Source organism: Hemiscyllium ocellatum, chromosome 12, assembly GCF_020745735.1.
Source record: "Hemiscyllium ocellatum isolate sHemOce1 chromosome 12, sHemOce1.pat.X.cur, whole genome shotgun sequence".
Taxonomy (NCBI): Eukaryota; Metazoa; Chordata; class Chondrichthyes; order Orectolobiformes; family Hemiscylliidae; genus Hemiscyllium; species Hemiscyllium ocellatum.
In genome coordinates, this window is record NC_083412.1 from 51,217,847 (window position 1) to 51,506,204 (window position 288,358).

At 40.6% G+C, this 288,358-nt stretch overlaps 5 protein-coding genes across 10 annotated transcripts; 2 read left to right on the forward strand and 3 right to left on the reverse strand.

Annotated features, from left to right (window-relative positions):
• The first annotated feature begins 1,730 nt into the window (after nucleotides 1–1,730).
• LOC132821040 (uncharacterized) lies at nucleotides 1,731–101,346 on the forward strand. 2 transcript variants are annotated; one of them, XM_060833531.1, is made up of 22 exons: nucleotides 1,731–1,925; nucleotides 10,577–10,676; nucleotides 10,790–11,325; nucleotides 26,128–33,043; nucleotides 37,675–37,722; nucleotides 37,804–37,922; nucleotides 40,034–40,187; nucleotides 43,824–43,963; nucleotides 44,757–44,883; nucleotides 46,867–46,902; nucleotides 51,500–51,648; nucleotides 53,673–53,799; nucleotides 57,840–57,982; nucleotides 58,067–58,193; nucleotides 61,301–61,333; nucleotides 70,632–70,741; nucleotides 71,113–71,242; nucleotides 72,670–72,809; nucleotides 76,868–76,991; nucleotides 90,676–90,834; nucleotides 93,523–93,682; nucleotides 100,951–101,346. In XM_060833531.1, the coding sequence occupies exons 1-22, from the start codon at nucleotides 1,804–1,806 to the stop codon at nucleotides 101,040–101,042; spliced, it is 9,792 nt and encodes a 3,263-aa protein (XP_060689514.1). In that variant the 5' UTR covers nucleotides 1,731–1,803; the 3' UTR covers nucleotides 101,043–101,346. The 2 variants fall into 2 exon arrangements, with proteins under 2 accessions (XP_060689514.1, XP_060689515.1); XM_060833532.1 differs by lacking the exon at nucleotides 93,523–93,682.
• A 6,017-nt stretch (nucleotides 101,347–107,363) lies between these two features.
• Nucleotides 107,364–167,879, reverse strand: riox2 (ribosomal oxygenase 2). Of its 3 annotated transcripts, XM_060833033.1 has the most exons (11): nucleotides 167,802–167,876; nucleotides 164,103–164,221; nucleotides 155,728–156,167; nucleotides 155,505–155,624; nucleotides 154,195–154,323; nucleotides 152,515–152,618; nucleotides 150,125–150,227; nucleotides 143,021–143,189; nucleotides 130,516–130,604; nucleotides 118,924–119,028; nucleotides 107,364–108,749 (listed from the first exon to the last, which is right to left on the reverse strand). In XM_060833033.1, the coding sequence occupies exons 3-11, from the start codon at nucleotides 156,163–156,165 to the stop codon at nucleotides 108,591–108,593; spliced, it is 1,416 nt and encodes a 471-aa protein (XP_060689016.1). In that variant the 5' UTR covers nucleotides 156,166–156,167; nucleotides 164,103–164,221; nucleotides 167,802–167,876; the 3' UTR covers nucleotides 107,364–108,590. The 3 variants fall into 3 exon arrangements, with proteins under 3 accessions (XP_060689016.1, XP_060689017.1, XP_060689015.1); XM_060833034.1 differs by lacking the exon at nucleotides 164,103–164,221 and having other exon boundaries at nucleotides 143,021–143,186; nucleotides 167,802–167,879; XM_060833032.1 differs by lacking the exon at nucleotides 164,103–164,221 and having other exon boundaries at nucleotides 167,802–167,879.
• Nucleotides 167,880–172,095: 4,216 nt separating this feature from the next.
• On the reverse strand, nucleotides 172,096–191,532 carry tiprl (TIP41, TOR signaling pathway regulator-like (S. cerevisiae)). 3 transcript variants are annotated; one of them, XM_060833037.1, is made up of 8 exons: nucleotides 191,445–191,532; nucleotides 188,215–188,334; nucleotides 184,869–185,048; nucleotides 184,434–184,533; nucleotides 184,031–184,162; nucleotides 175,765–175,860; nucleotides 173,563–173,625; nucleotides 172,096–172,931 (listed from the first exon to the last, which is right to left on the reverse strand). In XM_060833037.1, exons 2-8 carry the CDS (start codon nucleotides 188,316–188,318, stop codon nucleotides 172,767–172,769), a joined length of 840 nt encoding a protein of 279 aa, XP_060689020.1. In that variant the 5' UTR covers nucleotides 188,319–188,334; nucleotides 191,445–191,532; the 3' UTR covers nucleotides 172,096–172,766. The 3 variants fall into 3 exon arrangements, with proteins under 3 accessions (XP_060689020.1, XP_060689021.1, XP_060689019.1); XM_060833038.1 differs by lacking the exon at nucleotides 191,445–191,532 and adding an exon at nucleotides 191,172–191,314; XM_060833036.1 differs by lacking the exon at nucleotides 191,445–191,532 and adding an exon at nucleotides 190,720–191,128.
• Nucleotides 191,533–202,062: 10,530 nt separating this feature from the next.
• Nucleotides 202,063–233,017, reverse strand: LOC132820753 (gamma-aminobutyric acid receptor subunit rho-3-like). Its single transcript, XM_060833039.1, has 8 exons — nucleotides 232,978–233,017; nucleotides 228,156–228,217; nucleotides 224,013–224,236; nucleotides 217,704–217,786; nucleotides 215,914–216,054; nucleotides 208,728–208,880; nucleotides 206,709–206,905; nucleotides 202,063–202,365 (listed from the first exon to the last, which is right to left on the reverse strand). Exons 1-8 carry the CDS (start codon nucleotides 233,000–233,002, stop codon nucleotides 202,063–202,065), a joined length of 1,188 nt encoding a protein of 395 aa, XP_060689022.1. The 5' UTR covers nucleotides 233,003–233,017.
• Nucleotides 233,018–266,709: 33,692 nt separating this feature from the next.
• xk (X-linked Kx blood group (McLeod syndrome)) lies at nucleotides 266,710–277,973 on the forward strand. The gene is made up of 3 exons (XM_060832783.1): nucleotides 266,710–267,023; nucleotides 271,603–271,865; nucleotides 277,183–277,973. Exons 1-3 carry the CDS (start codon nucleotides 266,779–266,781, stop codon nucleotides 277,971–277,973), a joined length of 1,299 nt encoding a protein of 432 aa, XP_060688766.1. The 5' UTR covers nucleotides 266,710–266,778.
• Nucleotides 277,974–288,358: the final 10,385 nt, after the last annotated feature.

Here is a 288,358-nt window from a genome sequence, read left to right on the forward strand (position 1 = left end):
CAGGTCTGAATGTTCCATCTGCCCTGTAATATTGTCATGCTCGCGGCTACAAATTATTATTATTATTTCTTCCCTGATTCCCTCCACAAATTATTTTGTGGGTTACCATCTATGCCCCAAGGAGTCTGCAAGGTGCAAGCCTGGGTCCACAGTTATATTTCTGAAAAAATTGTGCACTTGAACACAGAAAAGGAAACTCAGGCAATCTAGCTAGGTTTGGAGGTGGGTATGGGGGAGAATGGTATTGGTTGTTCCCCTTAATTATTACATTAACAGTCCTTTTTTCGCTATGCACTTTCTTACATATTGCATTATCAATAAATATGAATTCTTTATAGATGCTTAATTGAGTGTGCAATTAATATAGCCAGATACACCCTACACCCTCAGCTGCACAACACCCCGCCATGCAGACTTCTCCTAAGAGAATTTCCACTCCTTTATCTAACAGTGTTTTCTCTCTTTCAGCTCTATCTCCATCTATCGTTTACTCTCCCTCCCACCCTTTTCCCAAACCTCTGTATAAAATCATCTTTCTTCTAGTTACCATCACTTCTGAAGAAGCGTCACTGGATCTGAAAGGTTAACTCTGATTTGTCTCCACGGATGCTACCAGACTTGCTGAGATTTGACACCAGTTTCTGTTTTTGTTTCAGATTTCCATCATGTTCTTTCATATTTAGACTTCGCCAAACAGCTCAGGAAAACTGGGAATTTGTCAGGGCAGCAACACCAATATAGCCTCAGGGATAACACTTTCTGTTGCGGATTTGTACCACAATCTTTGGCAGAACCAGTATTACCGGCGAAATTGCCAGTGTTACTGGTGGCAGGACCAAATGCCATAGTACGCTACTGCATAGAGTCATAGAGATGTACAGCATGGAAACAGACCCTTCGGTCCAACCTGTCCATGCCGAACAGATATCCCAACCCAATCTAGTCCCACCTACCAACACCCGGCCCATATCCCTCCACACCCTTCCTATTCATATACCCATCCAAATGCATCTGAATAGTTGCAATTGTACCAACCTCCACCACATCCTCTGGCAGCTCATTCCATACACATACCACCCTCTGCGTGAAAAGTTGCCCCTTAGGCCTCTTTTATATCTTTCCCCTCTCATCCTAAAGCTATGCCCTCTAGTTCTGGACTCCCAACCCCAGGCAAAGGACTTTGCCTATTTATCCTATCCATGTCCCTCATAATTTTGTAAACCTCTATAAGGTCACCCCTCAGCCTTCGTCACTCCAGGGAAAACAGCCCCAGCCTGTTCAGTCTCCCTATAGCTCAAATTCTCCAACCCTGGCATCATCCTTGTCAATCTTTTCTGAACCCTTTCAAGTTTCACAACATCTTTCCGATAGGAAGGAGACCAGAATTACACTGAAATGTTACTCGTTCCCCCACCCCACCACCCCACCCGAGGGAGACAGTCATTTCTGATACCATTGCCACATTTCTACTGCAGAACGAGAGATTACATCCCAGGGTTTAAAGTCAAATATAAATTAACAAAAATAGAAGAATAAGGATGCTACATTAGCAGTATGTTCAACACAGTAGAATATAGAACTATTAATATTATTCTCTTGAAGTGCGTATACACATGTTTGAAAACGCAATTAGGATAGAGAAACTCCTCCTACACGGTTTTTGACTATTAATAATATCGTGTATTTCCAGCCCAGCCTTACAAGTTTGACCAGTTTCACCTCGCGTTTTCTTGCCCAGCCTCGGTGTAATATCCAAGTTCACTGGCCGAGATTTCAGCCGCTCCCTTCGTCTTTTAGGGAGAAATGAGCGCGTTTAAACTATCCAATATCTGGCAGGAGGACATCGCAATTAACTTGTCTAAACTATTTTCTTCGAACAAGTCTGTGGAGGATAACCCAACGAAAACTACTTCCGAAACAGTAAGGTAAATCAAAGAGCCGTCTGTCACCTGCTTTAGTTAAGCAGTGTCATTGGACATGGAAAACAACATGAACCAGTGTACTAAAATAGATTTGAGTTTTGGTCTGACAGCAAGTGCGAGATCTTTGCTTCCTTGTTACCACAGAAAGAGTAGTAGAACTAAACTACAGGGTATGTGTACTTGGGAGATCAATACAAACGAATAGCAAAAGGAAGCTAGAGCAGCTTATCAATAGAGGGCTACGGAGATAGGCAAGACAGATAAAAGGGACGATCTGTGTTGAAGAGGGGACAAAGACAGTATGTGAGGATTACAAGAACGAGAAAGTGAGAGGCACCAATCTGTCAGGAGGAACGGTCAGGAGTGTGAGAGAGACAAATTTGTGCAGAGGACACCTAAGATCTTACACAGTTTGAAGATAGATTACAGCACTCTCAGATATTATCACTCCCTATAATTGCCAATGGTGAGCGAACATAAATCCTTCTGATAAATGTTTTGGAAAATGGCAATAAATTGAAAGCCTGAGTAAGTGGAGTACTGCACCAGTACAACGTAAGCTGTTTTCACAAAATCTTAATGATTGGAGAGTGGTTCGTTTGAGGAATAAACTTCCAGAGGAAGTGGTGGATGTAGGTACATTAATACCGTTGAAAAGATATTTGGGATCAATGCATGAATAAGAAAATTTTAATCCATTTCTTGTCTTAAAGAGGGGTGGCACAGTGGTTAGCACTGCTGCCGCACAGTGCCAGGAATCTGGTTTGAATCCAGCTTTGGGCGATTGTCTGTGTGGAATTTGCACATTCTCCCCGTGCTAATTTGCCCATAGTGTTCAGGGATATTTAGGTTAGATTCATTATTCGGGGGAAATTGTTGAGTAATATGGATCTGGGTGGGTTACTCTTCGACTGGATGGTCGGTGTGGACTTGCCAGGCCAATGGGCCTGTTTCCATACCGTAGCAATTCTAATTCAAAATGTTTGGAGGGATATGGACCAAGTGCAGGCAAGTGGGACTAGTTTAATGTGGGATTATGGACTGGTTGGACTAAAGGGTCTGTTTTTGTGCTGTGTGACTATGATTGCCATTATTGAATCCAGAGAGTAATAAAATCATTAAACAAAAGGAAAATTTCTGAGAATGGATTTTGTGTTCAGGTGATAAATAGTTTAGTTTCCTGAGAGATATTTATTAGTCAAATCACACCTGGTTGAGTCAAGTAAGTATTTATCTGGTATCAAACGTTGAAAGTAAGTATTCTATTAAACATCTTTGCTAGATATGTTTTACACATTAAACGATGTTAAATATGGGTAAAACATCCATCAGCACTTATAAACAGAAAACAGGTGTAGATGCTTTGACAGAAATGATGCAGGATCGTTATTAACTACTATTAAAATATTATCTTGCTTAGTCATTTTAAGCCCTACTCCATTTGTAACCATGGTAAAGAAACATTGTCATAGATCTCACCGTGACAATATCAGTCACTTAAGGTATAAATAGTGGCCTTGAAATTAAATTACACAGCACTGTACTTCAGGCATGGAATGGATGCTAAAATGTTCAAATTGATCATAAATGATTTGGCATTACTGAAAAAAATGCAAACCATTTTTTGCATTAAAATGAATTGTGCAGTACGTCACACAAGAATCTTTTTAAAATATTTTTCCAAGGAGTGTGGGCATTGCTGGCTAGGCCAGCATTTGCTGCCCCATTGCAGTTGATGGAGATAGGTACAGTCACATGCTGTTAGGAAAGGAGTTTCATGATTTTGACCCAGAGATAGTGAAGTGACAGTGATATAATTAGTTCAAGTAGGTGTGTGGCTAAGAGGATAACTTGCAGGTGATACAGTTCCCATTTTCCCACTGATTTTGTCCCGCTAGATGATTAATGTAATGCATTTGGAAAAATGAACTGTTGCCAGTATGCATTGGTGGTGGTTGGAATGAATGTTTAAGAGTGTGCTATTCAAATTGGATGCTTTGTCTTGGTTGGTGTTGAACCTCTTGAGTATTGTTGGAGCTGCATTCTCCAACTGCAGGTGCAGAGTACCCTGAAAATTCCCGATACATGTCTTGTAGATGGTGGACATGGTCTGAGGAGTCAGGTGTAATTATGTGACTAGTCCAGTTGAGTTTCTGGTTAATGGTAACACTGGGATGTTGTTAGTAGGATATTCAGCAATAGTAATACCATTGAATATCAAGGGATAATTGTTATCTTCTCAAATGCTCATTGACTGATATTTGTAAGGCACAAATGTCACTTATCACTTATCAGCCCAAACCCAAATGTTATCCAGGTCTTTCTGCCTTGGACATGGACAGTTTCTGTGTCTGAAGAGTTGAGAATGATGCCAATCATTGGGTCATCATCATTGAATTTAATCACTTCTGATCTTATGATGGAAAGAGCTGAACAAGACTGTGCTTCAGACATAACCCTGAGGAACTCTAGAGAGATGCCTTAATTGCTGAGATGACTGACTCCAACAAGCACAACCATGTTCCTGTGTGCTAGCAGTGATTCCAACCAATGAAGCGATGTTCCTGGATTCCCACTGAATTAAAATGGCTGAAAACCGTGGTGCTTGGAACCTCAGGACAAAGCCAAGTTTGATTGTTCATTCAGCACTTGTGGATGAAGATTGTTTCAAATGATTTAGCCTTGTCTTTTGTGCTTGGATTCCCCATTATTGAGAATGAACATATTTGCAGAGTTTCCACTTCTAATTCAGTAATTAATTGTCCAGCGTTATTCACAACTGGATGAGGCAGGACTGCAGAGCCAAGAACTCATCTAGGATTGTGGAACCACTTAGCTTTTAAATCATGTAGTATTTATACTGTTTGTCATGCAGGTGGTCCTGTGTTGTAATTTTCAGGTTGATACTTTATTTTTAAATGTGTCTGATGCTACTTCATGCATGGCCTTTGGCAGCATCATTGGTTCAGGTTTGATCATCCAGTTTGATGGTCATGCTGGAGTGGTGATATGCCAGGCCGCAAGGTTACAGATTGTGGTTGGATCTAATTCTCCTGATGCTGATGGTCCACACCATTTAATGAATACCTAGACTTGAGTTACTAGATCTGATTAAAGTCTATCCCATTTAGGATGGTGGTAGGGCCACACAACACAGTGGAGGTTATCCTCAACATGAAGATAGGACTTCATTTCCACAAGGACTGTGCAGTGGCCATTCTTACAATTCTGCTGTAGACAGATACATCTTGGTCTTCTTAACATCCTCATCATTTGTTGCAGACGCAGTGTAGCAGCTATATCATTTAGAACTCAACCAGCTTGGTCAATAATGTTTCCATCAAGAAATTCTTGATGATGGACCTTAAACACCCTCAGCACCAGAGTACATTTGTACCCTGGAGCCCTCAATGCATTTTCTACATAGTGTTCAATATGGGGAAGTACTGATGCATAAGCCGAGGGAAGAGGGACCGGGGTGGGGGTGGGGGGGATGTGGGGGGTGGGGGGAGGAGGGTGGTGAGCGGTGAGGTGTGTGTGGTATTGGAGGGCAGTAAGTGGAATTCAGCAAAAGTTTATTTGACACCTTTGACCTGATGACATGGGACTTCATGGAGTTGAAGTCAATCTTGACTGCTTTGAGGTCAACTCCACCTTGACTGTATACCACTGTGCCACAATCTCTGGTGTGCCTGTCCTATTGTTGAAATATGTCAGACGCAGGAATAGCAATAATGACGTTTTTTTCATGCGATATGGACATCATTGACCAGCACCTATTGCCTAACATTAATTGCTCTCTGGTCGATTGCGGTGATTCGTCTTCTTGCACATACGGTGCTGTTAGGAAGGGAGTTTTTGGATTTTGACCCAGTGACAGTGAAGGACAGTGATTTAGTTGTAAGTGAGGATGAGCCATGGAAGGGAACTTGTAAGTAATAATGTTCCCATACATTTACTGCCTTTATCTTTCTAGGTAGCAGAGTTTGTGGATTCGAAAAATTTTGTTGAAAAAGCCTTTAAGTTACTGCAATGCATCTCGTAGATTGTAAACAATTCCACGATGGTGCATCATTCATGGAAGAAGTAAATAATGAGGGTGGGTGGATTGGGTAACAATGAATCAAGCTGTTTTGTCCTGAATGTGGTCAAACCTCTTGAAGGTCATTCCAGCTGCACCCATCCAGACAAATGAAGAGCATTCCATCACACTCATCACCACACTCATCACGTGAACTGTGTGGATGGTGGACAGACTTTGAAAAGACAGATATGAGTGATGGCTGGCAGAGTTCAAGGTCTATCAGTAGGAATTCCTTGGTAGAACCTCTCCTGACTGAGCTAAGTGAATCCCAAGTCAAGTAGCTGCTAGACCTGTGAAATTCCTAGCCTCTGACATATTCAGAGGGAATTCAGTGATTGTATCATTATTGAAAGTAAGCGTGGTTAGATTGTCTCTTGACAGATTTGATAATTGCATGTCATTTGTGTGGCATGAATGTTACTTGTCACATTCCACTGAAGCCTGGATACTGTTCAGGTCATGCTGCATTTGGACGTACACTGCCTCAGTATCTGAGGAGTCACAAATGGTGTTGAACATTGTGCAATTGTCAGTATCATCCTATGACTGATGTTATGAAGGTTGAAGAAGCAGCTGAAGATAGTTGGTCCCAGTACACTACCCTGAGGAACTCCTCAGTGATAACCTAAACTGAAATGACTGACCTCCAAAAACCATGACTATCTCCCTATATGCTAGCTTTGGTTTTAATCTGCAGAGAATTTGCCACCTGATTCTCATTCATTCTAGAGCTCATTGATGCCAGATTTGGTCAAATGTGGCCTTGATGTCCAAGGCTGTCACTCTCATCTCACCTCTGGAGTTCAGCTTTAGGATTGAACCAAGACTGTAGTAAATTCAGGACCTGAGTGGCCCTGAAGGAGCACAAGACTGCAGAATTGCACAGGTTATTGGTAAGCAAGTGCAGCTTGGTATGATTGGCGATGACCCCCTCCACCACTTTACTGATGATCGAGAGTAGACTGATAGGGCAGTGCTAGATTTGTTCCCTTATTTGTCCTACTGATGTGCTGGGCTCCTACATTACTGAGAATGCAAATGTCATGAACTTTCTCTGAGTCAGTTGTTTAATTGTCCATTAATATTTTCATCTATGTGAGGCAGGACTGCAGATATTGGCTCTGGTTCATTAATTGTGAGATAGCTTAGTTCGTTTATAGCTTGATGCTTTTGCTCTATGTCATGCAAGCAATCCTGTGTTGTTGCTTCATCAGACTGACACTTTACTTTTAGGTGCTGCTCCTAGCATGACTTCTTCATTCAACCAGAGTTGACATCCTGCTTTGGTGGCAGTGGTAGAATGCAGTGTATGTCCAGCTATGATGCTGCAAACTGTGTTGGGTCTGTGACTCTGCTACTGTTATGGCCCACAAATCTTATTGATGTCCAGTCTTGCTCTGGGTCTATCTCATTAACATCATGATAGCCGCACAACATGATTAGAATTGCTCTGGGTCTATCTCATTTAACATTGTGATAGCCGCACAACATGATGGGGTGGCATCTTCAATGTGAAAATGGGACTTTGTCTCCACATGGAATGTGCGATGATCACTCTTTTACCCATACTGTCATGGACAAATAAATCTATGGCAGACAGATTGGTAAGGAAGAGGTCAAGTATGTTTTTCCTTCTTGTCAATTCCCACACCACTAGCCATAGACAAAGTCTAGCTTTAGCAGTTGGCCATCTGTATCAGTAGTTATACAGCTGAGGTAAAAACAATGACTGCAGATGCTGGAAACCAGATTCTGGATTAGTGGTGCTGGAAGAGCACAGCAGTTCAGGCAGCATCCAAAGTGCAGCTAGATCGACATTTTGGGCAAAAGCCCAGCTGAGCCACACTTGACAATTGACATTGAAATCCCCCATCAAGAGAACAGTCTGCTCCCTTGCCACCCTTAGTACTTCCTCCATGTGGTGTTCAAATAGAGGAATATTTGCTCATCAATAGAGGGCAGACATGATATCTGGTAGCACAGGAGATTTTGTTGCCTATGTTTGACTTGGTGCCATGAGGCTTCATGGGTTCAGCATCAATGTTGAAGACTCCAAGGACAATTCCATCCTCACTGTAAATCATTGTGCCACCACTCCTGCTGTGTCAGTTCTGCTGTTGGGAGAGGATATAACCAGTGATGGTGATGGTATTGTCTGGGTTGTTGTCTGTCATATATAATTCCATGGTCATAACAGCATCAGGATTTTTCAGACAGCTTTCCCCATTTTGACACTGGGCCCCAGGTGTTAGTAAGGAAGACTTTGCAGGGCCAGGTTTGCCATTGTCTTTCCTAGTGCCTACTTCGATACCAGATGGTTCCTCTGTTTTCATTCCTTTATTGAGACTTCTCAGTGGTTTGACAGAATTGAGTGACTTATTATTAAGAGTCACCAGCATTTATTGCCCATCCCTAATTACTGAGAGGTCAATTAAAGTCAACCAAATTGCTGTGGTCTGGAGTCCCATGTTGGTCAGACCAGGTAAGGAAAGCAGATTTCCTACTTTATTAGGTATTAATGGATCAGAGATTTTTACAACACACAACTATGATTTCATGGTCATCATTCAGCTCTTAATTCACAATTCCTTTAAAATTCAAATTGGTGGTGGAATTCAAATCCTGGTCCCCAGAGCATTAAGTGGGTACTTGAATTCTTAGTCCAATGATGATACCAATATGCTATCTGATTAACTTTTAGGTTAGATTTGCATATCAGGAATCAGAAACTATTTGTGAGAACTTATCAATTGTTTGCTTGGAAAACTTATAACAAAAGTAATGAAATTTCACATATCAATCACCAGCTAACAATTAAATAGTTGGCAGTCCGTCATTGGTCACAAAATTTGCTTGACTGTTTTGTAATTTGACCCTTTAATGTTGTTAATAGCTCCTCTGTAGGGTCTTTCCCTGGAGTTGATTACAGAATTCACAAAAGATCACTGTGAAAGGAAATGAGCTGTATGAAAAAATACCTTTTCAATTAGTTTTTAGGTGTAGTTTTTATTAATGGGACTGTGTTTACACACAGAAATTCCAGGATGACATTATTAAAAGGGCCTGTCCTGGATTATTTTAATTTACATTGGTTATGTTTTGATTAAATTATGTTTCTTGTTCTGTTAATGAGTTATTTGAATTTCCATGTGTGATTACCCAAATATCCACTGCAACATTTGCACAAGACTGATGTAAACACAATTGTTAACAACATAAACAGCCATTTAAACCAGGGAATCAACCAAGTAATATCGGAGACTAGAAGAACCACAAAGAAGTTCTATCTGATTATGCTAATTAATTTCATGAGGTTGGTTCTCTCCCCTACAGAAATAAGAACTTGTTATTACATGTGCAGACTCAGTCTAGCAAGGCTACATTCTTGTGGTCATTCATTTCAATGGGAGAACACAGTGAATGCCTTGTTGAATCATCTAGAAGTGTCATAATACTGCACTATAGTTGTGACACACCATGAACACTCCCTGTTTCATTCTCAGGTTTTGACACTGGGAGGGAAGAATCCCTTGGTTAATAATTTGTAGCAGTATCATGAATATGAATATAATCACTTGGAATTTAATTGCAAATCACAAGCCAAGAGAAGTTTCAACGTAATAGTTGGAATTTCTCATCAGGTCTCTCAATCTTTCCTAAAGGCTTTAAGGGAAACCCAAGGAAAGATCAAAGTAGCCATTTATACAATTTCTCTTGAAGTTGTAAAAGACACTATATAAATGTCCTTTTTAACTTCATGGTTTCTTCCAGCTTTCTGCCAAAGTTACAACAAGGTGTTATATAACACACATTAAAATTCTATCCTTTAACCTTTGTGCCTGTGCCACTGGAACATGATAATTGGATTATTTTTACAATAGCTCTGACTGATGTCTTCCTCCACCATGGACACTCCTTAGTATATTGCAGTACGATTTCTTATATTTCTTAGCAGTGTTTTCGATATAGGCCTAGTTCTTTAATTCTCATATAAGTCAAAACCTGCAACTTTGAAAAAGTATCCATAATTGTCTGTTTTAAAAATGCTGGAACTAACTCTACGTCTCATGAAAATAAATATTATAGCTACCAATGGTTGGTATTTGGTTATGGCAGCTCATTTGATACCTCACCACGTTTTAAAGATCGAAAGTGTACCGTGCCATAAAATCATAAGAAATTTCCAGTACACAATGAGACCATTTGGTCCATCTTGCCTGTGCTTGACCTTGACAACTGCAATCCATAACTACATGACTAACCTTCCAGGGACTGGTTCCTGAAATAAAGTTGGACAGGGAATCAGTAAGAGAGCACAAAGCCAGGACTGAGGTGGAGGGTGTACTAAATCACTCATTTTCAGGAACTGATTGGCACTCTCATACACTTCCTGCCCAATAAGGATGACATAGATATATGACATTTCAAAATATTACCCTAGAATAGGGGTTAAAAAACAGAAAGGTAAAGGTAGGTGTAAGTGTGTAACTGACTCCTTTTAATGTACTGATTATTTTGCCTGCTACAATTTTTGCTGCTGTATTTATTTTTTTCTCTATTTTTGTTCTAGTCTTAAGGACAAGCAAACTGCAGTGACCCCAAAAGATGGAAAAATAAATGAACAGGCTTTCTCTGGGTCTGCAAATAAGTTGGTTACAGACCTGGCAAAGGTAATATCCATTCTGATTTCTGGAATGTGTTTTCAAATTACTGTTTAAGTGAATAAAAACTAAATTTAAAGCTTAAAGCTGCAATGATCTATTCTTTTCTTGCGTTGGTAAAGGTTTTTCAGGGTTCTGTGGACAAAGAGAAGTCTTCAGCTCAGGAGGAACCAAAAGATAGTGAAGCCATTGGATTATTTCCAACCATTGGTTTGAACCAACCTGAGGAAGGGCTTCGACAGAAATTGGGAAGTTTTTTTAGTCGTACCTCAAAATCCAAACCAAAACAATCATTAACTCCACCTCAAAGTGAAAGTGTCAGCAGCCTAGATTTGAACACTGAATATCGGAATGGAACTCCAGTCCCAAAGCGGAATGATGCTGCAGAAAAGGAGCCTCTTAGTAAGCAGATGACAGCAGGCCTTGACAGCAATGCTGGGGAGAATGGCAACAGAACATTGATGGTAACCTGTCTTGAGACTCCTTCCACAGAGCAGATATCTGACCAATCAGGATTAATTGAGCAGAATAAATTTGAGGTTGTAAATCGTAAAGAAATCAAAATTAATTCAACCACTTCAGCACAATACACGGGAAGTGGCCAGTCAGAAGAAAAACGTAACGGTTCTGCTCAAACCACAGATCCTACAGCCGCTCAGTAAGTTATTTTGAAATTATTACAACTTTTTATAGAGTATTTAAGGAAATGTTTCAAACAGATTTAATCACCTGTCTTAGAGTCATAGAGTTACACAGATGTACAGCATGGAAACAGACCCTTCGGTCCAACTCATCTATGCCGACCAGATATCTTTAATTAATCTAGTTCTATTTGCCAGCACTTGGCACGTATTCCTCTAAACCCTTCCCATTCATAAACCAATCCAGATGTCTTTTAAATGTTGTGGTTGTACCAGTCTCCACCACTTCCTCTGGCAGCTCATTCAATACATTCGCCACTCTCTACATGAAAAAAATTGCCCCTTAAGTCCCTTTTAAATCTTTCCTGTCTCACCTTAAACCTTAGCCCTCTAGTTATGAACGCCCCTATCCCAGAGACAAGATCTTGTCTATTTACCCTATCCATGCCCCTCATGATCTTATAAACCTCCATAAGGTAACCCCTCAGCCTCCAACATTCCCAGGAAAGCAGCCCCAGCCTATTCAACCTCTCCCTATAGCTCAAACCCTCCAAACCTGGCAACATCATCTTAATGAAAAATAGTGATTTGATAAGCCATTATTTTAAAGTACCCATTTCCCTGTTAGTTTTCTAATCTTGTGCCTGCACTTTTCTTTATCGGTCAGGACAGCAGGGTGTTTAAACCAGTCAACACTGTTAACATGGTTTCCTGAAGAATGTTGAAGGAGTTATGCTCAGGTGGCATTGGAAACAACTATTTCCAGTTGGTTTCCTTTCTTTCACTGCAGAAATTCAATGATAATCTGTAGATTAATTCCTTTGGCTCTTAATTATTGGTTTTTTTCCAAAAAAAAAGCTATGTTAATTTTTTTCCCTTGCTTTTATCATACTTTCTCTTGTTCTAATAATTCTAATTTTTCTCTCCTTATTCTGTGCAGTCACATTGACTTTACACTGAATTCAATATTTTACCTTAAGTCCTGTTTCAAGGCTCACTGCTTATTGATGATTCTTCAATCTAATTAGTAAAAGAGATTAACAGTTATTTGCCCAGGTTATACAAATTCCCGTTGGCCTGTATATGGCCTGCTGAAAATAACCTGCCATGAAAATTCCCATAGAAAATCTATGAAAAGTCACTGTTCCCAGCGATATCAAACTAATATACAGTACAACCTTGCTTCTCCGAATATTGATTATCCGAATTTCAGATTATCCAAACAAGATCTCAAGGTCCTGATGCTTAGGTAAACTGTGTTACCTGAACACTCGATTACCCGAACATTTGATTATCCGAACAAAATATTTCCCACCCGTGTCATTCAATAATCCAGGTTGCCCTGTAATGGTGATGAGAATCCCATTAGTCTTTTAATGATTTTATACATCCATTCAGTTCTATAATATTATGCTCAAGAGGTCTGAGAACTCTTATTGAGTTATACGGTCATACAGCATGGAAACAGACCCTTTGGTCCAACTCGTCCATGCCAACCAAGTTTCCCAAACTAAACTAGTCCCACTTGCCTATATCTCTCTGAACCTTTTCTATTCATGTATCTGTCAAAATGGCTTTTAAATGTTGTAACCGTACCTACATCTTCTACTTCCTCTGGCAGTTCATTCCACATACACTCCACTCTCTGTGTGGAAAAGTTGCCTCTCTGGCCCCTTTTAAATCTTTCTCCTCTCACCTTATAAATATTCCCTCTAGTTTTGAACTCCACTACCTAGGAGAAAAAAAACCTTTGCTATTCATGTTAAATAAGCCCATCATGATTTTATAAACCTCTATAAGGTCACCCCTCAACTTCCAACACTTCGATGAAAAATGTCCCTGCTATCCAGCCTCTCCTTACAACACACACCTCCAGTCCCTGTAATATCATTGTTACTCTTTTCTGCACGCTCCCCAATGTAATAATATCCTTTCCATTGCAGGGCGACAAGAACTGTACACAGTATTCCAAAAGTGACCTCACCAATATCCTGTACAACCACAACATGACATCCCAACTCCTGTACTCAATATTCTGAGCAATGAAGACAAGCATGCTAAATGCCACTTTAACCACCCCTGTCCACCTGTGACTCCATTTTCAACGAACTATGTCATTACTGAAACCATCTTGATATTCCAGATTTATGAATTGCGTTAAATTCTACCAGTTGCTCGGGTGGGCTGTTAGCCCAGGGAATTAAGCTGGACTTCTGGATAACTGACCTCATGGCTTTATTACTTGCTCTGAAACTTTAATAACCTCTGCCAAACCTATCCGCTTTTTCTTTTCCCAAAAATTTCCACACGACTGTTTAGTTTAAAGCTCTATCCATAGCCCTAATTATGTGATGCACCAAGAATTTGGTCCCAGCATGATTCAGATGGAGCCCATCCCTTCAGAACAGTTCCCTTCTTCCCCAGTACTGGTGTCAATGCCCCATGAATTCAAACCCATTTTCTCCCTCAATAACCTTTCAGCCACACGTTTGCCTCTTTAATCTCATTGACCCTGTGCCAATTTGCTTTTGGCTGAGCAATTAATCCAAAGGTAAATACCTTTTTGGTTATGGTTTTTAATTTAGCCCTTAGCTGCTCGTATCCCCTCAGCAGAGCCTCTTTCCTCATTCTACATATGTTATTGGTATCAAGATGGACCATAACAACTGGATCTTTCTCCACCCACTCCAAATTCCTTTGTAATCTAGATGAGATATCCTGAACCTAGACATCAGGCAGGCAACACATCCTAAAGGAGTCTCAATTCTGGCCACAGAGAAAAATGTCTATTCCCTTGGTTACATTATCTCCGTTTACAATTACTTATCTCTTCTGCCCCCTCATCTGGAAAGACTCCCCGTACCATCGTGCTAAGGTCTTTGCTCATCCTCCTGAGCAAAGTTCTTAAAATTGAATTTATTTTCATGTTTACTCCAGTAACTTTGTGTTCTAAAATCACAGGAACTACTTTCAGAAACACAAATGTTTTAAGAAATGATTAACATGTTAAAGTACCTGCCAGGCTAAATTCCATTCATGTCTCTTGAATCATTTTTGTTTATTTGGTGATTGCTAACTTGAAAATCAACTAAAGGCAACAACAACAAAACAAAGGTTTTTAATGCCAAAAGAAATTCCACAGACGTAAAGTAAGACATAAACAGATGCTGTGTTCAAAAAAGAGATATTAGAAAGCTAACAAAAATCATCATCAAAGAGGGAGTTTTTTTATTCATTCATGAGATGAGGGCATCACAGCTAGGCCAGCATTTATTGCCCATCCCTAATTGCCCAAAGGGCAGTTAAGAGTTAACCATATTGCTGTGGGTCTGAGTCACATGTAGGTGGGGCCAGGTATGGCAGTTTCCTTCCCCAAAGTACGGTAGTGAACCAGATGTATTTTGTGATAATTGACAATGGATTCATGGTCATCTAATTACACTTTTAATGGTGCAGGCAGATTGTTGAGAAGAGGAAAGGAATTTCAAAGTTTTGGGCCTTGATGACTGAAGCTGGCATGTAGGGATAATGGGGATGCATAAGGTGACAACATTACAAGAAAGCACAGGTGTCAGGGAATTTTAGGACTGAAATAGATTCAGCAATAATGAAGGCCAAAGCCATTAGGGGTTTTAAAAATGATAATTCTAAATGTGAAAGATTCAAAGCTAACATTGATCAATCAACATTGGGCTCATCAATAAAGTAGCCTATGTACAGAAGATCTTTAGATGAGTGTTACCCTTACTCACCCTCTTTCTTTTAATAAGTTTGTAAAAATCTTTATTTTTCCCTTTGCTAGCCCTCATATGTTCTCTTCTAGTTTTATTGTAGCTCTTTGCAACTATCTTGACATTTATTTGCTGCTATTTACATCCATTCCAGTCTATAGGATTTTTGCTATTCTAGATATATACATGGCTTTCTTTTTGTTTTTATAACATTTTTCATTTTTTTCGACTGAGGATGCGGGATTACGGAGATAGTGTTGGGGAGTGCATCTGGGTGGGATGTTGTTCAGAGGGTTGATGCAGACACAATGGGCTGAATGACCTCAATATGCACTATAGTAATTCTATAATTCCATGTTTAATTACACAAGAAAACTATTTCCTTTTAGGGTGCATGCAGGTCTTGTACTGTAGGAAACACTCCCTTTGAATACCACTCATGTTCATATGTAGTTTTATCTGTTAACAATTTTGCTCAGTCCATTGTGGACAATTCCTGCATCAGCATTTGTGCATCAGCCTAACTTCAATTTAAAACTTTGATTCATGATTCATCATTCCCTCTCTCAAAGCTCATGTTAGTTGTTAGCTATGTATTCCCATATTGCTAATTATTGATTAATTCTGGCTCATTATTCAGCACTGATTTTATTTTGTCAAATCTTTTGTTGGTTCATAAAGACTTTTACTCACTCTGGGATTCAAGCCCTTCAGCTTTTCCCATTCTGTGTGAAAGATTAAGTGTCCGATTGCAGCCACAGCTACTTATAGAAGAGTTTCCTGCTGTCCATATTTATGCATCCTACTATTTTAACACCATAATCCGGAGGTCTATAGAAATTTCCAACAAAATCTAGCATTTTTTTCTATTCCCCAATTCTAACCAGAATAATTCTACTGCTTGTTTACTCTTAGCAAGACGATGTCTGAAGAGAGGAAACCATGCACAGCGTCTGCTAGCTTGGTGACTAGGAAGGGATCTTTGTTGATGAATATTTGATCATGGAGCCAAAAGATGTGAATCTTCAGAGGGAAGAGAGATTAGAGAAAAATAGCAGAGCAGGTTAAGCCTAGGACATGGGCTGGGGTGGCGTGGGTGTGGTATATGAGGGGGGAGGAATTCTTGGTAGCAGTCTGAATGAACGGGCAAAAAGAATGAGATGTGTGGCAAAGCAGATGAACAAATGTCTGAAACTCAATTTTGTTTGCAAAAATGCAGGACTTGTTGGGCCGAATGGCCTGATTCCATACTGTAGGGAATACAATCTAATCTAGGCTGTGATACAACATTGCTATATTACAGAGTTCAAACATTTTAAGCCTAATAAATACAACAACAATGTTATATTAGAAAAGTAAGAATCTGTTTGAGAATGAGATTAAAGCAACTTTGAGATAGTGCAAAATTCAAAAGCCTTACGGAGAAACATGATCACAATAGTAGAAGTAGGATATAGTTACTGAGCTGCAAAAAAGTCACCTAACTACTTAGACAAGGGTGTTAATGCTGTAGAGCCACCAGCATTAGTAAAGATCCAAATGTGTTTCCGGAAGAAATTGGTGATCCAATCAACTCAAGTTTGGGAAAAGCCTGTTTTTGTGAATGGACATCTCTTCAATTTTATATACATGGGTGAGTATCATTGTCTTTTCAGACTGTTTACCATGGCTGACAAAATAAAAATTACAGCATGTAGAGCTGAAACTACATGATCAGCATTTGATGATTCAAGATTCAAGACATGCTAAAATTAAGAGTGCAGTACAAAGGGTGTAAGAAAGTAGAGAATGTTTATGTGATTCATAATCAAGAGGCCTCCCTCTTGAGCATGCATGCTTGCCTTGACCTCAGCCATTCTGATTTAGCAATTCAATTAATTTCAATGAACATTGAACAGGTCAAGAGAGACCAAAGTATACTCAGTCTGTTTAAAGACAAGCCAGTCAGAGAACAATTGGTCCCAAAACAAACAGTTGTTGAACAACTGGTAAACAATCAACTGGTAAATCATTTCATTGGGCTCTATAGATTCATGGCAAAAAAAAGAAAGAATCTATTAACACTAGCAATGAAATGGGTTCATAAGACTAAGAAGTGCCAACAAACAAAAACAGGTTCAAGAAAATTGAACAAAAACTGACTTAGGATGTGCAACCATTCACCCACATTGTGTTGAAGAGTGGTCAGACCAAATGTCTAGTGAGTTAGCCAAAAAAAACATATTTGGAATACATTAAGGACAAAAGGATAACAAGGGAGAGAATAGGGCCCCTCAAAGATCAGCAAGGCGGCCTTTGTGTGGAGCAGCAGAAAATGGGGGAGATAATAAATGAGTATTTTGCACCAGTATTTTCTGTGGAAAAGGAAATGGAAGATATAGAATGCAGGGAAATAGATGGTGACATCTTGAAAAATGTCCATATTACAGAGGAGGAAATGTTGGATGTCTTGAAATGCATGAAGAGGCATAAATCCCCAGGATCTGATCCGGTGTACCCTAGACTCTATGGAAAGCTAGGGAAGTGATTGCTGGACCTCTTGCTGAGATACTTGTATCATCGATAGTCACAGGTGAGGTGCCAGAAGACTGGAGGTTGGCTAACGTGGTGCCACTGTTTAAGAAGGGTGGTAAGGACAAGTCAGGGAACTATTGACCAGTGAGCCTGACGTTGGTGGTGGGCAAGTTGTAGGAGGGAATCCTGAGGGACAGGATGTACATGTATTTGGAAAGGCAAGGATTGATTTGGCATAGTCAACATGGCTTTGTGTGTGGGAAATCATGTCTCATTAACTTGATTGAGTTTTTTGAAGAAGTAGCAAAGAGGATTGATGAGGGCAGAGAGGTAAATGTGATCTATATGGGCTTCAATAAGGTGTTCAACAAGGTTCCTCATGGGAGACTGGTGAGCAAGGTTAGATCTCATGGAATACAGGGAGACCTAGCCATTTGGATACAGAACTGGCTCAAAGGTAGAAATCAAGAATGGTGGTGGAGGGTTGTTTTTCAGACTGGAGTCCTGTGACCAGTGGAGTGCCACAAGGATTGGTGCTGGGTCCATTACTTTTTGTCATTTATATAAATAATTCGGATGTGAGCATAAGACGTATAGTTAGTACGTTTTCAGATGATACCAAAATTGGAGGTGTAATGGACAGCAAAGAGGTTACCTCAGATTACAACAGGATCTTGATCAGATGGGCCAATGGGCTGAGAAATGGCAGATGGAGTTTAATTCAGATAAATGTGAGGTGCTGCATTTTGGGAAAGCAAATCTTAGCAAGATTTATACACTTAATGGTAAGGTCCTAGGGAGTGTTGCTGAACAAAGAGACCTTGGAGTGCAGGTTCATAGTTCCTTGAAGATGGAGTTGCAGGTAGATAGGATAGTGAAGAAGGCATTTGATATGCTTTCCTTTAGCAGTCAGAGTATTAAGTACAGGAGTTGGGAGGTCATGTTGTGACTGTACAGGACATTGGTTTGACCAGTGTTGGAATATTGGGTGCAAGGTCTCCTATCGGAAAGATGTTGTGAAATTTGAAAGGGTTCAGAAAAGATTTACAAGGATGTTGCCAGGGTTAGAGGATTTGAGCTATAGGGAGAGGCTGAACAAGCTGGGGTTGTTTTCCTCGGAGGCTGAGGAGTGATCTTATAGAGGTTTACAAAATTATGAGGGGCATGGATAGGATAAATAGACAAAGTCTTTTCCCTGGGATTGAGGGTATAGGTTTAGGGTGAGAGGTGAAAGATATAAAAGAGACCTAAGGGGCAATTTATTCATGTAGAGGGAGGTATGTGTATGGAATGAGCTGCCAGTGGAAGCGGTGGAGGCTGATACAATTGCAATATTTAAAAGGCATTTGGATGGGTATATGAATAGGAAGGTTCTGGATGAGTGGTGCTGGAAGAGCACAGCAGTTCAGGCAGCATCCGAGGAGCAGTAAAATCGATGTTTCGGGCAAAAGCCCTTCATCAGGAATAAAGGCAGAGAGCTAGAAGGATGGAGAGATAAGCTCGAGGAGGGTGGGGTGGGGAGAAAGTAGCATAGAGTAAAATAGGTGATTAGGGGAGGGGATGAAGGTGATAGGTCAAGGAAGGGGCGGGAAGTGTCAGAGATGGTCCAGGTAAATTTAAGGTCTCCCCTTTTTGGACCTCTCCATCTCCACTAATGACGACCGACTTGACACTGACATTTTTTACAAACCCACCGATTCCCACAGCTACCTGGATTACACCTCTTCCCACCCTACATCTTGCAAAAATGCCATGCCATATTCCCAATTCCTCCGCCTCCACCATATCTGCTCCCAGGAGGACCAGTTCCACCACAGAACACACCAGATGGCCTCCTTCTTTCGAGACCACAATATCCCTTCCCACATGGATAAAGATGCCCTCCAACACATCTCGTCCACATCCCGCAACTCCGCCCTCAGACCCCACCCCTCCAACCATAACAAGGACTGAACGCCCCGGTGCTCACCTTCCACCCTAATAACCTTCTCACAAACCAAATCATCTGCCGACATTTCCGCCACCTCCAAAAAGACCCCACCACCAGGGATATATTTCCCTCCCCACCCCTTTCCGCCTTCTGCAAAGACTGTTCCCTCCGTGACTACCGTCAGGTCCACGCCCCCCTACAACCCACCCTCCCATCTTGGCACTTTCCCCTGCCACCGCAGGAACTGTAAAACCTGTGCCCACACCTTCTCCCTCACCTCCATCCAAGGCCCTAAAGGAGCCTTCCACATCCATCAAAGTTTTACCTGCACATCCACTAATATCATTTATTGTATCCATTGCTCCAGATGTGGTCTCCTCTACATTGGGGAGACTGGACGCCTCCTAGCAGAGCGCTTTAGGGAACATCTCCAGAATACCCGCACCAATCAACCACACCACCTTGTGGAACTCCCCCTCCCACTCTGTCGAGTTCTGGGCCTCCTTCACCACCGTTCCCTCACCACCAGATGCCTGGAGGAAGAATGCCTCATCTTCCGCCTCGGAACACTTCAACCCCAGGGCATCAATGTGGACTTCAACAGTTTCCTCATTTCCCCTTCCCCCACCTCACCCTAGTTCCAAACTTCCAGCTCAGCACTGTCCCCATGACTTGTCCTACCTGCCTACCTTCTTTTCCACCTATCCACTCCACCCTCCTCCTTGACCTATCACCTTCATCCCCTCCCCCACTCACCTATTGTACTCAATGATACTTTCTCCCCACCCCCACCCTCCTGTAGCTTATCTCTCCACCCTTCAGGCTCTCTGCCTTTATTCCTGCTGAAGGGCTTTTACCCGAAATGTCGATTTTACTGCTCTTCAGATGCTGCCTGGACTGCTCTGCTCTTCCAGCACCACTAATCCGGAACCTGGTTTCCAGCATCTGCAGTCATTGTTTTTACCTATGTGAATAGGAAGGGTTTGGAGGGATATGGGCTGGGTGTTGGTAGGTGGAACTAGATTGGGTTGGGATATCTGGTCAGCATGGACGGGTTGGACCTAAGGATCTGTTTTCTGCTGTACATCTCTATAACTCTATTACTCACTTGTGTATAAAGAAGACTATTATTCCAGATTCTCTTCAGCAAGATGTCCTGGGATTGCCAAGGGTCAGTCAGCAACGTGGTGACCGGAGGTCTCAAGAGAGATTGAATATCTCATATCGTTGTAAAATCTGTGATTAAAGAGGATTGCCTGGGCTGGAAACCATCAAAATTTGTGAGGATAAAAGAAACAACTGTGGATGCTCGAAATTCAATATAAAAATAGAAATTACTGGCCAAACTCAGCAGGTCTGGCAGCATCTGTACGGAGGAAGCAGAGTTTACAGTTTAAGATCATTGGCCCTTCTTCAGAAACTCAAAATATCAAGGGTTCTGAAGAAGGGTAATTGGATTTGAAGCATTAACTCTGCTTTCACCGCACAGATACTGCCAGACCTGCAAAAGTTGTGAGGAGATGCACACAGGGAGAAAAGGAATGTACTGTACAAGCTAAGTGAGCTAATTGATCAACCTTCTCCTGAAACTGTTAGGCAGAAACAAAGCTTAGTGAACAAAATACAACAGCAAATTCACATTTGATGTCATATTATGAAACAACTCAAGTTCAAGAGAAATATTTAAATTCATCTTCCAGCAAAGACCTATGACTGATCTAGGTCAGCAGCAAACATCAACATGACAAAGATGTGACATGTTAGGTTCACCAGTAAGACAACCACAGAGGGTGTGTGAAGACATTCAACCTAATCTATGTGTTGAAGTAAAGAGTTTACATACTTCAGCACAGGCATATTAACAGATTGAGAATGAAGATTTGTTTGCACAGATTGAAGATGGACTGCATATGATTCCTGGGAATCAACTCTAAGATGGGATCACCAATGGGAACAGATTCTGGAAACAGTCAAGAAGAAATATCCTTGTCAATAAATCCAGCATTTTCCCACAGAAAATCATGCCCGTTTTAGCACAGAAAGGATATGCATGTGATTAAAGGCCATCATAAACATAATGTTATGGGGCAACTACCTGATTAAATAGGGAAGAGTTTTGCAAAAGAAACTCAGCAGATTAATGGTCCCCCAGATAATGAATTCAAAGGAACAATATCCTCTGAAAAGATATCCAAAAGGTTAAGAAGTCCTCCAGTGCAGAGGCATTTTACAGGTCATTTAGGTTCAAGAATACAGTCAGGGTCAACAATCTCAAAGCTACCAACATTCCAAGTTCCAAAACATAAAAGAATTGTGAAACCTGAATTTGTGAAGTGTAGATTAGATTACTTACAGTGTGGAAACAGGCCTTTCGGCCCAACAAATCCACACCGACCCTCCAAAGAGCACCCACCCAGACCCATTCCCTTACATTTACCCCTTCATCTAACACTACAGGCAATTTAGTATGGCCAATTCACCTAACCTACACATTTTTGGAATGCGGGAGGCAACTGGAGCAAACCCACGCAGACACGGGAAGACACGCAAACTCCACACAGACAGTTGCCTGAGGCAGGAATTGAACCCAGGTCTCTGATGCTGTGAGGCAACAGCGCTAACCACTGTGCCACCATGTCGCCCACAGTTAGTGTCTTGAGGAGAGATGGAGTATTGGTAAATGAAATTATATACATGAACGTATGAATAATAACTTTGGGGAAACAGCTTGGGAGAAATGTTGTATGAAGGTAATAGTTCTGATATGGTGAAGATTAATGACTGTATTCAGCTTTAAAAATGTGTTGCTGGGAAAGCACAGCAGATCAGGCAGCACCCAAAGAGCAGGAGAATCGATGTTTCGGGCTTGAGCCCTTCCTCATTCCTGAAGAAGGTCTCATGCCCGTAACATTGATTCTCCTGCTCTTTGGATGCTGCCTGACCTGCTGCGCTTTTCCAGCAACACATTTCTGCAGTCCTCACTTTCTCCCTGCATTCAGCTTTACCCAATTTGATGATGTCGTAAGGATTTGGATGGGAAAAAGGTCAGAAAAGCTTTGAATCTCAACAAGACAGTTCTCCGAGGTCTCCTCATAGCTTTTAACAATGTAACTTACTAATGTAAGTTATACCTAATGGCTTTTATGCAATCCATTGCATCTTACTTAAGTCAAGAGCCTCTTCTCATTTAGAGTGGTATTCTTCTACCGCTCTAAAGCATGTAAGCTCTTAAACGCAGTCATGGAAAGGGAACAATGGCAGCAAACTACCCCGACCACAAGCTAACAGTTATTGACATCATAACATATGCAACACTCAACACCTAGGCAATGAGGCCTAATCCCCTTCTCTAGGATCTTGCAAGATTTCTTATTCAAATTGAAAATGCTACAAAATCTTTTACAAAGCTCTTGACTCAATAAAGTCATCAAGATTTTTGTTCTATTATTTATTTTTTATCACTTTCAATTAATGCTTGTTAACTGTGCAACTTCAATACAACATTTAATTTTTTAGATGAAAGTCAAATTAAATGCCATCAATTACATTTTTGTACTTTTAGAAGACTCCCTTTTCCTGTTTACATTATAACTATTATGCAAGGGTTTGTCATTCCATACATTTTGTGACCACCTTCTGTCTGCACACTGGGACAAAGAAACAAATTTCCACATCACAAAGCAACATAAATCGTCTTAACAAGGGAGTAAGAAATATGTTGAAACAAATTGCGTAATACATTACTTTGGTTTTGCTTTATCACTTAAAAAGATATGTGAATGTTCAGGTGGTGGTCTTGATGACAAATTATATGAGGACTTATTGCAAAATTGACTGATGATTTAAAGTGGATGACAAATATTTTAGACATTTACCATGACGTTGAGCAGCCAGCATTATTCTACAGGTACTCTTTGCTTTCCTAAAGCCTGAAAACAAAAGACGTGATGCTTGTGAATTTCTGACACAATGTATAGTTTTTAATATTGTGAAGGACAAACAATATGTTTTTTTTAATCAGCATTTGAAAAAAATATGCTAGTCTTTTTATGAAGTAGCATACTTTACACTTTACATCCACCATTTTGGAACCTTAGAAAGCTTGCTTAAAAATTGCTAGGTGCTCAATTTCCAGAGCAAAGTTTTAAAATGTTTACAATCAAAAATAAATTCTCTATCAACATTGCAACGTTGATTTGTCCTTGTCTAATGCTGCTTGGATTTGGGAATGCAACTGTAAAGCGTTCTTGCAAAAGAAAATAGGTACTTAACCTTTCCAGCATCATTCCAATCATTTTTGCTGCTCCTCTTCTTGTCTCCCATTCCTCTTATTTCAAGATGCCCAATGTCTCTCCTCTATACCCTGATCCTGGACTTCGACCTCCTTCCACCAGCTCACCTCCTCACAACTCCTATTCTTTCCAATCACTTGTCATTTGTCATTCCTTTGCCTCCTGAGCCCACTGGCTACCAATTGCTTACAATAAAATGGCTGCCGATCCCCCTCTAAGGTCGTCAATTCCCACTCATGCCCTCCACTTTCCAAGACGTGGAATCTCAGCACCAGATCAAACCCCAGCTCTGTCACTGCTCCTTCTGTGCCACTGGGGAACTAGCTACAACCTGAAAAGTTCACACACATCACCCACAGATGTGAATGAGAATATGATATAAATGAATTTTTTATATTTTTCTGATTTACCATGACCTTCAAAGCTAAAATTTATTCAAAACTAGAAAGCAATTATCATTGACAGTTAATTTATATGACAGGAGAGAAATAATTGAAAAATAAATAATGTTTGCAGATTACTCACAATAAATATGCAAGAAACTAATAATCTTCAGTGATAGTTTCTTCCAGAAACCTTTCAACTTTAATGTGAGTTGGAATTGATTTAACGTTTCTATGTCAGGATTCAAATAATGTTAACAATGCACTCATTATTTTAAAATAAGCCGTGATTACTGGGTTGCTTGTCATGCACAGAAAATTCTGAAAATATATATTATAAATATTAGGTAAAATGCTTTCATTTCTTTGGGCTTAATTCCTGCTGACATATCATGAAAAAAATCCTATCATTAAGTATTTCTTATGGAGACTCCATTGGCATTTGACACATTTACAGCCTGTCCTAATTTCTATTTGTGACTGAATCAATGTTCTAACGTTTTTAATCTGTTGTCTTAAAAATCTGAGTACTCATCCATGGCACCTGGGATTTGATTGGTAGAACACTTGCAGCTGAATCATAACATTCCACGTTCTAGACTGCTCCAGGGTTCCAGCACAAAAGTCAATGCCGTGCTGAGGAAATAATGCATTGCAGAAATGCTGTCCTATGCATGAGACATTAAACATAAGCATCATCTGCCTCCTTAGTTTGATATAAACAGTTTGAGAAACAGCTGAATTATCCCAATGTTCTCATCAAAATTTCTTCTAAATCAACATCACGCAACAATAGCTGTTTAATATCACGTTGCTGTTTGAGGAAGTATGCTGAGTCTAAATTAGCTGCCAAGTTTCCTTTTTTTCAAAATTAGTTATTGGATATGGGTGTTACTGGCTGGGCCGGCATTTATTACGGTTGAGAAGATGTTGGTGAACTTTCAACATGAATATACCTGAAAAGCAAATGTTTTGCTGTAAAGAGCTACAAAATGTTTGTTTGTGAAAAGTATCATATGGATGCAAGATTCACACATATTGTTTCCTTGTCTTATTTCCCATTGGTTTGGCTCCAAACATTTATTTGAGGTGGTGGAAGTTGTTAAGTTATGCATCACTAAATTGTGTTATGATTTTCTATCATTGGTTTAAAACACCATCCTAGCCTATGCATAAGATAGCCTGTTTTGGACTTAGGGAAAGTCACCTGGACAAGGCTTATTGGACAATAGGGTTCTCTCTCATTAGAATCATAGAGTCTTACATTCATACAGCCTGGAAGCAGACCATTTGGTCATCGTCCACACTAACCAGACATCTCAATCTGACCTAGTCCCATTTGCCAGCATTTAACCCATATCCCCCTAAGCCCTTCCTATTCATGTACCGATCCAGACGCCTTTTAAATGTTGTAATTGTACTCATCTCGACCACTTCCTCTGGCAGTTTGTTCCATACACACATCACCCTCTGTATGAGGATGTTATTCCTAGGGTCCTTTTTAAATATTTCCCCTCTCACTTTAAACCTGCGCCCTCTCCCCTACTCCAAGGAAGGGTTTAACCTCAGAGTCACCACGCCTCAGGTGAGAGGAGAGGTTGAGAGGGAAATAGGAACCTTAGCCAGTAAGAGAATTGAACCCATATTGTTGACATCACTCTACATCACAAACCAGCCTAACATTTATTTACATTAAAAATATGATGCATGTGGAAGTCATTTTATGCAGACCAAACAAGTTCCCTTCCCTAAAGTAGATTAATGAATTAGTTGAGTTTTATAAAAATTATCCAACTGCTGATGCTATCCAGTATAAATTATCACATCCTTTGAAATCCATTTCACAGCTTACCATGCGGGTTTTAAAATCATTGCTTGTATGTTACTCCTACTTTACCATAAGCTGTATGTTACTGTGCTCACAAAATATATTCACAATCTAAAGAATAGTTTTTCTTTTAATTTTCAGGAAATTAAGACAGTTCAGCAGTAGTATTTCGTTACAGAAGGATGATAATTCATCTGCTTATCAGAGGAGCTTAACCAAGCCACAAACAGCAGTTGACAAATGCAAAGAAATTAATAGCCAAGTTTTGGAAGATGGAGTCAATGGAAGAGATAATGTTGAGAATGAGAACAAAATATCAGTTCCTCGGACTATCACCTATTCAACTTACTGTGGGGCAAGGAGGATCAGAAGAAGGAGAACACAGAGGAAACCATTCCAACCATTAAAGCCCACAATCTCTGAAGTAGATGAAAGAAATCTGACTTCATTGGATGATCAAAAGGAAGAAGAAACTAAGCAATCTGTCCTTTTGCCAGCTCCAGAAATGACTGAGATTCAGACACCATTAGAAGAAAAAATACCCTTAATTGTGGCAAATGAATCTATAGCAATGAATCAATCAAATCATGACAAAGGAAATGATGAATTACAGCCCAGAATCAGCACAGAAAAAAATTCTTCAAACAAACCTGAGTTGGCCAAAGATGAAAAATTAGAAAATGAAGCACCAATGCAGCAAAGCTCTTTTAGTGAAGTCATCAGGGACATGGAATTAACTGATCTACATCAAGAGATAACGAAAATAATAACTGACTACAACACAGTGACAATAGGTACAATAGATAACATCAAGAAACAAGCAATACAATCTGATACACCTGTATCAAACACAACCAGTAGACAAAAGATGACTAGTGTCAATCCTAATGACATATCTGCACCCAGTGTATCTGTGGCTCCTGAAGACTTATATTCAAAAGGAAGTGGTGTACCCAAGATGGACACAAAATATTTAGCTCAGAAGAATAGCCTGATTGTAGATCACAATGATCTGAGTCACAAGAATGAAGACTTTATTGACACAGAAACAGCTACTCAAACTGATAGTTCACCCAAAACAACTGTCATTGTGAACCCCCAGCAAAAGGTATACATTCCATCTGTTTCAAGGAGCATCAATACAAAAGAAAATAAATCCAGTGTACCATGGGCACTAGGTTTTAATGTAGATGAAGTTGGAGCGTCAGCAACTCAAAATTTCAAACTTGTCAATTTGAATACTCTTACGTCCTTGGAAAACCAAAAAGCTGATAACACAGATACACAAGGAAAAAATATTGCATCTAATTCAGCAGAAGATGTGGCTCTGGGTCTTCCTCTATCTGTTGTGTTTAACCAAGATGACATAGAAGAACAGAAAACAGGACCTGTGAGCAAAGGTGAAAAGCAAGCCCAAATGGTGGACATTTCAGACAATGTTACAGCTGATCCAACAATAGTTGTCTCTTTAACAGAACCTGTGAAAACAATCCACTTGAGCAAGAATGTGGATACACAAAAAGTAATACGTAATGATCAAAACGATGTTCAATTGGAAATTGCTAGTGGGACTCAAATAATTGAACACACAGTATCAGAAACTGTCACAATGTTTGATGATAAAAGAAGCATTCCTGATGTCTGTACCAATGACATGCCTGAAGAGCAAAAAAGCAAGGATAACATTACAAGATTATCCACTGGGAGCCTGACAATAGAAACTGGGTATGAAATCGAGAAATCACCAAAGAAGTATAATCATGCTATGCAAAGAAGTGCAGCAATTGCTTTAACACATGTAAATGAGGAAACACCATCAGAGGTACCAAATAGACAAATTAATCAGAATTCAACCGTGTTGACAACTATTGAAATGATTAATGAAGCAAGGACTGAAGATATAGCTACAAGTACAAATGAATCAACAGCTATAAATGAGAATGATGAAGTTTCCAAGATTGATACTAAAATTGCTCCAGTGACAGCCCCAATTATAATACAATCAAATGGGATTAGCAATTCTGAAGCTACCATGACCACTGAACACCAAGAGATTGCAGATTCCAGCTATCCACAGACTGAGAAATCATTGCACATTCAAAAACCAGACCAAATGTACAAAACCCCTTCTGTAAATGAGCATGATCACACTTCCGAAGTTTTACAGGGTACTCAAGTCCCTTCGCTTGAGCCAAAGCTTCCTAGCACAACCAGGCCATCTTTACTGAGTGAAAGTATATTCTACAGATTCTATCAAGAATCAATGGAGTTATTAGATTCAGATATTAATACCACTTCAACTTCAAATAATGAAACAGTAACTATGCCAGTTGTTAAAGAAAATCAATTGATTGAAGAAATCCATGACAACACAGAAGAATCTAATTTTGTGACAATGCAGCAAGATGCCAATGAATCATCCATTGAAACAAGCAGAAAGTGTAGCCCGTCAGAAAATAGTCTGTGGTACAGATGTTTTCAACAAAGTTCTGGCTTGTTGAACACAGAGAGTAATATACAGCCGAATATAATCAGTGAAACAAATTTCGAAAATGCACGGAACAATGAAATGGTACAATTGACAAAACCAAGTACTCGCATAGCAAATTTTGCTGAGGAAGTAATCCAAGGCACCTTAGAGGGAGATGTACTGAGTAATTCTAGGATGACCAGTTGTCACGAAAAAGATGAGGAAATGGCAAAGAAAATTGCAATCCATGATAAGGAGAACTCAAATTCAACAAATTCAGATAAACCAGAAGACAAAGAAATTATTTTAAAAATTAAAGAAAATAGAGAAGGAAATATCAGTTTGCAATCAGGAGCAGAACAAATGAAAGCAATGTGTACAATTGATGCATCCCAGGCACTTCCAGCTGAAAGAATACCATCTGCAGGTAGTGGTGACAGTTTGGAAGAAAAGACAAAAGAAGTAAAAGAGAAATTAGTATCTTCAGCTGTAGAAATGATACCACACACCCAGCTAGCTAACATAACAAACAAAATGGGTATTATTAATAGAAAAATGGCTCCAGATTTCATACAAAATACTGGGATAATGAATAGTATGAAAGATATTTCCTTAAATGAATGCACGAATGAATTAACAATGAACAAAATGATTGAAGATGAACCCAAAGAATTAAAGAAAATTCTACAACTTAAGGATGAGAGACGAAAGGTGGTAGACTCAGATCTATCAGAGGAATCTGAAAATAGTTCTGTACCGATCCCAGGAGAAGAGAGTAAAGACTCATTTCTGTTCACACATGAAAATATTTCTGAATATGTTCCTTTAATCCACAGAGCTGATGAGAAAAATGCTTCAATAATGGTGGAACCACATGAGAAAAGTATCAGTACAGCATCTTTATTGCCAACTGACACTGACCTTACACTGGTACGTTCTGTTAAAGATAATATAAACCAGGTAGCAGGAACAGGCCACTTAAATCCTACCCCAACAGGATATGAAACTGGCATCACAGAATCCACAGTTAAAACAATTGAAATCAACATAAACGATTGTCAAGTAAAAGAACCAGAGCCTGCAAAGGAAACAGGGCAGGGAACTGAGCTCAGAAACATAGTGGATGCTACAAAAGATTCCCTGTCAAAAGCACATTTGGAAATAATTACAACAGACAATGGAAGCTCTGAACCCATGTCCCAGGAACCTTCTAGAGCTGCCGCAGAGCAGTGCAATGTTCCTGATCGAATACAGAGTGCTGGTATACTAAAAACTGGATCTGCCACTTCAAGCCAATCAAATGTTTCCCAGGAAAGTTCAACATTTGATTTTAAGGAAATTGTAACAAATCCAGAAGCAACTAATTTTCAGCCAGGTTCTGTCCCTTCTAAATTAAGCCAGTCCAGTTTCTCAGCTGGCCAAGTAGACTCCATGAATCAAAACACAACATTGAAAGAAGATGGAAGTGACATACTTGCCGAAATGAAGAGTAGCTTCAAAAGCTCGGTATCTGATTCAATTAAGCCACTGAATGGAACGCCGAAAAGAAAAATACAGAAAATTCAGATTTCGCCTGAGGAGACATTTAAAAACATTCAGGTACCTGATGCTGTACAACTGCCGCCATTAGACTCAGGAGCAGCTTGCAAAAGTGACATGGCCGTACCAACAGAAACAAAACCTGTTGTAGATTCAGAGTCTTTCACAGAGCCATTAACCCCATATACCCAACCTGGTAGCATTGCAAGCAAAGAGAATATCATTACTGCAGAAACAGGACAAAATTTCACAGACAATACAAGGCTAATGGATAAGGCTAAAGGTATTGACTTAAATGAGAGCACAATTAATTTCGCAATGAACAATTCAATTCACCAAGAGACTGAGAAATTAAAGAAGTCACTACATGTTAAGGATGAGAAACTAGATGTGGTCGTGAACTCAGAGGTATCAGAGGAATCTGAAGGTGACTCTGTACAGATCTCCAGAGGAGGAAATAAAGACTCACCTCTGTTCACACATGAAAATATTCCTGAATATGTTCCTTCAATCCACAGATCTGATGAGAAAAACACTTCAATAATGGTGGAACCACATGAGAAAAGTATCAGTAAAGCATCTTTATTGCCAACCGACATTGACCTTACACTGGTACGTTCTGTTAAAGATAATATAACCCAGGTAACAGAAATGGGCCACTTAAATCTTACACCAACAGGATATGAAACTGGCACTACAGAATCCACAGTTAAAACAATTGAAATCAATGTAAACAATTGTCAAGTAAAAGAACCAGATCCTGCAAAGGAAACAGGGCAGGGAACTGAAATCAGAAACACACTAGATGCTGCAAAAGGTTCCTTCTCAGAAACACATTTGGAAATAATTAGAACAAACAATGAAAACTTTGAACACATGACCCAGGAATCTTCTGGAACAACCACAGAGCCGTGTAATATTCCTGATCAAATACACAGTGCTGGTAAATTAAAAACTGAATCTGCCACTTCAAGCCAATCAAATGTTTCCCAGGAGTGTTCAATGTCTGATTTTGAGGAATGTGTAACAAATCCAGAAGCAACAAATTTTCAGCCAGATTCTGTCCCTTCTAAAGTAAACCAGTACAGTTTCTCAGCTGGCCAAGTAGACTCCATGAATCAAAACACAACATTGAAAGAAGATGGAAGTGACATACTTTCTAAAATGCAGAGTAGCTCCAAAAACTCGGTATCTGATTCAACTAAGCTACTGAATGGAACGCCGAAAAGAACAATACAGAAAATTCAGATTTCGCCTGAGGAGACATTTAAAAACATTCAGGTACCTGATGCTGTACAACTGCCACCATCAGACTCAGGAGCAGCTTGCAAAAGTGACATGACCGTACCAACAGAAACAAAACCTGTTGTAGATTCAGAGTCTTTCACAGAGCCAGTAACCCCATATACCCAACCTGGTAGCATTGCAAGCAAAGAGAATATCATTACTGCAGAAACAGGACAAGATTTCACAGACAATACAAGGCTAATGGATAAGGCTACAGGTATTGACTTAAATGAGAGCACAATTAATTTCACAATGAACAATTCAATTCACCAAGAGACTGAGAAATTAAAGAAGACACTACATGTTAAGGATGAGAAACTAAACTTGGTCGTGAACTCAGAGGTATCAGTGGGATCTGAAGGCAACGATGCGCAGATCCCTGGAGGAGAAAATAAAGACTCACCTGTGTTCACACATGAAAATATTTCTGAATATGTTCCTTCAATCCACAGACCTGATGAGAAAAACGCTTCAATAATGGTGGAACCACATGGGAAAAGTATCAGTACAGCATCTTTATTGCCAACCGACACTGACCTTACACTGGTGCGTTCTGTTAAAGATAGTATAACCCAGGGAGCAGAAATAGGCCACTTAAATCTTACCCCAACAGGATATAAACCTGGCATCACAGAATCCACAGTTAAAACAATTGAAATCAATGTAAACAATTGTCAAGTAAAAGAACCAGATCCTGCAAAGGAAACAGGGCAGGGAACTGAAATCAGAAATACAGTGGATGCTGCAAAAGATTTCTTGTCAATAACACCTTTGGAAGTAATGAGAACAGACAATGAAAACTTTGAACCCATGGCCCAGGAATCTTCTGCAGGAAAGATAGATCAGTGTGATATTGCTGATCCACTACAGAGCGTTGCTGCTGTATTTAAAGCCAAATCTGTCACCAAAAGTGTATCAAATGGTGTTCAAGAACATTTAATGTCTGACTATGAGAAAAGTAAATCTGGTCAGTTAGCTAATCCCAGTTATTTCATTAATGCAAGTTTGAAAACTGTGAAGGAGGATGATACAAGAATTTCTGGTCTACAGACCACTGTGGATGATTTGTTTGCAGACATACGAAATAGTCAAGTGACAAAAGGCATAGAATTAATTGACTATCATCTTAATAATGAGAAAGAAATGGACCCTGAATTTTTAGAACAGGAAGCATTGATCCTAGACCAGTCATTGGGCTGCAGCTTTAGGAGTCAGAAATATTTTCCTTTTGGTTTACCACCAATATATGAAGAGGAAGAGTTAGAAAATGAAGCAACAATGGATGTGTACAGTATCGCCCATTCACCAACTTCAATAACGCAGCACAGTTCTAACCACCCAGTTACATCTGTAGCTGAACCTACAGCAGTGTCTGTGCCCTTTGTGCAAACACAAGTAATAGTTGAGGACGCTGAGGAAGAAGAACACAATCCAACCAGTCCTGTTCCTGCAGTAGACGTGAGCACAAACCTCTCCAATGACAACTTGAACAAACCTACTGCAATTTCTCAGGAGATAAGTGGAAAACAAAACCTTTCTTCACAGTTACAAACAGATACATGTGAAGTTGATTCAAAAATATTCCACAATCCTGGGTCTTCTGCAGGAGATAGTGTATTCTACAGATATTTTCAGTCATCTAAGAATCATTTGCCAAACACTAAAGAAGCAGCACTACCAAGTACTTCTAAAATATTGACTGATTTGCAACATAAATCAATTGAAGACTCCAAACTGTTGAAATGTTCATCAGATTCAAAGGTATGGCACTTTATTTTCTACTTTGCATTTACGATAAAATTCACTCTTTTGAATTAGTGTTTCTATTACCCCACTTCACAGAGCTTGCAATATCTATACAGTAAAGGAAGAACGAGCATATACTGTTCCCCAGTGTTTAACTGTTCTGAGGTAAAACAGTTGTCCAAAAGCAGCAGAAGGAGACACTTGATTTGATGTTTCCTTCCTTATGTGAAGTATCTGGTCACCATTTGTTGCTCTTGCCAGCAATGCAGTGTGGGGAATGATCAGTGTGAAACCTGCAGCACCAATCCATGTGCACTGGCTTCACACACACCACACAATTGTACTATTAAAGTGTGCTTTTTTGTAAGATCATAAATTGGTTCTGATATTTTACTGATGCCATCCTAACAATTTAATGTTTTTTTATGAATACATGAAATATAAATATTGAGTTTAAACATTTTCTTAACATTCCTTTAATTTCCTCTTCCTTTTTTGAAAAATGCTTCCTCAGTGTAACATATCATTCTTTCCCTAAGTATTCTCTGTATTGCGGTTGACCATAAGATACTGCATGTATGTTCTCTGGGTGGGCTCACACTTTCAGGAATATTCTTTCTCTGCCTCCATAGTCGTGCTCCAATCCTTGCTTTGTTTTGAAGGTTATCCACAGTTTTACTCAGCTGGATTCTGTTCAACCAACATTCTGTGATGAAAGAAATGTTATGACTTAAAAACAAGAAAGCTGTAGATTTTTTTTCTCATATATCCTCCCACTTCTGAAGTCTTTGACCTGATATTAGTGATCTTCCATTTCCGCCATTGGCTTCTGTTAGAGATTCAGCCAGTCTGGCTGAGGGAACTTTCAGTCATGTAACTGCAAGAGTGAATGAGAATTGGAAAAAGGTAATACTTCTTCTGTATCAGTGTTAGTGTTCGATGCCATTGTTTGTTCCCCAGGAAGAAATGAAGTAGTCCTTCCAAACATCTTTCTTCTTCATGCAGAGGAGTTTAGTTCCCTTGCAGTACTAATACGTTTTTCAAGGTTCTGTTGCAAGGTATGAATGTTTTGATTTGCTGCTTAGTACGTTCTCCAGCCTGCAGCACATCATTGAGAAGTGATTTTTTTTGTTACAATTATACATTGTTGGTAGAACGTTAGACAGCTTTTGTCTTCACTGGCAAAATACTTGAAGTTTTGCAAGTATACCTGTGACAAGATATTGTAGGATTAGATTGATTAGCATTCACATGGATGTTGTCAGATGAGAGGCCTGTCTACTCCAGCTAGATGGTTTATTATGCTTTGAGTTGACAACATGCCCTACAGATAAAAAATGAGGTCTGCAGATGCTGGAGATCACAGTTGAAAATGTGTTGCTGGTTAAAGCACAGCAGGTTAGGCAGCATCCAAGGAATAGGAAATTCGACGTTTCGGGCATAAGCCCTTCATCAGGAATGAGGAGAGTGTGCCAAGCAGGCTAAGATAAAAGGTAGGGAGGAGGGACTTGGGGGAGGGGCGATGGAGATGTGATAGGTGGAAGGAGGTCAAAGTTGGGGTGATAGGCCAGAGTGGGGTGGGGGCGGAAAGGTCAGGAAGAAGATTGCAGGTTAGGAGGGCGGTGCTGAGTTCAGGGAACCGACTGAGACAAGGTGGGGGGAGGGGAAATGAGGAAACTGGAGAAACATGCCCTACGGAACCTCCTACATTTAATGGACTTTTTCTGTATAATGCTTCTTGCATGGTTTTCTGTGAATAGACTGCAATTTGGACTGCTCATTCTAGAGTTAATTTTCCCTTTGTTCAGTGACTGATTTCCTAAGAGGCCAATGATAGTTCTGTTACAAGCCAGCTATTGCTGTAAGTTTCCATTGTTCAGATGATTTCATGACTGGCTTGTATGTACCATGAGATGATAACTAACTACTGAAGTGTGATCTTGCCAGAGTCCTACTTGTTCTTGGATTGAGGCATTAATCAAATGTTAGAGGTTGTGAAATGTAGTTCTGAAATAAAGGTGAATATTGTTGCATTGTTTGATTGTAGGTACACATTTGAAGTTGCAAATGTGTTGCTGGTCAAAGCACAGCAGGCCAGGCAGCATCTCAGGAGTAGAGAATTCGACGTTTCGAGCATAAGCCCTTCGTCGAATTCTCTACTCCTGAGATGCTGCCTGGCCTGCTGTGCTTTGACCAGCAACACATTTGCAGCTGTGATCTCCAGCATCTGCAGACCTCATTTTTTACTCGACACATTTGAAGTTATCGAACATTTCCTTGATTTGCATTATTTTTATTAGAGCATTATTATCATTTTAATCTCCTTGTACTACATTCATTTCGATGCCTTATGGTACCTAATTGATTAAAGCTACTGAATCTTTTGCTGTTATACAGATTATTTTTGAAGTACTAAAGCAGAAAGCTGTTAAAGTTTCTGCTAAATGCTAATTTCAATATAAAGTTAGGTTTTTATTTACTTATATGAAATGAAGACATTCCTTTTTCAAGCTGATTGAAGACTTTTCAAAGAATCTCTGGATAGAACTTTTTCAAAATGACTTTATATAAATAGATGCAATAATTTTTTGACTGTATTAAATATGTCTACCATGACATCATTTGCACTAATATCTTCTGCATCTGAGATATTTTTGTGTTGAATTCCACACAACATGATCAGATTCATGCCATTTTCCTTTATCCAGTCATGCATATTTTAACAAATATAACATATGAAAATTCTCAGTTGACAAAACTTGTTGAACTTGTCATTCAATTTGTTAAAATAATAAAGATTTCACTAACTTCGCTATTTGGGCTTTAAGACTTCCTTTTACTTTTTCAATGTTCTTTAAGCTTGTACCCAAAGAATTAACTTGCTGATACTAACTTTGCCATTGAGTACATAAATCATAAACTTGTTAAGTTATTGTTACAAGTCTGAACTGTGCTCCTATGTCTAGTTATTAATGTGGTGGCAAAAGTTTTTTGTCCCTTCTATTAAGAAATCAAATTTATTTTGGGTATCTGATAATCAGCCTCTTTTCACATGTTCTCAGTTTGAATTTCTCCCTTTAGCTGGTGTTGGCTTTAACTGCTTTCATTTCTTCTTAAAAGGCTTGTTTCCCCTATTACTGGTTGTAAAAGACTTTTTTTGTGAGTTATAATGTTCTGATGATTTTTCTGGAAGAGTTTGTTGTTCAGAAATGTTTCCTTCAGAGCTGCTGTTCAGTTCTCTGGCCTTTTTAACCACTCGCTGGTCTTAAAGTTCAACAATATTTCTTGAAAAAGAATCATTTTGTGAATTCCTGTCTTCTCCAGATGATTGAGCATCTGTGTCTTGTTTATCACTGCTGCTATAGTTTTCTAGGGAGTGTATTCTGCTGCTTTCACTATCTAGTATATGTGGCTTGATGTCACACTGTGAGTTCATGTTCAAAGCAAATTCACTGAGGAGAAGGCAAAGGCAAGAGCTATCTTCAACTTTAAACTTGAAAGTAAAACTATTCATTATTCCTTCATACTGAATAAATATAGCAGGCTCTAAACTTAAAGGGCAGAATCTTCCTTAACCCTGAATGATCTGGTGTATGATGAGAAATTTGGAGAGATCAGGTGAGATATCCAGGGAAACCCTTGTCAATGACAAGACCAAGTTGCATTCTCCAACGAAGTCCTGGATATTGAGATGAGGTTCTCACTAGTGAGTGGCAAGAGGCCTACTATCAAGGATTTTCCATTATCATCAAATTTCATTGACCTCCTCCTTCTTTATCGCTTTTATTATTACATAATCTCACCTCGTTAATATGCAATATTAATATTTCCCCACTTATTGGATTGAAAATAGATACCAAGAATTCCTAGCATGAAAGTTACTGTGGGTACCTGACGACTCCAGCTTGTTGCTTGCTCCTCTGATGCTCCACCTTGGATATCTGACACTAGCACTTGGGGGCATCTGCATGGACAGTGACTGATGGACACCACACAATCCCATGCCACATCTGCAATCCGATTGCAGTTCACTTCTGCCCTTCAATGCAACACTTTGAAATAGTATGTATCATTGCAATGCTGCTACAAGGGCACTGTGCGCGATTGGACAGCCACTAGGCTCATGGATTGGACCAGGCTGCATCTCAGGGCTGCTCGCTTGCTCTCTTAGCATTCAACTACTTTGATGCTGCTTGGATACTCATAGTGTCTACAACCAGTCACTAGAAGTCCAAAATTTGCCCATTGCACAAAGAAAGCAACAGCTAGGGCGCCAAGCTGCAATTTATATTTTATAACTATATGGCACTGCCTTGTTTTTGCCATATTTCCTTGCTTTTGCTTCATAAAGGTAATAAAAAGACTTTTTTCCATTTTCATTACCAAAGTCAATCTGTCACTAGCAAATAGATCTTGTGTATACGGATCAATTAGTTTCTGCTTTCCTAGGATGGAAAACTAACAGTGATGAGCAATAAAACCCCCGGTAAGTGATAATCTCTATTAGAATATTTAGTGTTAAAATTAATTATTTAGATTTATTTTTAAAAAGTAACATGCATTTAACACAGAGGACTATGTCAACGTATAAGACTGAAATATCCAAATAATTACATTTATAATTATATTGCACTACTTTTTCACAGGGTCTTGTTGGAAACAAAAGTTTGAAAATCAACCCAAGACCAGGGAAGGTAAGTCATTGCTTTTAAAAACACTTCACATCTCCAGGAAATGTTTACTATCTGATTGAAAATCCCTTTTTTTAAATTTAGGTGGTTATTTATGATCAATTAAACTTTCATGGAAATAAGCATGAAATCTTCACTGATGTGCCTGATGCAACAAGCTGGATTTTTTCTGAAGGAATCTCATTAAAAGTTGTCCGAGGATGGTAAGAAAATTTGATTCTTGCCTAGTGATGAAGCTTTAGAAGACAATCAATAATATAATTTATGAAGTACTTCTGTGTCAATTGAATCTGCATATCTTTTTAAAACTGCTAAATTTAAGCCTTCTGTCGGGAATTAACGGAACGTAGTCAACATATTTTACAGAAAATAGTTTTGACAATAAGATATGTGAAGATTTTCTGAAGTATAATGTACTATCATAGGTTGCATTAAACCTTACTTTAAACAATGGTGTAAGTTTGTGATGGTGAACCAGCAGCCCATTTTACGTCACTCTTGATCTTGAATTTCACTAAAGCTTGAGACAAAATACATGTTTAGACTTTCTGCCATTCCAGCTCCCCTATATGGGGCTGTCTCTTTCATCTCCGTCCTTTAAAATCAGCCCATTAAAATTAACATCTTACTGTAAACTATTGTTAATATGCAGCATTCTAATCTGTGAACAAATTTCAGCTTTGATTTCTGGCTCTATTTGGCAATTCATTCCATTGTGTCAGTACATCCTCTATATCCTTCTGCTCAATCAGGAATCCGGATGTACTATTTCTCTATTTAAATCCTTACACAGTAGAACAATTACATTACAGTGAATGAATACTGTCATTTTTCATCCTTCCTTAAGACCTCTTGAATTGTTTGTATTCCACATCCTGACCCATGTACAATAAACATATGTATACTTTAGCACAATGTTAACTAATGAATCCAGTTTCCAAATTTTGTTTGGTTTGCTAAAATATACACGTGTTTATTATAAAATCTTATTAATGATTTTGTTTGTGATTTTACGCAATCTGTCGTATAAATACTTTGCTATGTCTCCTTTATTGATCTTTTGGTTGGCCTTTAGGTGTCTGCAGTTTGTACAAATGGATCTTCAGATTTTATGCAGCCAAAAAACCAATTGTTCCTAAAGTACTTAGAGTGAAGCATAGGAATTGAAATAATTTCAATTTGGAAGCTCAAAATCAAATTTTCATCTCTCCGGTCGTTCTAGAAACAAGGTGAAATAAGTGTGTGCCACTTTAATCCAGATCCAGTCAAAACACAGATCCAGCTAGCTAAAAGCAAGGGGCTAGATATTACATGAGCCTGCTGGGTGTTCTCCAGCAGGAGGGTCATGTAAAATACAGGATGACTCCAATTTATGAACGTCTGACTTACAAACTGTAGTACTTATGAATGAGACCCTGTACTAATTTTAATGTCTAGGATCCAATATACAAACATTTGCCATATTTATGAATGGCTATTTTGTACTGTACAGTATTGTGTTCTGACTTACGTACAAATCGGTCAAAAGAAACATACTCAGGAATGGAGCCCATTTGTAACTAGGGATCACTTGTAGGTCAGATGGCTAGCCCATCATCTAAGGTCATCCTGATAATATGGCTGGGGTGAAATTGGAAATTTGTTAAAAGTTCATTTGAACTGAGTATACCCTGCACAGGCTACAATACAGTTGGTACGATAGTTGTGTTTTATGAAATGTTTTAAATGGAAAGAAGGGGATTATTAATTTCAGAGGGTGGTCTTTGCCAATTGGGGTCACCACCCCAGGGAGATAGTACTCCCTCCTTCATTCCTAGCCAGCTATATTTCAAAACATTTCCCCACAACATTTTCAGCTCCACCCTCAACCAAATCCCTAATGCTGGGCAATCTCTCCCTTGTGACTTACTTCGATACAGGATTCCAGTGAGTGGCCTTCACAGGTGTGGCCACAGTCCCAGCAGCACTCATTAAGGAGCTCCAGTGCTCCTGGAGTCTCCAACCAGTCCACTGTCAGTGCCAATAAAAGTCAGGACTCTGCCCTACACTCATTTAGCATGCTCGCAATGCTTTATGGCTGTTCTCTGGCTGTTTGCACATTGCTGACCTTTCTTCCAGACGGTTTAGCTATCTGCCCATAAATTTCTTCCCAGCTTCACTGGAGCTATAGTACAAGCAGATCCACCCTTTTTATACCAACAGAGATTGAATTGACAGGTTGAACAAAGTTGATTACAGGTATTCTGGAAAGCCTTTGCTTGCACTGTGTTTTCCCAAAATGCATCTAATTTTTAAAAATTATTTCTCATTCCAGTTGGATATTGTATGAAAAACCTGAATTTCAAGGCCAAACATATGTACTGGAAGAGGGACACAGAGAGTTAGATGTACTCTGGGTTGACAAGAACTTGCAGATGAAACCCACAACCATAAAAAATGTGATTGGCTCCATTAAAAGGATTGTAAAGGTGAGCCAACACCACATTAAAAAGTGACCGTAAAATACGTAAGTAGTTCCCCATCATTCAAAAAATCAAGGGTAAATGATCCCATCCATTTTTGCAGGAATGGATCAAAGAATCAAAGCTGAGAGCTTGGAGGAAATTGAAATATCAGATATTGTTTGAGGAACTTAGATATATTTAATTACATTTGACAAGAAATATATTCAGCACTAGTACATATAAGACAGAGCCTTGAAACAGTACAGCTGTATGTCAGCTAATTGGATTTGTCGAAATTGACTTTCTTAACAATTACAAATGTAAGTGGCATTTCATAATTAAGTTTTAAAAGGTCACTCAATGTTTCTGCATTAATCCCAAGAAATCTTTAATTAAAAGAAATGTGACATTTTCTTGCAAATATTTTGCATTTAGAGCAAAGAATTAAAGGTACAATGAAATCAGTCATTATTGGGTATTATGTTAACCTCAAGTGTATACCATTTCATCTAGAACTGGAGCACCATAACAGCACTTAAAGTAAAATTAGCTTCTATTCAAATTGACAGAATTTCTAATACTTCCCCTCTCTCCTGTTTCCTGTTCTTTTTCTCAGCTTGAGTTTCATTTTTCTTGCATCCAGCTGAGGCACAAAGTGAATTATTTAATCTATGGGGAAATTGCTATCATCAAAACCGCTTAGAGCTGAGTAAATTAAACTATAAAGAGTGTGGTGTGGTCACCAACTTACAGAGTAACATCACTCCTGTTCATTTAGAAGTTTAAGTGAAAGTTAGATGTGAGTCATGTGCTGAGGAAAGTATAACCCAGGACAGAGTAGGAGAAGCTGCACAGATGGTGGATTTGTATTAGGTCAATCAATTTTACTTCTGCACAAGTTTTCTGAAATCCAAAAAGTGTTTAATTCAAATAACCCTCAATGTGGGAATGATACATTTCACTTATGTTGTATTGAATACTGTTTGTCATACAAACATTTTATACTTTCATATCAATTCTGGGTTCTTCTATTTAAAGTAGCGAGCAGTAAAATTTGCTAACAGTACTTTGGACTTCAAATCACCCAGAGTATTTTTGTTTGGGATTGGGCTCTTTATAAAATCGAAGTCTTATACCAGTTTGAGGACATTCCTGGATCAGGAATTATGATACATTATCATGGCTCTACCTGAATTAATGTGCACACCTTATCATTGCAGGAGTTTGAGTGATGTGTTTCCATTATGTTGGCCCAGTCCCTTGTCGATTGTGTCAATAGCTGAAAGTGACTACAGTCACTTGAAACAGATAATGCCAATATTGGAATTACCTTCAACTCCTAAAGGTGGAAAGTTCTGCCTGCGTATTCTGCTTGGATTGTGGATTATACTGATGCAGGGAGAGCTGGAAACATGACTGAAATGAGTGATATGTAGGTGAAGCAACAGGTTCACCTGGCGTAAGTTGGCATCAGGAGGCCCAACTCTTTTTAAGTTTTAAGTCTCATTTAAAGACTGCTGATAAGCACCCCTAAGGCTGCTCAGCACTAGTGGTTGGAGGCTGGGCAATCAGCCAGCTTCCATACTGCGCTAAGTACCAAGGCAGGTCTTGATAGGTGAAGAGGCAAATCTGGTTTTGTGTCTTGAACAGGCTCTGTGAGCCTAAGGGCATATTTGCATACTTAAGCAGCTTTATGCTGTTTAAAATTTCTCAGGCATTGACAAACAAACTAGGGCAGCCAGGCTCCTCCTCCTGCACCCTTAAAGGTTCAGCTGCTGATTGCCAACTGGTCAGGTTAGAAATGGGAAATTCTAATGTTATACTGGATTCCCCAGTGTAAATGGCTCTGGCAAGCTTGCTGGTGTTGTAGGGCTGATCCTGTGCCATTTAATGGTCTTCAAACCTTCAATTTTCTGCCCCCATTGGAGAGGGAGTCCTGTCTCCAAGAGCTGTCAACAAATCATGTTCCAGCAGTGCCAGCAAGAGTAGTGACTATTACTGGGACTACAGTGTGCCCACTGAAGAAGAGAAGCCATAGAGGAACATGAGAAGGAGGTGTATCGGAGCTTTTGCTGGGGCTAGGCTGGCAGTCCCCAGGGATAAGGAGGGTTTGATGGGGAATCTGAGATTGTCAGGACTGGAGGAGCAAGAACATATGTCAAGAACAAAGCTCACCACTGAACGAAAAACCTGGCTTGGACACTAATGTGATTTCCCCAACCGAGGTGGCTGGAGGCTTCTTAATAGCCTCAGTTGTTAGTCATAGAGTCATAGGTACAGGCCCTTCAGCCATCATGTCTATGCCAACCAATAAACACCAAACTACACTAATCCTATTTACCTGCACTTGGTCTACTGTGCCCTGGCATTTTTAATCCTCTTCTAGGTTCTTTTTAAATGTTGTTTACCATCCTTTCAGGGGCATGTTCCATATATCTTTCACTGGGTAAAAAATAATTTCCTCAAATCTTCTTACTGCACACCTTAAACATGCCCTCTGGCCTTAGATACATCTGCCTTGAGGAAGAGATTCTCACAATCTATTCTATCTATGCTTCTCATAATCTCCCTCCTCAGCTTCCTCTGCTCGAAGGAAAACAAACGCTGCCTAACCAGTCTCTCAAAACTGAGACTTTTCATCCCAGGCAACATCCTGGTGAATCTCCTCTGCATCCTCCCCAGTGCAATCACCTCCTTCCAATAGTGCAGTGACCAGAACTGCACACAGTTCCTGTGTGGACTAGCCAATGTTTTGCAAAGTTATAACAAAACTTCCTTGCTTCTATATTCTTCTCCCCGGCTAATGAAGGCAAGCATCCTGTATGCCTTGTTTACCACCCTGTGCTGTCACCTTCAGGAATCTATGGACTTGTATATCAAGGTCCCATTGTTCCTCAGTACTCCCTAGGGATCTACCATTTGTTGTATATATTCTTTCCTTATTAGGTCTCCAAAATACATCACCTCACACTTATCGGGATCAAATTCCATCTTTCATTGCTCTGCCCAATTTACCACCTGAGCAATATCAGACTGTAGCCTGAAACCATTTTGCTCACTATCAACAACACCACAAACTTTTTTGTCATTCATAAGCTTATAGAGGAATTAGGTCAGCCCACCCACTTATAGATCTGAACTTGGAAGTTATAAGAGGAACATTGATTATCCAGCATTCAATTATCCGAATATTGGATTATCTGGCAAGATCGCAAGGTCTCGATGTTCGGCTAAACTGTTATCTGGACTTCGATTATCCAGAATTTGATTAACTTAACAAAGTAGTACCTGCTTGTGGATAATTGAGGTTCCTCTGTATACCTTCCAAGTTCAGATCTACAAGTGGGCAGGCTGACATAATTCCGCTGGTAAAATACCCATACAGGGCAAGAAAAGGCGTAGATCATATTGTATATGGGTCTGAAAGGCCCTTCATCATGAGTAAGCATGCCCATACATCAGCTAGTAGAGACAGTGCTGCAGCCATGTCACCCAGTTTTATGCCCCCCCCCCCCAATACTGCCAATCCATCCCAGAAGGACAGTGACTTTGCAGCCTAGAGTTGGCAATTCAAAATTCCACTCCACCACTGACACAATGCTTCAACAGGTTCCAGTTCAAAACAAGCTAACTGCCTAGTATTTATATTTCTATTTCCAGAATCACTGCATTCCAGAGATTGCAATCTTCCAAGAACCTCAGCAGAATGAGATTAAAATGTACCTGCACAGTGAAGTCACCTGTTTAGAGGAATTTGGAATACCATCCACGGTATCTTCTATTATTGTCAATTCAGGAATGTGAGTGAGCTAAACATGTTTTGTATTTTATGCAATCTATTTTACATTCCACACATTTTCTTGTTCTCAAACACTTATAAAAAAACCGAGCTATAGACTTGTAGTTGTTCGCACAATGAATCTTTTCACTGCAGGCAGAAGATATTAACCGAAACTCAAACAAGTTCCTGTGTTCCTTAATCTATGTTTTGATAAGACTTTTGGACCCAGGAATTTCATTTAAAGGTGTAGCAGACAAGTTGTCGGAATTCCACTGATTTCTGACTTGATCCTTCAGACCAGCACTCAATGTTTCAGGGAATTTCTGAGTATTAATTTAGTGTTCCTCTTCACAGCCTATTGTGCTGAATATTTTCTGTTTTAATTTCAAGTTTACAGAATCTGCAGTATTTTAGTTTTGTTCCTTTGTGAATTGTCAGTCTTCTCTTCTGTTTCAGATGGAGAAATTGACATAGCATCATATGATCTGGCTGTCTCCACTAAATTAAGTGTTAATTGGGCTGGAATTTCAATTTAACCTTTCTAGTTGGATTTTATATAGCTGACATTTATTAGTTTTTTTTAAATTTATGAACTGTATTAGCAACAAGACCTATAGTGTGCAATGTTATAGGTTAAATTAGTGACCATTGGTGCCATGATGTGACAGTGTGCTAAATGCTGTTTTGTATTCATTCTCAATGAGTTCACAATAAATTATTTATAAGCTCATCATTATTACAGACAATCTATACTATAAGAAATTGTTGCTAATCTCTAGTTAACCTTTTTCAAAATATTTGTTCTTTACTAGTTGGCTTGCTTATGATAAGGCAAATTTTGGTGGTCACTGTACTCTGCTAGAAGCTGGTAATAGTTCAGCTCCACCATTGACTGAACTAACCTTGAACAATATCAAGTCATTACGGCCTCTGGAAATGGTGAGGAAATAATTCATGTTTTATTAAGATATAGGCTCAGAAAATGTTTCTTGAAAAAGTATTTCTAATCCTTTCCACCTCAGGGCAAAAGTGAGGACTGCAGATGCTGGAAATCAGAGTCTAAATGAAAGTAGTGCTGGAAAAGCACAGCAGGTTAGGCAGCATCCTGAATGGATACATCAGGAATCCTGATGAAGGGCTTTTGCCCAAAACGTCGATTTTCCTGATCCTCGAATGCTGCCTGACCTGCTGTGCTTTTCCAGCACCACTGAGATATAATGAGCATGTCCACCTAGATTCAATTGTCTCTGTTTGTGGAAGTCAGAAAGAGAATTCTGATTGACACCTTGAGAAATATTTTGATGTGGGGAATTCCCTGGCTACTATTTGACAAAGGCACAAATGTGACTGTAATAAACATCACATCATGAAGTACTGTTCTGAATTAAATGTAAATAGAGGAAGGCTGTAAAAGAACAGTTGATTAAAAATGCATGTGGTAAGAAAGATATGTTATTGCTGGAGGTGTGGCATTGAAATTTATTTTAAAAGATAAAGGTGAGCCCACATTTTCCAAACACATAATTATCTTGGAAAAGTAGCCTAATGACAAATTAAAACAGAAGGTGATGAATTGTCCATCGAGCTCACCATTTCTCAGCATTAGCTCATTTCTAATATCCCTGTCTCTGTAGCATAGGAATAACCTTGACATCTAACAGTGTATAAAAATGTATTATGCACTCATTACCTTGCAGATAAGTTCTGCAGTAAAATGAAAAGGTGCCGATGTATGCTATTGTGTACTTCAAAAGTTGGAAATTCATCAAAACTAAATATGATGCAGCGAACGGTGCTGATTTCAGTAATGGTGAAAATCCCAGTGATTCTCCCAATTTAATTTGGATGCAAAAGTGATCTCAAGAGCTGGAAAATTACATATTATAGTCTTGTTCAAAGAAAAACTATAAGGATGAACCCAATGCACTTATCAGTTTAATCCTGGTGATGGGAGTTTTTTAATAAATTTATTCCTGAACAGAATAAACAGTCACTTGTACAAGTGTAGATTTGTTAAAGCAAAAGTTAAACCATGTTTAACTAATTTGACCAAAATGTATGATGAGGCACCTGAGGGCTAATTAATGTAATGTAATTGATATCATCTATATGGACTTCCAAAAGATGTTCCAGAAGGGGGTTAATCCCAACCTTGCCTTATTTTCCCAATTTTCCCATCTGATTCTCCATTGCCCACATCTTTCCGGGCTGGTAGAATTCTCCCCTTTGAGTACAAAAACAAAGAAGTTTGCTAAACTTATTCAATACATTTGTTCTGCCTCAACTGGAGTATTTTGTACAATTTTGGACACGCACATTAGCTGTTGATGACATTAGAGAGCGGGCAGAAAAGATTTACGAGAATAGTTCCAAAATTGAGAGACTTTACTTCTGTGGACAGATTGGAGAATGTTGGGGTTTCTCTCCTTACAGGAAATGCTTGAGAGGAGATGTAAAATGATGAGGGTCTAGACAGAGCAGATAGAGTGAAATTGTTCCTATTGGCAAAAGGAGAGAAAACCATTGCAGTTTTAAGTTGCTTCACAGAAATAAATAGACAACGTGAAGGAAATGTCTTTAATAGAATGAGTGATTAGGAACTGGAAAGCATTGCCTTAAGAGGACTGGAAGCAGATTTAATCAGAGGTTTCAAAAAGCATATGAATAAACACTGGAAGAAAAGATATATGTAAAAAAAATTATAGGGAACGGGTTGGTAAGTAGGACTAGTTAAAGTTTTCTTTCAGAAAGCCAGCATGGAGTTGGTGGACTGAATGGCTTTCTTCAGTGCTGTACCTATACTTCAATACTGTGATTTGATGACAAAGTGTCATTCCATTTTGTTCATGTTCTGTAAGTACAAAGAACCTTCACTCTGTTAAATTAATAAAATACAGTTACTTTTGATTTCTTTTCTTTTAGGGTGGACTGAAAGTGGAAAGGCCTATGGCTCCTAAGGTGTGTATCAGTCCATTAATTTCAAAATGGAACAGCTGTGACAGGATGTTTTCTTTCGCAAGTTGCCAACCCTTACTGTCACTAAATTGAAACAAATAACTCCAGGGATCAACTTTCCAATGTTTGCCTCATTCTGACACAGTTTTTAATGTGCTCAGTTATTTCTGACTTAGCAAAATTCTGTTGTTAATTCATTGTTGTAAAATCAAATAATTCTCATGTACTTTGCAAGTGACTGCTGATTTAAAAACAGCAAACATCTGAAAATAAAATCTGCCCTATTATTTTTTTCAAATTACAAAAGCTGCATTAGTGAGGCAAACAACTTGAAGCTTAAAAATCACACAACACCAGGTTATAGTCCAACAGGTTTAATTGGAAGCACACTAGCTTTCGGAGTGACGCTCCTTCATCAGGTGACTGTGGAGGGCTCGATCATAACACAGAATTTATAGCAAAAATCTGCAGTGTGATGTAACTGAAATTATACATCGAAAAATTGATCGTCTGTTAAGCCTTTCATCTGTTAGAATACAGTGATAGTTTCACTTCTTTCATGTGTAAATCACAAAACCTTTTTTTTAAAGTTGCATTCTCGGGTTAGCTGCTAACAATGCAACCCGAGAATGCAACTTTAAAAAAAAGGGTTATGTGATTTACACATGAAAGAAGTGAAACTATCACTGTATTCTAACAGATGAAAGGCTTAACAGACAATCAATTTTTCAATGTATAATTTCAGTTACATCACAATGCAGATTTTTGCTATAAATTCTGTGTTACAATCGAGCCCTCCACAATCACCTGATGAAGGAGCGTCGCTGCGAAAGCTAGTGTGCTTCCAATTAAACCTGTTGGACTATAACCTGGTATTGTGTGATTTTTAACTTTGTACACCCCAGTCCAACACTGGCATCTCCAAATCATAACTTGAAGCTTAATATGGACTTAAGTTAGTTATATTTTGTTGCAATTTCTCAAATGGAATTTGGTTGATAGAGACTGGAGTGGTGAATTTCACTCCCATGTCATGTTCTGCAAACCAAACCTGGATAAAATTTGGCCCAAAGGTCAGATTTTCATTCCAGGGTTGGGGCTGGGCAATCCCAGAACAAGAACGGAGGCTGCCAAGTGTGAGCCATGATCTGGGCGAAAAGCTTGCCTCTGTTCTCCATCCCTGTGTTGAAGTCTAACACAAAAAAAATACGAAAGAACAGCCCTCTAGCCCTAGCACTTCATGAATGCTTCCCACACACGTACATATACCATTCTATGCTCCATCCATGTCACCACCTATGCCCGCCACGCATAACGATGCACATCTGCAAATCCTTCATGGTTCTCCATGTCAACCGAGGTCTATCCCATGGCCTCCATGCTCTCCATTACAAACTATTATCTCTGCCTATTCTCCAATCTCTCTCAAGTGTTCTTTGTTCACCTATTCTGCCAAATTATGCCATTCCATATTCCTACCCACTATCCTTTGCCCTAATGCCTACTGCATCAACTTATCTCGAATCCACCTCAGGATCCATGCAGTGATTGAGATAAATTAAAGTTATATATAGTTCTGAGAGTTCATTGCATAGAATCATAGAGTCATAGAGATGTACAGCATGGAAACAGACTAGCCTCCACCACTTTCTCTGGCAGCTCATTCCATACACGTACCACCCTCTGCGTGAAAAAGTTGCCCCTTAGGTCTCTTTTATATCTTTCCCCTCTCACCCTAAACCTATGCCCTCTAGTTCTGGTCTCCCTGACCCCAGGAAAAAAACTTTGCCTATTTACCCTATCCATGCCCCTCATAATTTTGTAAACCTCTATAAGGTCACCCCTCAGCCTCTAATGTTCCAGGGAAAACAGCCCCAGCCTGTTCAGCCTCTCCCCTATAGCTCAAATCCTCCAACCTGGCAACATCCTTGTAAGTCTTTTCTGAATCCTTTCAAGTTTCACAACATCTTTCTGATAGGAAGGAGACCAGAATTGCACACAATATTCCAACAATGGCCTAACCAATGTCCTGTACAGCTGCAACATGACCTCCCAGCTCCTGTACTCAATACTCCGACCAATAAAGGAAAGCATACCAAACACCTTCTTCACTATCCTATCTACCTGCGACTCCACTTTCAAGAAGCTATGAACCTGCACTCCAAGGTCTCTTTGTTCAGCAATACTCCCTAGGACCTTACCATTAAGTGTATAAGTCCTGCAAAGATTTGCTTCCCCAAAATGCAGCACCTCGCATTTATCTGAATTAAACTCCATCTGCCACTTCTCAGCCCATTGGCCCATCTGGTCCAGATCCTGTTGTAATCTGAGGTAACCCTCTTCACTGTCCACTACACCTCCAATTTTGGTGTCATCTGCAAACTTATTAACTGTACCTCTTATGCTCACATCCAAATCATTTATGTAAATGACAAAGAGTTGAGGACCCAGCACCGATCCTTGTGGCACTCCACTGGTCACAGACCTCCAGTCTGAAAAACAACCCTCCACCACCACCCTCTATCTTCTACCTTTGAGCCAGTTCGGTATTCAAATGGCTAGTTCTCCCTGCATTCCATGAGATATAACCTTGCTAATCAGTCTCCCATGGGGAATCTTGTCGAACGCATTACTGAAGTCCATATAGATCACATTTACTGCTCTGCCCTCATCAATTCTCTTTGTTACTTCTTTAAAAAACTCAATCAAGTTTGTGAGACATGATTTCAGACACACAAAGCCATGTTGACTATCCCTAATCAGTCCTTGCCTTTCCAAATACATGTACATTCTGTCCCTTAGGATTCCCTCCAACAACTTGCCCACCACTGAGGTCAGGCTCACTGGTCTACAGTTCCCTGGTTTGTCTTTACCACCTTTCTTAAACAGTGGCACCACATTTGCCAACCTTCAATCTTCCGGCACCTCACCTGTGACTACCGATGACACAAATATCTCATCAAGAGGCCCAGCAATCACTTCTCTGATTCACTGCATTGAAAAATAACAAATATACATTTTCCATTTTTGCATACCTTCAACTATTTAAAGCGTTATAAAAACAAACATTTCATTCTAGTGGACATTTCTTTATAAGAACAAGCTTTGGAATTCATAGTCCCACATCAAAGAACCTTTCACGTATCGCTGTTAATCAAAGTGAAAACAATGCACTTTCTCTATTGTAATGATGGATGGTTCTGAAATAAATCATGCAGCAGTCATCCAATATTGAAAAATCTTAGTTTTGTGTTAACAGAATGAAATAACAAGAAATTTTCTTTTAATACACAAGCAGGTTTTTTTTCAAAGAGTTAATTAGCAGGACTTTTCATACTCTGACAGCCTGACATTTCCAAGTTGGGTGTTCCTGACTGATCTTGATATTTTTGACAGCTCCCTTGACAGGGATGCTTGCACTTTTCACAACTCCTATTGAAGGTCTTCATGATGCTTTTGACAAATCGCTTTGTCTTGCTTTTAACAATTTTGACTGTTTATTTTGACAAGTCTACTGACAATTCCAATGAGCTTGACAGTAATGCACTTATGCACATTTTACACCCATTTATGCCTGTTTTTCACGAGTTCAGAAGGTATCTTACCTCCCCAAGAGCACCTGACCACCAAAGATGTCCCGGGACCAAATCCAAAGGATCTATCTTATTTTTGCTGATGAATCCACAATGTACAGATGTGCTTTGGCCCGGCCTAATCTGCACAATTTGCAATTCACACTCCAAGGCTCTGAAAATCCCACTTTAGTGGGAGCAAATAATTTAAATGGCTAGCTGCTTTGATAAAGTGCACGTGCAAGAAATGTGCTTCACCCACTTTGTTTCCCCCATGAAAATAGAACATGTTTTCTTCAGAGATGGAACTAACAGTTTTTGGCCATTTCTGCCTTTTTTTGCCAGAGAGGTTCTCCAGGCTGGCAAAAACCTAGGCATGGTGCTGACTCTATTTCCTGGAATAATGACACAATGATCTCCTTCAGAACCAATAGAAAATGAGTGTTCAAGTAAATTTTGAGCACTGCCTCAAGACAACAGAACAATAATATTTGAGCTCACAATAGTACTGCTGCATATAGATTGCACTTCAGCAAGTACTTTTTCAAAACACAATTAGAGGAATTTTGCACATAGCAAAAGCTTTGAAGTCATCAAAAAGTCTTGCCCAATGTGATAAAATTACTGTTTTGTACATGAAGTTGGAATGAATGGATTTTCTAATCTACATAGATGTTCTGAATTTAGTAATGATGACCACAGAAATCAGTTATGGCCAAATACAATAGGTTCTAATGTTCATTCTAAATCAATTAAGTAATATTTACAGAAGGTGCTCTGCAACCTCCAATGGTCTGTGGTATGTATAATTTTTGTTTTGGTTAGATTTACAATGTCATTTCATTGCAGAGCAATCCCACCCATAAATTTCTGGAAAATCTTCGAAAAAAATTAGAAAATGGCATTCATCAGATTCTTTACAAGTTAAGATTTTGACATTTTTGTGAAGCAACACACCAAGTAAAAACTAATCTCAACTTTGTTCACCTAAACTTTGTAAAATGTGATTGCTTTTGCTTCTTACTTAGGTTATAATATTCGAAAAAACATTCTTTAATGGACACTCCAAGGAAATTTGCAAAGATACATCAAATTTGAAAAGTCTTTGGGAGGATGTTCCTGACCTAAACATGAATGACATTAATGGAGTAGGTTCAGTAAGAGTACTTGGTGGAGTGTGAGTATTGTTAGAAAATAATTTTTATGAAGTAAACCACAGTATTTTGTTAAATTATATAATTTATATATATATATATACACATACACACATTATATATACACACACATACATACAAAATCATACATAGATATGCATTTATTTCATACTTAATTATGTATTTTGAATTAGTGACTGGAATTTTAATGTGAATTTCAAGATGTTTTGTACATATTTTTAAAGTAATTTTGTTCACAAGTATAAAGCTAATGGTAACATTGACAAGAAATAGACAAAGCAGCAAGCTTGATTCAGCTTGTCAAAAGTCTCAAATGATCATAAATAAAAGCAGAATCCATTGGTGATAATTTAGCCCTTTGACACTGAAATCAATAATGTATTCTGCCAAAACTATTAAGTTACTGTTAGCCCTAAATAATTAAACAGAAACATTCAAAATTTGACAGATAATGTAAAAATAGATGTTATGTTTAATCATTGCCCAGAAGTAAGAATGCGTGTTTTATAAATATCTTCTGTCAACAGATTAGCATGGTCTCCTTGGTGGTCATCTACTTCTGCCTTAAAACTATTCAATAACTTTTCCCCCACTGCTATCTGAAGAAGAGAGCTCCATACCCATGACCTTACAAGAGAAAATTACATTGACGCTTACATCAACACTTTTTGTTCAACAGACTGTAACGTTTATTTGTATGGAACTGATTATGGTTGTTTTTAGAATGATTTTTCTTATAAAATTTGGACATTACAGCAGGAGAATGGCTGCTCTGCTTCTCGAACGTGTACATTCAAACAAATAGATGTTTCTGCCCTGAGTCTATTTTTTTCAATCAATCCAAATTCTCTTTTGTCATTAGCATCTAGAAATGATTAATTTCTGCCTTGAACACACTCGATGATTAAGCTTCCACAGCCCTCTGAGCAGAGAACTCCAACAGTTCACAGATTAATCCTGATTGAGGAAATTGCTCCTCTTCTTAGTCTTAAATGGCTAATATCTTATTCTGAAACTGTGTTCCCCAGCTTTAGACTAATCAACCAGGAGAACCCATTCTTACGGCAACTACCCTGTCACTCTATAATTTTTGTAGGTTTCAATGAAATCATTGCTCATTCTTCAGAAGTGTAGAGAATACATGCTCAGTTTTGTCAATCTCTTATCATAATCCTGGGGATTAGTTGGTGTACTTCTTCAATGGCCATTACATCCTTCTTTAAATAGGGAAGTCCAAAACCATAATCAATACACCATGGTTCCATACAATTATAATGAAACAGTTTTACTCCTGTACTCAAATACTCTTGTCATGATGTTTGTCATATAATTTGCTTTCCTAATTGTTTGCTGTACCTGCACCAGACTTCATTGATTTATGAATAAGGGCGGGGGGCGGGGGGGGGGGGGGTAATGGAGTAGTATTGTCTGGATGACTAATCCAGACCCCTAGGGCAAAGACGGGGGTTCAAACCTACCATGGTGGGACAGTGAAATTTAAGCTGAATAAAAATCTGAAATGAAAAAAAAACTACCCAAATGCCAACTATGTCAATTATCATAAACTCCCATCTGGTCCACTCAGGCCCTTTATGGAAGAAAACTGCCATCCTCATCTGGTCTGGCCCACATGTAACTCCAGATACACAGCAATGTGGTTGCTTGACTCTTAACAGCATGTGCAAAGTAAAGAAAATTCTTTGAATTAACTGGGAATGTTTATTTTAACATTTCTTTGTACACTGATTGAGAAATATTCCACTGGCTCTTTGAGACAATTTTCACTCTTGACACAAATGTACATAGTGTATGGGCCATCAATTTTCTACTTCCTTTCCAACTAAGATGAATACTGGATATGAACAAATGGTTTATCTGCAGCTGTCTGTTTTACAGCGATGAAGAAAGTGAAAGTATATCTGTAATGTATAGAAAGAAATCTATTTTTGTTTTTAAAAAGTAATACATCCCTACAAACAACATTGTTTTAAACAATATAATAAATTTATTCTTCTTTACTATTCAGCTGGGTTTGTTATGAAAAGGAATGTTACAGTGGTCACCAGTACCTATTGGAGGAAGGAGAGTATGAGGATTGGCAGGCATGGGGTGGATTTGACAGTACAGTACAATCCATGCGATACATTCAGGCAGTAAGTTCCCTTTTACATTAGACTATTTGATTCATTCCTATTCATTTCAAATGTCTTCTTTAGGTCTATTCCTATCTGGGCACCATAATGCATTTCTGAATTTGGAAAAAAGGTGGTCAGAATTATATTTCTGTCTTGTGCATAAACATTCCTATCACATATTGCATGGCCAATTGGGATTGTTTAATCAGCTTTCGTTCTTTTTTAAGATAGTTGCTGTGGGTTTGGAAGTTGCTGTTGAAATAGACTCTGTAAGTTACTGCAGTGCATCTTGTAGATGGTGCACACTTCACTCTCACCTGACACAAAGGTTATTGGAGGTCAACCATTTCAGCTCCAAGACATCTCTGCAGGAGTTCCTCGAGAGAGTGCCCCAGATCTAATCATCTTCAACTGCCACTGTGCATAGGTAGTGGAGTGAGTGAATATGGAATATGTTGGATTGGGTGCCAGTCAAGTGCGCTGTGTGTCCTGGATGGTGTCAAGCTTCTTGAGTGTTGTTGGAGCAGCATTATCCAACACACTCCTGACCTGTGCTTTGTAGATGGTGGACAAGCTTTTGGCAGTCTTGAGATGAGGTACTTGCTGCAGAGTTCCCAAACATCTTACCTGGTCTTATAGCCCACTATTTATATAGCTGGTTAAGTTCAGCTTCTGATAAATGGTAACAACCTGAATGGGGGTATGTAATAATAATAATGCCAGTATTGAATGACAATGAGAGATGGTTAGACGTTCTCTCTTTTTGAAACTGGTCATTGTCTGACACTCGTGTTATTTGCACTAATCAACAACAACCAAGCCAGAATGTTGTCAAGATCTTGCTTTGTTCAGACACAGACTGCTTCAGTAGCTGAAGACTCCAGAATGGTGATGGACTTTGTATAATTGCTACTGAACATCCTCATTTCTGGCATGATATTGAAGAGATGGTGGATGAAGCAGCTGAAGATGTTGGGTCTGGGACACTCTCCTGAGGAGGAATTCCTGAAAAAGATGTCCTGTAGATAAGGTGGTTGACTTCCAATGACCACAAATATTTTACTTTGTGTCAGGTGAAAGTGAAGTGAAAGTCACCATTTTCCCTGAGGATCATAAGTTGTTCTCTCATTATAAAGAGCTGACGAATGGTAGGTTGAACCTGAGGGTCATCATAGCCAGAGACAAGGGGCAAGTTAAGAAGGCAGAGCATTCATGATGACTCTGTGGTACAGGAATTGAACATGTGGGTTGCAAAGCAGCAGCCCTGCTAATTGGTGATGATCAGTGGTGAGTTATCCCCGATTGCCGCTGAATTGAGGTTTGCCTCAATCTAAATTCATCTAAATGCTGCCTTGATGCCAAAGGCATTCACTCTCATTTCATCTGTAGAGTTCAGCTTTCCAATCTGTGGTTAGGCTAGAGACTGTAATGAGGTCAGAAGGTGACCTAGGAGAACTCAAACTGAGTATGAGTGAGCAAATTATTGCTGAGTCTGTGCTGCTTGATCAGACAGTCACCAACACTTTCCATTGTTTTACTGATGTTCGAAAGTAGACTGGTAGTGCACTAGTTGGCTAGGCTTTTTTAAATCCTGCTTGCTGTCACATGCATGCAAGTGTTGTAGCTAAATTGGAATAGCTTGGTTAGGAGCTCAGCTAGTTCTGACTGACTGATTGATTTTATTGTCACGTGTACCGAGGTACAGTGACAAGCTCCTTTGTTTACAAGGAGTATGAATAGATCCCAACCACCCCGTGGCTCAACACTTTAACTCCCCCTCCCACTCCACCAAGGACATGCAGGTCCTTGGACTCCTCCATCGCCAGACCATAACAACACGACGGTTGGAGGAAGAGCGCCTCATCTTCTGCCTAGGAACCCTCCAACCACAAGGGATGAACTCAGATTTCTCCAGTTTCCTCATTTCCCCTACCCCCACCTTGTCTCAGTCAAATCCCTCGAACTCAGCACTGCCTTCCTAACCTGCAATCTTCTTCCTGACCTCTCCACCTCCACCCCTCTCTGGCCTATCACTCTCACCTTGACCTCCTTCCACCTATCGCATCTCCAACGCCCCTCCCCCAAGTCCCTCCTCCCTAACTTTTATCTTAGCCTGCTGGATACACTTTTCCCCATTCCTGAAGAAGGGCTTATGGCCGAAACGTCGAATCTCCTGTTCCTTGGATGCTGCCTGACCTGCTGCGCTTTTCCAACAACACATTTTAAGCTCTGATCTCCAGCATCTGCAGACCTCACTTTCTCCTCGTATGAATAGATCATACTAAGCAAGGCTGTACAGATCAAAAAGTCTTAGACAGAGGCACACAGGTCTGAAACACAAGTCTTCATTATCTTTGCCGATCGATTGTCAGGGCCCAAAGTTTTTTTTTGGTATCCTGTGCCTTCAGCCATTTCTTGATATGTGGAATGAATTGAATTTCCTGAAAACTGGAATCTGTAATGCTGAGGACCGCAAGCAGAGGTTGAATTGGATCATCACTCAGCACTTCTGACTGAAGACTGTTTCCACAGCTTCTGCCTTATCTTTTGCATTGATGTGCTGGGATTCCTCCATGACTGAGGTTGAGGATATTTGTGCTGCCTACTTCTCCACTGAAGGGCTTATGCCCGAGGCGTCGAATTTCCTGTTCCTTGGATGCTGCCTGACCTGCTGTGCTTTAACCAGCAACGCATTTTCAACTGAGTTAGTTAATTGCCCACCACATTCATGGCGGGATGTGGCAGGACTGGAGTTTAGATATGTTGTTTGTGGGAGCTCCTTGCTCTGTCCATTGTGTGCCATTTACATAGATTGGCACGCAAATAATCCTGTGCTGTATCTTCACCAGACTGGCACCTCATTTTTAGGTATGCCTTGTGCTGCTCCAAACAAGCCCCCTTGCATTCTTCATTGAACCAGGGTTGGCCTTCTGGCTTCTTGTAATTGTAGAGTATAGGATGTGCCAGGCCATAAAGTTATAGATTGTGATTGAATGCAGTTCCACTGCTGATAATGATCCATGTCACCTCATGGATGCCCAGTTTTGAGTAGGTATTTCTGTCCAAAATCTACTGCATTTAGCATGGTAGTAGTGCCGCATCATCAGGAAGTGTATCCTCAATATAAAGATGGGATTTTGTGTCCAGAAGGATTATGCAGTGCCAATACTGTCAAGGACAGATGCAGCTGCAACAGGTAGATCAGTGAGGCTAAAGTCAAATGTTTTTTCCACTTCTGTGTTTCCTCACAATCTCCACAAACCCAGTCTAGCACTATCCTCTTGCGGACTTGGTCAGCTGAGTCAGTAATGGGATTATAAAAAGTGATTAACATTCTGTGCTCTTTCCAACCTTGGAGATTCTGTCCAAGTTGTGTTCAACAATTGCTACTGCCTATAAAACAGGCAGAAAAGAGCAGAATCATAGAAAAGTTTGAAATTCTGCAAGCTGGCACACAAACACGCTGGACTTGCTTGGCACTTGTTGCTGTGAGGGTTCCCTAACATGAAAAAGGTTCTGTTTGCTCCTTTGCTGTCTGACAGCATTGATCCAGTGGGTCCCAATATATTCTTCTCTCCACAGTCACCATTGCTACCTTGGAAGAAGAGAATCTCATAACACCAAATGCTGTTTCTGCAACCCAGCTGGGGATTAGTGAGCCAGTGGTTTAACATCTTTTTCTGAAAGATGCATCTTCATTTTGTTCCATTCATGGTGAAAAAAATGCTGTACAAAATATGCAAAATGCAAGTATTTGTTTATGCAAATAGACCCGAGTTACAAACAAATTATGCTTGTTTAAATCCCTTAATAATTGAAACATATTGTGGTAAAATCCCCAAATGATTTACCTGGATTAGGATACAGGGTGAACTCTGAATGTGATTCCTTTCTTATGCCTGGAGACAATATACTGATTATAATGCTGCAGGGTTAAAAGAGGCAAATGGACATTGAAAGGGATAGATAATTCCCACAGATTGTGAAATCTACACCCCTCATTGGGTATTGTGGAGTTTTTTTTATAGTGACAACATTTTAACTATCCTTTTCACCAGGATTATATGAAGCCAGAAATCACATTATTTGTGGAAGCAGATTTAAAGGGTGACAAGACTGTTTTTGTTAATCATGACATTCCAAACTTGAAAATGGTTGGACATGGAACTGTGACTCAATCAATTGAAGTGAAAAATGGAGTGTAAGTATATTTTCAACTTGCCTAGAATTGGATATTGTACGTGCCATTTCACAAACTAATCCTCAACTCGTATCTTTAAATTAGATGGGTGGTGTATCATGAAGAACATTACTGTGGAAAGCAGTGCATTCTAGAAAAGGGAGTGTATAGAAACTACACTGACTGGGGAGGAAATGACGGCTCAATCATGTCAATACGCCCAATACAACTGGTAATTTTTCTTGCCTTTAGTAAGAGTGTTTGCTTGGTGTGTACATAGTCAAGGCAAAATGAAGGTTGCACTTTATTTGAAATAAATGCAAGAACAGTGTTACACCATTAAATAAAGAGAATGCAGGAAATGGTGTAACCTCTCAGTTCTATATGCAGATCAGGAAAGTTGGGCTAGAACACATTTCTCTGTATATGAGAAGTTTTAGAAGACCTGATAGAGGTCTTTAAAATCATTAAAAGGACTATTAAGCTAGACATAGAGAAAATGTTTCCACTTGTACACGAACCCAGAAATAGAGGCTATAAATATGAGGTAGTGATTTATAAATTCAACATGAAATTCAGGAGAAATTTCATTCCCTGGAGAATGATTCAAATGTGATACAGCCACATAATTGAATCATACAGCTTTGCTATATTTAGGGAGCTAATAAGTAATTACAAGAGGGAGAAAGGAATAGAAGTATATGTTGATTAGGTTAGATGAAAAACTAAAAAGAGGCTTAAGTGAAGAATAAACACAAACCTAATGAAACAAATGACTTGTTTCAGTGCTGCAAATATTATGCAATATTGATATTCAAAAGAATTCAATATTATTCTCACACAAATTGTGATAAAGATGAGCTTTGTGTTATCGGAGGCTAAACGCTGACATGGATAGGGCATTTCTGAAGATAAAAAAAGAGAATTGTGTAAACATTTTAGCAGATACAGGAAAATAACAAAAATGCATACTGATAGACAATTTCTGAAGTATTGTAGTATGGGCTACTCGGCCAAACAATGTAATAATTCTAATGGTCAGGAGTATGCCCTATGTCCAGACTCCTTTACGCAACTACATTTTGAAACACTGAAAAACTGAGATTTTCAATGAATGGAAAGTCATCCAAAGTTTACTGACCACCATACTTAATTTCTGATCTGTTCTCCATTGTATGCAATGTACTACAAGCACTTTGCCATAAAATTCTCCCCATTTTATGTTCAACATCGAAATTTGCTGAAACTGCTCATTAACTGGATAAGTGTAGCCTGTCAATAGGAGATCACAGCCGAAACACCTAGGTTTCATTGAAAATTAAATACAACAATTTGGGCCTTTAAACAAACTAAAGTGCAGTGCCATTTTTGCCATAAATTTACTTAATCATTCATTCCCCACATTGCAAATAATAAACTTCAAAGTCCATTTTTAATTTTTTTTCCCTGTTTATTTTTTATTTATTTTATTAAACAAGTTACAAAACAGTTTACAAAAAACATTTACAGCTGTACAAGAGACAGCAATTTTACAAGGGAGAGGAGCAGCAAAGCTAGGCCCCAAATCCTACCCTTCAACCATTTTACAGGGAGATGAGGACAAACCTCAAATCCCAGTTCCACATATGACAAGACAGTGGCAATGACATTTGTTCATTAGACAATACTGTTACATACAAAAGTGCAGACAATACAGACCCAGCAAGCCCCCACCCCTCCCCCCTTCCGACCACTCTAAGGCAGACCGCCCCTACCCACCTAAAGTCCACTTTTAAATATGTCATTATATGTAAAAGGATTGGTTAAGGAAGAAATTGCTTTATTTCCAATTTGCAATAAAACTACAGGAGTTATGATACATTCAGACACATTATACGTACAACATATATAAAAACAAACATTTTTGTTCTAATACAAAGGATCGGTGATTCAACTATTAACAATTCTGTATTAACCATGCCTCTGAACCAAACTGTACAGATTCATTCTTCTGCTTAACTTCATTGTTTAATTGCCTGAAGCCAGATTTACATTCTTGATCCAAAAGAAACTTTCTGCAAATGTTGGAAATTGGAAAAAGAACATATGTGACATAATCAGGAGGTTGACAGCATCCTTGGAGAGAAACAGAGTTAATGTTTCGGATTGTGACCTTCTGATGAAATACCTCTGGATCAAAAAACTTTACTTCAGTATGTAAGATAAAAAGAATTTGCAAGTGTCCTAAAGGCATTTTCAAGACAGGGAAATGCTTTTGTGACTAAAGTTTCAAAACTATTTTTGAGACAATACAAGGTTATATGTCCCAGTTGTTGATTTACTTACGTACCATGGATTAAGTCAATTGAGCCCATGATTTGGCAAATGGTGCACACTGTGATGGTCATTCTTATCTGGGGGAATTGCTGCAAAGCAAGGCCACTGTCTGTCAACACTATCTGACATACTGTCCCTCCCAATCCTAAGAATAGTATGATTTATATGGCTAAGACTGGCATAAGTGAATAGGGTGTCCTTAGGTGAAGAATTGAAATTCCATGTCCAAAAACAATATGGTGATTCAAACTAATTAACGGGTTTTGGATATTCAGCTGTCAAGTTATATTTGGGTTGAAATCAAGTTGCTTATATAATAGGCTCCATTAGAAGTATCATGACCAATGGAGACAGTGCTTCAAGTAGCAGATTTTTACAGAGAAATGTAAGGAGATCCCAGTCATTAGCCAGTTCTTATTGTTTATTTATAATGGCAAAATATTTTACAGAAACTTAGGAAACTTACAGTTTAATAATCTACCTTCCTTTCTGAGGCAAAGTATGCCCACAGTAATGAATGTTTATCACTTGTATTAATAAACTCTTTAGAAAATATAAGATAAACCTATGTTGGCTCTGCAGATTTGTTCAACGCAGCTCAAGGAGCTAAGTGTATGCAGGCTGTTTCCATTAGACATATGTCCATGGAATTTTATAATGGAAATATTTAAAAATGAACAAACAATTTATCTCTTTAAAATGGGGATTAAATTGTGTCCATGTGTGTTGGTCCACTTATTTCCCACTTTTGAACCTTAATTCAACTGCAAGCCACAGTTTATCTTGAGTCAGTGATCAACTTGAGAGGATTAAAATGTTCCTTTGCAGCCCACCATTCTTACTGAGAAACAACATATTTCTTAACATGAAATGAAATGCCTGATATTTATTCTACAATTAAAAACATTCTCCTCTCTGTTAAAATTCGATGAATTTTGTATTAACAACTTACTATTTAGACTATAAAAATAATAAAGTATATTGTGTTCTGATTGATTAAATATCCTATGAATTGCATTACAGGAACTTGTTGGAGGGAACGAAGTGCAGTTTCAGGTATAATATACATTAATTGCAAAAAATTAATTAAAATTAAATAAAATGTTTTGTTCAATAGAAAATTATTATCCAATAATTTTCACTTGTATTATCATTACTGACAATAACATTGTGAAAGGAGGAATGAAGCAAATTTATCCTCAGTGAATAGAACAAATGACTATCTTCATCAATGATGTGTTAGATGGTTTTAGCCTGTTAAAGCACATCTAAACCAATTGTGGCATTTCTTTTTGTTGGGTTATAAGTTTGCTCATTGAGCTGGTAGATTTGTTCTCAGACATTTCGTCACCATGTTAGGTAACATCATCAGTGAGCCTCCGATGAAGTACTGGTGGTCTATCCCACTTGCTACTTATCTGTTTTGGGCTGTTGTGTTGGGTGATATCACTTCTGGTTCTTTTTCTGAGAGATTGGTAAATGGGGTTCAAATTGATATGTTTGTTAATGGAGTTCCAGTTTGAATGCAGGGCCTCTTGGAATTCTCGTGCATGTCCCTCTTCATCTGTGTGTGTGGTCATGTCTTTTGGTGGCTAGTTGGTGATCATGTATCCTGGTAGCTAGTTTCCTGCCTGTCTGAGCAATATAATATTTGTTGCAGTCCTTGCAAGGTATTTTGTATATGTTTTTCATTCTACTGGTTGTTGGTACAGGGTCCTTTAAATTCATCTGGAGCTGTTTCAGTGTGATGGTAGGTTTGTGGACTACCACCATGCCTAGGGGCCAGAGTCGTCTGGTCATCATCTCTGAGATGTCTTTGATGTATGGCAGGGTAGTTAGAGTTTCTGGGCATGTTGTGTCATCTTGTTTTGGTCTATTGTGTAGGAATTGACAGACTGCATTTATCATGTACCCGTTGTTCCTGAATACATTTTACAGGTGTTTTTCCTCAGCTTCTCTTAGCTCCTGGGTGCTGCAGTACATTGTGGCTCATTTAAACAATGTCCTGATGTAGCTTCATTTTGGAGTGTTGGGATGATTGCTGCTGTTGTTGAGTATCTGGTCTATTTATGTGGCTTTTCTGTACATGCTGGTCTGTAGCTATCCATTGGCTTTGCATTCTACTGTAATATCTTGGAAGGGGAGTCTATTGTTATGCTCTTCCTCTTTGGTGAACTTTATACCGGTAAGGATGTCGTTTATGTGTTTGTGGGTTTCTTCTAATTTGCTGCGTTTTGTGATGACAAAGGTGTCATCCACATAATGGACCCAAATGTGGGATGGGATGTTTGTTCTAACTTTTGCATAACTGCTTCTGTTAAGAGTCCTGGTATTGGTGATCCCATAGGTGTCCCTTTAATTTGTTTGTAGATCTTGTCATTGAAAGTGAAGTGAGTTGTGAGGCACAGGTCTACTAGTTTGAGGACGCTGTCCTTGCTGATGAAGTTGGTGCTGTCAGGTGTTTGTGTCCTTTGTTCAACTAACATTGAGGACAGTGTTTCTTTGGCCAGGGTGATGTTTATTGATGTGAATAGGGCCGTGTTCAGTTCAGGATGATGGTCATGCAAACTTTATTTGCTGGTGGGATTATGATATTTCTGTCTTTTCTGAGGCCTGGAGTCTTTTCTGGACTCTTTGGATTACCAAAGGTACATAAACAAGGGCCTCCCCTTGGACCCATAGTCTCACTTCCTGGTACATCGACATACAAACTAGCAAAGGAACTGCAACGCAAACGGAAACACATAGTAGAAGATTCAAGCCATCCCATCCACTCCACCTAGGAATATCACAAGTATCCATACACACAGACAAAGAGGTACATTAGTTTGACAGGCTAAATAAAGACATGCATGGGAATTCCTAGATGCCTGGCTTTTAAACCAGAACTCCATTAACAAACATATTGATTTGGACACCAATTATCAACCTCTCAGAAAATGAACCAAAAATGATATCACCCACCACACAGACTAGGACAGATAATTAGCAAGTGGGACAGAACACTAGTGCTTCACCGGAGGCTCACTGATGATGTTACCCAGCATGGTGACGAAACATCTGAGAACAAATCTACCAGCTCAGTGAGCAAACTTACAACCTGATCCACAACCTGAGCTACAAATTGTCTCCAAAATTGCAATTTCTATTTGTGCATATGGTTCATTATTGGTAAAGTCACTGGGAGACTGTATACAGCACTTGCTATGTTTATCACTGTGCTCCTTTGTGGACACCTGTTTTATTTAAATACCCTGTTTGTATCTTCACTTTGGTCTCCCAGCAGGGTCAGGTTTACTTTCAACTGATCATTACCAATTTTTTTCTTCACCACAGTTACAATGGTAGACTGACTGCATAACTCAAGAGCATATCTCAATGGTATTGAGTGGAAAATGCCCAATTATTGATTTATGTTAATGTTTGTACATTTTCTGGTGGATGCCAATTTAGTGAAAGCAGGATTCTTGGAATCCTACAAAAGTACAAATGTTGCTCTAGTATTCTTGTATTTATTTATAAGATGCATGTTGAAAGCCTTAATATACATGATTACATCATGTAGGATTTATTTTCTGGGTCACCCCAAAAAGAATTATAGGTATGACAATTTATTTTTGACATTTGACACATTTTGGACTTTTTCTTTGTATGCTCAAAAGTCTTAAGATAAATACGTTATTATTTAGAATAAGAGACTATGACCCACTGGTCAGAATGGAAAATTACTGAAATAGCTAATTATATTCATTGTGATAAAATAGTGTTAACTAAATAATTATATACCCACTGCTTGATTCTTATTTGAAGTTGTTATTTGCTCTGCCACTGTATTCTTTTAAGCCTACAGTTTACCTTTGGTGTTAGTTTTGAATGGTAGTCCTCTGTGTGCAATTTTAAAACAAAAATTAATTAATTTATTTTAGATTTGTTAATGATTCCATAGAAATAATGGACAATAAAATGTCACATGAACATATTAAATGTTCAATGCTAATGTAATCAGCAGTGGACTTTTGTTCCAAAATGAATCACTAATAATGTAACAGTCTTGTATCAAAATAGCTTCTCATTACAATAACTGACACATGGCCTTATGATCTTCATCACACGTCTGCATACATCACCTTGACCTTTTGCTGCTATTTGCTATCGTGTGCTTTCTGAACCAGCAAATTATATGTTTCTTTGGATCCCAAAGGGAGGAGGTGATTTGGATCCGCTGCTTGATATATGCAGTGTTTGAGAGGAGCACTGGTGTTCAGTTGTCACTTCCCTTTTTTTGCATCTGTGCATTCATTAATTTGAAATCTTCAAAATTACATTTCCAGCAAAAATTCTACATAATTTAAGCTGAATTCTTTTAGATGAGAGCATTGGTTTTCAAAGAGTTCTTATATGGCCAAAGATTTTAAAAAGGGCTAAATCATTAATCAACCACCTCATCTGGGGAACAAGAAGGCATAATCAATTTGCAGATTAAAAACCTCTAATTATACATTTTACAGTAATTTGGGATTTCTTCACAACCTTATTCAGTATTATTTAAGTTTGTGAAAAGCACTGTTTTAATCATACATGAATGTCTATTAATTATAGCATGAAAAATGATTGTATTTAGTGGATCAGACTATCAACAATCTTACTCTGTCACTGTAGCGGTGGTGAAGCTGAAATTGGAAAACATTGATGGAAAGAAACTCTGGTCCTGCTTACAGTTCAGAGGAGTCATTCCAGAGGCAGATCAGGCAATTTTGCACAATCCTGGGCACAATGCAAAAGGCATTGATGAAATACTGCACATGACGAAAGCCAGCAAAGCTGACTAAAACTGTTGGAGAATGAACTATTTGGTGACCCAAGCTTTCAGCTGCACTGTTGTCTCATGAACCCTCTAAGGAACCCACAGTCCTTGCTGAGTAGACCATTGATTCCCTGAAGTAATGATTTCATTGTTTGAAAGAGTCCAGTGTATTCTGTATAAGTTTATCTTAAACTAGCATAATACATGAAGTGACCACTGAAGAAAGATCTGCAACAAGCTAACAGAGATAACACTAACTACATTTAAGATGGTAAAGAAACAAATGCCCCATAGCTCTTCAGCAGCAGCACATTGAAGGTGAACAATCCCTGCGTCCCAAATTGATAATTGTGTTCGCTATCTGTCCCAGTGCTACTACCCATCAATAAACATAAATGAAAAGAAAAAGTCATCAGGTGTAGGCAATTGGAGGAAATTGTTGTAACAATAATGCTGTTGAACATGAGAGTACAAAAAGAAGGAGGTGTAGCAAAGTGTCCCACTGAATGAAAAAAAGCAACTAATGCTAGGTAGTAAAATCTTCGAATCATAAAATCCCACCAGTTTGGAAAGAGACCATTTGGCCCATCCAGTCCACACTGACTCTCCGAAGAGTCACCCAGACCCTGCCCCTCCACCCAATCACTGCAACTCCACATTTACCACAGCTAACCCACCTAGCCTGCTCATTCGTGGATGCATCTGACAATTTACCATGGCCAAGCCACCTAACTTGCACATAGTCATAGTCATAGAGCCATATAGCACAGAAACCAACCTTCGGTCCAACCAGTCCATGCCAAATATAATCCCGAACTAAACTACACCCACCTGTCTGATCTTGGCCCATATCCTTCCAAACCTTTTTTATTCATGGATTTTTTCAATGTTGTAATTGTACCGCATCCACCACTTCCTCAGGAAGTTCATTGCACATGCAAACCACCCGCTGCGTAAAACATATGCCTCTTATACATTTTTAAAATATCTCTCCTTTCAGCTTAAAAATATGCCCACTGGTCTTGAAATCCCACGTCCAAGGGAAAAGACAACTACCATTAACTCGATCTATACTCCTCAGTATTTTATAAACTTCTATGAGATCGTCTCTCAACCTCCTACGCTCCAGTAGAAAAAGTCCCAGCCTTTCTTTATAACTCCATAACTTTCATATGTGGCAACATTCTGGTAAATCTCTTCTGAACCATCTTCAGCTTGATAATATCCTTCCTATAACTAGGCAACCAGAACTGGGCACAGTATTCCAGAAAAGGCCTCACCAATATCATGTACGATCTCAAAATGACTTGCCAACTCCTACACTCAAAGGACTGAGCAATGAAGGCAAGCGTGCCAATTGCCTTTTTAGCCATTCTGTCTGTATGTGACACAAACGCCAAAGAAGTATGTGCCTGAACCCCTAGGTCCCTCTGTTCTACAACACTACCCAAAGCCCTACCATTAACTGTACTGCCCTGCCCCTGTTTGTTGTACTAAAATGCAATACCTCACATTTATCCAGATTGAACTCTATCTGCCACTTTTCAAACCATTGACCCATTAGGATTACTAGTACTGATCTGAAGTTTGTAGTTGAATGAATATGTAGAGAGCAAAGAAAGATTTGAAGAAATATTTTCTCATTTCAATAAAATAAAGTACTGCAGATGCAGATGATCTGAAACAGAAACAGAAATTGCTAAAGAAACTCAGCAGGTCTGGCAGCATCTGTGAGGAGAAAGTAGAGTTAACATTTCAAGTCCAGTGATCCTTCTTCAGAACTGATAGTAAACAGGAAAAGGTGGCATATATGCTGAAGTTAGGAGGGCAGGGGTACAAAGGAGTGAGCGGATAGGTGGAGATAGAGTTCAAAGAGAGAGAGAAAGACAGTTAGTCAGCTAATAGGATGGATGATGATAAGCCAGGGAAGGAGAAAAGCTGATAATGGGGACCATAAGTAGATGAAAATGGGTTTGTTGTGTTGAAAGCAGTCTGTATCATGAGAGGGTCTGGGGTGTGGGAGTGGGTAAAGGACATGGAATGAGATGTTTCAGCTCCAAAATTATTGAACTGGATATTGATTCCTGAAGGCTGCTGGGCCCCCAAGATGAAAGTGAGATGCTGTCCTTCCGTTTGAGCTGTGCCTCAATGGAATACTGCAGCAGGCGCAAGACAGAAATGTTGGCCAAGGAACATGGTGGTGTGTTGCAGTGTCAGGCAACTGGATATTCAGGATTATTGTTAAAGACGGAATGTATGTATTCCGCAAAGCTGCAAACCCAGCCTGCATTTTGTCTCCATAATATAGAGAAGAACATATTGTGAGCAGTACAGTAGAATACAGTGGATTAGATTGAGTGAAGTGCAGATAAATTGTTGCTTCACCTGGATGGTGTGTCTGAAGCCTTGGATAGTGAGGAGGGAACAGGATAGTAAAGAGGAAGGTGCTATACCTTCTGTGATTGAATGGGAAGGTGTCATAGGAATGTTTGGGAGTGGAGGAGGGATGGACTAGGATGCCCCAGAGGGAATGGGTCACTGCACAAAGCTAACAAGCGAGGAGAGGGATGGTAGCATCCCACTGGAGGTAGCAGACACGGTGGCTAATAATCCTTTTTTTCAGTGGGAAACATCCAATGCCCTCTTAAAAGCCTCAATTTAACCTGTCTCCACTATATTTTCACGCAGTACATTCCATACCCTGACTACTGTTAGTCTGAAAGCGTTTACACTTCACATTAAATCTATGCCTCTCATTCTTTTCTTCCCTTTATGAGCAAGAACTATTTCTCCCTCTCTATTCTGTCCAGTCACTCATAATTTTGAAAAGCTCTATCAAATCTCCTCTTAGCCAATCATGAAAAGTCATCTCACCAACATCAAGAAGCTGACAGAAGGAATGTCCCTCCTTGCCCATCTGATCAACATCACAAGCAAAAACTATTCTTCATGTCATTATACCAATTCTAAATGGTAATAATCCAAAATGACTCAATACAGAAATAAATGTCCTTTGCAGCATGGTTTCACATTAAAACCCAACAATTCACATTGGTGTCATTGTGGCCACTGAAGGCCAGCACCAGAAAAGTAAGAAATCAAAAGTCAACACAAATTAGTTTAAGGAATCCTTTTGATGAATTGTGGTTATGAAAGTAGGTGATGCATTGGCACAACTTGTCAGTATTCCAAGTTACCAAATGGTAGAAGATGACACTTCCATGTCTAAGCTCCAAAAATTATTTTTTAAGGAAAATATGTAGGGGATAAAAAAAAAACTACATTAAAATGGATATTATTATATTAAAGACTGAAAAGGTTAATTGTGATAAGAAAGTTCTCCTATCTTCTCTTCCTGAGATGTTCTCTTCTGTTTCCCACTGAGGCTCAATGAGGGTAATGCAGTTGATGTGGTGAATATGGACTTTCAGAAGACATTTGATACTGTGCCATGCAATAAATTTGTGAGGAATGTTACAAGCCATGGAATAAAAGGGTTGGTACCAACATGAACACAAAATAATGAGTGAGAGAGTAATAGTCAATTATTACTTTCAGGCTGGGAGAAGGTTTGTAGTGGAGGTCCCTCATGGTCAGCATTAGGACTCCTGCTTTCTCTGAAGTATATTAATGAACTAGACCTTGACATGTAGGGGGCAATTTCAACATTTGCAGATAATACCAAACTTGGAAGAATTATAAACTGTGAGAAGGACAGGGTGGAACTCCATAAGAATATTGACAAGTTGGTGAAGTGGGCAGATAGATGACAGGCAAGTTTCAATGCAGAGAAGTGTGAGGTGATGCAACTTAGTGAGAAGAACTTTGACAGACAGTATAAAATAGAGGGCTGCAGGATCAGAGGGCCACAGACATATGTGTGCACAGATCATTGAAAGTGGCAGAGCAAATAGAGACAACAATAAGCAAAGCAAACAGTACGTTCAACTTTATTCATAGGGTATAGAATAAAAGAGCAAGCAGGTGATTTTGAACTTGTATATTTGTCAGACTTTAGTTGGAACAAAGAACATCATTTAGTACAGCAGTAGGAAAGATTCCTCAGCCAACCATGTCTGTGCTAACCATGATGCTATTCTAAATTAATCCCATCTGCCAGGACATGGTCTGTATTTCTTTATTCCCTGCCTGTTCATGTATCTGTCTAAATGCCTCTTAAACTTTGCTATCGTACCTGCTTCTACTACCTCCCTGCCAGTGCATTCCAGGCACCTGCTATCCTCACATCAGTGCTTACCATTAGTACAGGGCAAATCTGATGGTGACACTTGGAATCTGTACATGCACAGGTAAACAAAGAAATCCAAACATTGGTGTCAGAGGTGTGTTGCTCCTCTATACGCTGTTACAATCTTCAATATTCAGAATTGAAGAAACTGAAATAGTATGAATATATTTATCAAGTGAACAAGTTGGGGCTACTGCATTTAAGAGTAAGTTTATTGTTTATTGAGTAATAAAGTCTCAATTCATATCAGTGAATGGGTTTTGGTGGCAAGAGCAGCATTTGCTGCCTATCCCTAATTGTCCTTGAACTCAGTGTTATTTCAGAGTCAATCATGAGCCTAGGGTCACATGGAGACCTGAGACCTGACCAAGACCCTAAAAACATGTCAGTCAAATGGTTTTACAACAATCAGTGAAAGATTCATTGTCATCATAGTTAAAAATCATACAACACCAGGGTATAGTCCAACAGGTTTATTTGGAAACACTAGCTTTCAGACTGCTGCTCCTAGCCACCCGATGAAGGAGCTCTGATGATTTTTAACTTTGTCCAACCCTGTCCAACACAGGCACCTCCATATCATGATTGTCATCATAACTGGGCTACATTCCAAGATTTATATTTCAGAACATATTTACTGAATTGAAATGCCACCAGATGCCATGAAAGGCTATCGATCCATGTCCCTGTGCATTTACCTGGGCTTCTGGATTACTCGTCCAATGACATTGCCACTAAACTACAATCTTCCTGACAATACATTCTAATTACTATTGAAAAATCTCTCCAAGCCTGAAAATCTTACAAGCTGAGAGTGCTTATTCCTCAACGATAAAATAAATGCTGCATGTTTTTAGAAAAATGTTTATATATACAGGTTTGCGTGTTTGGCTTTGCAACTTATCCATCTGTCTTAATTGTATTTTCACTTCATTGAAATATATGTTTCCTATTCTTTCTGGTTTGCAATCTGTGTGGATTAGTGAGTTAGCTTGAAGAGCCTCACTGTTGTGTATCCTATTCACAGTTCTCCTTGATGTCCTCTAGACAGAATATAATTGGACTGACACCCAATTAGTGGAAATGCCTGATGTGACTCTGAACAAAAATTCTCTGAGCAACAATTGTGCTCCCCCCTGCTTCTGGTTCTGCTTTAGTTGTGTTGGTATCACAGACTGATATCCTCATGTATCAATGTGTGAGAAGATTGACAGAAGTGATAACATGTATGACTAAGCTTATGTCTATTACAGAAGGATTTTAGAATGTTACAAAACTACTCTTATTCATTTGTTTTACAGCTCCAAGCATTCAACAGAGTTGACTTTCAGGGAGAAAGTGTTGAATTTGTAACAGAAATACCCAGTTTACCAAGTTCACAACTAAATTCATTCAAAGTTCTTCGAGGATGGTAAATACAAAAATATTTTCTTCTGTCTATACAAATGCGTAAATGTTGGAATCTGCATGAATCATTTTTGACCTTACCTTTCTAAAATAAAGTAATTTTTCACTTGGTGATAAAATTTATGCTTAATACATGTTCTGTGTAAGTGCTTTCTCAGGCCCTATTTATTGAGAATGAAGGGAACATCTTGTTTATAAAGGTTTATGGTGTTGTTCCATATAACAGAACAGATCTTTTCCAGAGATTTTTTTCCATAAATTTGTAGTATTAACAACATCTCCAAAACTGTTATTAGTTTTGCAATATAAAACACGGAAAACTGAAAGCATCTTGTGATATTTTTATGCCTTTTCTTTTATTTTTCACCTTTCTAGCTGGGTCTTGTATGATGGAAAAGATTACAGTGGCCACCAGTATGTGTTGGAGGAAGGACACTACCCAGACCTTGATTCTTTGGGATGTCTGTCAACCAACCTAATTCAATCTCTGAAGCCCATCAGATATGTACGTTTTTGGTATCTCTAGAGTACAAATCAACATTTGCATCACTGCAAATCAACCTAACTGTCCACTGATCATTCTGCCATGGCTCACTCAAATTATATCACTTCTCTTTCTGACTAGCCAAAACAACCGACTGCTTCTGAATCATTCTTGAAAGCAATTTAAGCTCCTTCTCAGCACCATAAAGTCTTTCTTTCAACTTCCATTTCTCTTCTATCATTAGCTTTGGAACCATTGAAAGGGCTCACAGATTTTTCTATCCAAGATGGGTACCTTCTACTAAACTGCTTCTGCTTGCTTAAGTCATGACTCTCACACTCACCCTCTCCCATGTCCAATTTTCCTAATCTGCAATGTTCTATATTTTTTCTCTTATTTCATGTTCAGTGAACTCATCAGACTATTGTGTCACATTGTACCATTCCCTTGGTTCCATTCCATCAAACTGCTTAGGCATATCGCACAGGACATTTTCTCCTTGGGGCTATTTTCTGTCTGTTGCCGACAGTTCCTCTTCCAGGTGATTAGTGTTTGCAAATTGGTGTCATGAGGTTAGCCAATTATTCTCCCTTTTAGTGTAATTTGTCCTTTTTTTGCTATTCAAGGTTAACCATTATAGTTAAGCATCAAGTGTTCCTGACTTTCTCTACAGAACCTTTCCCATTAAATGCACTGTACTTCTAGCTTTTCAGATTCTCAGAATATTAATTGCTCGCAATTTTACTCACAGAAATGAATTTAGAGATATTGCAAGACATTAGGTTTCTCATTCTGGGTATTCCATTGAGAATACCATGCATTTTTGTTCTGTGGAAAGTGAAACCAGTGGGATGGGATAAGATGACCAGGCAGCACAGTGGATGCATAGGCACCATCCCTATACTAGAATATAGGCTATGAAACTCCTTAAAGACTTCACCAATCTTCAACTGCAACTCTGGCAGGAAAGCAGCAACAAGTCGACAACTTATATTTATATGGCACTTTAAATTAATTCTTTGATGGGATGTGTGCATCACTGGCAAGTCTAGCATATGCTGCCCATTCCTAATTAACCTTGAACAGAAGGCTATTACCCTGTAAGATTCCAGGGATGGGAATACCATCTTCAGAATGATACCTCCCTATCAGAGACAGAAGTCTCATTTGCTATAAATGCCTCTAGGAGCAGTGGCATCTCCTGGTTATAGACACACTAGAGGCCTACAAGCAACAAGGGACCACAGGTCTATGGGTAAGTAAAGAGTGAGGGGAAGGAGAGAGAGGGTAGGGGAAGCAAAGGCAGGTTGTGACTTTCACCATCTCACCTTTCTCAATACTGGGTCTCTACATCAGCCATTGTGAGAAATTGTATAAATGTTTAATGATATCAAATATGATTAAGTTAAAAATGTGTAGTGTGATCCTGTTGTTATTTCTTGTTTTAGGATTTTTCCATGCCTTCTATCAGCTTATTTAGCCTTTATTCATTTGAAGGTCAAGAGCTGATTCTTACAGAAGGCATTAATTGTTGGAAGGACAAAGGTTACTACCAAATGCCAAAATCAGTCAAAGTGAACAGTGGAATGTAAGTAGGCACAAATCACTCAATTTCAAATATTCTGTTGTTTAGAAGATATATGAGTTTGAAGAAGCCCAGAGAATGTAATTGATTCTGGGTTAGTTGACACTGTTAAAAGAAGCTGCCATGATGTCTGTGAAGTGGAAGGATTTGAAGGTTTCCAAGCTACGAAGATAATTTAATTAAGATCATATCCCCAAAACAGACTGGCTTACTAGACTCACAGTATCTTTTAAGCAGCATTCAACTCAAGTGAAGCTCTGTACCATTAATGCAGCTTTCCTGCCCCTAACATGTTAATAGTATTACTTTTTTTTTAATATCTTGGGAAATAAAGAAGGGATTCTTAAAATGTGTATGTGCGTATGTTGGAGGGTAGGGGGGAAGTGATACCAGTAGTTGGTAAGAGATATACAAAATAATTTGCCACAGTCTCTGGGTGAAGTTGGCTAAACAGCCAAATACCATTTCTTGCTCCTGTAATTTCAACTTTCGTAAGCAACCTTGAACTATACGAAACCAGACTAATATAAAATAGGCTTGGATACAAATTGGAATTAGGACAACACTATATAAAGCAAATTCTGAATCCTGCTTTCCCTTTAGACATATCTTCCTCTTGAACACAGACTGTAAATAACATACAGATAAAATGGTACAATGAAGGAAACATTTTCCTTTTTGCCTATAAATATATATCAAAATTGCAAACTGCCATTCTCATAATCATTTTTCTGTGTAAACTGATCTCTAGCATTATTATTGTTGTTTCAGTCATGTACAGTTGGACAACCTCAAAGCTGTTAATGAAATGAATAATTCATTTAATTGAGCACTCTTATCTGACCTGACAGCCAAATAGAAAATTTTAATACCATATTGAGGGGGTTGAATTGTTGAATGTTATCCTTGATGAAGATCAATGATGGTAGATAGAAATGGACCTGAAATTAATCAATAGCAACCTTTAAAAGAAGAAAAAACAACAAATTTTGTAGAGGTAAAATGAAATGATGAAAATGAAAGAAGGAAGAAAGTGAAGCAAAAGAACAGTCAATGAAATGATAAATATTACCGCAGAAAATATGAAATTAGAACAGTCGTGTCAGCCTTACTTCAGAGGTAGCTCAGCTCCTGGGAGTCTAATGGTTCTCAGTTTAAGTCATTTTCTAGAGAATTGAGCACATAATGTAAACTGGAATTTCATTTGAACTGAAAGTCAGATACTGGGGGAGTATTGCACTTTTGGAGGCAATAGATGAGACATTATAATGAGATTCCAACCTGCTTCCACAACAGAAGTTGAACGATCTCAGGACACCATTTGAATTACACGTGGTAATGATAGCTAAGAAAAGACTAGTTAGTCTGTTGACACTGTCCTATGCTGTGGTGATGTTATGATGCTACACCACGATCCACAGATGCCTCCCATTCTGCAGCCATGCATTCTCTTGGAAGGGTGAAAGAATCCTGCGTAATTTCAGGAAAAACTTGGGAAATTTGTGTTCAATTGTCAAAGAGACAATGGTGAGTCAGCGATCAAAGATCGACAAAAGAGTTCAAGTCAAGAAGTGGGGCAAGAGTCTTTTTTCTGAACATCAAGGTAGCATTTTACTGAGTGTGGTATCAAGGAACGCTGGCAAACATGGAGTCAATTGGAATAGGGAGGAAAACACAACAATGATTGGAGTCACTCTCATCCTAAGTGAGAAGAATTTCACTGATTGCCAATTAAGGAATGTCAGTCAGACTGATGGTTTAGTACATTTGGCGTGTACTGGAAGCAACACAAAAAGTCATATTCTTTGTGCACACACACTGTGCCTGTTTCAACTCAACAAAATAGAACATAGAAAAGTACAGCACAGAACAGGCCCTTTGGCCCATGATGTTGTACCGATGTTTAATCCTAATGTAAAATATAGTAACTTAACCTATGCACCTCTTTCCTATATTCCAAGTGTGGTCTCACCAGGGACTTGCTGAACTGCAGCAAAACCTCATGGCTGTTGAACTCGATCCCCCTGTTAATGAAAGCCAAAACACCATATGCTTTCTAAACAACCCTATCCATTTTGGTGGCAACTTGCACACCCTCTGTTCCTCCACACGGCCAAGAATCCTGTCTTTAATCCTATATTCAGCATTCGAGTTCAACCTTCCAAAATGTATTACTTCGCATTTATCTAGGTTGAACTCCATCTGCCATTTCTCAGTCTAGCTCTGCATCCTGTCTATGTCGTACTGCAGCCTGCAGTAACCCTCTATATTATCAACGACACCTCCAAGCTTTGTGTCATCTGCAAATTTACTAACCCACCCCTCAACCTCCTCAACCAAGTCATTTATAAAAACTACAAAGAGCAGAGACCCAAGAACAGAACCCTGGGGGACCCCACTCAACACTGACCTCCAGGCAGAATACGTTCCATCTACAACCACTTCTGCCTTCGGCTAATTCTGAATCCAGATAGCCAAATCTCCCTGTATCCCATACTTTATGAATGAGCCTACCATGGGGAACCTTATCAAATGCCTTGCTGAAGTCCATGTACATCACATCCACTGTTTGACCGTCGTCCACCTGTCTTGACACCTCTTCAAAGAACTCAATAACCTGTCCCTCACAAAGCCATGCCGACTGCCTTTAATCACACTATGCTTTGCCATATAGTCATAAATCCTATCCCTCAGAATTCTTTCCAAACCCTTGCTGACCACAGACGTCAAACTGACTGGTCTGTAATTGCCAGGGATTTCCCTATTACCCTTCTTGAAAAGAGGAACAACATTCGCCTCCTTCTAGGTAACACCATTTTCTGGTTCATTTCTGAGAGAATACCTCAATCAATTAGTCAACCTTTCTGATTCAAAATTTAATCAAGGCTGTCAATTAAATATGTCATCATTGACTAGTTTGTTCCCTGTAGCAACTGATCTACCAATCTGAATCCACTTGCCAACCAATTAGCACTCACCTCTCATACTGTTTGTTCCCCTTTACATTGACATTTGTGTGAATTGTCCTGATGAGTGAAAGCCAAAAAGCTTCAAGAAAATGTGTCCTTGTTCAACAATATTCATTATGGTAATAGTTCTTTTACGTCAGTCTACTTACGTTAATCTCATTCTATGCTTTTCTGCTGTATTAATTTATATTCTTACTTTACAAGAAGCCTCTGTATCAAAAGCTGATTGCTTTACTGTTCAGAATCGACAACACAAACATAAAAAAGGCAATGAAAAGATGAAAAATTATAAGGTACATGTAAAACAACAAAAGATGCTGGAGATCACAGCAGGTTAGACAGCATCCATAGAGAGAAAGCAAGCTAACATTTCAAGTCGAGATCATTCTTCAAATTAGCTGAAAAGCACACCTTACTCCTTGCCTTCTTACGTGACTAGCATGTAACTTTGTGAATTTACAAAAAAAAGCTGGAAAATTACAGAAAATATTTAACAAAAATCTGTTTAGTCAACATTGTTTCATACATGTAGTATACTTAAAATTAGAACTGGGAGATATGTTATGAAAGGAGTAATAAAATCACCGTGGTCCTGTTGTCTTATTAGTATGAGTCAGCTGGGGTGAATTTAATCTGAGGATAACCATACCCCAGGCAAGAGGCAAGGTTGAGAAGGTGGAACTTTCATGGTAACCTCCGCTGGGACAGGAATTGAACCCACACTATTGACATCACTCTTCATCACAAACCAGCCATTAGGACAAATGAGCTAACTGAAATATTTTCGTAACCTCATGAACCTCACTCCTAATACCTAATAATTGAACCATTGCATTGTAAGCAAAACATTCTTTAGTCTGGAAGTGAACTGAATAAACTTTTAAATGCATATTTATTTGAAATCAATGCCAAATTAAAACGCTTCTAATGTGCACCTTTGGACAAACTTTCTTGAGAAATAAATTCACATTGACAAATTGGCACTAATGCAAGTGAACACTTAATATGCAATGAATTCAATATAATCAAGCAAAAGAATAATTCAGCTCTCAATTTACAATTCCTCATAATGTGTTGTCTGTTTATTGTCAGATGGATAGCCTATGAACATGCCAACTTCAGAGGAAGACAGTTTCTCTTGGAAAGCACTGAAATTACCAATTGGAATGAATTCAGTGAAGGAAGGACAATTGGTTCAATTCGTCTGCTTGAACAGGCAAGTTATTAAACTACTTCAGTTGAAAGCTGCATGAGAACCAGCAGTGTTATGACTCTGGTAAGGCCAACATTCATTGCCCATCCCAAATTGCTCTCGAACTGAGAGACTTGCTAGGCATTTTCAGTGGGCAATTACATGTCACCCAAATTACTGTAGATTTAAAGTCACATACTGTCCAGACCAGGTAAGGATGGCAGATTTCTCTGTAATGGACACGAGTGAAGCAAATACATTTTAATGATAATTGACATTTCATCATCATCAGACTAGCTTTTTGTCTTAATTTCAATTTCACCATCTGCCTCGGTGGGATTCAAATGCAAGTTCACAAGGCATTATCCAGGGGCTCTGGGTTATCAATCCAGTCACATTAGCGCAATGTCTCTGTCTCCCCAATTATTTCATGCTTTTCCAAATTTTACCCCAGAATTTTGTGTTTCCAATTCTTATCTGTATCAACCAATATGTTTCTCAAAAGAGTGTGACTACATTTGATATAAGATAAATAAGACCTTCTCTGCCTTTTGCTTTTTAAAACTGTACTGCTAACAATGTGGATAATTGCCCAAGTCATGGAGATGCATCTGAGACATGGGGAAGGCCATACACAGTTGACTCCATGGGAATAGCCTGGGAAGGTTTGGAATCCTTCAAAAAAGTCCCAAAATCTAAGTTAGAGTCAGAGACTTCCAATAATTCTGACTGCGCAATTGGAAATCAGTAAGTCTGGCAGCATCTGTGGAGAGAGAAACAGAAGTAACGTGTCAAGTCTAGATAACTCTTCTTTGGAGCTGAAGAGGGCTGGAAAAGTGGGTTTTATGTAATACAAAATGGGGGAGGAGGAACATATGGAAGAAATGGTCAGGGTGCCCAGAGCAAAGACAAAGGGAGTGGTAATGGTAGTAGAGAAGTGGTGTAAATGGTGTTAATGGTAGATTTTACCATTTGCTAAGAGCACACCCATGCACACAAGACTTTGAAGGAGAAAGGTGTAAGATAAAATTGGAGGACAGTGCTCAAGGTGTGAATTTGTTGAAATTAATATTGAGTCATGAAGGCTGTAAAATGCACATGAGATGATCTTTCTCCAGATTAGATTGGGTTTCACTGGAACACTGTAACAATCCTAAGATTGAAATGTTAGCAAAAGAGCAAGATGGCATAGTGAAATGGCAAGTGACTGAATATCATACTTATGAATGGAGCTGAGGTATTCTGCAAAGTGGTCACCTAGTTTGTTTTTGGTCTCACTAAAGTAGGGGAGACTACAGTGTAGCAGTGAAAACAACAATTTAAATTGAAAAAGTAAGCAAGTAAACCAATAATTCAACTGGAAGGGGTCTTTGGAGTCTTGGACATTAAGGAGGGCAGAGATAAAAGGAGAAGTGTTACATCATCTGCATGGGAAGGTGCCATGAGGGATCTGAAGAGGTGTCGGAAGTAACAGACAAGTTGAAAAGGGTGTCACAGATGGTACAGACTCTGTGGAATTCTGACACCTGTTGGTGGAAAGGGGAAGATGTCTCTGGCCTTAGCATCCTGCTTGAGGTTGCAGAATGGGACCAGATGATCCTTTGAATGCAGAGACTGGTGCTCGCAAAATTAAGGCAAGGGCAACCTGATGTTTCTAATTCTTGGGTGTTGAAGGGCCAAGGGCTCTCTGCAGGATATTCCTTGATTGAAGAAACAGGAGTTTGTGACAAAGACAGTACTGTGGAGGATATCACCATCAGAACAGATGTGACAGAAAGAGAAAAATTGAGTTCTTGCAGAAAGTAGGGTGTGAGGCAGTGTAGTGAAGGCAACTTGGATATTGGTGGACATCACTATCCCCAGAAATGGAAACAGAGAAGTTTAGGAAGGGAAAGAAAGAGACAGAAATAGACCAGATGAAGGTGAGTGAAGATTAATCTTTCCAATTGTGGATGACAGCAGGAGGCAGCATGGATGACATCATTGATGTATGGTTGAGGTGGCTGCAGTGGAGTGGGAAAAAAGTTTAACAGAAAGGATGGCTACGTAACAATGGCAGAAGTTTGAGAAAAGTGATAACTCAGTGTAATGATATATTGTAATGAGGAAGAAGGAAGGGGATAAAATGACCATGGCTAGCTAAGAATAGAATAAGAATAGTTAAAGCATTGCTATCAATGTTACATGCTCATTGATACAAGGAACTTCATGTATCAGTATTGGAAGGTTGTTAACAGCATCTTGACACTAAACCTCACTGAGGTGTCAGTAAATGGCCTGGGCATATGTTTTTCCCATGTTTAGTACCAGCATGCTCCCTCAGGGTCCATGTATGTCTAGTTAAGTCCAAGCAAACAAGATCATTAATTTTTTTCTACAAGAGAGGATCCCTTTCTCCCTGCTTCATCTGCTCACTGTCTCTGTCTTCCAGCCAACCTACAGTTCACACCCATCAAATTCAATGTCTATGACTTCTTCTCCCTGGGTATCTGAAGGGGTTAATTGATTTCACATGATAAACTTTGTCCATCAGGATATAAAGGGCTCTTCCTTGGAGGAGATAACCAGAGGCCAGTGTGCCTCCGATATGTTCTGCATGTGTTCACCTTAAGTATATTACGCTTTATTGCTTATTCTTGGTGCTTCCAACACAGAGTTAAATTAATAATATGTACTAGATCTATTAGTTGGCGGAATACTAGTTTGTGATACAGAGTGATGCCAGCAGCATGGGTTCAATTCCTATCCCAGCTGGGGTCACCATGAAGATCCCACTTTCTCTACTGAGAGAGCAGCCCTACGGTCCTCTGGGATTATGGCAACTTGGCTTTACTAGATTTTAAGTTCAGCATGATTGTCTCACAAGACAGTCTTGTATCTCAGCTGTAGTATTTCTAGCTATTAAGTAATATGTAATAAATGTAGTTATTATTCATTGAGATTGAAACCAATTTCTACTGAAGAATTCATGTTGGAATCCTACTCATTTGGCATCAGTAGTTTAGACTGATACCAGCAAGAAGGATTAGAGGCAATGAATGTACCATATGGCAGTAGTGGAATCCGAAGACTTCATTTAATCATGCTTTACAATATGGTGAACAGCAATGAGGATTTGGGCCAGACACTGCTAACGTGAAAAAATATTCAGTTTTACAAATGCCACAACCATCTGAGGAGAAGAGGAAGGCATGTATGCAGCTTGTTCGTTGAAGTTTGAAACAGCTAGAAATAGTGAAAAATACTTTAAAAGCTTGTGGAGGCCATGAAGAGTCTGTAAGGGGAATAATCCAAATCATAAATCCTGGGTACAATTGGAGATATTGAACCCCTGAAGTAAGTTCAGTTCCTAAGAGAAATGGTGAGTGCTTTTAGATTTTAAAAAATTCTAAACTGAGAAACTGACAGCAGGCTTTTAAATAATTATTTAAATCAAATGAGTGTTATCAAGATCATTTAAAATTGTCGATTTCATTAAAATAGCAGTATAGCTAGATGGAGAGAAATGTTAGATGCTGCATTTTGGTAGGGAAAGTCAAGGCAGACTTATACACTCAATGGTAAGGTCCTGGGGAGTGTTGCCAACCAAAGAGACCTTGGGGTGCAGGATGATAACTCCTTGAAAGTGGAGTCACAAGTACAGAGGGTGGTGAAGGCAGCATTTGGTACACTTGGCTTTATTGGTCGGGAGTTTGGATGACCTGTTGCAGCTGTACAGGACATTAGTTAGGCCACTTTTCAAATACTGCATTCAATTCTGGTCTTCCGACAGGAAAGACGTTATGAAACTTGAAAGGATTCAGAAAAGACTTACAAGGATGTTGCTGGGATTGGAGAGTTTAAGCTATTGGGAGTAGCTGAATAGGCTAGAGCTGTTCTTCCTGTGTGTCCAAGCCCGATAGGTGACCTTATAGAAGTTTATAAACACATCAGGGGCATTGATAGGGTGAATAGCCAAGGTCTGTTCCCCAAGGCAGCGGAGTCCAAAACTAGAGGGCATAGGTTTAAGGTAAGAAGAAAAAGATTTATAAGGGACCTAAAGGGCAACTTTTTCACACAGAGAGTTGTGCATGTATGGATGAAATGCCAGGAGAGGTGGTGGAGGCTGGCATCATAGAATCCCCTACAGGCGCTAATAGGCCATTTGGCCCAACAAGTCTACACTTGACTGTCAGTGAAATGCATCTCACCCAGACTCACTTCCCCTAACCTATCCCTGTAACCTTGCATTTTTCATGGCTAACCCACCTAATCTACACATCCCTGAACACAATGGGCAATTTAGCATGACCAATCCACCTAACCTGCACATCTTTGGACTGTGGAAGGAAACCAGAGCACCCAGAAGAACCCATGCAGATACAGGGAGAATGTGCAAACTCCAGACAGACAGTCACCTGAAGCTGGAATTGAACCCGGGTCCCTGGTGCTGTGAGGCAGCAGTGCTAACCTCATTTAAGACTGAAAAGGCATCTGGCTTGGTACGAAAGGTTTAGAGGGATATGGGCCAATTGCTGGCAAATGGGACCAGATTAATTTGGAGCTGAAAATGTGTTGCTGGTTAAAGCACAGCAGGTCAGGCAGCATCCAAGGAACAGGAAATTCGACGTTTCGGGCCGGAGCCCTTCATCAGGAATGAGGAGAGGGTGCCAGGCAGGCTAAGATAAAAGGTAGGGAGGAGGGACTTGGGCCAAGGAACAGGAAATTCGACGTTTTCAGCTCTGATCTCCAGCATCTGCAGACCTCACTTTTTACTCGAAGATTTTAACCTACTGCGAATCCTCTTGCAAGGATGCCTTCCTTGAAGAAACTCTCTTCTTCCCTCTACAAGGATTTCAGTGAGTACCTCCTTCCACCTATCACATCTCCATCGCCCCTCCCCCAAGTCCCTCCTCCCTACCTTTTATCTTAGCCTGCCTGGCACCCTCTCCTCATTCCTGATGAAGGGCTCTGGCCCGAAACGTCGAATTTCCTGTTCCTTGGATGCTGCCTGACCTGCTGTGCTTTAACCAGCAACACATTTTCAGACCAGATTAATTTAGGCTACTTAGTCAGCATGGTCAAGTTGGACCGAAGGGACTGTTTCCATTTTGAACATCTCTATGACTCTGTAACTCTATGAACCACAAATTGTAGTGAAGACTTGAATGCAGTATTTACTGAAAATATGTTGTGAAGGATAAATATTTTTGTTATGCAACTGAAATTCTTGCTTCAAAACACAAGAACAGCACAATGTAAAATGGCAAGAAGTCTTTCCCTCAACTTGGGAGAAAATAGAATGTTCGAGAAGAGTTTGTGAGAGTATTGTGAGAATATTTCTTCATTTTAGAGCATTTCCGCAAATTTTAGAATGCCTGAAAATAGTCTTTCTTCTACAGAAATAGGAGGGTAGTCCTGAAATACTTAGAAGTTTTTCAACTTTAATTTAACATTACTGGAAAAAGAAAATAAAAATAAAGAAGTTAATATCCTTATTAAAAAATAAACTTATTACTAGGAGAGTGGTAAGGGCATGGAATGCCCTGCCTGCCAATGTAGACAGGGGACGAAACATCTGCAACACAAATTCCCAGCTCGGCGAACAGAACCACAACAGCGAGCACCCGAGCTACAAATCTTCTCCCAAACTTTGAATGCAGTTAACTCAGTCACATTAGGGAGATTTAAACAATCCTTGGATAAGCAGATGGATGATGATGGGATAGTGTAGGGGTATGGGCTTAAATTAGTTCACAGGTTGGTACAACATCGAGGGTCGAAGGGCCTGTTCTGCACGGTATTATTCTATGTTCTGAAGCTTTGTTTACAAATCATCTTCAGGGTACAGCAATCAAAAAATAATTGTAATATTCAAAAAACATTTTAAAAATTTGAAGGAAATATTTAATATATATGAAATGATTGTACTGTGCAAAAGAATCTACATCTGAAAAAAAGTAGATGTTGCTAAAGTCCCTCAACAGCTTTCAAGTAAATAAATAGGCGAAACAACAAGTTAAATATGACAATGGAGAAAAAGATTTAATTTCCAAAGAGATAATCCATGTGATACAGAATTTCTTAAGAAATCCAATGAAAAACAAGTAAACTTTTTTTTATTTTGTAGTTCCAATTGTAGGTCAAGTATTGAAATGACAGAATGTTCGAGAAGAGTTTGTGAGAGTATTTGACAATTACTTTATATTAAATGCCAATTAGATAATGAAATAAACAAAACTTTTTAAAAGGGTACAATTTCCAGAGAGACGTGTTGACAACTTTATCAATGAACTTCACAGATTGTTAGAATTTTGTGACTATTGTAAATTACAACCAGATTGGGGTGACACGGTGGCTCAGTGGTTAGCACTGCTGCCTCACAGCAGCAGGGTCCCAAGTTTGATTCCAGCCTCTGGCAACTGTCTGTGTGGCGTTTGCACATTCTCCCCATGTCTGCATGGGTTTCCTCCTACATTCCAAAGATGTGCAGGTCATTGGTCGTGCTAATTTGCCCATAGTGCTAGGTGCATTAGTCAGAGGGAAATAAATTTTGGTGGGTTACTCTTCGGAGGGTCGGTGTGGACTGATAGGGCCAAAGGGCCTGTTTCCACCTGTAGGGAATCTAAGCTAAAAACTAAACCAAGATAGAATAGTCACAGGGATTTCTCGTTCAAATACATTACGAGCAAAAGATGATCTCATTGTTGAAAAGAGTTGTCCAGGTGGTACTAAAAACTGAAATCCAAAAGCAGCACAAAAGAATGACAGGAAGGCAGAGTCAAAATTAGAGTGGTGCTGGAAAAGCACAGCAGGTCAGGCAGCATCCGAGAAGCAGGAAAATCGACGTTTCAGGTCAAAGCCCTTCACCAAAAGCATTACTCTGATTTCCAGCATCTGCCTAGGAATAGAAAGGCAACCTAGCTGAAGAATTTCATCAAACTTTATCAACTTTCAAAGGCATAGAAACATTGGAACATCACATGGTAGATCAAAAAAGGAGTATTTAAAACCTTTGATGCTACAAGTTGCTATGCCAGGGGTACAGTTTAAATAAAAAACACAAACGTTCATAATGTTCAGCTTTCTTACACTGATGTAAGGAAGAAACATGAGACATCTGCAGAGATTTTACAAGGAAGAGTCAAAAACAACTGTTGAACCACAGAATTAAGAATGTTAAGGTATATAATGAGGTTAACATATTAAAACAAACACCTTTGGAAGAAAACATAAAATACCAAGACATAGCTTCCTTAGAATGCCCATCATATGAAAGTATGATTCATATTTTCCAATCTTTCCTATGAGTAATAGGTGACTCACCTGAACAAACCATCTGATTAATTTCAAACTTGAGACTAGGGTGAATGTTAGTGTATCAGTTGCAAAAGTCCCTTAGCTGGGGAGAAAGAAACTACAACCCACTTATCCACTTTGTTAGCAAAAACAGGAAAGCAGATTATTATCTGAATGGTGATAGAATGAGAAAGTGGAGGTACAATGAGACCTAAGTGACCTTGTACACTAGTCACTGAATCTAAGCATGCAGGAGCAGCAGGCAGTAAAGAAGGCTACTGGCATGTTGACCTTCATAGTGAGAGGATTTGAGTACAGGAACTACTGCAATTGTAGGGGGTTTTGATGAGATGATACTTGGAATACTGTGTGCAGTTTTGGTTTCCTTACCCGAGGAAGCATGTTCTGGCCATGGAGGGAATGCAGCAAAGGTTTACCAGACTGATTCTTGAGACAGCAGGATTGATGTATGAAGAGAGACTATATCAGCTAGGACTATATTAACTGGAGTTTAGAAGAATGAGGGGACATCTCATAAAGATCTCTAAAACCTTAACAGGACTAGGCAAGAGAAAACAGGAAGGATGTTCCAAATGAGGAGGGAGTCTAGCACCATGGGTCACAGATTAAGCATACAAGGTAGGTTGTTTAGGTGAGCAGAAATCTCTTCACCTAGGGATTGGTGAACCTGTCGAATTCTCGACTGCATAAAGATGTTCATGTCAAACATTGTATGCTTTCAAGAAGGAATTCTAATTCTTAAGGCTAAAGAGATCGAAGATTTTAGGGAGACAGTGTGAACAGGATTCTGAGTTGGATGATCAGCCATATGACCTACAACTGCTCCTATTTTCTATGTTTCTATGATTACGACTACTGATAGACAGTTGCAAGGAGTAAACAGAATAAAGTCAAACAAATATTGAGAGTGCTCTTACAATATAGAAACCAATACTATTTGGAAAAAGTGTAGAGTCGGTTCTGCTATAATGTATGTTTCTTCAAAAAGAACTCGCTTCAACGTGATTGAAGAATTTAGACCATTATTTGTGGAATGCAAACCTTCCTTACCTGTATTGTTTATAATGCAATTCTGGCTCCATTAATTTAAATGGCACAGCTATTGTGGGATTTTCTACAACACGAGATCGCAAGAGACATTATATCAGAACCGACTGTACATTCATTAGGAACTAACCGTTCTCAATTCTGAGCAGGAAGATTCTTAAACTTCTACAGTACGTTGAAGAACCTCAACCAGATCAGAAGCCAAGTTCCAGTGTTCAATGTAACATTACTCAAGAGGAGGACTTGATGTGTCTCAGTAAATTGTTCATAGAAACTAAGGGAACAAATATACTGTTTGTCATGAATTATTTTGGTATATGACAATGGTTCATCATAGAAAGATCAGAAAGAATTATTCAATTATCTTCCAGCTGCAGTAGAATTTTCAAAATCTGATCATCTGATCCTTTTGAAATCACAACCACCAAGAATTACACCGAGACTCTTCTTAAAGCAGTACCAAAACAGCCCAGTCAGCTTTACTGCCTATGATTGAATATTCACATATGATTTAACTCACTGTAATAACAAGAGAAGAAAATTACTCCTTTCAGAAACACAACTATCTTCTCTGACATGATTTGAGAAAATTAGCAATCCTTCATGTGAAACAAGTGTTCAACAGTGACATCAATCTGATGTCCACAGTAAAGAGCATCTGAAAAAGCAAAGATCCACAAAGATTTGGGTGTAACAATAACTTGTATTTGAATGTTACATCTTTCAATTCAGCCAAGTCATCAATCATTCATAAAGTCAAAGATTTAGGAAGCAATGGGATAGTGATCAGCTGTTTAATATATTTGAACTAATTGCATAAATAATTTAATAACCAGGGAGAAATGTTGTGTAGGACAGTTAGTACCTGAAGGGGTTAACTGTCACCACAAGATAAGATTTGCTGTTTAAAGAGTTGTTCCTGTGAGGGGCTAAATAAATTTGGTGTATTTACCAGAGGGTGTTTGGTGATTCAGTAACTGTTCTTAGAGTTAGCCACCTGTAGCTAAATAACACTCTGTATATAATCTTAAATTGTGCTTGATAATCTCACAAGAGGCAAGCATGTATCTCAGGTGTAATGTAACTAGCTACCAGGTAAAATGTTATAAACCTATTTGCTTTTCATCCAGACTGAACCTATCTTCTTCTGAAGAGTTTGCTTAGAATCCTTCCTCACATGGTTTCTGTAGCTTAGACTGATACAAACAGGAAGGAATAGTGGCAGTGAATCTATCCAAGACACCCTGGGTGGTTCATCCAGAAATCCAGATATAAAAATGATGAGAGTGTTGGCTTATGGCCCAGGGCTACAGTTACAGTGGTCAATTCTAAGGGAAGAATACTTTTACCCAAGGTATAATCCTTTTCAATGGTGACATTCTGAGCTGTGAATTTGCTTTTGATTTTCACAATTGTTGTAGCACTTAAGTTTTACCATTAAGTTTTGGGAAGTAACTTACGTCTATTCAAAATAGGAAACGGAGTAGCTCATTCAAATAGCCCATTGAGTCTGTTCTGCAATTTAATTGGATAATGACAGATTTGGCACTCCTCGCATCCATTTTCCTGTCTTTTCCCTGATACTCTTGATTCCACTACTGTTCAAGAACCTATCTATTGTAAAACAAACTGTCAAGCAATCAACCAATTTTATCTGAGATATTTCTTTTCTCCCTAGCACCTCTTTTGCAGCAGCAAGATTATTCTTAACCTTGTCCAGTAACACCTTACCAACCTGTTCAGAGATGTTATTAGACTCCTCTGGAACAGGTGGACCCTGAATCCTACTCAGAGGTAGGGACTCATTGACCCTTCAACAAAGGATGGGAGGGGGGAGACAGCTGCTTCCTAGCCACACTGTGTGTTTCTCTCATAATCTTGGTCCCTTTTGGTGCTATGAAAACCCCGTCTTAGAGTCAAGAGAGTGAGGTTCAGGTCCCACCTGCTCAGAGTGTACAATGAGCATCAATGAAAACAGGTTGATTAGAAAATATCCCCTCTCTCAACCTTCTCCCCTCAAGGAAGGGAGCAGATTAGATTAGATTTAATTAGATTAGGTTACTTACAGTGTGGAAACAGGCCCTTCGGCCCAACCAGTCCACACCGACCCGCCGATGCGCAACCCACCCATACCCCTACATTTACCCCTTACCTAACACTATGGGCAATTTAGCATGGCCAATTCACCTGACCTGCACATCTTTGGACTCAATGGGCTCATTCCCAGGGAACATGGTCAAGATGGCCATGTCCTTGACCTGTGCCCTTTCACCTCCCCTAAGTTTGAATTCTGACCTCTCTCCCTCACTGTTCAGAAAGGATTTTTCATGCTACTCAGTGTTTCCATGCTAAACATCCACCTTCCTCACTAATGCCCACCGCCATGTCCTCCTATTTCTCTTGGATAGTTTAAAGGGTCCTGAAAGCTGCCAACCATTAATTGATTTTTTTTGAGTGCCCTGTGTGAGGCACTTCAAATCAATTGGTCAGAATTGCTCCATCTTCCATATTAAAATCTATTAATAAGCCCCCCAAATCAGCAAATATAAATTAATCTAAATGATTATCAATTTTGGCATCAAAGTTGGAAAAATATGTGAAAAATAAATATAGCTTCTAAATGAAAAATCTTTCCTGAGTCATTAGGAAATCTTTGAAAGATTTAAAGAACTATTGCATATTAAATAAGTTCTATCTTCTTGTTCGTTCAGATTGAAATATCAGGAACCATTTGCAATGTAATCTGAAATGCTTGTATGGCCAACTGGCAGCATACCAAATTTAGAGATAGTATAGGACATTTTTCAAATGTTTCACATGTTCTTAACCCTTTTCTATCATAATTACTCTCTCTTCCACCTAAAGGACAAATATTTAGATATAATTCTTCTTTGGGCCCAAAAATATCACCAAACCTACATAGTATCAAAATTCTATCTTCTTAAAAGCATTGAATTTTTGTGGCAATCTAACAATCTGATGTTTGTTTCAATTCTAACAATCTGATTAGATCTGTTAATCATGGGAGTACTTTCAAGAACCCCACATCAGGTGGATTTGGCTCAGGTTAGAGTTTACAATGTTAAAAATCATAAAAACAATATGCTAAATCTAGTTAAGTTGTTCCACCTTCTATTTTATTGGAGGCAGGACGAGTAGCAGAAATCAATACATGTTCAGGAGGTAGGTCAGTTTCTGAAATCCTTTAAGGAATCTACCTGCTGTTATTTTCTAATTTTTACATTTTGTATTCAATATTGCAAGCATCAGTTATTTGCCACTTGGCTAAACCCAGGACTTCCTCAATTGTGAAAAGATTCAACTCATTTTCAAAGCAGTTCACTTCATTCTGCCATTGGAGGCAGTTTAGAAAATGTTTACTAGGGTTGAAAACAGGTATGGAAAGCCAATCTTATGAGGAGAGGTTGAGTAAATTGGGCCTATTCCCATTGAAATACAGAAGAATGAGAGGAAGCCTTATTAAAACATAAGAGAGTCTTAGAGGACTTGACAGGGCAGATGCGGAAAGGGGTTTTGCTTGTGGAGGTGTCTGACCAGAGGGCATAATCTCAGAATAAGGGGGTGCATATTAAAGACAAAGGTGAGGAGGAACTTCATCTCCTTGAGAATCTGTGGAATTCTTTACCACAGATGACTGTTGAGACTGGTTCATTAATTATATTCAAGGCTGAGATAGACAGATTTTTAATCAGTAAGGGAATCAAGCAATATAAGGTAAATGCAAGAAAGTGGAGTTGTGGATTATCAGATCAGACATGATCTTATTGAATGGTGGAGCAGTCTCAATGGACTGAATGGCCTATTTCTGCTCCTATGTCTTTTGGTCCTGTGTAATTTTCACCATTTTTTTCTGCAAAGGATATGAATGGATAATGTTGTACTATACTCTGGAGGAGATGTATGAGAGTCACAATCAATTATAAGGAAACGACCTTACATGTGTAATTTCTTCTTACATCAATGTTTTTTAAAAAAAAGCAAATATCTTTATTTTCAAATTGGCAGTGGCAACCCTCAAGGAAGGAGCCCATAATATATCCATTGTCATCTTTGTACTTAAAAGATAAAAAAAAAAGGTTGTCATTGAAACCAGGAGAACTGCAGATGCTGCAAATCAGAGACAAAAATAGAAATTGCTGGAAAAGCTCACTTCTAAGGAAGGGTCACTCGACCCGAACCAGTATTTCTGATTTCTCTCCACAGATGCTGCCCGGCCTGTTGAGCTTTTCCAGCAATTTCTATTTTTATCTCTAAAGTTGCCATGGACCTGCTTTCATTATAAGAGATGACCGGTGATAAAAGTTTAACCTGAGGGTCACCATGCCTCACGTGAGGGGTGAGGTTGAGAAGGTGGGACTGTCATGATGACCTCAGAGAGAATGTGAATTGAACTATGCTGCTGGCGTCACTCTGCAGCACAAACCAACCATCCAGCCAACTGAGCTAACCAAACCAAACCCCAAGTATCATACAACAGAACTGAGAAACAAAATAAAGTTTGATTGGCTCTTGAGGCAATGGTCTCTGTCAACATTGGACATTGCACATTGGACATGATTCACTCCAGTACTGGATGCTTCTTACCCTAAATTCCAGCATTAGATTGCATGGACTGGGGAAACAAAATCAAGCCTTTTCATCTTAAATTGCACACCTGGGATACCAGCAGAGCCCAGAAAGCTGACTAAGGTAGATTGGAATCCTGAGCAAAAACTTAGCTGGGGTCTGGTTTCCATTTATCAAAAATCCTTTCAGCTCTACACCCACCTTCCCTGTACATTTCCGCTTGAAGAAAAATCACCTATTTTGGTCTACAATCTGGAACTCTCACTAAAGCCTTTACCTCGATCTCTTCCAATTATAAACCTCAAAATCTACCCTTTGACCAATTTCTTCTTCTCCTGAAGGAAAGGCAGAGAACATGGCTGCAATGAAAAATGAATTCATTTTGATTTGGAGAAGGGAAAGAGTGAAGTAATGGCAAAGGGAAAAAGAGAAAATAAAGGCAAAGGGGAAAGAAGTGGCTTTACAAAGATATTGGGTAAAGATTTGTGAGGAGAAAGAACTTCACGTTTCCATGAAGTGTGAGGAAAGAAAAAGCATTTGAGGAAGGAGGAAAGTTTTATGAGTGCATGAAGCTTTTTTTGAATACATATTTTTATGTAAATTTGCTGAATTTATTTAATATTTTCTTCAAACTTCGCTCCTGGATAACACAATGATAAAGATTTTTTTCAACAGTGTCTAATGATATCAATACAGGGTTCACAAATAAAATTTTACAGTAATAAGCACATGCATAGTCACTAACAAAATCAATTTCCTGTTTTTGTGACATCAGCCGAGAGTCTACTTCCAAATCAAAAACAAAGCCACAGGAGAGTTTATGACTGTTGTTGGAGATGCTAAAGACCCAAAGGGATCTAAATTATCTGTCTGTCCTTACAATGGTAAAACTACACAGATTTGGTTTTACTGTAATGGGCTTATTCGATCCAAGGTAATTATATAATTGATATCTGTTATTCTTTCAATACATAATGCTCTGGGACGAATTGTTGTTGAGAGGATTACTTTTGATTTAGTGGTAAACAAAATTGGTTGGCTGATGATATAGTTAATTAAAATATAAAGCATCTGTTGATAATTGCAATCAACAGGTATGGAAAAGTTCTGCTGTGTTAACAGAAATGAATTGGCAATGGGCTAATAATATCTGTATATCAATTGTTTTGGTAATATTAACACGTTATTGTTGGCCTGAATGATGTTGAGGTGGTTTGAATAGGACATAGTTATTGCATACGATAAGCATTAAACTAAATAAGACCCACAGCATACTTCCTATGCAGGATATATTTTCCCGATATCTTCTGCAAAATATAAAACATATTGAAATGCATTGCAAATGTATCGGATAAATTGTTTCAAAACAATTGTATTCAATGTTGTGTGACCATTCACTTTATTCTTACTGCAGAGCTTTGTTCATTATTTTTAAGTTTTCTGGAAGGTGAGTATTATTCCCTTAATGTAGTCACCCACACTCTCTGTTGTCAAATGAAGTATTAATGCTCATGATATTTAACCTATTAGTAACAGATTTAAGAACAGCAGATAGCATAGAGTAAGATACATCTCCTTTATATCACAAAAATGGTTTATGACATTAAGTGCCAATGTGACTATCTGTAAGGCAAAATTAGAGGATTCAAAGAGATGTGGATAAATTAAGTCAATTGGTTAAAAATGCCTGATAGATTTCATTCTAAATAAATAACAAATACACATGCTTCTTTATTTATATTAGATTAGATTACTTACAGTGTGGAAACAGGCCCTTCGGCCCAACAAGTCCACACCCACCCGCCACCCACCCATTCCCCTACATTTACCTAATACTATGGGCAATTTAGCATGGCCAATTCACCTGACCTGAAAATCTTTGGACTGTGGGAGGAAACCGGAGCACCCGGAGGAAACCCACGCAGACACGGGGAGAATGTGCAAACTCCACACAGTTAGTCACCTGAGTCGGAAATTGAACCCGGGTCTCTGGCGCTGTGAGGCAGCAGTGCTAACCACTGTGCCACCGTGCATTTATATATAATGCAAAACATTCCAAGACACTCATTTGAGTTTTTTAAAGCAAAATTTGACACTAAGTAACATACATATTAGGAAGTATGATCAAAAACTTAGTCAAAGATATGAATTTTGAACAGTGTCTTAATGGAAGAAGGGTAAGAAAGCAGAATGGTTTCGGGAGGAAGTTTCTTTAAGTCTTAAGGTTTTGCAGTTGAAGGCATAGCACCAATGGTGAAGCTATCAAAATCAGTGATTCACAACAAGCCAAACTATTAAATGGGGTGTAGGCCCGGGAACAGAGACAGTGTGGTAACAGTAATGATTTGGATGACTACAAATTTATGCAGGGTGGGGATCCCAGGACGGCAGTCAGCAATGCATTGGAATAGTCAAGTTTAGAAGTAAGAGTATTACAAGCAGCACAAAATATTACATATTATACATTAGAAGAGGAAACATAATAGACTGAAACACGATGATTCGTTGCCAATTCGGGTTTGCCATTAATAAATCTAAGAAATTAAGAACCTAAATCTGATTATTAATCATTATTAAATAATTAAGTTCAAAATTTTGAGCACTATATCCTTCCTAAGCTATTAATTCAGCTGAAGTGTTTCCTGGACATTAAAGTCAGAATTCAAATTCAGATGAGTCAAGCTGTGAAACTGAATTCAACAAACATAGTAATTTGATACCAATAACAGAAAAATGATGATAGAGGTGTCAGATTGCCAGTAAAAGCATATTAACTGACTGAAGTTTTTTTTTAAATGAGCAAGTTGGTCTAGTCTACAAACGACTAAAAACACAGATTGTGTTATTTATGCATAGTATTTTCTGAAGTACCTATCAAACTAATAATTGACTATAAAAGAGAACACTAAGAAAAATGGACAATAACCCAGCATAGGGAAGAGAGATACCTACCCCATAACAAGATTTACAGGAAAACTTTCGGGATATCAACCATGACTGAAAGGCAGAGCAGAGTCAATGGGCTGACTGGCCTAATTCTGCTCCTATATTTTTATGGTCTTAGCCAGATAGTGGAAACCTAAGTGCTTGATTGTGATTTAATCTTATCAGGCCTCTTGAAAACAGCCACAACAGGATTGCCACTGAGTTTCCTGCTAATATCATAGAATCCTGACATTGTGGAAGCAGACCGTATGGCCCACTGAGTCCATTCTGACCTTTCAAAGAGTATCCCACCCAGACCCACCCTCCTACCCTATCCCTGCATTTCCGATGGCTAACCCACTTAGCCTACACACAAAGGCATGGCCAATCCACCTAACATGGATACCTTTAATTGGGGGCGGGAAAACCCATGCAGACATAAGAACGTGCAAACTCCACTCAGACAGTCGCCTGCAGTTGGAATTGAACCCAGCTGCCTGGTGCTGTGAGACAGCAGTACTAACCACTGTGCAGCCACTGCTGTCATTCAATTCCATTCATGAACACAGGGGGAAAATATTGTAGAGTTTTGTATTAATCTGCATTCCTTAAAAAAGCAAGCCAACTCTTCACCTAAGAACCCAAATTAATCTGACCTTAATTAACAAACTAAACTAATATTCTATTCCGCTTATAGGCTAACTATACGTGCATAGATGCCATTGGTAGTCAAGGAAAGGCTGGAACCAAAGTCATTCTTTGGACAGAACATAGCCGCACTCATCAAAAATGGAACATTAATAGAGATGGAATAATTTCTTCTTTTCTAGATTTTAATCTGCGTCTAGATATTAAAGGTAACACATTTATTTCTTTTAAGAAAATAAACTTAATTTTCCACCACATCTGAATTTGTAGAAATGTAAAATCTTAAGAAGATACTGGATAATTTCTATGGTATCCACTCAGTATAGTTTGCTTAGAATAAAGGCTGCACTTATTTATATCACTTTCATATCAATAGAAAATAATGTTAAGTATACTTCAAAACTAGAATGGCAACCTTGTGAGGTTGTGAGGTTTCCTCAGCACAGTGAACAGCGCACAACTCTTTCCAAAGAGTCAGGTTCAGAGAGTCTATTGCAAATTTTAAAAATAGCATCAAATGTTATTACTACATTACAATCCCTGTGGAACTGGCCAAATTTAAGTTATGATCTGGTATACATCCCAGATATTTGCTACGATCATTTGTGTTATAGTCATAGAATCATACAGCGCGGAAACAGACCCTTTGGCCCAACCTGTCCGTGCCGACCAGGTATCCGAAACTGAACTAGTTCCGTTTACTTGAATTTGATCCTTATCTCTCTAAATCTTTCCTAGTCATGTATCTGTCGATATGTCTTTTGAATGTTGTAATTATATTTGCCGCCTCCACTTCCTCTGGCAGTTCATTCCATATACGCAGCACCTTCTGTGTGAAGATTGCCCCGCAGGTCCTTTTTAAATCTTTCCCCTACCGTCTTCAACTTATGCTCTCTAGTTTTGAATTCCCCCACCTTGGAAAAGACTTTGGCTAGTCACTTTATCTATGTCCCTTATGATTTTATAAACCTCCATAAGATTACTCAGCCTCTGATGCTCCAGAGAAAAGAGTCCCAGCCTATTCAGCCTCTCCCGATAACTCAAACTCTCCAGTCCCAGCAATATCCTTGCAAACTCTTTCTGTATGCTTTCTAGTTTAACCACACTCTTCCTATAACAGAGAACCACAATTGTATGCAGTATTCTAAAAGATGTCTCACCAATATCTCATACAGCTGCAACATGATTTGTGGAGAAATTTGCTGACACAGTATGCCATAGCTGCCTGCCTTGCACCATGCTCACACATTGATGGTAGCTTGACTGAAACTGCTCTGTGAGCAATTAAATTAACCCCTCTTTCAGTTTCACTTTATTTTGCCCTTTGGAAGACACCTCTGATAATGATATTTTCTGTTCTGGAGAATGCACGATTTGGAATACACAACACAAGCTTTATTATACAAGGTCATAACCTTAAAACAATCTGCAAACAATATATAGTAGAAACCAGGGTGAGCTATTTACCCCTTCAAACCTTTAATGAGACCATGTCTGAACTTCATACGATCCCCACAGTGTGGAAGCAGGCCATTCAGCTCATTGGGTCCACACTGACCCTCTGAAAAGCATCACACCCAGACTTGGCCTCCTACCCTTTCCCAGTAAACCTGTGTTTTCTATGGCCAGTCTACTGAACCTGCACATCTTTGGACTGTGGGACGAAACCGGAGCACCAAGGAGATACTCACACAGACATGGGAAAAACATGCAAACTCCACACAGGCAGGCACCTGAGGGTGGAACTGAACCAGGGTTCCTGCTGCTGTGAGGCAGTAGTGCTAACTACTGAGTCACTGTACCCCCTAAGTACCATTAAATGTCATTTTCTTCTACTTAAGCACTATTTTCCTGCACTATCCCCATATCTCTTGATTTTTTAAAAAATATGTAGAAATTTATCAATCATAGTGTTGAACACATTCAACAATTGAGTCTCCATATTCCTCTGGTGTGGAGAATCCCAAGGTCCTGTGTGTACATATTGGTATTTAGCCATTCATGGGATATGGGCATTGTTGACTAGGCCAACATTTATTACCCAATCATAATTAATCCGTAAAAGGTGGTGGTGAGCTGCCTATAATATATGAAACTTACACTCTAACATCTAAAATTAACCCAAGGTAAATATAGATACAGATAAACTATGATCGAAAACTCAACAGCGAACAACAAATAGCAAATATAACAAAGTCCGATGCTACAGGTTTCTCACCAACACCCCATAATGTTGGTGATACTGTAACTCATCAAATTTCATTCAAACTTTGTCCACTTCATAAAGTTATTTTCAATCTTTACATTCGAAGGCCTAGCTTCATAACTCCCCCACTAACGGCTCACCTCCGGGTTGTTCCCTTGAGACTGCACCCCAACATTTACTCATGGGTGCAATTCCAGCTCTCTTGCATAAAATAGCTTCACGAAGTGATACTTCCCTGGGGATTCTCCAAGCTCCAATATTTCTCAGCAGTCCCAAATACTGCCTTTGGACTTCCTTCACCCAAAGTCTTAGCTGCAGTAAACTATCAATGGTTCTCAGTGACCTCTCCTGCCCTAACAGAACAGCTTCCACCAACATGCAAGTCACTTAAGTGCTCATGCTCCTGGCTCAGGCTGTAACTAGCTTCTTCCAGCAAAATCCCACCCACATAAACTGAAACCAGAGAAATTAAAGTTCCATCACCATCATGATGAAATAATTTGCTCTTTTTTATTTGGCCTGACCTTAAGAGGTTGATATTCCTCATTTACAATTTATTTTTTTTATCTGATAAGTTGTCTTTTATAGCCTTTCAAAGTTCACTGAATATTTTAAGCAAATCTAGTTCCAATTCCCAAGAGAAACAATCTTTTCTGATAATACTGAAAGAAACATTACCTATGTTAACATCCTAAAGACTTTTGTGTGCTTCAGTTGTATTTATTCCATTTTCTACATTAAGTTGAATCTCTAAAACTAAAAATTACATACTGAAATGTATGAAACATGCCTATGTTGAAAAGTTAAAGGACATCACAATACTTTCTAGTGTAAAAAATTGTTTGAAAATGGAATTCTGCAGAGACATTTACAAAAAAAAGTACTTTTTGACATGTCCTTTGTAGAACCAAGATATAAAAAGTTCAGCAAGTTATCTCATCAATGGTGCCAGATATTAGATTAGATTACTTACAGTGTGGAAACAGGCCCTTTGGCCCAACAAGTCCACACCGACCCGCCAAAGCGCAACCTACCCTGACCCATTCCCCTACATTTACCCCTTCACCTAACATTACGGGCAATTTTAGCACAACCGCCAATTCACCTAACCTGCACTTTTTTTTTGGATTGTGGGAGGAAACCGGAGCACCCAGAGGAAACCCATGCAGACACAGGGAGAATGTGCAAACTCCACACAGAGAGTCACCTGAGGCGGGAATTGAACACAGGACTTTTCAAGATAGATGGGTGACAGTGAGGGGGAGTGGGAGGAGGAAGCCAGTGCAGGGACCCCCTGCGGTCATTCCCCTCAAGAACAAGTATACCGTTTTGGATACTTGTGGGGGGGATGACTTACCAGGGGCAAGCAACGAGGTTCAGGCCTCTGGCACGGAGCCTGGCCCCGTTGCTCAGAAGGGTAGGGTGGAGAAAGGTAGAGTGATAGTTCTTGGGGACTCGATAGTGAGGGGTACAGACAGACGGTTTTGTGGGGGCGACAGGGACTCACGTTTGGTATGTTGCCTCCCAGGTGCAAGGGTACGTGATGTCGCTGATCGTGTTTTCCGGGTCCTTAAGGGGGAGGGGGAGCAGCCCCAGATCGTGGTCCACGTTGGCACCAACGATATAGGTAGGAAGAAGGGTGAGGATGTCAGACAGGCTTTCAGGGAGCTAGGTTGGAAGCTCAGAGTTAGAACAAACAGAGTTGTAGTCTCTGGTTTGTTACCCGTGCCACGTGATAGAGTGTCGAGGAATAGGGAGAGAGAGCAGTTAAATGCGTGGCTACAGGGATGGTGCAGGAGGGAGGGATTCCGGTTTCTGGACAACTGGGGTCCTTTCTGGGGAAGGTGGGACCTCTATAAAAAGGATGGGCTACACCTGAACCTGAGGGGCACCAGTGTCCTTGGGGGGAGGTTTGCTAGTGCTCTTTGGGAGGGTTTAAACTAACTCCGCGGGGGCATGGGAACCAGGACTGTAGCTTTAGGGTACAGGACCTTGAGTGTAGGGAGGTTAGGAATAATGCAGCGATCTCTAAGGAGGGTGCCTGTAACCAGAAAGGTGGATTGAAGTGTGTATACTTCAATGCCAGAAGTATAAGGAATAAGGTAGGTGAACTTGCAGCGTGGGTTGGTACCTGGGACTTCGATGTTGTGGCCATTACAGAGACGTGGGTAGAACAGGGACAAGAATGGCTGTTGCACGTTCCAGGGTTCAAATGTTTTAGTAGGATCAGACATGGGGGTAAAAAAGGGGGAGGCGTGGCATTACTTGTCAAAGACAGTATCACAGCAGTGGAATGGACGATGGAAGAGGACTTGCCATCTGAGGTAGTTTGGGCTGAGGTTAGAAATAGGAACGGTGAGGTCACCCTGTTAGGTGTTTTCTACAGGCCTCCTAATAGTCCTAGAGAAGTAGAGGATAATATTGCGAGGATGATTCAGGAAAAGAGTGAAGGTAGCAGGGTGGTTGTTATGGGGGACTTTAACTTCCCAGATATTGACTGGGAGAGCTATAGCTCGAGTTCATTAGATGGGTCGGTGTTTTTACAATGTGTGCAGGAGGGTTTCCTGACACAATATGTCGACAGGCCAACAAGAGGGGAGGCTATATTGGATTTGGTTCTAGGTAATGAACCAGGCCAGGTGTTAGACTTGGAGGTAGGTGAGCACTTCGGGGACAGTGACCACAACTCGGTGACTTTTACTTTAGTGATGGAGAGGGATAATCGTGCGCCGCAGGGCAAGAGCTATAGCTGGGGGCAGGGAAATTATGATGCAGTGAGGCATGACTTAGATTGTGTGGATTGGAAAAACAGGCTTCAAGAGAAGAACACTAATGAGATGTGGGGATTGTTCAAGGAGCAGCTACTGCGTGTCCTCGATAGGTATGTACCAGTCAGGCATGGTGTAAAGGGCCTTGTGAGGCAGCCGTGGTTTAGTAAGGAATTGGAGTCCCTTGTGAAAGGGAAGAAGGCGGCATATGTAAAGATGAGGCGTGAAGGTTCAGTAGGGGCGATTGAGAGTTATAAGGTAGCCAGGAAGGAGCTAAAGAGGGAGCTAAGAAAAGCGAGAAGGGGACATGAAAAGTCTTTAGCTGGTAGGATTAGGGAAAACCCAAAGGCTTTCTATAGGTATGTCAAGAATAAAAGGATGACTAGGGTAGGTATCGGTCCAGTCAAGGATAGTAGTGGGAAGTTGTGTGTGGAGGCGGAGGAGATTGGAGAGACATTAAATCAGTACTTTTCATCAGTATTCACTCAGGAACAGGACACTGTTGCTGATGTGAATATGGAATCACAAATAATTAGAATGGATGCCCTGGAAATATGCAGGGAAGAGGTTTTGGGAATATTGGAAAGGATGAATATAGATAAGTCTCCTGGGCCTGATGGCATTTACCCCAGGATCCTATGGGAAGCTAGGGAGGAGATAGCAGAGCCATTGGCCTGGATTTTTATGTCGTCATTGTCAACGGGAATAGTACCAGAGGACTGGAGGATAGCGAATGTGGTCCCATTGTTCAAGAAAGGGAGTAGGGATAGCCCTAGTAACTATAGGCCAGTGAGTCTGACTTCAGTGGTGGGCAAAGTCTTAGAGAGAATGGTAAGGGATAAGATTTATGAACATCTGGGTAGGAATAACGTGATCAGGGATAGCCAGCATGGTTTTGTGAAGGGCAGGTCGTGCCTCACAAACCTTATTGAGTTCTTTGAGAAGGTGACTATGGAAGTGGATGAGGGTAAAGCAGTAGATGTTGTGTATATGGATTTTAGTAAGGCGTTCGATAAGGTTCCCCATGGTAGGCTAATGCTAAAACTTCGGAGGTATGGCATTGAGGATACATTAGAGGTTTGGATTAGGAATTGGCTGGCTGGAAGGAGACAGAGGGTAGTAGTTGATGGATTATGTTCATCTTGGAGCGCAGTTACTAGCGGTGTACCACAAGGATCTGTTTTGGGACCATTGCTTTTTGTTATCTTTATAAATGATCTAGAGGAAGGACTTGAAAGCTGGGTAAGCAAGTTTGCGGATGACACGAAAGTCGGTGGAGTTGTGGATAGTGAGGAAGGAAGTGGTAGGTTACAGCGGGATATAGATAAGTTGCAGAGCTGGGCGGAAATGTGGCAAATGGAATTCAATGTAGCTAAGTGCGAAGTCGTTCACTTTGGTAGGAATAACAAGATGTTGGATTACTGGGCTAATGGTAGGCTACTTGGTAGTGTGGATGAGCAGAGGGATCTTGGTGTCTATGTACACAGATCTCTGAAAGTTGCCACCCAGGTAAATAGTGCTGTGAGGAAGGCATATGGTGTACTGGGCTTTATTGGCAGAGGAATTGAGTTCCGGAGTCCTGAGGTCATGTTGCAGTTGTATAAGACTCTGGTGAGGCCTCATCTGGAGTATTGTGTGCAGTTTTGGTCGCCATACTATAGGAAAGATGTGGAAGCTTTAGAACGAGTGCAGAGGAGGTTTACCAGGATGTTGCCTGGAATGGTAGGAAAATCTTATGAGGAAAGGCTGAGGCACTTGGGGCTGTTCTCATTGGAGAAGAGAAGGTTTAGGGGAGATCTGATAGAAGTGTATAAGATGATTAGGGGTTTAGATAGGGTAGATACTAAGAACCTTTTACCGCTAATGGAGTCGGGTGTTACTAGGGGACATAGCTTTAAATTAAGGGGTGGTAGGTATAGGACAGATGTTAGGGGTAGATTCTTCACACAGCGGGTTGTGAGTTCATGGAATGCCCTGCCTGTATCAGTGGTGAACTCTCCTTCTTTATGTTCATTTAAGCGGGCATTGGATAGGCATTTGGAAGTTATTGGGCTAGTATAGGTTAGGTAGGACTCGGTCGGCGCAACATCGAGGGCCGAAGGGCCTGTACTGCGCTGTATCCTTCTATGTTCTATGTTCTATGTTCTATGACTCTGGCGCTCTGAGGCAACAGTGCTTACCACAGTGCCATAGTGCCACCCAATTTTATCTGAATTTTAGCAACCCACTAGGAAGGGAACTGAGAGTCCAGTAAAGTCAAGAAGTATCACCTCGAACCATCAGACCCCTGTGCAACTACAAAACACCAGCTACAGTCAGGTCTTGAGGAGACAAATTGGTGATATTCCAAATTGTTAAAAGAAAGAGTTGAAATGCTTATAAAGCAACTACCAGATAAAAGTGCTCAACTTGATAACAGAGAAGACATTAGCTAATGTGGCATTGCATTTCCTTAAGCAACAATAGCATTTTAACATTTTTAAAACTTTGTATTGTTTCTCAGGTGGTGATTCCTATGATAAGCACCACATCATCCTAAACTCACCAGAGGAACAACAAGAGACACAATTCTGGGATATTGAAGTGATGAGATGAGAAAAACAAAAAGAAAGGAAAAATCTGAAATATCAATTCTGGGCCAACCAACGAAAACTGATAACAATCAAGTCTAGCAGTTAGTAATTAGAATTTTAGTCAATGAGACACATATGAAGCTCTGTTATTCACTATGTTCTGACTTGCTATGTCTATCTAGTGGGAGGTTTCATAATTGTTCCCACAAGGCTAGTGTAATTTAGAAATTCATTTCTTTGAAACACTTTAAATAAAGCCAGTGTAACCAAAATGCTGAAACAAATGGAATAAAATTAAAAATACTCAGCTCCATCTATTTGGCAAATATACCCTTGCACACTTTATTATTTAATTATTTTACCTATCAGGGTTTGTTTTTACATTAACACAATCACAACTTCAAATATTGAAGCTTATAATTTTAAAAGTGATTTGTAATGATTTTTAAAAATTGTAAATATGTTGTAGTGTATATTTACATTTTTCTTGGATTAAACCAATAAAAAAATAAATTATTACGCAGATCACTAAGTGGTTGAGCATTACAACATAAAGTGCCAACTTTAAACTAATTCTCCAAGGAATCTTCAGTTTTTTTTATTCTTTCAGAACAAAAAACACAGGGAATAATAATTTGAACATGATTTTTCAGTTGCACATTGTTTTAGTTCAAAATGATCTTTGCTGCAAGAGAAGTATGTGTACAAAGATACTGGATTAACTGAACATTGTGTCATTACTTAGATAGCAACAAGAGAAAATTGATCTCTGAGAAACTAACAAGAGTTGTTAGCTTCTCAGAATTGACCGGTCAACAAATTCAAATTAAATATGGCTTCTCTTTGGCAACTGAATCAATTTACTTCTTTAGCTACTCTATTACTAAAGTTGACTGCATCAAGAAAGAACTAAAACTGGAAAAATTAACTGGCGACTCTAAGCACATTCATGACCATTGCAATCACACTCTGTTAAGTTCTCTATTAATTGATGTTTCATTTGTATTATGAATACTCCAAGCAAACCCTTACCTTAATACCACAAGGTTGGGACATTTGCAAGTTATACATTATGCTTGTATTATCCCTGGAGACTGACTGCTGAACTTAGTGATCTCGGACTCAGCCCCACTCTCTGCAACTGGATCCTCAGTTTCCTGACCTACAGGCCACAATCAGTGAAGATTGGGGACACTATTTCATTGTCACTAACACTCAACACTGGTGCCCCCCAGGGATGCATACTCAGCCCCCTATTGTACTAACTGTATACCCATAACTGCATCGCCAAAGACCAGACTAACACCATTTGCAAGTTCACTGATGGCACTACGTTGGTCGAATCTCAAATGGCAATGAAACAGAATACAGACAGGAGGTGGAAGACCTGGAAAAATGGTACACTGAGAACAACCTAGCTCTCAATGCTGGTAAAACCAAGGAGAACATTATTGACTTTCAGCAGGATGTTACTCACATCCCCACACACACATTAACAGCACAGAGGTGGAACAAGTGGAGAGTGTCAAGCTCCTGGGAGTGGTCAATCTTTCTTGGACTCTTCATGTGGACGCACTGGTTACAAAGACCCAACAACGTCTCTTCTTCTGAGAAAATTTGGCACGATGGCAAATAGCCTTGTCAACTTTTCTTGGTGTGCCATCGAGAGCATTCTGTCTGGATGTATCACCACCTGGTATGGCAACTGTACCATTCAAGATCGAAGAGGGTTACAGAGAGTGGTGAACTCGACACGGACAATCACAAAGGCCAACCTCCCATCTATAGAATCCATCTACCAGGCCTGCTGTCAAGGAAAGGCCACCAGCAGTTGGAAAGATCCATCCTACCCTGGCAATGCTTTTCTACAACCTCTACCATCAGGGAGAAGGTACAGAAGCCTGAACACACGCACCAGCCTGTTTCAAAACAGTTTCTGCCCTGCTGTTGTTGGAATACTGAATGGACTCACAAACTCTTAGCGTGCACCTGTACCTGTGTTTTGATTTTTGCTGCTATTAACCTATTATTTACTTATCTATGCTATTTAACAATGTGATCAGCCTGTATTGCTCACAAGACAAAGCTTTTCACTGTGCCTCAGTACACATGATAATAAATGCAATTCAATTCAATTATGATGAGGCAGCACTGCTTCCTCAGTATTAGCTGTAATAAGAACATAAGAACTAGGAGCAGGAGTAGGCAGTCTGGCCCTTTGAGCCTGCTCCACCAAACAATAAGATCATGGCTGATCTTTACGTGGACTCAGCTCCACTTACCTGTGCTCTCACTGTATTCTTTAATCCCCTTATTGTTAAAAAAAAATCGATCTTAGCTCTAAAAGCATTTACTGAAATAGAGTCTATTACTTCACTGGGCAAGGAATTCCACAGATTTATAATCCCCTGGGTGAAGACGTTCCTTCTCAATTCAGTCCTAAATCTGCTCCCTCTAATCTGGAGGCTATGCCCTCTTGTCTTAGTTTCACCTGCCAGTGGAAACATCCTCTCTCCTTCTATCTTATCAATTCCCTTCTGAATTTTACATTTCTGTAAGATTCCCCCTCATTCTGGTAAATTCCGATTAACATAATTCCAGTCCACTCAGTCTCTCCTCATAAGCCAACCCCCTCAACTCCAGAATTAACCTAGTGAACCTCCTCTGCAACTCATCCAGTGCCAGTACATCCTTTGCAGGAGATTTGACATTTTAGACATAAGCCCTTCTTCAGGAATGAGGTTGTTGGGCCAAGCGGGCTGAGATAAAAGGTAGGGGGGAGGGAATTTGGGGCAGGGGCGCTGGGAATACGATAGGTGGAAGGAGATGAGGGTGAGGGTGATAGGCCAGAGAGGGAGTGGGGACGGAGAGGTCAAGAAGAAGATTGCAGGTCAAGAGGGCGGTGCTGAATCCGGGGTTGAGACTGAGATAAGGTGGGGGCAGGGGAAATGAGGAAGCTGGAGAAATTTACATTCATCGTGTGGTTGGAGGGTTCCTAGGTGGAAGATGAAGCGTTCTTCTTCCAGGCGTTGTGTGGTCAGGATCTGGCGATGGAGGAGGCCAAGGACCTGCATGTCCTTGGTGGAGTGGGAGGGGGAGTTAAAGTGTTCAGCCACGGGGCAGTTGGGTTGGTTGGTGCAGGTGTCCCTGAGGTGTTCCCAGAAACATTCTGGAAGTAGACCGCCTGTCTCCCCAATGTAAAGGAGACCACATTGGGTGCAGCGGATACAGTAAATGACGTGTATTGGTGCAGGAGGAGTCTGAAACGGGATGAACGTAGATTTCTCCAGCTTACTCATTTCCCCTCCCCCCACCTTATCTCCCAACCCCCGGATTCAGCACCGCCCTCTTGACCTGCAATCTTCTTCCCGTCCTCTCCGTCCCCACCCGTCTTCGGCCTATTACCCTCACCCTCACCTTCACCTCCTTCCACCTATTGCAATTCCCAGTGCCCCTCCTCCAAACTCCCTCCCCCCTACCTTTTATCTCAGCCCGCTTGGCACACCAGCCTTATTACTGAAGAAGGACTTATGCCCGAAACGTCGATTCTCCTGCTCCTCGGATGCTGCCTGGCCTGCTGTGTTTTTCCAGCACTACATTTTTTAACTGTGGTCTCCAGCATCTGCAGTCCTCACTTTCTCCCAGTACATCCTTTCTCATGTAAGGAGACCAAAAGTGCACACAGTAGTCCAAGTGTGGCCTCACCAGCACCCTGTACAGCTGCAATATAACCTCCCTGGTTTTAAACTCAATCCCTTTAGGAATGAAGGACAAAATTCCATTTGCCTTCCTAATTACTTGTTGTATCTGCAGACCAACTTTCTGTGATTCATGCATAAGGACACAGGTCCCTCTGCGTGACAGCATGCCATAACTTTTTAACCATTCAAGTAATAATCCTTTTTACTATTACTCCTACCAAAATGGATGACTTCATATTTATTAACATTGTATTCCATCTGCCAGACCTTTGCCTGCTCACTCAAAGTATCTATGTTGGGTTATTCAAGTTCTTCTCAGCAATGGAAATGAATTCCTTCTGCTCATTCCATTCTTCTGATGTAACAAAAAACTCTTCTCACAAACATCCATACTTCTTCAGTGAACAGTCCCTACTGACGACCAGAATTCTCCTCATGCAACAGGGTGAATGCTGCAGGAGATTGAGAAAATCTGTTGCAAAGTCAAACATGAAACAGTTTTTGTTTAAAAAAGGCTAAAAGGAAAAATGAAAACTAGAGAGAAAAAACAGAAATGAATAGGTAAGACCTCCTAAAGGAGGCCCAAATGAGAGGATAAACAGCTCAGGATAAGAAGCGGAGAGAAAGGAGATACACATGCATGAAGCAGGATCTAGAGAGAGAATCCCAATTACAGAAAGAATCACAGCGACAGCATTGTTACAGCACAGCATGCCTCCTCCAACTCTTGAAATAAGCAAATCATTGTCAATCTCTTGCTTTCATTCCGTAATCCTGCACATTTTTCCTTTCCAGCCTAGTCTAATTCTCTTTGAATGTTTCAACTGATAAAGCAGTAAGTAATAGTGGTCTGCAATGCACTAAATTTCTATCTCCATATTGCATTTACTACTTCTTACGATTACTTCAAGTCTGTGTCCTCTTGTTCTCAATCCCTTCTTGAATGGGAAGTTTCTTCAACTTTATTATGTCTAGACTCTTAATGATGTTTAATACCTCTATCAAATCTCCTTTCAGCCTTTCCCCCATCCCCAAGCAAAACAGCCTTAACTTCTCCAATCTATTTTCATTACTGAAGCTCCTCAATTCTGGAACTACTCCTGAATTCTTTTCTGCACTCTTTCCAGTGTCTTCATAATCTTCCTACAGTTGCGCCCACAATTAAGACTGACCCAATGATTTATACAAGTTCAACATTGCCTCCTGCTCTTAAATTCTACACATTAATCTTATTTATCCAACCTAGGATACTGCATTTTGTGCTAATCACTCTTTCAACCTGTTCTCCCTCCTTCAATAACTTATGCACATATACATCCAGGTGCCTCTGCTCCTGCACTCTTCTAGAGTTATGATTTTTTTTAAATTGTCTCTCCACTTTCCACATACCAAAACTTATCATTCCCAAATTTTCTCAACTGAACCTCATCTGCCACCTCTCCCCCCACTTCACTTACTTGTCTATATTCTCTTGAAGTTCTATACCATCAACATGGCTCACAATGCATCCAAGTTTCACACTATTTACAGACTTTGAAATTGTGCCTTGTATACAAAAATCTAGATCATTAATATTTATTAGGAGCAATTCTTATTTGTAAAAAATGATTTTCTCTTCAGAAATCCATGCTAGATTTCACATTTAACCCATATTTGTGTCTATTACTATTGATTTCGCCTGAATGAATGTTTCTGGAAATGTCCCACCATCAAAGTTAAAATGACCTGCTTATAGTTATTGGACTTCGGTTACACATTTTAACATCATAATGGTTTAAATTCTCTGACACCAATATACCACAAGTCTAAGAAAGACTGAAATATTACAGTCACTACCCTTGACCAGAAGGCCTGGGTTCAAGTCCCACCTGCTCCATAGGTATGTATTAACATCTCTGAATGTGTTGATTAGAAAAATAACCTTTTTTAAAAAAAGAAATTATAGCTGATGGGGACAGTTGGACAGGATTTACCACACTATCTCAAGATACTATCCAAATCTCTCCTCTGGAGCCCGATTGTTGTCAATCTTGAAGCCTTAGCAGGCCAATTTTAAATAATACAACATATTATGAAAATACTGATAATGTTAAGCACAACTAATACAAAGTTATTAGGCATTCCAGATAATGGTAAGGACTTAGTTCAGCCACGCATACCCTCAGATACTTGGCATACATGAGCTGCACCAGTATTTTGCCTGTGCATTCAATTTAACTCTGAAACATTTTCTAATACAAGAACATGGAAAACAATGAACTATACAAATGTATCTGTCTTATGAAACAAACTAAATTCCCAGCTCCTTTCTAATATAATCATTTGAGACTTACTGATCATAAATGTTTCTTCCCTCAGTGAAAAACTGCAAGGGCAACCCATATTCAAAAGATCCCCCCAACATCCTTTTCCACAGTCTACCTAAATCTACGAAGATGGCTTACAAATGGGAACAGACTAAAAATATACAAAAACTAATGTACTGCTACAGACTTTAACTTACCAGTAGCTTGTTTTAATTAGAACAGCAATTCTCAAATGTTTTTATCCACATGCTTTCTGTAAATATTGATGCATTCACACAGATAAGTAAATACTTTGCAGTAATCAATGTTAACTATCCAAGGAAAGCAGACCATAAATATAGTAATTTTTTTATTAAAACAAAAACAGAAATAACAGATCAACAAATGCATAAAAGGTATATAATTCTACAGATACAATATTAATGGCATGTGCTTTGCCTGGCCACAGTTGGAAGAAATCTGATGACCTCAGTGCCTGTATTCTGCCCCCTTCCCCCATCCTCAATCTTTTGCAGAAACTGTGCGCTCCAAAGTTTGTAGCTAAAAATAAATGAACTAACAATGAGAGGAAAAAAAAGTTTTATCGAAGCTTCAATTAGTGGTCATCCACCTTGAAATGCATTGTTGAATTAGATCATAAAGGATAGATATCTTACTTTAACAAGTTTTGAGAAAAGTGTCAATTTTGTTTAAATATTATTTGCTCTAGTGCTTCAGAATTCTTCTTTAATTCAGGTGTGTCAATCTTGAGAAACAGGTTCTTTAAACATTTAATCATCTTCAAAACATACACATATTCCAAACATACCAAAGGTATGATACATTATTAGGTTTACTATTTCAGCATCTAGATAAATAACAAAGATAAGGAAAGGTTAGCAATGCACACAGTTTTACAGCTACATACTACAGTTTGGCTGTATTAGTGTAACATTACCAACTGAATCAGATCTATGTAGTATGTCTTAAATAAATATTCAGTAAATTTGTTTATTACAATGGTGCTTTTTTCATGAAAAAATGCTCTTGGCACTATAGCTTGAGATTTTTAGGTTTATTTTTAAAATCTATCCAAATATCTTTTGGTTAGTTCTGCTCATTAATTGCCATACTTAGCAGGTACCTGGAAGATTATTGATCTTAAAGGAAACCCAGGAAATAAAGCTGGGTTGCAAAACATATATATTTATCCACATATGTAATGTTTTTTTTAAAAAAAGGGTGAGAAAGCTTTTTAAAAAATGCATATGAAGGAATTTTTACAATAAAAGGTCATTTTGTTTGTGAGGATGGAGAGGGTATCCCTAGAGAATCATATTTGCTCTGATACTGAAAATGACAAAAAAATACTGAATATGTGCAATATCTTGTGACATGAAAATATAAGTCTATTATAATAAGTTTTATTTCCTATAAGACATTTAGAATTTTTTGCAAGTACTAAATATCTATGTAGTAAGATGAATACGCCATAAAGCAGACATTTTTCAGTTCTATGGTTTTATTGTAATATAGAACCGCAAAAGGCACTCAAATGATGAGCTAACTCTAAACATAGTTTACTTAGCTCACTTCAATTAAATTTTCTGTCCACAAACACAATGCAAGATTCTCTTTAGCTTTATCCGAGTCCAGTTTGAGATCATTCACAGGAACAGTGTCACCTGTCCAAAGTTGTTTCAGTGCCTCCAAATGAGACCATGAAAATCTCAAACCGTGAGCCTGTGTGAAGAAAGAGAAAAACAAATGGATTAATAATTTTCACAATATTGAAAGTTTCTTTTTAAAATGTGAATAATGGAATGCAATAAAGTCCAAAGAAGGCAGTTCTAGCTCTAAATTGCAGCAATTTTTTTTTGTTTTGTGCATAATAATCAAAATTACATTTACACTTGTTTCCTTAAAAAAAATAAAAACTCACGAATGCATCAATTCTTAGAAAAGAAGGTTTGTCATATAGATAATTAACATGTGAAGAGGCAGTTGACTGCTGTTAAGATTCAACATCATCTTAAAATTATGCCATATTTGCACCATGGTAATACTGGCTTTTTCAAAGAATAAACATGACCAAACAACCAAATAGCAATCTAATAAATATCAGGGTCATTGTCAGCTTTTGAGACAGATGTCATACATGGCACAAAGAAGTGCTCTTTTCTCATCCAATTTTATACACATGCCACTAAGATTTTGAAATTCTTTTGAAATGAAATGAAAGTTACTTGGAAGTATTATGCTTTTGTCACTTGGTTTAAAAGCCCATCCAAGAGTTTGGGTTCAAGGCAAACTGGTTGAACAGAAGGTATCCTCAAGAACTGTCTTAAAACAGATGGGTTCTTTACAACACTGTTCTACTCATAGCAAGATTAAATACAATAAACAAATCAGAAAATGCCCAATTCTTATCTGTTACATTTTGAACGACTTTTTCATAAATTCTATTTCCCACTGCATGATCGTCTACTCCATGTGTTTCTCAGTAATGTGTTTCTCTTGTCCTATCCAAATAACTACATACACAAGATGCTACTTATGCTCAGCAAGGACCATCCATATGACAGAATTGCAACATTTCTCCAGGGTCCTCATACAACCATCATTAGAAAACATATGAAGGTGAAGCTCAAATTAGATTTCATTTAAATAATGAAACAGAATGAAATAAGATCAACATCAGAGGTCTGGCTTAAGTCAGGGCTTTGCAAGTCATACACTGCGATCTTGATGAGATTTTACAGTTATGAGCTACAAATCAGTGCCTACTGTGAAGCTTGTCTGAGCACCAACAACTGCGGGACCTTTAAAGCCTCTAGTTTGTCAAGTCTACCAGATCAATCTCTGAGGCCCATTTGTTGCTGCAAAATCAGTGCACAAATATGCTTTCAATTTGATGATAATGTTTTAATTTAAAAGCTAACAATTCTCTTGTTTTCTAATTCTAGTGATTTATGTTAGAATCTTGAGGTTTTGTTCTTCTGGCCCAGAGAACCTCTTCTGAAATGTCATCTTGGAAACTGAGAACTTTATGGCCAATTAGCCAATTTTCTTTTCAAGATGGTGACAGAATAGGGTTCCTGAGATGGGGCTTGTCTGCTCCAATTGCTTTTCTTTTCTTTCTTCTCTCATTTTTTTACTCTTTTTTTTGAGGTTTTTTTTCACCTTACCTTCTGGAGGGAGCTCAGCAATGGAGGCAGCGGCAATGGCAGCAGCTGCGGGCCTGCAATGGGTCTTTGATATTTGGTGTAACACTGCTGCGGCTTCTTCAAGGTCCGAAGCAAGGAAGTGGTTTGAGGGTTTGGTGTTGTATCAGATTGGGATTCTCACCATCTGCAGCAAGGTATCTGGAAAGCCCAGATGGCAGTCAGTGGCAAGGTGTCTGGACCGGACTCTAGTATCTGGTGGGGAAGGTTGCGGGGGTGGGGGGGGGGAGAGGAGGGTTGAGTGAGAGCAAGAGAGACCAAGACCAGCACAGAGTTTTGGCGTGCTACAGAGCAAGCAGAGTGCTGAGAAGTTTAACTTATTGTGGGAAAGCCCCCATAGGAGAGTCTGCAGGCCCATACCTAATGTTACAACACAGGGTAAACTCTCCTGCTTAATTCAAACCAGCAGCACAGAAAAGATTTATCCTGTGCAGTAACCTGTGAAAATTCAAGACACCAAGAATTATTAAAAGTAAAAATTAACTTTATTTCTTAAAGTATAACAGAGAATGATTAACTAACAACTATTTACAACTCCTTCCTGTAACCTATCTTTCACTTTCCCCTTCTACAATACTAGTCCAATAAAACCCCAGATTAAGATTTACAAAACAAAACTTTTATCTCAAAATCAGGCAGCTTTCGGTTCTTCCCTGTATTCCTGTCTTCTTCTTGTTGGGGATTCTGCTCGACAGATTACTGATCAATAAAGGCACCTTTAAGAGAGCAATTCTCGAGGCAGCTTGCAGATGCTGGCTTGGCAGTTCTCCTCTCAACTGTTCAATTTTCCTCAGTCTTATACCCCCATTGTGTCACTGGCTTTTAAGATTGTCAAAATACTCAATTCAAACTTGATTGGGATGTGGGTATTTTTCGGGGTATAATTTAAACTGATTGGCTGAATTTGAATTTGTTTTTGTCTCATAGCAACTCAGCCAGTGCTATCTGTTCTGAACCAAATGTTACTTTGTAAATTCTCCAGCACTGTGTGTGCTTGCCAAGTCCTTCACTCTCTTAAAGGTATAAGTACGCTTATACACCTTCATTAACACTAAAGAAGAATGTAATTCTATAGTTTTTCAACTTTATACTAAGAACAACTATGCAATTCTCACTACCATAAAAGCCAGCTTTCTGCCAATTCAGTTCATTCCATGATATCCAGAAATGGATAAGCATATTTGATACAACAAAGACTGGTGGCTCTAACAATATTGACCAAAGAAAGCTTGGTTTTGTTCACAAAATTCAATTCCGTCTACTACAGCCCCATCAGCTTATTGCAAATCATTACTAGAATGACAGTAGCGGTTGTTAACACTGATGTTAATATGATCCTACATAAATCAACTTTTGCACCAATGTTCAGCTCATTATGGTCTTATTTCAAATAAATAATGGAGCTCTATCCTCTAGGTATGGTGAGAGTAGGTGCCTTGACATAAAGACATTTGTGGTGGCACAGTGATTAGTACGGTTGCCTCAGTGCCAGGGACCTGGACTTGATTCCAATCACAGCCGACTTTCTGTATGAAGTTTGCACATTCTCCCCGTATGGGGATGGGATTTGTTGGGTGTTCTTGTTTCCTCCCACAATCCAAAGATATGCAAGTGGATTGACCAAATTCCCCATAGTGTTCAGGGACATGTACATTGGGTGCTTTTCCCATGAGAAATACAGAGTGGGGGGGGAATGGGTCTGGATGGGATGCTTTTGAAGGGTTGGCGTGGACTTGTTGAGCTGAATGGTGTTTCCATGCTGTGAGGATTGTATAGAGAATAAAATTCTGTAAGCTGCGAGCAAGAATTAGGACTTTTGATGAAATGAAAGTCTTTGGGCAAATCTAGAAGGATTCAGGGAATGGGTTCATGTGGAACCCATACTTTTCAATACAGTTTGATGCAATGTTGTGCAGTTAGGCAAAGACAGTTGCAAACCAGCTGTTTAAATATGAATCTAAGAGATTTAAATTGGTTTTCCCTTGTCCAATACATACAAAAACAACTTTAATGAAATTCCTCGAAAATAAAATCCAGTTTAATTATGTTAGAGTTGTTCATTCAGATACTTTGATATCTTCTTTTGCTTCTGAACCACAAGACCTATATTCAAGTCCCACTGCTCCAGAGGTATGTAACAACATCACTGGTCAGGTTGATTTAAAAATATGAAATGCCTGTGCAAGCACTGTGCCCACTCACTGAAATTCAATGTCTGTTGTCATCTTTAGAGCAGTTTTCTTTTGTGAAACAAATTTCAAAGGAAATTGTGCCAAGCAAGTGTATAACATAAATCTTTAGTTAACACCATTGAACAGACCATTAACATTTGCTAAAATGTAAGCAGCTGCAAAGTGCCAACTTGCTACAATATCCTGGTACTTTTATTGAACAAAGCTCACTTGCAGCCTCCAGTGGCAAGAAGCCTGTATGGCAAGGGCTGCAAATTCCAAAAGCCTGATGCTTTTATGAGTGGTTAATATTGAAGTGTGTGGTGCTAGAAAGGCACAGTCGGTCAGGCAGCATCCAAGAAGCAGGGGAATCGGCGTTTGAGCATAAGCCCTTCGGCAGGAATGAGATTTGTGGCCCATGGGGGCTGAGAGATTAATGGGATGGGGGGGTGGGGCTGGAGGGGGAGGTAGCTGGGATGAAATAGATAGATGAAGTGGTGGGGTGAAGGTGATAGATCAGAGGGGAGGGTGGGACGGATGGATGGAAAGGAGGATGGACAGATAGGACAGTTCAAGAGGTCAGTGCCGAGTTGGAAGGTTGGATCTGGGATAAGGTGGGAGATAGGGAAATGAGGAGAGTGCTGAAATCCACATTGATCCCAAGTAGTTGGAGGGTCCCAAAGCGGAAGATGAAGCGTTCTTCGTCCGGGCGTCGGGCAATTAGGGTTTGGCAACAGAGGAAGCCCAGCACATACATGTCCTTGGCAGAGTGGGAGGGGGAATTAAAGTTTTCGGCCACAGCACGATGTAGTTGTTTAGTGCGTGTCCCACAGAGATGCTCTCTGAAACGTTCCGCAAATTGGCATCCTGTCTCCTCAGTATAGAGGAGACCACATTGGTAGCAACGGACACAGTAGATGACAGGAAGCAGGTAATTCTCTGTCAGACATGGAAGGATCGTTTGGGGCCTTGGACAGAGGTAAGGGTGGAGGTGTGGGTGCAGGCTTTGCACTTCTTGCGGTGGCAGGGGAAGGTGCCAGAAGTGGAGGCGGGGAGTGAAACATATCCTTGATGGTGGGGTCTGTTTGCAGGTGGTGGAAATGGCAGAGGATGATGCAATGTGTCCTGAGGTTGATGGGGTGGAAGGTGAAGACCAGGGGGGTTCTGTCCTTGTTGTTATTGGAGAGGTGGGGTTCAAAGGGGGAGGTACGGGAAGTGGAAGAGATGCACTGGGAGGAGATATTGCGGTCTTTGAAGAAGGAGGCCATCTGTGATGTTCTATGGTCGAATTGGTCTTCCTGGGAGCAGATGGGGCAGAGGTGGAGGAATTGGGAATAAGGGATAGCATTTTTACAGGAAGCAGGGTGGGAGGAGGTGTAACCCAGGTGGCTTTGGGAGTCAGTGGTTTTGTAGTAGATATCCTCATTGAGTCAGTCACTGGAAATGGAGATGGAGAGGTCCAGGAAGTGGAGGGAGGTGTCCAAGATAGTCCAGGTGAACTTGAGGTCAGGTGGAAAGTGTTAGTGAAGTTCAACCTCTTTGTGGGAGCATCAGGTAATGCTGATACAGTCATTGATGTAGTGGAGGAAATGATGGGGAATGGTGCCGAGTCGTGTTGGTACATTTCTAGCTGGTATTTCAATGCATATTCAAATATTAGACGATAACAAAATGGAAATCAAATCTTAAGTTTTAAACTAAAACTTTTAGGGTTCCAACCCTTATTTTGAAAATATTCAAATTTTTGACAGACAAAGCTAAATGATTCCACAATCAACAAATCAAACAGGGCTTTTGCCTGAAACATCGATTTTCCTGCTCCTTGGATGCTGCCTGACCTGCTGTGCTTTTCCAGCACCACACTCCTGACTCTAATCTATAGCATCTGCAGTCCTCACTTTCGCCTAGATGTTTACTCAGACCCCATCCAGAATTCTGCATCCAGTTTGGGTTTAGAAGAAGTACAATGGAGTCTTACCAACCGCGTACACGACTGGAAGTGTTAAACTATTAAGGCAGTGTACACAAGCCTGGTTTGTATTCCCTCAAGTTAAAAGACTGCAATTTCCCTTCCCACGTGGTTAAAGATGCCCTCCAACGCATCTTGTCCACATCCCGCACCTCCGCCCTCATACCCCACCCCTCCAACCGTAACAAGGACAGAACGCCCCTAGTGCTCACCTTCCACCCTACAAACCTTCGCATAAACCAAATAATCCGCCGACATTTCCGCACCTCCAAAAAGACCCCACCACCAGAGATATATTTCCCTCCTGACCCCTTTCCGCCTTCCGCAAAGGCCATTCCCTCCGTGACTACCTGGTCAGGTCCACGCCCCCCTACAACCCACCCTCCCATCCTGGCACTTTCCCCTGCCACTGCAGGAACTGTAAAACCTGTGCCAATACCTCCTCCCTCACCTGTATCCAAGGCCCTAAAGGAGCCTTCCACATCCATCAAAGTTTTACCTGCACATCCACTAGTATCATTTATTGTATCCGGTGCTCCTGATGCGGTCTCCTCTACATTGGGGAGACTGGGCGCCTCCTAGCAGAGCGCTTTAGGGAACATCTCCGGGACACCTGCACCAATCAACCACATCGCCCCGTGGCCCAACATTTCATCTCCCTCTCCCACTCTGCCGAGGACATGGAGGTCCTGGGCCTCCTTCACCGCCGCTCCCTCACCACCAGACGCCTGGAGGGAAACTCCTCATCTTCCGCCTCAGAACACTTCAACTCCAGGGCATCAATGTGGACTTCAACAGTTTCCTCATTTCCCCTTCCCCACCTCATCCTAGTTCCTAACTTCCAGCTCAGCACTATCCCCATGACTTGTCCAGACTTGCCCTACCTGACGATCTCCTTTTCCACCTATCCACTCCACCCTCTCCTCCATGACCTATCACCTTCATCCCCTCCCCCACTCACCCATTGTGCTCTATGCTGCTTTCTCTCCACCCCCACCCTCCTCTAGCTTATCTCTCCATGCTTCAGGCTCACTGCCTTTATTCCTGATGAAGGGCTTTTGCCCGAAACATCGATTTTGCTGCACTTTGGATGCTGCCTAAACTGATGTGCTCTTCCAGCACCATTAATCCAGGCTAATCAATATGCTGATAAAGGGATTTGATAGGGTACATGAAATAGGGTCTGCTCTGTTCGGGAAATCCAGAAAAAAGGCCAGTATTATACAAGAAGAGTCAGATCATTCAGAAGAGGAATCTGGAAGCACTTCTTCACACATTGGAGAGTGAAACTGTGGAAGACCATCCCTAAAAGGTTGTGAATGCTAGGACAATTGAAATTTTCAAGCCTGACTTTGGTAAGGGTACAGAGTAAGAGCAGGGAAATGACCATGAGTTACGCATTAGCAATAATCTAAGTGAACAACTGAACAGGCTCAAGGGACTGAACAGCCTTTTTTTCCATTCCTATGTTATAAATGTAGCGAATTTCTCAAGTACAGTCACAATATATTTCTATAACAATGAGACATAGAAACAAGGGGAAGACCATTTTAAGGCCCAAAATATCATCCACTTAATACTGGACACATAGCAAACCACTCAAAATTTGGTCCATTACTATCTGGAATAGAACCGGTGCTGATGTGATGCCAAAAGGCAGTTGCTTGTAGCAGAATGGTCTTCTTCACGTCACTATTGTGTCAATGGCAGCTGGGACTCCTTCATGACCACCACCCGCAACAGATTCATTTTTGAGAATTTCTTTCCCCGGCCAGTCCAGTGAGCAGGTCCTCAATGCATGGAAGTGGGTATTGATCCACACACAGGGCAGAGTTGGCTGTGACCTTAACATCACCACAAGGCCTGATCTGCACAATCTGTTTTTAAGATAGGACTGGCCCATTCACTGGTAGTTTCTGATTCTAATGCTTCCATGTTCATAAGCTGTCCCAGTTCCACCTCCACTGTAGGCTGGATGGTGTACAGTACTGGATGTGCCTTCAGACTCCTGGGACAAGCCTCCCTCTTCAAACGAAGTTTAATTTCTACTCCTTTCATTTTCCCCAGGGTTTCCCAGAAGACATCTATATACATGTTCAAAATCTCTTGCAAACTCGTTTTTGAATCTACCACCCTATTAACCATGCCCCAATTTAACTTTAGTTTCTGCAACCAGGAGCATCAGAATAATGCTGAGTAGTTGCCTGTTGCTATGTATGGAGACAGTTTAGTACAGTGGTCCCTTAGCTGTACTTTTATCAGCATATAGCTCTTCGGTGGCAGCATTCATCCAGTGTATGACTGCAGTATAATCTTGGCAGGCTTCAATGGCAGTGTCAGAGACTCCGCTGCATCTGTATCCATTGCATTTTCACTGTCGCACCCTCAAATTTGGGAAGAACCCAGATATGACCAACATCACAAAAACTCTGCTGACTCTGGGCCTCTATTTCTCTCACAAACCCAGCTGATGCTCAGTCTACTCCCTGGCTGGCAATTTGTACCTTATGTCTTGTCCTCGTAATTATTCTCCTTTCGCTTGTCCTCTGAATTATTTATCCTTCTCCTACTTGATTGTACCCAGCAATTTCAGGCAACATGGCCCACTAACTTATACTTGTGGCACTGGGCTTCTTCAGTCTAACATGTTGACTCCTTACGGCCACTCTTGTGACATTAGCAGCATTCCATGGTTGACACTGCACTCTGCTGAATTTCTGCTACTCTATGCACCCAGGTGTCATCACTCAACTGTGCTGCTTTATTGTGGCAGCAATTTCAAAAGCTGCCTTGAAATTCAGATCTCTCCTTGTTAGTAGCTTCTACTGGATGGCTTTGCGTTGGACACAACAAACCACAATCCCACAAGGCATCTTGGAGGAACCCTCGAATTCATAGTGTTCCACTAACCTCTTTAAGGAAGCCACAAACTGGGTGATGCAATCTCCTTTGTGCTGTACATGTTTGTAAAAGTGGAAACGTTCTCTGGTTATCAGTGGCTTTGATGCAAAGTAACTCCCAACTCTTTGCAGAGTTCTTGGTATGTCTTTTTTGCGGGTTTCTCTGTCTACACCAGACTCATTAGAATCATGAAGGCCATGCTCCTAAAGGTACTGAAGGAAACTGGTACATTTTGTCTTCAGCCACCTCATTCACATTTAAATACACAGCAAAACTTTTGTGCATAGCTTCCAACGTTCTGTCTCTTCATCAAACAAGTTGCATCACTCCAAACTGGCCCGCCACTGTGTTTTCCTGCCACTCGAGTTTAGTAGCCAATTGCATCCAGAGTTCCCTCGTGACTGCTCTCTGCCAGGACTCCAAAAAGTTCCCGAGTCAGTACTCCTTTTTCAGCGGTTGGCTGAGGCCTGAGTCCCCTCACAACCACTGCTCTCAGCCCGCTTCTCTTGCATCGACTGCAGCCCGGATTCCCTCGTGATTACTTCCCTTGACAGTATCTCCATAATCCTGGGCCATCATTCCCCCCGATTAAAAAAAAAGAGCATTTAGACACAGTTTGTAATTTGTGGCCCGGATCCAGTCCTTGTCAACAGTTGCGTTTGTGGTTCATTAAAACCAGAAATAGAGCATAACATAGATGGAGGATAAACCTGAACAAGGAATACTTTATTGCGTATCCTCTCAGCTCCCACAGGTGGTGCTAGACTGCTCCTCTAGCTCCTACCTCCAGGTCACCTGACCCACCGTCTTAAAAAGGCAACACACACATACATAACACTATTGTGTCCCAATCCTGAACCTACCACAATGCCCTGGAACAATTTAGTCTGATTTATTGCTAACTGGATATCCCAATCCAACCTGCACTGGCCAGGTTCAAAATAACTTGGGGTCAGGATCTTAGTGGTGAATTAACAGAGGCTACTGGCACAAACTTGATGGTTCCACCACTTTAAATTTGACTCCAAACTGTTTTAAAAATACAGCCCCACATTTTAGGAAGAACATCATCTATTTATCTAGGAGGCAATATGACGTAGATCAACTGATACCCAGATTCCAAGGGCTAAATTATGAGTACATTACCTAAATTATGGTGTATTTTGTTAAAAATTAGATTTAAGAGATGTGCAAAATGAAGTTCATGCATCTTTTCCCCTATATCTATACTGTTTCAATGGATTGAAGAATCTAGACTCAAGGGAGATAGCCCAAACATTAGATTTATTAGGACCCTCAAGGTATGAAGATAGGAAACAATTTTACACACAAAAGGTAAATTAAGTTTATAACTCTCAATTGATGCTGGATTATTTGTTAATTGCAAAACTGAGATTGAGAGGCTTCTATTAACCAAAGATAATAAGGATTATGGGGAAGGTGGGTGTTTGGAGTTAAGTCACAGCTCAAGTCTGAATAAGCTGGACGCCTTCAAGGCCTACATCTGTTTTTATGTTCCCATATTTCTATTGTTGGATTATATACCTTTAACTCATATTGGTTTTCGCTCCTCCTCAACCTGAAAAGTGTGGGAGTTCAAGTAAATCTTAAACACATTAAGTTAAGTTTTAAGAAAGGAGAAGCATTCTCACCCGAAAACTTTCTTCTTCTTCATTATCCTCAACTCCCATCATGTGGTTCTCTCTGCTATTTTTCAGAGAATGATATACATACACCATCATATCTCGAGATTCATCCTAATAAAATAAAACCATAAAATTACAATTTGAACTAACCAATGTTATTTTGTCCTCCACAGTTTCAAGTGCCTATCTGTTCTCCTATCCCTTCCCTTTTCCTTCAATTATTTCTCCAACTTATTAAATGTTGACATCATCTTCGTTTGAGTTATTAACACTGGTAGTATATTCATCAACTCTTACCTCTCTTGTGTTCAGATCTAAACATCTTACATTTAACCTCTACTTCTCCCTGTTCTATACTTTTCAATCTCTTTCTTCTCTGCCGATATTAATGACATTGGCTTCCATGCACACAAAGCCAGAGTTACTCTCTATTTCTGAGATGTAATTTGTGTCTACTGCTGTAAAGGTATACAAAATATGTGCTCAATGTTTCTGCCATTTTCTCAATTTCTGTGATAATTTCCACTGTCTCTGCTTCTAAGGGGATAACTTACCATAGCTACTCCTGTACTTTTTATATATTTGTAAAATATCATACAATCTGTTTTGTGTTCCTGGCTAGTTTACCCTCATGTGGTGGCTTTTCAATTTCAAAAATACTCCCAATATAAAATACCATTGCCACTTTAAAAGCTTCTTTTAAGCGGATACTGTCTATTAACCCAAGCTAGTGTGAAGGTACAGGAGGTAATAAAGAGGGCAAATGGAATTTTAGCATTTATTGTTAAAGAAATGGAGTATAAAAGTAGGGAAGTATTGTTTTCTCTGTACAAAGCATTAGTAAGACTGCATATGGAGTACTGCTTACAGTTTTGGTCCAGAGATGGGAAACACTTGCCTTATGAGGACAGATTGAGCAATGTAGGCCTAAACTCAAGTTTAGAAGAATGAAATAAGATAATAATTGAAGTATACAAAATGCTAAAGGAGTTTAACAAAGTAGATGTAGAGTGGATGTTTCCTCTTGTGGGGCAATCTTGAATGACAGGTCATAATTTTAGGCTGGAGGGGGCAGACTTAAAGCAGAGATGAGGGGAAATAATTCTCTCAAAGGGTCGCAAATCTGTGAAATTCTGCAATGAATGTTGCAGCATGAATAAAATTGAGATAGACAAGACTTTTAATTAGTCATGGGTAAAGTGTAATGAGGAGTGGGCAGGAGAGTGGAGTCAAGGCCAAGATGAAACCAGCCATTATTGTGTTAAATGGCAGAGTAGGCTCAAAAGGGGTGAATTGCCTATTCCTGCTCCTACTTCGTATGTAGATTAGATTGCTTACAGTGTACTCATGTAACCTCCCTTGTAAGCCATGAATGGATCTTTCTCACCGAGGTCTTGTATTTCATTGGAATGTATTTTTGTTGAAGATTTTGAATTGTTCCTTAATGCTTTCCCACTGTCTATTTAGTGAATATCTTTTAGTCAATTTAATACAAAACAACCATTATTAAGTCCTAAGTATATAACTGACTTTTTAAAAAAAAGTTTATCTTTGTGATTAAGTATGCCATTTATCAAGTTTAATATAGAATTCAAATGTATTATAATCAGGATATTACAAATGAACTGTGCCTCATTACAGAATACTTATGTAAAATAGTTTTCTCAGTTAATTCAACAGCTTATTGCTCAGGGAAACTACATCATTCAGAAGTCCACAGCATCACAGATACCAGCTGTTCCACAACTTGTCTCATTCTATGGGATATCAAGAAATGACTGAAGGCACCAGACTTCAGGTCAATACACTGGCATTTGTATTGAAGACATGCTCCACAAATTGCCAAGCATGTGATCAAGTTGTCAGTAGATCTACTGACTGCACTGACATCTACCCGGCAATGTTAAAAATTGCCCAGGTATGCCCTGGGCCCAAACAAATCAGGACAAATGCATCTCAGCTGATTACCATTCCATTAGTCTACTTTTAATTAACAGTAAAGCAATACAGGAGTAATCAGCAGTGTTATTAAGCAACACATGCTGAGCAGAACCTTATTGATGCCCATTTTAGGTTCCACCAAGGCCACCCAGCTCCTGACCTCATTACAATCTTGCTTCAAAAATGGAAATTAGAGCTGACTTCTAGTGGCAAGGTGGGAGTGACTGCCCTTGATATCGAAGCAGTCTTTGACCCAGTGAGGCATCAAGGAGTCTTAGCAAAACTAGAACAATGGGAATCAAAGGGAAAATTCTGCACTAACTGCAGTCATACACAAAGGAAAATGCTTATTGGTGGTTAGTAATCTCAACTGGCGGACTTCCCTACAGGCATTTCTCAGAGTAGTGACCAAGGCCCAAATATCTTCAGCTGCTTCATCAAATGATGGCCCCTCCGTCACAAGGTCAATAGTGGGAACATCAGGTGATGACTTCTGACTCCACAGGTACTGAAGCAGTCTATGTCCAAATGCAGAAAGACCTGGATAACTTCCATGTTTGGTCTGCTAAGTGGCAAGTAATAAACATCAGACATTTAGCAGACAATCATTATCTCCAACAAAAGAGAATCTAAGCATCAGCCTATGGCATTCAATGGCATTACCACGACATATTATTACCATCCTGGAGGTTACCACTGGCCAAAAACCGAAAGGGGTTAGCCACATAAATACCGCGGCTATAAGTGCAGATCAGCAGCTAGGAATCCTGCAACAATAATTCACCCCTGGACAAGGCACCAATCAGCGAAGTGATGGAATTCTCCCTACTGACTGGGTGAGTACAGCTCCAATAACATTCTAGAAAGCTTGACACCATTCAGGATAAAGCAGACGGCTTCTCAGCACAGCATTCACAAGCATCCAGTCCCTCCACCACTGACACTCAGCAGCAACGTGCTCTCGATACAAGATGTATTGCAGGATATACCATGGTTCCTTAGATAGCATTTTTCAAACCCTCAACTACTGTCGCCGAGAAGGACAAGGACAGCAGACACATGGGAACATCACCTACAACTTACCCTTCAAGCCACTCACCATCCCATTTGAAAAATATCACAATTCCCTCAGTGTCACAGAGTCAAAGTCCTGGATTTGTGTGCCTAACAGCATTGTGGATGCACCTACATGAAATACTCTAGCAGTACAAGATGGAAGGTCACCCAAGTCCTTATCAAGGCCAAGTAAAGATGGAAAATAAATGCTGGCCCAGCCACTGAAGCCAACATCTCATGAATTCATTTTCTAAAAATTAAATTAATTCATTCATTACTGGCAGCTTAATCTTCTGGGGTACATTATCTTCAGGCAGGGCAGGGAATGGTGCAACAGTGGAGGTGGGTCACATTATTATAATGGAGACAGTTATTTCTAAGGAGGGATAGTATCTTGGAAGGGTTGTAAAATGAGACTTTCTGCATAGAATTTAGGAACAGAAAGGGGGCAGCCGTATTGTTAGGAATTTATTACAGTCCTCCAAACAGTCAATGGCCACTAAGAAGCAGACATGTAGTTAATTCATTATGGTGTGTAAAATTCATAACAGGATGATTACATTAGGGGATTTTGATCATCCCAGTATTAATTGGAATAATCATAATATAAAGAGTTTAGAAAGGGCAAATTTCTTGACATGTACATAGGAGAGCACTTTGTTTACATATAGAAGGGACTGTTCAGTGCTGGATCTTCTTTCTGGGAAATGAAGCCGGATAGGTGTTTGAAGTGAAGCGTTTTATTGATCACAACACTGCAAGTTTTAAATTTGTTATGGAAAATGAGAAAAATGGTTTGCAAAGAACATTTTTAGAATGAAGGTAGATTTTATTAAAATAAAGCAGGATCTGTCCAAAGTAGACTAGGACAGCTAGTTAAGGGCAAGTCTCCAGTAAAACAGTGGGAGGCCTTCAAAAAGGTACTGGGAGGAGTTCAGGCCCAATATGGCCCCTTTAGGTTGAAATGTAGAAGCAAGAAGCCCAGAGAACCAAAGATCTCTATGAATATTCAGGACCAAATAAAAAGGAAAAGAGAAATATCTAACAGGTACAGAGCAAAACAATGGAAGCCTAGTGGAGTACAAGAAGTGCATGGGGGATCTCAAGAAAGCAATAGGAAAGCAAAAACAGGGCATGAGAAAATATCAAGGGGAACAGAATAACTAGGGAACTTGATAGGGTCAGTTAGGGATCAAGGAGGCAATCTGTGCATGAGGCTAGAGGATACTGGTGGAGTGGTGGACTTCACATCTATCTTTACTTGGGAGAAGGAGGATGCAATACAGAACTCAAGAAGACAGACTATGAAGTTCTTGAACAAACTGATATAAGAAGCAAGGAGGCTTGTGCAAATTTAGAAGTGCACAGATCCTATGGTCTGGATGAATTGTATCCCAGGCTGTTGTGGGAGAAAAGGAAGGAAATTACAGGGGACCTGATCCAAATTTTTAAATTGGCTTTCAGTTTAGAATAAGGTATTAGAGATAGACCAGGGTACTACACAAACAATGAGTCTAATCTCAGTGTAGGAAAACTAGCATGATTTAGTTAAAGGGAGATCATGCCAAACAAATTTGGTGAAATTTTGAGGAGGTGACCAAGTGTTTGAACAAGGATAAGGCAATTAATGTTGTTTATATGGATTTCAGCAATGCCTTTAACAAAGTTCCACATAGGAAAATGGTAAAGAAGGTAGAAGCTCATGGGATCCAAGGTAACTTGGCAAGATAGATCAAAAATTAGCTTAATGATAGGATAGGGCAGTGGTAGAAGATTGCTTGTGTGACTGGAGACTAATATGTAACAAGATCAGTGCTGGGTCCTTTATTAATTGTGATATTCATAAATAATGCAGATGAGAAAGTGAGAGGGATGATAAGTAAGTTTGCAGATGACTCAAAGGTTGGCTGGATAGTTGACCATGAGGAAGAAGCCGTTAGGCTACAGGAAGCTATCAACAGATTGATCAGATGGGTAAATCAGTGGCAAATGGAGTTTAACCGTGATAAATTTGAATTCATACACTTTAGAAGAGGGAACAAGACAAGGGAGTATTCAATGAAAGGAGAGAGACAAGAAGCTTGGAGGAACTTAGGGATCTTGGGGCACATGTCCACAGATCCCTGAAAGTGACAGGACAGATTAATAAGACTAGTTAAAAGGCATATGAGTCACCTTGCCTTTATCAGTTGTGACACAGATTATAAAAGCAGGCTGGTTATGTTGGAATTGTACAGAATTTTGGTTGGGCCAGAACTGGCGCGCTATGTGCACTTCTGGTCAACAACTAAAGAAAGGATGTAATTGCATTGAATGGCGTGCAATGGAGATTTACCAGGTTGTTGCCAAGGATGGAACATTTTAGCTATTAAAAAAAAAGGCTGAATAAGCTTCAGTTGTTTTCTCTGGAGACAAGAATGTTGAGGGGGGTCCTTAAAGAGGTGCATATGATAGAGGGGTCACAACAGGGTGAATAGAAAATGGCTGTTCCCCTTAGTTGAAGGGTCAATAACAATGGACATTTTAAAGTAAAAGATAGGAGTTTAGAGATCATTTTAAGGAAAAACCTTTTTGCCCAGAGGGTAGAAGGGATCTAGAATGCACTGGCTGGGAGAATGTTGATGCAGCAAAAATCTCAGCATTTAAAAACTATTCAGATGAGCACTTGAAGTGTCATAACTTAAAAGGCTATGGGCCTAGTGTGATTAAGGATAGATAATAATACAATTTTGGTGGTAGATTTGATGGAACAAAAGGCTTCTTCTGTATTATATGATTCTATGAACCTTGGGGTGAACCTATAACTGAGCAGGACACACTCAGTACTGTTGGGCCCCTTAGCCAGAAATACTCCAGGAATCATCCAACCAATACTCCAAAAGGCAACAGGCTCCACCACAGGGAGAGTCCCTCCATGCCAACTGCTGACCCTGGGTCAGCACCTAAACATATTGGAATCGAAATGGGCACAAATGTGCGACAGGTGACACTTCAATGTAAATAATTAATGTTGTAACAACATATGCGCTTTTAATTATTTTTGAGAAAATGTCATTTTAGCTGGAACTACAGAGTCTATCCATCCTGAGTTCTATATGATGTTTTAACCCTGTCTCCATGGTACCCATGATAGCATCAGATGATGAGATGGTATCCATCTGATTGTATCCTTAACTTTTAAGCAGCATGAACTGTATAGAAAGATCAAAGTGTTAAGATGCACTTGCAGTTGGGATTGTACAATGATTACTAGCCCCATCAGCATCAAAACATTCACAAACAGTGAAAGGTGATACCATACTATTCAGTTTCATTGAACAACATGCACAAAGTCATCTTTCCTGCATTGCTTTGTCCCATGTTACTACACTGCTGGGTGTCAAGGGTGCTGTTCTGACTAAATAATGTCAGTATCATCACAATGCTGTGATTGTCAAGGATCCTCATCACCCATCCACAGCCTCTGTACGTCCACTAACTGCCCACAGCAGAGACTCCCAGCATCAAGCATTGTCCTCAGTCTGACCTATACCAATACAATGCTCTGACCTACGTGGAATCTTTTTCTTATATCCCTTGCATGACACAGTGGAAGGAGATGCTGCTGCATTGCTGATATGCTGGAAAGCATCAAGTAACATTGTGATTTCCACCTATGGACATAGTACACCTTCCCCATAAGTCAAAAATATGAGACTATGGCTCTCCTGCATATTCGCCATATCAAGAAGGCACATATGGTTGCACAGTAGAGATAAGCTCAAGCATTTTTAAGATGCGATTTAAGATGCTTGCATTCCTCATCCATTCTTGCAGCAGCCATTAGTGCAACGGATACAGCTTCTTACCCTTTTCCTTTGGAAACCATTCTATTGAGCCAATATCAGAGACAAAGCAGCTTCTCAGTAAAATTACCTGCAGCTACAGCAAACATAAATAACTTTTGAACAGTGTCCTCCAAAATATTGGCACATCAATGTCCCTGACAACGACACCAGTCTAGTCTAATGCCTCCATGGTGACACTGCACTTCATTGTCTTGATTTAGATTTTTGTTGATCAGGTCTTCTGGTGCCTATATGGTTGGAGATCATACACACGGCAGCAATGAGGACGCCCCCCCGCCCCCCTAACATGTCCCTATAAATCATGAAATGCAGTGTTGCATATTTGATAATGGTGTGGAATGTTTTATGGTCCAACGTGTGAAGTTTTTCGAACCTTGGAATGTGCTTATTACTTTGGCAACTAAGGTGAATTTTTCCAGGGTGCAAAACATTGTTTGTGTCTTACCATTATTACCAGGACTGATACATAAAGTTATAGAGTCATAGAGTCATACAACATGAAACAAGCCCTTCAGTCCAACCAGTCCACGCCGAACATAATCCCAAATTAAACTAGTCCCATCTGCCTGTTCCTGGCCCTTATCAATCCAAATTTTTCCTATTCATATACCTATCCAAATGTCTTTTAAATGTTGTAATTGTACTGATTTTGTCCAAATCTCAAAATGGATTTGTCTAAACCTGCTCAAATCACGGAAAAGAGCCCCAAACTGTCCAAATCCCGGTGACGAGTCCCCAAACTATTACGACACGGGGTAAACCCTGCTGCTAATTTAGACCCAACACACAGGGAAGCTCACCTCACACCACAATCTGTTAAATTTCAAGAAGCAAAGAACAATCCCAGATGTCACTATTTAATGTAAAAATTAACAATTTTATTCTTTAAGTCCAACAGAGAACATTAAAACAACAGCTATTTACAACTCCTTTCTCTTAAACTTATCCTTTACCTCCCACTCTACAATACTGGTCCTATTAAAAAACCCAATTAAGATTTACAGAAAAAATAATCATGTTTCAAAACCAGCCAGCTTTGTCGATTCTCCTTTGTAGATTTTTCTCCATAGATTTTCCTCTGTATTTTCCTGGGTAGTCTTTTCTTCGGTCTTCTGCTGTACAACTTTTCTTATGAACTGGTACCTTTTACATAGCTATTCAGTCTGTACTTATTGGTGCTCTTTGCAGCTCTCCCGCTGACTGTTCAAAATGTCCCATTTTATACCCCAAAACATTGGATCATTTCATTGGTTTGATGTCATCCCAAACAGTAAAGTTCAATTGGATTTTGGTCTCTGGGATATAATTTAAACTGATTGGCTGAATTTGAATTTGTTTTTGTACCATGGCAATGCAAAACCATCTATTTGTTCAAACCAAATGTTAAATTTTTTAATTGTTCAGCACACTTTGTGCTTTCAGTCAGTCCTTGCCAGTTTCTTCTCTCAAAAGTACAGTATACACCTACACCTACAGTACACACATCCATCACTTCCTCAGGAAGTTCATTCCAGACTCGATCCACCCTCACTGTAAAAATAATTTGCCTCACATGTCTTTTTTAAACCTCTCACCTTAAAAATGTGCTCCCTAGTCCTGAAATTCCCCATCCTAGGGAAAAGACAACTACCATTAACTCTAATAATACTTTTCATTATTTTATAAACTTCTATCAAGTCACCTATCAACCTCCTATGTTCTAGTGAAAAATGTCCCAGCCTATCCAGCCTAACTCAAATCTTCCATAACCAGCAACATCCTGGTAAATCTCTTCTGAACCCTCTCCAACTTAATAATATCTTTCGTAGAGTCACAGAGATGTACAACATGGAAACAGACCCTTCGGTCCAACCCATCCATGCCGACCAGATATCCCAACCCAATCTAGTCCCAACTGCCAGCACCCGGCCCATATCCTTCCAAACCCTTCCTATTCCTATGTTGCAATTGTACCAACCTCCACCACTACCTCTGACAGCTCATTCCATACATGTACCACCCTCTGTGTGAAAAAGTCGCCCCGTAGGTCTCTTTTATATCTTTCCCCTCACACCCTAAACCTATGCCCTCTAGTTCTGGACTCCCACACCCCAGGGAAAAGACTGTCTATTTATCCTATCCATGCCCCTCATGATTTCATAAACCTCTATAAGGTCACCCCTCAGCCTCTGATGCTCCAGGGAAAACAGCCCAACCTGTTCAGCATCTCCCTATAGCTCAAAGCCTGGCAACATCCTTGTAAATCTTTTCTGATCCCTTTCAAGTTTCACAACATCTTTCCGATAGGAAGAAGACCAGAACTGCACGCAATATTCCAACAGTGGCCTAACCAATGTCCTGTACAGCCGCAACATGACCTCCCAACTCCTGTACTCAATACTCTGACCAATAAAGGAAAGCATACCAACGCCACCTTCACTATCCTACCTAACTGCGACTCCATTTGCAAGGAGCTATGAACCTGCACTCCAAGGTCTCTTTGTTCAGCAACACTCCCTAGGACCTTACCATTAACGTATAAGTCCTGCTAAGATTTGCTTTCCCAAAACGCAGCACCTCGCATTTATCTGAATTAAACTCCATCTGCCACTTCTCAGTCCATTGGCCCATCTGATCAAGATCCTGTTGTAATCTGAGGTAACCCTCTTCGCTGTCCACTACACCTCCAATTTTGGTGTCACCTGCAAACTTACTAACTGTACCTTTTATGCTCACATCCAAATCACTTATATAAATGACAAAACGTAGAGGAACCAGCATCAATCCTTGTGGCACTCCACTGACACTGGTCACAGGCCTCCAGCCTGAAAAACAACCCTCCACCACCACCCTCTGTCTTCTACCTTATATTTGGTAAACATGTTAAATGTTAGTTAAATGCATAGGTATTCTTCACCTGTGTGGGAGTCTGTTTGATGCTATCGCCCTTTGACGAGTCTCAGGTCATACAATAGTGGACCAAATCCTCCCTCGAAGAATGAATCACTTATTCTTTCCACCCCAGATATGGTGGCAGCCATTTTCATTTGCATTACGTACTATTTGGAGGATGGAAGGAAACTACAGTTGTGCTCACGAAATGAGTCACAGGTTTAGTCAAGGTGATGCCCCAAATCTTCAAATTCCCTTCTTGGTCATCTTCCCTGTCAGATCCCTGATTGTCCTAAGCAATTGACAGAACATCTCAGAAGTACCTGAATTAATGCAAGACAATACCCTTAACTTACGATGCCGAACCCTGAACTGAATGCTGTCTCACTTGGCCTGACTGAGGATTACTCCCTTTAGACTTTGAGATATGTCATTTGATTGAAGTGCAAGCAATATGTTTGTCACATAAGCTGCTTATACATGCTGCATGTGTGACACTGACATATCACAGTAGCATACAGCAACATGCCTATCCCCATGACTGAACACAGCTGATGATTCAGAAGCTGCCTGGTTTTGTGCCTGTGCTAAAAGGCAAATCTGAACTGTGAGCTTTTAAACAGTGGTAGAGGGGACAAAGCTCAAAACTCAAGGCAAGGCAAGGCAGAAATGTTAACAGCATCCAAGTACCCACAGTGAGTGGGAACTAAGAAAGTGAGGAGCCCAATATGTACCCTGATTCAATTAGTTGGGTGCCTTTCCCCGTGTACAAAGTCCAAACAGAAGCATCGCAATGGGCTCCCAAAGTGTAGCACTGAAGTGTAGAATTGTAAATGAGTCAGAGCTCTGCCACAATGATACACATCCGATGTCAATCTCAATGTAGGGAATTGGAAACTGACATCAATTATGTGAGATACGAGTGGCACATAAGCATGTGCAAATAGATTTCTCACTGCTGACCAAGGAGATTCTCATCTCACTATACAAAACTTGATTATAGAATGGGATGTTTTGACACCATAAACCTCATTTCTGCATGAACTTACCATATTTTCCCAACTGATCTGCCAGTGCCAAAGTTATTCAGGGGCTAGGAAGATTCTAACCATAATATCTAAAACTTTTCCCAAAGACCACATCTCACAATTTGACTCACAGATGTTGAATCACTTCATAATATAGAACGTCAGTGCAACAATGTAGCAACCAAGCTGCAAATGTACATTAATATTTTTTATAGGATGAATTTGAAAAAGACCTAGTGCTAACATGTCATAAATAAAGCCAAACAACAACCAAAAAAGTCAATAGAAAGATCACATATTTAAAACAACAGATTATAAACAAAAAGAAAAGTCAATATCACTTCTATAGTGTTCTGGCAGAACACATCTGGAATGTTTTGAGAGATTCCGGAAAATTAAAATTAAATTTGCCAAAAATTAATGTAAAACACCACAGAAAATATTTTTAAATTAAAGATACTATTTGAAAATATTTATACAACAATAACTTCCGTTCAATCTCTGGCAAGAGTAGACAGATATTGAATATGTTTATAATATAACATATGACATAAAATTGGTGATGTCTTTTGAACAAGGCATAACAAATTCCATAATCAATATCTACCAAAAGATATTATTCACTCTGCTACTGGAATAGAGTATGTTACATTTCATACATTTCATCTGCAAAGACAAAATATTAGCCAAACTGACTTCACTGCCTTCTCGGTGGCAGTTAAAGTCTCAATGGCATTTCCACTCCTTGGTACCAGAACTTATATTGCAAGACTTAGAGTATTTTCAATCATCAAAGTCAATTTAGAGAGAATATCACTTAAACAGTCAGATTCTTCATTATTGTTTGTACTAACCGTCCTTTCTTGATCAAGTTCCACCAAAATCAGAGTATGGTCTTTAAATCTTAATTGGATCTGATCATTGAGTTTAGGCAGTTTTCCAGCTGAGAAAGAAAGTAAAACAAGTTAACAGACAGTAATTATGTCTCATCAGCAGGCCAATGACACAGTCAAGGTCACTAATACAGCATGGGAAATAAAAAAAAATAATATCTAATACATTGGAATATTGCAAACATCTTAAATTTCATTCGTGTGCTGAACTAAATGTAACAATTAGAACATATTATCTTAACTGTCCTCAAGATCTACTTAACGTTACAAGTTGTGATTTTATATTACAGGGCAGGCAACATAACGGATTGCTGCATTGGAATAAGGAGTTGCCAACAACTCAAAGATATTGACACGCACTGTACTAAAGCTCTGGAATTAAAGGTTGGAAGTTACATTTTGGCAATGGATATTCGTGGTTTTCTGAAGATTTAAAAATAATTAAAACAATGAAAGAGACCTGCTAGTTCATCACCTCATTACAGTACCTAGTTAACTTTTAACTTCCTCTTTGCTGGCATCAATCTTAAATTTGCCATGTTACAAATTTGAACCTTGTCCTACTTTTATAACTTCAATAATTTTCTGCATGTTTCTTTTCCATATTGTTTCCATTTTTATATTGCACATACCTCTAGAAGATAACCTTTAAAAGGACTGAAAAATCCTTACGTCTTTAGTGCAACTGTGATCTCTAAAAATAGGGATTAGTTTCATGGCTCTTCCCTCTACTTCCTCCAAAGCCATACCAGAATTTCACACAACATTCAAGATGTATTCTGCCAGAACACGAGAGAAGTGATATCGACTTTTCTTCTTGTTTACATTGTGCTGTTTTAAACTTGTAATCTTACATTCGATTGACATTTTTTTGGTTGTTTGGCTTTTTTTGGTTGTTGTTTGGCTCTATTATGACATGTTAGCAATAGGTCTTTTTCAAATTCATCCTTAATCAATTCAACAATAATTTTCTATTTATCCTTGCTATGTGCGGTACTTATCAGGATTAAATTTCATCTGCCACTGTTTTTCTCAAGCAGGTAACCAGCCTGCTCAATTGAAAGTTTATGAATTGCCTCATCTGACTGAGCTGCCTCTATTAGTTTAAAAAAAATGCACCATAGCATACAATTAAATACACTCAATGTGTATAGTTCTATAACTAACAGGAATCACTATTCACAGTAATCATCATTCACTGTAAACATTGTCAGTCCTACTCCTTCACCAAAATTTGAAGTAATAGACTGAATTTAGCACATAGCTTATTGCATTTGAGCTTCTAGAAATTCAAACTGTAAGCAGTGCTTTGACTTCAAGTGATTGCTGGAAAACTTATAAAAATAAAGCAGACTAGAAACACCTTAGTTCTTCACTGAGAAGATGACTAAATATTACAATGTACCATACTAGTCCCATTCAAGCTGTTTATTATTGGATCTATTTGCTTTCTTCATGCTGACTTCTAATAATTGATTTAATTGATTGAACTGCCCTAATCTGCTCCCTTTTCCATATAAATATTTTTCCACAGTCCTGAAGTTGGTGTTTTTAATCTTATCACACACTATTTAATCAAACAACCCACTTATTCAACCAATGCAAACATGCTCAATGTCCTGATCTTCTTCCTTAAAAGGCTGTTGTTGCTTTTTCAGTTCTTCTGCATTCTTCACAGTCCCTCTTTGCCTGCTGCCATTGCACAGGGCACAGCAAAACATTAAACTCTGCTTGGGCTATACCACAAAGCCAGACTGATCAAAGTATTGAAATGTTATCTTGAAACTTCTATTGTCTGCTCCATGATGGCCCTGGTGGAAGAATGAACAGCATTTTATCTATGTTCAGCCTCAGTCAGGGGATGGCATTATGGAGTCATGAGCCGGGCTGCAGAGGGTAGTTCTGGGCTGGTAGGACTATGATGATTTTACCTGTACTGCGTATACGCTTCATTAATGAAATTGCCCTGTGAAGAGCCTCACACCATCTACAAGTACAGCCACATATTTAGACAGAAAATAACCACTTTTTTCACCTACTTCAGATTGGTCCCAGCAATTTCCATTTTTGAAATTTGGGTTAACAGTTTGTGCTTTGCCTGATAATCTAAAAGCTGCCACAAAACCTTCATATTCTTTTCTTCCTTGTACTCCATGTCAATCCCGTTAGTTCTAAACTTCCACATATTCTCACACAATTTGTCCATTTACATTTTCATCTCCCAACATTACTCTGAGCCTTAGCCCTATGGCTTGGCCATGCAACCATAATGCTGCACTGGCCCCTAATAAAGCCAGGGTAGTGGTGACTGTTAAATGATAAACCCCTCCCACAATAACCAATGTCCTCCTTGACAGGATTTTCATTTGAATCATTCCTCTAGTTCACTATTATTATTTTTGCCTTGCTTCTGAATATTTTTAAATGTTATTTTCGAAAATTCTCTTTCACAGACATATCTCATTCCTTAGTGACTGCCTCAAGCTCAGACTTATCCCAAACTGAAGTTTCACCCTTCTTGTTTTGAATCCAATTAGGATCACAGGTATCACCATGATGTACAAGGAGCTTGCTCCATTTCATCTTCAGCTTTTTTGACATTTCAACAAAATAATTTTCCTTTCTTTCAGGTATTAAGGAATATAGGTTGCAACAACTGTGGTACCTCCTTCCCTCTGACTCCATTCCTTCTTCTAACCTTACCTTGTCAAGTATTTACCGTACTTTCTGACCGTCTACTAAACAATCTGTACTCAGTAGACAACTTAGTTTTATCCCTAAACGCCCCCATCTCAATGAATTTTGAGCATGAAATGATGTCGATTTCTACTTCCGTTACCTTTGCTTCTGTGCCCATGTTTTTGGATTAGAGTCATCTGAAGAGCCCACAGATCCTTTCACCTGCCTCCAATACACTCACTCTGATGTCTTACTCACATTTGACTTGTTCATTGAGAACTGTGAACGTGACATCAGTCACCTTAATTTCTCTGCTCCCCTCACTCGTTTTAACCTATTTCCCTCTGGACTGACTACAGTTTGGGTTCCTAGATCCAACCCTGACTTTGTAATCACCACCTGGACAATAACCTCACCAATAAGCATCAAGTTGCTATTGTTTCCATGACTATTATAAACCTCATCACATCTCTGCTCCACATCTTCCCACCTCATAGTCCCACAATCCTGTACAGCCTGTTCTACCTTCTCCTAAAATATAGAAATAGGACTGACCAGACAAATGAGGTGCCTCAATCTTCTCCGCAGAACTTATTTCTTCCTTTCTTGACTTGATTTCTTTTCTCCTCCTGCCCAGTCTCTTCTCACTTACATCCTTGATTCTTCAGACACTGAATTTTGGTTTCAAAACCTTCAGTTTGCTGGCACCAGTTGTCCCCTTTCCACCATGACATGCAATCACTGTACATATCCATTCCCCGATCAGGATGGTTTGAGGGCTCTCCGTTTATTCCTCGAAAGGTAATGTGAGCCATACCCATCCACCACCATGCTACTCTGCTTGGATAAGTTTGTTATTATTTTTAAAGAATTTCTCCTTTAATCCCTCTTACTTCCTTCAGGTCGATGTGGCCATGAGTACCCCATGGGCACTCGTCTCTTTTTTGAGATATGGAATATTCCTTGTTCCAGTCCTGACCCTTCTCCACAACAAAATATCAATTTTGCTTCCAATTTCCATCTTTCTCTCATCTTCACCTGGTCTGACTCCTCCCTTCCCTCCTTTACATCTCTTATTTCCATTTCTGGTAATAGGCTGGCCACCAATATCTATTACTGACTCCCACAACTACCTTGATTATACATCCTCACATTCTGCTTCTTCTAAGACTCCAATCCATTCTCCAAACTTTTCCATCTCGGTCACATCTGTTCTGATAATGACACCTTGCGTAGGGGGGGCTCCGACATGTCATCTTTGTCCTCAACCAATGATTCCCCACTACCTTAGCTGACAGGTCCTCAATCATGTCTGACCACTTTCCTGTACTTCTGCCTGCATCCCTTTCCTCACACAACAAGAGTCCTCCTTACCCTCACTTTCCACCCCAATCAGCCTCCACATCCAAAGGATCATCAGCCAGTATTTCTGCTACCTCTAGCAGATACCACCACCAAACAGATATTCCCCTCCCTCCCCTGTCAACTCCTCCTTCACTCCAAACATTTCCTCACACTCCCATGGCACCTTCGCATGCAGTTGCAGAAAGTGTAATACCTATCTGTTTCCCTCCTGCCTCCTCGATATCCAATGCCATGTGAAGCAGCAATTTACCTGTACTTCATTCAACTTAGTCTACTGAATTTGCTGCTCAAAAAATGATCTCCTCGACACCAAGGAGATAAAACACATAGTGGGTGACCAATCTGGAGAACAACTCCACTCTGTCCATAACAATGACCCCAAACTTCCAGGTGGCTGCCACTTCAACACATAAGATTCCCATGGTAATACTTCTGTCTCAGCTCAATGGAAGTGGATGAATAATATCTCATTTCATCTTGGTACTTTACAACCCTCAGGACTAAACACTTAATTTAACAATTTCAGAGCATGAACACCTTCCTCCATATTCGTTACCCAACCCAAGCACTCAAGTCCTGTTCTATATAAGTGGCTCCAAGCATAACCTACACATTTCAACTATTCACAGTCCCTTTATTCCCCATTCAACATTTATCTCACTCCCAGCTTATCATCAACAGTCCCTCTGTCTGCTTCTCCTATTTTTATTGATTTTTTTCCAAAAAATGACAGCAGAACAAGGTACAATCACAAGCAATAAACAACTGTAGGCAAAACCCCAATCACCTTCCCCACAGCATATATCTCACCCAAAATACAATAAATATATACATATACAAAGTACAAAAAACTCATAATAAATTAAACCAGCAATAAGATAAATGCATTAGCAAAAGAAAAAAAATTGCTACAACAGAAGATAACTCAGTCTGGAACAGTTAAAAAGTCAACACCCTTAACATAAGAAAGGAGAGGATTCCCAATTTTTGTAAATTTGTTAGAGGAGCCAGATAATATTAATCTATTCTAATTTAAGTATAGCACATCTCTAACCCAGTGTGTATGAATAGGCAGAATTAGGGATTTCCATTTTAACAATACCAGTCCTCTAGCCAATAGGATAGTGAATGTTCTCATGTCTTTTTTAGAGGAAGAAAGATTAGGCAAAGAAGATGACACCCCAAACAAAGCAGTAATAGCATTAGGAGTAAGATTTTCGCCAGATACCTTAGATAAGGTGTCAATGATATCAGTCCGATATCTACCTAAAGAAGGGCAATGCCTGAAAATGTGCATATAATTTGCTGAGGTTTGTTGACACTGATCACAGGATAATGATACTTCCTCAAATATTTTTGCAAGTCGAGCTTTGGTGAAGTGGGCGTGGTGTAGAATCTTGCATTAAATAAAACCATTTTTGCACAGATAGAAAATTTCATCCCACACATCACCCAGAATTACCTTTTCTAGATCTCCATCCCAGATAGCTTAAATAGAATCAACAGAGTCTGAGCATACTTTATGAATGTTTGAATAAACAGCTGAAATAGCTCCCTTTAATGAAGAAAGTGGTTATAGAAAGATGTTAAAATCACTGTAATGAACTACGAACTAAACTGTGAACTTAGAGGTAAGTAAAAAAGTGTTTCTCAATTTCTCTCTATTAGGGGTCTATAATACAATCCCAATAAGGTTACCATCCCTTTCTTATTTCTGGTCCATCCAAATAACTGCCCTGGATGTATTTCCAGGAATATCCTCCCTCAGCACAGCTGCAATGCTATCCCTTATCAAAAATGCCACTCGCCCTCCTCTCTTGCCTCCCTTTCTATCCTTCCTGTACCATTGGTGTCCTGTAACATTAAGATGCCAATCCTGCCCATCCCTGAACCATGTATCATGTTGCGGCTGTACAGGACATTGGTTAGAGGTTTACAAAATTATGAGGGGCATGGATAGGGTAAATAGGCAAAGTCTTTTCCCTGGGGACAGGGAGTCCAGAACTAGAGGGCATAGGTTTAGGGTGAGAGGGGAAAGATATAAAAGAGACCTACAGGCCAACATTTTCACACAGAGGATTGTACGTGTATGGAATGAGCTGCCAGAGGAAGTGGTGGAGACTGGTACAATTACAGCATTTAAGAGGCATTTGGATGGGTATATGCATAGAAAGGGTTTGGAGGGACACGGGCCGGGTGCTGGCAGGTGGGACTAGATAGAGTTGGGATATCTGGTCGGCATGGACGGGTTGGACCGAAGGGTCTGTTTTCATGCTGACAATCTCTATGACTCTAAGTGGCTTTTAGGAAGTGAAAACTTATCAACCAATTGTTGAAAAGACGTAAAACGCCATCAACATATAAATCTTTCACAGTATTTATTCTTAACTTAGCCCAACCAGAAAAGGCAGTGTCCACTAAAGATGGGGGATTTGCCGCCAACGGCGTCTTAGTAGAAAATGACTGAAAGCCAAAGTGGCATCTAAATGGAAATGGAATTTTAAGATAGGATAAAACAATCGCATTATTTGTACAAACAGTGGTTGAAGAAAGGAGAGGTGAATGCAATAAAGCCTTCAATGTTACCGGGTGGGTGGAATTTGCTTCAATAGTCAACCAAATTCAGAGACCATCAAAGTTCTCATATTGGAGCCAACTGTTCAAAATTTCTAATGTTTGCTGCCCAATAATAAAAGAAAACATTTGGCAGCACCATTCCACCACGTATCGTAGGCCTCTCTAACAATGTTTTCGTAACCTAGGAGTTTTTGTATTCCAAATAAATTCAAGAATTAGACCATCTACTTTATGGAAAAAGCGGGAGAAAAATTGGTATGCATTGAAATAAATAACAAAATAGTGGAAAAATATTCATTTTAATTGAATTAATTCTAGTGTGGGCGGCACGGTGGCACAGTGGTTAGCACTGCTGCCTCACAGCGCCTGAGACCCGGGTTCAATTCTCGACTCAGGCGACCGACTGTGTGGAGTTTGCACGTTCTCCCAGTGGCTGCGTGGGTTTCCTCCGGGTGCTCCGGTTTCCTCCCACAGTCCAAAGATGTGCGGGTCAGGTGAATTGGCCATGCTAAATTGCCCGAAGTGTTAGGTAAGGGGTATGGGTGGGTTGCGCTTCGGCGGGTCGGTGTGGACTTGTTGGGCTGAAGGGCCTGTTTCCACACTGTAAGTAATCTAATCTAATCTAATTAAGGAGAGACTAAAAGAAAATGCTGGAAAATCTCAGCATGTCTGGTAGCATCTGTAAGGAGAGAAAAGAACTGACGTTTCGAGTCTAACTGACCCTTTGTCCCTTATTTAAGGGGAGACTATCCTTCAGAGTCTTGTTTAATTTGTACCAGTAAGGTGCTAAATTTTTCCTGTGCAAATTGCCCAGTGCATCTGCCATGTGTACACCAAGATAAACAAAACCAAAGTTGGCAATTTTAAATGGTAAATTATCTAGTGGGTATTCCCTGGCAGGCTCATTGATAGCAAATGTCTCACTTTTGCTAAACTTCAATTTATACCCAGAACTCTTACTGAAAAATTCTAAAACTGAAAGTGCAATGGGAATGGACAGAGATAAGTTTGAGGCAAATAGCAAAAAGTCATCTGCATAGAGGGCAATCTTCAACTCCACACCATTTCTAGTAATGCCAGAGAAATCCGCATGAGTCCAAAGATCAATAGAAAGGGGTTCAATTATAATGGCTAACAGCAGTGGACTCAAAGGACAACCACGTCTAGAGGAACGATAAAGGTAGAAACAATCAGAATTCATGTTATTGGTCCTAACAGAGGCCTGTGGTGATGCATAGAGTAATTTGATCCAAGAAATAAATTTTGCCCCAAAGCCAAATTTCTCCAAATTGCAAAAAAGATAATTCCATTTCACTCTATCAAAGAGTTTTTCAGCATCTAAAGATATCAAAGCCTCAGGGTGAGTGGATGGGGAATAATTGTAAACAACATTAAATACCTGTCAAAGATTTTTAAAAAAAGAATGCCTGTTGCAAACAAATCCAGTTTGACCCAAGGATATGAAAGATAGAAGGATGGTTTCCAAACATCGGACCAATAGCTTTGACAATAATTTAAAGTCAATATTTAGCAGACTTATAGGACAATATGAACCACACAGTAAGGGATATTTGCCTTTCTTTAAAAGCAAAGAAATTGATGCCTGAGTTAAAGTTTGAGGAAGACAGCCAGAATTAAACACTTCAATAAACACATCTACCAAAAGCGGAGCCAGCCTTTTCCAAAATGTTTTATAAAACTCAGCCAGAAAACCATAGAGTCCAGGACTTTTACCACTTTGCAGTGATCTAGCCGCAGCCTCAAGTTCTATTGCTGTGATTGGTTGCTCCAATTCCTTTTGCCACATTTTGATCAATAGTAGGAACTTTAATCTTATCAAAAAAAAGTATCAAAATTTGCTGTACCAGAAGAACATGCAGATGAATACAGTGAATTGTAAAGTTTGTTAAAAGTCTTGTCGATTTCTAATGGGTATGATATGACACCTGAATTAGCCTTAATTGGTGGGATTAATTGAGATGAGGATATTGATGTGCCAACAATTTAATAGTTCTCTTTCCTTGTTCATAAAATTTAGATCTGGAATGAAGTAAAAGCTCGGTGGTGTATTGTGACATTACAACATCATACTCTGCCTGTCGGCATATGCATTCTTGATATACTTCTGAAGACTTAGAAATTGCAGAAAGAGAGTCTAACTGAGACAGCCATTGCCAATTTCTCTTTCCTAAGTCTATTCTTATGTGCTGCATAAGAAATTATTTCACCCCTGATGAATGCCTACAGGGTTTCCCACAGCAAGGAAGCTGTAATGTTTGGAATTGTGTTAAATATTTTAAAAATCTATCCACTGAAAGACAAAATGAACAAAATCTTCCTCTAAGCGTGTATTGAGATGCCAAGGTGGGCATGTATTAAGAAACTTCTGAAAGTTTGAGAGACATTCATAGAGACAGATGCATGGTCTAATAAAAAATTGCATCATATTTGCAACCAGAAATGGATGCGAGCAGTCCGTCATCCACCAAGAAAAAATTAATACGTGTAAAACTATGGCGGATATGCAAAACACAAAAGAATGTTCCTTTTCAGAGGAATTTAAGAACCGCTACGGGTCAACAACATTAAACTCCACCATAAGAGTCTTAATTATATTAGCAGATTTGGACTGGACACTTGGAACAGAGGAAGAACGGTCTAAGTGAGGATTCAACCAAAGTTAACATCGCCTCCCAAGATTAACTGGTGTGAAGATAAATCCGGTAATGTTGAAAAAAACCATCTGGAAAAAGCCTCATCGTCCCAATTGGGAGCATAAACATTAGCCAAGATTACATCAATGCCCAGTAATAATAATAAATCTGCAAAAAGAACCAGGAGGTAGTTTCAGCTTCAACAAAAGGAATAGATTTATGTAAAAGAATACCAACTCCTTTAGATCTGCTAGAAAAGGTGGAAAAATACACTTTCCAATCCAACCTCATTTCAACTTAGGACTATCTATATGTTTCAAGTGGGTTTCTTGTAAATAAATTATATGATTAGATTAGATTCCCTACAGTGTGGAAACAGGCCCTTCGGCCCAACAAGTCCACACCGACCCTCCGAAAAGCAACCCACCCTCTACATTTACTGCTTTCTAATCCACCTAACACTACGGGCAATTTAACACGGCCAATTCAACTAACCTGCACATCTTTGGACTGTGGGAGGAAACCGGGGCACCCATAGGAAACCCACGCAGACATGGGGAGAATGTGCAACCACACAAATGGGCATTAAGATGCGTAAATAATGTAAAACCTTACTGTGTTTAATTGGGCTGTTCAGGCCTTTACAATTCAGACTGAAGCATTAAGCTGTGTCATATTGTAATAATCACACATAAAATCCTAACTGTGAAATAATAGATAAACAAATATAAACTTTGTACTTTACAACCTTCAGGATTGAACACTGAATTTAACAATTTCAGGGTGTGAACACTTTCCTCCACATTCGTTACCCAACCCCAAACACCCAATTCTGTCCTATATAAGTGGCTAGGAGAAAGTGAGGACTCCAGATGATGGAGATCAGAGTCGAGAGTGTGGTGCGGGAGAAGCACAGCAGATTAGGCAGCATCCAAGGAGGTCCTGATCCTCGGGTGCTGCCTAACCTGCTGTGCTTTTCCAGCAACACACTCTTGACTATATAAGTGACTCCCAGCATAGCCAACACATTTCAACTATTCACACTCCTTTTATGACCCATTCAACATTTATCTCACTCCCATCTTACCATCAACAGTCCATTTGTCTGCTTCTCCTTTTCTCCTCCCAACTCTCTCTGGGTACCATCGCCATCTACTCCATGCATTCCTTTCACTCCTAACACCACCCCTTCTCCCCCAACCCCACCCCTTTCATCAGATAACTACCACCATTTCCTAGTTGATTTCAGTCACTCGATTCGAAACAGATACTGTTAGACCTACTGAGAGATTCCAGCATTTTCAATTTTTGCCTTCAAGGTACTATTCGTCTCCACCCCATTTTTGTTGAATTGCCTCCCTTCACATTATTGTCCCCTCAGCATCACAGCATGCTGCCTCCAAATTCAACAAGTTATTTTCCTAACTTCTTTATGACAGTAGTAGCCCCGATAACCCCTCTTAACTTTTAGCGAGCAGATCCCCAGGACTGACCTTGGCCCATCTCCTGACAGATTTAGAATTACAATGTTGACTAATAAATGATCTGATATTTGGGCAGATCCCAACTGGCTTACCGCTAATCCCTGAACTGATTGCACTGGGCCTGCGATTACCATGACCCTCACCTAGAATGCAGTGATATGGCATAGTCAAACAGCCAAATGACTATGTCCAAGCCCCTAGACGGAGACAGTACACTGCCCTTCTCTGACTGGTGACACTCCCTGACTGATTACAGTCCCCCTTGACTTGACCAAGGGGGACTCAGACTTTCAGACATGGCTATTTGACTGAAGCATATGCAGTACGTATGCCATATAACCTGCTGGGTCAAAAAGGGCAGCTCTAGAAAAGCACAGCCGATCAGACAGCATCCAAGGAATGATGAAGAGTTTATGCTCAAAACGTCGATTCTCCTGCTCCTCGGATGCTGCCTGACCAGCCGAGCTTTTCCTGCGCTGCATTCTTTGACTCTGATCTCCAGCATCTGCAGTTCTCACTTACTCCTAGTTGAATATAACCTGCTGGCACATGCTATAGATGTGACAATGTCACAATGCCATACACCAACACAATAACCTGTTCGACTGAGCAATCATGAAAATAACAAAATGTCTTTGTGTCTGCACTAAATGACAAGACAAGACAGAAGTGCTGTAAGTCTGCATGTTGGAATGAGGCAGCAAAGCGCAAAAAGGCAGAGATGCTGTGACCATCCAAGCCGAAATGAGACAGCACTAAAATGCACCGTCCTCTATGGATGAGGGACACAGAAAATCAATGCACGTGGAGCATATCCGAGATGTTGGAGACTGCAGATGAAGACTCTGAGGAGGAAGCATTGAAGAGAATAACCTACTGCATAAAAGTGAAGTGATAGAAGGTCCTAATGAAATGCAAATCCAAGAAAATTGACATCTTGCTGCTGACTAGCAAGAACATCATCACATCTTTCAAACGTTAGGATTAAAATCAAATTTATTTTTTCTTGACATCGGGACCACATTTTTCCAATCTTGCCATATTTCCACAATTGACTCTGTTATCCATGTCATTCAGGAAACAGGGAAAAATCCAGCCCAAGGTGTTCAGATCATTCTTACGTCAATGATCCATGAATGTCACAAAATGCCCAACCATAGTGTTTTATTAACCTTTTCTCATTTACTAATGTAAAATTAAAATAGGCATACCTAGATCCTCAATTAGTCACATGACCTATTAGTCATAACACTTAACAAATTTTGATTATCTCTGGATCAATTGATTTAACAATAATAGAGAATACTTTGAAATGCAGTTTCACAAAAATAAGGGAAAAATTTGTGATTCATGCTGTATTTGTTTACAGGTTTAGTACAGGAATGCAGCTGCACGTTTGTACACTTACTGACATGGTTTGGTAAGAATATTCCTTCTATTCAAACACTATAATGTCTAATGCAAAAAGCTGTACATATCTCACATCAAAATGCATGTAATTTTTAAGAAAACAGAATAGTGCAATAGGCATGACACACATTGTTTCAATATTCAAAGTTCTGCAGTGTATTCAAAGTGCATGGAATTCTAGGAGGTGAAGAGCTATTTTAAAGTTTTTTTTGAGTTTTCACAAGTATTCACAAAGTGTTTAAATAAATTCATCCAGTTTTAGGAGAAATTGCCTCAGATATGGGAGTTGCACCTCACCTTGTGTCAAACAATCTGAAGTGTTGCCCATATATGGAGGTAATCGGTTTAAAATAAAATCTTTTCTCATTTCAGATGATCTAGTTTCTTTTCCATTCTCTAGTTGATCTGCCAACCCTCGCAGGAATCCACTCAGTTTCCTTGCTGAATCAGCTGATGAACACATCTGCTACAAAATATAAAATGAAAGAATAAGCAAAAAATATTTATTGTTTCTTTCAGATCCTGAGGACATTTCAAAACACTTCACCAAATTGATTACTTTAAAATAAAATGCACTTATTTTTACAGGAAAGATCAGCATAACACAATTATATGAGATCATGGAGTTGATTTCTCACTAGCGAAAAAGTGCTCGAAAAACTAATGAGGCTAAAGACCCTGGACCTGATGGGATATTAAAAGAATTGGTTACAGATATATAGTGGATGCATGAGCAGCAATCTTATAAGAATCCAGAGGATTTGAAAACCACCAATGCTATAACTTTATCTAAAAAGGCAAGGAGACAAAAACAGATAACTACAAGCCAGTTACTACATTTGCTATTGGGAAAATGTAAGAACATATCGTAAAGGGTACAATACTTCAACAGGTAAAAATACATGTGATCAAAGTCAGCATGGCTTCAAGAAAGGGAAGTCATACCTGACAAATTATTAGATTTATGTGAGCAAGTATCAAGCAGGGTAAAGGGGAAGCTGTGGATGCAGTCAATATTCTCTAATGAACCTGTTCAGAGATGCTATGATGCAACCTCACAGCAGATGGGACTTGAACCTAAGCTTTCTGGCTCACAAGATTGGGACACAACCACTGTGCCATAAGAACCCTGACAGTAGATGTAATATATTTGATTTTCAGATGGCATTTGATAAGGTACTACACATTAGGTTACTTAATAAGACAACAGCTGATTGATGTTGCTGTTGGAGTTGGTATATTAGCAAGAAGAGAGGGTTGGCCAATTATTGAGACAGGGTAGGATAAGGGAGAGCATTTTCAAGATGGCAATCTGTAACTAGTGGACTGCCACAGGGATCTACTCTTATTTGCAATCTATATTAATAACATGGACGAGCAAAGTGTATGTACCATAGTCAAGTTTGTGGATGACACAGAAACAGATGGTGTGACGATGCTGTTCCTTTAACAAGATTATTCTGTCCTTGGCTTATTTTCCCTCTGAGAGGGGTTGTAAAGGCAGAGATTCCAAAATATCTGAACTGGCTACTTTAAAAATGGCTAACAGATGCTCCACAAGTCCACAAGAAAAGGCTTTCAGGTTCTTTTTTTAAAAAGCACTTGTACAATGAAAATGGCCAGTTCTCCCAGTTGAGGGATTTTTCTAGCTTTGGGTTAGATTTTAGCTGGTGATCCAAGGAAACAGCTCCATGCTGACACTCTCTCTCTCTGACAAATCTCTCCTGTAAGAACCTGTGTTTGAATTTACCTTTTTGCCAAGGGTTGTGTTTATGGGATGTTGCACAAAATCTTTGTTTAGTTGTGTTTTCACATCCGATGGACTTTCAAATAGCTATGTTATTCTAAAGCCTATTTTCTTTTGTTTGTGTGTAGATAAATTCTGCTTTGTTTAAAACTGAGTGGTTTGACCAGCTGCGCATGCCTGGAATATTCACTTTACATCTGCTTAAAACAACTACAAAAGTTAGATTCTGGGCTACCTTCTTAAAATGTTTTGAGGGGGATCTGACATGGTCCATAACAGTGGGAAGACAAGTAGTGAACATGCCACAAAGAGCCTTAGAGGAATATAGACATGTTAAGCAAAGTCGATAAAATTTGGTAGATGAATAGAAAATGTAAAAATGTGAGATTACACACTTTGGCAGGAAGATTGGAGGAGTTGAATGTTATTTAAATGGAGAAAGTGTGCAAAAAGCTACAGAACAGAGGGATTTGGGATCGATCTTCCACATTAATCTCAAGAAACTAGGATACAAGTGCAGCAGGTAATAAAGGCCAACAAATAGAATGCTGCTCTTTATTTCAAAGGGAAAGGATTATAAAAATTGGAAAATCTTGCTAAAGGTATACATAGCATTAATCATACCACATCTGAAATACTGAACAGTTTGGGCCCCCTATCTAAAGAAAAACATAATGGCATAGGAAGCAGTCCACTGAAAGTTCACTTGGCTAATTCCAGGTATGGACAGACTGCCTAATTAGAAGTCCAGTAGATTTGACCTGTAGTTGTTGGCATGTAAGATTCTTTGAGGAAAAGACAATGCAACTGCAGAAAAGTTGCTTCCCCCTTGTGAGAGAGTCTGATCAGCAGTCATAATCTCACAATAAGGGATCACATTAGGCCAGATGTTTAACAATTCAAATTTTACCATCTTTCATCGTGAGGTTTAAGTTCACCTTTCCAGAATATTAGCCTGGGTTTCAGGATTGCTCACCTAGTGGCATTATCACTACGCCATTGCCTTCCATTACATTACCATGACGCCAACCTTTCCCCTATTTAGCATACAACTTGGATGCAATTTTGTATCTTAAGAACTGTTTTCTCCGAGATGTCTAATCCTGTGTTCTATGTGGCACAGTCATAGAGTCACATAGAAATATACAGCAAAGAAACAGACCCTTTGGTCCAACTTGTCCACACAGACCAGATATCCTAACCTAATCTAGTCCCATTTGCCAGCATTTGGCCCATATTCCTCTAAACCCTTCCTATTCATATACCCATCAAGTTGCCTTTTAAAAATGTTCTAATTGTACCAGCCTCCATCACTTCCTCTGGCAGCTCATTCCAAACACGCACCACGCTGTGTGAAAAATTTGTCCCTTACGTCCCTTTAAATATTTCCCCTCTCACCCTAAACCTATGCCCTCTCATTCTGGACACACACCCCCCCCCCCTCCCCCACATGGGGAAAAGACCTTGTCTATTTACCCTATCCATGCCCCTCATGACTTTATAAACCTCTATAAGGTCACCCCTCAGCCTGACACTCCAGGGAAAACAGCCTCAGCCTAGTCAGCCTCTCTGTATAGCTCAAATCCTTCAACCGTGGCAACATCCTTGTAAATCTTTTCTCACCCTTTCAAGTTTCACAACATCTTTACGATATAGGAGGAAGACCAGAATTGCACGCATTATTCCAACAGTGGCCTAACCAATGTCCTGTACAGTAGCAACATGCTCTCCCAACTCCTATAGTTGAGGATCTAAAATTTGAATTTAGGCAACAAGTAGATTTTTATTAACCACAAAATTGTTTTTAATTTAAAAGAATGGCTGAGAATAGTGATTGAACCTTGTGAACTTGTACTGCTGATTTCAGAACTAAGCTGAAATTCAAAGATAAGAGGACAATAGAGTTTTCATAAAATGATTACTGACACATTAATTACCATTCGAACTAACCTTGAACTGCTACATGGCATGACAATTTACGTAAATAAGATTTCTTTTCCAAGGAATACCAATTGATTAACCTGTTGTTGATCATGTCACCATATTACAGTTGATTGAACTTTTCTTGTAATTAAGAACCCTTTCCCAGGAAATATCATTGGATTAGGTTGCAGTAAATCATGTCATCTTATTATATGTGATTGGTCTTTTTTGTAATTAAGGCTGTACTATCTCTTTAAAAAAAAAACATATAAATAGTATGTAGTTTTCAAATGTAATTGCACAAAATCACCACCGAACATAGAAGCTTTAACCTCTGTTTTGCTGGATTGAATTGTGTCAAGGTACCTCAATAAACTAATGACCCTTGCATTTGAACAGACTGCATTCACTGATTCTTTTGACCGATCTCGAACCACAAGGCCCCTCTTGTGGGGTCACAGATCTTCATAGTCAATGTATTGACTAATAAAGGAAAGCATGCCAAACTCTTCCTTCACTACCGGATCTACCTGCGACTCCACTTTCATGGAACTATGAACCTGCACTCCAAGGTCTCTTTGTTCAGCAACACTCCCTAGGACCTTCCCATTAAGTGTATAAGTCCTGCTCTGATTTGCCTTTCCAAAATGCAACTCCTCACATTTTATCTAAATTAAACTCCATCTGCCATTCCTCAGCCCACTGGCCATCTGATCAAGCTCCCGTTGTACTTGGAGGTCTCCGAAATTAAAACATTTTGGCAATATTAATTCTCCTGCCAGTTTTTCCTCCTCTGATTATTTACTTTTCTTACTTTAAAGTTTTTCAATTCTGCAGTATCTGAATGCTGCTTTATTCTCTTGGTCTTAAAAACTTTTAAATACAACACTATTTTATTTCCCTCATCTTAAACACTTTAACTGTATAGTATAACAATGCTGCTTTCCTGCAGAGCTTACTGGAAGGCCCTTTCATGCTTCTATGGCCAACATAGGTTTTTCCACCTTCTACAGTTAAAATGAATATCTTCCACTTTTTTCAAGCAAGCAAAATAGACAATTTCCCTCCTTAGACAGTCTATAAATGAAATTCTATCCTTTTCCCTGACTTCAAAATAAATCCTGCCGCCTCCAACCTTAAAGCTGAATCCAATTTTCTTAAGAGCTTTCCCCAAACAATTTATGCTGCCCACTATGCTTCCAATAATGCTGATTTGGAGGTGCCGGTGTTGAATTAGGGTATACAAAGTTAAAAATCACACAACATCAGGTTAGACTCCGACAGGTTTATCTGGAAGTAGTAGTTTTTGGAGCACTTCTCCTTCATCAGATGGTTGTTGAGTACAAGATCGTAAGACACAGAATTTATAGCAAACGTTTACAGTGTGATGCAACTAAAATTACAAATGGAAAAAGACCTGGATTGTTTGTTACGCCTCATCTTTTAGAATGATCATGTTGGTTTCAGTTCTTTCATATGTAAATCCTAAGACCCTTTCTTAAAATTACATTCTCAAGTGAATTTTAACCACGGGTGCCATGTCAGCTCAGATAATGCACTGAAGTTGTGAGGTGTCCTATGTGAGGCTGTCTGTGTCCTAATGTTCAAACTGATTCTACTTCTAACAAAAGGATTTGCAGAATTTTACATAGCAGCGTGGTGTTGTGTGATTTTTAACACCAGTAATGCTCACTGTCTTACAATCTTAGTCAACATTTTAGTTTGCTTCAACAGTTCTCCAGTTCCTGCAACTGCTTCACAGCATAACTGTAGTTCCATTTATGGATCTCCTATTTTTATTGCAGCCTCCAAAGTCTACTTACTTTGTTATGTCAGAATCTGTCTGCTAAAGCTGCTAATTTGGTTCCTTTTTACTTTAAATCTGGCTTTACGAAATTCTCAGAGCTAAAATCTTGGTCTAAATTACTTATACAGCCTTTGATTTTATTTACTGTAGCTGTGCCTCATAGTGTCAGTCACTATGATAGCAATGCTTGCTTTGAGCTGTAAGCTTTCTCTTCTAGCCATTTTTGCTTGAGACCGCCCGTTTTTTTTAAATAAAAAGTCTTCCAGTTGTCCACCATGGATTTTAGCTTTCTTCACGGAGCCTCCGATATCCATTCACTCTCTGGTGCTGCATTTCAAATCAGGACCATTACTATAGTTCACTGGCAGTCAATGCAATCCTCAACTGCTGGGAGTGACTAATGTGCCAGTTCGAAGTAGCTTCTAGCTTACACTTGCTTCTGCACTTCTCTTCCCAGATTGAAAGGATTTTTCCCTTGCCTGTAGATTCTGCCTTATAGAATTTTGCCAGAGGTTGCAGCAGACTATCTGCCCTAGTCACTTTGAAAGTTGTATCCAGAAATTCTTCTGGGTTCACTGGAAGCCATGCAGCTAAGCTGAATTCCACTTCACACTGCTGCCAACCATGTCATACAAACATGTGATGTTAACCACTCCCAACATGTGATTGGGTAGACAATTGCCAGCTTTCTCCTATTCTGAATGGGTTTACAGGCATACTTGATGTAAAAAGAGGTCGAGGAAAACCACTAGGTATTCAAATGAGAAGAAGAGTCTTCTCTGAAGCAAGATGCAGTTTATTACATGATAGCAATCAGATACTGTTACATTAATAAGAGAAATATTATTACTGAGACTATTTCTAGACCTGGGAAATAGCTCTATCTCTTCAAGATCTTAAGATGCTCTACTTTCCCCCACCCAAATCTCCATAACATCAGAATCTTGCGTAAAGCTTAATACAGTCCTCAGGTTTAGCCTTTTAAAAATATTACCTTACCACAGCAGAAGAGACTATTATTATTCATTCTTATTACCCATTATTTTCCCTATCGGTGGCTTTGAATTCCATGTCAATACTTACAACGAAAATGTTATGAGCGCCTATTAGCAAAACCAGTGTAAATTTTGGCATTATTTTGCACAAATGCAATCCAGAAAATGCAAGGCCATTAGAGAGATAATTTAATTAATTATTCAAAAACATCAAAAAGGCATCAATTAAAAACAAACTTAAAACAAGCAATTAATCTCTGGATTAATATCTTTCATTTTCAGAAATAAGTTTTTTTTACTACAGTAGTGGTTAAACTGGAATGGATAAATCAGTATAAAGTGAGAAGGCACATTCTACTTGACATTCTATCAGTATTTGATCATTAAAAGAAATGTAGTTCACTCCATTCTATCAAAATACCTTTCTATAATGGTATGCTTTGGTCAAAGGATGAAACCTGATCAGATACTTTGCTTTGGGGAATTGTCTGTCTTGCAACTCATCAAAATGGATATTAAGCCTCCACCAATTGCACATCACAATCCGGAAAGAAAATGCTACTAGATGACCATAATGACATCGACAATGTGTGGTCTCATCAAATGGGCTTACTATTGCTTCAGGTGAGCGCCTGGGGCTTGCAGCTCGCCAGCAGAATTTCAGAGGACTTATAAAGTCAAATTTTGACTCAGGCTTCAGGCCTATATGGCTAACATGCAGAAAGATTGTTTCAGCAGCTTAGGTGCAAGATGAATTTCGCCCCCACTCTTTTCTAGACTCAAATTATGCCTATGTCAGAGAGGCAGAACACCAATGCTTCAGTAATCCATCCACAAGAAAAGACAGAGAGAGTAAATATATATTTTCAGGAGACTAAGAGAGACAGAAACAAAATCAATGGATGGAAACGAGAAAAAAAAATCCTTACCATAAGATATTGCCTAGGCAGGCCTCTGGATAGTTCAATGTCTTCTTTCATTGTATCATATACAAGCCAAGGAATTACATCAAGCAGATAATCTCCCCATGTACTACAACAAAAAAAATTATTTAAAACAATAAATGCAGTACTTTAGCCAGAAATACTAAATGGTAGGTCAATCACAGCCTCCTCTTGAGTTTCACAGCATCACAGATGCCAGATTTAGCCAATTCATTTCACTCCATGCAGTATCAAGAATAGGTTGAAAGCAGGAATACTGCAAAATTAACAGCACCTGACAACAGCATGAAAGATTTGTCCTTAAGAACTCACCGTACCAATAAGAGATTCTAGTTCAGTTAGAACGTTGGCATCTACCCAGCAATCTGGAAAGTTACCCAGCTGTGTCCTGATCACAAAATGGAGGAAATTCAGCCCTGTTAATTACTACTCAATCATCAAAGCCATAGAAGGATGTCATCGACAGCACTATCAAGCAACATTTGCTCAATAATAAAATACTAATTAATGCTCAATTAAAGTTCCAATTGAGCCACTAAACTCCTGACCTCGTTGTAGCCTTTATCCAAATTAGACATCAGAGCTGAACTCTGGAGGTGAAGGGAGGGTGGCATTAAGCAACATTTGATAGAGTATGGAAATGACGGGAAAACTCACTCCTGGTCATTGTCATTTTTAGCATAAAAGATGTGTGTGGGTATTGCAAGTAATCATTTGAGTCCCAGAACTTTGCTGCAGGGGTTACCCAGAGTAGTGCCCTTGGTCCAAGCATCTTAGCTGCTTTATCAATTATCTTTCCTTTACTATAATGTCAGAAGTAGGAATGTTCACTGATTGCACAATGTTCAGTACCACTTGTAACTCCGTGAACACTGAAACAGCTTGGATCTATATCCAGACTTCTGCTGCTAAGATGCAAATAACAATCACTAAAGTAGTGCCAGAAAATGACTCTCTCTAACAAAAGAGAATTTAATCAGTTCCTTTGGTCATTCAATGGCAGCACCATCGTTAACTACATCCTAATTATTACCAGGCCCAGAAATTGAGCTGAACCAGCCATACAAATACTTTAGCTATAACTAGTGAGAGGCTAGGAATTTTGCATTAAGTAGCACATCTTCCCTTCCCAAACGACTTCTCACCATCCTCCAGCATCAAATCAGGGGTCTGATGAAATATTAGCCGATTGCCTGGATGCGTGAACCCCCAATAACATTCAAGAAGTTAAACACAATCCTGGATAAAAGCAGCCCACCTCTTTGGCATCCCAACTGCTAATTTCAACATTCATTCTCCACACCATTGGCACAATGGTAGCAATGTGTACTATCCATAAGATGCACTGCAACCACCTAAAAGGTAAATCAAAGGCTTCTTTGACAACACCTTCCAAACTTGTGATTTATACTATCTAGAAGGACAAAGGCAGGAGATGCATTGGAACACCACCATATACAAACTCCCCTCCAAGCCACACACTTTCCTAACTTGGACTATAGCTCTATTCCTTTACCATTGTTAGTTAAAATCCCAGAATTGCCTTCCTTACAGCATTATGGGTACACCTTTACCACAAGGACTGCAGTTGTTCAAGAAGGCAGCTCATCGCACCTGCTCAAGGCAATTGGGAATGGGCAATAAATGATGGCCTAACCAATAATGCTCACATCACATGAGCAAATAAAAGAAAAATGCAAGTATCACTGTCTATCACATTAATCATTTCCAATATCGACAACTTCACCTGTAGAAATAGAGGAAAATACTCCCAAATACCTTTTAACAGGATTGAAATGAGTTTGTATTATTCCTATTGTATTCTTTTGGCTCTTTTAAGAGCTCGTTAAATTATTCTGAATCTGTTTTGTTCATTGTCATTTTGTTTTTTTCAACCCTGGCTCTTAAACTTCTACACAAACACACAGTCCTGCCTCCATCTTGAAAAAAATGTTACTGTAGTTTACTGTTCTTATTTTGCCTTTGACCATTTCTTTGGGTTGAATACAAAACAAGTGCAAGACATTTACAGACTACTTTGATCGCAGTTTTTGATTAGAAAAATAGAAGCCTATTGCACCCAGAGGTCTGATTACAAACATTCCTAACAAAAATGGCTATTATGTCATATGCAAAATGTAGGTAGATAGTAGCAATACAGTCACATCAATTGCAGCTTAATTTCATTCATTTATAGAGTAAGAATTAAGATTAAAAATGAACGCATGCTTTAACTTGCATTTTGGTGAGCGTTTAGTTGCAAAGTTTAAAGTGTTAGAAAGTAAATGTTTACAGAAATAACTAATTGCAACTACAATCTACTAATTTTGAGTGTAAAATTCCTACAAAATATAAGCCAGAATAAATGTTCTTACTTGTTTTGATAGGTGCTTATTGTAATGTGGGTAGAATGTGAGCCTCCTGTTGGAGTATCTGCTTGGTGTATTGTTCCTCTGGGAAAATATAACAAATCACCTGGCTAGAAACAAAAAGGAAACAAGCAGAGATTTCCAGTATTAGTTTATTACATTTTGTTATGTTGTGAAGGCCAATGGATATCAATGACAAATATATTTTTTGTTTATGCAGTGTTTACTTTTAAAACATTGTATTTATTTTCTATAATTTCATACTGCCTATTTATTGCATTAATATGACAGTAATAATAATCATTCGGATTTTACATTATACTTTAATGTAGCAAACTGTCCCAAGGTTCGATTGGACCATCACAAGAAAATAAACAAGGAAATATCACCATATGCATAAGTTGATAACCTAATAAATGTTGAGACCAGTTATTTAATCTTATCTAACAATGTTTTCTGCTTTAATTTAAAATTCACTCAATTAATAAAACTCAAATTCATAATATTCTAAATGCAGAAAAGCAAATATCTTATTTATTCAAGATATTCAAAGTGAAATCCTGCAGTATTGATTCTATGAATATTAAGTGACAAAGTTTTTAATGCCAAAAAACCCATACTCTGATTTTATCTGCCCAAATCTCGTTTTATATCCGACAGACAGACAACAGTGAACACTGCTTTATATTAAGCAAAAAAGCATTCCAAAGCAGTTCCACTAACTTAAATGTGAGCTGGATCACAGCTTCCTGATCTGAAAGATCTCCAAGCCATAAATCATTTGCAATTGGATACAATAGATGGAGAAAGTACTTGCCATAGTTTCACACTGGCCTATTGAGAGCTATTCTCTCGAAAAGTTGAGGTTGCAAAACAATTAATTACAATTAGTAACTAACAATTTAGGCAATTAATTATCCTAATATTCGGTTAAGTTCAAGAATCCTTCAGTGGCTAACAGCCAAATGTGTAAATAAACAGTGTTTATGTTACTGGACTAGCTATCCAGACGTCACAAATACTTATAACATCATGGCATGATGTGAAACTTAACTCAAAATATCTGGCAGCACCAGAAATTTACCAGTATGTACTGGTTCTTGTAAAACTCAGTAGATTTATACAATTTTCAGGAAAAGCAGCCTATTCCTTCTCCAACTGACTTTTAAAAATGAGTTCTTTTGTGAGACGTGGGCACCACTGACAACACCAGCATTTGTTTCCTATCCTTAAATTTCCTTGAACTATGTGGCTTATAATGCCATTTCAAAGGCAACCAGATTATTCTGAAGTCACATATAGGACACATCAGGCAAGGATGGCAGATTTCATTCCATAATTAATATCATATCCATATTAATCAATAGATGGGTTTTATTACATGCAGTGATACTTTCATGGTCACCATGAGTAACTAACTTTTAACTCCTAATTTTTTTTCTTTTATTAACTGAATTTAAATCCCACTTTACAAAAGTATTCTTTACAAAAGTGCACATAAATAAGGCTAATTATTTAATGTGTAACTTCACTGACCATTCCTATGCCAGAAAGTAAGAGAAAGTTCCAGAAACATATATAGTACATAAAGTGCTCCATAGTAAATGTCACAGAAATGAAACAACTTAGTAAAAGGCAAACAGAAAAACTGGCAAACCTAATTGAGTACCACCAATAATTTGGTACCTTTAATGTAAATTCATGGGTTGGATTTCCAATCCGATCTTCAGGTTCTGTGCTGTATTCCCGAGCTAAAGGTTTTGTGGGTTTGTAGAGTCGCCAGTGTTTTTCTCCCTCCAATTGCAGAATAAACACCTAACAACCAAAAAAAAACTATCTGATGAAATTAATCTTGTATGACCTCTAACATTATTTTGAATACCTTACTGAAATATAAGTAACCCTTGGAAAGAAATATAAATCTCTCTCTTCTCTTTTCCAAGCTCATAACAGAGAAACAGCTGCTGTAGTACGTATATAAATGTTTTAATATAGAAGAAAGAAACATAGTACAGTACATATGTACACTTTGCTCACCTTGTAGCGATAATATGTTAATACAGGAATATAGGTTGTATGAACTAACATTCACTAAAAATTATGATCTACCAACAAAATGTGTAGCTGCTTTATCCAGCCTATTCATGATTTTGAAAACCTTATCAGCCTTCTTTGTTCTAAGGAGAACAGTCCCAATTTCTTCAATCTATCCTCATAATTGATGTTTCTTATTCCTCGAACCATTCTTGTAAATGGCTTCTGCACTGTCGCCAGTGCATTCACATTTTTCCAGTGATGGGTGCCCACAATTGTACACAATACTCCAGCTGAGGTCTAACAACTATCTTGTGCCAGTTCAACATTACTTCCCTGCTCTTGAAAGCTGTGCTCCCATTAATAAAGTTGAGAACACCATATACTTTAACTATTCTCTTCACCTGTCTTGCTACCTTCAATGATTTGTACACATATACACTGAGGACCCTCAGTTCCCACACCCCCTTTAGAGCTGTGTCACCCAATTTGTTAATACAGCCCTGCCTACACTTTACAGAGCTAAATTCATTTACTACAGGAATAAGAAAATTAGAGAACATGAGAATCCTAACTTATGCCATATAAAGAATCAGAGATTTTACAGCACGGAAAAAGACCCTTCAGGGCATCATGTCTATGCTGGTCATCAAACATCCATCTTTTCTAATCCCATTTTCCAGCCCAAAGCCTTGTATGCTTTGGTGTTTCAAGAGCGCTTGTCTAAATAGTTCTTCAGAGTTTTGTCAGTTCCCGCCTCTATCAGCCTTTTGGGCAGTGAGTTCATGACACTCACAACACTGGTTAAAATTTTATTTCATCAAATTCCTTCTAATTCTTACCTTAAAAGTGCAATATAAACCTGTACAATTAAAGCAAACACTTCTTAAACAAAGTGTACAACACTTGTTATCCAATCAAAAACTTGAAATGATAGCAGCAAAATAAGTTTAGATTCTTACCTCAACATCATCATAATGGGGTGGCAGACCTTGAGAACCTTCTGGTGTGATGTAAACATTAGATCCAACTAATGATCCAAAGAAACATTCCAATTTTTCCTGGATCTTCCACAATTCATCCTTGAAAAAATAATAACATGTATGCTTTGCACTGAAAAGACATCCAAAAACAAATGTATACTATAAACCATAACTGAAAATAGATATCACTCGAAATCAATACCTTGAATCTCTGTGGCTGGTGAAATTGTATTGTAGCTTTCTTCTGTTCAAAGTCTTTCTTTAACTGCGTATAATTTACTTTTCCATCTTTATTTAAAACCTTCTTTTTCCCACTTATACATCGACAAAAGTTAACATCTCTTCCGTAAAATACATCATTTCTGCAGATTTCCTTTAAATCATCAAACTTAAATAATGACTGATAGTAAGTAGCTACTGAAGGGTTATTCTTCTGAACTAGAAGAGGTTTCTGTTCCCAATATTCACCGAAGAACTCTTTACTTCCAATAGGAGAGATCAGACTCTCAAACAAGGTGGCTGGGCTTTTGAAGTCAAAAACTGGGCCAGAAACATCTGGATCTAACTTGACTCTTTTGCAGGTGTCAGCGTCCTCTCTCTCAGATTCAGATTCTGGTTTTCTGCCAACATTCTTCGGCATTTCTTTGAGAAAAAGAAAAAAGAAGTCTCATAACTTGACACTAAATATGACCATGTTGTGAAAGTCTGACTGATTACCCCACTGCTCTCAGCTCTAATTGGGTATCAAACAATTTAAACAGAAATAACAAAAGCAAAACAATTCTGGAAATACTTTTCAGATTAAACTATAATCTATGGAGTAACCAAGTAAGTTATGTTTTGAGTGCAGGATCTCCTGCTTAGTTGCAATTAAGAGGCAGGGACAGACATTAATATTAAGGTCCTCACCAAGGTCATGTATAACTGAAGTGAGATAACCCTACTTTTTAAGTCATATCTTCTTGCAATTAAGGCCAAAATATCATTTGCTTTCCTAAATGCTTGTAGCATCTACCTGTCTCCCTTCATTGACGGATGTGCAAGGACACTCCAGATCCCTCTGTACATCCAATTTCCCAATACAGGTACATCACTATTTAAATAGCTATGTTTTACTATATCTGCCCTTTGTTTGCCCATTCACACAACTTGCGTAAATCACCTTGAAGCCTCATTTTATCTTCCTCGCAACTCTGCCCAGTTTTGTATCATCAGCAAACACAGAAGTCTTCCATTTGGTTCCATCCTCCATGTCTTTTATATTTAATGTGAATCGCTGAGGCACTGATCATTACAGCACTCTACTAGTCACTACCTGCTACTTGGAAAAAGACATTTATTCATACGGTTTCCTGTCTGTTAACCAATTCTAAATCCATGCCAATACATTACTTCTTTGCTTTAACTTTGCCCACTAAACTAGTAAAAGGGACCTGATCAAATGCCTTTTGAAAATCCAAATACACCATCATTTTGTAGTTTTTCCTGAATGCGTCTGAAGCTGACTTCAAGGATGATATTAGTACTTGTTTGATTATCCTCCTATTGTATCCAGAAGATGCTGCCGTCAGAATTTCTACACTGCTGTGAGATGCTCTATACAACCTAATTGCACCAGGTAGTATAAACTTCTGTGCTTCAGTTCAGAATAGTCACAGAACTGTCCAACACTGAAGGAGGCCATTGCATCAATCTCTGCTATCAACTCTTTCAAATAGCAATTTACTTCATCTTCCACCTCGCCATATTCCTAGAATGTTTCTCCTTCAAATATTCATGTAATTCCTTTTTGAATAATAGAACCCCTACAGTGTGCAAGCATCTCATTTAGCCCACTGAGTGCACAATGACCCTTCGAAGAGCATCCCACTCAGTCCTTCCCCCTACCCTATCCCTGTAACACTGCATTTCCCATAGCTAATTCACCTAGCCTGCACATCCCCAAACAATATGGGCAATTTAGCATGGCCAATCCACCTAACCTGTGGGGAGGAAACCAGAGCACGTGGAGGAAACCCGTGCAGACTTAGGGATAACATGCAAACTTCACACTGACAGTCATCCAAGGCTGGAATCAAACCAGAGTCCCTGGCAGTGTGAGACAGCAGTGCTAACTACTGAGCCACTGTGCCGCCCAACGAAGGTTACCAATGAATTTGTACCACAGGTGGGGTCTTTCATAAGGCAGTCAAGTGTGTGGTGCTGGAAAAGCACAGCTGGTCAGGCTATACCTGAGGAGCAGGCAAATCGACGTTTTGGGCATAAGCTCTTCATCAGGATGAAGGGCTTATGCCCAAAACGTCGATTCTCCTGCTCCTCAGATGCTGCCAGACTGGCTGTGCTTTTCCAGCACCACACTCTCGACTCTGATCTCTAGCATCCTGCAGTCCTCACTTTCTCCTCTTTCATAAGGCACTGCCACATACTGAAGTGTGTTGAGCCTTTCAATTATCACGAATGCAGCACATCAAAAGCAAGCACTGCAAATTTGAAATGGTACAATTTGAAAGTTTATAACTTGGTTCCAATTTAAAGAAGGTAAAATACAAGTGTTAACGAAGACATAAAGCATACATAAAAGTAGATTTAGCCTTGTGTAAGGCACATTATGGAGTGAACCTCTAAAACATAACATAGATCATGAAATATATATCAATGTTTAAAACTCTGAAAAAATCTGTTCAGAAACAATATATACATAAAGCAGAAAATCTGAACTATCAATGTTGGATGGTTGCTGTTTTAAAATGGAGAAAACAATTAGATCAATCAAATTATATCATTACTGTGTTTCATTTAATTAAATACAAAGCTGGTTTGAACCACAATCAAAATAGTTCTTAAAATTAACCTCACTGTCTTGGCAGCCAATGCAGAACAAAAAAGTAAACGAAATTGAACTGGAGTCATTATGGCACACTGTAAGGATGCTATACTGGATCTGATTAAGGATTGGGCATTGAGTTTCATAATCATCCTACCACAATAAATCATCTTCTTCTCCACCCACTGAATTGGATCATCTTCATGCTTTGAATGATCTGATGGCAAGTTTTAGCATTAACAGTAATCCACAACTAACAAAAACTACCCAAACGGGAGGCCAGGCAGCATACATATTTCCATTCTTTGTGAAGGATTTTGCTCTGTCAAACAATCACATATTCCATTCAGCAGAAACATGATCCTTGAATAACTTGTTAAGACAACATCTTCGGGTCACTCGGACATTTGTTTTGACTTTTATTTCTCTTTCATTTCGTTCTGTCAACCAAGCACTATGAATCTTCATGTGTCCTAACATTTTCACTAGAACGGCTTTAAAACTCTTCCACTCCATAATTCAGTTGCTGGACGCACTGGAATTGATGGACATTTCAATTATTTTGCCAATGTGACACTATGTGTCATGGAGTTATACAACAAAAAAATAGACTCATCGGTCCAAACTGATCCTAAACAGATCTAGTCCCATTTGCCAGTATTTACCCTATACCCCTCTAAAACCCTTCTTATTCATGTACCCATTCAAATGTCTTTTAAATGCTGGGATTGATTTGATTTCATTTATCATTGTCACATGTACCGAAGTACAGTGAAAAGTTTTGTTTTGCTTGCAGTACAGCAGATCCTAACATACAAAGACACAAAAGGTCATAGGGTCAAGGAACAGAGCGAGGAATGTACAAAGTTACAGCTGCAAAGCGGGTGTACAAAAAGCAAGATCGACATTAGATTTGAAATTTGAAAGGCCCGTTCAAAAGTCTAATAACAGCAAGAACAGACTATTCTTGAATTTGTTGGTACAAGCTTTTGTATCTTCTGCCTGATGGAAGAGGTCGGAACAGATTATGTTAAAAATCACACAACACCAGGTTATAGTCCAACAAGTTTATTTGGAAGCTCTAGCTTTCAGAATGCTGCTCCTTCAGGTGATGAAAGTGAAGCTGTAATCAATAAAGTAGAAGCCTGACATACTTAAATTATTATCCAGGGATGAGTATTGGGTTAGGAAAATGGCACTTGCTGTTCACCTGTTATGCAGTAGGCAAAATTGCAAGGGTTCAAGGCAGACTGGAAGGCTACAGGTGATGTGAACCATGACTAACCTCTCGAAGCACGTCATAATTATGGAGGTCAGAGCCACCAGATGGTCATTGAGGCACACTGCATGTGTTTTCTTTGGTCCCACAATGACGGTGGTCTTCTTGAAGCAGGTGGGGACTTCAGAGTGCAGCAAGGAGAGGTTAAAGATGTCAACGAATACTCCTGCCAGCTGGTCCACACAAGATCTAAGTGCACACTCAGGGACTCCATTTAGGTCAGTCACTTTCCGTGGGTGCACTCTCAAGTAGGCCAATCTGACATCTGCAGCAATGACTAAAGGAATAGGTTCATGTGGGGCTGTTGGGCAAGGTGACACTGTTTCACCGAACTTTTGCTGGAACCAAGAGTAAAAGGCATACAGCACATCAGGGAGATATGTACTTTTGTCCACTATTCAGTTCTGCTTCATTCTGTACTCCATTATGTCATGTAGGCCTTGCTACTGATGGCAGGTGTCCGTGTGGTTACTTTGAATCTCTAATTTAGTCTGATATTACCTCTTGGCATCTCTAATTGCTTTGCGGAGGTCATATCTGGATTTCATGTAAAGGTCTGGGTCTTCTGACTTGAATGCCACATTCGTAGCCTTCAGTAGATAATGGATTTCCCAATTCATTCATGGTTTCCAATTGGGGAACACACAGATTGCCCTCTTCTACACACTTGTTAATGGAGTCCGCAATGGTGGTGACATATTGGTCTAGGCTGGCCACTGAATTCTTGAACATGGACCAGTCCACCGAATCTAAGCAATCCCACAAAAGCACCTCCCGCCTCCACCACATCCTGTGACAGCTCATTCAACGCATGCACCACCCTCTGCATGAAAAGGTCGCCCTGATGTTCCTTTTAAATCATCCCCCTCTCAGTTTAAATATATGCATTCAAGTTTTGGACTCCCCTCCGCAGGAAAAATACCTTGACTATTCATCCTAACCATACTCCTCATGATTTTATAAACTTCCTTAAGGTCACCCCTTAGCTTCTGACACTCCAGGAGGAAAAGCCCCAGCCTGTTTAGCCTCTCCCTTAGACTCAAATCCTGCAATCCTGGCAACATCTTTGGAAATCTTTACTGAACCTTTTCAAATTTAACTACGTCTTTCCTATAGCAGAGAAAGAATTGAATGTAGGTTTCTAATAAAAGTGGTCTCACCAAGGTCCTATACAGCCGCAACATAATGCCCCAAATCCTATACTCAATGCAACTGTGCAATGAAGGCAGGCATACCAAATCCTTCTTTACTTCAATGTTTTCACCATTGTTTGATGATGAATCAATGAAAAGTGGTATTTTTGCTCTCAAGGTCTTTTGATCTTCTACTGAAATACTGGTCATTTTCATTCCATTAAGTGGTTACAGCAACTCTGAAAACTGACTTGGACTAAGGGTTTGATTTGGCCAACATAAATGCCTTTCTGACCATGATGTAATTAGATTGATAACTTGAAGACCAATTCCAACACATGCTTCTCAGATGAGGCCACTGTCATCATACAGCATTTGGTCTGCAGAATCTTCTTCAAGGAACAGTCCTTCTTCTTTCATTGTTATCCTTTTTTTTCCATTTACACAGACTTTTCCTACTGCAACAGTTATTTGATGAGTTAGCGAAAATTATCAACATGAATTTGAAACCAGCTTCATACTTTATTCTTTTTGCAGGAATACCCATTTCTGTTTGTCGGCCGCTGTGTGGAGTATGGTCTGTGTGTAACTAAAATTCATTTATATTTTTTAAGAAATGCAGCTGCATTATCTGCTTGATCCATGCACTGATTTATAAGCATGTATAACCTGGATGTAGGCTTGCTCGCTGAGCTGGAAGGTTTGTTTTCAGATGTAATAGGTAATATCATCATTGAGCCTCCAGATGAAGCATTAGTATAATGGCCTGATTTTTATTTATGTGTTTAGGTTTCCTGGGGTTGGTGCTGTCATTTCCTGTGGTGATGTCAGTTTCTGTTCTTTTTCTCCACTTGTATAAATGGGATACAAGTCAATATGTTTGTTGATAGAGCAAGTTTTGAGATGTATAACCCTAACCCTAAGTATTTCTAAGCCAAAAAAAATTGTAGCCAACCTTTAGATTAGATTAGATTCCCTACAGTGTGGAAACAGGCCCTTCGGCCCAACAAGTCCACACCGACCTTCCAAAGAGCAACCCACCCAGACCCATTTCCCTGACTAATGCACCTAACACTATGGATAATTTAGAATGACCAATGCACATCTTTGAACTGTGGAAGGAAACTGGAGCACCCGGAGGAAACCTATGCAGACATGGGGAGAATGTGCAAACTCCACAGACAATCGACTGAGGGTGGAATCGAACCCGGGTCCCTGGCGCTGTCAGGCAGCAGTGCTAACCATTGAGCCACCACTTAATGTAAGTAAAACACTAGATATGAATTTCTAGGTGAAAAATTGGGAGTCCATCTATATGCCAAATATAGGCCTAAACAAGCAACATGACACTGAAGAAATTGGGCTGACTTATACAGTAGGTCAACTAACCCACTGTGATCTACAGTAAACAAATTGTAAATTTACCTGCCAAACACTGCCTTGATATATTTTTAAAAGTTCCTATTATAAACTTATAAAGTCATAAAGTTCAGAAGAGACCTTATCAAATCTGCTGTATCTACACTAATCCCAGTTTCCAGTACTTGGCTCAGTTTCTAGATTCCCAACATCCTTCAGATGAAAACATTTTTCCTCAAATCCCTTCCTCATGCCTTTCATCTTAAAATTATGCTTCCTGCATATCAACCCTTCAACTAAGGGAAACTGCGGCTTCCTATATACACTGTATGCCCCTCATCATCATATCCACCTCAAAACAGGTCCCTCTTCTGCATTTCTGCCATAAAAAAAGACCAAGCCTATCCAGCCTCTCTTCATAGTTAAAACACTCCAATCCAATGTCCTTGTGAATCTCCTCTGTACCCCTCCAGTACAATCACATCCTTTCTATAACATGGTGACCAGTACTCCAGCTGTGGCTGAACCAAAGTTTTGTACAGCTCCAACATAATGTCTCTGCTTTTATAATCTATGCCATGACTGATAAAGGAAAGTATTCCATACGCCTTCTTAGCCAGTCTATTAATCAGTGCTGCCACCTTCAAGGATCTGTGGACAAGCATCCCAAGATCTCTCTTCACCTCCAAGTTTCCTAGGTGTCCTGCCATTCATTAAGTGTTCCCTTGATACTTCTTCCAAAATGCAGGACCCCACAATTTTCCAAGGTTAAATTTCATCTGCCATATATCTATCCATCTAACCAATAAATCTATATCTTCCAGTAACCGAAGACTTTCTTCCCCACTAATAAACTCCCAGTTGATCTCTGTGTCATCTGCAAACTTACTTATCATCCCCTCACAATCTCATCTGTATAACTTATATATGTAAAGTAACCATAGTCCTACAAGACCATAGGACTGCTCTCTCATTAGAGAGAGAGGACTGTTGGCGTTTTAACCTGAGGGTCATCGCAGGCAAGGGCAGAGGTTGAGAAGAAATGTCCTGCATGGTAGCTTTGTCGGTGCGTGAATTGAACCCACACTTCTGGCATTCCACTGCATTGCAAACCAGCCATCAAGCCAACTGAGCAAATCGATTACAGACTAACCTCCATTATCCAAATGAGATGGGGAGGAGAAGGGGGGACTATTTTGTTCCGATAATTGATTATTCATTTAATTGATTCAATGCCTTTCCTCTGTTAAGCCCGCTCCCTGTTCAGGAGACGATGCAGCAGCACACCGCATGCAAGACTCCCGCGCCCCACACACCAATCCAATACAGCCCCCATATGCCCCCCGTCCGTGTCCCCACCCTCCGCCAATCCTATCCAACAAGACTGCTGCTGCTGTTGCTGCCGCTGCCGTCGCCTTTTGAGGGCAGGGGGCCTCTAAGTAGCACACCCGCACACACAGCAACACACACACCTTTTTAGTGCAACTTTTTGACATGTCCCACCTTTGCCCTGCACAGGACAATGTTGGACAGATTATCTGGGGAAGGGGGTTTAGGGTACACGCCTGTGTAGAACTCCAGGGAAACTGTGGGGGGAAGAGAGAGAAGGCAGGAGGTCAGTCATTTGGAGACGGTGCTTAGGGTCCCATCAGTTCAGGACTGTTCACGGCAGCATTTCAGTAAGTTGAGTTCACTTTTAATCACTGTAAACAAACGACGTGAAAACACGTCTTTGATGTAATGTTTCTATCAAGATCTCGAGATCTCCTTCAGATAATCCAATATTCGGATAATTGATATTCAAATAAGCGAGGTTCCTCTGTATTACAAAAATAAGAGACCAAACACTGAGCTCTGTGGTATGCCACTGGACATCGGCCTCCAGTCACACAAACAACTTTCCACCATGCTGTCTGATGCCTACCACTAAGCCAATTTTGGATCCATCAAACCAAGTCATCCTGGATACCATACACTTTTACCTTTGTTATCATTCTCCCATGTGGGACCTTGTCAAAAGCTCTATTGAGAGAAAGCTAACACTGCTCTTCCTTGGCTGCAGAATAGTAGAAACGAGGAAACTTCCTCCAGTTGAGATTAGCTGGAAACAAACATTACACACATATTAGCTTAATTCTAAATCTACTATAGGATGCAGGAAAACCTCAGTCTCAGCATTAACAAAGCTGACCACCACCATACCAAGAATAACTTAAATAAGTAGCCCCAATTCTGTTAACTCAGTGCTGGGCATTAAGCAACATTTCATTTTCTTTTGGGAATTTATATCACTCATTTTATATTCGCTGTGCAACCATCCCAGTTTCATAGACATCAAGGTCATAATTCCAAGGTCAGCAGCAAGGATTTTTAAATTCTAAATCAGATGTGGCAAAAGCTGAAGAGCCAAACCAAGAAAGTATATTCTTACAAAGAACCACGAGTTTCAATAATCTAAAATAGATACTGATAGAAAATATTATATTAGTCTGCTTCTTGCTCATAATCCTGAATTTTCTGGATGATAGCCCATGGAGATGTTATCAACCTATTCATAGTCCCCAAGTCGGAAAACTTTTGACTGGATATGTAAAGTATATCATTATCTATTATTAAATGCATGTAGCAGCCACAGGCTGAATCCATATTTTAATGTACTCACTAGCTCCATGAAAGATTGAAAATTATAAATGAATAATTAAAAACAAATCCTGTTTAGCCAATATCAGCCTAGTACTTTGTACCAAACAGCAAATGTTATCGCTGACATATAAGAAATTGAGGAGGAAATAGAAATGAAAGATCACAGTGATCAGGGAGAGAGAGAGAACAAATGTGGAGAGAGAGAAATATTAAGCAGAGGAGGTCAGGAAAAGAAGTTATTGAAGGAAACAGGAGCAATCTAATGGGAAAGATTGTCAGCAGAGAGATTAAGGAAGCGAGATTAGTAGAAGACATGGAGGAGTGGAGAAATAATGGCATAGCAGTAATGTCACAGAACTAGTAATCCAGAAGTCTAATCGATCCCACTCTGGCAGCTAGTAGATCTTGAATCAAACTAACATTCTTATCTGGTATGGCCTATATATGACTGCAGATTCACAGCAATATGGTTAACTGTTCATTCACCATATCTCTCATTTCAAAGACAATTAGGACTGGACAACAAATGCTGGTCTGATCAGCGACACCCACATCTCAGGAAAGATGAAAGAAAGAAGAGACAGAGGAGAGGTACATCTATGATCTGAAGGTACTCAAGATGTGAATTCTCATAACAGAAGTGTTCATTGTGGGTCGGCTTGGTGCCCAGTTCTCACATTGCAGCTACAACACATGGGCTGAAGTTCCACCTCTGTCATATTTTACTCAGTTATTAGGTAAAATACTCTGGTATCCTGCTTTTCACACTTGAAGAATCTCCACTATGAACACTTACTTGCATTTTTCTTTTGTTTTCCAATAGTATCAGTGCAAAATCTAACAAGATTTTTTTTAAAAAGAGGGGAATAAAACTAAACCGAAATGAAACATAAATCACAAATTTATGATCTTTAACAGAGGTTTGGAGCCAAGTGATCTTCTGGTTCTACTTACAATCCTGCATACGTCTATTCTTGAACTCAAGAAAAAACAACCTTGCAGAGAGTCACAGAACACAAAAGAAGCCATCGAGTCTGCACTGGCTTATCTACACTATTCGCACTTTCCAGCACTTGGCCCACAGCCTTGAATGTTATGACATTACAAGTGCTCATCCATGTACTTTTTTAAAGATTGAGGTTTCCTGCTTCTATCCTCCTATGAAGTGCCTTCTACATTCCTACCACTCACTGGGTGAGAACAGCATTCCCCAAATCTCCTCTAAACATCCCCTTAAAATGATATTCCCTTGTTACTAACCCTTCAACAGAGGAGAGCAATTTCTTCCAATCCACCCTATCCATGTCCCTCATAACTTTGCACATCTCAATCAGGTCTCTCCGTTCAGCCTTCTCTGCTCTAAAGAAAACGACCAAAGATTCTCTCTCTTCACAGCTGAACCTTTCTTTTCCAACCCCACTGTCCCCTGCCTAAAGCTTTAAACTTTCCTAATGTACTTGGTCTTGAGTAATTCCAGAACTTCCTGTGTGAAATATCATGAGGTGGGCTTAAGCTAAGGGTACTGTACAAGCCCAAATAAAGGGAGATGGGGAATCAGAAGAAAAGAGGGAATGTTGGATGGTAAAGGAAGAAAAATGTATTTTAATGTAGCCTGACAGAGGATAATAAATACAATAATAAGCTTCATTTTTTACATCTCAATAGTTAACTCAGATTGATGTCGTTGTTTTTAATCTGACAGAAGATTTCTGATTTGATCAGGTTGTAATTAATTTGCCATTTAAAGAATTGCCATTATTCGTGGTGATAGGGTGTATGATGCAATCCAAATTAAGCCTGCAACTATAAATGAATCTGGTTTGATAATATTGAAGTGGAGGCATTTACCTTGCAAGCCTATTATATCCAAGTTTAAACACTAAAAGCAGTACATTTGAGTTATTAGTGGTATTTAATTCAGGGACAGGTGGTGGGTTACTCCTCGGAGTGCTGGCGTGAACCTGTTGGGCTGAAGAGCCTGTTTCCACACTGTGGGGATTCTGTGAACCCTCTGCGCTTCATTGGGAATGGACGATTTATGGTTGAGTGAACACGCTCAGTATCGCCTTTACTCACCAGCCAATCGCTTGATATCAGATCCGACAAAAAACTAAGGAGCAGAATTAGGCCGAACATCTCATTGCCGATCTGATAATCCTCATCTCCACTTTTCCCCAAATCCTTGTGACAAGGGGGGAAAAGTGTAGCGCGGGGAAAGCCGAGAGCAGAATTTGGTGGCACTGAACTTTAAGTGAACGGGCTGCGAACTAACCAGATGGACTAAACTTGTTGTAGTCTGGTGAAGGTTAACTGGGAGGTAGTTTGAAAGAGGGATCGGGGTCAGAGGGCGATACACGGGATCTGGTGACCATGAAAGACAGTGCAGGATCCATAGCGCTCACTGACTCCGGGAACGGCTCACATCCCTAACGGGAGAGGATCGCTCCAGCGGGCGAACGGCACGAACGCCGCGCGCTGTCCACGGGCCGCCGTTACCAGGGAGGTTGGACTCGCGCCCGGGCCGTGACTCGGGGACGGTTGGACTCGCGCCCGGGCCGTTTCCCGGGAACGGTTAGACTCGCGCCCGGGCCGTTTCCCGGGGACGGTTAGACTCGCGCCCGGGCCGTGACTCGGGGACGGTTAGACTCGCGCCCGGGCCGTTTCCCGGGAACGGTTAGACTCGCGCCCGGGCCGTTTCCCGGGGACGGTTAGACTCGCGCCCGGGCCGTTTCCCGGGGACGGTTAGACTCGCGCCCGTGCCGTTTCCCGGGGACGGTTGGACTCGCGCCCGGGCCGTTTCCCGGGGACGGTTGGACTCGCGCCCGGGCCGTTTCCCGGGGACGGTTGGACTCGCGCCCGGGCCGTGACTCGGGGACGGTTGGACTCGCGCCCGGGCCGTTTCCCGGGGACGGTTGGACTCGCGCCCGGGCCGTTTCCCGGGGACGGTTGGACTCGCGCCCGGGCCGTTTCCCGGGGACGGTTGGACTCGCGCCCGGGCCGTTTCCCGGGGACGGTTGGACTCGCGCCCGGGCCGTTACCTGTAGACGTTCGAGCCGCCGCGTTCCTGACAGGTTCCAACGTCTCCCAAACAGACCTTCAGGCCAGTGCCACCTTCTGCAACTTCCGAGTGAAACCAGCCTTGTAGTAAATAGGTTCCGGCCGCTCTCGCATTTCTCTACTCTGATGTTACTACTGTAAAATCCATCAGCCCAGGTTTATTTTGAAATAAGCCCTACAGTCCCCAGAAACATCACAAAAACTAAAGATTTATAGAAGTATGCAAGATTCTGCACTTCACATGACTTTCAGACTTGGGTTGACAGAAAACATGTATCATTTGCTACATGTAAGTAGTTCCTCGCTACAGGTAAACAATTATGAACCTTCCACATGTAACCCTAAAACTCCAATCCCCTTAGAAAATCCTCCTTACATACAAACACAATGTTAGACACAGACAAGAGAAACAAACATAAGTATTACAGACAGGGAAAGTTGGAAAACTCAGTGGTCTCTGTCCCCAGGATCTGTTAAGGTGGTTCTGCTATCAGTCTTGCTTCTCGAGATACTTTCATTGATTTTGAGGAGTTACTGATTAATGTTGATAAAAGGTATGTGATTTATTAATTCAGTCGTAGTTTACACCAACTGCTGAAGAAAAAAATAAACCGGTTTTCTTCAGACTTAAATTAGATTTTACTGCAGAAAACACAACGCTTCTGAAACAGATCTGAAAGCTTCTACCATTTTCACAGCCTCCAGCTGTTCCACAACCTAAGAAGTCCCATAGATATTGGCAGGCAGATGATCTTTGTCATCAATATCTGTTTACTCTCCCAGCAACTTGATGCTGGCTGAACTTTCACTTAACACACTCAGCTCCAGTCTATCTGAAAAATTACTGCTTGAGCAAGCAGTTGTGTACTTTCAATGATTGTCAAGTTATTTTCCTTTAAAACCAGCAGTAATCCTTAAGCAATCCTTATTTTTTTGTGAAACCATACGCACTGAATAAATAATGAAACCGTTTCTACAGAGATCAACTTTTCTTTAAAAAGTGTACTTTTGCCAAACAATTATTTATTCTTGAAGAAAAAGCTAAGATTTAGATTTTATTGAATTAGTTTTATTGTCACATGTATTCAAATGAATACAGTGAAAAGTTTATAAGTTGGCACTTAGGGCACCACTTTGGCTACAAAGATACCTAAGTATAGCTTCTTCAGTTACAAGATCTTCAGAAATAAGGAAATAAAATGTCCAGCATTGCGAAAATGAAAACTCAGAACAATGGTCTTCCAACCTAGATCATGCTGGCACCTAGCCTCCAGTCCACAGCAGGCCTTGGATCTAGACCGCACGAGGCTTCACCTCGAGATTCAAGAGGCTGAAAGATCGCTCTGGAATCACGTCAAGACCAGGGGACCACATGAGGCCATGCCAGGCCAAAAGACTGGAAAACTGCCAAGGCCAAGAGGATACCATGCTATGCCAGAGGGCCACCATTTTGTTGTCACATGTACTCAAGTACAGGTTACAAGAGTGTAGTGGAAAGTGTACAATATTGCTACACACGGCTCCATCTTGGGGTCAAAATCATAGTTACAAAAGTGGAAAAATAAAGAAATAAAGTATCAAAGGTTACAGTCCTTTCTTAAGCCATGAACATGCATATGCTCCATCCTGGGTGTTTCCCAACAGGGCTCATTCTCCCCTACGCTGGGCTAAGACCTTCCTGTGTTCATCAGCCCCAGTCAACCATCAGGGACTGGTTTTGCCGCCACTCACAAGGCTTCGGCCCTGACTGCCGCTGCTGCCATCTGATGCTCTCATTGCTGGTGCCACCATCCAGGCTCACACTGGACACCAACTGCTGCCATGCTCTGTTGCCACGTTGACCTCACTGCAGCATCCCGTTCTGGATATCAATGAAGCCACGATGCTGCTGATCATGACCAGCTGCCTCAATGCCCATAGACAAAATTCCCCAGCTGCTGGCAGCGCCGCCTCCACAAGCGAGCTGTAAAGACTAAAGAACTAAAAGAGAGAATGAGAAAAGAAGAAAGAAATAAAGAAAAGTGATCAGAGCAAATGAACTCTGGTATGAAACCCTATTCTGCTGCCATATTGAGTGGGATATGAAATGCTCCAGATGTCTTTTGGTCTGGCATCCTGGTACAGATAGACAATTGTAATTAACGACATGCAGTTATCGCTAGGATCTTTTCATAAGGTGTTTGTTGAGATGATGTCAAGCAGTCTTCCAGAAGCTTCTCAGGAGAATTGCTACATCAATTTTCCAGCTCTTATACTAGACTCAAAGGTTTTTTCAAAAATGTCGGAATTAGGTAGCTTGTCTCCTGGAAGGCTCTACCTCACCCAACTTTTTCAAACAATATCCAACAACCCAAAACTCTGTAAACAAATCCAAACAGTTTCATAGTCTAAAAGTCTCCAGTTATTTGCTTGGTTCGTTGTTTCTTCCAATGTGTGTTTTTGAGAAAAAGAGTCCAAAGTGATCTTCTAGAAACTTGTTTTTTAAAAAATAATCCTCATAAAAATATTAACAATGGAAGCATGTTCATAAACCTGTTGCTCTGTGTGGTGTTAAGGAAAAAAAAAGTTTCATTTCACTCAACTAGAGAGCAGAATCAATTAGATAGATGGAAGGATGCAAGGATCTTGTGGCTGTTATTATAGGTGCAGAGAGTTCTGGCCGAATCAAAAATCTCATGTGAGATGAAAAATAACTAAATTAGAATCTATCTTTTCCCTTTTGGCTGCCATATTATCAAACATGTGTGTGCTTACACAAGGTTGGGAATCTGGGCATTTCACTAACTTTCCTATGCATGCTCTCAAAGACAATGGCCCAGATATTCTGATGCTGAAAATGTGTTGCTGGAAAAGCGCAGCAGGTCAGGCAGCATCCAAGGAACAGGAGATTCGACATTTCGGGCATAAGCCCTTCTTCAGGAATGTTCTGATATTCTGATGGCCAGTCTTCTGAGCAACAAAGAACTTTGTCATTTGATAGGACCACGTGGAATTCCCAAAGCGGCGGACTCCATGAGAAATGCCTGAGAAATGTAAACATCTGATTGTCAATTCCCTTACATCCGGAACTCTCTGGAAAAGCCCCTTAAGTTAGAAACTTCAGAGGTTTGGGTCAATTCTGCTTAATAGTTACCCAGAGAGGGACAGAGGATTAAAGTCCTGCATCAACTGCTGAGTTACAGTTAAACCAACAAGCTCAACCACAGACTGATAATTGATCCGCCTGTTTAAACCTCACTTATCCCTGACAACCATCCCCGACCACACTCCCTCTCCTGTGACCCGATGCCTTCATCCACAATTGAACCCTGGTCTAACCTGACATTTCTACCCAGTTTCTCTATGAAACCCAACAAACATCCCAAGTGAAATTGATACTCTGCCCTCCCTTCCCCATCAGCTTCCTCCCCCCAACCTTAACCCAACACTCTCCTCCCACTGCCAGACCAGACATCCCTAAACTACCCCAAACATTTATTCACTTACCTGGTACCACACTCAGCACACTAATCACATCTAATCTGGCACCCTAAACATTCCAACAGCTGCCAACTTAATCCCACACTAGTAACTGACTATATTGCTGGTCATTTAGATCTCAGACGATAGAACACTGCTACAAAAAGGATGCAAGATTTCTGCAAAAATCTCCTTTGCTGCTGAACTCCTACATTCTTGGATGGGTTTCGTAACAGGGTCCAGGAATCTCTATTGTAGAAGCTAGTTACATCATGGATTTCTTTAGAATTTATTGTTCAGGTTATAAAGCAAGATATAAAAGTTAAGTACTAATTTATGTCTTAATAGATTTCTGTTCCTTGTTCTAGAAATTACATGTATACTAAACTGTCTATTTCTCCCTAATCAAAAGCAAACTATTGTGAATGCTGGAAATCAAATAATACATCCTCCAACCGATCCAGGGTTCTGAAAATGTACTATGGGATTCTAACTCATCAATACTTAACATATTCACCCAAATATTTCAAACTAATTAACTCATCCAGTAAGGTCAATCAGCATCTATGAAAAGAGAGAGGTAGAGTCCCTTGATCCAAAAGTTAATCCTGTTGCCACCTCCACTTGGTATCTGATCTGTTGAGTGTTTCCAGCATTTTCTGCTTTTATTTCAGATATACAGCGATGTTTTTTCTGACTTGATTTATTTACCAAAAAGTTAACAAGTTTCAATCTAAAGTCAATTTTGCCAAATTTATCAATACTGATTTAAGACAAACAACTTCAGATTTTTTCAAGAACAAACCTATTCAGTAATCAATCTTTATTTAGATTTTACGGTTTACACAGTTCCACTGCTTTAATGATATCCATTATTGGCTTACATTGACTGATCAGTAATACAAAACTGCACAATGGTAACTTGCAGTAAATGGTTGCCTGTGATATTGGCTATGTGACAAATGTTGAATTTTACTCATATGCGAGGGGGTTGTGTTAGTGACAAACAAGCACAAATGCTGTGGTACAGTTCCAAGCATATACCAGTACTACCAGCACATTATGAACGTGCTGTTTCAATCAACCTTTTGTAAATCGACTAATTTTCACCTTAATTACAAATAACCAGTTAAAAATTTCATCTGTCTTTAAAGAACTTGAATAGATTCAAGATTTCATTAGCAAAAAAAAATAGAAACATTAATAACTTGCACATAAAAATCATACTGAAAGCTGCAGTGTTCACAATATTTTGGCTTCTACTGTATCGACTAAGCCTGAATTCTTAAATCAAGCCAAAAAATAAATGTTGTTTTTGATAAATAGTCCAGTACAGGTTTCAGAATGTTAGCTGCAGCTTTTACAACACAAAATTCACTGCAGTAGTTCTTAAGTAGTATACTGGCAGCGACTAAAGTAAATCAAATAGAATTATACTAGTCTATCACTTATAAAGAACATACAACTCTTCTCTTTGTGGCAAAATGTCACGTCTGTCTTGATTCTCTGCCTGTAATGCCAATTTGCATATTTTCAAATGTAGTGTTGTTATCCACGCCTTCTGGGAATTCCAACTTCTCACAGATTAGCTTTTTCAGCGGCAAATACTTTGAGATCTCATTCGGATCAGTAAAAAGATACTGTGGAACATTCTGAAACAAAAGTGAACCTGATTAGATCTGGAAATTACATGCAATTTTTTTTTTTTAAATGTCTTCCAACCAATCCAGGGTCCTGAAAATGTGCTATGGGATTCTAACTCATCAATACTTAATACATTCACCCAAATATTTCAAACTAATTAACACATCCAGTAAAATAGCAAGCAAAAATAAATCTGGATAATGATAGTAAGAATTTTTTTTCATAGGATGCAACAGTATAATGTCAGGACCCATTTACTTTTAGTCAAAAACTTACTCAAGCTTTAGCATGCTATAAAATATTTGGATCATAAACTAAGCATACAATTCTTTGTTATATGTAGACAATTCAACCATGGTGCTCCCTAAAGTGCTGTTGTTTCCACAACTGATTGCATTTCCATCCTTTGTAAAAAGATTACCCTCCCAACGTATGACACTAAAACAAGCCCACATAAATAATTTCTGCAAACATCTTGGTTTGAAAGGTGAAATTAACAATCTCAATTCATCATTTCATCAGATTTGGCGAAACGGGACAGGAGATATGAGAAAATCTGGCATGCAATTTACTTTTGCCAACTGTTCACTTAATTCTTAAATTATTCAATTACAAATTCCAGACACTTCAAACATTTACCTGAAGAGCAGATATATTACTTTCCCGGGAACTGTATTCAGAGAGAAGGTAGTTTTTGTCAGCCTTTGAAAGAAAAAGATTTTTTTTCCTTTATTAAAAATATATCTTGAACCTTAACGGTTCTTCAGTTTAAGTTCATAAAGTGTTTTTCCAGTTATCTCTGGAGAGGACCAAATGTATGGTCTAGACCTTCAAAAGAAAACATTACTTGTGCTTAAGTTTCTGGTTTGGCACAATTCATTTCCTTCCTTCAACATATTCTTTTCAGTTCCTATAAAGGCACGGGTATAGGGTTAAAGGTCATTGCTGAAACATCGGTATATTTTCTTTCTTCAGAGTTTGCCATATCATGTTCAGTATTTTCTATTCTGTTGCAGATTTCCAGCATCTGCAATATTTTATTTCTTACTTTGAGACGAGGGAAAAACTAAGAATGACCTTAAATTTTGAAGACTTCAAAGTACAATATTTTTTCCTAAAATAATATAGCGTCTTCTCTGAAAATTGTATAATTATCAATGAGAAAGGTTATGCAATGCATCTTTATTTAACCATTCAGAAAAAAAATTGTCCCATAGTGTACAGGGATGTGTAGGCTAGGATGACAGCCATGGTAAAAACTCCAAACGAGTTATGGGGAAAGGGTGGGAGAGTGGGTCTGGGTGGGATGCTCTTCAGAGGGTCAGTGCAGAGTCAATGGGACAAATGGTCTGTTTCTACACTATAGGGATTCTATGAAATCATAAATTCTATGAAATTCTAGCTGTAGAGTTCCGCCATATTTAATTGTTTCTTAAATCATTCCAGGATTTTCATCATGTCTTTGTCAAGAGTTGACCACATTCAGGAAAATGAATGGAAAGAAAAAGATTGAGAGAGAAAAAACCCAGAAGAATATCGTGGTATCTTAAAAGTTTTATTTATTTTGCAAATTTAAGCAGAAAGCTTCTCAATTGTTGGAGCAAAATTACCAAGAAAATCCATTTTTGCTTGAAACGAACAAAGTAAAAAGTGATTATAAAATTATTTGGAAGGAAAAATCTATTTGTATGTGGAGGCTTAGTGAACAAGGCTAATTATATAGCATTTCAACCCCAAACCTGCTATGAGGAAAAGAAAAAATGACCAAGGTTTTTCACTCCCTCAAAAAGCTTCAAATGGGGGTTAGAGATCTTTTTGGCAAGTAGTTTTAACTTTTTGATGTGCAATTGGACAAGCTGTCCAAGTCGACAATCACATTAAATAATTCTCAGACAGCTAACCAGGAAATAAAATGAATTAATAAAATTACATTTTAAAAATTTTGCAGACAGTAAAATCATGATTTCAACATATACATGGCGAAAAGGATCCTAAAACATCATGAATGAACAAAAATGAGCTTTTTTAAATCCTGTAACTAATCAGAAAAGAGACATTTAACAATATTACACAAATATAAAGTTATATTTTCAAGGACAGATGTTGTTCAGCAGTAGTTATTACTCAAGTGGCCATTGAAACTCAATGAACAACGTTTAATCTTTTCTGGAGCTTCTTGCAGGAGATAGAAGAACAGAAAATGGATAAGTCCTCACTAGATTTGATGACTGTTGGCATTATGTGTGGGTACAGGGAGAGAAATAGGAGTCCATACCAAAGCTTCACTACAACTACAGATGTCAGTATTAATTTGAATTTAATAATGGCAACAAACACATTCATTAAAAAGCTGGAATACTGCAGAGACTTAGTGTCAGCAATATGAGAAGCTATAGCATTTGAGGTTGAAATAGGGACACACTTCCTGTAAAGACAAGGAAATGTAGCAAAACAAATATGATTATTCTAAAGTCTTTCATACAGCATTGGATTGGTAATGATCATCCAACTTTCCTCTGTGTTCCAATGGAAAATCCAAGAGGCTCATGGAGAATAAATAAGAATGAATGATAACTCTGCATAGTACAAATTTAAAATTACAATTCGTCTGCATGTATTATAGTTACTAAATTGTATCATAATTGTTCAGTTTTAATACCACAATATTAATAAACGTTATAGATAAGGTAAAGGGCACTTCTAGTCTAGTGGTTATGTCCCTATCTCTGGGCGAGAAGGCCTGTTTTCAAGTCCCACATGCTTCAGAGGTGTCATAACATTTCTAAGTAGGTTAAGTTAAAATATCTACAGAAAACATAAATAGTTATTATTCATCCTTACCTCATGATAAACTCTTGTATCATTTGTTCGTATGAGTACTCCATCAACTCTCAAGAAAAATCGCAGTAGCACAAAGAAACTAGATGGCATCACTCTCTTGAAAAACAGATGAATACGTTATTCAAATACATTGCCATAAGCCTATGTCCCCATCTAAAATTAATCGTCAAATTAATATTCAATAGGTTTCATATATTTAAACCATAATATTGAGAAAAATTGAAATCTAAGTACTCCATTTTGTGATAATATAACTAAAATGAATGCACCTTAACAAAAAAACTTAATCTTTCCGATAGAACGCAACCAACCAATGTCCTCTAAACAGCCATAATTGCAAACATGGCCAATGCACCAAGTTATCTTTCAAAATTCTGCAGAACAGCGGTAATGGCACAATGTTCCTTATTCTTTGCTTTTCAATATGCATCAAATGTGCTTTTGAAATAACTATCTACTTCCAACATCCTTTCACACAGTGCATTCGAGCCCACAACTCACTTAGGAAAGGAAATATCATATCGTCTCTGAGTCTTTGACCAATTATCTTAAATCTGTACGCTTTGGTAATGAATAGTCTTCCTGGTGAAGAGACCTTCAATTTATTTAATCTTATTAAAATCCTTTGAGCATGACCATTAAACCATCCCTTAAACTTCTCCATTCTAAAGACAATTTCAGCTACTCTAGTCTTTCCATAATAACTGAAGTCCCATATCTCTACGGGGAGAGATGCAGAGCTACCATTTCAGGTCAATTACTTTTATTGACAACTGGCAAAGTTTAGAGCCTTAATACATTTTAAGTAAGCAACAAGTTATGGTAATAATAAATCCTAGTATTATAAAAATTGGAAATAGTAAAGGGAAAGTCTACGAGTAGGCAGTTGGAAGGCAGGAGTATTAAGTTATATATAAAGGATGACTTTGCAAGGCAAAAGATGATGGTAAGGGAATATGTAAGTAAGGGATTTATGAACTGCATGTGTATGAACAGCAATGTCACTGTCAGTAGCCACCCAATATCGGAACAAAAAAAATCTGAAAAATTATGGGATCTGAAATAGTTGAACTTAATTTCAATCCGGAAAGCTGTAATATTATCAAAAGATAGGTGCTGTTCCTTAATCTTATAGCAAACTTCATTGGAATAATGTAGGAGACCAATGATAAATAGGTCAGAGTTTGAGTAATGCATCTTCTTTTTCTGACAAGAGGTAATCAATCTAAAGCATTAACTCTTGTTTTGCGATTCATGACTAGCATTTTTCTGGTCCTTAATTAACATTTACAGCATCCATATTATCTTTCTTTGTACCTCATCCTATTACCATTCTGAGAAAATGGTATGGTGGCAGCATGATGGCTCAGTGGTTGGCACTGCAGCCTCACAGCGCCAGTGACCCGGGTTCAATTCCTGCCTCAGATGAGCGTCTGTGTGGAGTTTGCACATTCTCCCTGTGTCTGTGTGGGTTTCCTCCGGGTGCTCCAGTTTCCTCCCATGGTCCAAAAATGTGCAGGTCAGGTGCATTGGCAATGCTAAATTGCCCATAGCATTAGGTGCATTAGTCAGGGGTAAATATAGGGTAGGGGAATGAGTCTGAGTGGGTTACTCTTCGGAGGGTTAGTGTGGATTTGTTGGGTTCAAGGGCCTGTTTCCAAATTGTAGGGAATCTAATCTAATCTTAAAACGCTTTACCCTCTCAAAGACTTTGACATTCTGCCAATATACTTGGCCAGAATTAGAGTCATAGTGGACACAGTATTTCAATTAAACTGTATTTGATGATTTTATAAAGACCATGGATGTATGAACAGAAGTATATTTACTATTTGGCCCACCGAGTCGTCTCTGCCATTCAGTGAGACAGTGATTGATATAGTACTCAACACCATTTTCCTATCTTTCCTCCCATCAGCCTCAATTCCCTTACTGATTGAAAATCTGCCTATTTCAGCCTTAAATGTACATAACGACCCAGCCTCAACAGCCCTCTGCAGGTAAGAATTCACAGGTTCTTTAGCCATGAAGAGAAGAAATTCCTCATCATCCTATCTTATTAGGTAAACCTCTTACTCTAAGATTATGTCCTCTTATCCTAGACTCACTGCCCATGTGAAACAACCTGTCCACATCTATCCTGCCAAGGATTTCAACAAGGTCACCTCTCATTCTTCTAACTCCACGAAGACAAGTCCAACATACTCAACCTCTCCTCATAAAAAAAAGTCACTCCACACCCAGAATCAAGCTAGCTAACCTTGTCAGTATATCTTTCCTTAGACAAAGGGATCAAAACTTCACAATACTCCAAGTGTGAGCTTATTTAATTTAGCAAGACTTCCCTGTTTATATAATCTAGTGCCTTTAAAATGAAAGCCAAAAGTCCATTTGTCTATTCTATTACCCACTGAACATGGATGCTAGCTTTTCGTAATTTATTCACGAAGATACCCAAATCTCTTTATGCTGAAGATTTCAGTTGCCTCCGAATATTTCAATAATACTCAGTTCTTTTATTCTTCCTGCCAAACTACATACATTTACATTTGTCCACCTTATATTCCATCTGCCAAGTTTTTGCCCAGTCACTTGACCTATCTATAATCATCTGTAGACTCTTTGTATCATTATTTCTTCTGTTTTGTGTCATTCAAAAACGTAGCAAAAGTACATTCACTTCCATCATCCAAGTCATTAATGTATAATGCCCCTATATCAATCCCTGTCACTCTACTACTTAGAGGTTCCAATCTAAAATTGTCCCCTTTATCGCAAACTCTCTGTCTTTGATTGATTAGCTAACCCACTAAACATACAAATATTCTGTACACGACAGCATGGGCTCATAATATTAAGTAACCTTACGTGCAGTACCTTTTAAATATATTACGTCCACTGGCTCCCTTTGGTCTACCCTAATTGTTACTGCCTCAAAAAATTCTAATAAATTTGTCAGACATGATTTCCCCTTCATGAAGCCAGGCTGACTCTGCTTGATTATATTGTGCATTTCTAAACGTTCTGCTACTATTTTATAATAAACTCAATGTTTTCCAATGGCAGGTGTTGAGTAGGTGTTTTGTCTCCCTCCTTTTTTGAATAAATATTATATTGGCAATTTTCCAAATCTCTGGGACTGTCCCAGAATCTACGTATTCTTGGAAGATTACTGCCAGTGCATCCACCATCTCTGTAGCTAGTGCCTTTAAAATTTCAGGATGCGACTCATCAGGTACAAGGGATATATCAGCCTTTAGTCCCATAAGTTTGCCAAGTACTTTTTCTCTGGTAAAAGTTATTGTATTTGTTTCCTCTCATGTGCCCAAATCCTCAGCTCGATTATGAAAATTGACACTTTGGCACTAAAGCAGGGACTGAAACATCAGGAAGAGCAATGCACAGAGAAGAATAAAAACTGTTGGTGAAGGAAAATAAAATTTATAACATCCCTGAAAAATGTTAAGTGCATTAATACATGGATTGCATGATTTGTGTCATTGGCCTGATTCAACATGATTTACTCCAAACAAAAACTTGACAAAACAATGATTTCACTGGTATTACTTTAATGTCTAGACTGGGATACTGGAAAACAAAACAAAGCTATAATTGTTATCCAGTAGAAAAGGCCACCATCCATAGAATCACAGAATGATTACGATGCAGATGGCTCTCTAAGGAGCAACTCAGCCAATCCCACTCCTCCAATTTTTCCTTGTAAACCTACAAATCCTTCTCTCTTTAGCCATAGAGTGATAGAGATGTATAGCACAGAAACAGACCCTTCGGTCCAGCTTGTCCATGCCAACCAGATATCCTCACCTAATTTTGTCCCATTTGCCAGCACTATCCCTCTAAACCCTTCCTATTCATATACACACCCAAATGCCTTTCAACTGTTGCAATTGTACCAGCCTCCACCACTTCAGCTCATTCCATTCACACACCACCCTCTGCATGAAAAAGTTGCCCCTTAGGTCGATAAACCTCTATAAGGTTACCCCCCACCTCTCAGCCTCCTTTAGACAAATATCCAATTTCTTTTTGAAACTCATGATTAATTGTGCCTCCACTCCACTCTCAAACAGTGCATCCCAGATTTTATTTGCACACTAAGTGTTTATCTCGGTCAGCTTTCATTGTTTTTGCCATCCATTTAAATCAGTATCCTCTCTGTCCCCATGCTTCTACTTATTTTACCGTTTTGCCCTATTTTCACTGTCCAGAACCTTCAGGATTTAAAGCTAATCTCTGAAATTTCCTCTCCAAGGAAAATAGCCTAAGCTTCACCAATCTGCATGTAACAAAAGTTCCTAATAGAGTCAGACAGCATAGAAACAGGCCTTTCAGCCCACCACATTTATGTCAACCAACAAACACCAAACTACACTGATTCCATTTACATGCACGTGGGCCACTGCCTATGTCCTGGCATTCTAAGTATGCTTCTTAAATGTTGTGAGAGTTTCTGCCTCCACCCTCTTTGGCACCACGTTCCATTCTTCTATTACCCAGCAGGTGAAAACATTGTCTCTCAGGTCTCTTCTAAAGCACTTGCTCCTTACTTCAAACTTATGCCCTCTGGTCGAAGAGCCATTTGCATTGGGGAAGAGATAGCCACATTCTACACTGTCTAAACCGGTCATAATTTTGCACAGTTCAATTAGCTTCCCCTCAGCTTCCTTTACTTAAACAAAGCCAGCCTATCCAGTCTCTCCTCATGAGTGAGTTTTTTTTCATCCCAGGTAACATCCTGCTGGTTGCATCTTCTCCAGTGCAATAACAACCTTCCAATAGTGTGACCCCTAAACTGCTGTGAACATAGTCATGATGTTAAAAATGTTGAAATAGACTTTGTTGAATGAACAACTATATTTTATCTTAAAAACTGCTTTTTGTCTGTATTGCTCATTACTGTTCAACCTTTGCATAGTAATCAGCTCTTTTGAATGACATAGCAAAGCCAAAGCAGTCTACTCCAATTCTTAATTTGTGTTTTCAAATCAAAAGCTCTATTGGGCTGGCACCAAGGAGACAACATGCTGGTATCAACAGTGTTTTGTACCACAGAATGTTAATTAACAACTGTAATGAGTTCTAACACTTTTACATTATGCTCCCACTTCCCTTCAGTCTGGCAGCCATTTCAGAATTGTAATCTTAGTGTTATACTACCTTTCCCTGTGCTCCAGATAAAAATATATCACTTCACCACTCTCTGTATTATATTTCACCTGCCACATATTTATCCATTTCACCAGCTTGTCAAAGTCTGTAACTTTTCAAACTTATATTTCTCAATACTTCCACCATAGTAACAAAGAAGAAGTGAAAAAGAGGATTGATGAGGTCAGAATGGTAGACGTGTTCTATATGGACTTTAGTAAGGCATTCAACAAGGTTCCCCATAGGAGACTGGTTAGCAAGGTCAGATCTCATGGAATACAGGGAGAACTAGAACTGTGGGAAGCTACAGAAGTGATTGCTGGGCCTCTTGCTGAGATATTAGTATCATCAATAGTCACAGGTGAGGTGCCGGAAGACTGGAGGTTGGCAAACATGGTGTCACTGTTTAAGAAGGGCAGTAATTACAAGCCAGGGAACTATAGACCAGTGAGCCTGACCTCGGTGGTGGGCAAGTTGTTGGAGGGACTCCTGAGGTACAGGATGTACATTTATTTGGAAAGGAAAGGACTGATTAGGGATAGTCATCATGGCTTTACGCATGGGAAAGCATGTCTCACAAACTTGACTGAGTTTTTTGAAGAAGTAGCAAAGAAGATTGATGAGGGCAGAGCAGTAGATGTGATCTATGTGGACTTCAGTAAGGCGTTGGACAAGGTTCCCCATGGGAGACTGATTTCTAAGGTTAGATCACATGAAATACAGGGAGAACTAGCCATTTGGATACAGAACTGGCTCAAAAGTAGAAGACAGAGGGTGGTGGAGAGGGTTGTTTTTCAGACTGGAGGCCTGTGACCAGTGAAGTGCCACAAGGATCGTTGCTAGGGCCTTTACTTTTTGTCATTTACATAAATGATTTGGATGTGAGCGTAAGAGGTACAGTTAGTAAGTTTGCAGATGACTCCAAAATTGGCGGTGTAGTGGACAGCGAAGAGGGTTACCTCAGATTACAGCAGGATCTGGACCAGATGGGCCAATGGGCTGAGAAGTGGCAGATGGAGTTTAAGTCAGATAAATGCGAGGTGCTGCATTTTGGGAAAGCAAATCTTAGCAGGACTTATAAACTGAATGGTAAGGTCCTAGGGAGTGTTGCTAAACAAAGAGACCTTGGAGTGCAGGTTCATAGCTCCTTGAAAGTGGAGTTTTAGGTAGATAGGATAGTGAAGGCGGCGTTTGGTATGCTTTCCTTAGTACAGGAGTTGGGAGGTCATGTTGCGGCTGTACAGGACATTAGTTAGGCCACTATTGGAATATTGCGTGCGATTCTGGTCTCCTTCCTATCGGAAAGATGTTGTGAAACTTGAAAGGGATCAGAAAAGTGTTACAAGGGTGTTGCCAGGGTTGGAGGATCTGATCTACAGGGAGAGGCTGAACAGGCTGGGGCTGTTTTCCCTGGAGTGTCGGAGGCTGAGGGGTGGCCTTATAGAGGTTTACAAAATTATGAGGGGCATGGATATGACAAATAGACAAAGTCTTTTCCCTGGGGTAGGGGAGTCCAGAATTAGAGGGCATATGTTTAGGGTGAGGGGGAAAGATATAAGAGACCTAAGGGACAACTTTTCCACGCAGAGGGTGGTACATGTATGGAATGAGCTGCCAAAGGATGTGGTGGAGGCTGGTACAATTGCAACATTTACGAGACATTTGGATGGGTATATGAAGAGCAAGGCTTTGGAGGGATATGGGCCGGGTGCTGGCAGGTGAGACTAGATTGGGTTGAGATATCTGGTCGGCATGGACGGGTTGGACCGAAGGGTCTGTTTCCATGCTGTACATTTCTATGACTCTATAACTAGCCATTTGGATGCAGAACTGGCTGAAAAGGTAGAAGAAAGAGGGTGGTGGTGGTGAGGGGTGCTTTTCAGACCGGAGGTCTCTGACCAGTGGAATACCACAAGGATCGGTGCTAGGTCCACTTCTTTTCATCATTTATATAAATGATTTAGATGTGAACATAAGAGGTATAGTTAGTAAATTTGCAGATGACACCAAAATTGGAGGTGTAGTGGACAGCAAAGGTGGTTATCTCAGATTGTAACAGAACCTTGATCGGATGGGCCAATGGGCTGAGAAGTGGCAGATGGAGTTAATTTAGATAAATGTGAGATGTTGCATTTTGGGAAAGCAAATCTTAGCAGGACTTATACACTTAATGGTCAGGTCCTCGACAGTGTTGCTGAACAAAGAGACTCTGAAGTGCAGTTCTTAGCTCCTTGAAATGGAGTCGCAGGTAGATAGGACAGCGAAGGCGGTGTTTGGTATGCTTTCCTTTATTGATCAAAATATGGAGTACAGGAGTTGGAACGTCATGTTGCGGCTGTAGAGGACATTGGTTAGGCCACTGTTGGAATATTGCATGCAATTCTGGTCTCCTTCCTATCGGAAATATGTTGTGAAACTTGAAAGGGTTCAGAAAAGATTTATAAGGATGTTGCCAGGGTTGGAGGATTTGAGCTATAGGGAGAGGCTGAAAAGGCTGGGGCTGTTTTCCCTTGAGCGTCAGAGGCTGAGGGGTGAACTTATAGAGGTTTACAAAATTATGAGAGGCATAGATAGGATAAATAGACAAAGTCTTTTCCCTGGAGTCGGGGAGTCCAGAATTAGAGGGCATATGTTTAGGGTGAGGGGGAAAGATATAAGAGACCTAAGGGACAACTTTTCCACGCAGAGGGTGGTACATGTACGGAGTGAGCTGCCACAGTAAGTGGTGGAGGCTAGTACAGTTACAACATTTGAAAGGCTTCCGGATGGGTATATGAATAGGAGTGATTTGGAGGGATATGGGCCGGTGCTGACAGGTGGGACTAGATTGGGTTGGGATATGGTTGGCATGGATGGGTTGGACCAAAGTGTCTGTTTCTGTGCTGTGCACCTCTATTACTCTATATGGGACAGCTGCACATTTTCAAATTGCATCCTGAAAGTCCAAGTCTAGGTCATTAATATATATAAGAAAAATCAATGACCCTACTGTAAGATGGATTATTCACTATATGTATTTTATTTCCAGCTTTCACTGATTAAAGGATGGTGTCATTAACAACTTGTGGTATGAGAACTACAAGATTATACATCTTACCACTTTCACACTAAGCATGGAGACACCATGATCATGAAGTTCATCTTCAAACAACAAAACTTCTTCAAAATACATGATCTGCTCTCTGGTTTTCAACTTCTCCAAATCAATACGTTCAGTTGTAGGAGTAACCTACAAACGAAATGAATGCATCACTCAACCAACTAAAGAATGGCTACATAGTGCTGTCTAATAGCAAAGGATACAATTATCTTTGGATATATTACAATGACACTAACAAAAAAAGGAAAAGAGTTCATAAATTGGATAACACTTTGAAGATTTACTTCATTAGATTAACTTTACAGCCATTACAACATAACCATGTATCAATGAAATATTCTTAAGCATCTGTACTGGTATAACAATTAGGTTGAGTAAAGTCAGTATTGTCACAAATTACCTTTAACTTCAACTCATCACCAAGTAATGTTCCTTTATAGTCTGTAGTAAAAGTCCAATCATAGGGTTTAACAACTTCTTTAGAGTGTTCAGATTCGGCCCTAAGATTGAAACAAATAACAATTGTAAATTTATTGTGCAAAACTACGCTCATTCATTCTGCAATCTGGCAAAACTTACCTCAAAATTAGGATAATCCCAGCATAATCCATTTTTAATTATGAAATTGTAAAATACAGTAAGTAATACTACTTGTTCCAATATCTAGAAATTAATCTGAATTAATTGAGTCCCTGTGAAAAACAAAATTCCAAATACAAAATCTGAATAATCAAATTGGCACAATACTGGCAACAATTAAAAATATCAGTTCTTATTTAAGACATTACCTGCTAAACTAAAGAATATTTTTTGGACTTAGGGTAAGTGATCTCACCTGCTTTCTTGCCACGCCTCCGCACATGCCACTTTCACTGTGCCGTGCCCATTGTCCACAGTCCTTAAGGCATCTGTGGCATTAAATGAAATTCCAAATCCTCCAGCATGTTGCACTTTTAAGACATTATCACCAAATAACATCTCTGGAAGGGAATGCATCTTCATTTCCTGAGCTAACCTGTACAGTTAATCAGTCATAGTAAAGTTGAAAACATTAGCAAAGATGATATCCATTAAAGTACTTTTACTTAAGCTGCACATTATCAACAATGTCACCAATCAGCTGCAAAATCTAGTTTCAAATATTTCCTAATCAACCTCTTCATAGGTGTCATCACACGCCTCAATAGAACTGCTGCAGCGCAGGTGGGACATCAGTTGAGACCTCCTGGTCCAGAGTAGTATTATTACTATTATTCCACAAAATGACTTATCATCGATAGTCACAGGTAAGGTGCCAGAAGAGGTTGGCTAACGTGGTGCCACTCTTTAAGAAGGGTAGTAAGCAGAAGCCAGGGAACTACAGACCAGAGAGCCTGACGTCGGTGGTGGGCAAGTTGTTGGAGGGAATCCTGAGGGACAGGATGTACGTGTATTTGGAAAGGTAAGGAGTGATTAGGGATAGTCAACATGGCTTTGTGCGTGGGAAATCATGTCTCACAAACTTGATTGAGTTTTTTGAAGAAGTAACAAAGAGGATTGATGATGGCAGAGCGATAGATGTGATCTATGTGGACTTAAGTAAGGCGTTGGACAAGGTTCCCCATGGGAGACTGGTTAGCAAGGTTAGGTCTCACAGAATAAAGGGAGAACTAGCCATTTGGATACAGAACTGGCTCAAAGGTAGAAGACAGAGGGTGGTGGTGGAGGGTTGTTTTTCAGACTGGAGGCCTGTGACCAGTGGAGTGCCACAAGGATCGGTACTGGGTCCTCTACTTTTTGTCATTTACATAAGTGATTTGGATGTGAGCATAAGAGGTACAGTTAGTAAGTTTGCAGAGGTGTAGTGGACAGTGAAGAGGGTTACCTCAGATTACAACAGGATCTTGATCAGATGGGCCAATGGGCTGAGAAGTGGCAGATGGACTTTAATTCAGATAAATGCGAGGTGCTGCATTTTGGGAAAGCAAATCTTGGCAGAACTTATAAACTTAATAGTAAGGTCTTAGGGAGTGTTGCTGAACAAAGAGATCTTGGAGTGCAGGTTCATAGCTCCTTGAAAGTGGAGTCGCACGTAGATAGGACAGTGAAGAAGGCGATTGGTATGCTTTCCTTTATTGGTCAGAGTATTGAGTACAGGAGTTGAGACGTACAGGACATTGGTTAGGCCACTGTTGGAATATTGTGCGCAATTCTGGTCTCCTTCCTATCGGAAAGATGCTGTGAAACTCGAAAGGGTTCAGAAAAGATTTACAAGGATGTTGCCAAGGTTGGAGTATTTGAGCTGTAGGGTGAGGCTGAACAGTTTGGGGCTGTTTTCCCTGGAGCTTCGGAGGCTGAGGGGTGACCTTATAGAGGTTTACAAAACTATGAGGGGCATGGATAGGATAAATAGACAAAGTCTTTTCCCTGGGGTCGAGGAGTCCAGAACTAGAGAGCATAGGTTTAAGGATGAGAGGGTAAAGATATAAAAGGGACCTAAGGGACAGTTTTTTCACATAGAGGGTGGTACATGTATGGAATGGGCTGGAAGCTGGTACAATTGCAACATTTAAGAGGCATGAATAGGAAGGGTTTGGAGGGATATGGGCCGAGTGCTGGTAGGTGGGACTAGATTGAGTTGGGATATATGGACGGGTTGGACCGAAGGGTTTGTTTCCATACTGTACGTCTCTATGACTCTGTGTTCAAGTGTCAACTAAAAAAAAAGTTACAATTCATTTCAACACAAATCTCATTCCTTCAGAATAAATTCTACCAAATTCATTAAGAACTTTAGCTAACCTTCTAGGATAATAGATTTTCCACATTATGTTCAAGCTCCTATTATCCCATTAAGAAATAACAGAAATGTTAAATCAAGTTTGGGCAATTTTGGTTCCACTTGCAAAAAGCCAACTTCAAATTCTAGCTTCGCCCATCGGGAAGTGAAAGTATCCAGGAGAATACATACAGGAGTTGAAAAGGTACAGTCACCTTGAACTTGAATTCAGTTTTTAACAGACTGTAGAACCATCAACCAAACTGTATTAAAAGTAATAGTAAATCATGACCATTTTGCAGTGTTATAGACAAGCTTATAGATTTTGTTATGAAACCATCCTTTAAAAGATGGCTTCATCAACTTACTAGTTGAAAAGTAGTCTTGGCCAAGTATTTGCATCACTGTATATTTTAGATTGCAAAGCCACTGAAACAGAGGCAACATGCTTTACAAGGAATAATTCCCTTGAAGAAGTATGAATGGGGAAGCTTTTATTATCTATTCGGAAAGCATCCAGCCAATTGCCTAAGTTCTCGACTGGGTAGATATACCATTATTCTTAACCACTTGAACAATAAGACTCTGGCTGTGAAAAGAATTAGCTCAGACATCTTCTAATCATGTGAGCCATACACATAGATTCCATTATAACACAATAATATGTGGGGTAACTGGGCAATTGGTGAAAGAGGACCATGTGACAAACCAGCTAGCGCACTGTATGTTTCAGCACCTGTTTTCTCTGTTACTTAGGACAAGCAGACACAACCTCATGTGGATCTCTCTCTAAACAACTTGTAAGTTTCAAAACTGCAGTTTCTTCAGCTCCATGTGTCGCAGAGATTTATTTTAAAATGTTATTACAGCAGCTGTCTTTGAAAGGATCAATAAATTATCTATATCTTTAAACATCCTCAATATTGAACTCAGGAAGATCACCAAGCTCAACCTGAAGCCAGCAAAGTCATCAAACGTTAAGAGCCCAAAGACTTAAGTTGCTTCATCTATCCTCCTACCCTGTCATAAATTTGTTTGTGTAATAGTTGGAGAGATTTTATTATTTTTGTAGAACAAGTATAATAAAAATTAATCCTGTTGTTTCTTTTAAAAATCTCAAGGACATGTGTCTCCTATATCCAGTTTTGTGACAGCACACATACATTTTCACACTCACTAAATTTTTAGTAGGCATATTCTTTTTCTAAAAGCCTATTATACTTAAATGAGGAATCGGAAAACTCAGGACACCTTTTCCCAGGGTGGACCTGATCCCAAGGACAATTTTATTTTGAGTATTACAGATAAGTATTACAAATGTTTGATTATCCTGATCCAGGATCATTAAGTTATTATTTCTACTTTATGCAAATGGAAATATGACTAGACAGTAAGTAAATTTAAAAATAAGTTTGTTTCATACTTTTCAATGTCCTTTGATTTCATAATATGGCTTTTGTTGGCAGTTAGTTTCCATGGTCCAAAATTAAATTCCTGTTTGCTGTTTTTGAAACTATGTGTTGTCATTGCGGTCAAATGTCACCTAAAAGAAAATATTTAGTTAATTTTATAAATCATCTCATCTAGCACAAGCGTATCTTTGATCACATAAATACTACAGATTGAAGACTATAAACATACTCTGTACTTTACAGATCACTTTTATATACATCTGATTATTGCTAAGAAACTTGACTCCATGCTGTAGGTATTTCTGTAAATATAAACTATATAGTTTTGAAGACTGTAAAGTAACAATACCTGAAATATTGTTGCATCATATGATTCAACATTATTGGACTTTGCCAAGCCACTATACAGTTGGTTAAATGAAGAAACTCAATCAAAAAACAGACTGCAAATTCTACAATGCACCATCATCCCACTTAGTATGCACTCTGCGTGACAACTCTTAGCATTTACCTGAAAGCCGACCTCTTTCTACTTTCATTAAACTACCATTACATCTTTCAGCTAGATCAAAACAAGGGACAACACAGATTTTTTTTCAATCAAATGGTCTTTCACAGGATATATAAGTTCATGATATTAAAGTGTCTTACATCTGTTCACTTTAGTCTGTCAAACAACAAAGTTAGGGCATTGAGTATAAAGTTGACACGCCATTTTGCAGCTGTCTAAGATGTTATTAAGGCCACATTTGGAACATTGTGTGCGGTTCTGATTGCTACTCTACAAGGAAGGATATGGAGGCTTTGAAAAGAGTGCAAAAAGGTTGACCAGGATATTGTCTAAATTGTAGTGCATTAGCTATTAAGGATAGGTTGGATAAACATGGATTTTTCTCACTAGGGTATCAGGGGGTGTCCTGACATAAGTATATAACATTATGAGAGGTATGAGAAACATAGTGTGGTTGGTTAGAATCTCTTCCCCAAGGTGGAAACATCAAATGTTAAAGGGCATAGGTTTAAGGTGAGAAGGAGAAAGTTTAAAAGTGTGAGGCAAGTTTTTCTTTTATGCCGAGGTTTGCAGGTGCCCGGAATACACTACTAGAGGAGGTAGAAACAGATACAATGGTTAACATGTAAGGAACATTTAGATAGACACGTGAACAGACAGGCAATAGAGGGATACAGACCACATGCAGGCTGATGGGATTAGTTTAGAATGGCATCATGCTCGGCACAGTCATGGTGGACCAACAGGCCTATTCCTGTATTAACTGTTCTATGATCTAAAACTGATCGTGAAGTCAGAATTAGGACTGCAGAACACACCTCTCCTGGTAGAAACAATTCTTTTTTAAATGCTAAGTAAATAATTGCAAAATTAAATAAAGCATGACCTTTCCTCAACTTTAAAGTAAATTTGAAAGGAAAAATAATGTTTCTAACCATATTCAACAAGTTATGTAGACTTGCTTGTTACCTACATTCACATACTCGCAAAATTAGCCTCAGACCCACCTTTTTGTATGTCCATTTACTCATCTGACTGATAATATGGTCTTTGGCAGCAGAATGGTAGAGTTACATAGGAGCAGTATTCATGTTTTTGTTATCAATGGATAATGAGAATTTGGTATAAATACAACACCCTTCAATTAGAGCTTTATTAACATTATTACTCAACATCAGGGCAAAAGTTTTAATTTCTCTACACAATTGTGGTTGAGGAAAGCATTTTAGTAAAATTCAAAGAGATTTTTGCTTGATATACAAGCAAAGCCTCCAACAACTCTAAAAATTCTGATTAATTATTGGAAAGTTTTAACTAATGACTAAACACTTATATCATTGCCATTTCAACTGTCAACTCACCATGGGCAATATCACTTATTTATTTGAAATAAACATCGAATGTCTTGCCATTTGCTCCTGGGTCAATCCAGCATTAAAAGCAAAAAATTTCCCATGTCTCAGAGTGGTTAATTTCTTTACAACAACTATTTCAAAACCCAGCTGCTCACATTCTAACCCACACCAAATAACATTCTCCAATTAACCCTGTTCTCATCAACCTACAATAGCTTCTTGTCCTCCAGTGTCTCCCACTTAAAATTCAGGTTTAAGCATGTTCTTCTGACACTGACCTCGAGAGTCAGTTCCTGCTCATCCCTCTGCCATTTCCAGTTATACTTTTGATGCTTCAGCTCTACCTTTAGGATCTCCTCCAGAAAACCTCCGTTCCTTTAAGATGCTCCCTAAAACTCACCTCTCTAACCAAATATTTGGTTACACATACTAATATCTTTACCACTGACTCAATATACTTTCTTTTTGTTTTATCATAGCAAAATGGTACCATATAAATTCAAGCTATTGCATTGCAATGGAATTTATTATTCAATGTCCACCACATTTACCTCCCTACTGAAAACTTGTAGAAAACACCATTACATTACATTCAGACTAAAGCCGAGGAGATATTTTCAAGATATAATGCCAAACTGAAAATACTGTACCAGCAGGCAGTTTTGAATTTCAAGAGTAATTCCTTGTGGGTTGATCAATGCTCATATATATTATGGCCATATATTTCCCTTTGGTATTGTTGGAAAAGCTGTGTTGCTTTTAGTCTGAGTGAAGGAATATGTTGAGTCACTGACTTGGAATAGTCAATAGAATCAAAGGATACTGAAATTTCTGGGTAACTGCTACGGTGAAATCAGCACCATGCATCCCTCTAATACGTTCACACAGCTAGTTTGAAACAAGCTTTACCCAACACGTTACGCAATTGACCAGTCAGTGAATATTCCATGAACGTCGTTGATAAAAAGAAACTGGAGGCAAGAATTATAAATCATTGCCTCCAAAAAATTGACAGTGGTCAGTTACTGTTTATTTCTCTGCTTTCGAACTTCAAACCTTGCACCAAAAGTCGCCCGACGGGAACATTGCAAATACAACTTACTCTGTCGATTAAGCATAAAATAAGTTCTATATTTTGCCGCGGAATTAAATTAAAATAGAGGGAAACCCAGGCTGCGGTTCCACGTTACTGTCGGTTATTTGCAGCGCCGGGCTCCATGCGATAATCTCTAATTCACTGCTGCACCTTCCCCAAGCCCAGCCCGCCCTCACCACCTCCCCTTCTACGGTCTGATGCTTATTTTGTTCCATCACTGAACAATTCACTACATGCGAACCCACACCGGTCTCCCCATCCCTGCCACATCCCTCTCACCGGCCTCCGCTGGTGACTCCAACCCCTCGGTCCTCCGCTACCGTTGCTCCGGGTTTCCGCGGGCCCCAGTCCGCCGCAAATCCGGTCCCCCATCGCCGGCACCCACCGATGGTTCCGGGCTGAAAGACTCCACTGATCCAGGGACACGGCTTCCCCCCCCCCCCACCACACACACACACACACACACGGAGTGTGTTGTACAGGAGGGAGTGACATTACAGACTGGGTTTGCTCACAACGCGTGCACGGACCGAAAGGAACCTCAGCGAGAAAAAAAAACCGACAGCAGATACCTCAGGACCAGCTCCATTCCTGATGAAGGGCTTTTGCCCGAAACGTCTACTCTCCTGCTCCTCGGATACTGCCAGACCTGCTGTGCCTTTCCAGCAACACACTCTCAACTCATCTGCACCATCTACACCGCCTCCCCCAAATCTCCTCTCTCTACCGCCAATCCCCTTTCCCACTCCACCCACATTCCCCCATTTCCCCCATCCCCCACTCCCCCATCCCCCTTTCCCCCCACTCCCCCATCCCCCTTTCCCCCCACTCCCCCATCCCCCATCCCCCTTTCCCCCCACTCCCCCACTCCCCCTTTCCCCCCACTCCCCCCTTCCCCCCACTCCCCCATCCCCCTTTCCCCCCACTCCCCCATCCCCTTTCCCCCCACTCCCCCTTTCCCCCCACTCCCCCCACTCCCCCATCCCCCCCACTCCCCCATCCCCCCCACTCCCCCATCCCCCCCACTCCCCCATCCCCCTTTCCCCCCACTCCCCCATCCCCCACTCCCCCCACTCCCCCATCCCCCCCACTCCCCCATCCCCCTTTCCCCCCACTCCCCCATCCCCCTTTCCCCCCACTCCCCCATCCCCCTTTCCCCCCACTCCTCCATCCCCCCCACTCCTCCATCCCCCTTTCCCCCCACTCCCTCATCCCCCTTCCCCCCACTCCCTCATCCCCCTTCCCCCCACTCCCCCATCCCCCTTCCCCCCACTCCCCCATCCCCCTTTCCCCCCATCCCCCTTTCCCCCCATCCCCCTTTCCCCCCATCCCCCTTTCCCCCCACTCCCCCATCCCCCCCACTCCCCCATCCCCCCCACTCCCCCATCCCCCCCACTCCCCCATCCCCCCCACTCCCCCATCCCCCTTCCCCCCACTCCCCCATCCCCCTTTCCCCCCACTCCCCCATCCCCCCCACTCCCCCATCCCCCCCACTCCCCCATCCCCCCCACTCCCCCATCCCCCCCACTCCCCCATCCCCCTTCCCCCCACTCCCCCATCCCCCTTTCCCCCCATCCCCCTTTCCCCCCACTCCCCCATCCCCCCCACTCCCCCATCCCCCCCACTCCCCCATCCCCCCCACTCCCCCATCCCCCCCACTCCCCCATCCCCCCCACTCCCCCATCCCCCTTCCCCCCACTCCCCCATCCCCCTTCCCCCCACTCCCCCATCCCCCTTCCCCCCATCCCCCTTTCCCCCCATCCCCCTTTCCCCCCACTCCCCCATCCCCCCCACTCCCCCCACCCCCCCACTCCCCCATCCCCCCCACTCCCCCATCCCCCCCACTCCCCCATCCCCCCATCCCCCCATCCCCCCCACTCCCCCATCCCCCCATCCCCCCATCCCCCTTCCCCCCATCCCCCCATCCCCCTTTCCCCCCATCCCCCTTTCCCCCCATCCCCCTTTCCCCCCACTCCCCCATCCCCCCCACTCCCCCATCCCCCCCACTCCCCCATCCCCCCCACTCCCCCATCCCCCCCACTCCCCCATCCCCCCCACTCCCCCATCCCCCTTTCCCCCCACTCCCCCATCCCCCCCACTCCCCCATCCCCCCCACTCCCCCATCCCCCTTTCCCCCCACTCCCCCATCCCCCTTTCCCCCCACTCCCCCATCCCCCCCACTCCCCCATCCCCCCCACTCCCCCATCCCCCCCACTCCCTCATCCCCCTTCCCCCCCACTCCCCCATCCCCCTTTCCCCCATCCCCCTTTCCCCCCCCCTTCCCCCCCTCCCCCCTTCCCCCCCCCCCCCCTTCCCCCCCCTCCCCCCTTCCCCCCCCTCCCCCCTTCCCCCCCCTCCCCCCTTCCCCCCTTCCCCCCCCCTCCCCCCTTCCCCCCTTCCCCCCCCTCCCCCCTTCCCCCCTTCCCCCCCCTCCCCCCTTCCCCCCTTCCCCCTCACTCCCCGCTTCCCCCCTTCCCCCTCACTCCCCCCTTCCCCCACTCCCCCCTTCCCCCACTCCCCCCTTCCCCCACTCCCCCCTTCCCCCCACTCCCCCCTTCCCCCCACTCCCCCTCACTCCCCCTTTCCCCCATTCCCCCTCACTCCCCCCTTCCCCCCACTCCCCCACTCCCCCCCTCCCCCACTCCCCCTCACTCCCCCTCACTCCCCCTCACTCCCCCTTTCCCCCCTTCCCCCTTTCCCCCTCACTCCCCCATTCCCCCTCACTCCCCCTTTCCCCCCCTTCCCCCCCTTCCCCCTCACTCCCCCCCTCCCCCCTTTCCCCCTTCCCCCCTTTCACCCCTTCCCCCTTCCCCCCTTCCCCCTCACCCCCCTTCCCCCACTCCCCCCTTCCCCCTTCCCCCCCACTCCCCCCCTTCCCCCCACTCCCCCCCTTCCCCCCACTCCCCCCTTCCCCCCACTCCCCCCTTCCCCCCTTCCCCCCACTCCCCCCTCACTCCCCCTTTCCCCCCTTCCCCCCACTCCCCCCTTCCCCCCACTCCCCCCTTCCCCCCACTCCCCCTCACTCCCCCTTTCCCCCCTTCCCCCCACTCCCCCTTTCCCCCCACTCCCCCTTCCCCCTTCCCCCCACTCCCCCTTTCCCCCCTTCCCCCCACTCCCCCTTTCCCCCCTTCCCCCCACTCCCCCTTTCCCCCCTTCCCCCCACTCCCCCTTTCCCCCCTTCCCCCTTCCCCCTTTCCCCCCACTCCCCCTTTCCCCCTTCCCCCCACTCCCCCTTTCCCCCCTTCCCCCCACTCCCCCTTTCCCCCCTTCCCCCACTCCCCTTTCCCCCCACTCCCCCTTTCCCCCTTTCCCCCCTTCCCCCCACTCCCCCTTCCCCCCACTCCCCACTCCCCCCTTCCCCCACTCCCCCTCACTCCCCCTCACTCCCCTCACTCCCCCTTTCCCCCCTTCCCCCCACTCCCCCTTCCCCCCACTCCCCCACTCCCCCCTTCCCCCACTCCCCCTCACTCCCCCTTTCCCCCCTTCCCCCCACCCCCCTTTCCCCCCACTCCCCCCTTCCCCCCACTCCCCCTCACTCCCCCATTCCCCCTCACTCCCCCTTTCCCCCCTTCCCCCCTCACTCCCCCTTTCCCCCCTTCCCCCTTCCCCCCTTTCCCCCACTCCCCCCTTCCCCCCCTCCCCCTTCCCCCCTTCCCCCCCTCCCCCCTTCCCCCCTTCCCCCCTTCCCCCCCCCCCCCCCCCTTCCCCCCTTCCCCCTCACTCCCCCCTTCCCCCACTCCCCCCTTCCCCCTTCCCCCCACTCCCCCCCCCTTCCCCCCACTCCCCCCTTCCCCCCACTCCCCCTTTCCCCCCTTCCCCCCACTCCCCCCTTCCCCCCACTCCCCCTCACTCCCCCTTTCCCCCCTTCCCCCCACTCCCCCCTTCCCCCCACTCCCCCTCACTCCCCCTTTCCCCCCTTCCCCCCACTCCCCCTTCCCCCCACTCCCCCTTTCCCCCCTTCCCCCCACTCCCCCTTTCCCCATCCCCCTTTACCCCCACTCCCCCTTTCCCCACCACCCCCCACTCCCCCATCCCCCACTCCCCCTCCCCCACTCCCCCTCCCCCACTCCCCCTCCCCACTCCCCATCCCCCACTCCCCCTTTCCCCCACTCCCCCTTTCCCCCACTCCCCCATCCCCCTTTCCCCCACCCCCCTCCCCCACCCCCCCTGCCCCCCCGCCCCCACCCCCCCCCGCTCCTACCCCCCCGCTCCTACCCCCCCGCTCCTACCCCCCCGCTCCCCCACCCCCCACGCTCCCCCACCCCCCACTCCTCCACTCCCCCACCCCCCACTCCTCCACTCCCTCATCCCCTACTCCCCCACTCCCTCATTCCCCACTCCCTCATTCCCCACTCCCTCATTCCCCACTCCCTCATTCCCCACTCCCCCATCTCCCACTCCCCCATCTCCCACTCCCCCATCTCCCACTCCCCCATCCCCCCACTCGCCCATCCCCCCCACTCCCCCAACCCCCATCCCACTCCCACCCACTCCTCCCCATTCCTCTCGCCCGCTCCCCCTCATCTCCTCTCTCCCCCTCATCTTCTCTCTCCTCCTCATTCCCCTCTCCCCCTCATCCCCCCTCCCCCTCATTCCCCCCCCTCATTCCCCAACCCCCTTCATTCCCCCTTTCCCTTCATTCCCCTTCCCCCCTCATTCCCCCTTCCCCCTCATTCCCCCTACCCCCCTCATTTCCCCTTCCCCTTCATTCCCCCTTCCCCCCTCATTCCCCCTTCCCCCTCATTTCCCCTTCCCTCTCATTTCCCCCTTATTCCCCCTTCCCCCCTCATTTCCCCCTTATTTCCCCTTCTGCCCCATTTCACCCTCATTCCCCCTCCCCCATCTTCCCTCTCCCCCTTCTTTCCGATTCTTCACCCTTCTCTTCCCTCATTTCCCTCTTCCCCATCCTCCCCCATTTCCCTTGCCTCCCATTTCCCTTTCCCACCCCCATTTTCCTTCCCCATCCCCCTTCCTTCCCCTCCCCCCCACCCCTTTCCTTCCCCTTTTCCCTTCCCCCTCCCCCCTTTCCTTCCCTTTTCCCTTCCCCTTCCCCACCCATTTCCCTTCCCCGCCATTTCCCTTCCCACCCATTTACCCTTCTCTCCCATTTCTCCTTCCCCCATTCCCCGTCCTCTCCACCCCACCACCTCCCTTCCCCACTCTTCTTGCCCCCATCCCCTCTCCTCTCTTTTCCCGCCCATCCCCTCCGCCTCTCTCCTCACCCTCATTCTCTCCGCCAGTCTCCCCACCACCGTCCCCTCCACCTCTCTCCCTGGCCCCATCCCCTCCACCTTTCTGCGCACCCCATCCCCTCCACCTCTCTGCGCACCCCATCCCCTCCACCTCTCTGCCCACCCCATCCCCTTTAGCTCTCTCTCCACCGCCGTGCCCTCCGCCTGTCTTCCCCCCCCACCTCCATCTCCTCCAACTCTCTCCCCACCCAATTCCCTCCACTTTTCTTTCCCCACTATCCGCTCCACCTCACTCACTACCACTATCCGCTTCACCTGTCTCACTGCCATTGTCCCCTCCACCTCACTCCCTACCCTCAATCCCTCCACCTCTCTCCCTACCCCAACCCCTCCAGCTCTCTCCCTCCCCCCATCCCCTCCACCTCTCCTTACCCCTAATCCCTCCACTTCTCTTCACACCTACGTCTTTCCACCCACCTCTCTCCACTCCCATCCCCACATCCTTCTCCCCCCCTTCACTACGTTTTTCCTTCTTATTGACTGTTCTCCTAGCTCCTTCATTTCTCTTCCCACCTCTCCATACCCCATCCTTCATTGCCCACTGCCTTCTCAAGGGCACTGGAGATATATGACAAAGGGTGGCCTAGCTCACAAGACTTTTGTTTGATAACAAAATATTAAAGAATGTGATGGCAATTACAGTGGGGCTCCCCCTGCATTGAAATAAAATGATCTGTGTTGCCTGTGCATAGCAGTAAATTTGTGCTTCATGTAATATGTTGTTAAAGATAGAATAAATAAAGTATATTCTGGACAAAATGTCCTCAAAATCATGCAACTTGCTCTGTTGACTGTGGAAATTGCAATGCTCAACTGAAATTATACAGCTTCTAAAACAAGACTACAGAATGTTCTTACACTCACTCTATTTTACCCATGACGATTCTGTATTCCTTCTTCTCAATGAATCATCAACAACCAGTTCTGGCCACCAATTCACCACACTGATCCCTGGGTTTGAGTCATTATGGCGGGAGTGTTGGATTATGCCATGATGAAAATTACATGATTTTTGACATATATATATATAGGTTGATATCATTAACACTGTACACCAAATGTAGACTGATGCGAAAAAGCATTCCTGTTCTTGAGACAAAAGAGGATTTCAAATGGGGCATTGAGATGGAGTTCACAGGGAAAACTAGCCATTTGGATACCTAACTGGCTCAAAGGTAGAAGACAGAGGGTGGTGGTGGTGAAGGGTTGTTTTTCAGACAGGAGGCCTATGACCAGTGGAGTGCCACAAGGGTCGGTGCTGGGTCCTCTATTTTTTGTCATTTACATAAATGATTTGGATACGAGCATAAGAGGTACAGTTAGTAAGTTTGTAGATGACACCAAAATTGGAGATGTAGTGGACAGCGAAGAGGGTTACCTCAGATTACAACAGGATCTGAACCAGATGAGCCAATGGGCTGAGAAGTGGCAGATGGAGTTTAATTCAGATAAATGCGAGGTGCTGCATTTTCAGAAAGCAAATCTTAGCAGGACTTATACATTTAACGATAAGGTTCTAGGGGGTATTGCTGAACAAAGAGGCCTTGGAGGTTCATAGCTCCTTGAAAGTGGAGTCGCAGGCAGATAGAATAGTGAAGGCGTTTGGTATACTTTCCTTTATTGGTCAGAGTATTGAATACAGGAGTTGGGAGGTCATGTTGCAGCTGTACAGGACACTGGTTAGGCCACTGCTGGAATTTCGTGTGCAATTCTGGTCTCCTTCCTATCGAAAATATGTTCTGAAACTTGAAAGAGTTCAGAAAAGATTTACAAGGATGTTGCCAGGTTGGAGGAGTTGAGCTATAGGGAGAGGCTGAACAGGCTGGGGCTGTTTTCCCTGGAGCGTTGGAGGCTGAGGGGTGACCTTATAGAGGTTTACAAAATTATGAGGGGCATGGATAGGATAAATAGACAAAGTCTTTTCCCTGGTGTCGGGGAGTCCAGAACTAGAGGGCATAGGTTTAGAGTGAGAGGGGAAAGATATAAAAGAGACCTACGGGGCAACTCTTTCACACAGAGGGTGGTACGTGTATGGAATGAGCTGCCAGAGGAAGTGGTGGAGGCTGGTACAATTGCAACATTTAAGAGGCATTTGGATGGGTATATGAATAGGAAGGATTTGGAGGGATGTGGGCCCGGTGCTGGCAGGTGGGACTAGATTGGGTTGGGATATCTGATCAGCATGGACAGGTTGGTCCGAAGGGTCTGTTTCCATGCTGTACATCTCTATGACTCTATGCAGTTGATTTCCATTTACTGTTCCCAGCAAGCATGGATAACTGCAAAATACTCCCTCTTTCTCTCTCTGCTTCCTTAAAGAAAGAAATCAATTGTGCAACCATCCTGAAGGGAATGCTGGTGATTTACTGATTGCTGGTTTTGCTTCTATGAAGCACCATTGCTTTAGTCGGTTGGCAGTGCTATCTATCTAACTGTATGTTGTTGTCAGACAACTAAAGTGACTAAACATGAAGTGGGGCTTTTGAATGGAAAATAGCATTATTAATAACATGTCTTTATGGTTTGCATAATGACTTCTGTTCTGTATATCTTTTTTAAAAAATATCCCCATAGTACTTCCATATACACACATAGAGTTGTGCAGCACAGAAACAGACCCTTCAGTCCAACTTGTCCATGCTGACCAGATATCCTAAATTAATCTAGTCCCATTTGCCAGCATTTAGCCCATAGCCCTCTAAACCGTTCCTATTCAAAAGCCGATCTAGATGCCTTTTTTTAGATTTCTTACAGTGTGGAAACAGGCCCTTCAACCCAACATGTCCACACCAATCTGCCACTCACCCACCCCCACATCTTCCCCTTCCACTAACACTACAGGCAATTTAGCATGGCCAATTCACCTAACCCGCACATTTTTGGACTGTTGTAGGAAACCAGAGCACCCGGAGGAAACCCACGCAGACACAGGGAAAATGTACAAACTCCACAGGCAGTCACCTGAGGCAGGAATTGAACCCAGGTCTCTGGCGCTGTGAGGCAGCAGTGCTAATCACTGTGCCACCATGCCACCCACTAAATGTTGCAGTTGCACCAGCTTCCATTACTTCCTTTGGCAGCTCGTTCCATACATGGAACACCCTCTGCATGAAAATGTTTCCCCTTTAGGTACCTTTTAAATCTTTTTCCTCTCACCCTAAACCTTTGTCTTCTAGTTTTGGACTCCCCCATCCCAGGGAAAAGACCTTGTCTATTTATCCTATCCCCGCCCCTCATGATTTTATAAACCTCTGGAAGATCATCCCTCAGCCTGTGACACTCCAATGAAAATAGCTGCAGCCTATTCAGCCTCTCATTATCATTCAAACCTCCAAACCTGGCAAACTTGTAAATCTTTTCTGAACTCTTTCAAATTTCACAACATCCTTCCTGTAGCAGGGAGACCACAACTGCACACAGTATTCTAAAAGTTGTCCTGTACAGCTGCAACATGACCTCCTAACTTGTGTACTCAATGCGCTGACCAATAAAAGCAGCTTGACGAAAGTGAGGACTGCAGAAGCTGGAGGTCAGAGTCAAGAGTGTGATGCTGGAAAAGCACAGTAGGTCAAGCAGCATCCTGAATTCCTGATGAAGGGCTTTTGCCCAAAATGTTGACTCTCCTGCTCCTCGGCTGCTGCCTGCCCTGCTGTGCTTTTCCAACACCACACTCTCAATAAAGTAATAATTTGGAGGTGCCAGTTTTGGACTGGGATGTACAAAGTTTTTAAAAAATCACACAACACTAGACTATAGTCCAATAGGTTTATTTGGAAGCACTAGTTTTCAGAGCCCTGCTCCTTCATCAGGTGATTGTTACCTGATCAAGGAGCAGCGCTCCAAAAGTTAGTGCTTCCAAATAAACCTGTTGGACTATAACCTGATGTTATGTGATTTTTAACTTTGTACTCTCAGTAAAGGCAACTTACCAAATGCCGCCTTCACTGTCCTTTCTATCTGCAACTCCACTTTCAAGGAACTATGAACTTGTACTTCAAGGTCTCTTTGTACAACAACACTCCCCAAGTGTATACATCCTGCCCTGATTTGCCTTTTCAAAATGCAGCATCTTACATTTATCTAAATTAAGCTCCTTCTGCTACACATCGGCCCATTGGCCCATCTGATCAAGATCCCGTTGTACTCTGAGGTAACCTTCTTTGCTGTCCATTATCCCTCCAATTTTAGTGTCATTTGCAAACTTACTAACCATACCTCCTATGTTCATATCCAAATCATTTATATAAATGATGAAAAGCAATGGACCCAGCACGAATCCTTGTGGCACACTGCTGGTCACAGGTCTCCAGTCTGTAAAACAACCATCCACCACTACCACCACCCTCAAATTTTCTACTTTTGAGCCAGTTCTTTATCTAAATGGCTAGTTCTGCCTTTATTTCATGTGATCTACTCTATGGCTTTATGTGTACATTATTTTGTTCATGTAAATAATTCTCCAACACAGAGCATTTTTGGCAATGCCTGTTTAGGTGGCTGTGGAGGACACTGACAATTTTCAAAGATTTTAGAGTTCTTTGAGTATACTATCTGGCAGTTCTCCCTCAACACCACCAAAAGCCGATTAATTGGTCTTTCAGCTGATTTACTGTTTGAAAAGCTGTGGGATTGTTGTGATACAATGTTTTGCAAATTCATCTTCATTACTCAAATGAATAAGCCACTATTAAAACTTAACAGAACAGACAGCAAGGAGTCTACAATCTACACAAATTAATTTATATATTCCTATAATTTATCATTTACAGAACATTTGGTATAAAGTTCAGAATATACACAGTACAATACAGTTCAGGCTGAAATTAGATTCAGTTTTATGTCCCCAGTATGAGGATGTCAGCATTTTATTTATTAGATTTAAAAATTAGTAAGGTTTAAATTGGCTGTTGCACTTGTACTCCAATATGCATCCAAGTTTTGTGCATTTGTTGATGCTTTATTTTCATTGTATCCTGTAATATTCAAGGTCAAGTATTTTTGAGAATGCAATCTTACAAAAGAAAATACAAAATTGTGTCAGAATCCAATAAATTATGAAATCTCCCTATACTCAATGAAAATACAGTGTCGGTGTCAATCAACTGTTACTTCCTGTCAATGAAATCCATCATTAGTTCAAGATAACATTCAATGGTTGTCTAGCCTTAAGAGATTAGGGCAGCACCTAAAAAAATGGATATTAAAAAATTTTAGGGCTCACCATCTTTTTTTCCATATTCTTTCAGAGAAAATGGGTCACTCTGATAATTCAATCCTATTTGACATTGAATGGAAATACTTTGGTAGCCCATTACAGAGGTCAATTAAGAGTTAATTACATATACTGCAGACCAGACAAGGTAAGGACAGCAGATTTTTTTCCTAAAGGGTGTTACAGAACCAAACAAACTTTTAACAATAATTAATGATAGCCATCATAGTCAACATTATTGAGATTAGCTTTACATCCAAGGCTTTTTTATTGACTGAATTGAAATTCCACTGGTTATCATGGTGGGATTTGAACCCACAGTCCTGGTTTATAAGCCTAGGCTTTCTGGAATACTAGTCCAGTGATAGATTACCACTAAACCATCATCTCCCTTAAATTAAAAAATATTAGAAAGGTTGGGAATGACCAACATTTATGAAAATAAGCACCAATAAATAAAATTAAAAAGAATAAATGCTGTAGGAAATAAAATCCTCGAGTAAGTATCAATAACATGATTGTTTTTTATCATAACTGCAGTGACGTTCCCCTTAATAGATTTCTTTCTTCTCAACTGTTGACCATCTGGATTTGAACAGGATACACGTTCTCTGGCTTCAGTATTTGCTACGCTTAAACGAGCTTCACCATAGTCTGACACATCCAGCTGACTATCATGATAGCAGCCATCAAAAGCCATAGTTTGTGTCTGATTCAACCTAAAGGAATCTGAAAACTGAAAAATAAGTACTTTTGTGATTATCATTGGTACTGACCTATGTATAGAATTAACTGCTAGGGCCCAATATTAACACTGTGCAAGTGAGTTAAAATTGGGGCCAAAATTTATAAATTTTGATAATTCTTCAAAGCATTTTGATTTACAAATCTGTTACTGTAACATAATTTGCTAGGCACATCTTCAAATCTGTAAAAGCAACTTCAAGTTAATATATTTCAAATTATTTCAGTCTTATTTAAAATCAGCTCTTTTATTCCTTTCTGTGTAACAACAAGGTTAATTTTCTTCCAAGATTAAGAGTTCTGCCAATAGTAATGGGACCACATATTTACTTAAGAACTAGTCCTGAAAACATAGATGATAAACATAATTACTGTTGATCATTTGTTAATTAGATCATGAAGGAAGTGGTAATTTTCATGACAGGTAGCATTGTCAGTAGAAACGAACAATGGACTTTGAGAAATGTGAAAGAACCACTCTTTCCAAGTCTTCTGAAGAAAATAGGATCCATACAGCTACGTGCAATACACCAATGTTCACACATCTACACTATCATATCCAGCTGCAAACTACACCAACTATAGAACCCTGGTTAAATTACTGTTAATTTACCATTTGTCGTGGAAGATTGGGCCAAGATATATTGAGTCAGAATAGAAAGACCAGAAAACTTGTGGTTTAACTAGCCACAACCGTCATGCCAAACCAATTACATCTTCAGATTTTAGTATGCTTATCTGCTAGTGGCTGTGGAACGACTCAACATACATTAGGCCAGCTGAAAGTCAGTGGCTGAGTTGAGTTATATACAATTAAATTACAACACAGATTTGGCACTTCTACTGGTAGCAAGATTAATCTATGCATTCAACTCTTCTTTGTTCTTTCATGGACTGTGGGTGTCATTGGCAAGGCTAATATTTACTGTCCATCCGTGGTTTATCTTGAACTAAGTGGCTTGTTAGCCCTTCAGAGAGCAGTTAAGAGTCAACTACATTTCTGTGGATCTGGAGTTACTTGTAGACTGGACTAGGATAGGATGATATATTTTCTTCCTCAAGGGAATTAGTACTCATGCTGGTTTTCACCATTACTAAAACTAGCTTTTATATTCCAGATTTCTTAATTTTAAATTCCATCAGCTACCATGGTAAGAATTAAACCCATGTTCCTACAATATTTAGGCTTGGTGTCTGCATTGCTAGAGATGTATCATTAGATCACCATTACACCATTAAATGAAATAATCCCTTGGTAAGTTTACTCAGTTATAGGTATTTCTCATTTTCATTGTCTTGCTTAATATTATTTTCTTTGAACCTAATTTTATCTTTAGGGCTTTTTCTTTAAATTATATTGGTATTTCTGGTTTTAATGTCATTAAGCCCTACCCTTGCCTCGTCTCCCAGTACTTCCTCACCCAACAATCTTGCCCCCTGGTTCAGCTTCTGCTACCCTCCAACCAATCCCCACACGAACCCCAACATGACTCTTATGCAAATCCATGTTTCACTTAAATTGGTTTACTTAAAGTAGTGATTTTCATGAATAGATCCCCAACTTAAAGTGAAAACTATCTGACTTGACCACTCTTCCAGTTGGCCAACAGTAGGATTGTAATCTGGCTGTTCAATTTAACTGAACACTAAAGGGATTCTTGATGGCAAATAAAATAACTCCTGCACATTGCTTATTCTCACATGTGCCCTCTGACCCAGCCAATCTATCCTGTAAATTCATTCCTGTATCAATCAGGATTTACATGGCTTGCAAATCTTGGTGAAGAAGCAGATGGTTGTATTTTGCCCACATCCAGTCCCAGCCAATCTCATATGCCATTGAATAATCATGTATCATTAAGATGGACTTTGTGACAGACCACCTCCATTTAGCCTGCTCTGCTATTCAATAAGGTTGTAGCTGATTTGATTGTGCTCTTCACTTCTCTGCATGTCCCCCGTTAAAATATGATTCAGCTTTAAACATATTTTAATGACCCAGTCTCCAATGCTCACTGGGGAAAAGAATTCCAAAGATTATTGCCCTACTGAGACAAAATACTTCTAATTTCTCTGTTTTAAAGGAGAGACCTCTTGGCCTGGATTTTCCAATGGCCAGTTAGTCAATTTTGCTATGTAAATGGGTGTTGTGCATCAGGCTCTAGATTAGAGTGGTGCTGGAAAAGCACAGCAGTTCAGGCAGCATCCAAGGAGAAGGAAAATCGACGTTTCGGGCAAAAGCACTTCATCAGGAATAAAGGCAGAGTGCCTGCAGGGTGGAGAGATAAATGAGAGGAGGATGGGGGTGGGGAGAAAGTAGCATAGAGTACGGTAGGTGAATGGGGGTGGGGAGGGAGGTGATAGGTCAGGCAGGAGGGTGGGGGAAGGTAACAAAGAGTACAAAGGGTGAATGGGGGCGGGGATGAAGGTGATAGGTCAGAGAGGAGGGTGGAGTAGATAGGTGGAAAGGAAGATAGGCAGGTAGGACAAGTCATGGGGTCAGTGCTGAACTGGAAGTTTGGAACTGGGGTGAGATGGGGGAAGGGGAAATGAGGAAACTGGTGAAGTCCACATTGATGCCCTGGAGTTGAAGTGTTCCGAGACAGAAGATGAAGTGTTCTTCCTCCAAGCGTCGGGTGGTGAGGGAGCGTCGGTGAAGGAGGCCCAGGACTTCCATGTCCTCAGTTGAGTGGGAGGGGGAGTTGAAATGTTGGGCCACAGAGCGGTGTGGTTGATTGGTGCGGGTGTCCCAGAGATGTTCCCTAAAGCACTCTGCTAGGAGGCGTCCAGTCTCCCCAATGTAGAGGAGAACGCATCGGGAGCAACGGATACAATAAATGATATTGGTGGATGTGCAGGTAAAACTTTGATGGATGTTCCACAAAGGATGCTCTTTTGGGGCCTTGGATGGAGGTGAGGGAGGAGGTGTGGGCACAGGTTTTGCAATTCCTGCGGTGGCAGGGGAAGGTGCCAGGACGGAAGAGAGGGTTGTTAGGGGGCGTGGACCTGACCAGGTAGTCACGGAGAGAATGGCCTTTGCGGAAGGTGGAAAGGGGTGGGGAGGGAAATATATCCCTAACGGTGGGGGCCGTTTGTAAGTGGTGGAAATGTCGTTGGATGATTTGGTTTATGCGAAGGTTGATAGGGTGGAAGGTGAGCACTAGACCTTGCAAAAGGGCTTTTGTACCAGACTGAAAGAATTACCCAGGAAATCAAAGAATACCTGGAACCCTCCAAAAGTATCCATTTCAAACAGAGAATTTGGATGATTTTGCTGCATTTAAGTAGCTAGTAATTCAGGAAAAGTTAGACAATTAAAAATTGAACTGATCACCCCCAACCCCCACAAATAACCAGAGACTCCTTCTATCTATGTAATCTCCTGATCCAAAATTTGTCTTTCCACCCAGCCTCAATAACCTTCCCCCAACGTTGAAACTGACATTCCCGACTTCCTTCCAAGACCAGAAAATCACATCTCCCAGGAGTCAACATCTCTCCTTTTCCTGGGGATGCAAAACTTCCCCTCATCTCTCGCTTCAAGCAACCAGATATGCCCCCCTCTCCACCTGGGACCTGACAACCCCCATCTTACCCAAAACCCAGAAACTTCATCTCCACCAAGGATCTTAAATGCCCATCTCCCATGGGACCTGACTTCTCATGCACAACTACCTCCCCTCCCCCACCAGTACCAATCACATCCTCCCATTCTCACTGCTGGAGTCTAACACATCCCTAGTCTCCCCAGAACCTGATACCCACCACCCACGCTCCCACAAATCCCAATATCTCTTGTCCACCCTGACCTACACCACACATCCCCATAATTAACCTGGCTCTTTCCCATCTTGTGCCCTGGCACTGTACCCACTTGGTGTCCTACTTACCTGGCATTCTATTAACAAACCCCAAACCAAACGGCAATCTACTTGCCTGGCACCTGGAATTTCTGAAGGAGTCCTGATGCAATATTCTATCAGGAATTTGGAACTCTTTCTTAATGTAAAATAGGAGCAGAATAGACATGTGAGTATAATTGCCATTCATCAGAAAATCTAGTAGCCTATCATTTTGAAACTGCTTCTCATTTCCTTTCCCAAATTGCTTTAGAAACCTCACATGTGCCTTAGACATACTCAAGCATTTTAAAGACAAACTTGAACCTTTGAGAATCATAGTTCAAAAATCATCATAATTGTGATTTCAGCATGTTCAAATGCATATGTTGTGTAAAGGGAAGCTCTATATGATTTATCCAGTGTACCTTTAAAGAATTTTCTCAATTTCTATTTTGTATATTTTTTTGAAAATGAACAATTTTAATCATCCTACCTTCGCTCTCTGTTTCATCTTTTTCCTTTCTTCGATGGTGGTTAGATAGTTTACAGCTGCATATTCAATTATAGAAAGGAAGACAAAGAGAAAGCTGACCCAGAGGTAGATGTCCACAGCTTTAACGTAAGAGACTCGAGGCATTGATGCATTCACTCCAGTTATAATCGTTGTCATAGTTAAAACAATCGTTATTCCTTGCAGTGGAAAAGAAAAATATGCAAGAAATATTGATGGTATGAGGCAGACTGTTGATAAAGAAAAAACCTGGACCTTTATTCTAATCTGGGTCAAGAGTAGAGTGTGGGTGGATCACCCGTCTCTGGCCAGTGTCTCCAATTCTTTTGGGATCTTTCTCCATCGTTTTGAACAAATCATGATGGAGACAGTAGAACAATTCTAAGCACTGCCAATGGCAGCAACTTAGAAATGATGCAGCACTGTGTGTAACTAGCACTTTCAGTTGTGCTTTTGGAAATATAAGATCTCAACAAGTACAAGCATAAACTTTCAGGGATCAACATAATATATAAACATTTTAGTAAGTACTTTAAGATGTGCTTTCATAAGGCACACACTGAGTCAAACTACATTTTAACATGAACCAAATTTTTAAATACCTATCTTTAAATTATGACAAATATCAAACGTTAGGTTTATCATACTGTATGCAATAGTATGGAATTTCCTCAATGTCACATATGCTAAAATTGGTACCAGTTTATGAATGGAAATTTGCACCAGATTTCCTGCAGTACATATGTAACAGAATCATTGACGTGAGTACATGAGTGTAATCAAGTGTGTTGCTCACTTCTGCTTTAGGCCTCACTCTCACAGAGCTCTTGCTTCTGCTGCTCCTCTTCATCTTCCCTTATTATACAGTAAAAGGGAAAACCATTCCAGATATTGGTCCTTCTCAGCATAGAAAAGCAGTATAAGTCTGCAAATCTTTGTGTCACTGAGACTGACAGTATTAACTTTAAGCCAGATGCAGATCTCAGTCAAAGTTAAATCACAAATAAATTGGCTATCAAACTTCAAGAAACCCAGTTGCACCATTATATAGTGACTCTAGACATACTGACCAAAACATACAGGTGTAAATCTACACCAGAACAATCGTTAGGTAAATTGAGAAAACTGACATGAACTGAATGGGAGAGTGTTAAATAATTAGAGCCTGAATTTCAGGCAATGAGTCACAGCAGTACATTTGTGAGGGAGCTCACAAATATCTGTTTATTTCTAATACTTCTTCAATGCACTATCATCCCTGTTCTAGCCACAAACCTCCAACATTAATCTGACTTCCATATTGTTGTTCTCGCGCAAGTATTTTGTGTTGTTCATGGGATGTGGGCACTGCTGTCTTGGCCAGCATTTACTGTCCCAGGGGGCAGTTAAGAGTCAACTATATTGCTATGTGTCTAGAGTCACATATAGACCAGACCAAAAGAGGATGGTAGATTCCTTCCCTAAAGGACATTAGTGAACCAAGTAGGTTTTTTCCCCTGCAATCAACAATGGTTTCATGGTCATCATTAATGCCAGATTTTTAAAAAGAATTATTGCAAACTTCACCATCTACCATGGTGGGATTTGAACCCAGGTCCCCAGAACATTACCTGGGTTAACCGATTAATAACCTAGCAATAGTACCATTAGGCCAATACTTCCCTAAAAGAAAAAGGGATATGAGGTGGAGCAATTGCAACTATCTGAAACCAACCCACTGTAATGAATATATTCAAACTACTTTCTGTTAAATGTTGACACACATCTTAAAACTGCTCATTTTGTGGAACTGGCTGTCTGGCACTAAATTGTCCATCCATTCAAAGTGATTAATGGAAAAATTGATGTCAGAGTTGAGGGAAATCCCCTTGTGAGGTTTGAAGTTTATGCACAATGTTGTGTTTTCCATTCAATTGAAGAGTTTCATGCTGTCATTCATCGTTTTTATCCCTCACCATGATAAAGGCAAGAAGAAACATAGAGAAAATAAAAATAAGTTACCCAGTGAAACCCGAGCTGGGACTGCTCTTCTGTCAATCCAGAAAGAAACCCAAGATAACATGACCATTAACATGGTTGGAAAGTATGTTTGTAAAAGAAAAAAGAAAATGTGTCTCCTCAGGATGAAATTAATAAACAATCTGTTGTACCAACCTGAGGAGAAAAGAAAAGTTACAATTTTAGTAAATTTTCTTCTCATGGTCAATCTTCTACCTCAACTGTATCTATCATATTTCTTGATTCTCTCAGTGTCTAAAAATCTATTGATATCAGCCTTCAATATACCCAATAGCTGAGAAGTCATAGTCCTGTAGAGTAGGGAGTTAAAGAGATTCATAACCCTCTGAATGAAGACATTTCCCTTGTCCCCGTTTGCCCTTATTCTGAGGTCTTTGGTTCAGATTCTTCAGGCGAGGGAAACAGCTTCTCAGCATCTGGCTGTTAAGTCCTCTAAAAATGTTATACATTAAAAGAATCTTCTAAAGTTCAAAGACTATCTGGCCATTGTACGCAATCACCCCATTATTCCCAAATCTTTACTGCATCCCTCTAAATCAATCATTTTTGTTCTAAAATCAGATTTGTTCCTCAGTTGCTGCCAGAGGAAGTGGTGGAGGTTGGTACAATTGCAACATTTAAAGACATCTGGATCGATATATGAATAGGAAGGGTCTGGAGGGATATGGGCCAGGTGCTGGCAGGTGGGCTAAATTGGAATGGGATATCTGGTCGGCATGGACGAGTTGGACTGAAGGGTCTGTTTCTGTGCTGTGCATCTCTATGACTCTATGACTGAATGTGGATATAACTGGTTAAGCTAACATTTATTGCTCTTCCCTAATTGCAAAACAACAGTTAAGAGTAACCCACACTGTTACACATGTAGGCCAGACTGGATAAAGATGGTAATTTCCTTCCCTAATGGGCATTAGTGAATCAGATGGATATATTAAAGCAATCAACAGTGGTTACATTGTCATCATTAGGCAAGCTTTTAAATCCAGCTTTACTGAATTAAAATGTCACCATCTGCCATGTGAGGTTCAAACCCACATCCACAGACATTATTGTGGGTTTCTGGATTACTAGCCCAGTGAGATTGCCAATCTCTCTTTTCTTCCCTAGGTAAGGAGACCAAAACTGTACAGAATATTCCTGATGTGATTTTTTTTGTTAATCAAAGCCCTACAGAATTGCAGCATGGCTTCCTTACTCTCATCCCATTGCAATGAAGACTTCCTAATAGCTTGCTGGACTGCTGGACTTCCTCTGATTATTGTATAAGGGCCTCAAATCTCTCTAGCCACTCACCTTTAAAAAGCATTCTGCTTTCAATTCTTCTGAAAACAGTGAATAATTCCATATATTCTCCATTACGCTGCATCTATCACCTTCTTGCCCAATCACTTAACCTGTCTCTTCTACTAATAGCTTTACCTCCCACCTAGTTTCATATCATCAGCAAACTTGAGTCCCACGATCTTCCCTGCTGAAAATGTGTTGCTGGAAAAGCGCAGCATCCAAGGAGCAGGGGAATTGACATTTCGGGCATGAGCCCTTCTTCAGGAATGAGGAGAGTGTGCCAAGCCAGGCTAAGATAAAAGGTAGGGAGGAGGGATTTGGGGGAGGGGCGTTGGAAGTGCAATAGGTGGAAGGAGGTTAAGGTGAGGGTGATAGGCCGGAGTGTGGGTGGGGGCGGAGAGGTCAGGAAGAAGTTTGCAGGTTAGGAAGGCGGTGCTGAGCTCGAGGGTTGGACTGAGACAAGGTGGGGGTAGGGGAAATGAGAAAACTGGAGAAATCTGAGTTCATCCCTTATGGTTGGAGAGTTCCTAGGCGGAAGATGAGGCACTCTTTCTCCAACTGTCGTGTTGCTGTGGTCTGGCGATGGAGGAGTCCAAGGACCTGCATATCCTTGGTGGAGCGGGAGAGGGAGTTGAAGTGTTGAGCCACGGGGTGGTTGGGTTGGTGGGTCCGGTGTCCCAGAGGGTTCTCTGAAACGTTCCGCAAGTAGGTGGCCTGTCTCCCTAATATAGAGGAGGCCACATCGGGTGCAGCAGATGCAGTAAATGATGTGTGTGGAGGTGCAGGTGAATTTGTGGCGGATATGGAAGGATCCCTTGGGGCCTTGGAGGGAAGTAAGGGGGGAGGTGTGGGCACAAGTTTTGCATTTCTTGCAGTTGCAGGGGAAGGTACCGGGAGTGGAGGTTGGGTTGGTAGGGGTTGTGGACCTGACGAGGGAGTCATGGAGGGAGTGGTCTTTTCGGAATGCTGATAGGGGAGGGGAGGGAAATATATCCCTGGTGATGGGGTCCATTTGGAGGTGGCGGAAATGACGACGGATGATATGATGTATATGGAGGTTGGTGGGGTGGTAGGTGAGGACCAGTGGGGTTCTGTCCTGGTGGCAATTGGAGGGGCGGGGCTCAAGGGCGGAGGAGCAGGAAGTGGAGGAGAAACGGTGGAGAGCATTGTCGACCACGTCTGGGGGGAAATTGCTGTCTTTGAAGAAGGAGGCATCTAGATCATTGCTGTACATTTTAAATAGCTGAGGCCAAATATATATACGGTTGACACTCCATAGTAATACCCTGGCATCTCTACAATAGCTCTTTTATTGCCACTGCTTTCTCTGTTAACCAGTCCTTAATCCAATGGAGATTGGCTAATATCCACAACCTCATGAGTGCTAAACTTTTGAGATAACTTGTGTGACATTTTATTGAATGTCTTCTAAAAATCAAAATATACAGCATCTATCATCTGACCCTATCTATTTGGAATTCTGTTGCTGTTAGCCCACCTGAGTCTCATCTGATGACACAATTCTATTTCTGCTGACACTTAGAGGGTGTCACTGCTTTGTGTCATCCAAAAAGTAATCCCTGGTTTTTAAAAGTTATTTCTTGTGCTTTGGAATGAACTCCAATATTTCTCTAGCTTCTGGGCATTACTCTGCTGTATTTTAGATACCAAGCAAGTTCTCATTTCTGAATTGAGCTCCATATTTTTCTGGGAGTTATGTTTATGCTCCACTCCACTCCAGTCTCCACTCTGAACTTCATTCCTTTGTTCACTCCTAGATTCATGAGCTTTACTCTTCTTCTTTATCAGCTTCCTAGATTAAATGTCATTTCTCCACTAGATCCTCATATCAATCACTAATTACTTATGATCTGCTCTCTACTCCTCTAACAGCTCCCAACATTCCAAACACTATAAGTCTTCTAAATTGACTTTTACTTCCCACTGCCTAATGGATTGAACTTTGACCAAATTTTAGTTCTCAGCTGAATCTTCATTCCCTAACAGGGTCCTGAAATGGATTTAGTTCTATTGCTGCCTTCCTCTCTTCTAGCACTTTCTTGTAAGGTAGTATGCATTGAAGAGTTTAGACTTCTACTCCAAGACCAGCTATTAATAAAGCTGATTAATAATGCCTGTTAATGAACACTTGCTTGAGTGTAGACTTCATTTTAGTAAAGGGGGACCAGTTTCATTTCTCAAATAAACCTAAAACCCAAGATCTTCTTTGCTGTCTGCTTCATTTAAGTCATAATGTGGAGATGCAGGTGTTGGACTGGGGTGTACAAAGATAAAAATCACACAACACCAGGTTATAGTCCAATAGGTTTAATTGGAAGCATTAGCTTTCGGAGTGCTGCTCCTTCATCAGGTGGTTGTGGAGGACACAATTGTAAGACACAGAATTTATAGCAAAAAGTTTACAGTGTGATGGAATTGAAATTATACATTGAAAAATACCCTGATTGTTTGTTAAGTCTGTCATCTGTTAGAATGACCATGATAGTTTCACTTCTTTCATACGTAAATCACAAAACTCTTTTTAAAATTTAGTCTCAGGTTAACTGTAACAATTGGTGTCAGACCAGATGAGATGTTGAAGGTGTTAGCCCCCTGTGTTCTGTTGTCTGTGCCATAATGTTTAGACTGATTCTAATCTAAAAAAAAGAGTTAACAGTCTGACATGGATTCATGCAGTTTTTGAGCAAAGTACAATGTAACTCTGCAAGTACAAATTCACCCCATAAACGTATATGTGTATATGTGTGTGCATGTGTGTGTCTGTCTGTCTGTCTGTCCGTCTGTCTGTTGGGGGGGTTGGGGGGGTTGTGAGCATCTGTCAGAGGGAGTGTATATGTGTGTGTGTTAATGTAAAGGAGTCTAAATCTGTGAGGGGGTGCATATGTGAGTGTGGGAGTGTGTGTGTGTCTGTAGGAGTGTGTGAGAGTGTCTATGTGCATGTCTGTATATAGGTGTGTCTGTGTGTTTATAGGAGAGAGTGTACAGGACACTCACACACACAGGTACTCCTATACATACACATACACACCTACACACAGATACTCACATGCACTCCTGCAGACACACACACTCCCAAACTCACACATGCATCCTCTCACAGACTTAGACCCCTTTACGCTCACACATTAACACACACACACATATACAGTCTTTCTCACAGACACTGACAACCCCCCACCCCAGACATACATCACAAACCCACATGCACATATACACATATACGTTTATGGGGTGAATTTGTACTTGCAGAGTTACATTGTACTTTGCTCAAAAACTGCATGAATCCAAGTAAGACTTTGTTAACTCATTCTTTTAAATTAGAATCAGTCTAAACATTGTGGCACAGACAACAGAACACAGGAGGCTAACACCTTCAACATCTTATCTGGCCTGACACCAATTGCTACAGTTAACTTGAGAATGTAAATTTTAAAAAGAGTTTTGTGATTTACATATGAAAGAAGTGAAACTATCATGGTCATTCTAACAGATGACAGACTTAACAAACAATCAAGATATTTTTCAATGTATAATTTCAGTTACATCACACTGTAAACTTTTGCTACAAATTCTGTGTCTTACAATTGTGTCCCCCACAACCACCTGATGAAGGAGCGGTGCTCTGAAAGCTAGTGCTTCCAATTAAACCTGTTGGACTATAACCTGGTATTGTGTGATTTTTAACTTTGCTTCATTTAAGTAATCTAACATGTCAAAGTTCAAAAAAGAGAATTTATGATGAAGAGAACTAGAACCAACACTGACATAATTTTACAAGCAATTTACGCAGAATGACACATTACTAACAAGCACCTTCTAACCCAATAACTTCTGATTCAGTCTGTGTCCACGTGTAGGAAGTTCATGACTATCACCCACATACAATTAAACATTATTAATCATCGAATCACAACAAGGTGGAAACAGACCATTTGGCCCAACTGGTCCACATTGACTCTCCAAAGAGCATCCCATCCAGATGCAACCTCCACATTATATTTCCCATGGCTAACCCACCTATCCTGCACATCCTTGGACACTATGGGCAAGTTAGCATAGCCAATCAACCTAACCTGCACATTTATGGACTGTGGGAGGAAACCCAAACATTCAGCAGAAACCCATGCAGACTCTGGGAGAATGTGCAAACTCCACATTGACAGTCACCCAAGGCTGGAATCAAACCCAGGTCCTTGGTGCTATGAGCTGAAAATGTGTTGCTGGAAAAGCGCAGCAGGTCAGGCAGCATCCAAGGAACAGGAAATTCAACATTCCGGGCATAAGCCCTTCTTCAGGAATGAGGAAAGTGTGTCCAGCAGGCTAAGATAAAAGGTAGGGAGGAGGGACTTGGGGGAGGGGCGATGGAGATGCGATAGGTGGAAGGAGGTCAAGGTGAGGGTGATAGGCTGGAGTGGGGGTGGGGGCGGAGAGGTCAGGAAGAAGATTGCAGGTTAGGAAGGCGGTGCTGAGTTCGAGGGATTCGACTGAGACAAGGTGGGGGGAGGGGAAATGAGGAAACTGGAGAAATCTGACTTCATCCCTTGTGCTTGGAGGGTTCCCAGGCAGAAGATGAGGCGCTGTTACTCCAACCGTCGCGTTGTTATGATCTGGCGATGGAGGAGTCCAAGGACCTGCATGTCCTTGGTGGAGTGGGAGGGGGAGTTAAAGTGTTGAGCCACGGGTGGTTGGGTTGGTTGGTCCGGGTGTCCCAGAAGTGTTCCCTGAAACGTTCCGCAAGTAGGCGGCCTGTCTCCAAATTAAAACATTTCCTTTTCTAATGTCATAGTTTCACACAACAGGCAAATATCTGATGTAGCTGAAAATGTGTTGCTAGAAAAGCACAGCAGGTCAGACAACATCCAAGGAGCAGGAGAATCGACATTTCGGGCATGAGCCCTTCTTCAGGGAGAAGGGCTCATGCCGGAAACGTCGATTCTCCTGCTCCTTGGATGCTGCCTGACCTGCTGCGCTTTTCCAGCAACACATTTTCAGCTCTGATCTCCAGCATCTGCAGACCTCCCTTTCTCCTCCCTGGTGCTATGAGGCAGCAATGCTAACCACTGAGCCACTGCGCCACAAAGTAAATAGGTTTTCCTTTATGACCAATTGTATATACATTTTGTATCCTAGTTTGAATCTCAGTATCATACAACACCTCGTTTTAATTAATCTCTGCTCCCAATTATGCAATCTCTTCATCACCTCATTCGGTCATGGCCTCTTGCACTTGAGATATTTTCATCATTGCAGCTCCCTCAAACACTAACTACTCTCAACAGTACTTCTCAGCTGTCCTTGATTCTGTCAAATATTCAAATCTTTTTGAATGACTCATTGCTCTTCTCTGCGCATTCCTTGGGACTCTCCAAACGCCTCTGTAGCAATCCTATGAGTCTCAGCCTTGTCTCTCACTATCTATTATGCCAAGTTCATTTTCCAGGAATCAATCTTTAAGGACATCTCACCATTGTTCTAGCATATGCTATCTTACCCCACCACCCAAATAATTAACATAATTAACCTTCCTAAGTTTTACAATGATCCAAAATATTTAATTTCTCACAAACAAAGCCCAAGCTTTTATTATTTTATTAGGAATGAATCCATTGAAATTATAATGACAAAAATTTGGTTCATGGATAGTAACTCTTTCTGCACCATTATCTGTTTTGCTCATTAGCTGGGGCAGTGTCAAAATGCTTATTGCTACATATTGTGAGTATCCAACAAGTCAAACTGACATATTTCTGATAACTTGCTATCAAAGTTTACAACAACCGTTGAACTCCTCTCTGTAGGATTACTATCTTTCAGTTTTCCATCATTCATAAATCTATCATTCATAAATCTGAGAGAAACATACCAGTACTGCTATAAAATGCAAGTCCACTTGATGCACGGAATTCTTGGATAAAAAACTGAGCCAGTAAGATCTGTTCATCTGTTTTCAGTGGTTCCTTTTCATTACTCCAATGCAGCATTAGATCTTTTTCATTGTAAGCATCTGGAGGAAAACATTAAGGCATTATTATGGTCAAGACAAGATTACAAACTAATGATTTATGTTACTATAATTAGGTTAGTAAAATAATTTTACAAATTTACAAAACATGTCAACTCTTTAATTCTACAGTGTTTCCAGTTCTGACATTACCACCTGAAATGACATCACCGACCCAAGGAACACCAAACATATAAATAGAAAGCAGAAAACATCAGCAGTGGTTCATGTGGAGGCTCACTAAAGATATTACCTAGTATGGTGACGAAAATGAACCTTCCAACTCAGCAAAAATACCTACATCCAGAACCTCAACCTGAGCTACAAATCTTCTCAAAACTCGTTAGTTTTTCCAGTACTTACTGTCGTAGAGGTATAGAAATATACAGTACTGAAACAGACCCTTCAGTCCAAATAGTCCATGCCAGCCAGATATCCTAAATAAATCTAGTCCCATTTGCTAGCATTTGGCCTGTATCCTTCTAAACCCTTCTTATTTATATACCCAACCAGATGCTTTTTAACTGTTGGAATTGTACCAGCTTCCACCACTTTCTCTGGCTTCTCATTCCATATGCACACCACCCTTTGCATGAAAATGTTGCCCCTTAGGTCCCTTGTAAATCCTTCTCCTCTCACCTTAAACCTGTGCCCTCCAGTTTTGGCCTCCTCAACCCCAAGGAAAAGACCGTGCCTATTTACCCTATCTGTGCTCATGATTTTATAAACCTCGAGAAGGTCATCCCTCAGCCTCCGATGCTCCAAGGACAAAAAACTTGGCCTTTTCAACTTCTCCAGACAGCTCAAACCCTCCAACCTTGGCAACATCCTTGTAGATCTTTTCTGAACTCTTTCAAGTTTCACAACATCCTTCCTATAGCAGGGAGACCAGAATTGCACACAGTGTTTCAAAAGTGACCTAACCAATGTCCTGTAGAGCTGCAACATGACCTCCCAACTCATATACTCAATGCACTGACCAATAAAGGAAGCATACCAAATGCCGCCTTCACTATCCTATCTACCTGCAACTCCACTTTCAAGGAACTATGAACCCGCACTCTAAGATCTCTTTGTCCAGCAATACTCACCAGGACCTTACTATTAAGTACATAAGACCTGTCCTGATTTGCCTTTCCAAAATGCAGGATGTCAAATGTATCTAAATTAAACTCCATCTGCCACTCCTTGGCCCATTGGCCCATCTCATCAAGATCCCAATATACTCTGAGGTAACCTTCTTTGCTGTACACTATACCTCCAATTTTGGTCCAATCTGCAAACTTAATCATACCTCCTCTGTTCAATCCAAATAATTTATATAAATGATGAAAAGCAGTGCACCCAGCACCGATCCTTCTGGCACACCACTGGTCACAGGCCTCCAGTCTGAAAAGCAACCCTTCACCACTGCCCTCTGTCTTCTACCTTCAAACCAGTTCTGTATACAAATGGTTAGTTTGACAATGTTTTCTCAAGCTCTAATTGATTTTAATTCTCATCAGTCAGTTAATTAAAATAATAGTTTAGACAACAATGTAAACAAAACAAATTCAGCCTATGATCCTCACATCACACCGGACTTTTAAATGCATTGAAGAACAAACAAGTATGACCACTAAAACGTAACAAACCAAGTATGAGATACTTACAACTTTCGAGCTCCAGTGAGCAGTTCTGAGTATCAAGGGGAAAGCTGCTAAAATCCATTGAACACGTGGCAGTGACCGTAGTCCTACAAGAAGTATTCAAAATAAACTATAAAATATGCTCTAATTTCAGCCACATAAATACCAAGGTATTCTGAAAAATCGGCTTATGTAAAAGTAGAGACTACAGTAATAGAGTGTGGTGCTTGAAATAGCACAGCCGGTCAGGCAGCATCCAAGGAGCAGAAGAATGGATGTAGGTTTGCTCGCTGAGCTGGAAAGTTCGTTTTCAAATCTTCTCAAAACTTGCTGAGGAGCAGCAAAGTCGTATTTTGTGCATAAGCCCTTCATCAGTCCTTCCTGATGAAGGGCATACGCCCAAAACGTCGACTCTCCTGCTCCTCAAGATGTTTGCCTACAAGCTGTACTTTTGCAGCACCACACTCTTCTACTCTGATCTCTAGCATCTGCAGTCCTCACCTTCTGAGGCTACAGTAATAGTCATATAGTGGGAATGTTAATGGACTAATCCAGATGCCTGGAATAGAATGCTCCCAAGACATGTTAAAATTCCATTATGCAGCTGGGAATTAATAAATCTGGAATAAAATGAGAGTTTCAACAATATCCATTAAATTACTGAATAGTACCTGTTTGGTTCATGAAGGATTTTTCAAAGGAAAATCTGCCTTCCTACTTAGCCTAGCCTGCATGTAACTACAGACCTATAGCAATATCATTGACTCTTAATGTTAAGTATCCTAGTAAGTCACTCCATTTTATAAATCTGATATAGAAATGTTGCAATAGAATAAAGCCAGATCACAACCTGGTGCCTCATGATCCAGTTCATTTCTCAGTCTACCATTACCATCGAACCTAGGGCCAAACCTTGGTTTCATTAGGAATTTAGAAGAAAAAGTCAGGATCAGTGCCATTCATACTGAAAAACAAGATGGCAATCTGGTGAAGCCAGAACACTGCAAATAATGTAAGCCAGACATTGGAAACAACATTCTATAGATAAAGCTTAGTGATCATGATGTGCATCCCGTGCAGAACATCATTGCAAAGCGGAAACATTTTCAGTCACTTGCAGATCTTCAAGACAAGGCAATCAAAGGTTATCATCAGGACTAGGTGGGAATGTAGATCGGCTGTGATCTTATTCATAGGAGTAGGCCCAAAGGGCTGAATGGCCTACTTTTCCTATGGTCTCCTATTTCATATGTTAATATTCAATACATGGTGGTTGATTGATCTTGACCTGATACTGAAATTCCCAGACACCAGTCCTTACCCAGTTTGATTAACTCCATGAGATATTAAGAATTAGTTGAAGACTATAGATTCAACAAAGTCTTTGAGGCCTGACAACACCCTGAATGTAAAACTGAACAGGTGCCCCAGAACCACTGTATCCTTATTACAGCTACAATGCCAGCTTCTCCCCAACAAAATGGAAAATTGTCCAGATACATCCTCAATATAATAAGCTGAGTAGGTCAAAACCAGCTAATCACAATTCCATCAGTTTATTTTCAATCATCTGGATAGAAATAAAAAGTTAAAATAATGACTGCAGATGCTGGAAACCAGATTCTGGATTAGAGTGGTGCTGGAAAAGCACAGCAGTTCAGGCAGCATCCGAGGAGCAGGAAAATCGATGTTTTGGGCAAAAGTCCTTCATCAGGAATACAGGCAGAGTGCCTGAATAGTGGAGAGATAAATAAGAGGAGGGTGGGGGTGGGGAAAAAGTAGCAGAGAGTACAATAGGTGAGCGGGGGTGGGGATGAAGGTGATAGGTCAGGCAGGAGGATGGGGGAAGGTAGCAAAGAGTACAATGGGTGAATGGGGGTGGGGATGAAGGTGATCGGTCAGAGAGGAGGGTGGAGTGGATAGGTGCTGAGCTGGAAGTTTGGAACTGGAGTGAGGTGGGAGAAGATGGAACTGGTGAAGTCCACATTGATGCCCTGAGGTCAAAGTATTCTGAGGCGGAAAATAAGGCGTTCTTCCTCCAGGCGTCGGGTGGTAGGGAAGCAGTGGTGAAGGAGGCCCAGGACCTTCATGTCCTCAGCTGAATGGGAGGGGGAGTTGAAATGTTGGGCCACAGGGCGGTGTGGTTGATTGGTGTGGGTGTTCCGGAGATGTTCCCCAAAGCACTCTGCTAGGAGGTGTCCAGTCCAATTCCTGCAGTGGCAGGGGATGATACCAGGACGGGAGGGTGGGTTGTTGGGGGGGTGTGGACCTGGCCAGGTAGTCATGGAGGGAATGGTCTTTGTGGAAGGTGGAAAGGGAAATATATCCCTGGTGGTAGGGTCTGTTTGGAGGTGGTGGAAATGTCATCGGATAACTTGGTTTATGCGAAGATTGGTAGGGTGGAAGGTGAGTACCAGGGACGTTCTATCCTTGTTACGGTTGGAGGGGTGGGGTCGGAGGGCGGAGTTGCAGGATGTGGACGAGATGCATTGGAGGGCATCTTTAACCACGTGGGAAGGGAAATTACGGTCTCTAAAGAAGGAGGCCATCTGGTATGTTCTGTGGTGGAACTGGTCCTCCTGGGAGCAGATATGGCATAGGCAGAGGAATTGGGAATAAGGGATGGCATTTTTGCAAGAGGTAGGGTGGGAACTGGTCCTCACCCTGAATAACTTCTCTTTTCAATCCTCCCACTTCCTCCAAACTAAAGGAGTTGCCATGGGCACCCGCATGGGCCCCAGCTATGCCTGTCTCTTCATAGGATATGTGGAACAGTCCATCTTCCGCAACTACACTGGCACCACCCCCCACCTTTTCCTCCGCTACATCGATGACTGTATCGGCGCTGCCTCGTGCTCCCACGAGGAGGTTGAACAGTTCATCAACTTTACTAACACCTTCCATCCCGACCTCAAATTCACCTGGACTGTCTCAGACTCCTCCCTCCCCTTCCGAGACCTTTCCATTTCTATCTCAGGCGACCGACTCAACACAGACATCTACTATAAACCGACTGACTCCCACAGCTATCTGTACTACACCTCCTCCCACCCTGCCCCCTATAAAAACTCCATCCCATATTCCCAATTCCTTCATCTCCGCCGCATCTGCTCCCAGGAGGACCAGTTCCAACACCGCACAGCCCAGATGGCCTCTTTCTTCAAGGACCGCAGATTCCCCCCAAACGTGATCGACGATGCCCTCCACCACATCTCCTCCACTTCCCGCTCCTCCGCCCTTGAGCCCCGCTCCTCCAACCGCCACCAAGACAGAACCCCACTGGTTCTCACCTACCACCCCACCAACCTCCATATACAACGTATCATCCGCTGTCATTTCCGCCACCTCCAAACGGACCCCACCACCAGGGATATATTTCCCTCCCCTCCCCTATCAGCGTTCCACAAAGACCACTTCCTTCGTGACTCCCTCGTCAGGTCCACACCCCCCACCAACCCAACCTCCACTCCCGGCACCTTCCCCTGCAACCACAGGAAATGCAAAACTTGCGCCAACACCTCCTCTCTCACTTCCCTCCAAGGCCCCAAGGGATCCTTCCATATCTGCCACAAGTTCACCTGTACCTCCACACACATCATCTATTGCATCCGCTGCACCCGATGTGGCCTCCTCTACATTGGGGAGACGGGCCGCCTACTTGCGGAACGCTTCAGAGAACACCTCAGGGACGCCAGGACCAACCAACCCAACCACCCCGTGGCTCAACACTTTAACTCTCCCTCCCACTCCATCAAGGACATGCAGGTCCTTGGACTCCTCCACCGGCAAAACATAACAACACGACGGTTGGAGGAAGAGCGCCTCATCTTCCGCCTGGGAACCCTCCAACCACAAGGGATGAACTCAGATTTCTCCAGTTTCCTCATTTCCCCTCCCCCCACCTTGTCTCAGTCGGTTCCCTCAACTCAGCACCGCCCTCCTAACCTGTAATTTTCTTCCTAACCTCTCCGCCCCCACCCCACTCCGGCCTATCACCCTCACCTTGACCTCCTTCCACCTATCACATCTCCATCGCCCCTCCCCCAAGTCCCTCCTCCCTACCTTTTATCTTAGCCTGCCTGGCACCTTCTCCTCGTTCCTGAAGAAGGGCTTATGCCCGAAACGTCGAATTTCCTATTCCTTGGATGCTGCCTGACCTGCTGTGCTTTAACCAGCAACACATGTTCAAATGTGATCTCCAGCATCTGCAGACCTCATTTTTTACCCTTATGGGAAGAGGTGTAATCCAGGTAGCTGTGGGAGTCGGTGGGTTTGTAAAAAATGTCGGTGTCAAATCGGTCGTCTTTAATGGAGATGGAGAGGTCCAGGAAGGGGAGGGAGGTGTCAGAGATGGTCTAGGTAAATCCCTCCTCCCTGACCTATCACCTTCATCCCAACCCCCACTCACCTATTGTACTCTATGCTACTTTCTTCCCACCCCCACCCTCCTCTCATTTATCTCTCCACTCTTCAGGCACTCTGCCTGTATTCCTGATGAAGGGCTTTTGCCTGAAACGTCGATTTTCCTGCTCCTCGGATGCTGCCTGAACTGCTGTGCTTTTCCAGCACCACTCTAATCTAGAAATAAAATGTGTCAATAAGAGTGCAATCAGTTTGCATTTATTCAGCAACAACCTGTTCACTGAAACAGATTAGATTCCACCAAGGCCAATGAATGCCAAGCCTCATAAAAACATTTGTGCAAACATGAACTAAAGAGGGAAATTTCAGAGTCAATGTGAATGTGACTACCCTTGACATCAAGGCAGTTTTTGGCTGAGTAAGATATCCAGGAGCCCTGCAAAAATTGAAGTCAATGTGAATGTGGTTGTGTTTAACCCAAAGGAAAATGGTTGTTGGGGGTCAATCATCTTAGGCCCAAACATTGCTGGAGGAGCTCCAGGGCAGTATACTGGACCCACACATATTCAATTGCGTCACCAATGCTCATTCCTTCAACATAAGGTCAGAAGTGGGTTTGCTCACCCATCACAGCTCCTCAATTACTGTAGCAGCGAACACATGCAACAAATATGAATAACATTCAAGTTTTCACTATGATGGCAAGTAATATCAACAACACACAAACATCATTGCGACTTTCATGCTTAAAGTGCATTTAAATTGGCACACAACAGATTCAGACTTTTAGGAGTAGCGGCCTCAAGTTGCACTAGAAATTTAAGGAGTCATTTTGCTAGTTGTGTAATCATTGCCATTTCCAGATCATTATTAATATGTTTCTATAATAATTCTCAATAGATTCATATTTATGGCACTCGATGCTGTGTAACACTACCTCAGAACTCCTCCAGCTATAACTACATTACATCAGTAAAACTAGGTTAAAGTTCAAAACTTTCCTTACAAATTAATACAATTGCACAAAAAGTGCTTGTCGACTTAAAAAGATATGTGAGTTCCCATTTTAGGTCCGTAACGTGCTTGACAAACTGCGTAAGAAATGCTGTAAAAATGGAGGAACACATTTACCTTCAACTTCCTAAGTGACTGTGCTCATCTCCCCACCACCCTGCTATTTGCTTCAGGGAGTCAGTCAGTTCTGTAGGAATTCATCTTGCAATATGGCAGCCATCTTAAACAAGTTGCCCACATATACTTATAGTACCATTAAAAGCAATTAGTTCACTCCCTTTCACATGCCAAAATTTCCCCAATTGTGGAGAATTCCAGATCTTTAAGAGCTGTTCCCACATGGAGCTTTGCAAACCCTTGTCAAGAGTACTGCAGATCACACTCTTGGGAAAGCTTTTCTTTTCTTTGCAATATAATCAAATGAGAGAGTAGGGCTTGTATTACAAAATCCAACACAACATACACCCTAAGCTATGGAGAGACGTTTTTGGGATAAGGCTAGCTTTTTTTTGCTTGAATCAAAAAAAGAAGCTTTTGTATTTTCTAAACCTTGACTAAGCAATGCAGTCTCTCACATCAAATCAGTATTACATTAAGTAAATCATTTCATGGATTATTTGAAGTGTAAATGATAATCGAAGTACAAATAAAAATATTTTGTATCAATATTACTTGTATTATGCCATAGTTTGAAAGATTCAAATAATAATAAGAATCATATGTACCATTTTGGTCAGATAGTGTTTTGAAATGTGGGTATAGTTGATCTGTCATCTAGCTGTAATACAGTGTGAGAGAGCACAGTGCATATAAATAGAAAATAAATCTTGTATTTCCATTGATATCAAAACATTATCCACTTAAAAAGGATTCATAGAAGGAAAAACCAACTGAAGATTAAAATGGAAAAATACTATGCTCAGCAATACTAAGAAAAGTCAATTAGCAATGACTCACCTTAAACTGTACAGGATGTTGCCATCTGGATATACCCTTAGCATGATGTTCTCCATGGTTGTGTCATGTATGAAAGAACTTTTGGAGTGAACAAAAAACACATCTGGAACCCAAATTTTCTTGACTAATCTTCCATCAAATGTCATACTTCTGTTGGTGGAACTTTGGAAAGCGAGTCTGCTATCTTTCCAGTAGTGTCTTAGGTACAAAGTCATTGTAAAGTCCTATGGATATGGATATGAAAAATCAGAAATAAATTGATTCTGAATCAGAAGAGGGATGATTTTAAAAATATGGAATGTTAATGCTGGTAATTATTTACATGATAAACGATTGTTTTCAGTCCTTGTTCCAATCACATTTCCGAGATATCAGCTCAATTACTATTGCTGGCCTGGTAGTTACATTAGTGTCATAACTTGATTCCAAGAATACTCTGACTATATATTCATACCACTAGTAAGACTACCTATTTCCATGGCCATTCTTCTCCTACTGAAACCCTTACTCATGCCTTGTTACCTCTAATGCATTCCTGGCATATGTCACATAGTCTACCCTCCCTAAACTCTGCTTGCCATGTCTTAAGCTGCATCAAATCCTGGTCAAACATCACCCCAATACTAACTAACCTACACTGGCTCCCAGTCAAGCCACATGCCTCCCGTCTTTGCAATCTCCTGCAACTACTCATCACTCCAAGATTTCTTCATTTATTTATTTATGGCATCTTATGAATCCTGTTTTTAATCACTGAAACATTGATGGTAGTGTCTTCACTTGCTAAGACCTATGGTCTGGTAGTAAAAAGTGAGGTCTGCAGATGCTGGAGATCAGAGCTGAAAATGTGTTGCTGGTTAAAGCACAGCAGGTCAGGCAGCATCCAAGGAACAGGAAATTCGACGTTTCGGGCAAAAGCCCTTCATCAGGAATGAGGAAAGTGTGTCCAGCAGGCTAAGATAAAAGGTAGGGAGGAGGGACTTGGGGGAGGGGCGATGGAGATGTGATAGGTGGAAGGAGGTCAAGGTGAGGGTGATAGGCCGGAGTGGGGTGGGGGCGGAGAGGTCAGGAAGAAAATTGCAAGTTAGGAGGGCGGTGCAGAGTTCGAGGGAATCGACTGAGACAAGGTGGGGAGAGGGGAAATGAGGAAACTGGAGAAATCTGAGTTCATCCCTTGTGGTTGGAGGGTTCCCAGGCGGAAGATGAGGCGCTCTTCCTCCAACCGTCGTGTTGTTATGTTCTGGCGATGGAGTAGTCCAAGGACCTGCATGTCCTTGGTGGAGTGGGAGGGAGAGTTAAAATGTTGAGCCACGGGGTGGTTGGGTTGGTTGGTCCGGGAGTCCCAGAGGTGTTCCCTGAAGCGTTCCGCAAGTAGGCGGCCCGTCTCCCCAATATAGAGGAGGCCACATTGGGTGCAGCGGATGCAATAGATGATGTGTGTAGAGGTGCAGGTGAATTTGTGGTGGATATGGAAGGATCCCTTGGGGCCTTGGAGAGAGGTAAGGGAGGAGGTGTTGGCGCAAGTTTTGCATTCCCTGCGGTTGCAGGGAAAGGTGCCGGGAGTGGAGGTTGGGTTGGTGGGGGGTGTGGACCTGACGAGGGAGTCACGAAGGAAGTGGTCTTTGCGGAACGCTGATAGGGGAGGGGTGGGAAATATATCCCTGGTGGTAGGGTCCGTTTGGAGGTGGCGGAAATGATGGCGGATGATATGCTGTATACAGAGGTTGGTGGGGTGGTAGGTGAGAACCAGTGGGGTTCTGTCCTGGTGGCGGTTGGGGGACGGGGCTCAAGGGCAGAGGAGCGGGAAGTGGAAGAGATGCGGTGGAGGGCATCGTCGATCACGTCTGGGGGGAATCTGCGGTCTTTGAAGAAGGAGGCCATCTGGGCTGTACGGTATTGGAACTGGTCCTCCTGGGAGCAGATGCGGCGGAGGCAAAGGAATTGGGAATATGGGATGGCGTTTTTACAGGGGGCAGGGTGGGAGGAGGTGTAGTCCAGGTAGCTGTGGGAGTCAGTCGGTTTATAGTAGATGTCCGTGTTGATTCGGTCGCCCAAGATAGAAATGGAAAGGTCTAGGAAGGGGAGGGAGGAGTCTGAGACAGTCCAGGTGAATTTGAGGTCGGGATAGAAGGTGTTGGTAAAGTTGATGAACTGTTCAACCTCCTCATGGGAGCACTAGGCAGCGCCAATACAGTCATCGATGTAGCAGAGAAAAAGGTGGGGGGTGGTGCCAGTGTAGTTGCGGAAGATGGACTGTTCCACATATCCTATGAAGAGACAGGCATAGCTGGGGCCCATACGGGTGCCCATGGCAACTCCTTTAGTTTGGAGGAAGTGGGAGGATTGGAAAGAGAAGTTGTTCAGGGTGAGGACCAGTTCAGTCAGTCGAAGGAGGGTGTCAGTGGAAGGGTACTGGTTGGTGTGGTGGGAAAGGAAGAAGCGGAGGGCTTTGAGTCCTTCACGATGGGGGATGGAGGTGTACAGGGACTGGATGTCCATCGTGAAGATAAGGCATTAGGGACCGGGGAAGCGAAAATCATGGAGGGGGTGGAGGGCGTGGGTGGTGTCCCGAACGTAGGTGGGGAGTTCTTGGACTAAGGGGGGACAGAACCATGTCGAGGTATTGGGAGATGAGTTCGGTGGGGCAGGAGCAGGCTGAGACAATGGGTTGGCCGGGGCAGTCAGGTTTGTGGATTTTGGGCAGGAGGTAGAAACGGGCGGTGCGGGGTTGTGGGACTCTGAGGTTGGAGGCAGTGGATGGGAGATCCCCTGAGGTGATGAGGTTATGGATGGTCTCGGAGATGATGGTTTGGTGGTGGGAGGTGGGGTCATGGTCAAGGGAGCAATAGGAGGAGGCGTCCGCGAGCTGGCATTTGGCCTCAGCGGTATAAAGGTCGGTGCGCCAAACTACTACCGCACTTCCCTTGTCTGCCGGTTTGATGGTGAGGGAGTGGAGGGCTGCACGTTCTGAGGGTGAGAGGTTGGAGTGGGTAAGAGGGGTGGACAGATTGAGTCGGTTAATGTCGCGGCGGCAGTTGGCTATAAATAGATCAAGGAAAGAGGCCAGCACGGGGTGTCCAGGTGGATGGGGTGTGTTGGAGGTGGAAGAAGGGGTCGTCAGAGAGTGGTCGGGAGTCTTGGTTGTAAAAGTAGGCACGGAGACGAAGGCGGCGGAAGAATTGTTCAATATCTCGCTGCGTGTTGAACTCATTAATCCGAGGGCATAGGGGAATGAAGGTGAGGCCTCTGCTGAGGACTGATCTTTCATCTCAGAGAAGGGGAGGTCTGGAGGGATGGTGAAGATCTGGCAAGGCTGGGAACTAGGACCTGGTGTGGGACTGGAGCTGGGAGTGGGGGCGGGGTTAGGGGCAGGGACGGGGACGGAGATTGACGTAGGGGCGAGGTTAGACGTGGTGACGATGCTCGGCGTGGGGGCGGGGTCACACGTGGTGACGAAGCTCGGTGTGGGGGCGGGGTCACACGTGGTGACGGAAGTCGGCGTGGAGGCGGGGTTTCGCGTGGTGACGAAAGTCGGTGTGGCGGCGGAGACACCTGAGGCGTTATGGTCATGCGGGTTAATGATGTCACTGCGGGCAGAAATGGCTGCGGTGACGGCAACCGAAGGGGCGGAAATGGTTGTGGCGACGAAAGAACCGTTGTTATTCCCGATAGCCACGGGGGTCGCGAATCCATCAGCGATCTTCCTGGCGATCGTGGAAGCGGTTGTCTGGGCGGCGATCGCGGAGGCTGCGAGGTCTGGAATACTTTCCTTACAACTTCACTTTCCTCCTTTTAGACAAGACTTAAAACTGATCTTTTTAACCAAGATGTGGTTATTTAACTCAACTCCTCCTTATTCAATTCAGTGTTTAATTTTATTTTAAAACATTCCTGCAAGCTTCTAATGTCTTTGTCATTTTATTACATCAAAAGGTACAAATATAAATTGTTTTGGACATGAGCCAATTGAATAGACTGATGGTGATGTAAAGCCAAAAGTCAGGATCCTCTTACATCAGTAAATCAAATTCAAATAAAATGATAATAAATACAATAATATGTACTGTGCTGTGTGACGCAATTATGTAGTCCAGTTTTACTGTAAATACGTTCCTGTCCATAAGTAACAAAATTCAGACTTACCATATCAACTTCAGAAATGCTGTCAATGCTTTCAACTTGCACATCTATACCAACAGATACTGCTGGTCCTTAAAAGGCAAGTGGGAAACATATGACTTTAGTTTCACCATTTTTAATGTTTTACCTTCAAGTAGTTCCAAAAGCAGCAGTTGTCATACAATATCTTGTTCATTCTTAATAACGTAAATAAAAAGCAAAAATTGTAGCAAATGCTGTAAATCTGAAATTAAATCAGAGATGGTGGCAACACAACACAGGTGAGTCACCTATGCCCCTAGTTTTCACATTTCTACCCTGGAAAAAAGACTCCAACTATCCACCTTACCCATGCCTCTCAATTTTATATACATCTATCAGGTCACCCTTCAGCTGCCACCATTTTAGTGAAAACAATCCAGGTTTGTCCAACCTCTCCTTATAGCTAATACACTCCAATCCAGGCAACATCCTGGTAAACCTCTTTGCACCCTCTCTAAAGCCTCCTATAGTTTGGAGTCTAGAATGCCACAAAATACTCCAAATGTAACCTGACTAAAGCCTCATGCAGCTGCCACATGTCTTACCAACTTTTACATTTAATGCCCCAAGTGATGAAGGTAAGCATTCTATATGTCTTCTTTAACACATTATCTGTTTGTGTTGCCATTTTCAGGGAGCTATGGAGTTGCACAACAAGATCCCTCAGTATATCAATGCTCCTAAGAGTTCTCCATTTATTCTATCCTTTCTTATTGCATTTGACCTCACAAAATCACCTCACACTTGTCCAGATTAAATGCAATCTTCCATTTTCCCACTCAATATCCTAATGTATCCTTTAATAACCTTCCTCACTGTCCACAACTCTGCCAATTTTCATAATCATAGAATCATAGAATCCTTACAGTGTGGAAGCAGGCCATTCAGCCCATTGAGTCCACACTTATCCACTGAAGACCATCCCACCCAGATCCATCCCTCCGCCCTATCCCTGTGACCCTGCATGTTGTCTGTAAACTTACTAATCAGACCACTTAAATTTTCATCAAATCATATTACAAACAACATAATTCTCAGTACTGATCATTGTGAAATGTCACAGAACTTCAGTCAGAGAAACACCTCTCCATAACTACCCTTTGTCTTCTATGACCAAGATAATTGTGTGTGCAATCTGACTTAATCTTCTGGACCAGTCTACCATGAGGGACCTTTTCAAATGCCTTAGCAAAATCCATGTTGTCAAAATCTACTGCCCTATCCCATCAATCATCTTCATCACATCCTTAAAAAACTCAATCAAGTTTGTGAGATAAGACCTTCCCCACAGAAACTCATGCTGACCAAAGTCCATTCTTTGCTAAGTGCAAGTGAATCCTGTGAATAAAGGTCTTCTCCAATAATTGACCCTCTCACTGATGTAAGGCTCACTGGCCTATAGTTTCCTGGATTATCCCTGTCACTATTCTTAAACCAGCAACAACATAGGCTATTCTCCAATCTTCTGGGACTTTTCCTGTGGGTAAAGAGGACACAAAGGTCTCTTTCAAGGCCCCAGAAATTCACTCTTGCCTCCCTCATTATCCTGGAATAGATCCCATCAGGCTCTGGGAATTTATCTATCTGAAAGCTTTTCAAGAGGACCAAACACCTCTTCTTTCTTAATACTGACATGTCTCGGAATATCAACATATCTCTCCCTAATCATATAATCATCAATGTCCTTTTCCTTAGTGAATACCGATGTGAAGCACTTATTAAGGACCTCAACCACTTCTTCTGGCTTCACACATAAATTCCCTACTTTACCCTTGACTGGACCTATCCTTAACTATTTACTATTTTATCTTATTAGGTATAAAATACCTTGGGATTCTCCTTATTCTTACTTGCCAAGAACATTTCTTGGCCCCTTCTAGCCCTTTTAATTTCTTATTTAAATTCTTTTCTACTTCATTTATATTCCTCAAAGACCTTGTTACATTTCACTTTCCTTAACCTATATTTGCTTCCTTTACCTTCTTGACTAAACTTTCAATACCTTTAGTTACCAAGTTTCCCAAATCTTGCCATCCTTATCGTTCATTCTAACAGAAACATACTGGTCATGAACACTATTCATCTGGCCTTTAAAGGATTCTTACGTGTCAAGTGTCTGCAAACTCTAAAATTGTCCCCTCTTCACCAACATCCAGATCACAAATATTTTACAGGAAATTTATTGATCCCAATACTGACCATTCAGGAATTTCACGATAAACCTTGTACCAGCCTGAAATATATTCATTGACAACTGGTGTCTGAAGATTCAAAGGTTTGCAAGTGCTCATGAGGAGCTAAGAGGTTGTGCCCGTGCTGCTAATGCAGCAACTGTTTGGAATTTTCTTTCAGGATGACATGCACGCAAAGAATATATACACAAGGCATAGTCCACACATATTAAATTCGCATTCTTCCTAAACTAGAATCTATTATTTTCATCTCTTCTGAAGATTATGAAAACTGTATCCACTTTATCAACCACCTCACCCAATGATTCGTGGACAACATTGGACCAAGGTGGCTTCCCTTAATCTTTTGCTGCACAAAATTCACCAAGTAGAAGAATTCTGCCAAGGTTTCCACTTTCTCTATCTCTGCTAACTTCAAGACTTAATTTAAACTGAATCCTTAATATATTACACTGTCTAGAAATTTCACTATACAATTGATCTTATTCTCTCCAGGCTCTCCAAACTCAAACTTGGAGTGTGCTGCAAAGTGTTTTAAAAGCTAGCTGTGCAAAATGCTGGAAGGCCAAGCCATCAGCTACCTGTGTGATCTTGGGACCATTCACTTAAGGCCTTGTAGCTCCTGTGCTGGGATTACAAATTCAACTTCTATAAATTAAGATTCAAATAGCATTGTACTAACTGAAGTTACGATTGCAATTTTGAACGATAGCAACCAAATGAAAAATAACTGATGTAAGTACCTGTCAATTAAATGTCCAGATCATTATTTTCTCATTCATAGAATGAATGGATATAATCAGACATAAACATGATTTTAAAAGGAATTTCTTCTTATTGGAAATTAACTTTAATTAATTTTATCTACTAGCTTCATGGAGGAAATACAATAATTAGTATGAAGATTAATAAATGGTTTCAGAGACGAATATTTAAAACTGGCTCTGTCTATTTAATCCTATTGTAACAAACTTAATTTTAATTTGAATGCATTCTATGTAGAACAAATAAATAAAGCTTAATCTTGTCTTAATTTCACCTAAAAGTAAAGAAAAAGTTTTAAAAAGCAACCCAACATTGTATTTTGTATTGTAGAGAAACCTGTGCCGATAATGGACAGAAAATAAATGTTCAAAAAAAGCCACTGTTTAAAGGGGTGTATTTCCACCTAATCTGTGATGCTAATTTTTTTTTCTATATCATTTGAACGTACCTGCTTTTTGTTTCTTATTCCTTCGTGACATGTGGATATTGCTACTGGGCCATTTTAATTGCCCTAAAGAAGATGGTGAACTGCTGCCATCTTTAACATACTGTTGATTTTTGAAATTTTTTTGCTTTTTTTTATTTACAATAGAGTTAAAATAAGATTTACATTGGTTAGGGCTAAACAAAATCTTTACTTAGTCTCACATTTAGTATCAGATATATTGGCCTTTTTGCTGCCAATGGCAAAGGGACTATACTCACCACTGACCTTGAAAAAGGAGTTGCCCTCATAATTTTGCAGGGTCTAGATTTTTTATTTTGTCCTACTCCAAAGTGACTTTCAATCTCATACCACCTATATTCTGCAGTAATCATGAACAATGATGTCATCAAATAGGCTAAGTGGCTAAGCAGCCAATCAGGTTGAAGAATTCTCATAGACATCAAGCCGAAAAGTAAAAAGCATGCATTAGAATTCATTTCTTATTGATTTTATAAAATTTTAAATAATTAGAAGATGGACTATTAGAAAATCATATTTTGACAAATTCAAAATCACATGACATTTGTCACAGAATGGACAGAACAATATACCATATGTATAAAATTTGCTTTACAGAACCATGATATTCAATATTAATTTGTTTCAGTATGCTGCTAAAACTCATTCAACAAAGCATAACATTTTCAATGATTCTTACAGTGAGAAAAGCATGTAACTAGTTTAGGTTCACATCAATTTAGATTGAAAAGACAGCAGCATATCCTGTAGAAATGTTCGGTCTCACTAATAGCAATTTACAAAATTGCATCTTTAATTGCATATGTGCAGACACTACAATGTATTGTCAATTTTACAGAGTAACAATGACAAGCACTAATACTATTACCTTCACTAGTTTGAAAATTCTAGACCAATAAAGAGAAATGGTTAATTTAGCATTAAAATGCTCTGGATTGATACATTCATTAAGTAGCTACATCATTTTAATATGTTTTTTTTATTAATTGCAGTGGGAACGCTGGCATATGAAACTTACCACCAAAGTAATATTAGAGTGGAATGTTTTCTGGGCCTGTTCCCGGGCACACCTGAGCAGATATTAGTAAATTGAATAGCTTTGAACCCTTAGCATAAATGATATTTTCTCCTATTTAAAATTCATTTCCAATATCATGACAATTACACTGTGCAAATTTTATAATAGGCAAATGCTCCCAAATCTTTTCATATTACGTTAGCTTCTGAGTGAGTCAAATTTTGACTAGCCAACAATGCTGCTCAAATTGTTTACATATGAAAATATATAGCAGCTATAGAAAATCCATAGTAAGAGTTACACTTCTCAGAATGAGGAAAAATACTTAAACTACTGAATAGCATGGTGAAATTGGTAGAAAACCTTTACCTCCAAATCCGGGTCTCATTGCAAAATCGTGGTCCTCTATTCTAAGGAGTTGTTCAGATTTTGTCAGGTGTGTTTTGGTTAAATCAGATCTTTTACTTTCTGGTCTACTGAAGCAAAACATAAAATTTCTTCAAAATCGTAATAGAAAAGCATGGATGCAACACTGCTTTTAAAAACATCAGAGAGTGGTATTGGCAAGAGATTGGTTAAATCAAACAGTACTTAAAATCATGTGCTAAAACACAATACAAAGGAAATAGGGAGCCAAAACTACACCGGTGTACTGATGAGCTCTTGAATGGATCTCACCAGGTTGGAGGATGGACCTTTTATAATTATCAATCAGTGTTAATACGGTTTCCTCTCAAATTCTATACACTAACTTTCACCCAGAGTGCTTCAGAAAGTATCAGTGAAGATGTGTGACAACGTAAAGCACATCGAATGAGGGACCTAATAGGGTGGCATTAACAAGTTGCCCATGAAGAAACATGAGACACAGCCACAAGTAACTGTCAGGTGCAGTGATCTATCCCAGTCTCATTAGTCTTATTGCCAAGGAACAAGCAAGTTCACTTTAGCTCTCAGACTGCATCTAAAAACATGATGTGAGGGTGCCTGTGTTGGACTGTGGTGGACAAAGTCAGAAGTCACAACACCAGATTATAGTCACACAGGTTTATTTGAAGTCACACAAGTCTTGACAGCACAGCTCCTTCATCAGGTACAGCTACATCTGACAAAGGGGCTGTGCTCTGACAACTTGTGTGATTTCAAATAAACCTGTTGGATTATAAACCTGCTGTTGAGTGACTTCTGAATTTGTGCACTTAAAAGCAGTATTTGAATAAGAGAAATAATTACATCTTAAAATAAGGTGTGGAATGAAGAGTGTTGACTTTAGAGTAGATTAGATTCCCTACAGTGTGGAAACAAGCCCTTCGGCCCAACAAGCCCACACCAACCCTCCGAAGAGTAACCCACCACCCTCCGACTAATGCTCCTAACAACTATGGACAATTTAGCATGGCCAATTCACCTGACCTGCACATCTTTGGAATGTGGGAGGAAACTGGAGTACCCGGAGGAAACCCACGCAGACACGGGGAGAATGTGCACACTCCGCACAGACAGTCTCCCAAGACTGGAATCCAACCTGGGTCCCTGGCGCTGTGAGGCAGCAGTGCTAACCCCTTTTGCAAGTGTTGACTTTTGAATTTCTCACATTAAAAGGAAATCTACACTTATTTTACATCAGTTATTCATGGACTTGAGCTTTCCTCTCAGCAACAAACAGAAGGCACTAGATATTTTAAATACTATCGCTTTTCCATAGACTTTCTATGCAGTTTTCTACTGGAGGTTTTTATAACTAGAACATTATTTGAATGCAGCACTCTCTGTAAGGTATCTGGATCGTGTGTGAATAAGGCAAGCAACCTTGTATCTCCTCATCAGATTGCAGAATCGTAAATGTGGAATGCAGATATTGAACCAGGAAGTGTCAGAACATTTCATTCAATGTCAAATCAATTACAAAATGTAAAATAAGGATAGAGGAAGATGGAACTAAGAGAGACAAAATAGACATAAAGAAAATGTAAATATTATAAAATCACTTATGCCTTTTAAATGTCCAATAAATAAAATCTGAAGGAATTTGACTCCAATTATGAAAATGAATTTGCAGTGCAAGGAGATTTCTTGGCAGAAATTAGGACTTACCATAGGAATAAATATTCGGTTGTGCTTGAATTAAAAAGCTACATATTTTTCTGGTTGGTGTATATCAAATAAGTACAGCAACTTCACACTATTCTATGTATTCTGATACTGAGTCCCTTGAATAGAAAGAGGTTTCTGGTTGAGCAGGGCATCTCAATAGGAATTTCCTGATTTTCATATTTATAAGACCATAAGATCATGAAAATAGGAACGGGAGTAGGCCATTCAGGCCCTCAAGCCGGCTCCAGCATTATAGGATCATGGCTAATCTAACATTTCTCAAGCCCACTTTCCTACCCTTTCCCCATAACTCTTGATTCCCCTATTAATCAAGAATTTATCTATCTTAGCCTTAAATATACGCAAGGACTCTGCTCAGACAGCTTTCTGTGGCAAGGAGTTCCAAAGACTTACAACTCTATGAGAGAAGACATTCCTCCTTACCTCAGTCTGAAATTGTGCTCCTTAATTCTGAGATTATACCCTCTGGTCCTAGATTCTCCCATGAGGGAAAACATCCTCTCAGTATTTACTCTGTCAAGCCTCTTTAAAATCTTACATGTTTCAATGAGCTCACCTATCATTCTTCTAAAATCCAGTAAGTACAGCCCCAACCTGTTTAATCTTTGTGTATAAGACAATCTCTCCACAACAGGGATCATCCTGGTGAACCTTCTCTCAACTACCTCCAATGAAATAATTTTTTTTTAAATAAGTAGACCAAAACTGCTCACAGACTGCAGATGTGGTTTCACCAGCACCTTGTATAATTGCAGTAAGGCTTCTCTACTCTTATACTCCAACCCCTTGAAATAAGGGCCCACATTCCATTCACCTTCAATCACCTGCTGCAACTATGTGCTAGTTTTCTGTGTTTCATACGCACGTACCTCCAGTCACTTCATGTTGCAGTTTTCTGTTTTTCTCTATATCAATCCACCAAGATGAATTATAATGAATTTGTTCTGCTTTCTAAAATGAACAACTTCACATTTTCCCATATTATGCTTCACTTGCCAACATTTTGCCAGTTTACTTAACCTATCAATATCTCTGTGTAACCTGTTTGCATCCCTCTCTCAACCTACCCTTCCACCTATTTTTGTGTCATCTGCAAATCTGGCTAGAGCAGATGCAATTGCTGGAAGTTGTCATCTGATATGCACTTTAACAATGGTGCTGGCTGTAAGACTGATCATTAACCCACTGCAAAATACAATTCTTGCAACCTGAAGTAGGCCCACACAAGGCACAGGTAGATCAGCAGGAAGCCGGAAGAACACAGCAAGCCAGGCAGCATCAGGAGGGGGAGAAGTCGACGTTTCAGGTTTACCTCCTCCAGCTTGTCTACCTTGGATTCCAGTATCTGCAGTTTATTTGTCTCCAAAAAAAAGCAGAAGCGCAGTGATGTTCTATACTGGGTATTTGCTTGATCAAGTTGAATTTTAACATAGGTAGGATTTGTAACATTGGACCAAGAGGAGTAGAAAAGGATGCAATGGCCAATTCTATCACAAGCTGCAGCTACTGCAAGGAGGATGAAGTGAGATAACATGCTGCGTCACACAATATTGATGCAACTGACTGAAATAGCTGCTGTGGACAGGATGAAGTTGAATTGGCATCATTCAGAATTAGTCATCAGAATGCTCTGTGCAGAATTAGATAAAGAACCATGCATTGAAAAACCATAGAGAGAAAGAATATAAATGAAATGCTAGTTCAAGGTGTTGAAAAGAATTATAATACGTGAAAACAAGTAAGAAAACCAGATGGCTTTGTTAACCATTAAGACTCCCCCTATAGTGAGTCCAATACATACTCTCAAATGATATTTTAAATTAATTCATCTCAGTGGGATTGTTATGGCAATCTCTAGTTCAGACGGTAGCTGTATAATTGCCATATACAGTTTTCATTCAAGGTGGGCATGAGGCAGATGGGAATAAAAATTGCTCAAATGGATTCTGCACTACAAAAGTGAGCAGACCTGAATTATTGGTCACAGCTAAAAATGACAAATCTTCTTGATGCCTGGATGCAAGAGACAAGCCGAGATGGAAAATGTAAAAATCAAAACTATTTTTCTTATGCAATCTAAATATGTTCATTTTGACCAAGTTATTATTCAGATTGCCACAACACAGCTTACCTTTTCTGCTTGATATCCTGCGATCTGGGCTGCTGGTGGTGTTTTTTGATATGACTGATACTGCCCCTCTCCATTGCAACCGGAAACAAGGTGAATAACAGCAGCCCCCAGAAGAACAGCATGGCTTTAATTCACAGTTTTCTTATACATGGAGACAGTCAAGATAACTCAAGGCGTCATGTCATTTTAAAGAGTCCACCTAAGACACCAACAAGAAAAGTATCAGCTTCTCTCAACATGCCACACATTTCACCAGCTCATTTTCTTTTTGTCTCTCGATTCTGGAATCCAATTTTATTTTGACGGAAAAGATATACTTAAAACTTGAAATATATTGAATTACAGTCAGATCTAAAACCCATTGAAGCCTGACTGGAATGGGCCCAGTTTTATTATTTATTTTCGATGTTTGAAGGCGGGTGTCACATTCAAACCAAGCGGCTCCAGAACTGGAAAATAACAAATGCATGCAAGATGCACTTCTGAGAATTAGGAATAAGGAGTGACGTCAATCATTTTAATCCTCTTTATAACTACCCAGACCAGAGGCCCAAAATAGTCCAGTAACATTAAAATCTGATGAAAGCTCAACCAGTTTTTCCCACTCTATTGGAAACCACAGGACACAAAATGTTTTCACTCAAAGCTGAAAGGGGGAGGGGAGAGATAAATACATGGCAACGAACTGCTAAATGTGACATCAAATAAACATCAAGAGGTTGGTTGACCCACATAATTGCCCGTCAATGCTTTAATTTATTTCGTATACAAATTACCAATTTTGCATAGAAGACATCTTTGATTATCTGGTGACATTATCAGATAGAATGTTTGCACCAGGTTTTTCAAACAATAATGGTGTAATATTTAAAAAGTCAAAATACAATAACGCTTGGCAGATATATCAATTGATGCACTTACCAGCAGCACTAATCCCCATGTCTAAAGCTGGAGTTTGGCAATTGCTCCAAATAGTCGCAGATTTGGAAGATCTTAAAATCTGCAGAATCGGAACAATACTGGAAATAGTATGGGATGTTGACTGGAGATCTGATTAACTAAAAGTGAAAAGTTCTGACAAACGACCAAGCATTGGGCAAAATGACTTCATTCACAGATCTTCACACAGAGAAAAATGTTTGTAACAAGCAGCTGGGCAAGTTCGGGGGAGGGGTGTGGAATCCGTTCTTTAAGATTAATTGCTTAGTAAATATGGAATTCTGGACGGTGTTGATAGAGATAGCGCTGTCCATGTAAACATTTCTGTACAGCAAATCTGCTCGGTGTATTTCATCTGTCAAAAGTAGAAATAATAAAAAAAAAGAACTCAGGAAGAAGGAAATAATTAGAGGGAGAGAAAAATGACTCAAAGACTTATTGGATCAAAGACTAGAGTGGAATCAATTAAAAATCAAGGTCCATAGAAAAGTATAAAAACGTATGGATAAAGACAAAGTATCGATATAAATGTTAGTAATTGAGATTAAATAAAACAAGTTTATAAATGCTGCAAAAATTACTCTGAAGGTTACCTGTTTATTCCAATTTTTTTGACAGTTTTGAACAGAATATCTTTGAATCATATCTAAATTTCATCATTTTCATTCTTTTACTCCCCCAAGAGCATGTATGGAGGGTGAAAACAATAACAAAAAGTATACCAGAGGAGAGATTAGGAGATTTTAGAAGCAGCCTATTTGTTATGCTCTGGAATGCACTCTCTGAGAGCGTGATGGAAGCAAATTCAATAGTTTCCAAAAAAGAATTGGGTATATCCTTAAAAAAGAACCACAAATGCCCCGAATAGAGAAAGACCATGCAGGTGGGAGTCATGGTACAGCTGATTTAAACAGCCAGCACAGGACCTTTCTATGTCCTCTGTTGCCACGAACTTTGGTTTTGTATAGCTTGTATGTTCAGCTGTTTCAAGCCCAAGATCCTTCAAGTGCATCATTTTGGTACCGATTGTGCTGTATGCCTTCTTGGATAGGTTGTTAATGCAGAGTTGGTAGTAAGAGGTGCTGGTAATGGACTGCAGTGGACAAAGTCAGAAGTCACATGACACCAAAACGTGCTGGAATAGTCTACACCTGAACAATAGCAATTTGACTAAACAATAAAATCAAACTTTTCAGTAATTAGTTTTGTAAATTCATTCATGGAATACATGTATTGCTGGCAAGACCAGCACTGATCTTCGCTACTTGCCCCTGAGAAGGTTATGGTGAGCTATATTTTTGAACTGCTGCAATCTATCACATCTACATACAGCTACCATGCTGTTAGGGAGGGAAATTCAGCATTTTGATCCTATAACAGTGAATGAGTGGCGATGTAGGGTGGTGTGTGGCTTGGAAGGGAGCATGCAGTGGTAATCCCATGTATCTGCTGCCTATGTCCCACTAGGTGGTAGAGGTCGCAGGTTTGGAAGGTATTGCTGTAGGAGCCTGAAATAACCATACCCAGCCAGTTCAGAGTCAGTCACCTCAACTGAGTTGACTCTGATCTCCCAGTTATATTAGAGTTAAGATTAGAGTGGTGCTGGAAAGGCACAGCAGGTCATGCAGCATCTGAGGAGCAAGAAAATCGATGTTTTGGGCAAAAGCCCTTCATCATTCCTGATGTAGGGCTTTTGCCCAAAACATTGATTTTCGTGCTCCTTGGATGCTGCCTGACCTGCTGTGCTTCTCCAGCACCACTCTAATCTTAACTCTGATCTTTCTCCCAGTTATATTAGTCAGCCAGAGCTTTCCTGAATGTCCCAGGTTAACAACCCTAATCTAGAGCCTCGTTATCAACAAGGTCAACTTGGTTCCAATCACTACAGAGCCTTTTTTGAGTTGTTGCAGTAGATCATGTACTTTACTGTCAGTTGTAGAAGGAATGACGGTTGAAGATGCCAGATGTAATGTCAATCAAGCTTTCTTGGAAATGTCAAGCTTCTTGAACATTGATGGAGCTAGTCTGGACTCATCCAGGCAAGTAGGGAGTATTCCAAACACTCTTGAATTATTGCAGTACAAATTCAAATTCCACTAATTTGAATTTAGAAGCAGACTCCACAAAGCAATTTTCAGGGAATTAAAGTTTTAAACATTAAGGAGTTCCATCCCATATCACCAGAGGGGGCTATTGTACATAGCCCATCATAGTTGAAATAAAACGGCAGCAGAATGGTTCACTTTTATATTCAATGAATCAGCATTTTCTGCATGTTATGAACCACAGCAAAATGGAATGACTAGCATTGTGATCTGAAAAGAGAAAAGTATCAAATATCTCCACTTGTAAAATGTACAATCTTTAAGCCTGGCATTTTCTTTCACAAATGTTGTAAGTGAAGTCACAAAAATGTTTCCATCTCAAGAATATAGATGTTGGAATTGATATAGATATTGAGTGAAGAATTACAGATTAATCTATTAGGCAAAGCTGTCAAAACAGATAGCAAAATGTGTTCAAGGACTACTGGGCACATTAACGGAGAGAGAAAATTAAGAAATAAGGCAGTGGGGCAGAAGTTGCTCATGGAGATGTTGGTATCAATGCTGCAATGTATGGTGACAATTATATATAAAAGTCTGATTGTTATCCAGTTAAACAGCTTTGATTCTGGATAGAAGCTCTAGCTTGACCTGAAATTAAGGAATACTGGAGAATGAGTTTCTGCAATAATCAAATCATTGCTACCACTTAGAGCGTTTGTTTTGGATGTTTGAAGCAGACCATGTCATTATTACTGTGCTAGGAAAAGTCCAATGCACAATTTGCATGTACCCAGAATAGATACATGAGAATGAACCCAAATGTTAGAGTTATGGTTCATTATCAAAGAAAACTGAGCTTCCAGAATAACTTGAAGCATATACTAGGTGCTCTAATGTTGCAGTGAGATTAAAATAATACTTTAGTGCAGATGGCAAAGTGGGAGCTTGTGGCTGTAGGGAACAATGCAGTGTCAATGGGAAAGGAATAATATATGGCACTGAAGGACACAGTACTGTGTTAACATCTGAGGTGTATGTGCCTGCAGTATGAGTGGAAAACAATCTGTATGTGCAGGAATAACAAGGTGATGTTTGAACAAAAAAAACGGAAGCATGTTTACTGGGTCATGGGTAAGCACCTGTCGGTCAAAGGGTACTACCACAGTGAGACCAAAGACTGGACCCTTTCTATTCTAGAGAGTTGACCACGGTCAGTCAGGTTTGACCAATTCAATCCCAGGTATTTTAGTCTGGGCCACAATCAGTCCTAGAAATGATCAAACAAAATCAGTCCTCTTGACTTTGCTTGTCAGTTAGCTGGAGACATTTTATAAACTTGATCTGGGGGATGGGCCACAATCATTGTGCACCCATGTGCCATGATCATTCAGAGGCATGTGTTGTACAATAACAGGGGGGTTTCTGGTCTGTGCTTCATGTCATCATGGTCATAGGCAACTCACAACTAGGGACTGACCTGATTGTATTCACTAACTGAGGGAACAGTTCCAGTCATAGGCGGAAGTTGAAGGCTATAGAGTAATATTTGGTTGGATTGGAGGAGTCTCAAAGGGGCTCAAAGCAAGTCAAGCTCATTCAAGCTACAAAGTGTAAAGGGCAAGGGCCAGAAGCATCTCAACAGTCAGGCTCCACGCTCAAAATGTCGACACTGATTGTAACATAAAGTGATGAAAAAGAAATAAGGGGGAGGGGGAAGGTCATTGGGAAACAGAGATTGAGGGCAAACTGTGGAAGACACCATGGGTCACAGAGGAACCTACAAGTTGCTGCAGCAAATGGACATTCGAATACTCACCATGTTGAGCCAAAATCATCTGCAAGATAGGTTCAGTATCAAAAGGCAGCACCAAAAGTGGACTACTTAACAATGTTTCTGAAAGGAGAGTTTTTAAATGGCTGCAATAAGAGGCCAGACAAAGTGTTTCTCCACTTAAACAGCATATCAATGTAGCTTATGTATCCAAAAAATATAAATAGTAAATCATTTTTAGAAGGGCTCTTGTGGGACAGGGATAGTGTCTCTACCTCTGGGTCATAAAGGTCTGTTCAAATCCCACCTGTTCCAGTGTCAGAACAGGTTGATTAGAAATTATCTATACCATCTAATCTAGATCCCTGGTCTTATAGCACAGTGGTAATGTCTCTACTGCTAAACCAGTAAGGTCTGGGTTCAAGTCCTGTTCCAGAGGTGTGTCAGGTTATACTGATGCACACACCTCAGGGATCACTGATGGGGACATGAATATAATACAATTTATATTAGTGACTTGGATGAAGAAAATGAACATCTCATAGCTGTATTTGCAGGTGACACAAAAATAGATGGGAAAGCAATTGGTAAGGATGACACAAAACATCTACTGAGGAAAATAGACAGATTAAGTGCATGGGAAAATATGAAGTTATGCACTTTTTCAGGAGGAATAGAGGAGCTGAATATTATTTAAATACAGAAAGCTACAGAATAGAGGGATTTGGGAGTCCACATGCATAAATCACAAAAAAGCTAGTATCCAAATTTTGCAGGAAATAGGGAAGGGAAATGAAATGTTGCCATTTATTTCAAAGGAAATGGAATATAAAAATAGGGAGGTCTTGCTAAAACCATACAAGGCATAGCTGGACCACAGTTAGAACACTATGAACAGTTCTGGCCCTTTATCTGAGGAAAGATATACTGGCTTTGGAGGCAGTTCAGAGAAGGTTCAACAAGGCTGATCCCAGGTATGGAGTAGCTTGGTAAGTTGAGGTTGAATAAGTTGGGCTCGTACTCATTAGAGTTTAGAAGTATGAGAGGTTACTTAACTGAAAGATGTAAGATTCCTACAGGACTTGACAGAGCAGAGGCAGAAAGTCGGTTCCTCCTTGTGAGAGAGTCTAGGACCAAAGAACTTAATCTCAGAGTAAGGGGTTGCTCATATAAGAAAGATATGAGGAAACATTTCTTCTCTCAGAGGGTAATGAATTTGTGTGTTTTTTTAACTGCAGGAAGCTGTTGAGGCTGACTCATTAAGGATACTCAAGGCTGAGATTGACAGATTTTTAATCAGTAAGGGAATCAAGAATTATGGAGAAAAGACAGGAAAGTGGACTTGAGGATTATCAGATCAGTCATGATCACATTGAATGGTGGAGCAGACTTGAAGGGAAGAATGGAATTAAAAATATGCCACCCAATTGTGACTTGATCTCATGAAGCACTGGTTGAAGTTATATTATGGCCTGATTGGCATCTTATGATCTCGCACACTGGCAAGTGTAAAGCACATTCACTCGTTGCCCCACCTTCCCTATTGGTGCTGGCTGACTGGCCCTGAGACTGTGAGCTAAGAGATTGCAGTTGCTATATCTTCACACAAGACAAAGAATGCTGTGGAGATATCTTGTGTGGTATGGTTGGGTGGGTGCCTCTGGCAACTACTTCATGCCCAAGGCCACATTGATATTTACTTGGGAAACTTTGACTGAGGCTAGAATGAGGCCAGAGGTAAGATGTATAGGAAAGGGGGATTACCACACTAAAAGGGGCAATCCAGCTGACATAGATACCTTCAGGCATGATGTGGTGTTGGTGGTAGGGGCTATCCCCTCAAACCAGAAAGCAATACAGAATCCCATGGAGGGCATGCTGACTGTGGACCTGGCCAGCATTGAGACCAACCTCTGTGAAAGTATAACCTGAAGCTTCATAGGAAAGGATGCAAAGTATAAAATCTCCCTTTAATACGACCATGCACTTGGTATTATCATATTCAGAGACCTCTTGAAAGGACCAGAGTACAGATCAACCCTGTTTTTGTGCTCTATAGCTTTAAAGGAGCTGCCACCAAAGATCAGTGCGAGAACAACAGTAGCAACTGTCTTTAGCTGCTGTTATTACAGATGCCAGCCTCTTTGAAAGGACCTGAAATAGTATAAGGAGAATGCTGGATGATCAGAAATACACCCTGAAGAACATGTAGGGAAACTAATATTTTGTGATTGACATAGTTTAGTTAATAATCAGACAATTAAAATATATTCACTGATTTGATTATTCTGCTTAACTGTAATCAATGTCAAACATTATTTCTTTAAAATCATGTGACTCCAAACAACTCTTGAGGAAGCACTGAAGCTAGCAAATGTGCAGCATGTAGTATGGATGGGGGATTTCAATGTCCACCACCAATAGAGCTCAACAGTAGTATTACTGATCAAGCTGGTCAGATCTTAAAGGACTTGACTGTTAGGCTGTGTTAGACTGTGTCTGCAGAAGGTAGTGAGGGAACCAACAAGAGGAAAAACATACTTGACCTCATCCTCAAGAGTCTCCCTGCTGCAGATGTATCTGTCCATGGTAGTATCAGTGGGACTGCTATCATAGCGTCTTGTGGAGATGAAGTCCCATCTTAATACTGAGGATAGTTCATTATGTCATGTGAGACTATCACTGTGCTCAGTGAGGTAGACTTCAAACAAATCCAGCAACTCAGGACTGGGCATCCATAAGGTGTTGTGGGCTTCAGCAGCAGCAGAATTGCATTCCAACTCAATCTGGAACCTCATGACCCATCATATTCCCCCATTCAACCACCACCATCAACTTGGTTCAATGGAAAGTGCAGGAGGGCATGCCAAGAGCATTATCAGACATACCTAAAAATGAGGAGTCAGTCTAGTGAATCTACAAATGGGGCTACTTGCTTGCCAAAAAGCAAAAGAAGCAAATGACGGAGAGATCTAAGTAATCCCACAACCAATGGATCAAATTTTAGGTCTAAAATCCCTCCACATCTAGTCATGAATGGTGGTGGGCAATTAAACAACTCACTGGGGGAGGAGGCTCCACAAAAATCATTCTTCCTCAATAATGGAAGAGCCAAACACATCAGTGCAAAAGATAAGGCTGAAGCATTTGCAGCATTCTTCAGCCAGAAGTATTGAAAGGATAATCCACCTTGTCCTTCTCTACCATTACAAATGCCAGTCTCCAGCCAATTTTGAGACACTCCACATGATCTCAAGAAACAGTTGGAAGCACTAGACAGTGCAAAGGCTATGGACCCTGGCAACATGCTGGCAACAATACTGAAGACATGTGCTCCAGAACATGCTGTACCCCTAGCCATGACAGTACAGTACAGCTACAACATCAACATCTACTGGACAACATGCAAAATTGCCCAGCTGTATCCTTGAGGCAAAAAGCAAATCCAACCAGCAAATTAGCACTCCATCGGTCTACTCTTGTTCATCAGTAAGGTGATGGAAATTACCATCAATAGTGTGACCAAGCAGCTTTGTTTAGCAACAATCTGCTCACTGATGCCCAGTTTGGGTTCCAGCAGTGCCACTAATCTCTTTAACTCATTATCGCCTTGTAAAAGACAAATGAGCTGAATTCCAGAGGTGAGGTGAGAGTAGCAGCCCATGACATCAAGGCCACATTTGATCAAGTGTGGATCAAGTAGCCCTTGCAAACCTGGAATCAACAGGAATAAGGGGGAAAACTCTTTGCTGGTTGGAGTCATCCCTGGTAGACAGGAAAATGGTTGTAGTTGTTGGAGGTCAGTTATCTCAGCTCCAGGACATCTCTGCAGGGTTCCTCAGAGAAGCATGCCTTAGGCCCAACTATCTTCAGCTGCTTCATCAAAAACCTTCCCTCCATCATCATAAGACCAGAAGTTAGGATGTTGGCTGATGATTGCACAATGCTTAGCACCATTCACAACTCCTCAGATATTGAAGCAGTCCATGTTGAAATGCAACAAGGTCTGGATAACATCTAGGCTTGGGCTGAAAGGTGGCAACTAACTCACACCCCATGATGCCAGGCAATATCCACCCTGAGCTGAAAATGTGTTGCTGGTTAAAGCGCAGCAGTTCAGGCAGCATCCAAGGAGCAGGAGATTCGATGTTTCGGGCTAAAGCCCTTCATCAGGATGAAGGGCTTTAGCCCGAAACGTCGAATCTCCTGTTCCTTGGATGCTGCCTGAACTGCTGCGCTTTAACCAGCAACACATTTTCAGCTCTGATCTCCAGCATCTGCAGACCTCACTTTTTACTAGGCAATATCCACCTCCAGTAAGAGAGAATCTAACCATTATCCCTTGATCTTCAATGGCATTATTATCGCTGAATCACTCATTATCATTATATTAGCTATTGACTAGAAATTGAGCTGAAATATCATTACAAATAATAAGGCTACCAGGGTAAGTCAGTGCCTATGAAACCTGCAGTGGATAATTCACCTCCTGACTCCCCAGAGCATTTCCACCATCTACAAGGCTCAAGTCCTGAATGTAATGGATTACCTCTCCAACCTCCACCTCCCCCCCCCCCCCCCAACCCTTCAACAGCTCTCAGAAGCTTGTTAGCATCCAGGACAAAGCAGTCCACCTGTTTGGCACTACATCCACAAATATCCAATACTTCCACCACCCTGACCTTCACTTGCAGCAGTACTTACCATCATCAAGATGCACTGTGGAAATTCATCAACAGTCTTTAGACTGCACCCCCTCAACTCACAACCACTACCGTCAAGAAGGACAGGGCAGCAGATACATGGGAACACCAACACTTGCAAGATCCCTTCCAAGTAACTCAACATCTTGACTTGGAAATATATCCCCCATTCCTTCAGTGTCATTGGGTCAGATCTTGGAATTCTCTCCCCAAAGATATTGTAGGTCCTTAAAACCATAGATGAGATCAATTCAGAAAGGCAGCTCACCACCAGCTAGTGATGAGCAACAAATGCAGAGATAAATTACATATGGTTACATGTTTCCAGTTGATATGACGGGGAGGCATTGGCAATAATAGCACTGGAGACCCTCTGTAATGTTCTCAGCGAGAGGGTTCAAATCCCAGTCAGTGGCTAGTGGAATTGAAACTACTCTTGTCAGGAAGCCGAACTGAATCACTAATATCTTTTAGGGAAGGAAATCTACATCTTCACCTGGTCTGGTCTACATGTGACTATAGATCCACAGGAATGTACTTGACTTTTCACAGTCCTCTGACATGGCCTAGCAAACCACTCAGTTGTAGCAATCAGGTATAGGGACTGTTTCTTTTAATCCTATAGACTATCAACTTTGCAATAAATCCCCCATGTGACATTTTGCCATAAGCTTGTACACTCTACCTTCATAAACGTTTCAGCCCATACTATCTGTCCAACACTTCTTAGTTTCTAGCCTCGACCAGTGGTACAGCATGAATGCTTGGTGTTAGACACCAGTAGTAGACATCATATAGTGACCTTGCTTGTTATTCCTAAGGTATTATGCATGAGGCTAGTCACATGATAAATTGATCTTTCTATCTGGGAGTTTTATAATGGCAGTGTATTTGTTCTACACAATAGAGGTAGATAGCTTCAATCCAGTTGCTTTTAAATACAAAGTGTTTCATTCCTGAATTTGTCAAATAAACAGTTCAAGGGAGCAACTCAAGCTTTATAGGTTTGAATGCTAACAACTCAAAATAGTTTAGGAGTGTTACAAAAATGCTTTTTAAATAATATTCAAGCTGCTTAACATAAAATGTCTATAAAATAGTTGCATATTTTTGATGTAAAGACGAAGTTTCATAATTATTTACATGCAAGCATAATTAGAACATAGAACAGTACAGTACAGGAACAGGCTCTTCAGCCCACCATGTCTCTGCCAACTATAATGCTATTCTAAACTAATTCTAAATGCCTGCACAAGGTCCGTATCCCTCTATGCTCTGCCTGTTAATGCGTTTGTTGAAAGGCCTCATAAACATTGATATCATACCTACTTTTACTACCTGGGAGAAAGTGAGGACTACAGATGTTGGAGATCAGAGTCGACAGTGTGGCACTGGAAAAGCACAGTAGGTCAGGCAGCATCCGAGGAGCAGGAGAATCAACGTTTTGGGCATAAGCCCTTCATCAGGAATGAGCTTGGGGGTTGGGGCTGAGAGATAAATGGGAGGTGGAGCGGTGGCAGAAGGTAGATGGGAAAGTTTTTACTGCTCTTACTACCTGTAAGTGTATTCCAGGCACCCACTACTTTGTGCGTAAAAAAACTCCCCCTGCACATCTCCTTTAAACTTTCCCCCTTCTTACCTTAAACATATATGGAGGTTTATAAAATTATGACAGTTATAGATAAGTGAATGGCAGGTGTCTTTTCTCTTGGGTGGGGGATTTCAAGACTAGAGGGCATACTTTTAAGGTGAGAGAAGAACAATTTGAAAAAAGACACAAGGGATTTTTTTTACAAAGATAGTGGTTCGTTTGTGAAATGAACTTCCAGGGGAAATGATGGTTGCGGGCACAGTTACAATGCTTAAAAGACATTTAGATAAATATACGAATAAGAAATATTCAGAGGGATATGGGCTAAGTGTAGGCAGGCGGGATTAGTTTAGTTTGGGATTATGGTCAGCATGGACTGGTTGGACTAAATGGTCTGTTTCCATACTGTATAACTATATGACTCTATACCCACTATTATTTGACATTTCCACACTGGGAAAGAGACTCCTGTCCACCCTATCCATATCTCTGTAATTTTATATACTTCTATCAATTGGTTACTTGCATTTAATGTTTAAGTGTAAAATGGCCAATTTTGAAACCTTGGTAAATTGACATAGAAAGTTTGAACCTGTTAAAAATGTTGGAATTTAAGTTAATGTTAGTGGAGTTGAAAGCCTCCATCTTACTGTTTAATTGACCAGTATACACTGGTTCTATATTAGACTGGCACCCTAATTACAGTGTAGGTTCCAACCTGAGCAATCTCTCAAATGGAATGTTTGAAAATAAGAAATCAGACCTTTATTAAACTGAATGTATAAAGATTTACATTCAATAAATATTGTGACGTGCCACTGAGTGGGGGCAATGACAAAATTAAACAGTCACTGCTATGGCTTAAATCCATATGGTGTCAATTCTACTAGATATGACAGTGGAAGGCCACTCATAACGTTCTCCCATCTCACATTAGAAAAAAATCCAGCTAGACTTGCAAAGTTATCAAATGTATGTATTGTTGCATAATGCATTGCTGGTTTAAATTGAATTAATTAATATGGACAAATTGCAAAAATGTTGGTCTCACCTAAACAGCTATCCATAGCTGTTAAAGTTGCCCTGTACTGTAAAATGAGCAGATTTGGCAGTATGGGAATCAAATTATACTGTCAAAACAATAGCGGTGCAAGTGATTCTACAATGAAATTCTGCAATGAATTATTACAGTACGACAGATTTTTAGTACCTCAGATACACAATAAGCGTTAAATTTAGGAAGACATTGTTAGATTCTGTGACTTTGATATTTTCTAGGGTGGGATTTCAATGTTGCGGGAGGTTGTTGGGACAACAGTTGGGAAACCCAAAAGAGCAGATTTTCATTCCATGCTGCATCCAATATTCCAATGCCTATGGTTCCTACCTTGACAGCTAGCCTGGATGGCAAGCCTGATTGCCTGTCTGACAAGGAAACTTGGGAAAAGGCTGGAAGTAGGCTTAGCAGCGGTGATGTGACTTTGGCAAAAACGGTGGTGGGTGGAGCCACATAAAAAGAGAGGTGTCAGGTATGATCATGGGAAGTTTGGGGGATTGCAGAAAGGTTGGGCATGATAATGGAGGATGATCAGGCAGGGCTATGGGAAGAAAACCTTTAAAAACTCTTCTAATATATATTTTGTCCTTCTCACCTCCTTTTAGCCTCCTTAGGATTGCTAAAAATTGTGAAACCTGAATAACAATGGTAAAAATAAACCATGTAAGATCAAAACACACTACCTCCTTAAAAGATATTAATGAATAACCTTCCTCCTGTGATTAGTCACTTGTTCTTCATCCTGTCTTCATTACAAGTAGAAATAGTCAGGTTTGAAGTGAGGTTTAAAACTTTTAACCTTTCCACTTCCCATTTTTTACTTTGCACACTTTTGGGAATCTTCCACATTTCATTTATAATGTAGAGTCTACTCCATTGGTCACATATTAACCCATTCCAGGAAGATACCAGTTTGTTAAACAAAATATACATTTTGCATAGACTTCGGTCAGTTTGCAGTTCTATGTAATTTGTTGGGCAAGCAGTTGATAACGAAGAAATAGTAGCATTCCCTTTATGTGTTCACATTACACTTCAGGATACTTAGGTAAGTATTCTCTTCGCTCATAATATCTAACATCTGTCCAAGCATTGAATAATTCTCAAGTATCTTCAGTTCATTTACTGCCTCCAGACTTATGTCTGTCATTATCAACTTCCCATCTTCTGTCATCCATAATTCCAGCTGAACCAAATTCTGCTATTCATATGCTATAGATTCCTTGAGCTCAGTCTTGAAATAATTTTCCCATTTATTAAATTTCTCCTTGGTCTTGTCCGGTCTGCCAAACTGTGAACAGAGGATACTCTAAGATCGCCTTCTGCTGGCACTCAACATAAACCCAACTGCTACGTGGGCCTCTTATTTGGTCAAGGGATAGGGGCATTGGTCGTCTTTGTAACAATAAAGGTGTTGTAAAATATTCCTCAGAGGACATGTCCACTATCAGATATGATCTCTTTCTCTCTCGAACAATTTAAGAATCAATTAGAAAACTGTAAAGTCGTTCTGGATGCAAACCAAGATGACCATAATTGGGTGGAATGATCTTATGATCAAAACAAAGTTTGATATTTCATTATAGGACACTGCCCTTTGATCATAGGTTTCTAGCAACTATAGTTTAATGTATGTCTAAATCGCTTCTCAGAATGCCTCTTCAAAAAAGAGTTTGACATTAGGCACCATGAGCATCAGACACTTTCCGCAGTTAGTTGAAGATCTCTCTGGGATTTTATGCTTCTTGACCAACCTCCTTCAACCAAAGCACACGAAATTCTGAATCTGCAATGTATTCTCATAATGGAAAGCTATGCACTTTAAGTGTAATTAGTTTTCATTAGTGAATATACCTAACATTTGACATACCTCTAACTGCACATATTCCATTGAGAGAGCCAGTTGCATAAAACTTATTGCCATAACCGAAAATTATTGAATTTTGACAGAAAAAAAGTTCTGTGGGTAATTTATTCTGGTAAGCAGTGATGGGAGAGAGGTCTGAATACAAATCAAGGGAAGCCGAGAAAATCTGGGTCTCACTGCACTCTGAAGAATTTCAGTTATAATTTCAAAATGGAAACATAATTTATTAAATACAAATGTGAATGCAATCTTACACAACAAACATAAATAAATAGTACTTTAGTCATTCTGCTATGTGTGAACAGCAAAAAGAAAGTACATGTATCATTCAGCATTATTGCAGCGTTCACAATAACAATCTGGTGTAACATTCAACATGTACTCTGCTAGAGTTGCAGATGCATAGCAATTTTGAGTTCGCAAATCAGCTGCTCCAGTACCACAGCAGAAATTTACCATACTCCTTATTAAATTGCAGCAAGAAATTGAAAAGAAAAATGAAAATTAATAAATATCTGATTCCTCAAACTGCTAAGTGGTATCACGATGACCCTTCTTTTGACCACCAGTCTGAGTTAACCTAACCCCACTCAGATGCCTCATTTGGCCTCAGTTGCTAGAGGTTTAGGAAGGGAAGCTCTATCTCTGATGCAAATGCCCATGTGAAAATGAAATAAGGATAGCAATAGGTTGCAAATCCAGAGCAAATGCACACACATGATTAAATTAGAATATTGTCTTTTCTAATGTGGTTGATACTAGTTCTGTTTTAATGACATATGTTGGATTTACTGAACTTTACAACTGATCCTGTAATCAGTAATTACCTCCAATGAGACTCTATTGTGAGTGAGAATTGCAAAGTACCTCCTGGATGGAGTATTGCTTCCATCCTGCTTCCATAATTGCAACTCCTGCATTGTCCATTGTCTACACAGCTTCCGTTACAAAAAAAGGATTTAATGTTGTCAGTTTGCAAAAGCTGTTTGAACAGAAGTGTAAGTTTGCAATTATACTGGGATTTGGGGTATTTGTGTAAAATTAGAGTTTTGGTTTCATCACATATACCATACAGTGAAATTCGATTGAAATAAAATCACATCATCTGCACTTTTCATAGGAAGCAGTTGATAGTAAAGATGCTCAAAATTGATATAAATACTGTAATTAGATTGTGGTGAGCACGTAAGTATAGTTTTTGGCATTTCTGATTTATTGAAAGGATTAGCATTTATTTGTGTTTGCCAAGTATATTCAAATATAAAGCTACTGCCAGCCACATAGAGGTATCATAAAATAAACCACAATTCACGTTAGAAATTCAGCATACCAAATATCTTTTAAAGACATTTACTGTCTCTTAAGTCATTGGGCTATTACTACTTCAGGGAGTAAATTCAGTTCCCTCTCTCTCCAGAATATTATACAATGTAGCACAGCATGTGTATGACATGTGCATAAAATACATGCTGTTGCTGATTATGCAAGAACATATATGCAAATATACGCAGACATTATCAGCAGAAGGAGGCCACACAGCCACTCGAAGCTGATCTGCCACTCAATAAGATCATGATTGATTTGATTATCATACGTTCCTGTCTACCCCCGGTAATCTATCACGTCTTTGCTTATCAAGAATCTATCCTCCTTTGCCTTAAAATTATTCAAGGACTCTGTTTCCATCACCATTCCAGCAAGAGTTCAAAGTTTTATGACCATCTGAGAGAAAAGAAATTGCCTCTACTCATTTCAAATGCATTACATCTTATTTTTAATGCCCCTAATTGTCTTTAATAATAGATGTCTTTAAAACTAGTTCCCTAGATTCTCGCAAAATAGGAAATAACATTTCCACATCCACCCTGTCAAGGTCCCTCATGATCTTAAGTTTCAATCAAATAGCATCTTACTTCTCTAAATTCCAACACATACAAGCGTAATATTTCCAAACATTTCTAGTAAGAAATAAAATGCTCACTGCAAGTATTCATCCAGTAAACCATTTCTGACCTACTTCCTTAAATTTAAAACCTTCCTTAAAACCAAAATTGTCGACAATGCTCTAGATGTGGTATCATCAATGCCCTATAACATAACCTTGTTGTAGTTACATTCAATTCCCCTTGCAATAAACGAAAACATTTTATTTGCTTTCCTCATTACTTTCTGTACCTATTTAATAACATTTTTTGTGATTAATGCACTAAGATACCCAAGCTACTCTGCATCTCAGAGTTCTGTAATCTTTCATCATTTACATGCTTCTTCTCCTGCCAAAATGAACAAAATTTCAGATTTTCCTACGTTATCCTCCATTTGCCCCTCTTTGTCCATTCACTTATCTATATCTCTTTCTAGCCTTCTTGTGTCATCATCATGCCTTACTTTCCTACCTATTTTGTAGCATCATTGAATTTAGCACCATTTTTTCAGTATTTTCATCAATTTGTACAAATTGCAAAAAAGTTGAGATCCCAATATTGATGAGAGTAACACATGACTCATTATATCCTGCTAAGCAGAAGAAGATCATTCATGCTTCCTCTGTGACCTGTTAGATAACCAATCTTCAATACATGCCACTATGTTACTGCCTAATCTATGAGCTTTAATTTTCAGCAATGACCTTTGATGTGGCATCTTTTCAAATGCCTTGTGAGGCATAAAAAACGTACAGTACATCCATGTGTTCCCCCTTATCCACAACACGTGTTATTTCTTCAAAGAATTCCAATGAATTGATTATATATGAGTTCTCCTTTAGAAAATTATGTTGGCTCTGCCTAATTACCTTTTTTTTCTTTTCTCAGTGCCCTGTTATAATGTCTTTATTAATAGGTTCAAATATTTTCCTATGAAAGATGTTAAGCTAACTGGCCAGTAGTTCCTGTTTTCTGTTTCCTTTGTTTTTGAACAAAGGAGTTACACTTGCTATTTTCCAATCTAATGGAACTTCCCTGAGTCTAAAGTGTTTTGGAAAATTAAAACCAATGCATCAACTGTCTCTTGTCACTTCTTTTCAGACCCTAAAGTCTATTAGGGCACATGGATTTCTCAGCCCACAGCTCCAAAGACTGACTCAGTACTACTTGCCTGGCAATTGTAATTTTCTTGAATTCCTGCCTCCCTGTCATTTCCTTATTTATAGCTATTTCTGAGATATTATTTATATCCTCTCCAGTGTAGACTAGTGCTAAATATTCATCCAATTCATTGGCCATCTCAAAACTTTCCATTATTAATTCCTAGAACCAGCTTTTACAACTCCACCATTCACTTTGTAAATTCATTTTATTTTAAGTATCTATGGAAAATCTTAGTGTTTATTTTTATATTTCCAGGTAGCTGTTTCTAGTACTCTAACTTTTATCTCTTAATTAATCTTTTAGTTATTCTTTGCAGTTTTTTCCTGCATTCTATCCAATCTTCTGATCTGCCATCTTTGTGCAATTAATATGCTTTTCCTTAAAGTTTGATTTTTTTTAGTTGAACATGGATGGTTGGTCCTTTCCTTCAAATTTTTATTTCTCTTTGAGATGCATCTATTATGTATATTCTGAAATATCTGTTTAAATATCGATCATTTGCCAGTTCACTTTAGCTAACTCGGCCTTCATACCTTATATGTGCCCTGATTTAAGTTTAAAATACTAGTCTTGGACCCACTTTTCTCCCTCTCAACTTGAATAGTAATTTAATTATATTAGGATTGCATCAGCAACATTACAGGTGTGTGGATCTTTTTCCAGTTCATTCTGATGAAAACTCATCAAGCTGAACCACTGACTCCATTACTCCAGAGGTTGCAGGCATGTAACAGGATATTTGCAACATTTTCTGTTTTTATTTTCAATTTCTAACATCTAATATATTTTATTTTTGTCACAGTGTGAGATTTCTTTATTATTAATTTGAAAATAAGAACACAGAAAATCAAAAATTTGCTCTAGGTTTGGAAGCTACAATCTGGAAAATTGCAAGCGAAAGATTGTCTTACTGTGAAACGTATAATATAGAGTGTGTATTTTATTATACTGGTATATTATATTATTGAAATCCTCTTAATACAGGAACCAACAGGAATGAAAAGAGGAACCAACCTTTCATTCTCCTTTCACTTTTCAAGTGATCACAAATTAAAGATATTGGTACTGATCTGAACTCCCAGCAGGAAGGTGGAGAACAGTGACATTCCTGCCCTGGAGGGCAGTCAGAGGCCTGAAAAGTATTAATCACTGAATACATCTGGTCAGCTGTTCATCCTATCTGGGGAAAAATGTAGTTGATCATTCAAGAAAACCAATAAACAGCAACCTCTCACCAGCATCAGAAATAGATGACTGGGGACTGGTAGATGTTGGAGAGTTTTATTGTGAGATCCTTACAGCTAATAAAAAAGGTAAGTGGTGGAGAAACCTGTGGATGCAAATGTCTGAGATTTCTGGATAAAAGTTCTGAGAACCTGGATGAATGGTTCTTTTTCTAAACGGTGAAAATTCATAAAGCCAAAGTACAAAGGGATGTCGGAGTGCTAGTATAGTATTTTCTAAAGGTTAACTTTCAGGTTGAGTCCATGGTTAAGAAAGCAAATGTAATGTTGTCATTTATCTCAAGGGGTTGGAATGTAAAAGTAGTGATGTGCTACTGAAACTTTATAAAGCTCTGGTTAGGCCCCATTTAGAAGACTGTGTCCAGTTTAGTTCCCCACACCTCAGGAAGGACATACTGGCACTGGAGCATGTCCAGCAGAGATTCACACGAATGATCCCTGGAATGTAGGCCTAACATACGATGAACGGCTGAGGATCCTGCGATTATATTCATTAGAGTTTAGAGATTGAGGGGAGATCTAATAGAAACTTAGAAGATAATGCATGGTTTAGAAAGGGTGAACACTGAGAAATTGTTTCTGTCTGGTGGGGATACTAGGACCCATGGGCACAGCCTTAGAATTAGAGGAAGTCAATTTAGAACAGAAATTAGGAGACATTTCTTCAGCCAGAGAGTGGTGGGCCTGTGGAATTCATTGCCACAGAGCGAAGTGGAGGCCAGGACATTAAATATCTTCAAGGCAGAGATTGGTAAATTCTTAATCTTGCAAGGAATTAAGGAATACAGGGAGAGTGAGGGTTGAAATGCCCAGCAGCCATGATTGAATGGCCGAGTGGATTTAATGGGCTAACTGGCCTTACTTCCACTCCTATATCTTATGGTCTTATACTGAAATATTCCTGCACCTTGAGTGTACGAAAGCTGTTTTTGTAAAATTTAGCTTGCTGACTTCCTTACAACTTCACTTAGTGGATCACTTATAGTCAGAATTCTGAAGGGGGATGAAAGAATCATAAACTGGTACAGAATTTCAGAAGGCCATTTGATCCTTTGTATCTCTCCAGTGTTTTACACAAACAAGCCAGCTAGTCCCTTCATCATCACCTTTTCCACATAGCATTGAAAACCTTTCCTTTCCATTTCATTATCAATTTTCTTTCGAAAAATATAATTGAATCTTCCCTTACCAGTCTCAGGCTGTAAACACTAATGATGCAAAACTGTTTTTCCTCACATAGCTTCTGGATTTTCTGTAAATCAATTTAAATTGCTGTTTTCTGTTTCTTAACCACTCTGCCAGTGTAACAATTTTGATTAGATTCCCTACAGGATGGAAACAGGCTGTTCAGCCCAACATGTCCATACTGACTCTCCAAAGAGTAACCCACCCAGACTCATTTCTCTACATTTACCCCTGATTAATGCACTGAACACTATGGGCAATTTAGCATGGCCAATTCACCTAACCTGCACACCTTTTGGAATATGGGACAAAACCAGAGCACCCAGAGGAAACCCATGCTGACATGGGGAGAATGTGTAAAATCCATACAGACAGTCACCTGAGGCCAGAATTGAATCCAGGCACTGTGAAGCAGCAGTACTAACCACCATGCCACCCCTTTCTCTCTATATATTCTGTCCAGACTCCTCATGATTTTGAACACTTCTATCAAGTATTCCCTTAACCTTCTCTGAAGAGAGCAGTCCTAGCTTTTCCAAGTTATCCATTAAACTATAGTTCAAATTTCTGGAACTATGTTTATGTATCCCCTACACCTTATTGATCATGTTCTTAATCTACGATTTTCAATGATTTGAAAACCCCCTGTTTGAAATTGGGTCCTTTATTTTATATTTCCTTTCTCTTACCAAAATATTTCACATTTCTCAGCATTAAATAGCAAATTATCCCATTGGGAAACATGATGGCTGGACCTACAGGGCCATAGAAGATGGAGCAAACAAAGGCCATGACAGAATAGGTGACATCAGGACAAAGTAACCATGGCCTTGGGCTCTAGAGGCCTGCTATGCTCAGGTCAGGGACAGGGCCCACTATGCTTAGGTCAGGGTTCAGGAATCAGGGATAGGGCCAATGACTTAGGTTACATGCAGCACCCACAAGTTCTGTTCAAAACACAGCCATATAGCAGTGGCCTGCTGGCAGGAAAACATCCTGCGATTAAGACAGAGGCAGGAAGTGGCCCAGTGAGATGTTAATTATCTCCAAACCACTGCAATTCAATCCAGCAGTGGCTTAACCATTAAATGGGATTGCTTGTGCCTCCCGAAGGCTGTCGACAAATCCTGACACATCTCCATCCAGCCTATCAGCAGGTGAGTCTCTTATCCTCTTGCCTCCATGGATATCAGAAAGTGGAAGCTTTCGAAATCCACCTCCTACCCTTACCTCCAATACCTCCAATGCACCTCCTTCTGCAATCCTCTCCCTGCAATGTCTATCTTGCATTCACTCCTGAGTCATAGGATCTAATGATGATTTCTGGTGAAGTCTCTGCAACATTACCTCAGCAGGTACCACGAGGGTTTTCCATTACTTTCACTGACCTGTTAAGATGCAGTCAATTCAGGTACGCCTCCAAAACAGAAGAAACTGTTGGACTTTCCAACGGACCTCCAACATTAAATTCCACCATCTTCTTCACTTGTCTTCCCATTCCATCAAACAATGTTCAAACTCATGACATTTGTCACTATTCTCTTCACAATCAACACGGCAGCACGGTGGCACAGTGGTTAGCACTGCTGCCTCACAGCACCAGAGACCCGGGTTCAATTCCCGACTCAGGCGACTGACTGTGTGGAGTTTGCACGTTCTCCCCGTGTCTGCGTGGGTTTCCTCCGGGTGCTCCGGTTTCCTCCCACAGTCCAAAGATGTGCAGGTCAGGTGAATTGGCCATGCTAAATTGCCCGTAGTGTTAGGTAAGGGGTAAATGTATGGGTGGGTTGCGCTTCGGCGGGTCGGTGTGGACTTGTTGGGCCGAAGGGCCTGTTTCCACACTGTAAGTAATCTAATCTAAAAAAAATCCTGACAGATCTGCATCCAGCCTATCAGCAGGTGAATCTCTTCTCCTCTTACCTCCATGGATATTGGAAAGTGGAAGCTGTTGAAATCCCTCCTTACTGGCATTGTGGATCAACACACAGCAAGTGGACAGCAGCGATTCAAGAAGGCAGCTCATCACCATTTCTCAAGGGCAAATAGGGACAGGCAATCAATACTGGCTAGCCAGTGACACCCAAGTCCCACAAGTGCATTTTAAAAACTCTATATTTTGTGTCATCTAAAAATTTCACAATTGTGCCTTGTACACCCGTGTTTAGGTCATTAATAAATATCTAGAAGAGCTGTGGTCCTAGTATTGACCACCACAGAACCCCACTTTCCACCAAATCCAGTCCAATAAACGACTATTCATGACTACTCTCTATATATGTACCCAGGACAATTACCCTTCCACTCATCAATTCCACATTCATGATGCCACTTTCCCTTTTACTCTGTAAGCTGCAAATTTTCTGACAAGCCAGTTTATGTGGACCTTATCAAATGCCTTTGTTAGCTCATCTATGATACATCAACAACATAACCCTCATTAAACAAAACTAAAAGCCTCAAAACCTCAAAATAATTAACCAAAATTTGTCCGTTCATAAATTCATCAACATTTGTTTAAGTAAATGTTACTTCTGTCTTGGATTTTATTTTTAATAGTGCTCATGCCACCAAAGTTAAACCAACTGATATCTTTATACTTTTGAATTAGATTACCTACATTGTGGAAACAAGTCCTTCGGCCCAATAAGCCCACATCGACCCTCTGAAGTGTAACCCCCCCCCCCCTCTAATTGCCCATAGTGTTAGAATGGCCAATTCATGTGACCTGCACATCTTTGGACTGTGGGAGGAAACCCACGCAGACACGGGGAGAATGTGCGCAGACAGTTGCCCAAGGCTGGAATCGAACCTGGATCTCCTGGCACTGTGAAGCAGCAGTGCTAACCACTGAGCCACCATGCCATGACATTTGCAATTCTCCAATTATCTGACATTATTCCAGTACCGAAGCAGAATTCGAAGATTATGAAGAATGCCGTTGCAATTTCCACACTTACTGTCCACTCTTATCTTCCATCTTTAGTGCTTTTTTTTAAATTTTCATTGAATGTGGACATCATCTGTGCAAGATGAGATTTGAATAAATGGACAACCTGAAGATCATGAAGCATAGATTCTGTGTTCCATTGACATTGAGTCAATACAAACAGGAATAGAAATTAAGGATAAACAAAGTATTATTTAATGTATGTTCAGGGAACAAAGCCTATGGGTTACATATTACTGAGGAATCCTTGGTTGTCTGAAGAGGTTGTACTATTGTCACTTGCAGTAGCCACCTTATCTTCCCTTTATCTTAAATTAACCCAATTTTATAATTAACCCGTTCAGAGATGTTATTACACTCACCTATAGAACAGGTGAGACTTGAATCTGGGCCTCTCGGTTCAGGGGTAGGGACTCTACCACTGTGCTACAAAAGGGCAGAAATCATCCTTCCACTGATTCAGTAATTCAGTCCATTCGACTTCAATTTACATAATTGACTCATTCATTGTCCAAGAATGTGCATTTAAAATTATGGACTCAAGTAATCAAGACCATTATATTGTGTGCACTAATTGCCTCTTTGATATATCAGCTAAGTAGCAGTAATGAGAATAAAACACTTAATAGCGATATCTGAAGCTCCTATATCACGCTCACAAGAGAATGCATCACAGCTAGAGATTCACACACTGGATTATTACCACCACCATAAAAAAAACTGGAGTCAAAGAGGAGCAATAACCTGGATGTAGGTGAAACAGAGAACAATAGCACATAGAGTCATAGAGATGTACAGCATGGAAACAGACCTTTCAGTCCAACCTGTCCATGCCGACCAGATATCCCAACCCAATCTAATCCCACTTGCCAGCACCCAGCCCATATCCCTCCAAACCCTTCTTATTCAAATACCCATCCAAATGCCTCTTAAATGTTGCAATTGTACCAGCCTCCACCACATCCTCTGGCAGCTCATTTCATACACGGAAAACCCGCTGCGTGAAAAAGTTGCTCCATAGGTCTCTTTTATGTCTTTTCCCTCTCACCCTAAACCTATGCCCTCTAGTTCTGGAGTCCCCGACCCCAGGGAAAAGATTTTGTCAATTTATTCCATCCATGCCTCTCATAATTTTGTAAACCTCTATAAGGTCACCCCTTAGCCTCCGACACTCCAGGGAAAACAGCCCCAGCCTGTTCAGCCTCTCCCTGTAGCTCAAATCCTCCAACCCTGGCAACATCCTTGTAAATCTTTTCTGAACACTTTCAAGTTTCACAACATCTTTCCGATAGGAAGGAGACCAGAATTGCACGCAATATTCCAACAGTGGCCTAATCAATGTCCTGTACAGCTGCAACATGACCTCCCAACTCCTGTACTCAATACTCTGACCAATAAAAGAAAGCATACCAAACATCTTCTTCACTATCCTATCTACCTGCAACTCCACTTTCAAGGAGCTATGAACCTGCATTCCAAGGTCTCTTTGTTCAGCAACACTCTCTAGGACCTTATCATTAAATGTATAAGTCTGTTAAGATTTACTTTCCCAAAATGCAGCACCTCGCATTTATTTGAATTAAACTCCATCTGCCACTTCTCAGCCCATTGGCCCATCTGATCCAGATCCTGCTGTAATCTGAAGTAAACCTCTTCATTGTCCACTATAACTCCAATTTTGGTGTCATCTGCAAACTTACTAACTGTACCTCTTATGCTCGCATCCAAATCATTTATGTAAATAACAAAAAGTAGAGGACCCAGCACCAATTCTTGTGGCACTCCACTGGTCACAGGCTTCTCGTCTGAAAAACAACCCTCCACCATCCCCCCCTGTCTTCTACCTTTGAGCCAGTTCTGTATCCAAATGGCTAGTTCTCCCTGTATTCCATGAGATCTAACCTTGCTAATCAGTCTCCCATGGGGAATCTTGTCGAACGTCTTACTGAAGTCCATATTGATCACATCTACTACTCTGCCCTCATCAATCTTCTTTGTTACTTCTTCAAAAAACTCAATCAGGTTTGTGAGACATGATTTCCCACGCACAAAGCCATGTTGACTATCCCTAATCAGTCCTTGCCTTTCCAAATACATGTACATCCTGTCCCTCAGGATTCCCTCCAACAACTTGCCCACCACTGAGGTCAGGCTCACTTGTTTATAGTTCCTTGGCTTATCTTTACTGCCCTTCTTAAACAGTGGCACTACATTTGCCAACCTCCAGTCTTCCAGCACCTCACCTGTGACTATCGATGATACATATATCTCAGCAAGAGGCCCAGCAATCACATCTCTAGCATCCCACAGAGTTCTTGGGTACACCTGATCAGGTCCTGGGGATTTATCCACCTATAAACATTTCAAGACATCCAGCACGTCCTCCTCTGTAATCTGGACATCTTGCAAGATGTCACCATCTATTTCCCGACAGTCTATATCTTCCATATCCTTTTCCACAGTAAATACTGATGCAAAATATTCATTTAGTATCTCCCCCATTTTCTGCGTCTCTATACATGGCCACTTTGCTAACCTTTGAGGGGCCCTATTTTCTCCCCAGTTACCATTTTGTTCTTAATATATTTGCAAAAACCCTTTGGATTCACCTTAATTCTATTTGTCAAAGCTATCTCATATCCCCATTTTGCCCTCTTGATTTCCCCCTTAAGTATACTCCTACTTCCTTTATAGTCTTCGAATGATTCACTCGATCTATCTTGTCTATACCTGACATATGCGTCCTTCTTTTTCTTAATCAAACCCTCAATTTCTTTAGTCATCCAGCATTCCCTCTAGTTACCAGCCTTCCCTTTCACCCTGACAGGAATATACTTTCTTTGGATTCTTGTTATCTCATTTCTGAAGGCTTCCCATTTTCCAGCTGTCCCTATACCTGCGAACATCTGCCTCCAATCAGCTTTCAAAAATTCTTGCCTAATACCGTTTGTTTGTAAAAACCCTTTGGATTCTCCTTAATTCTATTTGCCAAAGCTATCTCATGTCCCCTTTTTGGCCTCTTGATTTCCCTCTTAAGTATACTCCTACTGCCTTTATACTCTTCTAAGGATTCACTCTATCTATTCTGTCTATACCTGACATATCCTTCCTTCTTTTTCTTAACCAAAGCCTGAATTTCTTTAGTCATTCAGCATTCCCTATAGTTACCAGCCTTCCCTTTCACCCTATCAGGAATATACTTTCTCTGGATTCTTGTTATCTCATTTCTGAAGGCTTCCCATTTTCCAGCTGTCCCTTTACCTGTGAAATTTGCCCCCAATCAGCTTTTGAAAGTTCTGTCAAAATTGGCCTTTCTCCAATTTAGAACTTCAACTTTTAGATCTGGTCTATCCTTTTCCATTACTATTTTAAAACAGATAGAATTATGGTCACTGGCCCCAAAGTGCTCCCCCACTGACACGTCAGTCACCTGCCCTGCCTTATTTCCCAAGAGTAGGTTCCTACATCCTGATCACTGACTGTGATGTCCTTGATAAATTACATTAGGTACCTGTTTGCCAGAACATTGAATTTATCCTCATCTTCAAAGCTACCCTATTTGCCACAATTGGATGGTGTTGTCTTCAGTGCCCAGAAGTTAAAATTATTGGGAAAATGTGAAGTCCTTTGCTGAGGTTGAGGGTTTCAGTCTTATGACCTGAATCAAAGATTTAAGTAAGAAAGTATTCAACATAAGAACCTAATATTACGAAAAATCACCTGAAGATCATCTGGCTCCATGTTTAAAGTCCAGCTGCACACCCTGCAATCAGGTTTGATCCCTTGAACTGTGTGCTTGAGCCTCAACAGTCAGGGTGTGGCCCAGAGCAAATCAGAGCTGATTGCTTGATGCATGGATGTGAACCTGAAAGTCTTGCTGGATGAGATAATGCAGAGGAAGGCATTCCTTTATCCAGCTGACCACCAAAGGAGGCTTCACCATCAGACCAAGCCAGATTAGACACAAATTGCAGCCTAGGTCAGAGCTACATCCTGGGTGAAAGGGAGATCCAGCAGTGCAGGAGAAAGGTCAAGTGCCACCCTCATCTCTCTGTTAACTCAAACTCACCCAAATTCTGATATTTCACACACATCTTACCAAGGTTTCTGGACTACTCTCATTTCCACTCAATGGCTCTCACCCACCTCATTCTCCCAAACTACTAACCATTCCTACCCTCTGCACATCCCATTCTCTGTGGGGACACTTCACAACCTCTCCTGCTCCTGTTTCACCATTAACTGCTCCTCCATCCACCTGAACTATACTCAGTTCCTCTCACTGCAGAAAATAGTGGCTCACAACCAGGTGGAAAGGTCTGAACTTGTCAGGTGTGGTGTGGACATCAGGCTGTTCATCCCCCACCATGATAAAAATCAGTTCTTTGCCAGACATGAATATCATCATTCATGTGGGAATGGAGGCACATCAATGGGCAACAGCACAATAAGCTTTGTTTTGCTGCACTATTCTTCCAATATTACCAGTGCTAACTCATGACTAATCAGCACAAGCTTTTACTCCTTTCATTCCCCCTCTTATGCAGGCACTAATGGCACTCAGTGAACCTCCACAAAGAGGCCAGCACTGGAGACTGTCAGCTCAAACTCAAATATTGGTTGGACCACTCTGTTGTTTATTCAAGAATTCTTACCCCTGTTTAATGCAGCTGCTCAGGCTCCTGAAAACATTGTTTTGGACATTGTTCAAATGCATTTACATATACAGAACTAAGTATATTTAAACAAAAATATACATAGTTCTGGTCATTTTTGCTCTCATTTTCAATCCATAAAACAGGTGAAACAAGAATTACTTTTTACCCATCAAGCTACGTAAGACATAATAAGTGTTTCCACAGCAGGATAAATACGATAACAGTGGAGGAAGGCAATGCTGTTTTAATGGAATTTAAATTTGGTAACGAATAAAATATTAGCTTGAGCTCTGGGTTGAACATAATGCTGGGATTTTAGCCTGAACTAATAGCTAAGAAAAGGACAGTGCAAATGTTGGATTTAATCTTCTCAAAGTTCATATGAAGGACATTATGGGTCATCAGTAGTCCTTGTAGAGAGTCCTGCCTTCACATTAAGGACATCCTTTGTTGTGTGTGTGCACAATCATCATCAGAAAGGGGATAATTTTTGAGCAGACCTAGCAATTCAAAGATGGGCATCTGTGAGGTGCTGTATGCCATTAGTGGCCGTAGAATTGTACTCAAACTCAATTGCAACCTCATGGCTTGACACATATCCAACCCTACCATTATCATGTAGCCAGGGTTCACTCTAATTCAATGACAAGTACATGTCAGGAGCTGCAGGAGGCAAACCTAAAAATGAAGTATCAACCTAATGAAGACACAACACATGACTACCTGTTTGCTAAAAGCATAAACAGTGAGGATTAAACAAAGCTTAGTAATTTCACAACCAGCAGATCAGACATAAGCTCTGCAGTCTTGCCACATGGAATCATGTATGGTGTAGACAATCAAACAACTCACTGTTGTGAGGCAACACAAATATTCTTGTCCTCAAAGATGGGGGAATGCAAAACATCAGAGCAAAAGGTAAGGCTGAAGAATTGTAACAAATGATCTTAAGGTTTTATCACTAAAGAATTAAAGGGTTATTGGGAAAAGGGAAGGAAAGTGAAGTTCAGAAGAATCAGATCAGCTATAGATTAAACAGAACAAACTCAAAAGGCTTGCTGCTTCTCCTACATCTTATGGTTTTACAATCTTCAGTCATAAGTTCATAATCAATTTTCTTTTCCAGAGGGGTGGCATGGTGGCTCAGTAGTTAACAATTCCAGCCTCAGGCGACTGTCTGTGTGGAGTTTGCACATTCTCCCTGTGGCTGTGTGAGTTTCCTCTAGATGTTCCGGTTTCTTCCCACAGGTTAGGATGGATTGGAAATGCTAAATTGCCCATAGTATTCAGGGTTGTGTAGATTAGGTGCATTAGTCAGGGGTAAATATAGAGTAATAGTGTTGGGGAATGGATCTGGGAGTGGGATACTCTTCAGAGGGTCGGTGTGGACTTGTTGGGCTAAAGGGCCTGTCTCCATGCAGTAGGGATTCTATTAAAAAAAGTTTCTCTACCACTGGCACACAGTAGTAGCAATATGTATCATCTACAAGACTACAGAAATTCACCAAGGTTCCTTCGACAGTACCTTGCAAGCCAACAACTACTAGCATCTAGAAGGACAAGAGCAGGCTTACAAAGGAACACATTGGAACTTCCTCTCCCAAGTTACCCACAATCCTGATTTGTAAATATTTCTATTCCTTCAGTGTCACTGGGTCAAAGTCCAGGAACTCCTCCCCCTGTCAGTATTGTGGGTCTAGGCAACAAATAAACAGATGTGGTTCAAGGCAGCTCATCACCACCTTCTGGAGGACAGACAATTAGAAATGGGCAATAAATGCTGGCCCAGCTAGCAAAGCTCACATCTAATGGATATTTATTTTTAATGATCTGGTAGTTTAATAGTACAGAGGTGGGTACCTTTGACGGAAGTGCTTCGCAATATAAGTGGGCATCACAAGCATGTTTCTGGTAACTGACATTTATCTATAGATGATGTATGTGACGCCTCAACTAAGCATATGGATATATGGATGGTAAGCGTACAGACCTGTATATACAAATGATTAAATCCGATCTCTGTATGCAAAGAAATAGAATGTTTACATATGTATGGCATGACCAATTGTACAGATTATCAAAATACTTTATAAATAAAGTATATTTGAAATTTTTGTAAAAATGTGGAATTGTGTTTTAATAAAGACAGGCGCTAGAAACAATCCATAAGGCCCTTTGGAAATCAAATTTCCCAGATCAGGAGAGAAGTGGGAGAGGAGAGTTATTATTTGCAGGAGCCAGCTTCCGATACCTTTGGAAATTGTATTATTGATTATTCACATATTATTAACCCTCTATTAAATAGATTTTTCAGAATATCAGCTCATTTACAAAGCCATGCATAGAATGTTATTCATCATAACCGGATAAGCAAAATACTCCGTCTCAATTCCCACAAAAGTCGTACAGTGTGTTGAATTTCTCCACAAGTATCCTAGGCATGTGCTGTCTGCGGTCTTCTCGTATTTTGTCATGTTGTGTGATACGTGCTGCTACTTTGCTCTTTGTTATTGTCACCGTTTTTATCGACTGCCGTAAAAATGTAAAACCCCTGGCTTCCGCCTGGCGCAGTCCCCTGCTGTCCATGATGGATGAGTGAAGTGAGGATAGTCAAGACTGAGTGTAGCTCCTGCACAGAGACGCCAGTGCCTAACACTCCCCCTGCAGGAATATTCCTCACCGTGCCTGTGCCTGTGTCTGTGGGAGCAGCTCCTCTTGTCTGCAGCAGTTCACTGACAATAACACCAGCAGCAATGAATGCAGTCAGCTTTTGTCGCGGCTATTGAACTGTCGCCTTCGTGCCAGCGAACGTGTTGAGAATGAAACCCCCGGGCGGCATCTTCGTGTCTGTTTTTCTTTTCGCTGCAGAGTTGGTCGCAGCCCTGTATCTCAGCAGCACGTACCGATCTGCCGGGGACAGGATCTGGCAGGGGCTCACACTGGTCTTCGTGCTGGTGCCGTCAATCCTGGTGCAGTTCACTCTAACCTTCGTGCACCGGGATGTGAGCAGGGATAGACCCCTGGTGCTGTTCCTACATCTGTTACAGCTGGGACCGTTCGTCAGGTAGGCAACTTTCAGTCCGCATCATTGCTGCTGCTGTTGCTGCGAGGATTCAGTGGTGTGGTTGCATGCAGGGAGACAGCTGAGGAACAATACTGGCTTCAAATGAATTCACCGGGAAACAAATGTGCTGTGTATTTGGGTGATGAATAATGAGCTGGGGAAATCGGGTTATCCTTACTAACAATGTTAGGTTGGGATTGGCTGCAGACATCATAGCTCCGTGTACCGTGGTAAGGAACAAAGAATGAAAATGATTTATTAATTCGATAATAACGAGTCCAACCAACTCAGCACTCTCGTCCCGAATTCATTTGCATTCATCTGTGAGGTAACATGGTGGCTTGAAATATTGCAAACACCAGCCCCGTGCAGTCCGTTTATAATCGAGAACAGTTTGTGAAAATAGGAGGGGATGCCTTGGCCCAGTTCCTGCACAGAATGAGGCGTACGACAGACATTTGGTGAATTAAGGATATCGTCCTCGAAGGGGGCGTGAGAGGAAGGTTGAAAATAGGCGAGGTGAGCAGATACATGCGCACATGAGAATTCTGTGCTCCAGTTTGCTGGACCAGAAATCAATGCTGCAGTCAATTCTTTTGATTCTCAAACACAATCCGGCGAGAGTGATGAGGAGCGAGAGCATAGCTTTGAGCGTGTACTCACACTTGAGTGTATATTCAAACTCGCGTTACATCGAGGATGAAATTAGTCTCCTGGTTACATCATTGTAACAGCGACATCGCATACTCCCCAATGGTGAAGTAATTTGTCACTGTTCACTCTCCATCACTGTAACGAGAGCGGTTTGGCCTGAAATGAAACCGCAATATCTCTGCATCATGTGGAGTCTGCTCAATGATCAGGTTCCAGACTGAAGCTTAGACAATCGAGCACAAATGATAGCTGTACAATTTGCAACCTTCCCTTTATAAAGGATGTATATGGATATTGCTGTACCTACTGCTTCCCAGCAATCACCCAGTTACATTAAAACGGAGTCGCCAATTAACCCGATAAAGTCCAACCGTTATTACAATGAAAGCAGCTTCGCTCGAATCTGACCCAGTTTGTTTGGAGTAAAATATAACACCATGATTAAACAACAGTAGGCATGCTTATAAAGGGCTATATAGAAAGGTTTGGGGCGGGGTTAGCGTCAAAATTACACCAATGCAAAATCAGGATATTTTATATAGCAGTCCTGCAAATATCTCTGAATTAAGCAATATTTTGTTAAAGGCTGTAATCATCACTATGTGCTAATCCAGGCATATCTACAGATGTCAACCTATCAGTATTTTGCCCAGCTGCCCGTGTTGTGATGACTGCTGACGCTCACGATTAACTTTTACAAATGTTCATTGAAGTGACAGTAGGCCGTGCCTGTAGAGAACAGTAAGCAGGTAGTGCAAACTGTGTTTAGCCATAGCTGGAAAGGATAGCTTTGCCGGATATGTACAACCCTTTTGCCCCGCTGTAAATATATTTTAATTAAACGTTCACCAACCACTTCGTGTAACGCAACCAAAATCATGCTTTATTGCTCATCCTTCTTTTGCTATAACCTAATATGCCCTGGAATTCACCAAGAGAAATACAAGGGGATGCCAACACGTTTAAACTACCGAAAAGTTTATTGTCATTAAAAGAATATTAAGGATATGAGAAATGGGCAGCGCTAAATTAAACGGGTACAGTCATTTCAGTCCATTGGGAAGAACTCACTGCTGAGTGTACAGTATTAGAAGATTTCAATGAGAATAAAGTCAATCTATCAACCAGCAATTATTTCTTGTGGCACTTGAGGAAATGCTTCTATGGAGAACTAGGGACAGTGAGCACTCAGTAAGCAATTAATGTTGGAAATATGAATAGTAAATGAAAAAAATGTTATGTTTAAGTAGTGCATGATCATGTGTTATTTTGGTAAACCATGATAACCAATAATTCAACATTAACCTGTAACGGAATTAAATTTTAATTGAATTACCAAGACTTGAAACATTACAGTATCTGTACAATATTCTGCATTATTTAATTGAGAGTCATATTACTGAGTTTATATCTTAACTAGAGGTTTTGGCAACAAATACCTGCACTCTCCAACCTAAACACCTAACTCATTCTCTTAAGTGTCTGTCAAATTCTCTAATTTCTCTATGAAGTCTTCCTCATCTCCAGTCTATTCCAAGCTTTTCTTATACTGCTTTCTATAATTCAAAGCCAGGGTTTATCAGATCAGTCATTGACGAACATTAATCATGTTATTGTCCTATTATAAGGTTGACATGCACAGAAGAACCCTGGTTTCTCATATTTTCAGTTTTCTGACCTTGCTTACATCAGATATTTGCCTGTTGTGTGACATTAGAAAAGGAAATGTTTTAATTTTGAGATATTTGATGCGCTTAATAGCCAAATTATTCTGGTTAGATGCCTCTCCTTACCATGACCTGATTCAAGGCACCAGTCCTCCCTAGATTCTTTGTCACATTCCAATTGAGGAAATATTGATATCATGATCATGTTTCTTGGCAGGTCATTCAGAAGCCAGAGGTGTTACCATGGCATGGGTCGAATTTTCACTGTGGCAGCTGGTGGAATATAAATTCAATGAATAAATCTGGAATATAAAACGACTGTTGATAGTAATTATCATGGAATTTTTTTTATAATTAAATCTGATTCACTAAAGTAATTTGGTAAAGGAAATCTGTCATCTGTACGATCATCTTAACTACTGGCTGAAATGCCCCAGCATGCTACTCAGTTTAAGGCAATTAGGGTTGGGAAAAAATATTGGCTTTTTAAACAATGTTCAGATCCCCTAAAAACAGAAAAAATACATTACGATATACCAAAGAGTCTGTTTCTGAGCTTTATGACTCTATGATTTTATAAATGTTCAAAACAGGTTTTTATCCAGAGAGACAACTACTGAATGCATGAGAGAGCTCACATTTTTTTCTGCAAAACTATGACCATGTAATTAGATTATTTTTTTTAAAATGAATTAAGTAAAAACTTGATAATTGTTGGAAATGAATGAGAACTAAATTTTAGTGAGTTAGCACACTACCAATCAGGCAGCAGTGGTAGAGCCATTCAGAATTAATCAGTCAATTTATGTCGATGATGTTGTAAGACAGTGTGGCATTAAATAACAAAGAATTAGAAAATTATTTAAAGCTAAATATAGTCACATGAGAAATTAAGATTTAATTACAGGAAATAAGTATGTACAAGTAATTTTTAGTTATGTTTCTATTTTAAAGTTGTGTTAAGGTTCTTTATAATCCAAGATTTAAAGAACTGAATGATTGTTAATGATAGAGTTGAGATTCTGTGATCCCATGTTACCATGTTATTTCATATTGTTCCTTTAGGGAACTTCACTTGAAAGAAACTTGATGACAGAATTGGGGTCACAATCACATAGGTTGATCCTTGAACCATGAGAGATTTTAGAATCAACCCCTTAATTTCCACAGTGCTAACATGAAATTTTAAAAAATGTTAAACTCTCACATTTAGAATCCCTGCAGTGTGGAAGCGGGCCAGTTGGCCCATTGAGTCCACACCAACCCTCTGAAGACCATCTCTCATAGACCCACTCCATTCCTGTAACCCTGCATTTCCTATGGCTAATCCACGTAGCCTACAAATTCCTGGACACTATGGACAATTTTGCATGGCCAATCCACCTAACCTGCACATATCTGGACTGTGGAAGGAAACCGAAGTACCCAGAGGAAACCCACGCAGACTTGGGTTGAATGTGCAAATGACACACAGTCGGCCGAGGGTGGAATCAAACTCAAGTCCCTGGCACTGTGAGGCAGCAATGCTAACCACTGAGCCACCACACCACCATTTCTACAGCTGGGACATAGACAACTAAGAAATCTCAAGTAAGATGGTGCAAAATAAAATTTAATGGAAGAGGAATGTAAAAGAAGGCCGCTGTCATGTCCTTGGGGCAGATGCCCTGCTGTTTTCTAGTTTTCAATTAAAAATATGTTTATGGAGTACATGGGGCAGGCTTCATGGGTAGAAAATAGATAAAGTAAGACACATGATAGTGCTCCTAAAACTAATCCATCACTGGCAGAGTAGCAGGAATGAAAGTGCTTATGACAACCCAGTGAAGAAACTGCAGTTTTATAAACATAATAATAATGTCAGCAAGTAAATGGATTCAACATTAGAACTCATCAGCGCAGTGATTATTTAAGAACTGAGGCTTGAATGGTTACTTGGTTACTGTATTAATTAGAGCAATAATACACATGCAAAATACAATGAGTGCTGGACATTTGAAAGAAGAACCTAAATGCTGAAAACAGTCATACAGCATCTTCGGAGAGAGAAAAACAGGATGAATCTTTGAAATTGAGATTACCTTTCATCAAAAATAATTTTAACAAAAGGTCATCGTGACCAGTTGCGCCATGCCAACCTGAGTATTTCCAGTATTTTTGGTTATAAATTAGAAAAGATATTGCACCGTAAAGTGATACATTAATTCAACAAGATTTCATAGTACTTCTTTCAAGCTCTTTCCTGTTTAATATTTCAGGTGCCTTGAAGCCTTATGTATTTACCTAAATGTTGGTAGAGTTGAAGAACCTTATGTCAGTATTACCAAAAAGAAGCAGATGAGAAAAAATGGCTACTCCGAAGAAATTGAGAAGGAAGTGGGTCAAGCGGAAGGCAAAATGTTCACACACAGAGCAGCTTTTAACCGGACTTCAGTGATTCAGGCTTTCATAGGCTCTGCACCCCAACTTACCCTCCAGCTCTATGTCAGTGTAAAGGAACAGTTTGTAACACCTGGTAGAGGTACGTGTTTTCATCATCTGAAATTACACATTTACCTAAAGTTACTCCACTAAGTGGTACATCATTTGGATAAGAGTTTGAATTCAATGTAAACAAATTGGATGAAGATCTGTTATCAGGTCGTGTTATATCCAGACATCAGCATCATTTCTGTTGAAACATTGGCTTAGAGGAGGTCCAGAGGAGGTTCACATGGATCATCCTGGAAAAGAAGAGCTTATCATATAAATAGAAATTGAGGATTCTGGACTCAATGAGGGGAGATCTAATTGAAACATAGAAAATGCTGAGAGACCTGGAGAGAGTGAATGTCATAGTGTCATAGAGATGTACAGCATGGAAACAAACCCTTAGGTCCTTCACGTCCATGCTGACCAATCTAGTCCCACCTGCCAGCACCCAGCCCATATCCCTCCAAACACATCCTTTTCAAGAATATGGAGAAGATATTTCCTTTAGTAAGCGAGCATTGGACTGAAGGTTACAGTCTCAGTGTGAAGGGATGACCCTTTAGAACTTAGATGAGGAGGAATTGTTTCAGTCAGAGGTGGTGAATCCTAGAACTCATTGCTGCAGAAGACTGTGGAGGCCAAGTCATTGAGTATGTTTAAGACAAAGATAGATAGGCTCTTGATTAGTAAGGAGATCAACGGTTACAAGCAGAATGCAGGAGAATGGGGTTTAGACACATTTCAGCCAGGATCAAATGGCAGAGTAGATTCGATGATCCAAATGGCCTAATTTTGCCCCTTTGTCTTATGGTCTTATTCGTAATGAGGAAATTAATGGAATTGAAGAGTGACTAATCCCTGGGACCTGACAGTTTCCATCTATGGCTGTTAAAGGAAATGGTGGACCACATTGTAGATGTCCTAAGTATAATCCTTCAGAGTTTCCTGGATACAGAGTCGTCCCTCTAGAATGGAAAATTGCACATGTCACTCCATGTTTTAAGAAGGGCAGAAGAGGGAAACCAGGGATTCATAGATCAGTTGGCCTAATATCTGTAGTAGGGAAGTTGTTAGGGCCCATAATCAAGAATGGACACTTTGAAAATAATCAGTTAATCAGGGAGAGCCAGCATGGAATCATGGCATGTAGGTCATGTCCGATAAACTTCATTGCATTTTTATGAAGAGGTGACTAAAGTAGTGGATGGGGAAATGTCTATGGATCTTGTTTATGTGGACTGCTAGAACACATTTGAAAGTCTTTCACAAAAGAGACTGTTAGCTACAATAGAAGTCCATGGAATTGAGGGCAAATTAGTGTCATTGTTTGGAAATTAAGTAACAGAAGTAGGGATAATGGGTAGGTACTCAAATGGACTGGATGTAATCAGAGGTGTCCCATCAGGATCTGTGTTAAGGCCTTAACTATTCACATTATTTATTAGAGATTTGAATAATAGCAAAGAAAATCATACATCCAAATTTGCTAATTACACAAAGTTAGGCAGCATTGTAGACAGTGTAGATGATAACATAAAATGACAAAGGGATATTGATAGACCAAGTGAATGGTTAGATGGTATTCAATGTAAGCAACTGCGAAGTTTTCCATTTTGGACCAAAAAAAGACAAATCACATTACTTTTTATATTGTATGAAGTTAGATGTATGAAGTTGTCCAGAGTTACTTGTGGGATCAGGTTCATAAATCTTTAAAATGTCATGAACAGGTACAGAAAATAATCAAACAACCTAATGGAATGTTGGCCTTTATATAGAGATAGGACTCCAGTACAAGGACACAGAGGTCATGCTGCTGTTATACAAAATCCTGGTTACACTCCAATTGGAGTACTGTGAGCAGGTCCGGGCTCCACATCTTAGGTAGGATATATTGGCTTTGGAGTGAATAAGATCTTCGAGGAGAAAGTGAGGACTGCAGATGCTGGAGATATCAGAGCTGAAAATGTGTTGCTGGAAAAGCACAGCAGGTCAGGCAGCATCCAAAGAGCAGGAGAACGACGTTTCAGGCATGAGCTCTTCTTCAGGAATTCCTGAAAAATTCCTGAATTTCCAGCAACACATTTTCAGCTTTGGCGTGAATACTAGAACTCATTGCTGCAGAAGACTGTGGAGGCCAAGTCATTGAGTATGTTTAAGACAAAGATAGATAGGCTCTTGATTAGTAAGGAGATCAACGGTTACAGGCAGAATGCAGGAGAATGGGGCTCAGACACATTTCAGCCAGGATCAAATGGCAGAGCAGACTCGATGAGCCAAATGGCCTAATTTTGCTCCTTTGTCTTATGCTCTTTCAAGGTTAAGAGGATAGATTTTACAAATTAGGCCTGTTTTCTCTAAAATTCAAGTTAAGAGGTGATCTGATGAAGTCTTCAAGATGTTAACAGGAAAAGGCAGAGTAGGCAAAAAAAAACTCTTTCCACTGGTTGAGAATTCTGGATCAAAGGGAGCATTGTCTGACAATTTGGGCCAGATCATTCAGGGGAGATGTTAGGAAGCACTTCTATACATTAAGGGTGGTAGATGCTTGGAACTCACTTCCATAGCAGTGGATGTTGGATCAGTTATTAATTTTAAAGCTGTGAAAGATAAATTTTGTTAAAAAAAGGTATTAAGGGAGACATTCCAACGGCAAGTATGCAGAGTTCAGCCACAGATCAGCCACAATCTCATTGAATGATACAGCAGGCTCAAGGAGCTGACTAGGTAAAAGTAGGTACTGCAGATGCTGGAGATTAGAGTCAAGATTAGAGTAATGCTGGAAAAGCACAGCAGGTCAGGCAGCATCCGAGGAGCAGGAAATTCAACATTTCAGGCAAAAGCCCTTCATCAGGATTGAGGCTGGCAGCCTTTGAGGTGGAGAAATAAATGGGAGGGCGGTGGGGCTGGGGAGAAGGTAGCTGAGAGTGCAATAGGTTGATGGAGATGGGGGCGAAGGTGATAGGTCAGAGGAGAGGGTGGAGCGGATAGGTGGGAAGGAAGATGGACAGGTAGGACAGGAGATGAGGATGGTGCTGAGCTGGAAGGTTGGAACTGGGGTAAGGTGGGGGAGGGGAAATGAGGAAACTGGTGAAGTCCACATTGATGCTATGGTGTTGAAGATGAGGCGGAAGATGAGGCGTTGTTCCTCCAGATGTCGGGTGGTGAGGGAGTGGCAATGGAGGAGGCCCCGGACCTGCACGTCCTTGGCAGAGTGGGAGGGGGAGTTGAAATGTTTGGCCACAGGGCGGTGAGGTTGATTGGTGCGGGTGTCCCAGATGGGGCATGTCCCGTCCTCATGACCTGTCCCACCTGTTAATCTTCCTTCCCACCTATCTGCTCCACCCTCCTCTCTGACCTATCACCTTCACCCCCACCTCCATCCACCTATTGCACTCTCAGCAACCTTCTTCTCAGCCCCACCCCCCTCCCATTTATTTCTCCACCGCGAGGCTTCCAGCCTCATTCCTGATGAAGGGCTTTTGCCTGAAACATCGATTTTCATGCTCAGCAAGCTGAACAGCCTACTCCCGGTCCTATGTCTATCGTCTGGTAAAAATTTTCTCAATTTTATTAGAAAACGATTATTATCTTTCATCAAATGATTATTCTGGTCAGCAGGGATAGCAGCATCACAAATATGTCCAGAATAAACCATATTGTTCTTCTACTGTTTATGTGACTGAAATAATCCTCTTAGAATAGAAGGAAGGGAGTTATTTATTCAAAGGGGTGAAAATGCATACAAAATGGATGCAATTCTCATAATACTAATTTGTTTGGAAGTTTGAACTTAGCCCAGAATTTTTTTCTGAATTACTGATTACCATAACTTGAACTTGCCTGAAACTGTTAAACCAAAGCCTGCATGATTTCCATGTTAGTAATGATTTGATATATTTTTAAAAAGCAGTCTATATGGGTGTTTTTCACTGAAGGCATGGCATGCTATGCATCGGATACAGCAGCACATTGCAGGATAGCTCAAGGGCCAAGAGGGATGGTGCACAGGTTCTGTGTAACATCAGAGGTCCTGCTGGGGCAATCCTAGGAACAGACAAATACCTATAAAGTGCTTAATAAGGTGGCGTGACAGAGCACTTACTGCTTTAAAGTGAGAATTTCCAGAAAAAGTGTTGATGAAACCTTGACCATGTATAGCCAAAAGTCCTGTGTTGAGTTTCAGAGATCCACTTTAATTTCCAGCAACAACAAACATGAAATGGAGAGTGTCCTTTAAGTAGATAAACTGAACTGAGAAACTGGCATTGCAAATTAATTTGTCAGCCTAAGATACTATTACTGGAGTGTAGTCCACCAGCAAGGGAGCAATTTGAAATAAGAGATATAATTAGGATGAAATTTCAACAAAATTTGGATGTGACTGTTACAAATATAGCAATAAATTACAAACATACAACATTCTTCATTTACAAAATGCTAAGAAATACCCTTGGCCAATGAATAATAGATGCAAATAAATATGATTGCAAAATACTGTCAATGCTGGAAATCTGAAATAAAACAGAAAAAACTAATGTTCAGTCAAACTGACAGCATCTGTAGAGAGAGAAGAACAAAATTAACTGATAACCAAGTTGTGGTGTCACGATTTAATACTTGTCTAGTGCAAGATATCCTATTTAAGTAGTTGAAGCCAGGAACATCGCCTGAATAAACAGCTGACTGTCACATAAAATGACAAGTAATGCTCAGTGAAACATCAGCATGGTATTTTCTATGGTTAACACTTCAACTACTACTCTTGGATAACAGCAACCAGTTATTTTGATGTTAGTAATTTGTTGATGTGATTGCATGTATTTGATACATCAATGTAAAGAAGTTATGATCCTATTGCTTTTATATTGCTACTTTGATCAACTCTTCACTCATGTTTTTAAAATGTACCTATGTCTTTCTTTTACTTTCTATATACAGCTTGCTTCATAGTTTACAGTATTCCTTATTTTTGTGCTGCATGCAAATGTTGTTGTGCTTTCAAGTTTAGGACAAATTTAGAGAAAAATAAGAACTGATCTCTGAAGGATACAATTGTTTACATATTCCAATAAAAATATCCATTCCCCATTCATTTCTCTTTACGTTTAATCTGTTTTCAGTCCATGCTGCAACACTTTTCTAATACTTAGGGGTGACTGTCTATGGCAATTCTCCTAACTGACTGCAAAACCACCTAAGTGTATTTCCACCCATTTCTATTACGGTACTGGTCTAACTTATTGTTACCTTGGCGACCAAATTCTGTGGCTGCGTTACATTTTAGTACACTTCTGTGAACAATTATTGATCATTTTTGGATTTCTTTTATCATTTAAAAAAACTCAGTTTTGTTTCATTTTCAGGAGTACTAATGGTTATTTCTCTACTTACCATTGTATATGGAGCCTTGCGGTGCAATATCCTCGCTATCAAAATCAAGTATGATGAATATGAGATACATGTGAAGCCTGCAGCCTACATCTGCATATTTCTGTGGAGAAGTTTTGAGATTGCAACCAGAGTTGTTGTTTTGGTCCTTTTTAGCTCTGTGTTGCAGATATGGATCCTTCCTGTAGTTCTCTTGAACTTTTTTACATTCTTTTTCTATCCATGGGTATTATTCTGGAACAGTAAATCACCTTTCCCTGAGAACATTGAGAAAACATTTACAAGAGTAGGTACAACAATAGTATTATGTTGCCTTACATTCCTCTATGCAGGTGTTAATATGTTCTGTTGGTCAGCAGTTCAACTCAAGCTAAATGATCCTGACTTAATTAATAAGTCTCAGAATTGGTACAGACTAGCAGTGTACTATATGTTAAGATTCATTGAAAATGCTGTTCTTATTCTCTTATGGTACATCTACAAAACTGATGTATATACCTATATATGTGCTCCTTTGTTGGTTATGCAGTTGTTAATTGGATACTGTATTGCAATATTTTTTATGCTGGTCTTTTATCAGTTCTGCCACCCATGTAAAAAACTTTTCACCTCCAGTATTTCTGAAAGATTAATAGCTTGCATCCATTTTGTTTTTCACTGCCATTGTCACAAATCCTCTGAACCTGTAGAAAGAGCTGTCTTAGAACCCAATAATGCCAATGACCATGAACAAGGTGCTCAACCTAACCCTAAGTCTCAAGATTAGAAGAACCTTCCAAATACAATAGTAAATGCACATTGTTCTCATTTTTGTGTACTTATCCAGTTTGTTTGGATACAATTTTCATGTTAATTTCAAAGCTTGTCTTCAGATGAATTCTGCAGCTTAAAATTGCAAGGAAAGGTGATTGATCCTTAAGCATTGCAACTCAATCTGCAATTAATTTCAGTGAGACATGACAGTAACCTTAACAAAAATAGATTTCCAGCATGAAGAACCTGGCAGGAGAACATAGCATGTAGTCTGACTTCATGGGATTTTTATTCCATTCATATTAATGACTGGAAATTAACTTTCTAATATGTACTTCCAGTGGGTGAAGTTTGTCCTGTTAACAATGCAGTACCAAATAAAGTGCCATTTCTAGTTGCTGCTTTTAAACTCATTAGCTTTGTATTGTACAGATTCTTGAGTGTGCATTACTGAAGTGGAATTGGAGATGAACAGAATTGAAATATCATCCTTTCTTGTGCACTCTGCCAATTTGAATAAGTTACAGCAATCACTTTTTTTTTCCAATTTGTATTTATCTTCAATTTATAGGTGGAGTTTAATGGTTTCTTTGAATGGAAATCTCATTCACCTTGAAACTATTTGTGATAATAGCAGTGTTAATCCATTCATTGGAATATTCTCTTTCTACTATTTGAAAATAAGCCTTACTCTTTATAATCAAGTAGTTAAATACTCAGCTTGGAAAACTGTACAACTACAATACCATAAATAATTCCCAAATATTGACCTCCTGTCAAATGTCCTGCAAATGTTGCTACATAAGTTTTGGTGCAAAAAGATCCAGTATGATTTTAAAATTATTCAGTGATCATTATTCAATGTCATATTTTGAAATTTTATCAGAATTCAAATAGTAAAAGTAACACTTCTTATCCACAAATCCATGACTAGAAAATAAGCTGTGATACAATCTTGGAAGCCTCTGATTTGTTCAAAATTAACTTCAAAACAGTTAAATGCCTGTTTAACTATTCTCAGATCTTATCAATTGAACCAAGACAGATTTTGGAATACTGAACTTCTTTTATAGGGGTACCTCTATCCCACTGCATAGCTTTTAAAAGCTTTATTTTTCTCTCACTCTATTTTCTCCAGTCTCCCTTTTTAAAGGGAATTAACTCCCTTTGTTGTGGTTCTTTGGGCAGGTGTCACTTCCTTTACTATAATATGATAAGGATTCACATGCAAGTCTAAATAATGAGAGTAAATAGGGATTCCAATATGAAAACTGAGCCCAGTCCTACTTTCATTTAACATTAATGCATGCATTATTTCAGAAAAAAAGCAGTGAATCATGGTTTAAGGTAAGGAATGTGTTGTATATTTGAAAAACAAATTCCATCCCAACTTCCAAAATTCAATTCACAAGTATACCTCACCTCCCTTCGTTCTAGTGCCAACACTCCTTCAGGTGCTAAGGATCAATGGATCTCTGAATTTTTCCCCACGAACCCTGTCCTATCAAAACTCTTTCAGAGATGGATTTAGACTTACTCATTATTCTAATATCACAGCTTGTTTAAGAAAAATCCTTGTTAGTGCAGGGTATACATAGTCGTTTGGAAGGAAAGCACTTGATGGGCTGAATTAACCTTTTACATTTTAATATGATGTTCCTGAATCACATGCTAAGCTTGTCATATATGAATTAACATGAAATGTAGAACTTGCTAATTATTCACTGCAACTTGAGATGTAATATACCTCAGTTAATAGATGTCTATTGTTAAAAATAATGAATTTGTATACTTGTTTGGCAAAGTTAATCACTGCTATATGGTTACTTGGTAGCAAAGTAGAAGTAGGATTTTTGAATCAAGTAGTGCACTATAACCTGTTAGACATACTCATTAAATTGTGAAAGCCCCATTGTAGCATTCAAGTGTTAAACATCAACGTCCAGGCAAGCAATGTCTAAAAAGTAATGAAAGCTCTGTAACTTCAGTGTGTGATGGTCAGGATGAGAAAAAAAGTGCAATTAATTGACTTGTAAATTAGATGTATCTATTTCTTTTGGAACACTATAGAAGAAAAATTAACTGCTTCACAGTTTAAGATCCTTCACTCAACTTGGGGTTTCCACAGTAAACTATTTGGTATCACCACCAATTTATATGCTTTCTGTTTTTGAGAGAAATGCCATTAAAAAATATCTAATATGGACATGAAGAACAACACTAAAAATCTGACCACCCAATAGTTGACAATCTTGACAGGTCATCACATTTTGTTTGGCTTAATTCACCCTGTCTGATTGTGTCTCCTGAATTAGGTTTTATACCTCTAACAGCTGGGAAAAATGCTCCTTTCCTACCCTAACTCTAGTATAAGGAAAAACTGACACAAGTACTTCTTCACTTGAGGCTAGGATTGGGCTAGCAAGTTTGAATAAATCACAGAAAACAATTTTCTGGGGAAAAGTGTTTCAAAATTTGGCACATTAATTACAGTAGCGCTGCAATTTTCAGTGAAAATTATTTATAGATCTAAGTGACTACAATCTTTATGGAATGTGCATAATGTAATAACTACTTGAAAAAAATCCCTTTAACAGTGTGTTGATAAGATGTAATTATGAACGTATTCTTAAAAGACATTGAGAAAATAAACAATTTCAAAGACAAATGCAGAATCTTGTAAATATTTGCTATAGATAGAACAGTCACAAACATTAAATGAAGTTTGCATATAATAATAGTTTTATTTAATATATTGTCTTGTGTTTCCAATGGAACTGAAAGCAGTTGCTCCATTTTACAGATATTTGATGACTGTAGCTCTAATGTAAAATAAATTAATACATAGAAATGAATTTTGTATCTTATGATGCATTATTTGTATACACCTTATTTAAGAATAAATAGAGTACTTTTGATATAAATCGCATAACCCACAGTGTCCTCCTCTTCCCCATTCCAGCCTTTGAATTCCACCATAACCGGTAAACTTCCATTCTGAGGTGTTACTATTATCTGGAATTCATCTGTATTATACAAGTTCTGCTATTTGTGGGAACTGTAGAAGAGTTTTCACCGTATGATTTCACATCGTTTGAGAATAAAAATTTCAGTCCAAAGTAGCATGCTTGAAGGAGTGAAATTCACCACCTGTTGCGCAATGCATTAACTACAGATTTTAATATCTAATCCTTTTTCTTCACATGCATTCAGAAACTGTATCTGGAGTCAATCCTGAACAGCAACAATAACAGATTATGTTACAGAGGTGTTCTGGTGCAAAAAGAATCCATTTGGCTGATCATGTCTGGAGACCAACTCTCCAAGTCAGCATTTGTTTCACTTAATAATCATATAATGCGCTCTTGAATGCCTCAATTATACCTGCCTCCATTACATTTCTAGGCCGTGCATTCCATATGCTAACCACTCATTGTATGAAAATGTTCTTTCACATCATATTTGGGGTTTTTCTAAATCACTTTAAATCTGTACCATCTGAATCTCAATCCAGTTCTGAAGGGGAACAGTTTCTCCCTAATTAATCCAGCCTTTTCAAAACTTCTTTGCTTTCTTCCCTGCAAAGAAATCAATCCCAACCTCTTTAATCTGTCCTTATAACTGAAGTTTCTCATCCCTGGAACCATTCTTTTAAATCTCTTCTGCACTCTCTCCAATGTGTGCATATCCTACTTATCATGTGGCACACAAAACAGATCACAATTCCTCAGCTGAGGATATTATTAAATTGGAGAGGGTGCAGAAAAGATTTACAAGGATGTTACCAGGACTGGAGGGTATGAGTTATAAGGAGAGGCTGGATATGCTGAGATGTTTTTCACTGGAGCAAAAGAGGTTGAGTTTTATAAGGTTTATAACATAATGTAGGGCATAAATAAGGTGAATAGTGAGGGTCTTTTCCCTAGGGTGGGGGAGTTCAAAACCAAGGGACGTAATTTTAAAGTGAGAGGAGAAAGATTTAAAAAGGGACCTGAGGGCAACTTTTTCACACAAGAGGGAGGTGTTTATGTGGCATGAACTGCCAGAGAAAGTGCAACTGTTGTAACATTTAGAAGACACTTGGACAGGTACATGAATAGTAAAGGTTTAGGAGGATATGGGCTGAACACAGACAAATGAGACTAGTTTAGTTTGGGGAAACCTGGTTAGTATGGACAAGTTGGACCAAAGGGTCTCTTTCCATGCTGTGCCCATGACTACTCCTTTGGTTTGGAGAAAGAGGGAGGATTGGAAAGAGAAGTTATTCAGGGTGAGGACCAGTTCAGTCAGTCGAAGAAGGGTGTCAGTGGAAGGGTACTGGTTGGTACGGCGAGAAAGGAAGAAGCGGAGGGCTTTGAGTCCTTCCTGATGGGGGATGGAGGTGTACAGGGACTGGATGTCCATGGTGAAGATAAGGCATTGGGGACCGGGGAAGCGCAAATCATGGAGGGGGTGGAGGGCGTGGGTGGTGTCCCGAACGTAGGTGGGGAGTTCTTGGACTCAGGGGGACAGGACCGTGTTGAGGTATGCAGAGATGTGATCGGTGGAGCAGGAGCAGGCTGAGACAATGGGTCGGCCGGGGAAGTCAGATTTGTTCCTGCCCAAAATCTACAAACCTGACTTCCCCGGCCGACCCATTGTCTCAGCCTGCTCCTGCTCCACCGATCACATCTCTGCATACCTCAACACGGTCCTGTCCCCCTCAGTCCAAGAACTCCCCACCTATGTTCGGGACACCACCCACGCTCTCCACCCCCTCCATGATTTGCGCTTCCCTGGTCCCCAATGCCTTATCTTCACCATGGACATCCAGTCCCTGTACACCTCCATCCCCCATCAGGAAGGACTCAAAGCCCTCCGCTTCTTCCTTTCTTGCCGCACCAACCAGTACCCTTCCACTGACACCCTCCTTCGACTGACTGAACTGGTCCTCACCCTGAACAACTTCTCTTTCCAATCCTCCCACTTCCTCCAAACCAAAGGAGTTGCCATGGGCACCCGCATAGGCCCCAGCTACGCCTGCCTCTTTGCAGAATATGTGGAACAGTCCATCTTCCTCAGCTACACTGGCACCACCCCCCACCTTTTCTTCCGCTACATCGATGACTATATCGGCGCTGCCTTGTGCTCCCACGAGGAGGTTGAACAGTTCATCCACTTTACCAACACCTTCCATCCCGACCTCAAATTCACCTGGACCGTTTCAGACTCCTCCCTCCCCTTCCTAGACCTTTCCATTTCTATCTCGGGCAAACGAATCAACACGGACATTTACTATAAACCGACCGACTCCCACAGCTACCTAGACTGCACCTCCTCCCACCCTGCCCCCTGTAAAAACGCCATCCCATATTCCCAATTCCTTCGGCTCTGCTGCATCTGCTCCCAGGAGGACCAGTTCCCATACCATACAACCCAGATGGCCTCCTTCTTCAAAGACCGCAATTTCCCCCCAGAAGTGATCGACAATGCCCTCCACCACATCTCCTCCACTTCCTGCTCCTCCACCCTTGAGCCCCGCCCCTCCAACTGCCACCAGGACAGAACCCCACTGGTTCTCACCTACCACCCCACCAACCTCCATATACAGCGTATCATCCACCGTCATTTCCGCCACCTCCAAACAGACCCCATCACCAGGGATATATTTCCCTCGCCTCCCCTATCAGAATTCCGAAAAGACCACTCCCTCCATGACTCCCTCGTCAGGTCCACACCCCCCAACAACTCAACCTCCACTCCTGGCACCTTCCCCTGCAACCGCAAGAAATGCAAAACTTGCAGCCACACCTCCTCCCTTACTTCTCTCCAAGGCCCCAAGGGATTCTTCCATATCCGCCACAAATTCACCTGCACCTCCACACACATCATCTATTGCATCCGCTGCACCCGATGTGGCCTCCTGTATATTGGGGAGATAGGCCGCCTACTTGTGGAACATTTCAGAGAACACCTCTGGGACACCCGGACCAACCAACCCAACCACCCCGTGGCTCAACACTTCAACTCCCCCTCCCACTCCACCAAGGACATGCAGGTCCTTGGACTCCTCCATCGCCAGACCATAGCAACACGACGGTTGGAGGAAGAGCGCCTCATCTTCCGCCTGGGAACCCTCCAACCACAAGGGATGAACTCAGATTTCTCCAGTTTCCTCATTTCCCCTCTCCCCACCTTGTCTCAGTCAAATCCCTTGAACTCAGTACCGCCTTCCTAACCTGCAATCTTCTTCCTGACCTCTCCGCCCTCACCCCCTCACCTTGACCTCCTTCCATCTATCGCATCTCCAACGCCCCTCCCCCAAGTCCCTCCTCCCTACCTTTTATCTTAGCCTGCTGGACACATTTTCCTCATTCCCGAAGAAGGGCTCATGCCTGAAACGTCAATTGTCCTGTTCCTTGGATGCTGCCTGACCTGCTGCGTTTTCCAGCAACACATTTTCAGCTAAGATATCTATTTGTCTACCAAAAGTTGTGTGTATGTTAGAACAGTACAGCTCAAGAAAACAGGTCTTGCAGCACACCTTGTCTGTGCCAACCATGATGCTATTCTAAACTAATCCCATCTGCTTGTATATGACATGTACCGTCTATTTGTTGCTTGTTCATGCGTCTATCTAAATGCATTTTTAACATTGTATCTGCTTCTTCCACCTCTCTGTCAGTGCACTTCAGAGTACCCGCTGCCTTCTTTGTAAATAACGTCCTTTAAACCTTTCTTCTCTTGCCTTAAACCTACGTTCCCTAATATTTGATATTTTCACCCTCAGAAAGATACTCCCTAATCTTTCCTTTTATAGTTATATATACTTCAATCAGATCGCCCCTCAGTCTCTAATGGTCCAGCAAAAACAATCTAAGTTTATCCAACCTCTCTCTACAGCTAATACACTCCAATCCAGGCATCATCCTAGTGAACCTCTTCTGCACTCAGTCCAAAACCTCCAAATCTTTCCTATTGTGTGGCAACCAGAACTGTGGGCAGTACTCCAAATGTGGCTTGACCAAAGTCTTATACAGGGAGAAAGTGAGGATTGCAGATACTGGAGATCAGAGTCGAGAATGTGGTGCTGGAAAAGCACAGTAGGTTCGGCAGCATCCGAGAAGCAGGAGAATCGACGTTTCGGACCTAAGTTGAATGAGGCTTGTGGGCCGGGGGCTGAAAGATAAATGGGAGGGGGTTGGGGTTGTGGGAAGATAGCTGAGAATGTGATAGGCAGATGAAGGTGGGGGAGAAGATGATAGGTGGGAGAATAGGGTGGAGTGAATAGATGGGAAAGGTGATGAACAGGTCAAGAGGGCGGTGCAGAGTTGGAGACTTGGGACTGGGATAATGTGGGAGGAGGGGAAATGAGAAAACTGGTGAAATCCACATTGATGTTATGTGGTTGCAGGGTCCCAAGGCGGAAATTGAGGTATTCTTCATCCAGGCGTCAGGTGGTAAGGGTTTGGCAATGGAGGAGGGCCAGGACCTGAATGTCCTTGGCGGAGTGAGACGGGGAGTTGAAGTGTTTAGCCACAGGGCAGTGGGTTGTTTGCTGTGGCGTGTCCCAGAGATGTTCTCTGAAATGATCCGCAAGTAAGCATCCCGCCTGCCTGATGTAGAGGAGACCACACCGGGTACAACGGATGCAGTAGATGACATTGGTGGAGGTACAGGTAAATTTCTGTCAGATGTGGAAGGATTCTTTGGGGCCTTGGACGGAGGCGAGGGGAGTGGTGTGGGTGCACATTTTGCACTTCCTGCGGTGGCAGGGGAAGGTGCTAGAAGTGAGGTGTGGGCTGGTAAGAGGGTGTGAATCTGATAAGGGAGTCATGGAGTGAATGGTCTTTCTGGAACACTGATAGGAGTGGGGAGGGAAATAGATCTCTGGTGGTGGGGTCCTTTTGTAGGTGGCAGAAGTGGCGGAGGATGATGCAATGTATATGGAGGTTGGTGGGGTGGAAGGTGAGGACCAGAAGGATTCTGTCCTTGTTGCGTTGGGAGGGGTTGGCTTCAAGGGCGGAGGTGCAGGAAGTAGGGGAAGTGTGCTGGAGGGCATTGTTGATCACATGGGAAGGGAAATTGCGATATTGGACGAAGGAGGCCATCTGGGATTTTCTAAGGTGGAATTGGTCATTGTGAGAACAGATGTGGAGAAGGCGGAGGAATTGGGAATAAAGGATGACGTTTTTACAGGAGTAGGGTGGGAGGGAGTGTATTCTGGGTAGCTGTGGGAGTTGGTGAGCATTTTAGTAGATGTCTATGGGTCACCAGGGATGGAGCTGGAGAGGTCCAGGAAGGGGAGGGAGGTGTCAGAGATGGTCCAGGTGAATTTGATGTCAAGTTGAAAGGTGTTAGTCAAGTTGATGAACTATTCAATCTCCTTGTGGGAGCATGAGGTAGCACCGATACAGTCATTGATGTAGTGGAGGAACAGGTTAGTGAGGCGGCGGTGGTGGTGCTGGTGTACCTGCAGAAGATGGACTGTTCCACATACCTGACAAAGAAGCAGGCATAGCTGGTTCCCATGCAGGTGCATATGGCTACTCCTTTGGTTTGGAGAAAGTGGGAGGATTGGAAGGAGAAATTGTTAAGGGGGAGGTCTAGTTCAGCCAGGTGGATAAGGGTGTCTTTAAAGGGTATAGGTTGGGATGGTTTGAGAGGAAGAATCAGAGGCCCATGTCATGGCTGATGGATGTGTACAGGGACTGGATGTCCAAGGTGAAGGTGAAGCGTTGGGGGCCAGAAAATGAAAGTGTAGGAGGAGGTGAAGGGTGTGGGTGGTGTCCCGAATATAGGTGGGGAGTTCCTGGACTAAGGGGACAGGACAGCGTCAGGGTATACAGAGATGAGTTCAGTGGAACAGGAGCAGGCTGAGACATGGGGTCGACCGGGGAAGTCAGGTTTGTGAATCTTCGGTAGAAGGTAGAATCTGGAGTCGCTAGGTTCACGGACGATGAGGTTGGAAGTTGTGGATGGGAGATCCCAGAGGTGATGGGGTTGGATGATCTGGAGGATGATGGTTTGGTAATGCGAGGTGAGGTTGTGGTCGAGGGGACAGTAGGAGGTGTTGTCTGTGAGTTGGCAGTGTAGAGGTCAGTGGATACTACCAGTGTGCCCCATCTTGTCTATTGGTTTGATGGTGAGGTTGGGGTTTGAGATGAGGCAGTGGAGGGCTGTGCATTGCGAAGGTGAGAGGTTGGAGTGGTTGAGGGGGGTGGACAGGTTGAGGCGGTCAATGTCACAGCAGCGGTTAGAAATGAAGAGATTGGGGATGGATAACAGGCAGTACTGGGTGTCCACGTGGATGGAGTGTGTTTACAGTTACAATATGATATGCCAACTTTTATATTCAGTGCCCTGACCAATTAAGGCAAACAAACATAATCATTCTTTTCCAGGATTCCTGATGAAGGGCTCTGGCCCGAAACGTCGAATTTCCTGTTCCTTGGATGCTGCCTGACCTGCTGTGCTTTAACCAGCAACACATTTTCAGCAAAGGACCCGATACCCAGCATGAGCAAAACCAATGTAGTGTACAAAATCCCACGCAAGGACTGCACAAAACACTACATAGGACAAACAGGAAGACAGCTAACAGTCCGCATCCATAAACACCAACTAGCCACGAAACGACATGACCAGCTATCCTTAGTAGCCACACACTCAGATGACAAGCAACATGAATTTGACTGGGACAACACCACTATTATAGGATAAGCCAAACAGAGAACAGTCAGGGAATTCCTCGAGGCATGGCACTCATCCACAGATTCAATCAATAAGCACATCGACCTGGGCCCAATATACCGGCCACTGCAGCGGACAGCTGGAACTGACAACCGGAAACGGCAGGTACAAATCACTATAAATGCTGGAGGAAACATCACAGAAGCGCTTCACAGGGGGCTCTCAAGCACTGAGGATGTCACCTAGACAGGGGACGAAAGGCTTGCAACACAAATTCCCAGCTCGGCGAACAGAACCACAACAATGAGCACCCGAGCTACAAATCTTCTCACAATATTTTAGAAACTCATTGGTCGCAAACTTCCTGTCAGAACAACATCCAGTCACAATTATTCTCTTTTATTATATTGCCAAGACAATTTTGTATCCAACTTACCAACTCACTGTGGATCCTATTCAATGTGATCTTTTAGACCAGACTACCACAAGGGACCTTGTCAAATGTTCAGGCTCTTTGGGAAGCTACACTGCTTGAAATAGCAATTGGTCTTCTTTAGACTCTAAAAGTTCTGAGATAGTGTCATCATATTGTTTTGTATGAATTGTTCATTCAAGTTTCTATATTGGCAATTATCCATAAGATGGTCCAAATTATTTATACAGGAGTTGCTCCCCAGATCCTGGCTGTGGTAATTAAAAACTTTGCCTGCTCCATAATGTAGTTTC

Excerpts from the sequence above, each read along its gene's own strand:
- riox2 (XM_060833032.1), bottom strand. The coding sequence starts at position 156,165 with ATGCCGAAGAATGTTGGCAGAAAACCAGAATCTGAATCTGAGAGAGAG. Across the intron at positions 143,190-150,124 it reads TGCCTAGGCAATATCTTATG|CAGATGTGTTCATCAGCTGA; the intron begins GTAAGGATTTTT and ends TATATTTTGTAG. Across the intron at positions 108,750-118,923 it reads AAGAAGAAGAAAGTTTTCGG|GCTCACGGTTTGAGATTTTC; the intron begins GTGAGAATGCTT and ends TTCTTCACACAG.
- xk (XM_060832783.1), top strand. The coding sequence starts at position 266,779 with ATGAAACCCCCGGGCGGCATCTTCGTGTCTGTTTTTCTTTTCGCTGCA. Across the intron at positions 267,024-271,602 it reads CAGCTGGGACCGTTCGTCAG|GTGCCTTGAAGCCTTATGTA; the intron begins GTAGGCAACTTT and ends TTAATATTTCAG. Across the intron at positions 271,866-277,182 it reads GTTTGTAACACCTGGTAGAG|GAGTACTAATGGTTATTTCT; the intron begins GTACGTGTTTTC and ends TTTCATTTTCAG.
- LOC132821040 (XM_060833531.1), top strand. The coding sequence starts at position 1,804 with ATGAGCGCGTTTAAACTATCCAATATCTGGCAGGAGGACATCGCAATT. Across the intron at positions 37,923-40,033 it reads TTAAAAGTTGTCCGAGGATG|TTGGATATTGTATGAAAAAC; the intron begins GTAAGAAAATTT and ends TTCTCATTCCAG. Across the intron at positions 61,334-70,631 it reads GGAACGAAGTGCAGTTTCAG|CTCCAAGCATTCAACAGAGT; the intron begins GTATAATATACA and ends TTTGTTTTACAG.
- tiprl (XM_060833037.1), bottom strand. The coding sequence starts at position 188,318 with ATGACAACACATAGTTTCAAAAACAGCAAACAGGAATTTAATTTTGGA. Across the intron at positions 175,861-184,030 it reads CCATGCTTAGTGTGAAAGTG|AGAGTGATGCCATCTAGTTT; the intron begins GTAAGATGTATA and ends CTGTTTTTCAAG. Across the intron at positions 173,626-175,764 it reads ATACAAGAGTTTATCATGAG|GCTGACAAAAACTACCTTCT; the intron begins GTAAGGATGAAT and ends TTTCTTTCAAAG.
- LOC132820753 (XM_060833039.1), bottom strand. The coding sequence starts at position 233,002 with ATGAGACCCGGATTTGGAGGTAAAG. Across the intron at positions 228,218-232,977 it reads ACCCGGATTTGGAGGTAAAG|CAGTATCTGTTGGTATAGAT; the intron begins GTTTTCTACCAA and ends TTTAAGGACCAG. Across the intron at positions 217,787-224,012 it reads AACATCCTGTACAGTTTAAG|GACTACGGTCACTGCCACGT; the intron begins GTGAGTCATTGC and ends TACTTCTTGTAG.